The sequence below is a fragment of the Felis catus genome, chromosome B1 (genome assembly GCF_018350175.1).
Source record: "Felis catus isolate Fca126 chromosome B1, F.catus_Fca126_mat1.0, whole genome shotgun sequence".
Lineage (NCBI taxonomy): Eukaryota > Metazoa > Chordata > Mammalia > Carnivora > Felidae > Felis > Felis catus.
Window position 1 is genome coordinate 205,054,591 of NC_058371.1, and position 282,387 is coordinate 205,336,977.

General features: G+C 52.0%; 8 protein-coding genes and 2 long non-coding RNA genes across 39 annotated transcripts; 6 read left to right on the forward strand and 4 right to left on the reverse strand.

Moving 5' to 3' along the window:
• Positions 1-2,559: 2,559 nt before the first annotated feature.
• On the forward strand, positions 2,560-6,514 carry LOC123385135. Its single transcript, XR_006597295.1, has 2 exons — positions 2,560-3,449; positions 4,186-6,514. It is a non-coding gene; the product is annotated as an uncharacterized LOC123385135 (long non-coding RNA).
• Positions 6,515-11,431: 4,917 nt separating this feature from the next.
• Positions 11,432-43,391, forward strand: CPLX1 (complexin 1). Of its 4 annotated transcripts, XM_023253379.2 has the most exons (5): positions 11,515-11,530; positions 12,462-12,645; positions 12,909-13,015; positions 38,137-38,312; positions 41,568-43,391. In XM_023253379.2, exons 3-5 carry the CDS (start codon positions 12,985-12,987, stop codon positions 41,763-41,765), a joined length of 405 nt encoding a protein of 134 aa, XP_023109147.1. In that variant the 5' UTR covers positions 11,515-11,530; positions 12,462-12,645; positions 12,909-12,984; the 3' UTR covers positions 41,766-43,391. The 4 variants fall into 4 exon arrangements, with proteins under 4 accessions (XP_023109146.1, XP_023109147.1, XP_019685434.1 ...); XM_023253378.2 differs by lacking the exon at positions 12,462-12,645 and having other exon boundaries at positions 11,432-11,530; XM_019829875.3 differs by lacking the exons at positions 11,515-11,530; positions 12,462-12,645 and adding an exon at positions 12,095-12,113.
• An 18,845-nt stretch (positions 43,392-62,236) lies between these two features.
• Positions 62,237-119,189, reverse strand: PCGF3 (polycomb group ring finger 3). 9 transcript variants are annotated; one of them, XR_006597298.1, is made up of 13 exons: positions 119,006-119,185; positions 103,203-103,243; positions 102,729-102,881; positions 98,263-98,380; positions 96,811-96,907; positions 93,358-93,413; positions 84,137-84,247; positions 83,110-83,198; positions 72,744-72,881; positions 66,710-66,790; positions 65,895-66,256; positions 64,762-64,846; positions 62,237-64,350 (listed from the first exon to the last, which is right to left on the reverse strand). XR_006597298.1 is itself a non-coding variant. In XM_006931300.5 (11 exons), exons 4-11 carry the CDS (start codon positions 98,369-98,371, stop codon positions 66,209-66,211), a joined length of 729 nt encoding a protein of 242 aa, XP_006931362.1. In that variant the 5' UTR covers positions 98,372-98,380; positions 102,729-102,878; positions 103,203-103,243; positions 119,006-119,185; the 3' UTR covers positions 62,237-66,208. The 9 variants fall into 9 exon arrangements, 5 of the variants coding, with proteins under 5 accessions (XP_006931362.1, XP_006931361.1, XP_044912642.1 ...); XR_006597299.1 differs by lacking the exon at positions 64,762-64,846; XR_006597296.1 differs by having other exon boundaries at positions 62,237-64,846.
• Positions 118,183-129,589, forward strand: LOC123385136. Of its 2 annotated transcripts, none has more exons than XR_006597300.1 (3): positions 118,183-118,670; positions 125,994-126,143; positions 129,530-129,589. It is a non-coding gene; the product is annotated as an uncharacterized LOC123385136 (long non-coding RNA). The 2 variants fall into 2 exon arrangements; XR_006597301.1 differs by having other exon boundaries at positions 129,526-129,576.
• Positions 129,590-130,859: 1,270 nt separating this feature from the next.
• Positions 130,860-147,909, forward strand: SLC49A3 (solute carrier family 49 member 3). Its single transcript, XM_023253380.2, has 12 exons — positions 130,860-130,994; positions 133,957-134,115; positions 134,300-134,513; positions 134,675-134,751; positions 135,748-135,885; positions 136,022-136,138; positions 136,881-137,033; positions 137,275-137,432; positions 137,659-137,768; positions 138,294-146,397; positions 147,255-147,353; positions 147,837-147,909. Exons 1-10 carry the CDS (start codon positions 130,860-130,862, stop codon positions 138,464-138,466), a joined length of 1,434 nt encoding a protein of 477 aa, XP_023109148.1. The 3' UTR covers positions 138,467-146,397; positions 147,255-147,353; positions 147,837-147,909.
• Positions 139,318-142,808, reverse strand: MYL5 (myosin light chain 5). Its single transcript, NM_001009874.3, is given in 7 exon segments — positions 139,318-139,482; positions 139,770-139,818; positions 140,436-140,514; positions 140,985-141,089; positions 141,861-141,936; positions 142,125-142,232; positions 142,789-142,808. Coding segments are annotated over 7 exon segments (522 nt in total). The 5' UTR covers positions 142,792-142,808; the 3' UTR covers positions 139,318-139,380.
• On the forward strand, positions 146,316-147,909 carry ATP5ME (ATP synthase membrane subunit e). The gene is made up of 4 exons (XM_006931302.4): positions 146,316-146,397; positions 146,624-146,678; positions 147,255-147,353; positions 147,837-147,909. The coding sequence occupies exons 1-4, from the start codon at positions 146,362-146,364 to the stop codon at positions 147,860-147,862; spliced, it is 216 nt and encodes a 71-aa protein (XP_006931364.1). The 5' UTR covers positions 146,316-146,361; the 3' UTR covers positions 147,863-147,909.
• A 1,312-nt stretch (positions 147,910-149,221) lies between these two features.
• On the reverse strand, positions 149,222-184,135 carry PDE6B (phosphodiesterase 6B). Of its 3 annotated transcripts, none has more exons than XM_003985610.4 (22): positions 183,516-184,124; positions 179,145-179,297; positions 178,751-178,840; positions 161,680-161,820; positions 161,515-161,589; positions 160,508-160,572; positions 159,566-159,632; positions 159,340-159,387; positions 158,489-158,638; positions 158,053-158,196; positions 157,533-157,598; positions 156,987-157,133; positions 155,663-155,770; positions 155,202-155,311; positions 154,930-155,017; positions 154,496-154,596; positions 154,248-154,355; positions 153,602-153,665; positions 153,204-153,278; positions 151,981-152,064; positions 150,563-150,719; positions 149,222-149,679 (listed from the first exon to the last, which is right to left on the reverse strand). In XM_003985610.4, the coding sequence occupies exons 1-22, from the start codon at positions 184,053-184,055 to the stop codon at positions 149,618-149,620; spliced, it is 2,643 nt and encodes an 880-aa protein (XP_003985659.2). In that variant the 5' UTR covers positions 184,056-184,124; the 3' UTR covers positions 149,222-149,617. The 3 variants fall into 3 exon arrangements, 2 of the variants coding, with proteins under 2 accessions (XP_003985659.2, XP_019685437.1); XM_019829878.2 differs by lacking the exon at positions 183,516-184,124 and adding an exon at positions 180,313-180,590; XR_002156646.2 differs by lacking the exons at positions 149,222-149,679; positions 150,563-150,719; positions 151,981-152,064; positions 153,204-153,278 and having other exon boundaries at positions 155,202-155,327; positions 183,516-184,135.
• A 24,425-nt stretch (positions 184,136-208,560) lies between these two features.
• TMEM271 (transmembrane protein 271) lies at positions 208,561-212,624 on the forward strand. The gene has a single exon (XM_045056709.1). It carries the CDS (start codon positions 208,577-208,579, stop codon positions 209,702-209,704), a length of 1,128 nt encoding a protein of 375 aa, XP_044912644.1. The 5' UTR covers positions 208,561-208,576; the 3' UTR covers positions 209,705-212,624.
• A 15,173-nt stretch (positions 212,625-227,797) lies between these two features.
• Positions 227,798-270,988, reverse strand: PIGG (phosphatidylinositol glycan anchor biosynthesis class G). Of its 16 annotated transcripts, none has more exons than XM_006931303.4 (13): positions 270,844-270,988; positions 269,599-269,804; positions 260,595-260,804; positions 258,679-258,867; positions 257,621-257,762; positions 248,395-248,607; positions 244,742-244,959; positions 244,114-244,395; positions 242,293-242,750; positions 239,853-240,044; positions 236,570-236,879; positions 232,613-232,776; positions 227,798-228,266 (listed from the first exon to the last, which is right to left on the reverse strand). In XM_006931303.4, exons 2-13 carry the CDS (start codon positions 269,746-269,748, stop codon positions 228,053-228,055), a joined length of 2,742 nt encoding a protein of 913 aa, XP_006931365.1. In that variant the 5' UTR covers positions 269,749-269,804; positions 270,844-270,988; the 3' UTR covers positions 227,798-228,052. The 16 variants fall into 16 exon arrangements, 14 of the variants coding, with proteins under 14 accessions (XP_006931365.1, XP_003985660.1, XP_019685438.1 ...); XM_003985611.4 differs by lacking the exon at positions 270,844-270,988 and adding an exon at positions 270,649-270,837; XM_019829879.2 differs by lacking the exon at positions 270,844-270,988 and adding an exon at positions 270,289-270,642.
• Positions 270,989-282,387: the final 11,399 nt, after the last annotated feature.

A 282,387-nucleotide genomic window follows, 5' to 3' on the forward strand; every position in this document is an offset into this window, starting at 1 on the left:
CACAAAGCTCTGACCCTACAGGCCGTGGGCCCAGTGTGGGGCCTGCTCCAGTGACCTGGCGTGTCCGCTGACTGTGGGGCCACAATGATGAGTATAGTCGGGAGCCAGACCTCTGTGGGCCCCAGGGGCGGGGCGGGGGAGCCATTCTGGCCGGTGCCACGGGGTTCCCAGGCTGCCCCCATCTGCAAACCCAGGACCCCATCGCACTCTCCAGGGTCTACAGAGGATGCCTCCACACCCAGCATGCCTATGATGGCCTCAGTGACCAGCGTCCTCAGGGGTCATGGAGGGACATGACTGCTGGGTATGTGACCCACACAGTACATCCCCACGCTGGCCCCAGCCGCCTCGCCCCTCCCTGCCTGCTCGCTGACACCAGGCATTGCCCGTCTCTGGGGTCCTGGCCAGTGTGGCAGGTGCAGCGTCTTGAGAAAGTAATTTCATTTCTGTGCCTAGTGACACGTCCTTGTTCCCGCCAGCACCTGCTGTATCTTTTTTGCAGTTGGTGTCTCTGCGGTTCCCGGTAGTACAGGTGGCCACGGGGCCCTTTCCAAGGCTGGGCACACCCTCTGGCAGCGTGGCCTATGTTCTTGGCTCCCAACAGCCTTAAATCCTGCCCCAGCCTGATTCCTGGCAAATGCCTATTTGTGGGAAATAAATACTCATTTGTTCAGCGAATACTTACTGAGAGCCCACCGCTGTGTGGCCGAGTTGGGGGCTTTAACGAGGGGGGCGTCTAGCTCAGCCGCGTGCCGCCTCCAGCTTTGCCACCTGCCCTGGCCTCTCTGCCTGGGGCCCCTGAAACAAAGGCCCAGTCCAAGCCTTGTGGGGGTCGTAGGGTAGATCCCACGGGGCTTATAGGGCCCTCGAGTGACAAGGGGTCCCTGCTTTGCTGTGGATCCCCAAGGCTCAGCCTCACCTTCCTGGCCCGGCTGCCACGAGGCCAAGTCCACTCATTCTAGGGTCTCCCTCAAAGACCTTCTGAGATGCCACCCTGTCCCTGCAGCCCACAGGGTGACCGTCGGAGCCTCAGGCCTGTGTCCCTGGGTCTGTGGATGCACCCCCACCCAGGACCGTGGGCTTGAGAACCCCTTCTGTCCTGTCACTACTGCCAGCTTGGACCCCGGCAGGGTTGCTCTGCAGCCCCCTAACCCCAGGAACCGCCCAGACCGTGCTGCTGGTCTTGGTGACAGTGGCTGGCTAAGCTGTGACCAGTGGTCAAGTTGTCTTCCCTGCACAAGGCAGCTTCCGGGGCAGGCAGGCTGGAAGGGGAGTACCTTGGCCACCAGGAGGGCAGAGCAAAGACGTGTACACACAAGGACTCTTGTACACGCGTGTCTGGTGTTGGCTCTGTTACCACGTGGTGTCCAGCCAAGCTCTGTGGCCCACACACTCAGGCCAGGAGCATCTCCTGGGTGGTGAGTAAGGCCTGGACAGGATCCCATCCTGCTGCCTGGCACCCGCCCTGTCCACCCCTGCTGGATGGGGCCCCTTGGGGAGGGAGACTCCCCGACCCCCCAAGCGGTGGGAGGCCTCTTTCAGTGTGGCTGGGTCAGGTGGCATGGGGACCCCAGGAGGTGGCCTGAGGTGTGGCCACAGCCCAGCTCGACCCAGCTGTGCGGAAACGCTGAGAGCCTCTGACAGCTTGTAGTTGGCGCATCGGGGCTTCTCAGCTCTCACAAGTAACTCCTTTGTTTATTGCGCGAGTCAGGGTGCAACACGGGTTTCTCCAGGTCGGACGTGGTCTTGGAGGTGGACAGACTGGACTCTCTCCGGGAGGAACCAGGTCCAGTTGTCCGGACCAAGCTCACTGGTGACCCCCAGGGCAGGGGTGCACAGCACCACCCCTCGGTGCAGGAGAAGGTGTCTTCTGGTCAGGAGGACGTCAGGCTGATCCACGTTGTAGGAGTATCAGGACTTGGCTCCTTTTTAGGGCTGATGATACCGTTGTTTGGACAAACACCTTTATTCATCATCAAGGGGAGTCGGGCTGCTTGGCTCTGTGGCTATTGTGATGCCGTTGCCCCGGATGTGGGCACACATTCACGTTTGGACACGTTTTTCAGTCTTTGGGTATGTCCCTGGGAGCAGGGTTCTGGGCCCCCTGGAGTCACCCCCCGAGGAGTCGCCAGCCTCTCTGCGGCCTGTGTACCCTGTTGGTTTGAACATGGGCTCCTTGCCAGGGTGCAGGTGGGCTCACACATGCGTTCACGTGCCATCCGCCCACCCAACACGTTCTGCTGGGCACCCACATGAGAGCGGGACAGAGGCCTTTCCTTGGGGATTGGGGCTCCTGAGGGCGCGCTCAGAGCATCTGGTGCCACTGCTCCTTGGACGGCAGGAGGGCTCTGGTGCCGAGTCCCCAGGCTCTGCTGCGCCCTTCACACAGGCAGACCTTCGGAGGCACCATCGGAGCAGAGAGCTGGTCCACACGCAGACCCTCCTCCTGCTCAGGCTTGACCCAGACACCAGCCTCGGAAACAGAGGGACTGCCCCTGCTGCCATGGTCCCAAGGACTTTCTTCAGAAGCCCCCCCCCCCCCCCCCCCCGCCACCCAGCTCTGGGCAAGCTGTCCTGGGCCCCAGGCTGGTGGGGAGGGGGTATCCAGCCATGGCCAGCACAGCACTTCTGACGGCCCCACCAGCCTCTCTTGGCCTCTTTCCCTCTGGGTGACCCGTCCACACCTTCGGCTTCAGCTGGGCTGCCTCCCTGGGGCCTCTGTCTGCTTCCCGGGCTCCACAAGCAGGGTCCCTTGGCTCTGTTGTCCCCCAGCCCTGAGCTGCACCATCAGCCCTGGTTCTGCCTGGCCCACAGCCAGGGCACAGCGTCCACAGCCACGTCCAGGTGGGGCTGACCCTAGTGGACACTGGTCCAGCCACGGCCCCTGTGCTGCCTGCCCTGGGGAATCAGTGAGGGCTGGCAAGGGGCCTCTAGGGTGTTGAGGGCACAGGGTCAGGGCAGGGGGCCAAGTGGATGGCTGCCCGTCAGCTGCCCACAAGGGCAGAGATCAGTGTCAGAGTCTGGCCCTCCATTCAGTCCTCTGCCCCAACTGCACTACGGGCTCCCTGCCCATCACACCCTGTGTGAGCCACACACCTCCACTCCGGGCTCCCCTGCAGGGGGTTCGGGGCCAGCGCCGGCCAGGGGCTGACAGTCAGTGCAAAGTAGACGCCTGTCCTGAAGGGCAGTGGCTCTGCTGTACGAGGTTGTCACCGGCTGGAGGCTGAGCCAGGTGCAGCCCAGCGGCCCCTGCCACCGCTCACACATTTGGCCACTTTGGTCTCAGGCCAGAAATCCAAACGGATGTCTGTGTGAAGTCTCCATCGGCTGTTCTCTGAAGAGCAAACTCCCAACTGACAGTCCCCAAGCCAGCAGGCACCTGGCCGCCCCAAGGAGATGGGGTGGGGGTTAGCCCCTTCCACAACAAGCTCACCAACACTGGCAGCAAGGTGAGGCCACACACGTCCCCACCCACACCCGCCTCCTGGCCAGCGCTGGCCAGGCCCCTCTGTGCAAGCAGGAGGATCACACGTGCCTCTTGGGCACCGCTCACCCCTTCCCAGCAGCTGGAGAAGGCCTAGGGTCTGCCAGGGTGGGGAGAAGGGAGATGGGGGCAAAGACGCGAGGAAGGAGCTGTTTGGGGACACAGACGTGTCCACTGTTTGACCTGCTCCGGCCAACAGAGACCCAAGGGTTTCGTTAGCGGATGTCTAAGCCAGACCTTGGGGGGTATGTGGGCTTCAGGCTGAATCGATCCAGTGTCACCCTGACAGGTGCTGGGTGGGGGGCTGCATTCCCAGCAGAATGGAAATACTCCCGAGTCCAGCGTGGGGGAGGGCTGGGCGCACCAGCACACGTCCCCGTGTCCCCATACCACCCATCAGGTGCCCGGTGAGCATCTGGAAGCTGTGACTCCCTCCCTGTGCTCCAGGTGAGCGTGGCGTGGCCCAGAGAGGGAGACCCCCACACACAACCTCACAGCCCTGGCCCTAAACCTAGGGCTTCTAAGCAGACGGGCCCTGGGCAGGTCAGGACCGTGCACACTTAGGTCTGCGCATAGGCGGGAGACCTAGGGACCCGGACACCCCTCTCCAGAAGGAGGAGGAGACTGGCAAAGCCCTGATTTCAGACCTGGGGAGGGAAGCAGTTCCAGAAATCACATCATAATTGCAGCATTGTATGCAGGAAAGAAAATGGCAGTAAAATCTGAAGGCGTCCTGAACCAAGGGGAGCAGGCTCCGCCTCCAGAGAGGAACCTGAATCAAGTAAACCATCACCCTCAGCCGCCCAGGGGCTGGTGCCTTCCCAGACCAGCGGGCAGGCCACATGGGGGGGGGGGGGGCTGTATCCACTGGGACCCCGTGGAAGAGCCAACCAAGGGGTCTGCCCTGGTCCAGGTGGCACCTGGTCCAGGTGGACAGTGCCTTGCCTTAGGTGATGGGATGGCCTGGAAACCTTGGTGCCGTCCCTGCTGCTGGCGGGGGGGGGGGGGGGGCCCTCAGAACCACCGCCCTGGGCCTGGCTGAGGATCTGGAACCATCTACTCCTCCTACCATCCAGGAAGATGAGCCTACACAGGCCCTGCCCCAACCCCAAGTGGCCAGCAGACGCGAGCGTAGGTCAGGGCCTGGGGCCGGGGCAGGTGGCCCCCATAAACAGGACTCTCGTCCAGTGGCCCCTTAGCTGCCCAGTGTGCCCCACCCTGTCCAAACTCTGGCTCCCCACCAGGTCATAGCCTCCCCCAGGTGAGGCTCCTACAGGCCCCCAGCCTGAGTCCTCCCCAAATCTCCTGACCTCAGCACACGGGCCCGCCCCACTCACCCACTAGTAACGTGGCCACTGTGTGCGTCATGCTGCCCGACAGGTGCGCTGGTGCGCCCGGCCCTCCCCCACGCTGGACTCGGGAGTATTTCCTTTCTGCTGGGAATGCAGCCCCCCACCCAGCTTTCCCAGCACTCGTCAGGATGACACGGGGTCAATTCAGCCCGAAGCCCACATACCCCCGGAGGCCTGGCTTAGACATCCGCTAACGAAACCCTTGGGTCTCTGTCACTTGTCTGTGTGCTGGTCTCCGCACAGCACTTGCTGCCATCTGCTGTCTCCTGGGCATCGGCTCCCTCCTGGAGCAGAAGCTGGGTGAGCACGCAGCCTTGCCTCCTTCCTCTCAGCACCTGTCGTGACGCCCAGAACCGAGGCCGGAAACAACTTCAGCTAGCGCGTGGGTGCGCAGGCAGGGCTGGCCTGCCTGGGGCTGGTCCCGTGGCTGGACGGAGGGGCAGAGGATGGCTTGGCCTCTGCCGTCGAGGGGCGGTCCTCGTCCTCATCCCCTCGCTGGCGGGTCCAAGGTTCCTGCAGGCCGTGGATATGACCCAGGCTGTCCTCTGCAAGAGCCTCCGTGTTCACTCCCAGCCCAAGCGGGAGCCCTTGGAAGCAGCGGTGAGCTGACAGGGGAGAAAAACAACAGAGGAAAGAAAGCCTGGTTTTGGCGCTCGCTGTGGTGGATGTGCTCCCAACTCAGGCTGGTTGCCAGCCGCCGACGTGAAGTTACAGAATGCCGAACCCCCGTCTTCAGTGGGGTGCACTCGCTGTGCACAGGCCTGGCTGCAGAGACCTCTGGGTGCCCTGGGGCAGGCCTCCAACCCTGGCTAAGAAGGAGCTGCCCCTGCACCCCACCCCCCAGGGCCTTGGGCCACACCCTAGAGCGGGGCCCACAGGGGCCCTGCTGGGACTGAATTAGCCACCTGACCTTCCCACCTCCTGGACCAAAGCACAGCCAGAAGGTCAAGGCCCAGGAGGCAAGGAGGATCCAGATAAGACCTGTACCTCTCCCCAAGTGAGCCAGTAAGTGTGTCCTCGGCACGAAGCATCCCAGCAGTACCCACACAGGCCTCACCTTACTCTGGGTGTTACTGGGAAGAGGGGGACCCACTCCTGGGTGGTGACCACAGCATCTGGGTCCCTCAGTCCCTGGGCAGCCCCGCCAGTGACACACAGCTTCCCTCTGGCACCTGAATCTCCACCCTGAAGCCCTCCTCCAAGGGTCAGCAATGTTGTTGGCTGACTGAGTCCTGGCTGGATCAGGGTCACTGTCTGAAGGAATCCAGGCCTCTCCAGCTGCCCCACCAAGACTCCAGGGGGCCCTGGGAACACCCCCGGGCCCTCTCAGCATCCCCGCGTTGTGGCTCACTCCTATGCCTGCACAGCCTGGCGTCCTGTGTCCAGGTGCTGAATCTGGCCTCAGGGCAGGGCTGGGAATGCAGTGCGGCAGAAGATTCTGTTAAAGGGACCCGCTGGGGGTGGGGGGGCGCCTCGGTGGCTCAGTCAGCTAAGTACCCAACTCTTGACTTCGGCTCAGGTCATGATGTCACAATTCGTGACACAGTCCGGCTCTGCCCTGACATGGAGTCTGCTTGGGATTCTCTCTTTCCCTCTCTCTCTGCTCCTCCCTAACTCTCTCTGTCAAAAATAACTATTAAAAAAAGGGGGGACCCAGTGAGCTTGGTCCCCAAGGCAAGTGCAGTGGCTTCTTGGAAGGTGGAGGAGGCCACTGGGGTGGAACAGAGTGAGGTGGGGAGGGGGTGGGCAGGAGCACCTGGCTGGCGGGGCAGTGTGGGGGAGGGGACATTCCCAGAGCAAGGATGTCTGGTCTGCAGCTCAGGGTCACATGACAGGCTCTGGGGAGTGACCATGCGTCAGAGAGAAAGTCGGGCTCCGAGCGCCGGGTGGGCACTTGCGTGGATGTTACACTACACTGCAGTGGATGTGGCCAGATGTCCCCCAAGACATAGAGATGCCCCAGGGCATTCGCCCAGCCTGGACATTCCTTTTGTTTCAGGGTCCATCTTGCTCATGACTGTGGAAGAGACCCCGGTGTGACAGGCACAGACACGCCTAACCCAGGGCCACCGAGAGTGCCCGGGCCCAGCCCACAGGGTCCTGCTGGAGGCCTGGGTGTCCAGAGGATAGAGCTCTCAGGGAGGCTGTGCTTCTGAAGCACAGCCTCCCTGAGAGCAAACTCACCCCTGCCTCATCTTCCCCCATGCCTCCCGTCCCTCACCCCTGCCTACACCCCCTCAGGGCTGTCCCAGCACCTCCGTGCAGCCGCTGCGCCACAGCAGTCAGTGAGAGGCTGAAACCCCATCTCCAAGCCCCTGTATTTTTACACTGGAGCACAGAGGAGCTGCTCAAGGCGAGGAGCGGGGTGGGGGGTGCCTCACAGCTGCTGCTGACCTCTCCTTGCTTTCCCTCCGCCCCTGCACTGCCCACTTCTCTGAGCATCTCTGAAAGGCATGCCTTCCCCTCTCTGACACGATACCCTGCAGGTGACTCAGAGCCCCGCCCCCCCCCCCCCCCCAATCTGCCGAACCCCTGTGCCGGGGCTTTTGGAGTAATGACAGGAGCCTGGAAGGGAAGGTGCTGGTCAAGGCCACATGGGCACGGAGCTGGGGAGGGAGGCAACCCCGGGCGGGGGTTGGGGCCCTGTCGGGGAAGGCGGACAGCATCAGGGGGCTGGGGTGTGAAGCGGAGCAGAGTGTAGGCAGATGGGGCAGGAGCCATCACGGTGCTCCGAGCCCAGACCCTGGGCCAACTCCTCAGGAAAGTGGGTCCCCGGTGTTCCTGGCAGGGGTCCCCCTTGTCTCTGGAACTTGAGGAGCAGCCTCTGTGGGGGTGGGGGTGGGGGCAGGGCCTCTGTGGAGACAGATGGTCGGGAAGAAAATGCATTTCATCACACGACCCTGACCAGGCAAGAGTGACCAGCACGCAGGACGGAACGCTGGTCTGAGGAAGAAGCAGGCACCCCAGGCTGGGCCGTACCTCAGGTTCACTCCCTGGAGCCTCCACAGGTGAGCCTGCAGCAGGCTGGGCCCTGGGGGCTGGACTCTTCTTGCCCACGGTCACGAGGGAAGGGGTCGTGGCGTCGGGGAGGCACGTAAGGGTCCCCTGCGCTCACAGCCATGGTCCTGCCCCAGCTCTGATGGAAGACAGCCGAGAGTTTCCTTCTCACTTTGTTTCTGCTCTCCCATGCTGTCAGGGCTGGAGCAGGGCGCTGCCCTGGGGTGCCAGAGGCCCTCCGGGGGACAGATGGGATCGGCAGGTGCCAGGCCTCCCTGGAGGGAGCGAAGGGGCACCCAGTAGGGGTCTCCTGGGAGGGCCATAGCAGGGTGGCTGTCTCCTCTGTCTGCCATCTGGAGTGACTCTGTGGGGCCACAAAGGGGACTCTGCATGGCAGGGAGTCTCAAACCCAGCATCATATGGTCTTTGGCACAACCCTGCTTTGGATCAGGGCTTCTTGGCCTCAAGGGGCCAGTTTCTGGAGGGCACGCAGAGAGCTGAGCTAGGGGCCATACACCTGTTCTGCCAGCTGGCCAGGGTGCCACAGCCAAACACACATGTCCCGAATGCCAACCTCTCGCTGAGACACCTCTCCCCTCATTCTGACTCCCTGGAATGCACCCCCACTACCAGTACCACCGCCATTCATTCACCTCCTCTGTGCCCTGGCCCCATCCTGGACAGCGGCCACATCCAGGTGCCTTCTGAACTCCCTCCTGGATCTTTCTCAGCTGTGCGGAAGTTTCCTGCCAAGCTCTTGCCTCTCTGTGGCCGGCTGCAGTTCTGGGAACTGGGAGCTATTCACCGGTACCCAGGTCCTCTTCTGGGCACTCACAGGGCCACACATCCCACCAAGGGCAGCATTGCGCCCTCACCACGGGAGCAGAACTGGCAGGTGGGCAGTTTCCAGCTGGTTCACCTCACGGCCTCACTACCTGCCCAGAGCACTGCTCACCCTGCCGTCCTTCTCAGGCTCCAGAGTGGGCCAGCCTCCCCCTGCCAGGATGGGACACCAGTCACTCTGATCCGGAACTGTCACCAACCTTGCCTGTTTCCCCTGGGAGAGTCTGAGTCCTGGCCGGGCCACCGATCCCCAGCTTAGGGCCTGGGCAACTGTCAGGACTGAGGGCGTCACAGCATGGTGGTGAGTGTAGGAGGGTAACAAGCAGAGAGACAGATGGAGACCCACAGAGAGGGACAGGGAGGGCAAGAGAAAGATGGAGAGAGGCTTGGAGGGTCAGGCAGCATCCTTGGACCCCTGGCTCAGGGCTGTGTGTGGAGCTCAGCCAGGCCCAGATCATGGAGTCGGTGGGGCCGTGGAGTCCCCATCCAGTTGAAGACCCTCCACCGTCCTGATGAGCTTGCAAGGCTCTGGTGCCACAAAGGCAGCACTCTGCCCAACCTGGCTGCCCTGAGTCAGTGCAGTGTCTCCCTGTAGGGGGCTCTTGAGGTTACCCAGGGTCATTGGTTGTGGGGCCTGCTCTGGACTTGGCTGAGGTCACCGATGGGATCCTGCATGGGGTTGACACAGGTCGGCTGTGATTCACCCTTCAGGCCCATCTGGTGGCAGCAGAGGTGGAGGGAAGAGCCTCTCTTTCCTGGACCAGACCTCTGCCTCCAGCATCTACACCCGGGTACTGAGGACACGGGAAGGGGGCCAGGCTGAGCAGGACCTGAGCTGGGGCTCAAGTCAGACCCTCAAGACCTTCATGTACTTCACGTACTTCACTTCACGTGACCACAGAGTACACATCCCTAGAGCCGCTGAAGGCCTGGGTCTAGAATCCATTCCTGGGGGTCAGCCAGGGCACACTAGCTCAAGGGGCTCCTTGCAGCCTGGGCTTGAGTCCCATGTCCTGCCCCCAGGCTCACCCTTTGGGCAGCACACCCCCCCCCCTTCATCTCCTGGCCCAAACCCAGCTGACAGGACCTGTTAGCAGGAGAAAGTGAGAATGTTGAGGCCAGCTCCCCAGGGTCCTGGCATCCAGAGAGGCTGCAGCCGGGTGTTTCCTGAGAAGTATGTTTTGGGACCTGTGCCTCCTCCGGGGTCACTGGCCACTGAGTAGACAGTGACCCCAGCTCCCAGGGAGTAGCGCTGGATTTCTCCATAGCCTCCCCTTGGGGCCCTACCCGGCCACTGCCCTGCACAGTATGGGCTGGAGACGGTCAGAGAGGGGTGGAAGCTGGGAGCGGAGGCGGCAAACAGATCCGGAGGATATAAGCTTTGTGGGTCTGCACATCTTCCCGAGTTCATCTCAGCCTCACGGCTGCGGGTGGGGGTGGGGATGGGGCGGAGGAGCAGAGAGGGGCAGGTCTCCCCGGAGTGGGAGTGGGGGCAGAGACAGCTCCAAGATCCGTCCCTTCCACCCCAGGCCCGGCACGTCCCGATGACTCGGGAAGGGACACCGACAAGTTAATGCAGTGGCCACCAGGGTTGTCCGCCCACCAAGCAGGAGGTCAGCCCTGCGCCGGTGGCCCGAGAAACATCTTCAGCCCGGACGCTCTTCGGGACCCTGGCCGGGGCTGAGCCGCAGCCGCTCCCCGCAGCACCGCCCACAAGGTCGGCCGGCGGGGCGGGGTCTCCCGACCCCCGGGAGGGGCGGCAGGACTGGAGGCCCAGCCTCCGACCTTGCCGCGACCCCGCTCTCCCCGCAGTGCGGCTTCTGCCGCGGGGGCAGTCCCGGAGGCCCGGGGAGGGGGCGGCCAGTGGGGGCGGGGCCGCGAGGGCAGTCGGGGCGGAGCGGCCGTCGTCTGCAGTGACCTTCACGCGTCCGCGCCCCGCAAGGGGCCGCCCGCCCTGCGCCACCGGCGCCAGCAGCGCTCTTTCCGCGTGTCCTCCCTCCCTCCCTCGCCCTCCCCTCCCCCGCCGCCGCGCCGGCCGTACGAGGGGCGGGGGTCTGTCGCCTCTGTCCCCCTAGATTGAAACTCGGAGACGCGGTTACCCTGAAAAACAGGGCCCGGCCGCTCTGCGATTCTGTCTCCGCCAGGGTGGGTGTCCAGAGTCTGGGGTCTCCCTTTCCTGCCCGGGGCTGCGAGGGGGCCCAAGACCGGCGGAGTCGGGGTCACGGGCAGCACTCAGGGTCACTTGTCCGGGGCGGGATCGCTGTTGCTGCCCGCGACGGAACCCCTGCCCCTGCGCGCCCCGGCGGCGTGGAATGGGGAGGGGAGCCGCGCGACCCCAACCCCCAAGGCCTCTCCACCCCCGCCTGAAAAGAAAGCTTTTGCCACTGGGGGTTCCGCAGGCGCTCACGAGGTACCCCGCACGGGCGGGGGCGTGGGGATGCGCGACCCTGTCTGTGAAGAGGGCGACCCCCGCCCGGGTCCACACCGAGGAGGTCGGATGGTGGTCGGGGGTGGGGGGCAGTGTCTGGGACTCTAAGCCGCCGTGCGGGCCGGGGTCGCAGGCGGTGGCTCGGAGATGCCCCCCCGAAAGCGGCGCGAGGGCAGGGCTTGCGAGGGGAGAGGGGGGCGCGTCTCCCCGCCCCCGCCCCCGCCCCCCGCGGGCGCCCGCCCAGCCGCTGCGGCCCCGCCCTCGTCGTCACGCTCGGACGCGGGCGGGGGGCGGGGAGCGCCTCCATGTGACGCGCCCTCCTCGCCGTGCCCTTCAGCCGCCGCCGCAGTTCCCGGGGCGCCACATGGAGCCGGCCCGCCGCTGACCGCCCGCCCGCCCGCTCGCCCGCAGCCCGGCCCCGGGAAGGTAACCGACGCGCCCGCGCGCAGCCCGCCCCAGGCCGCCCGCTGCTCCCGGCCCCGGGCGGGCGCTGTCCGCCGGCGCGGTGCTGAAGCGGGCCCCGCCGTCCCGCCGCGCGCCCTCCCTTTCTGGCTCCTTCTCCGAGTCCCCGGCCTCCCGAGGCGCCCCTTCCCCTCCCTGGTGCCCTGGCTCTTTCTTTCCCGGCGCGCTCCCGCCTGAGGGCCGCTCAGCGGAGCCGGGCAACTCGCCCGCCCGCAAAGCCAAGGGGTGCGGCGGCAGCGGGAGCCCCGGCCCGCGCGGGGCGGCACTGGGAGCCCTGGGAGAGGCTCCAGCAGCATCCCGAGGGTCCCTGTGGCTGGACCCTGAGCTCCCCATCCCCCTCAGGAACCAGGGGAGAAGTTTGGAAGAGAATCTGCTTTGCGGCAAGGGCGCCCCTGCGCGCCAGCGCTCTGCGGGGAGGCGGGGGCACTCCCACCCAGCCAGCCCTCCCCAGGCCGCACAAACGCGGGTCTCCGTCTGCAGAGGAAAACACCGTAAAACACTGGGTCTCCAGAGGCCTGGGCTTTCCCGCCAGGAAGAGACCCCGCAGGTGCGGAGGGAGGGGGATCGCAGCCGCGGATTTTACAGGGGGCATCTCCCCACCGGAGTTCAGCTGAGCTGGACCCTGGAGCGCCCCCCCCCCACGCTAATGCAGGTGGAGGGGTGGTCTGCGCTCCCCACCCCATCCCCCATTTGCATTTGTTCCCTGAAGGTTGGATTCCCTGCAATTTCTCCCTTCCACTCCCTCCCTCACTGTAGTGGTGGGCACTGGAGTATCGCCTGGATGGAGCCTGGTCTCCTGAGACTCCTCTGTCAGAAGCCAAGGGGGCCTCTCACAAGGGGCATCCACTCAGGCCCCACCCTACCCTAACCACTGGGGTGCCTGTTCCTTCCACAGACCCCAACCCCCGTGTGGCCCAGGGCCCAGAAAGGAGGCAGAAGAGCCAGTCACCTTCAAACACCCCTCGGGCCCTGCCCCCACCGGGCCTGGCTCCTCTGGGCTGTGCTCCCCCAAGTCGTGAGCGCCCTGCTCCGTCCCTGCAATGGCCACCAAAAACTAATTTCAGAAACCTAGGGGCAAGGTGAGACCACTTTGCAGGTCCCGCTGGGGTCCTGGGATCTACCTGCCTTGGTCAGGGCATGTGGTAGGAACCCTCCTCCCCAGAGACCACCCCCCCCAGGTGTCCCTGTCAGTGTTGGGGTCCCGCCATAAGGTGTGGGGGGATTGTCAAATGATGCTCTGTCAGACCCCAGACCCACGCTCACACGACGTCAGGTGGGGATGAGGAAAAAGCTCTTCCCCAGGCCTGATCAGGGTGACCTGTGACCGCTTCCTCTCCCGCAGGCAGAGAACTCCTGGCCACACTTGCATGTGAGTTCCAATCCTCGGGAGGAGCCGCTGAGGAATCAAAGCCATCGTCATGGAGTTCGTGATGAAACAAGCCCTGGGAGGTAGGAAGTAGGGGAGTGGGGGCAGGATCCGCCCAGCTGGTGGCCGGCTGGAAGCCGCTGTGGCATGCAGACATGCGGGGGCATATGGTCACCCTCAGACTTCACACATTCCTTCACTGCACATCCCCCAAAACACACCTGCCCACTCCCTCCCTTGGGAAAGAGCCAGGGACCAAGGCAGGGGGAGGAAATACGCTGGCGTGCTGTGGTCAGGGCAGAGCCCACCAGACAGTGCTGAGAATGGGGTCAAGGGTTAAACAGCAGCACCCTCCCTGGGCCTTGGGGGGAAGGCCCAGCCCAGTGTGGATTTCACGGGCACCAACAGCCAGTCCTAACTGTCAGGGTCTGGTGGTCCCCACAGGCCCTTTGTTCTTGGTGGGCAAAAAGCCATGGGACGCTGCAGGGTGACTGCAGCAGGTGGGGGGGATCCCGAGCTGGATGTGCACCCTGTGGGTCTCACCCAGGGTGGGGGCGGCAGCATGTGCAGGGAGCCTGGGCTGCTGAGCTCAGGGACAAGAGAAGAGGCCAGGATGGCTGGTAGGGCCCTGGCCCCGTTCCCCCCGGAGGCAGTGCAGTGTGTGTGTGTGTGTGTGTGTGTGTTGGGGGAGGGGACTGCCCTTCTACCACTGCTGACTCTTATCCGAAGGGAATCCTGTGCCCACCGGGTTCCAAAGACCATCTTCGTGGCCAGACACCCTGGCCTAGGAGGTGGGCAGGGCAGTGAAGTCCACACTGGCACAGGTGCTTCCTGGTAGAGCAGTCTGGTTCAGCGGGGCCTGAGGGGCCCAGCTGTCCTGGTGCAGCACCAGCTCCCCAGAGCTCTCTGGGATGGGAGCCTGTGCCCAGCACCTGCCTGTGCCATTTCCGGATGTCTTCCTTTGGTGGCCTCTGTGGGCCACACCCTGACCCGGTGCCATTCACAGCCTGGCGTTGAGTCAGGTGACGCATCTGCAGTGGTGGGAGGAATCAGGACCGTGTTTTTGGAGGAGGGGAGCCAGTGGGGCTATTGTGGCAGCACTGAGGTGCAGGACGGCACAGTGCCATGAAGCCCAGGGCAGGGGCCCATGGGTGGGCTGCCTTTCTGCTCACCACAAGTTAAGTAAATAGACATTCGGGCCTGGCCCGGGGCCACATTTTTTAGGATTTTGTGGTCAAGGAGAGGCTGCAGGTTGAGTCTAATTATAATGATTACGTCACCGGGACATGATTCAGGGACAAGCCAGCACCCTGGCACCAGGAGCAATCCATGTTCCACCCAGCCAGTCCCAGACTGCTACAGATAATTAATTAGGTGGCTAATTCAGGCCCTGAGGTGGGTTTGTAAGAACACTGGAATATCTGATCTGGCTGTCTACGTGGCTGAAATTAGCTGTGTAATTGCCAGCCTGGATTCCCTTTGTTCCATGTCAGCCCAGAGTTTTTCCTGCAGCGGCGACGGGGCAGGCTTCTCAGGGCCAAGCGGGTGCTTGGCAGTGGGGGGCGGGGGGGGGGCAGGCAGCGGAGGTGCCTCGGGGCACCCTCTTGGTGGCCACGGACAGGGTGTCCCAGCCCAGTGCTGGCTCGGTGTTCACCTTCCCTGCGGTACTGAGGTTGAGCGCCGCCTGATGTCCAGGGCGAGACCTTGTGTTCTGTTTCTGCGCTTTCTCTCCCCCGGGCAGGCATCATTTTGGTCTCTCGGGACGAGCACATTCAGACAGAGGGACAGAGACAGACGCCAGAAGTGTTCCAAGAGAGACAGACCCAGTGGGATACACCCAGGAAACCATTCAGAAAGAGGCAGACCCCAGAAATGGAACAGGCTGGAGGGAGATGAAGGCAAGAGAGAGACAGAGGGGCACAGGCTGGAGTTCAGGCACAGCAGCCTCTTGGGGGGATGGAGAATTGGAACAGAACAGCCAAGGGGAAAAGACAGGGCACACTGAGATGAACACTGAGGAGCCCAGGGAACCGGGACGAGAGACGGGAGTGCGGGGTGCGTGGTGGAGAGAGACACAGGGACAGAGACGTGTCAGAAGCCAACTAAGGAATCGAGTCAGGGCTAGAAGCGCAGAGGCCACATCACCTGCACGTGCAGAGAGAGCCCTAGCAGGAGGGAGGAAGGAGATGAGGGTCTGGAGGGAGCCCTGTGGTGGCAGGCCACACTCAGCCGCGCTGGCTGGAGGACCGCACGAAGCCCAGTTAAGTTGTGGTCACCTGAGGCTGTCTGCAGCTCCCCGGGCTGCTGCGTCTTCCTGACCAGGCATCTCTTGGAGTCTTTGCCGGGGACAGAGGCTTCGAGGTGACTGCCCGGGAGGAATGGCAACCACAGGACTCCGGAATCTAGTGTCAGACAGACAGAGCAGCAGGGAGTTGACAGCAAGTGCACGGCTGTTTCTGTAGGGCCTTGTCCACGCTGGGGCTCAGGGTCTGATGAACTGAGTGACAGTCCAGAGTTCAGGGGCTGCCGGTCCCAAAGGACCTCGGATGCCGTTTGGACGGTGGCGAAAGCCCAGGCGATCCCGGCCTTTCCTGTGAGCCCCTGTTGACGTCTGACACTGCCCGGTCCCTGCGGCCCAGCCCCTGTTGACGCCGAGCCCAGCCAGTGGGCTTCCGGTTCTGCTACTACAGTTGCTCTGTGACCCTTGCTGGGGGCGTTCTCCTCCACTGACTGCCTGGGGCCCACGGGGCCACCTAGGAGCAGGGCACAGACCCCTGGGCACAGACCACCCTGCCACAGGAAGGAAGAGAAGGGGGAGGAAGGCGGCTAGGAGTTGCTAGGGGCTGCCCTGGGCAGTGAGGGGGAAGGGGCCCGGCGGGTGGGAGTGGGGCTGTCCTTAGAACCACCGTGGGTGAGCACAAGTGTCCTGTCCTGTTGCGTCCCAGCGAAGCCATCAGCACTGACCAATGACCTCACAGACGCCTGGTGCCCAACTCCTTCTCTGCGGGCAGGTGGACAGGTGTGGACCATGGAGGAGGGGACAGTGGCTCCCAGGGCTCTAGGTTACTTCAAACTCAGACGTGGTCCCCCTGGACACTGTTCTGCTGGGGTCCACGCTGAGGCAGAGGGCTGTAGGCGCCATGGGCATGCAGGGCTGGCTGAGTAGAAGTCCCTTGGGGCCAAATTGGTGAAGAAAGTGTCCAGCTGTTGGCAAATTTGTTCTCACTAAGAAAATATCCTGGAGCCTTTTATGTTCTTGGGCGGCCCCACGATCCATCAAGACACCCCCCGGATTTAATGCAAAGTCTGGGGCAGCATCTCAAGTGGTGGACTGGAGATGGTGGCAAAGTGGCCTGGAACTGGGGCCAGGTGCTTGGGCCACACGTCCTCGGACCTGGGGCTCAGGACCCTCAAGGGCGTCATTTGCAAAAACAGTTTTCTCCCAAGGCCAGGAAGTGGCAATTGGCCCCGCAGCTGCATTTACATGGTGGCTGAGAGCGTGGGCAGCTGTCAGTGTGGTGTGGTTGGTTGTAGACCCTCATCAGGCTAAATCAGGTACAGCATGACTATTTTGGCCCTGACAACTGGTTTTCAACGCTGGCTATCCTGTTGATCTGCCTTAGTGTGGCATGTTTTGTGTCCAGAGCGTGCTCAGGTCCTTGGGGATGGTGCGGGGACAGGGGAGGGCTTCACGGAGGAGAGGACATCTGAGGTGGGATTTAAGGATGTGCAGGTGAGATGGGGACACAGCACGTGCAAAGGCCCAGGGGCTGTAGGGGTTAGAACAGGTGTGGAAGACAGCAGGAGATTGGAAGGAGAATGTTACAGGACAAGAGCGACCGAGCCCCAAGGGGCGGGGTCTTCTCACCAAGCACAGCTCTGCCCTGAGCTCTCCGGTGGCCCACGGCTGCAGGGGCCTGGGGCCTGGGGCCATCCTGTGGGGGGAGAGCCCGGCCTGGGCTTGGCTGAGAGGCTGTCCAGTCTTGGTGAGTAGGAGGGCGGAGGGCCTGTGGTCTGGTGTATTGAGGAGGGTGAGGGCGAGGGAATGAACACATGTCTGAGCGCATGTCTCTCCGTCGGGCAAGGCTGCGGGCGTATGGGAGGAGGATGAACCTCGGTCACCCAGCCCTCCGTGGACAGAACAGCCTCTCGCAGACACATACTCCAGGGAGAACCTCGAGGGCCTCCGCACCCCGTGGGTGGTGGGCTCTTTGCTCCCTGTGGGGGCGCCCTCTTGGGGGTCTCGTGGGGATCAGTCCCCGGATCTGTCGAACCTGCCAGGGTCAGACGCTAGAGAAAACAGGGCTGCGCCCACCTGCCTCATCGATGGCACAAGACGGGGTGGGGCTGCGGTGGGGTGAGTCTCCCTCTGGGAGCTGGGAGCCCCTCCCTCAGTGCTGGTGCCTTCCCCCGCCTCCAGGGGCGCTTTGGGGGGTCTCCTCCCTTGTTTGGCCCCTGCTTCTATCAACCGGCCCGAGCTCCCATCTTCCGCTGCTAGCTCCGTGACTCCCAGCTGAGGCCTGTGTGTGCCTGCAGCTGCTTCGGGGACACGGCGTCAGGGGGCCTGAGGTCTTTGCAGGTCCGAAATAGCTCTTTCCCAGACTCTCCTTCACCTTGCCTCCTAGGACCTCGGGTCAGAGCCGCAGAGACAGCCCTGAGATCCCAGGTGGTCCTGTCCGGACCCCCAGCACCCCCACGGGGCCCTACACTGAGGGAGAGGCCAGGCATCCCCATCCTGTCCCAAACCCGGGTCCTGAGGGTAGGGCTGGTCCCATCGGCTTGCCCACCGGTCTGTCTGGTTTGGAGTTAACCCTGTCTATCGGGGGCCTCTCCCGGGCCTGGGACCGCGCTGCTGGAAGGCTACCGGGGGCGGCCAGGGCCTCCGGGAGGCTGGCGGAGCCACAGGCCAAGCGGGGCTGCAGGGGAGGAGCAGGCTGGGAGGGAAGTGCTACCTCGTTGGGGAAGACGCTTTTGACTCACGGTAGAGAAGCAGAGAGGGGCTGGCGACGACGTTTGTTTCCCTCACACAGAGAGGTGTCAGGCGGTGGCTCAGCTGCTCCGTGGTGCCATCTGGGCCCGGCTTCGGCTCCCCCTGTGCCGCTGTCAGCGGTGAGCTGCCCTGGGCTTTCGTGCTTAGCCTGCTTCTCAGGGCGCCAAGTGGCTGCCGGTGCTCCCGGTCACAGCGACGGGACAGGGCAGGAAGCGGCGGGGGGCCCAGGGAGCAAGCCTGGGTTCTGCTTGGCAGGTGTGTTTATGGGATCTGGCAGAGGGTTTCCATTTGTGCGGCACGGGCAAGAAGGGTCTGCGAAGGTGAGGCCGAGCCGGGCGCATCCCCTCCGAACAAGGCGGATGGCGCTGGGCAGGCAGCTCACGGTACCTGGCTCACATCCCCTTGGGAAGTCTTGGTTTTCAGATGTAAGGCCCCCAGAGCATCGGCCCTCCGAGGGCGGGGGCGCCTCCTCCTTCCCTGGCTCCCGCCTGAGAGCCGGGGTCTCCGCAAGCAGCCAGCAAGGGCTCAAAGATAAAACTCCAGCATCATTCACAACGGGCCTCCCAGCTGCCCTGTTGAATCAAGTTGCCTCCCTGCACTCGGGAGAGACACCACTTACCCCACATGTGTCAGAGGCTGGAAGGCACATCAGAGAAACGGCCTTTTCTCCCTAAAACAATGAAGGACAGTCTTTCCCTCAGGAGAATATGGTCCTGGTTGATTGAGCTACAGCTCAGTTATAAAGCTTTTGCCCCGGTGTGGGAATAAAATGGATATAAATGCACTTCAGCTGGTAAAGTCATTTATTTTTTGCCTGTTGGTTGGCGAGAAATTCTGGTTGGGATTAAAGCATTTGTTTTAATAGCTCCCGTGTGACAGGGCTCACGGTGATCTTGCACTGACAGCAGGGACTGCTCGGCTGGCCCCGGAACACTGCACATGTCATGCTGGGGCGTCAACCCAGCAGAAGGAGCATCAAGGCCAGGCAGACCCTAAGGCCACCCGATTTCAGAGACTCTGGCGTGGTAGACCGAAGCCCGGGTCGTAATGGATCAGGCGGGGCGGGGGGGGGGGGGGGGCGGGACGGGGCCATCCCGAGACTCCTGCTCTCGGCTAGCGGCTGCCCAGAGCACCCCTGCCCCATCTAGGGGGTGGTGGGGCCACTGGCTGGGGTCCGCACGCACACTCCTTCCTCCTGGCCTGTGTGTGCTTAGGCGTCGTACACATCTCTCTTTTCGGGGGTTGCTCGCACTTTTCTCACCCCCTGGACGGGGCGGTGGGGGGGACATGGTTCTTCCCACCCTTGCAGAAATCAGTCAGGACCTCTGGCTTCCTTTTCTTAGGGACAGCCTGACAGGGTTGAGGGAGAGTCCCCGTTCTACTCCTTAGGTCCCCTTTGGTCCCATGGGCCTGACTGTGAACTGTGACCTCCAGACTAAGGAGGTGGGCTGAGGTCAGGTGGCCACTTGGGGCCCAGCAGAGGGCTTGGGGTGCCGGGTTCTGAGTGCTGGGTGCCATGTATTGTGTCAGGTGCTGAGTGCTATGTGCCGAGTTCTGAGGGTGCTAGGTGTTGTGTGCTCGGTGCTGAGAGTACCGAGTGCTGGGTCTGGGTGCAGAGGGTGCCGTATGGTGGGTGCTGGGTGCTCGGTGCTGAGTCCCTTGCAGACTGGGACTCAGGGGGTTGAGACTTGAGACTCGGTCCGGCAGCCACGGGAGGGGCTCTGACAGAGCCCGCAGGCAGGGCAGTGCTCACACCTGTGCCTTCTGGCCCCGCTGGCAGTTCCTAAGATTTCCTCAGGACACGGCGGCCTCGTCCAGGCAGAAATGACGGACCCCGTGCTGAGCCTTGTTTCTTGGGCTGGGTGGTGGGCTTCTCGAGGGCAGGGTGCTGCCCACCGCATGCACCCCAAGCCGTGCTGGCCCCAGGCCTCTGCCTCCACGGTTTGGCCCCCAGTGGTTTAAAAGCAAGGACCACAGACCCAGGGAAACCCCGGGAGAGGTGGGGGGAGGGGGGAGGGGTGGGGGAAGGGAGGTGCAGGGGTGAGTAGAGGAGGAGGGGTGGGCCTGGGGAAGCCTTAGCAGAGCTGCTGGTCTCAGGGCCACGGGACCATCCTGTGCTTAGCTTCCCTTCAGAAGGAAGGTTCCAGAAACGTGGACTACCACTCCAGGCTTTGTACCTGGTCCATGGCCGTGAGAGAGAACAAGTTGCCCAGACCCAGGCTGGAGTCAGCCTCCCCCAGCGGGACCCGCCCTTCCCAGGCTGGGAGCATCGTGGGAGGTCCCTGAGACTCAAGGCCAGGAGGAGAGGGGGCCTGGGGAGGCCTCCCATCCCTGGTCCTCGTCCCCTTCAGCAGACGAGGGGCCAAGGGCGGTGACCCCAGGGCCATGGCCACAGCGTCCTGCCTCCTTGTCAGCACTGGTGAAGGGGCAGCCATGTGAGTGGCAGAGTGGCTGAATGGAGGGGCAGATACGTGGAGATTACAACCAGCCTCGAGCCGCGGCCGTGCCATCTGTCCCGGCGCTTGGCTCTGTTTGGGCTCACTAATTGGCGTTTTCATCTCGCTTCTGTCTCTGTTTGTCCTCTCCAGAAAGCCACGGCCGGCCTGGCGCCTGGCTCCACCGGCCCCTCCCCAGGGGGCGGGAGCATCTGATGGTCCCTGAGGGGAGGGGAGGGGGACTTTGCAAACAGCAGGAGGAAAATCCTCAGACCACTAATAAAGGTTTGCAAAGCCTTTGACGAAAGGAGTTGACAGGCAGAGGAGAGGTGTTTGGGGCACAAGAAGAAGAGGGGAGTCTCAGAAAGTCAGGGAAGTGCGTTCTGTACAGCAGCACCGGTGACTTGGCTGGGGCAGGGCTCCGGCCTGCTTGGGGGTCTCTAGGTCACCCTCCACCCAGCACCTCACAGTGCCTGAGGCAAGGCCACCCAGCCCAGGGCGGCCGGGTGAGACAGGCCCCCCCCCCCCCCGCCCCGGGCCTTGTGCCCAGCCTCCCACCAAGGGCTTGGAGGGGTGGGGACCCCGTGCCAGCAAGGACAGTGCAGAAGCCAACTTTCTTTCACCCAGTTCATCCTTGCTTGTTATTCTGACCTTGACCAGGGGCTGAGGTGGGAGCTGGCTTTAGTTCTCCTTTGTTCCTTCACCGGGACGGCCCCTCCCCTCAGGGGGCTCTGCAGGGCTGCGTGCCCCACGGGGCGGGGCAGTGGGGGCAGGCGGCCCAGGACCAGGACTCCGCTGTGGCAGGAACGTCCCTCGTTTCGTTTCGTGTGCCTTGTTACAGTTGACGTGACTGATGTGGCCTCTCGTCTTCACTTTCTCCTTTTTAAAAGGGCTTCCTGTTGTTTTACTTATTTTAATATACGGACTTACGTTTCTTTTTAAAAACCTTCTGCGGGTTTTGGAACCTACATGCCCTTTTAGAACATTATTTCAGCTCTAATTGTCACCGTCAGGAACCACACTGTGCATTCTGAGCCCTTGCCAGTGCTGTCCGGGAGTCCTGTGGCCCAGCCTCCGTCCACACCCACCTCCCGTCCGATTTGGACCTGGGCAGTTGGTATTGCCGAATGTCCTCTTAACATATAAGAAATATTTTGATCTTTGCGTTCAACTTAAAATTCTTTTCACTGTTTTCATTTTTGAGGCGGGGGGGGGGGGTGGGGGGGGAGGGGCAGAGAGAGAGAGGGAGTCACAGAATCCGAAGCAGGCTCCAGGCTCTGAGCTGTCAGCACTGAGCCCAACTCAGGGCTCGAGCTCATGACCTGAGCTGAAGTCGGCTGCTTAACCGACTGAGCCACCCAGGCGCCCCAATGTTTATTTATTTTTGAGAGAGAGAGAGCGAGAGAGAGAGAGCAAGCAGGGGAGGGGCAGAGAGGGAGACACAGAATCCGAAGCAGGCTCCAGGCTCCGAGCCCCGTCGGGCTGTCAGCACAGAGCCCGACGCGGGGCTCGGACTCACAAGCCGTGAGATCATGACCTGAGTCACCCAGGCGCCCCACGTTCAACCTTGTAAAAGATATGTGTACATATTTCTCTAACAGGAAACTGGATGCTTATGGTAGGGAATTGAAAGAATACAGAAAAATATAAAGAAGTGATACGGAAAATCGAGATACGATGTTACTTTAAAATTCTGTTAGAATGTCTCATTACTTAATTTAAAAATATTTTTTCAAGGAGGGACGCCTTCAGTTCTATTTCTAATTTTAAAAGACTCTGCAAAGTGCTCCACGCGGTGGGTTTCTTAGAACTAGTCCGGGAGGGTCAGCGGGTTGGCACCAAAGGCTGAGAGGAGAGAGCCTCTCAGGGCGGCTGTGGTTTGAAATAGGTCTCAGCAGGAAACACTGTAACTGTCGTTTCCTTACAACAGGCTTCGAAGCTGGACGTTCCAGGGAAGTCTGGTTCGTTCGCAGACGGATTTAGACAGAAACCCGCCCTTGGCGTGATGGGCTCGGAATCAGAACAGACTTCCCTCCAAGTTCAAGGAGCTGTTTGTCAACATTTGCCAGACTTCCCCCCACCATCCTGGCAGGGGTGTGGGGGAAGATGTGATTCTGATCCACACCGAATAAGAGTTTTTCCTTGAGTCCCCCGCCCCCACCGCCCACGGGGGTCCTTGTGTGTTTCTCGGTCCTGTGCCCATTCTGACCAGCTCAGACGTTCCGGGATGGGGGGCACTGAGCTCTCGCCAGACCCCCTGCCCCACGCTCCTTATGTGGCGGTATCAGCCACTGGGGCTGGTGTCACGATGATGATGTAAGTAGTGCCCCCTGACGAGCCAAGCAGGGCAGTACAAACACTTCTTTCTTGTGATAAAGCCCTTGGCTTGCCCTGCAGCCAACATGTGTCTCGGTTTCCATTTGCCCAAGTTTCTGCGGACCGTCTCTCATGCTTCCCACGTCGGCCAGCAGCCCTTTACCGCGACCCTTCCGTGCGGTCAAAGGTTCCAGATGGAGGGTTGGCTGTTCCTCTCCTCTGGTGCAGCTGCCCCGGGACTCTGGTACGTCCCGCTCCTGTCAGCACTGGTCCTTGCCCAGGCTGTCACTCAGCATGGGCTGGATTCCCCTGTCTTCTCTTACGGCTGGGTCCTCGGGAACGTTCTGTGGCAGGGTGCGTAGGGAGGAAGTCTTCACACGTGACTGGCAGTTGGTTTTTAAATTGTTTCTTTAGTTTTTTGAGAGAGTGCACGTATGTGTGCATGCATGAGCAGGGGAGGAGCAGCGAGAGAGAGGGAGAGAGCGAATCGTGGGCAGGCTCCATGCCCCGTGCGGAGTCCAACTCGGGGCTCGACCCCGTGACCCTGGGATCATGGCCGAAATCAAGAGTCAGACGCGGTTCGTGGGTTCGAGCCCCGGGTCGGGCTCACTGCGGTCAGTGCAGAGCCTGCTTCAGGTCCTGTCTCCCTCTCTCTCTGCCCCTCCCCTGCTTGCTCTCTTTCTCTCTCAAAAATAATAAAGTTTAAAAAAATTGTGAGGTTATTTTTTTGTTGTCTTCCAGATTCTAAAGTTGCTGTTGAATCATCAGATGCTATTCTTATTTCCAGGGCTCTTTACATGACCTGCTTTTTATCTCCTCTCTCTCTAGAGGTTTTACTAGCATTCTGAAGTTTCAGATTTTGTTGATTATTTATTTATTCCTTTTGAGAGAGAGAAAGAGAGAGCTCGGGAGGGGAGAGGGAGACAGGATCCCAAGCAGGCTCCGAGCTGTCGGCACAGAGCCTGATTCGCGACCTCACACACTGTGAGATCAGGACCTGAGCCAAAACCGAGAGTCGGAGGCTCACCCGACGGAGCGCCCCCCAGATGCCCTTGAACTGCATTTTTAATTTCTATTTAATCTATAAATTTCTATAAATCTATTTAATTTATATTTATTCTAGGGGCGCCTGGGTGGCGCAGTCGGTTAAGCGTCCGACTTCAGCCAGGTCACGATCTCGCGGTCCGTGAGTTCGAGCCCCGCGTCGGGCTCTGGGCTGACGGCTCAGAGCCTGGAGCCTGTTTCCGATTCTGTGTCTCCCTCTCTCTCTGCCCCTCCCCCGTTCATGCTCTGTCTCTCTCTGTCCCAAAAATAAATAAACGTTGAAAAAAAAATTTAATTTATATTTATTCTATAATAATTTATTTATTAAATTATTTATATATATAAATATAATAATACATTTATTATTAAATATAATAATATATAAATATATATTTATATACAAATATATAAATATAAAAATAAATATAAATCTATTTAATTTATGTTTAGCTTCCAAGAGCTCTTTTGTGTGTTCTAAACTACCCCCCCCCCCCGGGGTTTTAAAGAGTTTCCCTACTGGGGCGCCTGGGGGGTTCCGTCGGTTGAGCATTCGACACTTGGTTTCAGCTCAGGTCATGACCTCACAGTCCGTGGGTTTGAGGCCCGTGTTGGGTTCTGAGCTGACAGTACAGAGCCTGCTCGGGATTTTCTGTCTCTCCCTCTCCCTGCCCCTACTCTTCTCCCTCTCTCTCTCTCAAGGTAAATAAATAGACTTAAACAAACAAACAAAAAAAATATATACATATATATATATAATACAAATAAAAATGAGAGTTGCCCCGCCCTCTGTACTGTCCGTGTTCTCTGGGCCCCTCTTGCCTGTGATTCGGGAGCTGTCTTCACGGCGGAGGCATTCCTGGGCTGCGCATTCAGAGTGAGGTAAGAGAGCCTGATGGGGAACTTTGCTGGGTGGGACTTTGGGCTTGCCTGTGGTGTAAACACGCGGTGAACTATCTTTAGGTCTTGTTTGGGGCTGTGGTCCCACTTCTCCGAAAACGGACCCTGCGTGGCTGGATGGCAGGGTCTGCAAACAGGGCAGGGGACGGGGGCTTGGGGAGGGGTCTTCCGTGCCCACCTAACCCCCGTCTGCAGCTGGACTGTCGCCTGTGCCCCCAGTGCCCGAGTCTGCGGGGCTCTGGTTCGATTTCCCCAGGGAGATGGCCGGGTGGGGCAGAACCTGTGCAAGGAACACGGTGCCCCTCGTGCGGCCCTCAGCCCGCCCAGCCCGCGCCCCCACGTCCCCGAGGCCGGCCCCTCCGCTCCTGCTGCCGAATCCGTGTCCTGGCGGGGCCTCCTCCGCTCAGTTCCGCCCCGCGACTGCCTTCCGTCTTCCCCAGACCTGACGTCTCCACTACCTGTTCTCTCCTCGCCTGTTCTGCGCGGCCTCGTGTGGTGATACTCTTACATTTCTTTCCTTTCCGTCTGGAAAGGCTGTCGACAGGCACGTGTGTTCGACCCATCAGTGCGAGGGCACGTGGCTTACGGACGGTCAGAGTTCTCCTGCCCAGTGTCCGGACGCCCGGTGTGAGCTTGCACGGGTTCACCGCCATCGACCTACCCGACACAAGTGTTGTGCGTCACGGGCCCGGGGCTTTGCTCTCGTGAACCGCGATGCGTGGACATCCCCGCGCTTTCACCCCGTCGTGTCGTCGCTATTTACCGTGTTCTTGCCGTGAGCCAGACGCGGAGACGGTGTCTGTGTCGATGAAACATCTGTTCGGTGTAGGAAACGGAGGAGCACAAAGTGGGAGAAACACCGCGCCCGGCAGTGGTAGGCGCCACGCGAGAGGTGACTCGTGTGTCATCGGAGGCGCTGGCGCCACGGCTGCGGGAGGAGGGGTCTCTGGGGGAGCCGCTCGTCCCTGCCGGCACCAGCACGAGGTGGGAGGAGCAGGTGCACGGCCGCACCTGTTCTGACACGCGTTCCCCCCCACCCCGAAAGATCACACAAACCCTCGTCCCCGACAGCGCTCCGTGATGGACGTCACACACGCGCTCCCCACACGGGATTCTGTGAAGCTGCTTGAATGGATAGAATGCTCTCACTTCCAATTGGTCTTCGTTCAACGTCTTTCACTTACTGAACACAGCGTTCAACACGTGACTTGTAGTTGCCGTGTTCACGAATCACACGCTTTAGGTAATTTTCTCTCACTTACTAATGCTTTTCTATGCTTGTTAAGTGCCACTTAACTCTGTGCTGCTCGGGATGTCTCATCATATGCGTTTACGTGGTTGGCACGTCGGGGTTTGGGGTGGTGTCTCTGTCACGAGCTGTCCTGCCCCACTTGCTGGCGTGTCTGCTGATTGTTCTCTGGGTGCCAGACCTTCTGAGTTTCACCCTGTTACATGCTAGATGTTTTTGTTTTCCTAAATGTGTTCACGAGCTTTGCTCCAGATGTGCTCAAGTTGTGGAGACACTTTGATTCTCTCTTGTCTTATTCTGGGGCTTTGTTAGGCAGGAACAGAGGAACACGTAAGTCGGCGGGTAATTTTGCCCACAACCAAGGCCGTCCCTTCTCCCCGCTCTGACAGATGCGCTGGGGTTCATGGCCTTTTCTGCTGTGGCTATTGGAGCACTCTCACTAAAAGGCAGAGGTTGTCAGGGCGCCTGGGTGGCTCAGTGGGTTAAGCGTCTGACTCCGGCTTAGGTCACGATCTCACAGTCCGTGGGTTTGAGCCCCGTGTCGGGCTCTGTGCTGATGGCTCAGAGCCCGAAGTCTGCTTCAGATTCTGTGTCTCCTTCTCTCTGCCCCTCCCCTGCTTGCACTCTGATTTTCTCTGTCTCTCAAAAATAAATAAACTTTTGGGGCACCTGGATGGTCCAGTTGGTTGAGCATCCAGCTCTCGATTTTGGTTCAGGTCATGATCTCACAGTTTGTGGGTTCGAGCCCCATGTCAGGCTCTGTGCTGACAATGCGGAGTCTGCTTGGAATTCTCTCTCTCCCTCTGTTTCTCAAAATAAATAAATAAACTTAAAAAAAAAAAAAGAAAATCAAGACCCAACTTATGCTACCTAGAAGAAACTCGTTTAAGATTTTTTTAAAATGTGTATTTATTTTTGACAGAGAGAGAGAGCATGAGTGGGACAGGGGCAGCGAGAGAGGGAGACACAGAGTCAGAAGCAGGCTCCAGGCTCTGAGCCATCAGCACAGAGCCCGACGCGGGGCTTGAACTCACAGACTTCGAGATGGTGACCTGAGCCGAAGTCGGACGCTCAACCAAACGAGCTACCCAGGCACCCCTAGAAGAAACTCACTTTAAATATAAAAGCATAAATATGGTGAAAGTAAAAACATGGAAAAGATAAAGCGTGCTAATGCTGATCAAAAGAAAGCTGGACTGGCCACAAAGTAGATTGCAGAGCAGAGGACGTTACCAGGGATGATGGAAATCCTCTCTTGGTGACAAAGATGCTGACAGGTTAAAAGGAGGTGATCGTCTCACCTGCTTCCACAACTCGTACGGGCTCCGAAACACATACGTGAAAACGGGCGGATAGACAGCGAAAAGGACGAACAGACCCACGAGTCGGAGTGGAGACGCCCAGCAGCTGATGGAACAGGCAGAACAGCAGCGGGGTCCACGAGACTCCCCACGTTGTCAGCGAACCTGAGCTTTCACATCTGGAGAGCACTCCCGACGATACAGGACACGGTCTTCCCAAATACACACGGGACACATACAAAGATAGAACATACTCTGGGCCATAAAACAAGTCTTGATGAATGTGAAAGATTCCAGTCACGCAAAATACGTTCTCTGACCATGGTGGCCACGGTGGCGTGGGACGAGAAGTAAAGGACATCTGGAAAATCCCCCCAAGTATTTGGAAACTAAACAACACACTCTGAAGTAGCCCATGGGTCTAAACAGAATCTAGAAAGTGTTGTGAACAGAATGGAAATGAAAAAAAAAATCCATCAAAATTTGTGGGATTCACTAACGTGGTGTTTAGAGGGAAACATGTCCCTAAACACCACTATTCAAAAAGAAGAAATGTCTCACATGTTAGCCTCAGCTTCTAACATCAGAAACCAGGAAAAGAACAGCAAATGAAACCCAGAGTAAGCAGAAGAAAGGAAGCAATGAAGTTCAGAGCAGAAATGAATGAAAAAGGGAAAAAGAAAACCAAAGCTAGCTCTTTAAGATCGAGAAAATTGGACTTGTATCCAAAATCCATAAAGAACTCTCGCCATTCGGTAACACCAGCAGAAGCAAGACCGGGGACCCTACTGCTCACTTCGTAAGCGGGCTGGGCCGCACTGTCGAGGTCACATCACCGTGATGGCACATGTTGGTAGCAGGTGCCCTGCAGGTGATGTGCTGAGGACAGTCCCCCTCCGGGGTCTTCCTTCCCAAACCCATAACCTCAGTCCGGCCATGAGAACGAACAGCAGACAAACCCTAATTGCGAGACAGAAAATTCCTGAAAAGTCCTCAAAGCTGTCAAGGTCATCAAAAACAAAGCGAGCCGGGGCACCTGTCAGCCAAGAGAAGCCAAAGGAGACGCGACAGCTGAATGTCACATGGTGTCCCGGACACCCTGGATGCGGTGCTGGGACAGAAGGGACATCAGGCGAAAACTAAGGACGTCTGAACACAGCATGGACCTCAGTTAATAGTATCATCACCAGCGTGGCTTGTTAATTGTGATAAACGTATCACATTAATGTAACGTGTTAACAGGGGACACTGGGTGCGGGTATGTGAGAACTCTCTGTGCTGTCCTCCTCCAACGTTTTTCTGTAAATCTAACATAAAAAGTTTGTTTTTGAAAGTGTGCAAAGAATCTGAATAAGTGTTCCACCAAAGAAGATATAAAAATAGCTGTTAGGCACATAAAAATCTGCTGAACACCGTTAGCCATGAGCTGATAGCCCTCGACGGCCACCTGGACGGCTGGAATCTCAACGGACAACAGCAGATGTGGCCAAGGGCACAGAGAAACGCAGGCCCTTGCTCAGCGCTGCTGGACTTCACTGTGGTGCAAGCACTTTGGAAAAGAGTTTGGCGTTTCTTCAGAAATGAACCCTAAATGTACCATACAATCGGCAATCCCTGCTAGGATCTGCCCGAGAGAGCTGAAGGCCCACGTCCACGCCCATTCAGAGCAACTTATTCACCAAAGACCCAAACTGGAAACACCCCGGCTGTGCACGGGGCACGGGCAGGCGAGTGCAGAGACTGATCACGTGCATCTGTGTCACGGGCCAATTCGAGGAGCTGTTGATACGCACGGTGGCGTGAAAGTGTTAGGCGCAGTGGATGGAAACGGACCCGCCTCCCCGGTTCCGGCCTGGGGTATGATTGCACTTATCCGGAGTTCTAGGGAACACGCCCTAGTCTCTGAGGACGGAGAGGAGGTCAGCGGTCGTCTGGGCCGGTTTCGTGGGAGGAGTTGCGCAGGGCCGCCTGGAAACCTTGGGGGAACCGACGTGTCCGTCACCTCGGTCATGGTGATGGTTCCAGGGACGCGCACAGCTGTCAAAACGCATGACTTCTGCGATGCCGACTGGCTCCACGACTGTTTTAAAAACAGGTTGTGATACGAGGACACCTGTCTGCAGCGGTCGTGCACGCGGACCAGAACCCGGGTCTCGGTTGGAACCGGGACGGCGGGGGGGGGGGGGGGGATGGGGGGCAGGTGGCAGCGGACAGGCGGGGCAGGCGTCTCAGCAGCCGCGGGGACCTCCGGCTGGAGGAGAGCGAGAGGGGCGGCGCACGCGGCCCCTGGCTGCGGGGGAGGAGGGGCACGGCGGCTCCGGGCCTCCTGTAGGAGAGGAGGCAGGCCGTTGCCGGAGCCTCGGAGCCCTGCTCGCTACGGCCTGTGCACGGTGGCAGCAGGGTATTCTCGCCACGTGGAACCGTCTTCGCTTCCCCAAGATGGCCCCCCTGCGAGCAAATTCCGAAAGAAACGCCAGCTTCCCTTCCTGTCTCTGGTTAGCATTTCACGCTGTCACGTAGGAGCTGGCCCACCGCTCGCTCTCTGTGCCAGATTTTGGCATCGTTCTTACGCAGATTTCACAAAAATAACCTGGGGATTTCCTTCTTTTTTCTCCTTTCCAAGAACATTTTAAGTATCATTGGGATTATCTGTTTCTTGAATGTTTGAAAGACTCCATCTGTGAATTCTTAGACATAGTTCTCAGTTTTTGACAACATTCTTCAGAAAATCTGCCTCGTTCACGTTTACAGACGTATTAGAATACGGCGCGCGAAATATTATTTGATCGTTTTCGTGTCCTTGCGATCTGCGGCGCCATTTCTCCCTCGTTTTCCCTAATTTTGTCATCTTTGTGCTTTCTTTCTATCTTCTCGCCCCGAGCGGCCCTACCTACCGTATGTCAAGGTCGGCCCCTGAGCCGCCAGCCTGACCCGTGTCGTCTTCCTCACGCACTCTCTTTGCTGCTGGCCGTGCCCACCCCGGCCTTCTGCTCTCCCGGGTTCTTCCTCCGGAGACGCGAAGGGGCCGCGCGATTCTCTGTGTGTGTTCTGGCCGATGCAGGCGCGGTCCGGGGTCTGCAGCACCGGCTGCCCCTGGGGTTGGGGTGCGCTCGGGCCTCCTAGCTCCAGGTCCCAGACGCGCACAGTCGTGGTTTTACCCAGAGCTTCTAGCGCATTTGTCGTTAGGCTTCGCGTGCACAGCGGCCCGGGGGGTGGGGCGCGTGTTCCTGGTGCCACTGCTTATCAGGCTGTCCGCTTCCAGGAGGCTGTCAGAGACGCGGCCTTACTCCTGCTTTGCTGTTGCAATGAGCTTGCCTCTGCAGCTTGACGGCTGTTTTCTCAGACGTAAGATTACAGTTGTTTTAAATTTGTACTCCTCGGGCGCCTGGGTGGCTCAGTCAGTTGAGCATCTGACTCTTGGTTTCGGTTCAGGTCACGATCCCAGGGTCATGGGACCGAGCCCCAGGTCGGGCTCTGTGCTGGCAGCATGGAGTCCGCTTGGGATTCTCTTTGTCTCTCCTCTCTCTCTCTCCCCTTCCCTGCTCTCTCTGCCCCTCCTCTGCTCTCCTTTTCTCTCTCTGCCCCTCCCCTCCTCTCTCTCTGCCCCTCCCCTGCTCTCTTTCTCTGCTCCTCCCCTGCTCTCTCTCTTCCTCTGCCCCTCCCCTGCTCTCTCTGCCCTTCCCCTGCTCTCTCTGCCCCTCTCCTGCTCTCTCTCTGCCCCTCCCCTGCTCTCTCTGCCCCTCTCCTGCTCTCTCTCTGCCCCTCCCCTGCTCTCTCTGCCCCTCTCCTGCTCTCTCTCTTCCTCTGCCCCTCCCCTGCTCTCTCTGCCCCTCTCCTGCTCTCTCTCTGCCCCTCCCCTGCTCTCTCTGCCCCTCTCCTGCTCTCTCTCTTTCTCTGCCCCTCCCCTGCTCTCTCTCTCTCTCTGCCCCTCCCCTGCTCTCTCTCTGCCCTCCCCTGCTCTCTCTTTGTCTCTGCCCCACCCCTTTGCTCTCTCTCTCTCTCTCAGAATAAATAAATAACTAAACTTCACTTGTATGCTTCTCTTTTTTTGTGATGAATATCAATAGTGTAACGTGTGCCATTTTGCCCATGTTTTGCTGGGGGCTCAGTGGCGTTGAGGACAGTCACAGTGTCACGGCACCACCGCCCCTTCCATCTCGTCGTCCCAAACTGACACTCTGTCGTCATTGCTCAGTGACTCCCCACCTCCCCCGGCTCTAGCCCTCACCATCCACCTTCTGTCTGTATGACTTTGCCATTTGGAGGATCTCATATAAGTGGAACCCTGCTGTATTGGTTCTTCTTTGTCTGGGGTATTTCACCCAGTGTGACATTTTGAGGGGTCATCTGTGTGGTGGCAGGTGTCAGAATTTCATTCTTGTTTCAGACTGAGTAATATTCCGTTGTGTGGATGGACCACATTGTTTGTCCAGCCATCTGCTGGGGGACATTTGGGCTGTTTCCACCTGTCGGTTATTGTGAATACTGCTGTCTCCAGTCCTTTGGGGCACTTACCTAGGGGAACCCTTCCTGGGTCACAGGGGACGCTCTGATTTTGTCACGCAGTGGCTGTACTGTTTTACGTTCCCACGGACAGCACGCAGGCTCCCGGTTTCCCCACACCCTGGCCAAGGCTTGCTTTCTGTTTTTCCTCTTTTTAAACTATTATTATTTTGTAACAGTCATGGCTGTAAAGTGGGGTCTCATCGTGATGTAGAGCAACATTTGATACATTTTGCCAACATTCCATGAGTCTGAAAAGGACTCATGCTATTTTGTTCAGGGTTTAGGTTTGTAACCTACTGATCCTTTCTTCTGTCTTTCGATAATCGGAAAACATGGGTGTGTTCATACAGAGGGCTTCTCTCTGCTGGCTTTCCAAACAAGGCGTCTGTGATACTCTTTTGTCTGCACCTGGCCGTCAGCGCACACGGTGGTCCCTCGCGCTCACAGCCTGCACTCCCTGACATGCGCACATCATGGCCGAGTGGCTGTGTGGCCAAGATGTCACCTTGTCTCCGGCCTTTTCCCCAGCCCGTAGCTGCAGCAAACAGGCCCGTGTTCCTACAGGGAGGAGCGTTTGTTTTAATGGGACTGTTGTGGAGGGATAGGGTGCGGGGTTGAAAGTCGGGGGGACTCGAGACGGAACGTGCTGGAGAGTGTCAGGTCGCCCACACTGCTGTGACCCCCCCCCCAGGCTGTGATAGGGCACAGCCCGGCATTCCCCCCCCTCCCCCCGCCCCTGCAGTGGCCATTGTCACGTTTAAAACCGCTCCGACCTGATGACCTTTGCACCATCTGAAGCTCCCCAGGCATTTCTGGGACTCACGGTGAGGGTGCGTTTTTCCCTCTGGCCCGTGGGGCAGCTCTTCCCTGACGGTTGTACTACAGTCGTGTGAATCCCGATTGGTCCAAACCCCAACGAAAGAAAGAAGAAAGAATTGTTGCAGTTTCCGTCGGAAGGACGATCCACATCACGCACATTAATGAGTATCTGTAAATATCTCATGTAGCCATTCGACCACATTTTCCCTGGATGTCACGAGTCCTTTAGGTGTGTGGCCACGTCACCAGCAGAACTTGGTATGTGTATTTTCTTATGAAATTCCGCAGAACTCCTTGCAGGGAGCCCCCTGCCCCACCTGTCACTGCGGCCTGCAGGACGGGGCGCGGCGGGACCTGGGGCAGCTCCGTCTTGGATGCTGATGAAGCCCGGTTACTCTTCTAAGGTTCAAGTCTCACTTATGTGAGACCTTCGTGGAAGTCAGGCTCACAGAGGTTGTTCTCTTATGTTTACTTCTGGTAGTTCTAGAATTTTAGCTTTTACAGTTGGGTCTGTGATTGAGCTTTGTGTAAGGAGTGAGGCGAGGGAAGAAACTGGCGCATTTGTTGGCCCGGGGATCCTGATGGTTTCAGTGCCGCTTGGCAGAGGGCTGTCCTTCCCTCTCGAGTTGTCCTGGCAGCTTTGTTATGGAGCAGTATCTCCTCACGGACTATGACATTAGCCGAAGGGTTTGTTAAGACTTTATTTGTGGCTGAGTGCATGATACGTATTTAAAAATTTTTAAAGTTCATTATTCGCCAGGTATTTGTCGACCACCTACTACGTGCCAGGTGCCGTTCTAGGTGGTGGGGGCACAGCCGCGAGGGGTCAGTCCCTGCTCTCATAGAGCTCACTTTCTATCGGCCGAGACTGACAAGAAAAAAGCAAGTAAACTATCATTTCAGATAGTGGTACCTGGCTGAGGAGGGTGTCTTCTCTTTCCCGTTTTCATTTTGGGTTCATGTTCAGATCTATAATCGACAAGAATCTGTGCGGTCACACAGGAGTCCAGTGTCCTGCTTCCCCACCAAAATCTCAGTTATCCCAGCCCCATTTAGGGAAATCTGGCTCTTTCTCCAGGGTTCTGAGGCGCTTCCTCTGTCACCGGTGTCCCAGTCCCGTGTCTGTGTGTTTGTGCGTCTGCGGATGGGCTCTCCCCTCCGATCCCTTTTTTTCTGCGTTCCTCCCCTGCACCACAGCCAGGCTGCTGTCTGCTGGGTCCTGTCTTCTTCCTGGCTCTTCCCTCAGCTTTCTGTCCTGACCATTAGGGGACTTTTAGCTCTTTGTGTGCCAAACTCTTAGCTTGTCAAACTTCACAGAATTTCCTGTCTAACTCTTGGGGGTGTGATCGAGATCGCACCCATCCGTAACTCACTTTGGGGAGAACTGGGTGCTGAGTTATGGAGTCTCCCCAGCCATGAATGTGACAAGTGCCTTTATTTGTTTAGATATTTTTTAGTTTTTCATTAAATTTTGTAATTTTTCCTATAGAGTTACTTCAAGTTAAAAAACACTTTTCTCTTTTTAAAAACTGACTTCCATCAAAATATAACACGGAATCCTGGATTGGATCCTGGAACCGGAAAGGGACAGTGGTGGAAAAAGTGGTGACATTCAAACAAAGTCTGTGGTCCACTTCACAGTGTCGTACCTGTGTTGTTATAATGGTTTTGATGAAGTTGTTATGGTTGACATTAGAAGGATCTGGTCAGGTATGTGCAGGAACCCTTTGTAGCACCTGCATGACTTCTGTAAATCGGAAACTATTTCAAAATGAAGTTTCAAAAATCAACATGTTGATTGGCTTATGTATTATTTAAATATGCATACTTTCAATTACGTATAAGGCACCATAAATGAACCCCCCATGGTAGTGTTCATGGTGAACCCCCCATGGTAGTGAACACTGAGCAGGGTTCTGACTACAGGGGTGACTAGTGTATGTGAGGAGCCCCGGGAAAGGCTGTCTGGGAAGATACTGGGTCAGGAGGAGTGGACAAAGTTCTGGAAAACGAGCTCAAGGAAGGGCAGCAAGTGCAAAGGCCCTGAGGTAGGAACGTCAGAGCCTGTAACTCCGCCCCTGCCTCCGCAGGCCTGCAGAGAAAACTTCTGAGAGTTGAGGGGAGTGCTACTATGTTGGCAGGGGCATCGAGGGAGGAGGATCTGGCGGGCGGGGCTGTGGGCAGAGGGAGTGGGTAGAACTGGGGCAGGTAGGGGCCCGGGCAGGGCCTGGCAGCTCCCACCGGCTGGGTGGGCATGCAGACCCCCTGCTCATGCTTTCTCATCACTGGCGTTCTGTGAACCTCAGTGAGTGGCCCTCTCTGGCTGTTGTTGGATTTCTGCATGCCACCACCGCCCCCCCACCGCCAAGTACAGGACCCACTCCTGAGTGGAAAGATGCCCCACCTCGTCCTGAGCTGGGTCTGCGTCCCCCAACCCCAGGCACTGGTTTCTCACTTCTCACCTGGGAAACTCAGGCTCAGAGAAGAGTGACGGAAAAGATGGGGTAGGCTCCACCCCCTGTCCCATGCTGATGCTCCTGGGGGCCAGCGTGGGACCCTGGCTGCGGGACCCCCAGCCTCAGATACCACCCACCTTCCTCAGTCAGAGACTTTGGACCCTGAGCGTGGGGTGGAAGTACCCTGTGCCGGTCTCCTCATCTGTAAATGTGGCTGGTGGCTCTGGAGCAGGGACCCCCTAGGCGTCACCGCCGGCAGCCCCGCCCTGGCCGAGCTAGCCTGGCCGCCCCGGCTTCTGCGCCAGGACAGCAAATGGCATGTTGGGTTTCTGTGCCAGGAACAAGCTTCCCACGGCTTCTGCCGTGGCGCCGGCTGCCCTTCGAATTCCCAGCCAGGTGGGGCTTCCGGAAGTGTGTTTGCGCGGCAGTGGAGGCCATGCAGGGGAGGGTGGGGGGCCAGTGGTCCTTGCCACTTGGCACCGTGGAGGCCCCAAAGGGTGGTCCCATTCAGACAGCGAGTGGCTTCGCAGCCAGCCGGTGTGGCACGAATCCACACCGCTGCAGTGACCTCTGGTCCCCTGACCCTGGTCTAGGAGAGGCCATCCGGCCTCCCAGGGCCACCCTTCCGACTGAGGGACTAGCTCCTCCTTTGGCTTTCCCTAACCCTCTGGCCAAATGGACCCACCCAGAGCTCAACTAGAGGCAAGACAAGAACGCCAGGGACCCTGGGGAGCCCATGAAACTCAGAGCCAGAAGCGTCCTAGGCAAGCCTCCCCTCCCAGGCCCACACCTGGTGTAGCAGAGCTCAGCACACAGCTGGTGCCCAATAAATGCATATTTGATCACTAGGCCTATAGCCCATGTGATGCGTTGGAGAAGCGGGTTTAGAGGCCGCCAAGTAAGGGCGCCCCCGCAGCCCTCACCCCTCCCAGGAGAGGTTTACCAGTTCTGCTTTAAGACATCAGTCCTTCCTAGGAGGGAGGAAAAGCAGCTGGTCACTCTCACTTTAGTGTGAATTAGCTTGTTCAAGGGGGGAGATGAGCATTGATGCTCTGGTTGGCCAACAGGCCAAAGAGGTGAGGGAAATTGCAGCTGCTCCCTGGACTGTGGGAGTTTGTTCCTGCCCCCCCCCCCGCCCCCGCCAGAGGTAGCAGCAGCGCCAGGAGGCACAGAGAATCTGCTTCGTCATCTGGGCAACTATTGGAAGAGTCAGTGACTAGACTCTATGACCTGCTTTCCCTTGAAACACTGGCTTCAAATATGCTTTACAGAATTCTGCAGATGTGCCTGAAAACTGACCCTGAGGTTTTAGTTTTCTGTTTGTCTGGATCCGTGTCAAAATGCCTGGTACAGGAGGACTCCCTGTCTCACAGTGACATGGTGGCAAGTTGCCCTTAGCCTCTCCATCCCCCGAGACCCTGTGATAGTTTCCAGCAACTAAGAAGGCCCACGGTGTAGGTGTGGCCCAGCCTGACAAACATCTAGTTTTCGGCCCAGAACACTCAATCAAAGAGTTGTCCTATTGCCACCAATAGCTGGTGGCCTTCCAAACTTCTTCCTCTGCTCACCGGGTGGGGCGGGGGTGGGGGGGGGGTATCTCTCTCGAGTAACAGGCAAAAGCAGCGTATGGCACAGATATCTGCAGGGAGGGGACTCTCTCCAGGTTCAGCACTACACGGACCTGTGCAGTATCACGTGAGTGCGGTAATACAAGCACATGGAAAGAGAGGATCAGAACATGGAGTCGCTGCATGTGGAGAGAAGGGGGCAGTACGGAGCTGGGCCTCAATGCCAGTGTGGGGATGGGGGCCCTTCTGGAGAGGGGCAGTCGTGTCAGCGCCCACCTTCACAAACTTACCTGAGGGGTTCTTGTGTGTCTCCACCTCGCTGTCCACCTCACTGTTCGTGCCCAAGGCGTGGACTCGGCTAGCCCTGGGCCGTGCTTGTGAGGGCTCATCACGGGACCAGAGGACAGAGGCAAGACCCTCAGGGGCCGGTGCCAGCGAGGCCGACGGAAGGGTGGGAGTGGGGCTGGGCAGTCACTGGCCCTCGCTCAGGGTCACAGGAGGTGGATGGCAGGCACAGGGGAGCCCTGGGGTAGGTGGACCCGTTACGGATGCGGCCAGTTCCCAGGAAGCCTGCAGGGGTGACGGGAACGGCTGCCTCGCTCCCACTGGCCATGCGGGGGCGCCCCCACGGGCTGACCGCCCCGGGCTGAGATCTGCGCCCACCAGCCCCGCCGACGGTGCCTGTGAGGGGGGCCGCTCCGCTCCCAGCAGCCACCGGGGGCCAGGGCCCACTGCGGTGCCAGCCCAGCTCTGAGGCTGTAATTACGCGTCTCTGTCCTATGGGCCGAGTCACGGAGGGCGTCCGGGAAGGTGTTTTGTTGTCGTCTGTGAATCAGGAGCTCATGAGAAAAGTGGTGGCTGGTGCAGCAGAGAAATTAGGGCCTTGGTGCTACGGCACTCGGCCCCCAGCCGCTCTGCCCGCCGCCCTCAGCCCCTGCTGGGAGCCTCTGCAGACACCGAACCCCCGAGCCCCGGTGCTCCTGCATTCAGCCACTCCTTCCAGCACCTTCGGAAGGCTGAGCTTGTTGGACACGAGAGCCAGAGGAGATACACGCCAGGGGCTCCCGGACCCACGCGGGCACGCGCACACGCCATACACACACATCCGCAGCTGCAAGCACACGTGTGTACACGCACACACCCGCGCGTGTGCACACACACACACACACAAAGTACACACACACATCCGCAGCTGCAAGCACACGCGCGCAAACGCACACACTTCTGCAGATGCAAGCACACACACACCCGCGCGTGCGCACACACACGCGCACACACATATCCGCAGCCTCAACCACACACGCGCACACATCCTCAGCTGCAAGCACACGTGTGTACACGCACACACCCGCGCGCGCGCACACACACGCACACACATCCGCAGCTGTAAGCGCACGCGCACACACACGCGCGCACACACACGCATCCGTGGCTGCAAGCGCACGCGCACACACATGCCAGCACCGCGGGCGCACGTCCACACTTCCTGCCAGCGCTGACCTCCGCCCGACACTCACGCAGGCCAGGCTGCCCCTGACGGCGGGGAGCGCTCCGGAACCAGCGGAGGGGGGTGGGGCGGGCCTGGACCCTCGCTGGCCGGACTCACCGGCTTTCTGTCCCCAGGGGCCACAAAAGACATGGGGAAGATGCTCGGGGGTGACGAGGAGAAGGACCCCGATGCGGCCAAGAAGGAGGAGGAGCGCCAGGAAGCCCTACGGCAGGAGGAGGAGGAGCGCAAAGCCAAGTACGCCAAGATGGAGGCGGAACGCGAGGCCATGCGGCAGGGCATCCGAGACAAGGTGGGCGCGGGGCCTGGGGGGCTGCCCCGCACCCTCTCCTTCGCCTGGCTCCATGGAGCACATCTCTGGATTGCACACTCTGGAGCCCACATCAGCTACCCAGGCTCGCCAGGATGAGGGTTCACCTGTGGGCCCGCGTCTTTGCTGCTCTTACCAGTGGGGCTGTAACGAGGGGGGCGCCCTGCTCTTACAGTGGGGCTGGCCATGGTTTCACCTGCCCCGCCTGATCGCTTTTCCAGCTATTGCGGGATTAGGCAGGAGCAGTGAGTCAGGACCTGCCTCCAGAGGACCCACCAGCAGCGAAGATAGGGGTGTGTTGGGGAGCAGACACCTGCTGGGGTCTGCCTGATCACCCCAAGCTGAGTGTGCCAGGTGGGGGCCTTGCCTCTGTGGCTGCAGAGCTAAATGAGACAGTGGTCGCCTGGCCAGGCATCGGTGGGGGAGCGGTGCTGGGTGGATGGGGACGATGGTGAGCCCCTCCACCCATGGGTCAGAGGCAGCTCCGGAGGGGTTCCGACGCGTTCTGTCGCTGGAGCCCCAGGCCTTCCCGGCCGCACCACTCTAACCTCCGGAATTTGGCCCCCTCCCTCCTATAAGCCTTCAGCTCGGGAAAAATACCCACCTGCCCCAGAGTCCCCCAGAAATGGAAGCATGGGGGGTGGGGGTGGCTGTGGCTGGGGGAGATCTGGCCCCCTTGCCAGCAGCTGTACTGAGTGGTGAGGGCAGCGTGCCCGCTTGGGTGTGGGGAGCACCTGGTCCCCCCTGCACCAGCACCATTGAGTGACCCAGCCCCCGGGTCCTGCTCCTAAGAGAATCTGCCTGACTCTCATGTCCGCTGAGCCCTCTGCCACCGCCCAGGTAACCCTCCCCACTCCCCTCCTGCGCCTGCCCTTCAGATGGGGCTCCCCCAGATTATTCTCGCCGGGCCCCACCCACAGACCTTCACCCTGGCACACAAATGTGCCCGCCTTGTGCGTAGACACCCTGTGGCGTTAGGAGTCTGTTGGACTCTGTGCCCTTGGCTGGAGGGAAGCTCTCTTTGGTCTGACCTAGTTTCTGGAAGTGTTTCTCTCCCCCGCCCACGCTCCACCCCACAGGGCTCCAAGCCACATGTCCCTCCTTTCCTTTCCAAGCCCAAGGGCCACTGCCGTCCACCGTAAGGTTGTCCCAGAATGGTGACCCAGGAAGAGGGCCTGTGCTTCTTGGGCGAGGGAGTGCCTGGTGTCCGGGCAGCTTGTGACACGCCGTGCCTTTGGCTGACCTGATATCAGCGCTCAGTAGGGAGGGCCCTCTGGTCAGTGTGCCCGCTGCCAAAGAGTTCTCGGGGTGCCCTCGTCAGGTCCTCATCGAGACCCTCGTAGCACTCCTGGCAGTTGTTCGGGGTACATAGGGGCATGTGGGCTGCTCAGGGCTCCTGCTGAAGAAACCTAGATAAACCCTTCATTCCTCTTTCCTCGATGTCTGACAGTTGCCCAAGGGGGCCCCAGCTCTGGTCACAGCTGGGCAGAGAGCAAGGCTCCCCACCTCTTCCCCCCCGTGCCTGAAGCCATCTGCAGCCTCAGAGAGGAGGAGGTGCAGAGGTTTCCTTCAGTACCTTTAGCGAGCTGCGGGGGGGGGGGGCATAGCAGCCTCCCTGACATCTGGAAGCAGAAGGAAGGCCCTTCTTGGAGAGCGAGGGCGTTCCCCCCTCCGCCCAAGCACCAGAAGCAGCACCCACCACTTCGGGTGGGGCTGGCGAGGACAGAGGAGTGTACAGTGGGGTGAGTCCTCCGCCTGGGCGGAAGCGTGTCCTCCCCGGGGCCCGTGATCCTGTGCTTGTGTGTCCCCCGGCAGGAACCCGGAGCTTGTGGCTACTTGCCGACACCCACACGCTGCCCCAGTTTCCCCTCTTCATCCTTGTTAATGCTTCTGCTCCCGTGCATTCCCTAATGTGCGATCCGGAAGCTCAGAGCCGGCCAACGGGCGCCCCTCTTTCCAGCCTGAGTGGGTCCTGAGCTCGGCCCGTCAGACAGACCACCAGCCCCCAACAGCATGAGTCCAGCTTGCCCCCACCCGCTTCCCACCAGCCCTGAGACAGGAGGCCTCACGCTGAGCACAAGCTCCTGAGGAGCTGGTGATGGCCTGGGGGTAAGGGGCACACATTAGTCCCTTGGAAACGAATTCTTGCAGTTCCGGAGCCCAGAAGTCCCGAATCAGCATGTGGGCAGGACTGCCCTCCCTCTGGAACCTGCAGGAGAGAACCCTTCCTTGCCTCTTACAGTTCTCTTGCGGTGGCTCTGGCAGTCCTCGGTGTCCTTGGCTTGTGGCGGTGTCCACTCCAGTCTTTCTCCATTTTCACATGCCTCTCTCTGTCCTTTTCTTTTCTCTTACAAGGAAACTCTTACTGGATTTAGGGCCCAGGGCGATCTCGTCTCCTTATCTTAGTTACATCTGCAGAGACCCTATTTCCAAATAAGGTCACATTTTGAGGTTCCAGGTGACAAGAGTTTTGGGGGGGCACCATTCAACCCACTAGAGATGGGAGACCTGGGTAAGAGCTGAGGGCAGAGACACACACAGGAGACCGGAAATGGAGGGCTCAGGGGTGGCCAGGAGTATGGGCTGAGGGCACGCCTAGGGGGGCTCCACTTAGGGCTGCCGTTGGGCACTCGCCTCCGCTGGCTGTCCGCGAGGGGCGGGCGTTGTAGCCACATCTAGGGGGACTTGGCCAGGCATGACGGTCTGACCTCACGTCACCCGACCAGGGATCTGGGGCTGTGTGGGCCCCGCCACTGCGTGCACATGTCCTGCCCGCCCCTCCCACCGCTCCTAGACCACAGCCCAGGCCGGCGGAGGAAACGGCCAGCCTCCCGGGAAGGCGAGGTGGGTGGGTAGGGTGGAGAGGCCAGGGGTGGGGCGGGGTCACTGGCACCCCATAGGGACCGACCTCCCCTCCCCCCCGCTTCCCCCCTCAATGCGGCCCCCCAAACCCTGAGCCCTGGCTTCTGCTGTCGCTCCGGCATTCTCCGTGAGGGTTCCCCCCCCCCCCGCCCCCCCCCCCCCGGCACCCTCCTGGGTGGGATTTTGCCATCAGGGGTCTTGGTGGTGGTCTGTGGGGCCAGGGGCTCCCGACAGCCTTTCTCAGCCGCAGGCAATGTTCTCTCCGCCAATCCCGCGGTTGCGGGAGGGGTCCAGCCCTCCCAGTACTGTGTGGCCCGGGCTCCAGCCCGGGGCCTGGAGACCGCTTGCCGTCTGACCCCCGCCCCTCCCCCGCAGTACGGCATCAAGAAGAAGGAAGAGCGTGAGGCTGAGGCCCAGGCCGCCATGGAGGCCAATTCGGAGGGCAGCCTGACGCGGCCGAAGAAAGCCATCCCGCCCGGCTGTGGGGACGAGCCGGAGGAGGAGGACGAGAGCATCCTGGACACCGTCATCAAGTACCTGCCCGGGCCGCTGCAGGACATGTTCAAGAAGTAACGCCCCGGCGCCGGACACAGCCCGCCTGAGCCCGGACCCCCACCCCCGCCGCCCCCCTTGCCTACCTACCCCCTGTACGTGCCCTCCTCGGAGGCCCCTGAAGGGATGTCGGGAGCAGAGTGCAGTCCCCCAATGCCAATATAAGCCATAGTCCTAGACCTACCCGCCCCATGCCCCCTCGCGCCTCGGAAGCCTGCGCTCACCTCTCGCCACCAGCCCACTCCCCTCACTGCCATTGCCACCGCCTGGGGGGGAGGGGTGCCCGCCCCTCCCCAGGGTCCCCCCCCCCCCCGTGGACCGGCCCACGTGCTCCTCTGGGTTGGACCCTCCTCCCCCAGAGCCTGGGACGTCCCTTACTGCTCCCGCCCTTCACACCCACCCAGCAGTGCCCGAGGCCAGGGCCACCGAAGGGCCAGCATCCCGACCAGCCGTCGGTGCGCCGTCCCTGCGTTGTTGGGCGCTTGTCCCGTCCCAAACTCAGGAGCACAGCCATAGTGGGGGGAAGGCGGGCGTGCGGGCTGGGAGGGGAGCTGCGGCAGGGGTGGGGAGCCTCCCCCACCCCCACAGTGACACCTGGGCTGCAGGGTCTGAACCCTGCAGTCTGCAGGTTGCCCACCTCCACCTGCACCCCTCACATTGTCCATCTGTCTCAACCTGTCCTCCACCCCCCCTTCTCGGCCCACTCCTCTGGAACGCTTTGCTTCGGACAAATACCAGGACCCGGTTCTCTTCCAAACTAAGGGAAACCAAGCAATAGGCCTGGGGGAGCTCCCACACGGCCCCCCCCCCCCCGCCGCCCGGCGCAGCGTGGAACAGTGCAGCCCCTCCCGCGCCCTGCGACTCCCGCCCCTCTGCGTCCGTCGGCCCAGCCCTCTCCCCTCCCTGGTTGGCACCTCCTATCTTCTTAGCGGAGGCCGCTCTGGGGTCGCGGGCTCCCCTGCCCTCACCCTCTGTGCGCCTGCACCTTCCACAAGAGCGGGGAGGAGGCTCAGGCCCTCGGATGAGCGCGGCACCTGGAGACGGTCCCTGAGGCCCTCCTCCGCCAGCCACCTGCCAGGTGGCCCCACCTCGGCGCAGGTGGAGTCTGTGGGGAGCCACCACGGGCCTCCCTGACCCTCTGTCTCTTCATCCTTGTTTTCCTTTGCATCACGATATGTTGAATCTCAGGTAAATGAGGTCTTACGTGTTTGGGGAGTTCTATCGGGACAGAAGGCCCGTCGCCTCGGTGTCCGGGGGCCCCTTTCTGTCCGTGTCACACATTCATCGCGTCCACGTGTTGTGGGCCAGGGGCGCGGCCCCACGTAGCTCTTTAGAGAAGCCATAACAATAGACTGCAATACTACCTTCGGACGCCCTGCGCCCTCCGACTCCTCCCGGTCCCGTGTCTTTTTTAAATGCCTGTTTTCACACGTCAACAAGCCCGCTCCGAGCAGACAGGGCCTTGTCTCGTAGAAACCCCGCATCCCGTTCCCAGCGCATGGGGCGCCCGGAGCCGCCAAGCTTAGCGTAGACCGTGGATGTCGTCCGTCCTTCTGTCCTTGCGCCTGCCTCCTCCTGCATGTGGGGGGCCGCCGCGTGTGTTCTCTCTGGATGGAATCACAGCCAATAAACACCATAGTGAGTTCACAGCGCGTGGCCCTTCTCTCCGGAGTCCTGAGGCCCTCGCGGGCGGCCGACGTGGGCAGACTGGGAGGAGGGCCCGGACCCTGTCGGACGAGCCTCGCTTGGTCCGACGTGCTGCCACATAGGAAGTCCCTTCCCCTCTTGCTGGGACGACTGCAGGGTCTCCCCACCGCCCTGACCCGGATTCACCCGTTGCCCCTAAGGCAGCCCCAGAGTAATCATCTAGAAGGCAGACCAGTACCTCTGGGGCTCCCTGCCCCCTCCCCTTTGGGGCTCCCTGCCTCCCTCTCCCTCCCACTCCTTCCATGAGCCTCCCGCTTGCCCAGACCCCTTGACAGGCCTTGTCTTCCCCGCAGCTATGCCAGGCTGTTGGGGGCTCAGGTCCCCACTGTGCCAGCCATACTTTAGGCAACCCCCCCTCCCCCACTTTAAACTCCTGCACAGCCCTGCGGGTCCTGCCTCTGGTCTGTCCTTTGGTGACCATCTCTCCTCCCGGTGTCCTCAGGGGGGCCTCTGTGCCCTGCTGGAGCTCTGGGTCCCACCCTCACCCCCTAGGGGAGCCTGCCCATCTGGGCCGGTGCTTGTGGAACTGCCAGCTCTCTGGCCTGGTCGTGGGCCCCCACCACGTCCTTCCTATACCCAAAGCCCACCCAAGGTGCCATGATTACTTGTATCCTCAGAGAGGACTGTTTGACCTCCACTCTGAGGGCCTCGTGATTTTCCTTATACTGCTGGCCAGGAGTGCTTTTGGCCCAGTCTTGGCTCCTCCCCCACTCTTGCCCCCTGCACCCTCCCCACTGGGCTGTGCCCCCAAGGCTGCTCACTCTAGAGCCACCGCTCCTCTGCCTCGGCTTCAGAGGCTGGGTGGGGTGGGGGGGGGTCTGGGAGGACCTGCCTCTGGGGAATGTCTGGCCTTCAGCCCCAAGTACCACCCAGAGTGCCTTGTGCCTCCTGAGGCTCCCGAGGGAGCCACTGTCCACCCTCCCTCCTTGGACCCAAAACACTGACAGGTTTTGCAGCCCTCTGCATGCCATCCCCCGCGTGGCCAGTCTTAGAAGGGTACCCAGGGGCACCTGGGGGACTCAGTCGGTTAGGTGTCCAACTCTTGATTTCGGCTCAGGTTTGATCTCGAGGTTCACGAGTTTGAACCCGGGGTCGGGCTCTGTGCTGACAGTGCGGAGCCTGCTTGGGATTCTCTCTCTCTCTCTCTCTCTCTCTCTCTCTCAGTACATAAATAGACATTAGAAAAAAAAAAAAAAAGGAGGGTCACCGGAAAACGCATCAACCATTCAGCCTCCACTCCCCTCCCCACCTCTCCAGCCTGGCATGGGCTAGGTTCAGTCCTGAGCAGCAACGTGGATTTGCCAGGTGACCCGGCACGCCTTCCCTCTGAACGCTGGCCAGCCCTTCCACAGTGACTGGTGGGTCAGACCCCTCAGGTGAGAGTCTCTGAGGACTCCAGGTAAAGGTATTTGTCCGCTTGATTTTTACTGAGTCCTGCGATGTGCCGAGCGGGGTGTTACGCACCAGGGATAACTGAGGTCCCTCCTCCTGGAACTCATTTTTCCAGTGGCAGGAGAGAGATGATAAAAAAGTAAATCAAGTGATTTCTTCTGCGGAAGAAACTGAGTGGGATATGGGGGCAGACAGCATGGTGAGGATCAATATTTCACCTCTGAGGAGGTGCAGAGAGACCCCAAGGAGAGGAAGAGGGAGCCCTGGGGGACTTCCATGGGAGAGCACTCCAGACAGAGGAACAGCCATGCCCAGGACCCTGAGGCAGGAGCTGCCCCGGGCCCTTCCGGCCGTGACTGTGACTCGACTGACCATGGCCTTGCTCAGGATGCTTGTTTTAGGTCCACACTGACTTCAGCAGAGTCTCCCCTTTCTGCATGTTGTCTTTAGACGAAGCAGAGCATACGGTGATACCTGGCGCCCTCCAGAGCCGCCCTCCCACTCTGCAGACAGGCAGGTCCTGCCAGGTCCTGGCCCGATGACCTCCTGCCCCTGGTCCCTACCGGCAGCCAGCCCCAGGCGGGTTGGGTTTCCTGTCTCCTGTCCTCTCGAGTCCTGCACTATAGGAGCTATTGACACCCACTTAAGTACACGGCGGTCAGGACAAAAGTGTAGAGGTCTGGCAGTAAGGACGCTTTGGTCCAACCGCGCTAATCCGCAGCTAGACAAGCCCTGCTGTCCAGTCACAGCCAGCGCGGCTCAGGGAGCCCGGTCCCGGCCACCTGTCCACACAATGTGGAACTGTCTCCACCTGTCTCAGCAGGTTCCCTCAGGCCTGAAGGGCGGGGTCCTGTCGCGGTGGAGCGGGGGTCCCAGGGGCGGGTGGGGGATCGGCGCTGGGCTAGGGGCGGGATTGCACTGGGGGCTGGGGGCCGAGCTGGCGCCGCCCAGGACTCGAGGCCGCGCCAAGACGACGCATCTGGGAGCCACAGCCCGGCCGGTGCAGCGTAGCCTCCGCCGCCCGCAGTCCCCTCCGGTCTCTGTTCCCGCCCACCTGACCGGCCTGAGCCAATAAACGTGTGCTAGGTAGTCCGCCACTATTGGCTCCTAGAGTGTCACGTGGCGGGACACTGGCCAATCAGAGCCGGGGAGGCTCCAGTGTGCGGCTCCCGGCGATCGGGGGACGGCCCGGCGCCGGGTCCCCCCACTGTTCTCCCGAGGCCCGTGCGACCCTTCCCCCAGTGTTCCCCGAGTCCTCCGCAGGCCGCAAGGGGCGCACGGCTGGGAGGCGGCCGCGGATCCTGGGCGGGAGCAGCCGCCGGGAGGCCGGCACCGGAGAGGGGACACGTCCGGGCTGCCACGTGTGGCTCATCCTCGGACGCGACAGCACAGTCTCTGCCCTTCGCCCAGGGGCCGAAGCCAGCCCGGGTGGGGTCGTCCTTCCTGCTGCCCCCAGACCAGTGGCCAAGGCCGCCGCCTCTTGGGGGGCGAGGAGGCCCGGGAGGCCCTAGCTGGCCAAGCAGAGGTCCGTGCGGGTCTGAGGGCAGGGCCTGGGGCAAGGGGTGCAGGTGGCAGTGACCGAGGCTGGCCGCCGGGCCCACGCTGCAGCCCGAGGCGCAGCAGGTCGTTAGCGGGCACACAGGGTCCTGCGCGGTTCACACTGGAAGGTGAGGCAGGTAGCGTCCTCCTGCTGCTGGTCCCGCGTCCCCGCTTCCGGGCCCTGCCCAGGGCTGAGCCCCAGCCCCCAGGTGCCAGTGGTGCCCAAGGTGATTTCTCTCAGCCCGAGGACCAGGCGTGCGAGTTGAGGGTTAGTTGATTTTTGCAAAACAAAACCCTTATTTCTTGCACCCTTGAGTGAGTCCATGGGATTTATCCTGCATAGGGACAGAAAAGGACTTTGTGGGGAGGGAGGTGAGTGGTGTGGCCTGGCTAGGGAAAGGCCTGGACGGTGGGTGTCTCCCTCTCTGTCTGCTCCTCCCCTGTTCATGCTCTGTCTCTCTCTCTCCTTCAAAAATAAATACGCATTTTAAAAAGTAAAAAAAAAAAAAAAAAAAAAAAAAAGAAACCTTTGGTGCAGTGGCAAAGAGAGGAGGGCCTTGTGCTCTGTGTCCATTTGGCCAAAAATCTTAATTCTCTCCAAGGAGGCTTAGACTCCAGGGTCCATCAGTCAGAACTCAGCCTCTGGTCACACGTTTCCACTAGGCCCTGACCTTGGGGCTCAAGCAGAGGGGGACACTCCATCACACCTAGCCCCCTCTCTCACCTACCCAGGAATGGGCCTGGCTGGAACTTCCCGGCTAAGACGGATGATTGACACTGGGCACGGGTTCTCTCTCCTGTTAATTCTTCCTACACAGAGCAGAAATAAATAGACAATCAAAATTCACCCACCAGGAGACATTCACCTATGACTGGGGCAATAAATATACACGATGGGCCTGGAGGCAGGAAATGCTAAATAAACACAAGGGTGGGGCATGTCAAAGGCACAGACACAGCACCAACTGGCCGAGCTCTCGGTGACCAAAGGTGCGACACTGAACAACACAGGCAGTGTTGGGTTACAACTCAAGTATGGAATAAATACCCATTAGTCCACACTGATACGAATGAATGAATAAACAAAGTGGGGAGAAGAGAGAAATCCGCCATGCAGGATTCTAAATAGTTTACGTAGACACGGCCTTCAAGGAGATGGAGTAACCCCCTCACTGTAAGTCCTGCACAGTGACTTCCTTCCAAAGAACACAGTGTGGAAAAGGGGTGAAAAGACTAGCTTATAGGGAGAAACCTGATAAAGCCACCACCTCCAGGAGGTCAAGGTCAACATCACAGTGATAGGTCCTGTTGATAGTGTGTGCCCTTGATAGGATGGGACGAGAAGGGCACTTCAGCTCTGTGGTCTTCCTCTCCCAAACCTGTTAGCCTAATCGAACCGTGAGAAAAACCTCAGACTAACCCCAGTTGAGGGATGTTCTACAAAATAACTGACCACCAGTACTCCTTAAAAGTGTCAAGGCCAGGTAACACAAGGAATGTGGGTGAAAATACCACAGCCAAGAGGAGCCCATGGAGACAAGACACCTAAAAAATGCAATATCCTCAATGAGGTCTTGGAACAGAAAAAGGACACCAAGTAAAACCTAAGGACATCTGAATAAAGAATGGGCTTTACTTAATAACAATGTGTCAAAGTTGGTTCATTCTCTGTGGCAAATGTACCGTACTTATGGAGGATGTTAATAGGAGGGAAAATGAGGTGCGGGGATATGGGAACACTCTGCATTATCTTCACAGCATTTTTTAAATGTTTTTTTTTTTTTTTTAATTTTTATTTTTGAGACAGAGAGAGACAGAGCATGAGCAGGGGAGGGGCAGAGAGAGAGGGAGACACAGAATCCGAAGCAGGCTCCAGGCTCTGAGCTGTCAGCACAGAGCCCGATGTGGAGCTCAAAATCATGGACTGTGAGATCATGACCTGAGCTGAAGTCAGACACTTAACTGACTGCGCCACCCAGGCACCCCATTCACAGCATTTTTTAAAAATCTAAAACCGTTCCATGGGGCGCCTGGGTGGCGCAGTCGGTTAAGCGTCCGACTTCAGCCAGGTCACGATCTCGCGGTCCGTGAGTTCGAGCCCCGCGTCGGGCTCTGGGCTGACGGCTCAGAGCCTGGAGCCTGTTTCCGATTCTGTGTCTCCCTCTCTCTCTGCCCCTCCCCCGTTCATGCTCTGTCTCTCTCTGTCCCAAAAATAAACGTTGAAAAAAAAATATTAAAAAAAAAAAATCTAAAACCGTTCCAAAAAGTTTACTTAAAAAATTCATCTGGAAAAGGCAGAATTCAATTCAAACACCATTAAAACCAGCAGCTGATGAAAGACCTAGAAGGAAGCATAGGTTCACCCCCTAACCTCGGCAGCTTCGTTGCAGAGCGGCAAAGCCGCATGGGGGATGGACAGTCCTGGGCTTCCTGAATGTTCTCCCTGCCTCCTCACAGGCAAGGTGGGAGCCGCTGCATGGAGGCAGGTTACGTGAAAAGAGAGAAGAGCGGGCAGGTTCCTAACGGGAAGGAGAGGTCCGAAACGGTTTCCTCCTGGGGATGTCGCCAAGTGCCTGCCTTGCTGCCCCGGTCCTGCTTGGTTGGGGTAAACCTGGCCAGGCTGCCTGACACCACCTCAGCTGAGCACGGATAAGGCTGGCTGCCCAGCCCCTGCCAAAGTCTCGGGCCAAGAGGCCTGCAGGGTCATCAAAAGCCCCATGGTGCTCCAACGCAGAAGAAAAAGCAAGTCATTCTCAGAAATGGTGGGGAGAGTGTAAAACCTCAGCATGCTGTATCTAAGCTGAAAATCGATTCTGGGTAGGACTGCACAAGCAGAAGAAAGTGGAAAGAACCAGCAAGGCAATCAGGCACATCACAGAGAAACAAGCAGACAAGCGAATACCGACTGCAAACATGGACCAAGACCCTAACCCAGCAGGAAAAACCTCAAGAAAGAACATAGCGAGAACATGAACTCAATAAAACTCAAAGTTCTGAGGGAAAGAACCTGTGGCTCGAGATCTGATCTGAGAATAAAGCACTTAACACATCTCTTCAGTAAAGAAGCGGCTGAAAATCAGAAAAAGATACAGAGGATTTCATGCAATTAGCTAAATCTGTACTCAACTGAAAAATGCATATTCTGTTTTTAAAAAAATGTTTATTTGGGGGGTGGGGGCAGAGGATCCGAGGCGGGCTCTGCATTGACAGCGTAGAGCCCAATGCAGGGCTCGAACTCATGAACTGTGAGATCATGATCTGAGCCAAAGTCGGATGCTTAACCGACTGAGCCCCCCAGGCACCCGTGTATGTTCTTTTAAAGTTCACATGAATATTTACAAAAATTACTGCTGATTAGGCCATAAGCTTGTCCCAACAAAATTCATGGGGTTGTCACAAGACAGAACATGTGGTCTAGCCTCAGGGCAACTAATCCGAAGATCAACAACAAAGATAATTAGAAACACCCATAGGCTTGGAAATTAAACTTGTAAATTATTTTAGGCCAGAGAAGACACTGAAATGGACTGTTGTGTGTTCAGTTTGTCATTAGTGACCACTGAGAGAACACGCATGTGGAGCTCACAACCTAGTAGAGGAACAAAGGAGTGGAGAAATTGGTTAATCTAATAGGGGACAGGAACGGAGGGGGGAAAGGAAGCGAAGAGACGGACCAGGACAGTGGAGCACCAAGTGCCCATAAGTCCCCTTATCTAAGATGCCAGGATGGCCGTCCGCGTCCCGGGACCCGGATTGTTGGCTGCCGGTCACTGCCCGGCTGCCGGTGTCTGCTGCTCTTTCCCACAAGGCGGCTCCCCTCGTGACGGAGCCAGAGGCCCCAGGGAGCAGGCACCCCGGGTCTGGCGAGAGGGGTGAGCCACCCCGGCTCCTTCCACCCTGGAACAAAGAAGGGGACACACGATGGGGACGTCTCGGTGAGAAAGGACTTCCAGGATGTGGCACTGGCTGGTGTGCGGGGAGGGCTCGGGGAAGATGCGCCAGGGATCTGGGAGGGAGAGGCCTGGAGCCAGGCAAGTTCTGTGATTGGTGAAGTACGGGTGTCACTCCCGCTGGCCAGGACAGGGGTGCTGGGTCGTTTCTGTGGCTCAGACAACGTTTGTATGTTGTCTGTGTTCAGCGTGATTACAAAGTGCTCCTGTTCCTGTTTTTGTCCACCAGTGTGGCCTTGCCTGGCTCTACGGTCCTGTGAAATTGTGTCTGTTCAGTGGGGACCCCAGGGCCTTCCCGGGGGTGGTGGGCCAGCCCCTAGAAGTCGCAGCTGCACTTCTCTTTCTCACTCTCTGCCTTCCCTCCCTGACCCGTGTCCTCACTTCCCACCTGCTGGTCCCTGTCCCTCTAGGTGAAGGACTGAGACACCTGTCTTTGGGGTGGCTTCTAGGGGGAATACAGACGAAGACAGTCCACACCAAGAGTGGATCAAGGAAGCGGGTCCCCTGGATGCGGTTGGAAATGATTATTTGCTGCCCCTGGTGAGAGGGGACATCACTCCCTGGCATGCCGTAGCACCCAGTTACCACAGCCGTCACTGGCAATGCACCGGGCTCCAAGGCCATAACAGCCAGGTGGTGTGTGTGTGCCCTTGTGCGGCTACACAGTGACGCATGGCGCCGGTCCGCCACCGTTAATTGTCCTCTTATTGATGAACTTGAGTCGTTGTCCGGTTCAGTCATGAAAATAAGCCACTACGCAGTCGTTCTATGAACATTTCTCTTAGGTAACGACCTATGGGTGGCACTGCTGGGTCACGAGTAGCTGTATTCCTAACCGGAAGAAATTGTGAAATGGTTTTCTGAAGCGGTTGTGCCAGTAATATTTGGAGAAGAAGCAACGTATTCTCGTCAGGGCGGGCCGCTAATCTCCGCTAATCTCGGTCTCCATCCATTCAGCCTGCTTTAATCAAAATCCCACGGCCTGGGGCTTAAACAACAAACGTTTCTTTCTCACAGTGCTGGAGGCTGCAAGTCTGAGATCAGGGTGCCGGCAGATTTAGGGTCTGGTGGGAGCCTCTTCCTGGTTCACAGGGGGCATCTTCTCACTATGTCCTCCGTGGCGGAAGAGGTAGGGGAGGTCTCTGGGGTCTCTTTTATAATCTCAGTCATGACCTGATCACTCCAAGCCCCACCTCCTAATGTTATCACCTTTGGGGGTTAGGATCTCCATGTAGGAGCTTTGTGGGAGACAAACATTTAGTCTGAAACGGTCACTGAAGTTCCAATCACTCTCAGGGGTTTCCAGTTGTGTCTCATCTTGGCTCTAATTTACGTTTCCCTGATGACTAGTGGTGAGCACCTTTTCATGAGCTTGTTGGCCATTGTATAGCTTCCTTGGAGACGTCCATTTAAAAAGTTGTCTTTTTTATTTTTATTTTTTTAGTTTATTTATTTTGAGAGAGAGACAGAGACGGAGACAGAGAGAATCCCAAGCAGGCTCTGCACTTTCAGCTCAGAGCCCAACACGGGGCTCCAGTTCATGAGCTGTGAGATGATGCCCTGAGCCAAAATCAAGAGTCAGACGCTTAACTGACTGAATCACCAGGTGCCTGTAGCTCATTTTAGTGCTAAATAATCTTCCACTGTCTGGACGGACCACAGGTTATTACCCATTTGCTTATTGGACATCTTGGTTATTTTCAGGCTTTGGTAATCATGAATAAAGCTGTTATAAACATTTGTGAAAACTTCGTGTGGATGTAAGTTTTCTTCTTTTTCTTTTTTTAGAATACTATTTATTTAAGTAATCTCTACACCTCATGTGGGGTTTGAGCTCACAACCCCGAGATCCACAGTCACACACTCCTCCAAATGAGCCAGCCAGGTACCCCTGGATGTAAGTTTTCAACTCATTTGGGTAAATACCGAGGACCGGAGCTGCTGCTTCATACGGGAAGAGTATGTTTATGGTTCTGTAAACCAACAGCCAACTGTCTTCCAAAGTGGCTGCAACAGTTTGCATTCCCACACCAGTGGGGAGCGTTTCTGGGCTCCACACCCATGCCAGCTCTTGAAGTTGTCAGCGTTCCAGGTTTTGGCCATTCTGATAGGTGTTTCCTTATTATTTTAATTTGCAATTCTCTAATTACGTAGATTGCGAGCATCTTTTTATATGCTGTTTGTTATCTGCGTATCTTCTTTGATGAGGCGTCTGTTCAGGTCTTTTGCCTGTGTTTTCATTGAGTTGTTTGTTTTCATATGGTTGACTCTTGAGAGAGCGAGCAAGAGAGTGTGTGTGCGAGTGGGGGAGGGGCAGAGAGAAAGAGAGAGGGGGAGAGAATCCCAAGCAGGCTCCACGCCTGCTCCAGTGCGGAGCCTGACACTAGGCTTGAGATCGTGACCTGAGCCGAACTCAAGAGTTGGATGCTTAGCCGACGGAGCCCCCAGGAGCCCGTCTTATCTTTGACTTTTAAGTGTGTGTAAATTTTGGATAACAAAATTGTCAGATGTGTATTTTGCAAATATTTTATCCCAGCTAGAGGCTTGTTTTCAACGCTCTTAACAGTTTCTTTCACAGAGCAAAAATTTTAAATTTTAATGAAGTCCAACTTACCAATTTTTTCTTTCATGATTTTGGTGTTGTATCTAAGGGGTCACTGCCAAACCCAAGGTCTCCTATGTTATCTTTTATGAAGTTTATAGTTTGCATTTTTACACTGATGCCTGTGATCCATTTTAGGTTAATTTCTGTGAAGGGCGTAAGGTCTGTGTCTAGATGCGTTTTTTTGCATGTGGACGTCCAGCTGTTCTGGCGCCATTTGTTACAAATGTCTTTTCTCCGTTGTGTTGTCTTTTTCCTTTGTCAGGATCAGCTGACTGTATTTGTGTGGGTCTAGTTCTGGGCTGGCTGTCCTGCTCCACTGATGTATTTGTCTATTCTCTCACCAACACCTCACTGTGATTACTGTAACTTTATAGTGAGTCTTGAAGTTGAGTAGTGTACGTTCTCCATCTTTGTTCTTCTTCAATACTGTATTGGCTGTTCTAGCTCTTTTGCCTCTCCAAATAACGGCAGAATGTATTTGTTAATATTCACAAGAAAACTTTCTGGGGGGCGCCTGGGTGGCTGAGTCGGTTGAGCGTCCGACTTCAGCTCAGGTCACGATCTCACGGTTTGTGAGTTCGGGCCCCTCCTCAAGCTCGCTGCTGTCAGCTTGTCAGCACAGAGCCCGCTTCGGATCCTCTGTCCCCCTCTCTCTGCCCCTTCCCTGCTTGCGCTGTCCCAGACTAAATAAATATTAAGAAAAAAAACTCTTAAAAAAAAGAGGATCGTGTCATAATGATGAACTGGTACATTCATCAAAAAGACATAATAACCCTAAACAGTTCTGCATCTAATAATAAAACTTTACTTGAAGCAAAACCAGATTTTTTTTTTTAACAAAACCCAACTATAAATTTAAGTTGTAGATTGTAGCTGGCGATTTCAATATCCTTATCTTAATAAATGATAGAACAAGTACCAGAAAATCACCAAGGATATAGTTGAATGATACCATCAGCCAACTTGACCCAATGGACATTTGTAGAACACTTTACAAAATACCAGCAAAATATACATTTTCAAGTGTATATGTGAAGAACATTTGCCAAAATGGATAATATTCTGGGCTACAAAACAAGTATGTTCTGGGGCACCTGGGTGGCTCAGTCGGTTGAGTGTCCAACTTTGGCTCAGGTCATGATCTCATGGTTTCTGGGTTCAAGCCCCATGTCGGGCTCTGTGCTGACAGCTCAGAGCCTGGAGCCTGCTTCAGATTCTGTGTCTCCCTCTCTCTCTGCCCCGCGCCCCACCCCCCACACTTCTGCTCTATCACTCTGTCTCTCAAAAATGAATAAATGTAAAAAAAAAAGTTAAAAAAAAGCAGACTGACAGACTTAGGCATAAATCTAACCAAACGTGTATAGGATACACGTGCTAAAAACTACAACACGCTGATAAAAAATTTAAAAAGATCTACATAAATAGAGAGATGTAATATACTCGTGAATGGGAAGACTCAACATAGTGTATCAATCTCCCCCAAAATGATCCATACAATTAACACCATTCCAAAATCACAGCAGGATATTTTTGTAGATACAGATAAGATGACCCGAAAATTTATATGAAAGGGCAAAGGAACTAAGATAGCTTAAGAAATTTTTGCAAAGAAGAACAAAGGTGGATGAATCACACTACCCGATTTTAATGCTTTCCCTGAAGCAACAACAATCAAGACAGTGTGGTTTGACAAGGGGACAAGACACAGAGGTGAATGACCAGAACAGAGTTCAGGAACAGACCCAAATACATACGGCCAATTGATCTTTGACAGCAGTGCAAAAGCCACCCAGTGGAGGAAGGACAGTCTTCAACAAACGGTAATGGAAAAATTAGTCGTCCATATGCAAAAAATTGAACCTTGACCTAAACCTTATACCTTACAACCAACTCGAGATGGATCACATATAAATAGGCATAAAACTATAAAATGTTTGCAAGAAAGCAGAAAAATATATTCATGACCTGGCATCTAGCAGAGTTTTAGACACGACACCAAAAGTATAATCCAGCAAATAATCCATAAAAGAAAAAACTGATAAATTGGGCTTCATCAAAATTAAAAACATTTGCTTTTCCAGTGATAGTGTCAAGAGAATGAAAACCTAAGCTAAAGACTGAGAGCAGTATTTGCAAACCTCAAATCCAGTTTAGGACTTAAATCCCGAGTATATAAAGAACTCTCAAAACTCCACAATGAGAAAAAACCCCTCAAAGTGGGTGAAAGATGCACCAAAAGTGCTGTAACGGCAGACAAGCACAAGAGACGTTCGACATTAGCAGCCACCAGGGAAAGGCAGACTCGAACCCCCTTGAGACCCTATGCACGCCTGTGAAGCGGCTAAAATCAGGGAGGACACTGACAACTCACGGGTGTGGAGCACCCGGGGCTCTCAGACCTTGCTGTTAGAAATACGAACCAGGGCAGCCACTCTGGCGAGCATTCTGGCAGCTTCTCATACAGTTAAGTGGCCAGTCAGAATGTGACCCAGCAATTCTACTTCTAGAAAAACCAAAATCTCACATCCACATACACACCTGTACATGAATGCTCACAGCTGCCTTCTTCACAGTCATCAAAAAACTGAAAACATGGACGCCTGGGCGGCTCAGCCGGTTAAGCGTCTGACTCTTGATTGCGGCTCAGGTCATGATCTCACGGTTTGTGAGTTCAAGTCCCCACATCAGGTTCTGTGCTGACAGTGTGGAGCCTACTTGGGATTCTCTCTCCCTCTCTCTCTCTCTCTCTCTCTCCCTGCCCCGCCCCTGCTCGCATGCTCGTGCTCTCTCTCTCTCTCTCTCAAAATAAATAAACATTAAAAAAAAAAAAAACCCTGGAAACACAGAAGCTTTTCTTTGGGTGATATCCACATAGTAGAAAAAGGGAAATACTGAGCTAGGCAGCAGCTTGGGGTCTGAGGTCGTGTGCTGACAGAATTCTTGAGAAGGCAAGTGTGATACTAAAGGTCAGTGGTTGCCAGGTGTTCTAAGTGAGGAGGGTGTTAGCAATAGAGGGGAGGCACTAGGAAGGAGTTTTTTGGGGTGATGAGCCATTCTGTGTCCTGACTGTAATGGTTAATGAGTCTACAGGTGTTTGAACTTCAAAAACGAAACAAAAATTTTAATTTAAAACTTTTAACTGAAAAATAACATTTATAATTAACACATACTCCTGAGGCGCCTGTGTGGCTCAGTCGGTTAAGCCTCCGACTTCAACTCAGGTCATGATCTCACGGTTTGCCGGTTCGAGCCCGGGGTCGGGCTCTATGCTGACAGCTCAGAGCCTGAAGCCTGCTTCAGATTCTGTGTCTCCCTCTCTGCCCCTCCCCCACTTCCACTTTGTCTCTCTCTCAAAAATAAATAAACTTAAAAAAATAATTAGGGGCGCCTCGGTGGCTTGGTCGGTTAAGCGTCCGACTTTGGCTCAGGTCATGATCTCGCGGTCCGTGAGTTCCAGCCCCGCGTCGGGCTCTGTGCTGACAGCTCAGAGCCTGGAGCCTGTTTCAGATTCTGTGTCTCCCTCTCTCTCTGACCCTCCCCCGTTCATGCTCTGTCTCTGTCTCAAAAATAAATAAACGTTAAAAAAAATTAAAAAAAAAAATTAACACATATTCCTGATTAAAATGTTTAGTAAGCTGTAACAGAAGGCAATTCCTTGACTTAGTAGAAGGGATTTATCAACCCCCCCCAACCATTATGCTTAAAAGGAGACATTAAGAATATCCCCATGGGGTGTCTGGGTGGCTCAGTTGGTTAAGCCTGTGTCCCTTGATTTGGGCTAAAGTCATGATTTCAGGGTTCATGAGTTCAAGCCCCGCAACAGGCTCCAAGCTGGTGGTGAGGACCCTGCTTCAGATTCTCTTTGCTCCTCCCCTGCTCTCTCTCTCTCTCATTCTCTCTCAAAAATAAACAAACAAAAAGAATATTCTCATCAAAGTCTCAAACCACAGCATGCTTGTCCAGAGGTCCCAGTAGGGAGAGCAAACCACAAAATAGCAAAGTAAGTAATTAAATGCTGGAAACAGGCTCTTTGTGTGCGTGTGCGTGTGCGTGTGTGTGCATGCGTGCGTGTGACTGCATCATTTGTGTGGACATCCAAGAAATTCCACCCCGGAACCTTCAGAACGGATTCAGCACAAACAAGCGTTTTCTCAATTCCAAAATAACCAGTTTGCAATGGGCCACGTCTCCCCCACCCCCGTACCTTCCTGAGCAAAAATACATGAAATAAACCAGACAAGGAACATGTAAGAACTCTATGAAGAAAACGCAGAAACTCCTTTCAAAGACACACAAACATGCCATGATGTGGGTGTTGAAAGCCACCCCAGAAAGTAACGACCAGGAGGGACTTTCTGTACTAAACAAAGCTTGCGCCCTGCGATTCTGGCCCACCCTGGTGTAGCATTATGTGCCCTCTGGGAGCCGTGAGTGTAAGTGGGTCCCAATAACTAGAGTCCTGGTAGGCGCTAGCTGGTGGCACTGAGGGAGGCAGGTGGATCTGAGACCGGCCATGTTTCCCTCGGCAAGTACTTCAGCCCATCCCACCACATTCTCAGGAGGTAGGCCGAGGCACCTACGGTGACCCCTCCACTGCTCTGGCGTGTGATGTGGGAGACAGCTGAGGGGCAGGAGGAAGTGAGTCAGTGACCTCCCAGGGTAACACCTGCACAGCCATGGTACGATTTGTGGATCCAGGAGACCTCTGTCTCCTCACCATCTCTCCAGAGCCCTGGAATCCTAAGATCCCCCCCCCCCCACCAGAACCCTGGGGTCCTGGGACCACCCCAAACCCTCAACAGCCTTGGGGTCCTAGGACCACTGCCCCCATCCTTCCACAGCTCTGGGATCCCAGGACCGCCTTCCTGAGCCCTGGGGTCCCACAAAAAACAGAATGGGAAACAGTACAATCACCAGAAGCACCTCCTAGCAGGTGGGGAATGAGCTTAGGAATTCCCGAGCCTGCACTGATGGGTTCACAAGGCATAAAGAATTAGAAAGCCACAGAACGAACACACCCAGGTTCACCCAAGTTCGGGTAAACAAGATTAGGTAAGTGGGGCAAAGGCTCCCAGTGTAGGACAAAAGTCTAGGACAATAGCACAAAGCTGCCTTCACAGGAAGGAAGGACCAAAGAGGTAAACAGGTAAATAGGGCTATAGACAGCTGCAGGGTGAAGCTGCCCAGAGGGGAGCTAATTAGCAAAAGAAAGGTGCCTTGTGGACCCTGAGGTAGCGTGCTCTGTCTGTCTCGTCCCCTAGGCCAACCTTCCACCCAGCACCAGAATCTTGTTTTGTGTTGACCCAAACTCCTGACACCGCCTATCTCCAAACCCCCCTTTCCCTCACACCCGTGAGTTAATGTTGACAGTTTCACTGTGTCTCTGTGCCTGCCCAGCACGCTTGTAAGCCTCTGATCCTAACAAAAATGGAGCAAGGACCCGTGCTACGGGCTCTTGTCTCCTCCCGGACATGAGCCTCTCTGGCGTTTTTAATCCTGCATCCCGCTCTCTTGCTGGAGGAGAGAGAACCCCAGACCCAGAGTCTACAACACTAGAACTCTCAGCCAAGCCCATTTTGTGCTCCCCAAGAACTTAAAGAAGTGATTTGCCACCAACAATAGTATATTCTTAGTCTGAACATTTTTTATACTTGGTCTATTTATAATAGAGGCCAGGTCCCTTTATCATTCACAAACTTTTTGACCAAAAATGTTCTTAGAGCAGCAAATTTGTTTTCATAGTACCCCAGTAAATTTAAAAAAAAACCCGTAGGAATAAACGTAGCAGTCAAATAATTTGTTTTCCATACCAAAATAAAGTCCAGCCTAGTAAAAATAGCTGACAAGAGCGCTATTTCAGAGCGCCACTGATTAGCCTGCACATGGTTGGGACAGACTTGCCCCTCTCCTCAGGAGCTGGGAAAGCATCTCACCGTCATGTGAATCAGAGCAGAAGGTACAAACACAACCCACGTGCCAGAGGGGGTCTTCGGTCTTTGGCAGAGGGCGCGGACTGCCCCCTGCAGGTGACTTGGAGAAGCACCATGTATTTCAGAACAACGGGGGGGGGGGGGGTCGTATCGCCAGGGGAGGGGGGATTTCAGTATAAGGGGGGGAGGGGGCGCCCAGTGAAAAGGCGCGGTAGGACGCAGTGGAGGCTGTGGAGCAGGTAGCCCCCTGCACGTCTGGCCACGGCCGCCCCCTATGGGGGTCTGGTTGCACCCACTGGGATTTCCATCCTTAAGAAGCAAAAATCCAAGGAAGACATTTATTCGCGGCCACGCAGAGGCATCTGCAGGCCTCTGGTTGTGCTGCGCGGTGTGCTCCTGAGGTACTAAGGCCAAGGCCTGGCGGGTGGGGTTTCTCTGGCGTCTGACATTTAGGACGCACAATCACTTCTGTCGGTAATAACTCTTTTTTAAAAAAGAGCTTTTTTTTTTTTTTTTTTTTTTTTTGAGAGAGAGAGAGAGAGAGAAGACCGTGTGAGCCAGGGAGGGGCAGAGAGAGGGAGAGAGATAATCCCAAGCGGGCTCTGCACTGTCAGCGTAGAGCCTGACCTGGGGGTTGATCTCACGAACCGGGAGATCACGGCCTGAGTGGAAATCCAAGAGTCGGACGCCCAACTGACTCAGCCACCCAGGCATCCCTGTAATTGCTCTTAGAGTTAAACCGGGACTCACATATTTCCACCCACGTGGCTTCACACCGAAGGAATCAACCGCCAGGAAGATGTGCAGACGAGAGTGGCTGATGGTCGCACACAACCCTTCGAGGCCTGCAGAGAGGGTCCAATCACCTTCTCGTTCTTCCTGAGTCACCTTTCTGGGGCGTCAACTGGTCTCTGGTGGAGGCAGGAGGCTGCCAGCCCCCGGGTGCCCACCGACCTCACCTGGTGGCAGCGCAGACTTCAGAATCTGCCCACGTGGACGACCAGCCGCGGGGGCCTAACCTTGAAGATGCCCGGTCCTGCCGCGCCCTGCTGCTGACCTCGGCATGCAGGTGAACGTGAACGTCTGTGTGGGGTTTTAGCCGATAACTTCTCATTCCTTAAGATAAAGGACACCGTTTACCTAATCAATTAAAATAGGCAGTTTCTTACACTAAATTTTCTTTCAAGTTTACTGAAACCCATGAGAAAATACCATTTTGGTCATCATGCTCTGTTTTTTCAGCTCCCGTTTTCTCAGAGTTTCGCGATTTCTGTGTTACTTAGCCTTTAAAACTTACAGTTTTGGGCATACTGCCCTTTCCCCCGAAATTGTCTGCCATGGGTAATTTCACGTGTCTGCCTGAATGGGTCCCGGGGTGCCAGGACTGAAATGACTCTGGGTGTGTCTGGATGAGAGGAGCACCTGGTTTGGTGGGTTGAGCCCTCCAAGTGTGGGTGGGTGTCACTCAAGTCCTGGTGGGCCGGAGTAGAGCAGAAGGGTGGAGGAAGAGGGAAGGGATCCTGCTGAGTTGGGACACGGTCCCCTCCTGCCCTCGATGGCACTGCACAGGTCCTCCTGGGTCTCTCAGTCTCCATGATCCTGTGAGTAAACTCCTTATGACCAGTCTCCTTTCACACGTGTGCAGAATGACAGAGTCACTCATGTCAAGCAGTGATGCCACAGCCAAGACCGGGAAATGCATCTCCAGATGCTGACCCTTTCATGTCTGACCATATCAAAGGTAACAGCCACAGCATACTCTGCCCAAGTGATCTCTGGACAGAACAGATCCCCCACCGCCTGGACAGAACAGATCCCCCACTGCCTGGACAGAACAGATCCCCCACTGCCTGGACAGAACAGATTCTCCCACTGCCTGGACAGAACAGATCCCCCACTGCCTGGACAGAACAGATCCCCCACTGCCTGGACAGAACAGATCCCCCACTGCCTGGACAGAACAGATTCTCCCACTGCCTGGACAGAACACAGATCCCCCACAGCCTGGACAGAACAGATTCTCCCACTGCCTGGACAGAACACAGATCCCCCACAGCCTGGACAGAACAGATTCTCCCACTGTCTGGACAGATCAGATCCCCCACTGCCTGGACAGAACAGATCCCCCACTGCCTGGACAGAACAGATTCTCCCACTGTCTGGACAGATCAGATCCCCCACTGCCTGGACAGAACAGATCCCCCACGGCCTGGACAGAACAGATTCTCCCACTGTCTGGACAGATCAGATCCCCCACTTCCTGGACAGAACACAGACCCCCCCACTGCCTGGACAGAACACAGATCCCCCACTGCCTGGGCAGAACAGATTCTCCCACCGCCTGGGCAGAACACAGATCCCCCCCTGTCTGGACAGAACACAGATCCCCCACTGCCTGGACAGAAGAGACCCTCTACTCCCCGGACAGAACATTTCCTCCAGTACTTGGAGCGAATAAGCAGTCTGCATAGACTTGGACCAGAAGAAGTCCTCAACTCAACTCCACACTCAGACTGACTTTGCATTTGGTTTGCTAGCTTATCCCTAGTTGTATCTTGTTTTTTAATGATTTTTTTATGTGCTTTGCTTTGTGTGCTGTGTATGAAGCCAAATTAAATGTGTAGTGAAATGTCACTGAGTTTAGATGTAAACCTGCTTTAACCTTGCTCTACGACTGAACAAAGTTGACACCGTGGGGAAATCAGGACCCGTGTGTGCTCTGTAGCATGCTCGTGAACACACAGGCACACAGATATGTATACACACGCATTTTCTACTGGTTCTGCTCCTTTGGGGAACGCCCGTTAACATCTTAACAGAGGGAAGCAAACGCTGTCACTCCACCCACAGGATTAGCAGGTTCTTTTTTAACAGTATTTTCATCAGCACGTGCAGCTCTAAACCAAAGTGAGTTCTTGCTGCAAGCAAATAGATGAGCAGCATGGACTTTACACACAGTTCCCGCCAAACCTCTGGTCCAAACACTGGACCAATTTCAGTGAAGTTCTGTATCCAAGATACAAGTGCCGTGTGAGGCAGAGTGAGAAGGTAGTTAATCTGTGAGGGCTAGGCATGGGGTGAGGGAGGGCACAGGTGAGGGAGGGAACGGGGCTTGGTGTGGGGGAGGGCTGGGGCTCGGGTTGGGGGAGGGCTGGGGCTCGGGGCGGGGAAGGGCTGGGGCTGGGGGTGGGGGAGGGCTCGGGGGTGAGGGGTTGAGGAGGGCTGGCGCTCGGGGTGGGGCAGGGTGTGGGGGAGGGGTGTGTGCCAACAGCGCCTGTGGTAATTTTCAGTTCACTGCGGTGCCAACCTATCATCCATGTTATGCTCCTAGAAATATTTTATAAACTTCCAGCCCGAAAAAACTTTAGGTATGTTTTTCTTTTGCTTTTATTACAAGCATATAATATTAATTGGCAAAACACTGAGTACAAGCTTCACTATCATAAAATCAAAACGTTTAAGCAATATTCCAAAAAAGATTTTAGACAAAAACTAGCCACCAATAGTACAAAAATTACACACCAACACAAAGCATAAAAAATGTAAACTTTCAAATTAAACAGTCAAAAATATGTATCTGCATTTTCATCTCAACAAACCGCGACAGCGTCCATGTGGCCACGTGTGACGGTCAGGTTAGTGGCGGCTCACACCCCTGAACCCTACATCGTTTGGGGAAAAATGGTTTTCTTATACCCAATTCAGTTGTTGGAACAGACATTTGCACTAACGCTACACACGTTTTAGGGGACACTCAAACCACAGTCCCTCCTTCAGATGCGCTCGTGGACATGGCGAACCCCACGTGATGCAGGCCAAGCGTGGGCGGGCATTCGCACAGAGCCTCCTTGATGGCCCGGAGGCTACAGCCGCGCCACACCTGTCCCTGCCTCGCAGGGACAGAGTGTCAAGATGACGGCTGGTTTGAATCACGGTTTTCTAATCTACTGATCTTGACCTACGTAGTTGGTTTAAATCCCAAGGCAGAGAGACACTTGGCTTATGGCGCTAAGGTCACACATGATGGAGCGTAAATGATTTCCTGAGGAAACAGAAACAGGATTTGTTCTGAGCTAAGTTTATTTTCAGTGTCTTAAGAGCACATCTAACACTCGCATGTAAAGTAGAAATCAGCTGACTCGTTTCTGGAACATTCAGCCCAATGACACGTTTTAAACTGCTGCAAAATGCCATCCTGTGCACTTTGAGGAAGAAACGAAATGGATTTCTAAAGACTTCGCCACAAGGAGGCGTCAGAGGCCACACGCCCTGGAGGGCTCGGGAGCCCCTGTGGAAGTAGCACCCACACATCTGTGGTCTGGTCGGCGTGGGGCAGGGCACCCAAGGGCCGCACACGGGGTCTGAAAATAGGGGACCCGGGGTGGCCGCGAGGCCGGTCCGGGACGGCCACGTGCCGCTCCACGGCGGCCTGCTGGGTCTCATGCCCTATGATACTGCTGGCAGGTGTTCTTGCACACACACACACACACACACACACACACACACACACCATCCCCCAAAACAGCATTCTCGTAACAACAGTGAAAAGGAGAAACCAAATAGCTGAATGTACATATTTTGAAATTCCACCTACATTCCCTTTCAATTGAGCAGAAGAGATGCGGCATTACAATTTAAACAGATGTCTAGTAAATGCATCTTGGGACCTATTGCACAAAAGCATAAACAGTGCTCTGTATCTATATAAAAAAAACGTACAAATTAAAAGCTACTCAAAGTAAAAGAAGAAGCTTGCAAAACATGTCACAATTTCATTTTATATGCCTGTAAATAAAGCTGGACCACGGAAACCAAACAATCGGATGGGAAAATATGATAGAAGGCTTAAAATAGAATAAATAATTTTATAAAGTTAAGTTTTCTTTTTTTTTTTAACCCCCCAAATCTTAAATTCAATATTTATATATTCTATCTGAATTTTCTATTTTCATGAAAACTGCATTTAGCGAGACCACGTGCTGGGCAGGGAGTCCCGCCGCCGCGGACAGTGACGCGGGAAGGTAACTGAACAGCTCTCGCTTACCAGCATAAACGGTCGTGAAAACTACTTCACAGTAACTCCATCTGTTAAAAAAAAAAAACTTCGTAGGATCCAATCACTAACTGATCCTGGCTTTCATGCTGGAAGAAATTAAATTCAGCCTTTTGATGTGACACGAAAGCGTGACAGCGGGGAAGGGGCCACGGAAGCTGCCCTGGGACGCAGGCTCTGGGCTCCTGTCAGCTGAGGGGCGGGGTCCCCGGGGCCGTCCTGTAGTGAAGACAGTCTGCACGAGGAATCTTAGAAAAATAGGTACTTCTGCTGCTGAGGTTGCGTCAGGTTGACACGATTACAAAAGGGGTCACAGGAGGGCCAGCAGCCTGCCGGCCATGTCAGCACTGGCTCCGACCATCTCCACCTCTCCGTGTATTGAAGTACGTCCACTTAGCACCATAGCAAATTCAAGTGATTTCAAAGATAGCTACAAAGTTACAAATATATATTATGAGAGGATTACGGCGATACTCAGTCTAATCTGAACCGTGAGCCGATTGTTTGAATTTGGGTGCTTACACCGTTTCACCCTAACCCCCCCTCCACTACACAGGCAAATCCCCAAGTTCTAACGCTAACCCTAAAACCGCACTGTGGTAATGTATGGTTGTGCAGAGTGCTTCAGCAGTGATGTGTATTTTGAGGTAGACAGGTAATATTTACTCATACACATCTACTCATTAAACCTAGTAGAGCAACTCTAAAACATGATTTGGATGAGTAGCAAGCTTAGGTAACTGAACAATTCGAACAGTACTGGGAGTCCATGGGCTTAAATGAAGACGTGAATTTTGACCAATCCCTAACAATCTGTTGCTATGTTTGTAAAAGGCCTTACGTTAGAATCACTTGGACTGAGTTAATTGGGATGATTTTCTCGTCACCCAGATCAGGTCTCGTTAGTAGCTGCTCCTGACATTTACCTGTACGAAATGGGAAGCAGAAGAAACCCAACCGTAACTTTCGAAGCAAATGGAGAAAAAAATTCGGGTCAGTAAGGTGAAACAGTCCATGACCGAAGGTGGTGGACGGGGGCTGATGGACCCAGGGCCCCCAGCCTGCCTGCAGGGTGAGCGGAGGTGACGGCGGGGGGTGGGGGGGGGCAGGAACCCAAAGCTCACTGAGGAAGCACGGTGCGGGGGGCAGAGGACAAGGACAGACACAGAACCCAGGACAACACTTTCACTGCCCCGGAAAATGGTTGCTTTCTCCTTCTTGCTTTACGTGTTCCAAGTTACTATTTTCAAGGAACAAATATTTATTCTCTAATTCCACAAAAATATTAACACTTGGGAGGAGAAAGGGGTTGACAAAATGTGTGCTGCCTGTGACCGGCACTTGAGAACATTAAGTCACTGAAAAAGCAGCCAGCAGGCTCCTCCCAGGCTCGGCTGGGAACAGCAACAGAGTGCCAGCTTTGTGCACAAGCAGGGGCGGGGGACAGCTTTCCAAGGGTGGACGTGGTGGGGACCGGAGCTGCGCCCTGGGGCACCGGCCCTCATCCGACGGGAACGCCCCCCAGAGCCACCACCCCTCCCTTCAGCAAGATGCAGACAGGAAGGATTAAGTGGGGCCCTCAGCCCTCGGAACCCGATGCGCACCAGTGATGTTCGAGAACAAGGGCGGCTCCACCAGGCAGCGTGCGGCCGGCCTAGCCACCCCACCCTGCTGAGTGCGCCGTGTCCGGGGGGCGTCTGGGGGGCGGTGGGGGCCCTTCCTCGCCTCGGGGCCGCGTGGCCCTCGGAGCCCGGAGCGCCAGGCGAGGCAGAGGCGCCCTCGGCTCTTTCCGTTTCCTAATGTGGAAATTAAATACCGTGGCTAACTCATTAATGGAAACCCCTTTTGGTATGCTTTTAAATTAAACCTTTATATACCTTCTAAGTCTTCAGGAAGCTAAAGGCAACATAAATAGCGTCATTCACCATGAAAAGATATTTTCTCAATAACTTAGGAAGGGTTCAATAAACATACCAGTATTTTCGAGGCTTATCGTGAACCCTAATTCATCAACTAAACTGAAACGACCAGATCTCCGAGGCCTGGAAAGCAAGCGAAGGTCGCGTGGCCACTGTGTTTACCACCCAGTCTGTGAGAGGCGCCTCTTCGGCCACTAAGACTGTGCAGTAAAGTGTTTCGTCGTCTCGTGACCGCGGTGCTGGTAGTGTCTTGGTGAGTGTGAGTTCTCTCATACAAAAGTTATAAATACTCTGTTCAGAAATCTGGTCCCCACGACACCTGCAGGGCGGCCACAGCCCGGGCGCGGCGGGGCCGGCCCAGGGCCGAGCTCAGAGCAAGTCCATCTTGGGTCTGTAGTGCAGCAGGAGAGGCGCCTTCTGCAAGACAAAGTCAGAGCGCGGCGCGTCACCATCGCCAGCCGCGGGGGCAGGGAAGGGGGACTGGACGGGCCCCTTCCCTCCGCACAGCTGCTGCCCCACCCGGTCCCGCCCTTCCTCTTGGGGTCCTACTGGCTGTCACCCCCTTCTCCGGGCTGCCCCTCAAGCCGGGGATCCTGCCATCTGCTTCCTGCTTTAGAGCGGTACCCAAAGGCTTGTGGGCGTCCTCTGACCCCCACAGCTGACTGCGGGCAGCCAGCTTGGCCAGGAGGGGCGGTGCTCGCCTGAGGGCCCCGGCCACACCGACTCTGGTGTTGATGATTCCAGAATAATCCTGTGACTGAGTTGTCATTTCTAAGCTCTCAGTTGAAAATATGCACAGAAAAGCAGTTGTCATTTGTAGCAGATTCTGAAAATCAAATAACCCAATCTTTACAAAGTGACGGGTCTCACCTTGAATCTCCACCTCGTGACAACCACAAATTTGAGCGTGTGGTCCTTGCCCAGGATTTCCTCGTTGCATAAAATGTCCAGCTGGCGGGAGAAGAAGGCTTCAGTCAGGGTGCCTTGGCCACGGCGCTCAGCACACGTGGCCTCCGGTCTGCACCAGCGATGCCGGTCGGGTCACACAAGTCAGTTGCCTGTGGCCGACGGGCCCCGTTTCCAGGTGGCACAGGTGGGGAGCACTCGGGAGGCCCCGCCCCAACCTATCCCAGGTCCAAGAGCACCTGGGGCTTGGGTCCACACCCACCACACGGCCCCCAGGGGGCGCTCAGCTGTTGTCACCCCAGAGCACCTGTCTCTCCACCTCAGTCCACCTCTTGGCCAAGCTTGTTCCTCTTACCTCAGTGGAGAAAGGTAATGGGCTCTTCAGATGGTCTTTCTCCTTTCTTTTTAAAAAAAGACTATTTTGAGAGCAGATCTAGGCTCACAGCAAACCTGAGGGAGGCACGGGGATGCCCCACGCCCCCTGCCCCCCCACAGCCTCCCCCGCGATCCACACCCCCACCAGCTGGTGCACCTGCTGGAGCCGATGCGTCGTCATCGCCCCGAGTCCACGGCAGGGTCACCCTTGGTGGTGCACGTCCCGTGGGTCTGGACGAGCGCATGATGGCAGGCGCCCACCAACCTGGCGCCACACGGAGCTGCTTCGCTGCCCTAAAAATGCCCCGGGCTCCAGCTGGTCACCTTCCTCCCCTCTCCCTTCCCCCCGTAGCCCCTGTGGTTCCGCCTTCTCCAGAATGTCCCACAGCTGGAAACAGATTGGCTTCTTTCCCTCAGTAACGTGCATTTAAGATCCGCACCCCCCCTCCCCCCCGGGTCTTTTCATGGCTTCATAGCTGGCTTCTCTTTAGCATGAGTAAGATTCCGCTGTCTGGGTGGATCACAGTTTATTATCATCGCCTACTACGGACATCTTGGTTGTTTCTTAGTTTGGGCAACTACGAACACAGCTGCTACAGACACTGTGGGCAAGGTGCGTGCGTGTGGACGTAAGGTTTCAGTTAATTCGGGCGAACGCCAGGGAGCAGGACTGCTGGATCATGCGGTAAGAGTGTAATTCATTTTGTAGGAAACTGACAACCTGTCTTGCAAACTGGCCGCAGCATTCTGTGTTGCCACCGCCGCGAACAGGGGTCTCTCCAGCGTGTGGTGGTCAGAGGTCTGGACTTTGGTGTTCTGATAGGTGTGGAGTGTAATCTCACTGTTTTAATTTGTTTCCCTGATGACAAATGATGTGGACTCAAGTGGTCTTCTCAACTCCTCAGGACGAGGGGAAGAAGCCCCCTATACCTGCACGAGGGCTGGGCAGGGGACACATGTGGGGCCACCTGGGGCCAACTCGGAGGAGACTGTTCCGACGCCGAACCCCACCTCCCCCAGGCGTGCCTCTCACCCACACCAACCCTCTCCTCTGGACAACCTCACCATGACCCCGGGGGCCAAATGGCACCACACACCAAGGACCCCAACCTTGGCCCGGGGCCCTGACACTCACCTCCCACTTTCCCTCTCCACTGTGTGCAGGCAGTGGCCACAGCGGCCTGTCTCGAGAGGCCGTCCACCTGGGTGCTCATTCCCGACCCCTTCTTCCCTCCAGTAGCCCCGCCGAAAACACCAGCACATCATTTTGGCTCTCTCAGTATCAGTCTCCTGTGCCTTCCCTGAAACACCACCACTGGGGGGCCTCACACTTAATCTCCTGGACGCCGGGAGGCCACACTCCCCTAGGGTCTCTGGGGCTTTCTATCACCAGTTCATTCCTTTTTACTGTTTGTTTGCATTTTTTTTTAATGTGATAAAATACACATAAAATTTACCATTTTAACCGTTTTTTACTTGGCAGCTCCGTGGTATTGGGCACATTCGCAGTGGTGAACATCCCCAGCCTCCAGAACTCTCTCATCTTCCCAGGGGACACTCTGCCCCATGAAACACTAGCTCCCCATCTCCCCCGCCCCCAGCCTCTGACCCCCACCACCCACTGTCTGTCTCTATGATCTGCGTCCCCCACGGGCCTCCTGTAAATGGAATCATCCGGTGCTTGTCCCCTCGCGACCGGCTTATTTCACGGAGCACAATGTCCTCCAGGTCCATCCGTGTGGTGGCAGGCGGCAGGACGTCCTTCCCGCTCGAGGCCGAGGAACATCCCGCCGTGTGGATGGACCACGTTTTCTTACCCACGCATCTGTCGACGGACACTGGGTTCTGGCACATCTTAGCTGATGTGAACAGTGCTGCTGTGAACGTGGGGTGCACACACCTCTTCAACGTCATTCTTCTGCGTGTGGATGTGCGGTTTCCCCAGCACCATTTGTTGAGAAGACTGTCCTTTCCCCATTGAGTGGTTTTGACACCCTCGCTGGACGTCATTTGACCACATACGTGAGGGTTTATTTCTGGGCTCTTTATTCTACTCCATAGACCTAGATGTCTGTCTTTAGGCCAAGATTGTTTTGGCTATTCAGGGTCCCCTGAAATTTCATATAAAATTTAGGATGGGTTTTTTAATTTCTGCAAAAAACATTGGGATTTTGATAGGCATTGCTTTGAGTGTAGATTGTTTAGGTAATATTAACATTTTAACAATTTTTTTCAAGTTTGTTTGTTTGTTTATTTATTTTGAAAGAGAGTGCATGCGCAAGCAGGGAAGGGGCAGAGACAGAGGGACAGAGTCCCTAGCAGGCTCCTCACTGTCAGTGCAGAGCCCAACATGGGGCTCGATCCCACAACTGCGAGATCACAACACGAGCCGAAATCAGGAGTCGGATGCTTAACCAACTGAGCTGCCCAGGTGCCCCACAATCCTTTTGATTTCTCTAGAACTATGACAATGCCTCTACTTTCATTTCAGATCTTAGTAATTTTTTTTTAGTCCATTAGTTAGAAGTTTGTCAACTTTGTTGATCTTTTCAAAGAACTGCTGACTTTCTCTACTGTTTTTCTGTTCTCTATTCCATTTACCTCTGCTCTGATCTTTATTATTTACTTCCTTCTGCTAGCTTTGGGTTTAGTTCTTTTTCTACTTCTTCAAGTTGTAAATCGAGGTTGTTGATGAGACCTTTCTTGTTCTTAACGTAAGTATTTATAGTTGTAAATTTCCCATTGGCACTGCTTTTGCTTTACCCCAAGGGTTTTGGTAAGTTGTGTTTTCGTTTTCATGTGCCTATAAGTATTTTCCAATTCCTCTTTGATTCATGACTTCTTTAAAAGTGAGTTGTTTAATTTCCACAATTTTGCAAACTTTCCAGTCTTCCTTCTGTTAGTGATTTCTAATGTCACGCTGCTGTGGTCAGAGAAGGTGCTTTGTAAAGTATCTATCTTTTAAAATCTATTGAGGCAATGTGTGCCTGCCCTCCTCTTATAAGGACCTTTGTCACTGAATTTAGGGTCCAGCTAGATGATCTAGGATGATCTCTTCATCTTAAGATTCTTGACACATCGACAAAGGCCTTTTTTCAAATCACGTCATATTCACATGTTCTAGGGGTTAGGAAATGAACACATCTTTTAGTGGAGTCATCATTTCACCTGCGATAGACAGTCTGCCTTCTGGTCCCCCCAAGTCCACATCCATCCCACATGTAAAGTATACTCACCCCATCCCAACATTCCCAAGAGTCTCAACCCATTCCAGTAGCAACTCCAAATTCCAAAATCTCCTCGGACACCATTAGCCAACAGTCCCAGACCTTCCCTTCCAAAGCATATGAATCAGGCAGAGGTGAGGCTCTGGGTATCCACCTGGGTTGAAATTCTTCTCTAGCTGTGGGTCCTATGAAACTAAAATCACATTGTCTGCTCCCCATATACAAGGTTGGGAAAAACACAGGATATTCCTCCTCCAAAGGGTAACATATTAGAAGAATACAGGGTTCACTGGTCTCAAGCAAGTTTGTAAACCAGGCAGAGAAACAGCACCGTGGGTTGAGTGAGATTCTGCTCTCTGGGCCCACGACGGCCTCGCCATCTGGGCCTAAGGCTCTGCCCTGGGAGTCATTTCTTCTTCACGAAGCGTAGCTCTGTCAGCCTATCTCCTGCCTGCAAAACTTCGGAAGTCTGACAGCCTGTTCTTGTTTCTTCCCGTCTCTGTCCCCTTCAGGAAAAGCTGGTGGTCATTCTGCTGGTACAACATTCTCAAAAATGTTGTGGGTCTCCCATATGTGTTATGGATCCAGGCCATTAGACAGGATGGTTCTCCACAGATCCATTCCTAGTTTCTGTGAGACAGCTGAGTCACACATCTAATGTCTTCAGCAAAAGGTTGTCCAGCCACACTCTCTACCTTCCCTCCAGAGCATGCTTTCCCAACAGTGAAACCCTGGTATTCCGGTCTGTTTGGAGTCGGGACAGGCCTACGTGCTGGCTCCATTTTGCTTAGCAGTCCCTTCCCCAACTCACGTCTCTCATATTTTACTGACAGCAGCAAGACACCGGACCACACCTTCACACTTGGCTTGGAGACCTCCTGGGCCAAATACCCAAGTTCATCACCTCCACGTGGTCAGAGGGCGCAGTCCCCCTGTGCTTGCTGCCACCGTGTGATGGTGACTGCTTTTCTTCTGCGTCCTCTCTTCCTTGTCAGAAGCATATTTCACGTTTCTATTTCTACCAACATCGTGCTTGTGGTGACATGTATCCTCCTAGGTGACAGAGTGCTTTCCCTGCGCCCCTCACCTCCTTTGGGGCCACCAGAGTCACCTTAAATGACCTTATTTCCAACAGCAATCCAGCCTTTTTCATCGTCTCTCAAAATTCTTCCAGCCTCCACCAGTGATTCAAGTCCAAGGCCATGTCCACATTTCTAGGTATTTGTTACAGCAGCACCCCACTTCCTGGTACCAAAATCTGTTCTGGTTGCCTGTAGCAGCTGTGACAAAGTACCCTAACCCTGGTGGTTTAAAACAACAGGAATTTACTTCCTCACAGATGTGGAGTCCAGAGCCCAAAATCAAGGCCCTGGCAAAGCTGAGCTCACTCTGGAGGCTCTAGGGGAGGATCCTTCCTGTCTCTTCCAGCTTTGGGTGGCTCAGGTGCTCCTGGGCTTGTGGCCACATCACCCCCTGTGACTCTGCCCTCACATCACCTCCTCCTCTGTGTGTGTGTCTCAAATTCCCTCTGCTCTCTCTTGTAAGGACACTCGTCATTGGATTTAGGGTCCGCTCGGGACATTCACGGGTTACCTCATCTCACGATTCTTATCTTAATTATAGATCCTTACTCAATTTAGAAAAAAATATTTTTCCCCAACAGGTCACATTTACAGATTCTGGGGTATGTGGACATATCTGGGGGGCTACTGCTCAACCTACTACTCCCTCTGAAACATTCCTCAAGTTTGTCCAATTCTGCCGTCGGCAGTGCACCACCCTGGTCCGCCTCCCCTGGACTCTTGCCACTGATGCCCCTGCTGGCCTCTCCTGCTTCCGTTTCTGGGCCCCAGTGACCCATTTTCCTCACGGCCTGAGGACTATTTTAAAGCTATACCTCTTGCCGCCTTCTCCTTGCACTTAATTACGCACAACCGACTCCTACTGACGACTCACATCCTAGCGTAAGTGCTCGCCCAGCCCTCCGTCCACCAGCCCCGCGCACACCCGCCGCCCGTCATCCCCACGAGATCTTGACCTGCCCACCTGTTCACTGCCACCCAGCAGGCAGTCAGCCCTCCATTTGTGAAAGAATAAAGTCTCTCTGAGATGAAACCCCCCAGCACGGTCACACTGTCCCCACCGCCCGCCAGCACTCTCTCCCGTTGTGGGGGCTCCCCACACTCCATCTGGCCTTCCCTCCACTCTCGTCATCACCACGTCCCACGTCACGCTGTCTGGGGGTACGCAAAACAAACTGAGAGTTTTGTTTTCTGACTTAAAATCTCTAAACGGAGATGTCAAAACAACAAAAAACCCACAAAGAACCGTAGAAGTATCGCTTTTACAAACGAGAACCGGTTTGTCATAGTTTCTATTTGTGGCCTAACTATTACCTCGTTGAAAGACGAAAGGTTAAGTTTTTTGGCGATGAACTTCTTCAGGTGCAGGACGGTCGCCTGGGCCGAGCAGCGGATCCACTTTCGCTTCAAGCCCCGCAGTTTGCTGCTGTTGCACTCCAGACAGATGCTCACCTGTGGGAGGAGGACACAGCTGGGCAGCCCCGCAGACAGGGGTCCGCGGGCTGCCTCTCGGGGCCCCTGCTCCCGTGCCCACTCGTTCCGTCAGACGCGAGAACGCGGACTTCGTGAAATCAGACGTCTGTCTGACCTCAACACTGTGGGAGAGGGTTTCATTTTACTCGTTTTACACACATTCTCTTAAAATCTCTGTTTACCATTTTGTGAAATGTAATCTAACGGTGTCTTGTATTCTGTCTTATAAACATACTACTTGAAAGTAAATCTGAGGGGCACCTGGGTGGCTCAGTCGGTTGAGCGTCTGACTCTTGATTTCAGCTCAGGTCTAGAGCCCAGGGTCGTGGAATCAAGCCCTCGTCAGGCTCCGCACCGAGCTCGGAGCCTGCTTGAGATTCTCTCTCTCTCTCCCTGCCCTCCCTTGATCGTGTGTGTTCTCGCTCTTTCAAATAAAAATAAACAAATAAATATTTAAAGTAAATCTGAGAATTATTTATCCGTTGTCCAGATGGCGCTGGTCTCAGAGTTTAGCTGATGCAGACGCAGCCTGTCCTGAGCTTCCGGCTGGTGGGACACATGTGCGTCTTCCCACAGGCCCCGGGCCGAGTGTTCTGCTGGCATGACGGGGAAGGACACACGGCCATCTGAAGCGGGTGCCCCTGCCTACGCGAGATGCACCACAGAAGGCTTCATAAAGGAAGTAAGTGTGAAGCGTGGCCTTGAAGGAGGATGGCAGACTCACTAGAGAAAAAGTACTCTTAGCACAGGAAAAAGCACGAGCGAAGCCACAAAGGTTGAAAGTTCATAGTCCCTCCTGGATGATCAACAGGACAGGGGATCACGGTAGGTCATGTAACAAGGAACCACAAGGTAACGAAATAAAAGGGATTCTAGCCCACGGGATGCCTGGCAGATGCAATACCAAGGACCCCAGGCCACGAAGGCCACAAAGCGTTGCAGAGAAGGTCCGGCCGGACAGCGCTTCCAAAGAGTGAGTCTGCAGTAGCAGCCACAAAACAATGGCACAATCAGGGGCGCCCGGGGGGCTCAGATCACGATCTGGCCATTCAGAGTTCGAGTCCCGCGTCGGGCTCTGTGCTGACAGCTCGGAGCCCGGAGCCTGCTTCGGATTCTGTGTCTCCCTCTCTCTCTGCCCCTACCCCGCTCTCCCTCTCCCAAAAATAAATAAAGATTAAAAAAAATTTAAAAGCTGGCACAGACTCTCGAAAATTCAGATAAAAGAGTTAACAAGGAATTAATGGAAATATGTAGGCCTAAAATCACTAGAGATAAAAAAAAGAAGGAATTAAAAACAGAACATACTATGAATAAATAGGTATAAAAGATAAGCAACTACAACTTCTAAAAATAAAAGCAGAGTCACTTAGACTAAAAACTCACAGGTGGCCGAACCACAAATTAGTCTCAGCTGAAGGCAGACTAATTTCCTACAAGACCAATATGAAGAAATTACGTAAAAGAAGTACAGAGGCCAAGGGGTCAGTTAAAATAACAAAACAAAGGAAAAGTAAGAGACAGGGTAATGGACCGAGGTGTCTGACAAACTTGTAACGGGTTCTGGAGGAAGAAGGCAGAAAAAGGGAAAGGCAAAATTTAAGAAATAACGACTAAGGATCTCCCCAAAATAACGGAGGACATAAATTCTCAGATTTAGGAAGCAAAATAATAAGAAAGAAAGAAAGAAAGAAAGAAAGAAAGAAAGAAAGAAAAGGAACCCTACACCTACGCACGAGTGGCGAAGGCGCCAGGAAGGAGCAGTGGATGGCTCTCCAGATGTGGCCACGGAGGCTGGAAAGCAAGGCGCTGGCAGAAAATGCACAGAGAAATTACCACTCAAGACTTAAAATGAAACAAAGCCATCTGTAAACAAAACAGAGAACGACTAGGAGGGGGTACAGTTGAAGAAAAGAGACCCATGTCCAGGAGGAAGACACGGGAAGCCACAGAAGGGTGAGCCAGGAGGCGGGACAAGGACAAGAGTCCGCGGCCGGGTTTGGGTCTGGGAAGAGAGAAAGGAGGCGGGAGGGTGGCCCCAGGCTGAGTGAGCAAGGCCCTTGTGTCATTCGGGGAAAGGGAGACTCTCGTTAACTTCAGACCTTTAAAAAATGTAAACATTCATTTTAGAATTTCACAGCCACTAAAAGAATAAAAATAGGACATATAACTTGTCAACTAGTTGCTAAGTAGAGGCAAAAAAGGGATTGAAGAAAACTTACTAATTCAATAGAAGGTAAGAATGGGGGGAACGTAAAAAAACATGAATGGACAGCACAAAGAAACTCAGAGTTACTGTGAATCACGGTAAATGGAAAACGTGAAATAACTTGTCAGCTAAAGAAAGTTTCTCATTTGAGTTTTTAAAAAAACCCAGTTCTGTGTTGTGACAGGCGTCACATTTAAGAAAGTTAGGAAAAAAATGGAAATACCAAGCAAACATTAACCAAAGAAAGCTGACACAGCTACATTGATATTAGAAAAAGCAGACTTTAAGAAAGAAAGCTTAATCACAAAAAATTCCCCAAGGATGGGAAACACTGCTAAACTTGAGTGCACCTGGGAACAACCTTAAACTGAATGAAGGCTGAGGGACGGTAAAATCCTTAAGTGTGATGGGGGCCTTCTGTGTGCTTCTCTGTAAGTGCCAGAGTGAATTCTGTCCCCAGCAGTGGACACCTGTCAGGACACAGGACACCTGGCCATCTGCTCCCCAAGCCCAGAGCAACAGGCATCATGCAGACCAGGGTGCGGTAAGCAGACGCAAGTTAGAGACCAACAAGAAGCCCTAAGCACCACCTCTGGGCTCTCCGTGTGCGCAGGGGAAGGGGGGTAAGAAACTATTTGCTTCACTCAGGTTTGCGTGGATGTGGGGGCAGCAGGGACGGTCGCAGGGGTGCTCAGGTTATATCTTTCATATGATATGAACTCGGAAGTACATGAGTGTGTCACCTGTTTAAACACACTAAAGTATGTTTTTAACGGCCTCATTGGAGTATAATTCATACTTATGTTTTTCGTATACACTTCAATAGTATTTAGTAAACTTACAGACCTGTGCAGCCACCACCAGAATCCAGTTTTACATAATTTTCACCACCCCATAAAGACCCACATCCTGCTTTGTGCTCAACCCTTGCTCCTGCCCAGCCCCAGGCACCCAACTACCTCCTGTTTCTAAGATTGGCCTTTGGGGGACATCGTACACAAATGGAACTGTGCAACATGTAGTCTTCTGCATCTGACTTCTTTGCCTTGTAAAGTCCTTCCGAGTGTCACTGTGGTGTAGCAGGTGCTGGGGTCATTGTTTTTCACTGCTGACCAGAACGTCCCTGTACGCGTGGACCACATTTTGTCTATCTGAAGTTCACACTGTTCCCCGGCTTGGCTATCATGAGTATGATAGCCCTGCTGTGAACATTCACGTACAAATCCTTGTGTGAATAGGTTTCCATATACACCTAGGAAAATTGCAGGGTTGTATGGTTAGCTTATGTTGAACTCCTTAGGAAACTGCCACACTGTTTTCCCAAGTGGCCACACCATTTTATCTTCCTGCCAGCACGCTACAAGGGCCCCATTCTTCCACATCCTTGCCAACACTTGCCAGTGGCTGTCTTTTTGATGGCGGCCATCCTAGTGGGTATAAAACGGGATTTCATTATAGTTTTAATTTCTATTTCCCTAAGAGACTCATGACATTGAACGTCCTTTCACGTGATTACTAACCAGTTTTATGTCTTCTTTGGTGAAACATCTACCGAAATCTCTTATCCATTTCTTATCTGGATTATCTTCTTACTGAGTTATAACAGATATATAGTCTAGATATAAGTCCTTTATCAGAAATATGATTTGCAGAGGAGTCAAAATGGTGGAGAAGTAGAGGGATCGCAATTTCCCTCGTCCCTCAAACACGAGTATCGACGTCACAACACTTGGAACACCCATGAAATCAGTCTGCGGAGAGACAGAAAAATCTCCACAGGTGGACAGAGACAGCTTGGCAGGACAGGTGTGTGTATGCGAATTAGAAAAGATAAAACGGTCAGTGTAAGCATGGAGCGGGGAAACCCTTTAGTGGAGACAAAAGGAAGAGAAAGAGAGGCTGTGGAAGTGTGGTGTTATATTTGGACAAGAGAAAAACCTCTCCGGACCACAGACGGGGGAACGAGAAACACAGAGTGCCAGTTTCTACTTTGCAAACAGCCTCAGAAGCTAAAGATGGTAATTATCAGGGGTGTGTGACTTTCTCCAGACCAGAGCCGGGTGCATGGGCCTGGTGGGGAGGGAGCCTGCTTGGGCGTGATAGCGATCTCAGGGGCGCACTGGGAGAGAGCGGTCCCTCCTTTGAGTACTGTGGGAAGAAGGTGTATTGCCCTCCTCAAGGACAAAAGACCTTGCAGGTGCCAGCCAGATGCCCTTTGTCAGTTGGGCAGAGTGGCATTATTCCAGAACCAGGACCGTGTAGAATGGGACTCTTTAAGACGTCAGGTTTTGAATCTCAGCTGAGTGCCCGGGAGGCACGGGAGACTGTGGAGCGAGACAAGCTAGCCTCCCACGCTGCTCTGTGAGGACCACCTGAACAGCGTGGTTTGGGACACCCAGTCCAGGGAGGAGAGACTGGGGTGTTGCCATTTTTCTCCCAATCACCAACACAGTGGGGCTTCAGGGAACAGGACAGCGGCCCCCAGTGGAGGCGGGGCCTGCTTACACCAAACCCGCCCCTCCGTGCCTGGTAACTGCATATCGACCAGAGTGAGATTGACACTGACCCGACCAGACGGCCCCTCCTCCAGACCAGAGCTGCCACCGGTCCCAGGCGCCAACATGGAATTGTCCTGTGGTTTTGTTTGGTACTTTTTAACATTTTAATATTATTATTTTTTTCTCTTCTCTTCTCTCTCTTTTCCCTTCTTTTTCTTTCCACTCTCCTCTTTTTTTCTCCTCCCTTGGGAATCAGCCTCATGGTTTCTGATTTGATTTTTGGTTAATTCTTATTATATATATTTTTTCTTTTTTTTTCTTTCTTTCTCTGTTCTGGTTGTTTGTTTGCTTAATCAGGCATCTTTATTCTTTTTACCTTTTCTGTATCTCTTTCTTCTTTATTTTCCTCTCTCTCTCTGGATTAAGCCTTATAGTTTCTTCGATTCTCTGCCTGGTCTTCTTTTTCCACAGCTCTCATTTCTCTCTTTGTATGGGATAATGTTTCTCCCCCTCTCCTTTTTCCTTTTTCCAGGGTTACTTCAACAAACAAATCAAAGAACACCTGATGGAAGGCCCAAACCACCACTACAAATAGGGAGATAAAGCAACCAGAGTCACAATAACAGACAGCATGCAACACACTCCCAAAACACCTCCTTAAGGGTCAGGCATTGCACTCCGTATGGCTTCTTTTTAATATAGTAGTGCTTGCAGGTGCAGGGCACATAACACGCTTTTAAAACACATAAGGGACAGAAAACTAGCCAAAATGACGAAACGTAAGAATTCTCAAAAGAAATTCTGGGAAGAAATGACACCGAGAGAATTGTTCAAAACAGATATACACCACATGTCTGAACAAGAATTTAGAATAATAGTCATAAGACATTAGCTTGGAAAAAAAAGCATAGAAGACAGCAGAGAATCTCTTGCTGCAGAGATCAAGGACCTAAGAAATATTCACGATGAATTAAGAAATGTTGTAAATGAGGGGCAAAATAAACTAGATGTAGTAACAGCAAGGATGGAATAAGCAGAGGAGAGAATAAGTGAAAGAGATGATAAAATTATGGAAAATGATGAAGCTGAGAAAAAGAAGAAATTACTAGACCACGAGGGGAGAATTAGAGAACTAAGTGATTCTATGAAACCTAATAATATCTGTATCACAGGAGTTCTAGAAGAAGAGAAAGGGGAAGAAGGTTTATTTGAACAAATTATGGCTGAAAACTTCCCTAGATTGGGGAAGGACACAGACATCCAAGTCCAGGAGCCACAGAGAATTCCCTTCAAAATCAACAAAAACAGGTCAACACCACAACATAGCATAGTGAAACTGGAAAAATACAAGGATAAAGAGAGAATTCTGAAAGCAGCTAGGGACAAATGGTCCTTAACCTACAAGGGTAGACATATAAGGGTAGTAGCAGAGCTGTGCACTGAACCTTGGCAGGCCAGAAGGGAGTGGCAGGAAATACTCAATGTGCTGAACAGGAAAAATATGCAGCCAAGAATCCTTTATCGAGCAAGGCTGTCATTCAGAAGAGAAGGAGAGATAAAGCCTTTTCCAGACAAACAAAAATTAAAGCAGTTCATGGCCACTACCAGCCCTGCAGGAGATCCTAAGGGGGACTCTGAGTGGAAAGCAGCAAAGACTACAGAAGACCAGAGACATCACCGCAAGCACAACCTAAATTACTGAAGCCCAACTGTAACGTGACTTTCTCCACAAAGACACAGCTCTGCAGACTACTGTGGAAAAGAGCGTCTTCTGCCATGTTCATTCTAACCTATGTGTTCCTCCTATCCCGACTTTCTTAAGGGTTTTTTTTTTTAATTTTTTTTTTTCAACGTCTTTTTATTTATTTTTGGGACAGAGAGAGACAGAGCATGAACGGGGGAGGGGCAGAGAGAGAGGGAGACACAGAATCGGAAACAGGCTCCAGGCTCTGAGCCATCAGCCGAGAGCCTGATGCGGGGCTCGAACTCCTGGACTGTGAGATCGTGACCTGGCTGAAGTCAGACGCTTAACCGACTGCGCCGCCCAGGCGCCCCTCTTAAGGGTTTTTATAAAGAAACGATGCTGTATTTTGTCAAATGCTTTTTCTGCACCTATTGACAGGATCATATGGTTTCTATCCTGTCTTCTACTAATGTGATATATCACGTTGATCGATCTGCAAATACTGAACCAGCTCTGCACCCCAGGAGTGAATCCCACTTGGTCATGGTGAATAATTCTTTTAATATTAAAAACATCAAAAAAGCCGTATATGAAAGGCCTACAGTTAAAAACTGACAGCTTTCCCCCTGAGATCAGGAACACAACAGGGATGTCCACTCTCACCACTGTCATTTAACATAGTGTTGGAAGTCCTAGCCAATCAGACAACAAAATGAAATAAAATGCATCCAAATTGGCAGTTCGAAGAAGTCAAACTTTCACTTTTTGCAGATGACATGATACTGTACATGGAAAACCTAAAAGACATCACCAAAAAACTGCTAGACCTGATATGTGAACTCTGCAAAGTCACAGGATATAAAGTCAATGGACAGAAATTGGTATACACCAATAATGAGGCAACAGAAGGAGATACCAAGGAATCAATCCCGTTTAGAATTGCACCAAGAACCACAAAATACCTAGGAATGGGGCGCCTGCATGACTCAGTCAGTTAAGCAGTCAATTTTGGCGCAGGTCATGATCTCGCGGTTTGTTGGTTGGCCTCTCTGCTGACAGCTCAGAGCCTGGAGCCTGCCTCAGATTCTGTGTCTCCCTCTCTCTTTGCCTCTCCCTCACTTGTGCTCTGTCTCTCAAGAAGAAATAAATGCTAAAAAAAATTAAAAAAAAAACAACCCAAACAACCTAGGAATAAACCTAATCAAGGAGGCAAAAGATCTGTATGCTGAAAACTATAGAAAGCTTATGAAGGAAATTGAAGAAGACACAAAGAAATGGAAAAACGTTCCATGCTCATGGGTTGGAAGAACAAATACTGTTAAAATGTCAATACTACCCAAAGCAATCTATCTACACATTCAATGCAATCCCAATCAAAATAGCACCAGCCTTCTTCACAGAGCTAGAACAAACAATCCTAAAATGTGTATGGGATCACAAAAGACCCCAAATAGCCAAAGTAATGTTGAAAAAGAAAACCAAAGCTGGAGGCATCACAATCCCAGCCTTGTAGCCTGTACTACAAAGCTGTCGTCATCAAGACAGTATGGTACTGGCACAAGAACAGACACATAGATCAAGGGAACAGAATAGAGAACCCAGAAATGGACCCACACACGTATGGCCAACTAATCTTTGACAAAGCAGGAAAGAATATCCAATAGAATCAAGACAGTCTTTTTAGCAAATGGTGCTGGGAAAACTGGACAGCAACATGAAGAATGAACCTGGACCACTTTCTTACACCAGACACAAAAATAAACTCAAAATGGATGAAAGACATGAATGTGAGATAGGAAACTATCAAAACCCTAGAGAAGAAAATAGGCAACAACCTCTCTGACCTCAGCTGCAGCAACTTCTTACTCGACACATCTCCGAAAGCAAGGGAATTAAAAGCAAAAATGAACTATTGGGACCTCATCAAGATAAAGAGCTTCTGCACAGTGAAGGAAACAATCAACAAAACTAGAAGGCAACTGACAGAATGGGAGAAGATATTTGCAAATGACATATCAGATAAAGGGTTAATATCCAAAATCTAGAAAAAACTTATCAAACTTAACACCTGAAGAACAAATAATCCAGTGAAGAAAGGGGCCAAAGACATGAACAGACACTTTTCCAAAGAAGACATCCAGATGGCCAACAGACACATGAAAAGATGCTCAACATCACTTATCACCAGGGAAATACAAATCAAAACCACAGTGAGATACCACCTCACATCAGTCAGAGTGGCCAAAATTAACAACTCAGGAAACAACAGATGTTGGTGAAGATGCGGAGAGAGGGGAACCCTCTTGCACTGTTGGTGGGAATGCAAACTGGTGCAGCCACTCTGGAAAACAGTGTGGAGTTTCCTCAAAAAATTAAAAATAGAACTACCCTATGACCCAGCAATAGCACTACTAGGAATTTATCCAAACAGGAGTGCTGATTCACAGGGGCACATGCACCCCAATGTTTACCAATAATAGCCAAATTATGGCAAGAGCCCAAATGTCCATCAACTGATGAATGGATAAAGAAGATGTGGTTTATATATACACTGGAATATTACTTGGTGATGAAAATGAACGAAATCTTGCCATTTGCAACAACGTGGATGGAACTGGAGGGTATTACACTAAGTGAAATAATTCAGTCAGAGAAAGACAGATATCATATGTTTTCATTCATATGTAGAATTTGAGAAACTTAACAGAAGACCATTGGAAAAGGGAACGGAAAAGTAAGTTACAACAGAGAGGGAGGCAAACCATAAAAGACTCCTGAATACAGAGAACAAACTGAGGGTTGATGGTGGGGGTAGAGGGGTGGGCAGGAGGGGAAAACGGGTGACGGCATCGAGGAGGGCACCTGGGATGAGCACTGGGTGTTGTATGTAAGCGATGAATCACAGGAATCTACTCCCGAAGCCAAGAGCACACTGTATATGCTGTATGTTAGCTAACGTGACAATAAATTATAATAGATACACAGAAAAGACAAAAAAAAAGACAAAAAATATGATTTGCAAATATTTTCCCCCACTCTGTGGCCTTTTAATTTTCTCACTGGTATAGGATGCTGTATTAAAAGCTGGGTAGGAATGGCTACAGGGCTTGATCAAATGCTCTTAACGGCATCTCTGTGATTGTTTTCTTTTTTAAATTGGTAATGCAGGGGCGCCTGGGTGGCGCAGTCGGTTAAGCGTCCGACTTCAGCCACGTCACGATCTCGCGGTCCGTGAGTTCGAGCCCCGCGTCAGGCTCTGGGCTGATGGCTCAGAGCCTGGAGCCTGTTTCCGATTCCGTGTCTCCCTCTCTCTCTGCCCCTCCCCCGTTCATGCTCTGTCTCTCTCTGTCCCAAAAATAAATAAACGTTAAAAAAAAATTTTTTTTTTAAATTGGTAATGCAGTAAATGACGTCTGCACAGGTTTTCCTCAATGTTGCACTTTTTCTTTTCCTTTAATACATGACTGGACCGTACCTTCTTTTATATAATATGGGCACATGCACGGAAAAACGCCCGGCACCAAATTTTCCCACCTGTGGAGTGATGTGTGGAGAATGGACTTTAATGTTTTTATATTTAAGATGTTTTATAGTAAGCATATATTACTGTGGCAATTAAAAAGAAAAAAGAAAGAGAAGGAAAAACTAAGACGTTGGACGTTTTAACATGTCTACTTGGCTGTCTGGCCTTTCCTTCCTAAGTGGAGGGAGCCCCCTGCGGGACAGTCCGAAGCACCTCTCTCGCTGGGACGGGACGGGGTATGAGGCACCTGCAGGGGGCGGGCGGGCGGGCGGCCATGGAGGCAGAGCGCCACCTACCTGCTCATCGCTCCTGTGGTAGTCGTTGTCCTCCTCCTGCTTCTCCTCCGCGGCCTCTTTGTTTGAACTGTCATCTGCTTTGGTTTCACCTTTCAGCAAAAACAGAAGACACTATATTATGAAATCCAGAATGTTAAACCATTACTTTTTTAACTGTATGGTATACTCAAAATGCTGTAAAAATTCACTCAAATAAGACAGTTGCACCTTTAAGAGCATATGCAACTGGGGAGAGCTGGTCTCCAGAGCACCTGCTAAAACTCCGTATTCTGTAAAGTGCAGGGGCCCCAGGAAGCTGAAGTCAGCTGTGCATGGGTCTGTGAGTGTGTGAACAAGGGCACAGCAGGGTGACAGGGACAGTGAAAGGGGCAGAGAAGCCCCCCACACCCAATACTATTCAATGCTTAACACACCAACTACCCACGAGTAATGCAGGACTCCCACAATATTTATTGTTCCAACACTACTTTTAAAATGAAGACTCCGTTGTACGTAAGAAGTTGGGACAAGACCCCTGGCTTCCCAAACAGCCCCCAACTGCCTTCCTTCCGTCTCTGCAGGGCTCCACCTTTCCCAGGGGTCCCAGCCAGGACTTCCCCTTTCTTCTAAGATTATGGGAAACACACAGAGTGGTCTAGAAGCTTCTCAGGAATCCCTGTGCTCACTAGAAAAGTACCATGGCATCAAAGATTTGAATAATTTGTTATGGCACGTAGATTTAAAAATACCACTAATTTTTCAGTGAATCCAAATGTCATTTTGCCATTCTACAACAGGACAGTTGAGGGGAAGTCTCAGGAGGCCCGCCTGCACTGCACCCCACCTCCAGGTACTTTCGGGGCCCCCATGCTTCCCTCACTTCGCCTACGCAGGACCCCTCTGTCCACAAGCCGTTTCTCAGCTCCGCCCCGCATTCCCATCGGCACCAGGAGTGCCGGAGGACGCTGGAGGGAGGCACAGGGCCACCTGAGAAAGGGGCTCATAATAAAGGCCGGCCTTGGCAGCAGGTGTGCAGAAGCCCACTCACCGTTCCGATGGGGATCTAGGTGCTGTTTCGCAGAACAGGTCTCCCCCTTGATGTCTCCAGGCACTTCCATGCCTAACTTGTGGTAGAATTCCCTCTGTTTTCTCATTTCCGCTATTAAAAATGAATATATATTCTTTAATCTTAAGGAGGCAACGAATTACATTAAAATGCTGTTCACAAACACCACATGAAGAAAACGACGGATCGGGATTGGGAGGTTTCGACGGCTGCCACTAATGAGAAGATAAATCTGGACCGAATCCTCAGGATCTTGGAGCGGCTGCCACCCCGCCCCGTCGATGCATAGACTCCCGGCTGCAGGACGGGGCAGCTGTGTGAAGAGATGCCCCTCCCCCCGCCCCCATCTCCCCCCACCCCCAAGACCCAAGACTGCTGTTTTCAACATGTGGCGTCTGGTCAACATTCTGGGACTCCTCAGGGGCACAGCAAACACGACCCGCTGACCTCTAGGCTGCTCAGTAGGAGACTCGGGCCTTCTAGCACCTCAGGCCTACGGCCACAGCTTAGAAACCAACAGTGCCCCTGATTCGCACTGTGCTTTCACAGTTAGATGGCCACCCAGGTGTGCCCGGCGGTGTGTAAACGCTGCCCCCTGGTGTCCGTGGCCAGCCATCACAGCTCGCCGCATCCGGAGGAGGAGGAAGCCAGAGGAAGGTTCCTTGGGGAACAGAGGCCATCCACCACAGGGCCCTGTGATCTCCTCCTCAGAAGCAATGCCAGTCAGCATTCTTGCTCCCCACAGTCAGCACTCCAGTCACTGCTGGCTACGCCGGAGGAGGCTCCCCAAATGGAGCGGGGGCCGGGCCGGACAAGGAGAGGGCAGGAGCGTAGGACACAAGGCAGCTACGGATGGGCTTTTAGCAACAAGTGACTCTGAAGCGAACACCCGGGGAATGAAGTAAGTAGTCGCTGCTCAGGGCCGCACAGCAGCAGCAAAGAAAATTCACACCCAAGTTGCTCCAACTAATAACCTACAAATGACTCTATGGAAAACATTTCTGTGGAGCTCACTTGGTAACTGTTGCACTTTTCACCTGCATGTCTGTCTTCTATACGCCATGAGCTCAACCGAGCCAGGAATACATCTTGGTCACATCTTGGACCCACACAGACGCTTGGCGTGCCCAGTCATGTGGGAGCGCATCAATGCAGGGGGTGGGGCTCTGGCGGAAAGAGGGTGGCCCTCAGAACTGAAGGGACAGCACTGCCGGACTAGAGAGGGACGGGCTGCTGGAACCAAATACGGCAAGTGCCAAACCAAAAGGCTGGTCTGGAAAATTTGGATTAGCTTGAAAAGAAATCAAACAATCCTGTAAGAGCTGGCTCAGGAATAAAGGTGTGAGATGGTGTGGGGCTGTTCCCAGGTTCTCCAAGAAGGGTGACGGAGCCCTGCTGGTCAGTGTGAGAGAGAATTCTCTCCTCACCTGTAGAAATGGGGCAGCTCCCATTACCTTGCTTTAATTCCCATTTAAACATTTTTCACCTGTCAGAATGAAAAAAGATTGAAAATAACAATATTCTCTGCCAGGAATATGCCAGCAGAAATGTTAACTGGGATGATTTTCAGCACGGTAACTTGCTATTTAAGGGGCTCCTGGTGGCTCAGTCGGTTGAGCATCAGGACTCTTGCTTTCTGCTCTGGTCATGACCCCAGGGTCATGGGATCGAGCCCCGGTTCGGGCCCTGTGCCGACAGCGCAGAGCCTGCTTGGGATTCTCTCCCTCTCCCTGTCTCTCTCTCTGCCCCGCCCCTGCTGGTGCACACCCTCTCTCCAAATAAATAAACCTTAAAAAAATGATACAGATCGTATTTATTGATGTGGAGCCAGCACCACGATATGCTGTCACGCAAAGGACAGGTTATGTGAGGTCACAGGTAAAAATTACAAGTCGTAATCCTGGTGTGACTACCATGCTGTGAGAATCCAGGGGAGCGGTAACGCAACGTGACCCTGGGCACAAGCCAGTGTCCCTTCCTGACGCTCTCGGCACCTCCTCAATGACGAAGGGCACCTACGGGGCCCCATGGCCGACCTCACACTCGGGTGTGGAAGGTGGACTGCGTTCCCACCCCGGCCCCACCCACGTCCACGTCCACGCTCGCCATTCGGACTCAACGTCACAGTCAGAGCTCAGGCTGACAAAGGTCTCTTACAGGAGGGGATGTGTGAGCTTAGCGGCAAGACTGTGATATGAGGCAGGCACGTGCATAACAGGAAGAAGGCGCACTTTTATTGAAATATACACACGTCCACAGCATAGTAAGTAATTGAGTACATTCTTGCTCCTTATCACTTTGAATAAACGGTCACCTGTCAGATTTGGAAAAACAAAAGTTCTCACTTTACCTTCACTGCTGCTCCTTCCTGCGGGTCAAGAGTTTCCGACCTATGCTTCCTCTGAAGAACTTCGTGGAACTGTTCTTGCAAAGCTGGTCTAGAGACAACAAACTCCCTCCATCTCTGTTTGACTGAGTCTTTACTTCTCCACGTCTGGGGAGTAGTTCCTCAGGGTGCAGAATTCTTGATGGATGCCTTCCTCTCTCGACACTAAACATTTCACCCTCCACTCTCCTTGCAGGCACAGTTTTGGAGGAGAAGCCAGGTGAATTCTGATCTTTGTTCCTCTGTACTCTGGCTTGTTTTTGTTTCTCTGTAGCTTGAAAAGAGCATGCATGGGTGTCGTGCTTTTGGTATTTACCCTGCCTGGTGTTCTCGGAGCTTCCTGGATCCATGGTTGGGTGTCTGACATTAATTTGGGGAAAATCTCATCACTATATTTCACTGCTGTTCCTTCTCACTCTTCTCTTCTGCTTCTCCTGTTCCCATTACACACACAACACACCTCTGGGGCCATCCCACGTCCTCAGAGATTTTGGCTTTGTTTTAGTGTGTGCTCTTTCATTTTCAGCCTCCGAGTCTCTGTTGACAGGTCCTCAACCTCGAGATCCTTCCACATACAAGTCCTGTTACTAGGAGGCCCACCTGAGGCTTTCTTCATTTCTGCCCCAGCATCTTTTGCTCCTTCTCGGCACTTCTCTCTCTGCTTCCACCGTCCACCTGTCTGGCATGCAGTCCGCTTTACCAGTTAGAGCCCTTAGCATATGTATCACAGTTGTTATTTTATTTTATTTGTTTTATTTTAAGATTCATTTTGGAGAGACAGACACACACAGAGTGTGAGCAGGGGAGGGTTAGAGAGCGAGAGACACAGGACCCGAAGCAGGCTCCGGGCTCCGAGCTGTCAGCACAGAGCCCGACACGGGGCTCGACCTCACAAACTGAACCGTGAGATCATGACCTGAGCTGAAGGTGCCCAGGCACCCCTATCCCGGTTGTTTTAAATTCCAGTCTGACGACACCAGCATCCCTGCCATGTCCGGTTCTGACGCTTCCTCTGTCTCTAGAAACTGTGTTTTTGTCTTTTAGTGTGCCCTGTGATTTTTTCCTTGTGAGCCAGATGTGATGTGCCAGGGAAGAGAGCTGGTGTGCCCAGGCCCGCGGTGATGTGGGGCAGGGTGGGCGGGGGAAGGGCTCCGGGGGTGGCGCCTCCACACTGACCGTCACCAGAGCTTCCCAGCTGCGTTCTCTCCCTCGGTGGGGAGGGGTGAGCGGAGCTGACCGGCTCCCCTTGCTCAGGTGGGCTCTGGTTAACTAGCGTCCCCGGGGGCAGGCCTTGTTAGAAATATTTCAGAATGGCTCCTTTTCTACCCCCTGCTAGAAGCATGAGAGATTTCTCTCTGCTATTTGCTGAGAGACCTCAGCCGAGCTCCTGGAGGTGACGTTCACGATACCGTGAGGCCCTGGCCACGATGACATCTCCTACAGGTTTTCCAGACTTGTCCACACGGGGCCTCCAGCAGCTCCACAACCACAGCTCAGGTTTTCAGCCCTGAGCTGGTTCCTGCAGAGGTTTCTGCTCCGGGAAGCCGTGTCCCCAAATCCACTGTCAGTCTCTCTACTCTTGACGCAGAACTTTGCCCTGTGTCCCTCCCTCTTTATGACCCAAGAAAGCTGGCTGGCTTCTCAGGCTGTTCAGCTTTTTATTTGTTAGAACAAAGTGGAGGCTTCCGAGTTCCTTATATGAGGAAGTAGAAACCAGAAGTCACGAAATTCAAAAAACAGTAATTATAACTGAGTACAATTGTTGTAATACAGGCTACTGACAAGAAGAACGGGCTCCTTTCAGGGGGAATAACATTTAGTTGGTGTTAAAAGCTAGTGTTCCTTATCATCAAAACTGACTACACGTGTTCATCTCGATGATATTTCACACATTTCATCTTTGGAAGTGTCTTTTCATACAGAAATGCTGACATCAGTCCACAAGCACGTGACTTTGTGTGGCTCGTGCGTCAGCGTGGGGGCGCTCAGGGAGCCCCGTCAGACTCTCCTCCCGGTGCTGGCCTTCGTGGCGCCAAGCACAAGCCAGCGCACCCGGCAGAGGGCGGACGAAAGCTCCTCCGTGGCACAGTTAATGGACTCCGAAATATGGAAACTGCCTTCGCATGTGTGTTGAGCTCCTGGGCCTGGAGCCAGAGCTCAGATCAGCCTGTGACAAACCTGAATGGGATCAGAGATCTCGCTCCCCCTCTTCTGAAAGCGGGATGTCTGAAGTCACGTAGCACGGACAGCACTCACTGCTGTTGAGCGACTTCACTCGCAACAGAGGTTTGCATGCAAGTAGTCCTGTTGTGCCTTGTGACGCTGGGCTGAATTCATCCCAACATAATGTTGGGAGAAACATTATCAAATCTTTAGCAAAAGCTAATTTCCATAGTCATTCCAGGTTAAAGGAACTTCTTTCCATTCCAAAAAACTTCAATTTGTCCTTAGCTCAAAATGACAACAACACACACACACACACACACACACACACACACACACACACACACACCACTACTAAGCCACTATTAAAGTGCCGTCTGGGGGAGAAAGTCAGGGTGTTTAGGCTCCACTCCTGACAAATTCATCTCCCTGGTGCCAGTGACATCTGAAAGAGTGAAGGAAGCCTGCCGCGGACTCCGCTGATTCGGTGACCTATGAAAGACTCGTCTTCCACAGAGTACCTGCTCTGATGCAGAATACGATGCCCTCTGAACACCTCACACTCTTGCCAGCTCCGTTAGTCTGTCCGAGTGAGCATCTTCCTGACCCCCAGACGCTTCTAGTGCCGCTGGACGGAACACGTCTTGGCAGACCCCACCTCAGGCTGCACTGAATTAGTATTTTCTCGACCCCCCGGACGACACTCTTGCCCGCAGCTGCTCTCTGCAGACTGTTCAGAGATGTTATTTCTTCAGTCACTTCGGACTCACCAAATGAACAACTGAGCAGACTGGCGACACCAAGGCCAAGGAAAACCACTCAAAACCGCCTGCCTCGTCTTCTCGTGGACCCCTGATGTTGCCTCCCAGAGGCTCCCTCCCCAAAACAAGCCTATCTTCTCTGGACGCACCGGCTCAGCGGCTACAATCAAACGAGATCTGATTAACTTACGTTACGAAGCGGCTTTCCTCGTTTGGCTTAACAAAGGAGTCAGTCAGAAACCTACTTCGATTGTAGCCTGATATCCACATTTTATTTCCGCGATGAGGTATTCCGTTTGACACTTTCAGTTCTTTCCAGACGTCGCTCTCCTGTGCATTGGGAGCGCCGTGTACTCGTCTGGCGATGCCTGCACACGCTCTGCCCCTCCAGCTCGGCACGGCCGCGCCTCCTGGCGCAGTCGGCTCACGAGCACAAAACCGTCCACGCTCCACTGTGGCTTAAAAGGGCAACATCTGAAGTCCATACCTCCCTTCCTCCTGTTTCGACACGACGGGTACGAACTGGCAGCAAGGAGAGTCGCACCAGTGGCGCACATGGCTCCTGAAACACCGTCGAGTTAGCACTGCGTTTCTGAGCTCTGCAGCGCGAGGAGCGGCCACAGTGCACATTCCGTCGGCCGCCAGTTGCTGCTCTGCGTTGTGACGTGAACACAAACGGTACAGGAGCGAGCGAGCTGTGATTTTCACATCACAAGTATTACTGACTTTTTTCTAACCATTTAGAAGTATGAAAAGCATTCCTGGCTCACAAGCCATGGAAAGATGGGCAGCGAGCCCGATCTGGCCTGCAGTTTGCCAACCCTGTTCCAGCCAGGGCGAAAAGGCAAGAGAAAGAAACAATGCAGCAGCCTTGGCCTAGTGATTGCACTTCCAGGATAAAGCCAAATACATCCACCCACATCCACACAAAATTACGCGAAAGGTGTCACCGCACCCCCTCTTCTGTTAAAGCCAAGGACGAGAACGTCCTGAGTGTCCCCCAGGAGGCATACGGGAGTGAGCAAACCCCACGCAGCCACCCTCACGACAGGGCCCAGCCCGGCGTCCCGGCCATGCCGGCAGAAGAAGCCAGCTGCGCAGTGTGAGGCAAAGAAGGGAGGGGGGGGCTCAACATAAAAAAATAATTTGATAAATTTTATAAAATGTTGCCTCTTTTGGGCGCCTGCGGGGGGCTCAGTCAGTTGAGCGTCTGACTCTTGATCTTGGTTCAGGTCATGATCTCATGGTTGGTGGAATCGAGCCCTGTGTCGGGCTGGGTGCCGACAGTGTGGAGCCTGCTTGGGGTTCTCTCCCTCCCCCCGTCTCTCTCTGTCCCTCCCCTGCTCGCGTGCATGCATGCTCTTTCTCTCAAAGTAAATAAAAACTTAAAATGCTGCCTCTAAAAGACAGGTTTTTAAAAACTACTGAAAAAGGAAACAGACCACTGAACAATGAACTCTCCGGCAAAAAGGCCTTGTCTACAAGGGAACAGAGAAACCGAGTTGGTGCAGGGCCAGCAGCGGGGAGCGAACCCCAGGGAGCGGCCACTCGGGAGGCCTTGACGGCGGCACGGGCAGGCGTCCTGCTGCCCCCGGCCCTTGTCAGCTGAAGCTCGTCTGCCAGGAAGGGGCCTCCGTCTGAGAAACCGGGTTTGAGACCATTGGCACAAGCAGACAGACTGTGTGGAGGAAGCCCTCCTGCCGGGAAGGGTTTCCTTCTACTTAGGGGCAGCAAGCGACCGAGAGCCTGAGCAAGAGAGAAGCTGAGCGCCTGCTGGAAGAGAAAACCTGCCTGAGGGGCAAGAGGGGGCACGTCCCACATGCAGGGTCATCACACACCCGCACCACGTTCTTCACAAACCCTCCACTACAACTCTGTCACCGGGCGACCCCTATACTGAGGGCACCTGGACTCCGTGGGGAGATGGCCGGCACTGCCTGGGGCAGGAAGTCAACAGGAGGAGCCTGGGACCCACCCGGTCACCCCAGACTCCCAGGGCAGTATCGGGAGCTGCCAACGGGGGAGGGGGGGAATGGGGGGGGGGGGCGCGAGCTTCAGAAGGGACAAGGACCACAAAGCACTGTGAACACACGTGTACGTTTACACGGCCCTGACTGTGGCCGGAGAGGTCAGAACTAAGGCAGCGTGCCGTGCGCAAAGGAAAGACAGGCTCCGATCTGCCGGTCGGTACAAAACGGGCCTCAGGAACCCCGCGGTCCACCTGGCACGCGGGCCGGGCTGGGCGCCAGGACAGGCACGGGTTGGCCACTTCTAACGAATCGTGGACCGATGCTCTGCCGGGGCAGGGCGGCTGGGGTGACGCGGGAGCCAGGCCGACTGCACCTGTCCAGGCGTAATAACCCCCGGGGGTGGGCTTCCCAAAAACACGAGCCAGAATCCTGTCAGGCCTGCAGACACCAGCGGTTCACAGGAATGGGGCCTCCTCAGCAAGTCCAGACTTGGTGACAGGAGGGGCTGAGAGGGGGCAGAGCAGTCGGCCTGGGGGCTGACCTGACCTGGACCCTGATTAAAATACACGACAACAAGGAAACTCAAAACATGTGGTGTTCACGAGGCAGCTAGAAATGCTGACGCTGAGCAGGTACTTGATCCTAAGGGATTACTATTACTTCCTTAGGTTTACGAAGTGTTGTGGTTACTCGTGTTACAAAGAGGGTATCTTCTGGGACAGGAAGATGGCTGGAAGCAGAGGACGAAACGGGGCTCTGCGTGAGCTGCAGGGGCTGGGCAATAAACACATGGGGTTCTACATGTGGTTCTGCCTGCTCTTATGTTTAAAACACCCTGTGATCATTTTTCAAGGTACTGGCATTTTATTTTGACGGATTCTTTGCCTTTTCTGAGGACTCAAAAACTTTTAGGTATCAAAAGATTGTTTCCGTCTGCATTCTATGGGAAACTTGAATTCTTCTTGTATGAGTGAATTGGTGAATGGCACAAAAAAGACCTTAACAATATTATTGTTTAAGTTCTGTACGAGGGGAGCCTGGGTAGCTCCGTCGGTTAAGCCTCCGACTTCAGCTCAGGTCGTGATCTCACGGTTCGTGAGTTCGAGCCCCGCGTCGGGCTCTGTGCTGACAGCTCGGAGCCTGGAGCCTGCTTCGGATTCTGTGTCTCCCTCTCTTTCTGCCCCTCCCCCACTCACGCTCTGTCTCTCTCTCTCTCTCTCTCAAGGATAAATAAACCGGGGGGGGGGGGGAACAGTTCTATAGGAAAAGCCAGGTGTAATATCTATCTCTTGATCTAAGGTAGTGAGCTGTATTTTAAATTTTAACCCTCTTCCGAAACATTACAATGAGAAAACACAGCCCTTGCAAGTGAATCCCTAACGTATCTTTAAAAGAAAGTGTACCTGAGCTGTATCAGCCAGCACCACCACACCCGCCCACCATCAGACCCTGAGTGGGATTCTGAGGCCAGTGTCTCCCTCCCCTCCCCCATCACCAGCCCCACAAAGAGGGGGAGCAACAGTCTCTGCGTTCGGAATTGCAGAAAAGGTTGAAAAAGAACAGCCATTTCCACTTTGAGGGTATTCACACTGCATAATGTTTCTTCTTCATTCTCAGTGAGACTTGACTTTAAATACAGTCAAACTTTATCCACACACTTGTTACCGGCTTCACGTCCGTGTGCGTGTGACCGAGGAGGCTGCCCCCGTGCCCTGCTGTGCCCCCACTGCCCCAACAAGGCAGCACGCTCGGCAAGACAGAGATAGTGGGAGAAGCCAGCAACACGGCGCTCACGAGTTCAGAGCAGGGACAAGGGAGATGGTGCTGTTCCCAAAGAGGGGACGGGGCCGAGACCCCCAGGAGCAAAGTGCTCAGAGGCTGAGCCGCAGACTCAGGGGTCCAGGTGGACGTTCTGACACTTACCTTCCTGAAGGCCAGGAACCAGTTTGTAAACAATGTCCTGCATGGTTCTGTCATGACTGGCAAAGAGAACATAACAGGTGAGGTTAGCTAGAAACGCCACTTCCACAATCCGTGCGCATTTTCCATTAACGGTATCAGACTCCACAATCGCGAATTTGAAATTTTGCTTGAGTTTTGCTTCTAGTTTGCACTTAAAAAAATGTTTGTGCTAGCAAAAGTTATAAACAACCTGAATCAATGTATCATTTAATTCAGGTTCTAGAAGTTTCAAGGAATGGCGGCACAGACAAGACCCTCTAGATGATGAGTGCCCTCTGCCTGCTGAATGTGGTCCGGACACCCAGAGATGCGGCCTCCAGGGGCCACACAGGCCCCCACCCCCACCTCTTCCACCGGTGGGTCCTGGGCCTCCACTAGACAGGAAACTTTTCTTTCATGTTCTGAATAATGTAGAGGAAAGGCCCTAAGATCAGGCCCTCCCTGTGGTCTTTAAGATCTACCTATAAAGGTTTTCTGAAAAGGCTATATAAGCACAGTATTTCAAATATAGTTTCTACTCCAGTTTGCTATTTTTAAACATAACTTATTAATATGTTTAAGTAACTTTTCAAATCAACGTTAATTTTCAAACATCATGCGTTAAAATGAAAACCTGTAAGTACCCAGACAAGTAGCACGTAAATAACGGACAAACGATGGGGTTCCACGAAACTTCTAGACATTTAGCTGTCAGGGCTAGTCCAGGGCTGGGCACACAGCAGCCACTCAATGGGCTCACGGTTAGGCCACAAACGGCGGGTGACCAGGGCCTGCAGAGACCCTCATTTGCCATTTCCAGGAAGAACTTTTAAGTTCTAATAGACATCAGTCTGACATCTCAGCCTGTGTTGTGGCAGACTAAAGCAGGGTTTCTCAAATTTCCAACCACGATGCACACGTGCCCACAGCGAAGATTATGGACCACAGCCGGCCCGCAGCACGCAGGACACCCTCACGACTTTGTGGAAAGCTCCCCCCACTGCACGAGGAGAGGATGGTGGAGAGATCCCCGCCACAGAGCTTGACTCTGGGTCCTCCGAATGACCGTGCCAGGCCCTGCCTGCCTGGCCACAGACCCATAGGGCCGAGGGGAGGGGTTGGGGGGGGGCTCTCCTTGGAAAGGGTGCTGGCAGGCAGGACAGAACAGCACAGCGCGCTTCTCCTGGTGTCAGCCACATCCAGGCTCTTGGAGGGGCAGCCCCTTGAAAGAGGCTTTCGTGTTTACACTCTAGGCCACAGGCCACACACCCTCTCCCAGCCCTTCGCTTGTGCCGAGGTCTCTACTGGGCCCACGTGACAAGAGCCCTTGGCTTTAAGATGAGGCCTGAAGTGTGGAGCTGCCTCAGGGATCCAACAGGGACCAGGAGCTCAGGCCCAGCACCCGCCTGCGGCCAGCACCACTCGGCATCATCCCACCTCGTAAGGCCTAAGTCACTGCCCGGGGCCCCGCACGGTGCCACCAGGCCCCGCTGCCCTGCCCTAACTGCCCTCTCCCCACACTGCCCCAGCCCCAAGCTGAAAGCCCTTCCCTTGGGGCAGCTGCACAGTGGGGGGTAGCGAATCAGAGCAGGAGGCTGGGCCAGGTGTGGCTGGAGAAGCTGTGTCAGGAACAAGGCTCTGAGCCAAGTGCAGAGTTGGCATCAGGAGGGGAGAACAAGAAAACCACCCTGGGCCAGTGTAGCTTTAGGCAGAGCACAGGGAGCAAACAGCAAGGGACAGGACTGCCAGAAAAGAGCCACCCTGGAGCCCAGGGCCCACAGCAGGCCTTGGGGCTGCGCATCTTTCCCAGCTCTGCACCTCCGTCTCGCTGGCCCTGGCCCTCTGGACCCAGGCCTGCACACCTGGCCAGCTCTCTTCCCATCGGCCCCCTCCTGTGTGTTAGCAGGCTAGGCTCTGCCTGGAACACTGGGGTCTCAGATTGCTAAAGGGCTTCAGTTCTCCAGACAGCCCTGCCTGCTGTCTCCCCAGAGCACGGGGGTGGGGGTGGGGGCAGGGTCTCCACAGCTTCCCACGAGCACGAAGCCCCCACCACCACCTGCCTTCTACAGTTCATGTCAGGAAAGCAACCCCGTGCTCTGCAAGACTATGCCCCCAACGCAGGTAACGTCCACACACTGCCAACAATTAGTACCCAGAGCATATAAAGCATTTCTTCAAAGCAAACAAGTAAAATAAAGAACCCAAGAGAAAAAGGAGATGTGAAGAGACATCTCCCGGCAGCCCGAGTGGCCAGGTGACATCTGAGAAAGGACCGTGCTCACTGGTAATCAGGGCGACAGGCCAAGATACCCTACGGAGCCACCATGTGGCCAGAACGCAGTCCACGGGCACCCACAGGACACATCAAGACGGTGCACGGCACAGCAGCCCAGCAGCGCACAGGAAGGTACGGGAACTCCACAGCCCAGCAGCCCGCGGAGGGCCGACAGAGGGGGGACACCTGCACGGGAACGCCCAGAGCAGCACGGAGGGCCCACAGAGGACACCCTGATGTCCACCTGCACAGACCTCCCCACTAACAGAGACCAGTCTGGAGAACAGGCTGGGTCAAGGGCAAGGGCCACGAAAACACAGCTGGTTCCCCATGTAGCGAGCCGGACCACAGGAGACTAAGCTATGTTGTGTGGGGACAGCGGCCAGGGTGGGGCGGGGGCTTCTGGGCCTGGTGATTTCTACTTCTCCGTCTGGGAGTGGTTTCTTGCTGTGCCGCTATAAGCCATTCATGTGTTTTTAAACGCCTTGTGCGCACACGACATACTTCACAACTTGGGAAGTGGAGAGACACACGTCCCTCTCTTCCTTCAAAACATATATTCAGCCCTACCTCTGCTGCTCCCATGTGGTGCAGGCAGCGCTTGGCTTCCTTTAGAGCGCCCCCCGCCCCGGCCAAATCTGAAGTCATTTAAAACTCTGCATAAAAGCCATAAGCCAGCGCTTCCTGCCCATCATAGCCTGACCCCCAAGTCTGGTCGTGCCAACTCCCTGGCGCCTCCCTCACAAATGGTGCTGATTCCAAGGGGGTCCGATCTCCCCGAAACCAAAGGAGGTGACTCCTTGCAGCACCAGCTGCAGGGAGCAAGACGCAGGCCACACACAAGGGGCAGCCACCCGGGACCTAGGACCACTTGTCCCATGACAGGAAGGTGGACCAGGGGCTGCTATCCACTTCAGAGTAAACTTCAGCCAATTTATTGCAAAACTAGTGAAATACAGGTGTGTCCTGAGGTTCCTCAAAATACTCAATTTGAGCAAATATTCCTGGAAACCTGTGGGAACAGCCCCAGCGCTCACTGGCCTGACTTGCCTGGATCGGCTGCCGTGCGTGGTCACACGTGTCCCGTGCTGGGCGGGTCCCTGACACACCGGGAGATGCCGGAAGCTGTGGCTTTGCGACCGGGACCTGGGCACACTTACCCAATGTACTGCAGCGGGTGGCTCTGGTGGATCACGATCCTACACGTGGGGCAGGTGTTGTTCTCCTCCAAATACTTGACCAGGCAGCTCCGACAGACTGCAAAAGCACACTTGTGTCAGAAAGTAACCAGGGAGGGAGATGCCAGCACCCCCTCGGGCTCGGCACACACGGGGGCTGAGGCGCAGGCCACCTCGCACGTGGCTGCTGTGATGGAGCAGCCACCTCTCAGGTCTCAGCAACGACGGAGAAGCCCCGGGCGCTCAGTCAGCGGCCTCACTCAGCAGATTTGAGGTGCAGGGATAAGAGGGGTGAAGAACCTAAGTGAATAGGTGTTCAGAGGCCAAGAGCTGAGAAATTATCAGAAAGTACTTGTCTCCCCCAAATATCTTCACCATAGGGGCCAATAATTACAATTTTCATGTGTGTAAAAAAAGATCACAAGATTTTCTTTGTACACCAGAATTCAAGGCAATTCAATGAAAATCATAATCCAAAAACTATAGTTACCTTTAAAGTGAAAGTTCTACCTAAGGGGTCAAATATTTTATTTTCTGAAGTGGAAAACACACAGTCAAAAGTCATCTGCATTACACGCATCGGCTGTATTGCAAAGACCCTATCTACACGGCGTGCCTACCACAGCCAGCGGAGACACTCCGGCCTGACTCCTCAACCACCCCAGCGGTGACTATGCTTCGGGGTAAACAGCAGCATCTCCTGCTGAGCTGGGGCATTAAAACCGCAAGCTCAGCACAGCTAAGAGTCTTCTAAACATCAGAACACAGGCTTATTAGTCGTGAGGAGCCGAACCACATTCTTGTGTTTAAAACGTTTAAGGAATTCATTTGGAAAAATTTAAAAAGTAAGCATTTCTGTCCACTAGAAATGAATATTCTGTCATAACAGTTACTGGTTTTGCTGTTATATAGAAATAATTAAATTTTTCCTGTACTTAGCTTTCCTAAATGGTATCTCTACTGAAATTACCCACAATGTTTTTAATTTGAAGTAATTTTTCGGATTTATTTTTAAGATCTTTATTCCTGCTTCTGTGTTTTGCTTTGTGCTTGAGCTAAAAGCTTTTGGTGGAGAAAGAAAGGAAGGAAGGAAGGGAGGAAGGGAGGAAGGGAGGAAGGGAGGAAGGGAGGAAGGGAGGAAGGGAGGAAGGGAGGAAGGGAGGAAGGAAGGAAGGAAGGAAGGAAGGAAGGAAGGAAGGAAAAATAAGAAACCACAAGTATTAAGAAAGCATAAGGCTGGAAGTTGTCAAAGGCCACGTTCTAGAACATTCCGCCATACACATATGCAGACAGTCCACACACACCTCCCACAGGTGTCAAAGGGATGTTCTAGATCATTCCACCATACACATATGCAGATAGTTCACACACGCACACACACACACACACACCCACAGCTGTCAAAGGCCATGTTCTAGAATATTCTCCACGTACACGTATGCAGACACTCGGTCACCGTGGTCGCGTCGATGAGATATCCACTGCACAGGCGGCAGGTGATGTGGGCATTTATGTCCCAGAGTTTAATCTTTCTGGTCAACATCTTTGGCTTCTAGAAGAGAAAACCAGTATCAATATCTGAAATACTCCCATGTGTTGTCAAAGGTTCAGGCTAAATGTAAATCAAGTTACGGCACATCCTTCCAGGAGGGCACAGCATCATGTGGACAGAGGCTGCCACCTGCCAGGGCAGGTCCAAGCCACAAAGGCCTTGTGGGCCAACTTCTGTCTGGAGAAGGAACTGCCAAAAGTCCTCTCACAGAGGACTGGGACTGTCCCGCCGAACACCTGATGGGCAGCACTCTGCAAACGTTACTATTCCCTTAACCACCTGTGGCACTGCCCCTCTCGGCTCCCCTGACCCCTCCTGCTCAGGACTGAGCTGAGGCCAGCTGGTGAGGCGGCAGGCAAGTGAAGGAGGATCGTGAAGGTGCAGGGAGACAGGCTGGGAGAATAGGCGGGCTGTGCTGAGTCTGGGGCAGGAGGCTGAGGGGTCACTCCTAGAGCTTCTGGCTCTTCTGTAAACCTAGGGGATGAATGACCCCAAGGGGCACCAGCAAGGGCAGCACTGGCCAAACCTGAAGGAGAAGCAAAGTCCTTCAATGAGACCTTGATACAAACAGTCACACCACGTGATTCTGACATCAGAAGGGTCAGGAAAGTCAATGTCCAGTCCCGACAAGGCCCAGGGAAGCAGGCAGTAAGAGGGGCCCAGATGTGCCCAGATGGAACAGGAGCCATCCCATTTCTAGACATTTATCGTAATAACTGGACAAGTTCAACAGATGTCTGCCGCAGGGGCACCTGGGAGGCTCAGTCGGTTAAGCATCTGACTGTGGCTCAGGTCATGATCTCACAGTTCATGAGTTTGAGTCCCACGTCGGGCTCTGTGCTGACAGCTGGGAGCCTGGAGTCTGCTTCAGATTCTGTGTCTCCCTGTCTCTCTGCCCCTCCCCTGCTTGCACTCTGTCTCTCTCTGTCTCTCAAAAATGAGTAAACGTTAAAAGAAGAAAAAGAAAAAAAAAAAGATGTTCGCTGCAATTGTTTCAAATGGCAAATCACAGAAAACCGCCACTGAGGACTGGCTCGGAAAGCGATTTCATTTAGCCGGCATGAGCTCCAGACTCTCCCCCCCTTCCCTCTGCCCTGTCCAGGGAAAGCCCAACCAGCCCTCCAGGACCCCTCCCCGGGGCTCAGGAGCCTCTTGGCTCAGGAAAGCCCAGGCCCAGAAGCAGGGGGGCACACAGAAGCCCCCACCTTGGGCCGCCTGCTGATCCCTGTCACTATCACACAGAACGTCAGCACTGCATACAACATGGCATCATCAAAGTCCAATCATCTGTGCACCAAAGTGCCGACATGTTGTCTCTATCTCGGGGCCACTTCCTGCTCTGCTCCAGCTTTCTCTGTCTCCCTGGCTAGACCATCTCCGTCTCCCTGAGGTTGGGTTCTGTCACCGCATCTCCGGAGCTGTGTTAGGAGGTGTAACTACTGTCCTACTACATGGCCTACTCCAAAATCTGCGTGTCACCTCACAAGGCAAAAAGTCCTTGAGCTGGGAGATGGTCCCAGATGACCCCACAGACCCCCTGTCATCACAGGGCCCTTAAAAGGGAGATGGGAGGGTCCGAGTCAGAGAGACTGGGAGTGGTAGGCTGCTGGCCATGAACCAAGGGTGGGGTGTCTGGAAGAGACAAAGATCCATTTTCCCCTGAAGCCAGAAGGAGCCAGCCCCGCGGGCACCCTCACTATAGCCCAGTTGAGACCCTTTTGGACCCCTGACATTTAGAACCGTCAGGTGACACATCTGTGCTGCTGTAGCCACCGAGCCTGTGGCCCTTCATTGCAGCAGCAGCAGGAAACCCACACAAAACGCTGCTCCAGAAAATACTTACAGAACGGATGTCTTCCCGGTAAAATGACTAACAGAAACAGATGCTCCGAGACATCAGAGTCAAAGGCATCACTGAGGGTGGCTGGCCGCACCCAGTGGCCATCGCGCACACGGCTCCCAGGCCGCCAGCGAGGACATTCACTGCTCAATGCCATTTAAGGAAAATGAAAAAGAAAGCAAACCACTCGGAGGACTTCAGACCCACTTCCATTCGCGTGAAGTCCGAGGGCAAATGCCCGCCACGCCCGCCACCGTGCAGCGCGGCACGGGGGCCCGGCCAGGGCTTTTGGCTGGAAGAGGCGGTGAGGGACCCGGAGGGAGCAAGGATCTGGAGGCACACTGTCACCCATCCTGAGACCCAGCGGCACCCACAAACTATCAGAGCAAAGGAATGCAATCAGCAAGACCGCCCCACTAACATCGCTGATGGAACGTGGCGGGTCTCTCGACCACAGTACCGCTTTGGGCTTTCCACGGAGAGTGAGGTGGAAGCTGACACTCCTGGGCGTTCGCCCACATCTCTCCTCCCTGCACATCAGGCTGCAGCAGACACATGGTCTCCACTGGAGATGACCCTTCCTAACTCCCTGCAGCGAGGTGTGTCTGTGGGTCAGGGTTCACGGACGTGACTGGGAATCTAGTAAAGCCTGTCCTCAGCAAGTGTGGGCACTGAGGCCAGCCAGGTGACTGACCTGGGAACCCAGCACCACCGTGTGGAGCCAGGAAAAAGGAAAAAAAAAAAAAAAAAAAAAAAAGACAGATAGAGAACAACCCGAGAGAAGGGAAACCCAGGAATCATCCCAAGCAAAGCAGAGCAGGAAACGGGGCCCTGCCGACATGAAGGACTCTGGCGTGAGGCCCCACGCTGGCCCCAGGGAGTGCTGCCCTCATGTCCACAGCCCTCTATAGGAGCTGTTTCCAAGCCAGCCACTGAGGATGTGACCACACGCAAATATTCCCGTCAGACAGGAATGTGCTCAGCGACAAAGTGTCTTCCCAACCCCCAGGTAACTGAACCACGAAACGGAAGCCACAACAGTGCTCGCTTCAGTAGCACACACGCTGAAATCAGAACGACGTGGAGAAGACTGGCGTGGCCCTGCATGAGGGTGACACGCAGATTCATAAGGACAAAACAGAGGCCACGGTCACGCCGGCACTGACAGGGCCTTTAGCCCCTTTGAGGGACCAGGGTCAGTGTGAGCTCATGCTTATGAGCAGGTGGGTAAAGAGATAAAGACGTGTGGGTGCATGTGGCTGTGGACTCCACACCCCCTCCCCAGCTCTATCCACTGAGAGGGCCTGGGAGTAAGCGCTCCTTGGCAGCCTAGGTCCCAGCTTACAGCACTACCCACCACGACGAACCAGGGTGCATGAGTAGGTGACTGACCCAAGGCTGGGCCCGGAAGGTAACAGAACTGGAGCAGGGGTCCTGGCCCCAGCTCAAAGGGGCCCCACTAGACACCCCGGGGCAACTAGAACTTCAAGATAAGCAGTAACTATCGTTAGGTGAACAGAATGAATCAGATTATAATTGACAGAATAACCCAGAAGCTCACGAGTCCACAGGGAGACAGATGAGTAAGAAAGGAACACGTGTCTTTCCAGAAGAAGGTGAGCTGATCGTGTGGAGTAGGAGTCACCACCACCTTAGTGATTGTGGTGACAATTTATTCGGGAGTCACCAGTGGAGGCTTTGTTGAGGAAGAGAAGATTCAGTCTCAAAGACCCCCTACCACTTTTCAGGCAAAAGTGAGAGCAGGGCCTCAGTGTGGAGACACTGCGTAGACGTCACTTACTGAGTGACCAGGTGACAGCAGGTGGCCACCAGATGGGCGGCGGGAGAGCCTTCAAGCTGCGAAAGACACAGCATCCCTCGGAGACTCCCGCTACAAGAGTCTCACCGCCAGGGAACCCCGGATGAGCCCTGAGGGAGGGAGGTCACCGGGGACAAGGGAAGGTGGAGGGGCGGGCCACCCAAGCGCAGCGCCTGGCTGAGGGGACGGCCCTGACAGCCCGGAAGAGGAACCCTCTGCCTGCTGACCACCGCATTCGGAGACGAGAGCGGACTTGAGAGACCCCCGCCGCCGAGTGCCCGCTCGGCCCACGCTGGGCCCCATGGCCAGCCACCGTCCTGCCCCCAGGCCCACAAGGAGTTGCACTCAGGAGGGAAATGTCCACTGTCACCGTCCCTGCACCTCCCATGCTCGGCGGCCCCTGCTCAGCACCGGACACTGGACACCAGGTGGGGGTGCAAATAGCAAAAGGGGTGCAAAGCTTTCAGTCCCGCACCCCCCACAAGCTGCACCTGCGGCAAACCCTGAGACGCCTTGCCTGGCCCGTCTCCGACCTCCTTGCAGGAGGGACACTAGGGGAGGTCGGCAGCGAATATGAGCACACGGCCCTGTCTCAACGGTGGGCTTCTCACGGCTGTGGACTCCTCCCCACCCGACACCAGTGGCTGTGGGAACGGAGGGTTGGGGACCCTGGGGACACCGTGCCTCACCTCCTCTAGACGTCTTCGGCCCCCTCCTCCTGCCCTCGCATTGGGCGCTCAGGCCGCTGCTCTGACACTGGGGCACCTCGCCAGCGGCCGCACTCTGCCCTGCGGGTCTTCGCTTCCGTGCCTCCCCTCCGTCCCTTGCTCTCTGTCCATCTTCTGGCACAGAAACGCACGTGTTATTTCACGTCTTTTATGTCTGATGCACACAGTCCTGCCATTAAGTTCTTTCTAGAATTTTTAGGTGAATCCCACGCAGCAAACAACACGACAGAGTCAAGCAGAAGTGTTAATGAAGAGAAAACTTGAATATATGTAAAGTAGCTGTGCCCTAATCTCCTCCAGAGCTGTCAGAGACTACACGTGAAAGGAGTCAGAAGGAACTGACTGCTTCTATGGCTACCATAATCTCACAAAGTACAATCCAAGGTACATTTAAGCAATTCGCGTGCACTGAAAGAAAATTCAGACCGCACTCACCTGTACACGGCAGCCCGGAGCCCTCTGCTACATCTTGAAGCCTGTGGAGACACACAACACAGGAGCGTCATCCACACGTGCTGACCACACAGAGCCCATGTTCCCCCCACGTCCCCAGACCAGCAGCTTTGGCTTTGCCCAGTTACACCGGTCTGTTCATTTGCTTGCTTGAAACAACCCAGAGAAAAATAAGAATTGAGACAGTGAAGAACCAGGATCGACCAAAGACACACGGGCAGATCTCAGTGGCAGTCTGGTGTCACTGAGGCCCAGGGGCTGGTGGGCTGGAAGGGCGTGGGAGACAGGGGAGTGCACGGGGAGCATGTGGGAGTTGTGGGGGCAGGCAGGGGACATCCCATGTTATGAAGCCCAAGGAGACAGGAGGAAGGTCTGTGAAGGCCTACCATCTCGAGGGCAGTCCTACCAAGCGTTCAAGGAGCCAAAGCAAACCTACTCAAACAAACCCACTTGGAGAATCAATAAGACAGTATTTTCCAACTCTTTTTATGAAACTAACATCCACACACACCAGACCAGAACTGGAAGGGAAATCAGACTGACCTCTCTGGTGGACATTAGTGTCAGAGTCACAGCACGTGGAGTCCCCTGACCCAGCAGTGTCTGAGAAGGAGGTTCGTGCCTCACAAGCTAGGTTTACCCCAGACTACAAGGGGGCTTAATATGAGAAAAAGAAGCAATTTCACAAAAGACAAAAAAGGAGAAAAACGACAAGATCTTCCCAAAGATGCAGAGAAATCATTTGATAAAATTCATTATCCATTCATGACTTTAAAAAAACTCTTAGATGCCTGGGTGTCTTGGTCGGTTGAGCGTCCAACTTTGGCTCAGGTCATGATCTCATGGTTCGTGGGTTCGAGCCCCACGTCAGGCTCTGTGCTGACAGCTCAGAGCCTGGAGCTGTTTGGATTTGTCTCCCACTCTCTCTGCCCCTCCCCTGCTTGCGGGCTCTCTCTCTCTCTCTCTCTCTCTCTCTCTCTCTCTCTCTCAAAAATAAACATTAAAAAAACCCACCAAAAACCTCTTCACCAATTTAGAAGCTAATAAAAATTCTCTAATTTAAAAGAGACACAAACACGAATACGCACTCAAAGGCTTATGCCTGAATGTTCAAAGCAGCTTTATTCATAACAGCCCGCACTGGAAACAGCTACAGTGCCCATCAATGGGTGGTGGGAGTCGGAAAGTGCCCCCTCCACACAGCTGGTACTTCTCAGCAACCAAAATGAACAAGGGGCGAAATCTGTGCTGCAGGAAAGAAGCCAGACACGAGGACCACACAGTGCGTGTCCCAGCGCACACACGATTCTAGAAAAGGCAGATGTGGGTGCCTGTGGACCGGCCGGCAGCAGGGACTGGTGGCTGGAAGTCTGAGGGGATGAACAGTCGGGGTCGGGACTGGGGTGCGGTCACAGATGCACCAAGGGACGCCAGCCACACCGAAGACTGTGGTGAGCTTCAGGCTGTGTAGACGACACCTCCACAAAAAGTGCATTTTACAATGAAGAAAACTGCCGTCAACGCCATCCCCAGTGATGAAACAGGAAAACCGAAACGAAGACCAACTCTTACTACCTCGTAACAGGGATCCCCCCTACCTCACCCCCAAACGATCAATTCCAGGTGGATGAAGCCCACGTGTGAAAGCACAATTCAAAACGTGAGAAGATCCCGGGGAGGACATCATCTTGACCTCAGTGAGAAAAGGTTACCAAACAATCAGAAGGCGCTAACCACAGACGGACTGCCCTAAGAAGAGCACCTTTGTTAAAGGGAAGGGCAGCAGATAATCGGAAACCACAAGAGCGGAAGAGGCCACGGTGGACGAAAACACCCCCGTGGGTAAGACTACAGTCCAGACGGGGCTTGGCAAGGCTGGCCTGGAAACAAAGCGAGATGGGGCCTGCCGCGCCCCCTCACCTGTGTCCCGTCTGTGACCGCTTTGGGACTGAGGACTCTCGACACCAGATGACCCAAAAAGCTAAGGTATTTGCTGTCCGGTTCTTTTATTTTTTTTTTTTTAATTTTTTTTTTTTCAACGTTTATTTATTTTTGGGACAGAGAGAGACAGAGCATGAACGGGGGAGGGGCAGAGAGAGAGGGAGACACAGAATCGGAAACAGGCTCCAGGCTCTGAGCCATCAGCCCAGAGCCTGACGCGGGGCTCGAACTCACGGACCGCGAGATCGTGACCTGGCTGAAGTCGGACGCTTAACCGACTGCGCCACCCAGGCGCCCCCAAGCTGTCCGGTTCTTTACACAAGGCAGCTGCCAACACCGGCTCCGGACCGTACAAGGAACCACGGGCACTTCACAAAAGGGGAAATCCAAACAAGCATATTTTCAAATGTTCAGCTTCACTAGTAACCCAGAAGATGCAAGCTAAACTCAGTGAGGGTGTTACAGGCCCCCCACACCAGTGCACTCTTTTCCCTTGCATCTGCCACCCCCTGACTCCATCAAACTGCTCTTGACAAGATTCCAGTGATGAGGACGCTACCAACATAACCTGTATCCAAGATCACTGGTCACTGCCCTGACCGTGGTCTGGCCCACCCCTCCAGTCTGAGACCCGAGCCTCTCCCATGTGGCTCCCTGCCGTGGTGCACGGAGGCTGGCTGCCCCGGTGCTGGAGCATTCCAGAAGGGCGTGGGTGGTGTGTCAGGCACACCGCGGACCCAGAGGCAGCCACGCTTGTGTGAAGAGGTCCTGCCTCCCTGTCCATCACCTCGACCCGCCCCTCCAATCAGCCTCCTCCACCACGAACAGTCCTTCCTGTCAGGCCAGTGCCTCCGTCCCGGCCGCTCTGCTGCACACTGCTCCACGATCCGGAGCACGCCCTCCCTCCAAGCCCCTGGGCACTGCTCAGTGGATACTTCCCCACCCCCCCTCCCTGTATCACACCCACATCCTGCATTACTGTCCTTTAGGTGAGTACATTGGGTTTCTTTTGCAATATGAAAGCAATACGCACATTTACTGAACGTGATTTGGAAAGTAAAGAATAATATTAAGGGAAAAAAAAAACCCTACAACCCTAATCACCAAAAAGGAGCTGTCGTCCTTAGCGTGATGGTGTATTTCCCTCTGTGGGTTCACCCTTAAATACTTTTCACACGTATACACAGATCTCCATCTTTACTAAAAAGCCAACCTCGGACTACAATATGATGCATTACAATGCGGTTTTATAACTAGTCAACCACGGGGGGTACCTTCCCGTGCCAGCACACACAGCAAGTGGGCTCCAGAGCTCAGGCCCTCGGGCCTCAGCCGCAGCTGAGTGAGGACAGCGTTATGTGGTGTGCCTTGCCCACAGATGCGGCGCACGATGGCGGCTCCGTGACCGTGGGGTCCCCGACGGAAGCACCCCCTCCGGCTGGTCCCAACTTCCCGTGCGGCTCGGACCCTCCTTAGGCCCACCTGCCCCGGGGACCCTTCAGGAGAAGGGACCTGCATCCACCCCCTTGTGCAAACACCCAGGGGTCATCCCTTCCTTTCGTTAACCACATCTTACAAGAATCTTAAAGTTTTCCAATTATTTTTTTAAAGTATATTTATTTATTTTGCACTAGAGTGAGAACACACAAGCAGGGGAGGGCAGAGAGAGTGAGAGAGAGAATCCCAAGCAGGCTCTGAGATGTCAGCACAGGGCCGACGTGGGGCTCGATCCCATGAACCATGAGATCAGGACTTGAGCTGAAATCACGAGTCAGATGCTCAACTGACTGAGCCCCCCAGGCATCCCATCCACTTTTTCATTAGCTTTGCTAAGTTGTATTTTTCTAGATTATTCATCTATCTATCCCATAACCTTTATTAAACAGCTTTTAAGGAGAAATATTTGACAAAACAAACCACGTATTTTAAAGAGACAACTTGGTAAGTTTTGACGTTTGCCTGAAAACCACCACCACGACGGAGATGAGGACCCTCGCCCCAGAGACCCCGGTCTGCCAACAACTGCACCGAGGGGGCGTGTTCTGGGCACTGTGTTTGTGGGTCACACAGCACAATTGTCTCCCTCATCCTGTTTCCAGGCTCGCTCACGTTGTCACATGAACAGCTCGTTCTCCTCCTGAGCAGCGTCCACTGAAATTTTGTTGGCCCACTCACCAGCAAATGGATATTTGGGTTGTTTCCTGTGGGGCTGTGAGGACTAAGGCTGCTGTGAACACTCACAGCCACACCTCTGGGTGGACAGACGCTCTGGAGTAAATGCCCACCACGGGGAGCCACACACGGCTATCTGACAACTTTCTAAGAAATCGCCAACCTGCTCCCCCCCGCCCCCCACCTCCAAGCTCCAGCTGCCCTGTGGGGGTCCTTCTGTCTTCTCTCCTTCCTCCCCACACCATCCTCTCCCCAGTCCTGCCCCTTCCTCCCTGAATGCCACGCCCTCTGAGCCCACGGCCATTCCCTGGACACTCCATGGCTCCCATCTGGATGGCAGACCCATCCAGAACAGGCCTTCCTACACCCAGTCTCATGGACAAGTTTAAGCAACATGTAGAAAAGCCAATCAGACATGTCCTTCCTGCACGAAACCCCTGAAAGGGTCCAGACTCCTGATGAGCCACGCCAGCCCCATGTACATCAGGGCTCCCATCCACACTGGCCCTGTCCACATCAGGCTCTGTCCACATCAGGACCATCCATTATCAGTGTCTGTTCAGGTCAGGCTCCATCCACGCTGGCCCCGTCCACGTCAGGCTCTGTCCACACCGGCCCGTCCATTAACAACGTCTGCCCAGGTCAGTCTCCGTCCACGGGCAGAGCCCGTCCGTGTCGGAGCGCTCGTCCGTGCCAGTGCCACCGGTGTGCACCATTCCTGCCAGCCCGGCCCTCCAACCTCAGGGCAGCAGGCTGTCAGTGAGACCCTGAGCCTCCTGGAAAGGCCCCCCAACCCCAGGTCTAAAGCCAGCTGCTGTTCTAACTCCCACGCCGTCAGCATCTTCAGAGCCGTGCTCGGGCCGCTTCCCATGGCACTGTGAACCCCCAGGCAGGCTGAGGCTGCACCTCCCTGGGGGACGTCGTGTCCGGCAGAGTGCCCGCCCCAGAGCTGCTGCTCAGGAAGTCAACACTGAGCAACCAATGAGAGAGATTTCTATCTTCACCTAAGCACTCTAGAAGTCCTGTTTGTACTTACTTTTACACAAAAATCACCAAACTGCTGAACCTGCCCCACGTCCAACACCCTCGCCTCACAAACCAGTCAGCTACGGTCTGGGATGTTTACGTGTAAGGCCGAGGGAAGCTGCCTCCGCACGCCGTGCCCCATCTGATGGGCCTCTCTCTCCCACCGGCCAGAGGGCCCGAGTCAGCACGCAGCAGGTGCTTAAAAAAGAACCCTACTTTTTGCCACCTGGTCCACTGCAGCCTCTTGCCTGTGGCCTACCTCCCAGACCCCCGGCTCCTCACTGCTCTCCCTCCGACACCCAGCTAACTCACTCGCACACTGCTGCCCGCTCGCGATGCAGTCCTGCTCACCAGTGGGGCCGTGGCACTGACAGCTGCCGAGCCAGCGCGCCCCGTGAGGGCGTCACCAGGTCCTCCAGCCGGGCCTGGAGGAGCCGCCAGCAGGGCTCTGCACGGGGGCCAAACACCCAGGATTTATCGCAACCTCCAGATAAACAGAACCAGATCACGAATGTTCCTCCCTGGGTCACTGAAATCAGGTCAAGATTACGAGAAAAAGGGAAACTTTAAATGTATTTCTACATGGCTACATACCACCATCAAAGCTTTTAAAAAAAGTAATGAAATAACAAAAGTGCTTTGAATTTAGACTCTCAAAAGGGTTTGTGACTCAAAGGACAGTGAAATCCCTGCTCCACCTTCTCCCCTAACTTGGACCCGACGCCCCACCTCCACCCCTGCCATCCCGTCACCCCCAGGTCACCATGGTCTCAGCCCTGCAGAAAGCTGCACGGGGCTCCCTCCCCAGGCCTCGTCCTCGCTTCCCCACTCAGGGACACCGTGCTCCCCCCCACCCGGCTACTCCTCCTGCATCACTGGGTGCTCGGAGGATCACACAGTACCCCACTAACATGCGTTCGATGAATACCTGCTCAACGATACGGCAGACTGATGGTCATTTCTACTGGTGAGTTTACTCCCAGTTTTTACTTCTTAAATTAAGAGTTTGTACAAATATCTGGGTGTAACTTAGTGACCTGACATACAGTCCAGGGTGGGATCCCAGGCACGTCTTGAGCAGCACCAAGGCCCACCCACATCAGTGACATCCACCGCAAGCGGACCGAGCTGCTCCCAGGCACCAGTCCCTGCGGCCGAGCCCACGCCAACCCTCACTTCCAGTCATGTCCCACTGGCCCCCCACCTCCATGTTTGTGCCTCCTGTTCCTCCAGCTCGACACTCCCAGACCCCAAATTCAGACGTCAACTCCCTAGGCTCCACTGGGAAGGCCGGGCATTTCCACGCGGGTGCCGGCATCTCCAAGTTTCCTCTGCGTGTCCGCCATCCCTCCTGCACCTTCTGCCCACCTCACACCCGTGTGCAAGAGACAGGGGCAGCTGTACGCCTCACACTTACCCCATTTGGCCCCGCTGTCCAGGCATACCATGCCACACTTGCCCACACGCAGCTCCCAGGGATCCCATGAAAACGCACCTGAGCAGGTGGCTGTGGCACAGACTCTCCAAAGTGTTCCAGTGGCTCCAGTAGCCAGCGATGCCCAAGCTGCCTCGCAGTCCACCGTGGCCACGGTGGACCCTGCTAGGTCTAGAACATTCTAGGTGTGCTCCTTCTTCGTGGCCCTTGCACTTACTGTAGCTGCAACATTCTCTGTCATATGGCTACACGGGGCCCCTCATCTCTGTCAAGCCTCTCCTCAGATGTTACCCCCAGCAACACTGTTAGAGACCATCTTACTTAAAACTACATGCTATGTGGGTACACACCACAAATCTAAGACACTACCCTCGAATTTATAATTTACTTATTTTGTTACTACCCATCTCCCTATACTACGATGCCAGCCATGTGACTGGCAGTATTAAAAATTCAATGGAACGGTTATATGATAAAGCTGAGAAACCTTCTCCAAGAGCAGATAAAGACAGGAAATAGAAAAGAGCCAACATCCAAGCAACAGGTGTTTTAGAAAAAACAGAAAACCGAGATATGGAGCTTCCAAATATACTTTAATATTTTATTATTTCATGATTTGGAAAAAATTATCCACGTATTCCCCCCGCTGGAAGAACCATGAGGCTGCAAAGGCCCGAGTGCCAGGCACAGAGAATGAAAATGACCCATGTCTAACCAAGTCCTAGAATCTCGAGACATCAAGGGTACAAGAGAGGGCCCTGAAGGTTCTGGGAGGAGAGGAGGTCCCTCCCCACGACAGACTGGGAATCAGATAGCATTTTCATCAGCAACAGTGAACCCTACCAGTAAGAAAGCGATTCTTTCAGAGCACTGAGGAAAGTGCTCAAATGCTCAGCCGAAGCATGCGTGCTGAGCCAACCAGGGTGCTCACACCTTATCACAGGCCTGGTGCTCATGGAGCTCCCGTTCCAGCTGGTGACGAGACGTGACAAACTCATCAGCAAAGAGAGATGAGCACCACTGAGAAAGTAGGTCAAGGCAGCGAAGCAGAAAGCAGGTGGAGGGGCTGCTTTAGAAAGTGACCAGAGGAGAGCCGGTGCAGAGGGACATCTGACCTTGGGCCTGGAGGGAGGGGCCAGAGCAGCAGACACCCCACTGACGGGGCAAGGGATCCCCCAAAGCGTACTATGACCACTTTGAAGCCGGCTGGCCCAGAGGATGAGGCATCCAGACAGGGCAGGGGGACGAGGACAGAGGAGCAAGGAGGACAAGGGCTCAGACGCAACCCTTGAGAATTTGGAACAGGAGACAGTAACGTCAGGCAACGTGAGGAAAAAGGAAGGGAGATTAGAAGTCAGCTGTATAACAGATCATGATACAATCACATCCATTTTAACTGCCAGATCCAACCCCTGGAGAAGACAAAAAACATGCCGCGAAAGGGGCTGTGGGGCCCCAGGTTTTCTACCAACAGAGGCCGCTCAGCTACAGACACGCATCCCCCTCACGAGGAAGGCTGACTCAGGGCAGAAACGGGAGCCCAGGGAGCGAAGCAGGGAGCCAGGGGGGTCACCCTGAGCTCCTGACTGGGGATCCCCCGCTGGGTTTCAGAATCGTGTTGGGCCCAGGACTTCCTGTTGTGTCCAGTTCCCACTTCTGAACTGGCCAATCTACACCTGTGGTCCCACAACCTGTCCGCTGCGTGGAGGTCGCTGGGAAGGCGAACTGTGTCGCTTGGTCTGCAAGTGCCCGGAAGCGGTACCCAGCGGGTGACCCAGGGGATGAGACTCTGGAGTTCTGGGACTCAGGCAAGGTTTGGGACTCTGAGCCGGTGCTGCAGTGGGAGGAGACCCCGGGGACCCTCAGAAGAAGGGTAGGTGTGTTTGGCATTTGGGGGGATATCAATTTCGGAGGGCCGGGACTATAGCAGGCAGAATTCCGAGGTAGCCTCGAGAAGGCCCTGGCATACACGTACCTCTTGCCTTACCAGCCCAGGCACTGCTGCAAAGGGATTTTTAAGGAGCAAATTAAGGTCCCAAATGAGCTGACCTTGAAACAGAGCAAGTATCTGCTGGCCAAGTAGCATGGCCTTTCAAAGCGATGTTCTTCCCAGCTGGTGGCAGAAGAGGAGGCCAGAGGGACGCGTCCTATTTGCCTGGCACAGGGCAACTGGACCCGTCAAGCACTCATGGCCCTGAGGCGAGGAGCCGTGGGCCTCCAGGAGCTGAGGGCAGTCCCCAGCCGACAGCGAGCAGAACAGCAGGACCCCAGTGCCACAACCACAGGACATGGGTTCTCCAACAGCGGGCGGGCTCAGAAGACGACCTGAGTCCCAGATGAGAGCTGCAGCCCAGCCACCGCGTTGATTTCGGCCTCTGAGGCCCTGAGCGGGGCGGGGGGGGGGGGGGGGGGCGGCAGCCACACTGCACGACACTTCCAACCCATGGAACTGTGACTAATGAGTTGGTGTCCTTTTAAGCCACTAATTCTGTGGCAATTTGCGATGCAGAATTACAAAATTAACGTAACAGTATTAAAAGAAACAGAATTAATAGCAGAAGACAGGGTCAGTTTCCCCAGCATGTAAAATACAGAGTGGCCACCAACCCCGGAAACATTTTCATTAGGCAACTATTCTCCCAACTGCAGCGACAAGGAACAGGTTAACAAACCAGCAGAAGAAGCTAGAGCCCCTTGGTGGGGACTGGATTGTGCCTACCCAAAATTCATGTGCTGAAACCCTAAGCCCCCATCTCCAAATACGGAGCCCCTGGGGCGATTCGGGTTAGATTCCCAAGGGTGGGCCCCGTGATGAGATTAGTGTCCTTACAAGAGACAGAAGAGGGCTCGCTGCCTCTCAGTCTCCACCGTGTGAGCACCCCACACCATCTACGACGTTCTGTTGCAGCGGCTGAGCTGACTGAGCCCCTTCCTGGTTTCTGATGTCTGTCTTCTTCACCAGGCTGCCTTCAATAAAAGGCCAGGGGCAAAAAACTGCCTCTAGCCAGCCGTGTCTCTACAGCAAGAAAGGCACTTGCTTTATGCAAGGGAAATGTTATTTGTCGGCAGAAGTCCTATTTCCACGAACAATTTCAAACACTTTCCACCCACTAAACCTTTTATGAAGTCTGCTAAAAAGTATGGAAGCCGACAAGTAGGACTTGCCCCTGTGTGCCTGTGAGGAAGGGTTAACAGGGCCAAGGGCACCTCCCCATCAGAGATGGATGAGGTGGCCCGGAAGGACATGCCCTATCGCAAGACAGTGGGACTCTCTGGGGCGCCTGGGTGGCTCAGTTCGTTAAGCGTGCGACTTCGGCTCAGGTCATGATCTCATAGTTCCTGAGTTCAAGTCCCGTGTCTGTGCTGACGGCTCAGAGCCTGGGGCCTGCTTCGGATTCTGTATCTCCCTCTCTCTCTGCCCTTCCCCCACTCTCTCTCTCTCTCTCTCTCTCTCTCTCTCTCTCTCAAAAATAAATAAAACACTGGGGCGCCTGGGTGGCTCAGTCGGTTGAGCGGCCGACTTCGGCTCAGGTCATGATCTCACGGTCCGTGAGTTCAAGCCCCACGTCGGGCTCTGTGCTGACAGCTCGGAGCCTGGAGCCTGTTTCGGATTCTGTGTCTCCCTCTCTCTGACCCTCCCCCGTTCATGCTCTGTCTCTCTCTGTCTCAAAAATAAATAAACATTAAAAAAAATAATAATAAAAAATAAAAAACATTAAAAAAATTTTTTGTTTGAAGACAGTGGGACTCTCCCCTGGGTTCCTGTGCTGGGGCTCCACATCTCTCCTGGCACTGGGGACCGGGGCGCCAGAAGTATGGCCTGCAGCACTGACCCGAGTAACCACCACTTGAACACGTCCCCGAAGTCGTGTGAAGCAGGCACTCACTGCTCCTATGAAGTGATCTCCCAAATCTCGAGCCTGACTCGGCCTCTCCCTCGTTCCCTTTAGTTTACAGAGTACACAGGGACAACAGACAAAAGTGGAGGACACAAATAGTGAAGACTCAGAAAAATCCAGATGTAACAGGTGGCCTAGAAAAGTCAACCCTGTGGAGGGCAAGTGGGGAACCTGAAAAGACACCAAGGGACGTGCCACACGGGGAACCTGCCTCTGTCTGGTTCCGAAAAGGCATGATCCCCAGTGCCATGCAGGGAAGCTACCTGTCTGTTTCAGGAGGGGCATGACCTCAGCGTCACTCAGGGCACCTGCCTGTGTCTGGTTTAGGAAGGACATGACCCCCAGTGCCACTCTGGGAACCCAGTTATGTCTGGTTCAGGAGGCACGTGACCCGCTGTGCCACATCAGGAACCTGCCTGGGTCTGGTTAAGGGAAATACATGGAAGACATTCTTGAGACAAGGGGGGAGACTTGAAAATGAACAGGAAATTAGCTAGTATGTGAAGTAAGAGACCACTTCTCGGGTGTGATAATGATGTCGTGGTTGTCCTGTGACCTGTGTGCTCTAAACTACTTAAGGGACACGGTAGGTTGTCTGTGGCTACTACTTTCAGATGATTCAATGACGATAAATATGTATTTAGAAAAAAGAGATGAGGCAAATATGGCAAAGCATGAATAACTGTTGGGTCGGAGCAGGGATGTAAGACTGTTCAGTGCAGAATTCTTTCTGTTCTTCTCCACTGTGTTTTCTCTGAAATTAAAACTTGGGGGGGGGGGGAAGTAAAATGAAATCACTTGAAACTTTAAAAGGAAAGGCTACCCTTTCTCTGCTCCTGACTTCCTAGCTGTGACTGTGCCCTGTGCCTGCATGTTCATCAGGCAAATGGGGGGCGGGCGGGGGGATCATCAAACAGCAGTCCTAGGATGGCTCTGAGAACTAAACAGGGTCGCACATACCGTGCCTCCGGGACGGGACCACATACACCAGCCAGGGCTCGGCTGACATTCACCACAACACCCACTGCCTCCATGAAGCCCACAGTCAGTTAGCAGGGGCTTCAAAGAAGTATGCAGACAGCTTTCCACAGTTTGCATATTTCTTGCTAAACATCTGGAACTTGCTGTTCATGTAGCAAAGTCCAGCAAATATTGACTCATTTGCAAAATAATCCAATTAACCTCCACTCTCCAAATTCACCTAAATATTAGAAGTTCTCTTCAAAAAAAACAATCAACCCAACAGTTTTTAAGGACTGTATTTTCAAGTGAGTTTTAGTTCTTCTCAACAGACGCCGTTGCTTAATTCAACAGACAATTCTGAAAATGTGTCTAAGCAAGGCTCACACCCTAACTAACTCTCTCGTCATGTGTTAAGTGTTTCATTATAGCTCTTTGTCATTTTGGCCTTCAGATAATTCAGTTCTGTAGGGAGGAACATGCCACATCAGAAATGACAGTCCTATTATTTTTAAAGGTCTTCTTACAATTGAATTGATACACTATCACTTGTACAACAGTATCCTGTGGTTCCATTTTCTGAAGGACAAGGGATTGTGAAGCATTTTTGGACTATTAACAGCAAATACCAGAAGGGTAATAAGAAACTGTCCCCAAACCTCAACATATTTCAACAGTAAAAGAAAAATACGTTTTCAACTTCAAATTTGATTCTCACCACTAAGCAAATAGCTCCAAATGAATTAATAAATCCTGCCATTTAATAGATTAAAGAGTAACAGTATAGACCCAAACAACCCAAATAAGTCATTCCAGTCACTGGCCCAGGGCCCCGCCTCACACTGGCTGGGTGGGGCCTTGGCAGATCTAGAGAGCTGGGCAGCAGGTGACAGTTCCGTCCACGTAGGGCTCCTGGGACAAGTCCTGCATGGAGGCCTCCCATACGGGCCCTGGATGGTGTCCTTTCCAGCCCCATGCTACAGCCCAGCCCAGAGTGCCAGACAGAGGTACCCCAGAGCCACAGGGCCTAAGCACCGAGGACCTTGCATACAGGCTCCTGGAGCATGACTTCCTTACAAAGGTCAAATATCCAAAACATCTCAGGATCCGACTTCTTAAAAACTTCTTACAAAGGTCAGTTTACAATTTCTGGAGCAAAATCATTGCTAGGAATAAAATGACTCTTGGGAAACATTGAAATCATTGCACTTGAAGCTATCAATGAATTCCACACCACTTCACTTAATTTGAGCGCGGGGGTGGGGGTGGAGGGGGCGGTTCACGGTTTGCTACAGGTGTGTTACATTAGAAGTTAATTCCCAACAATCTTCGCTATTTATAATTAATCTTCCCTCATGTGTAAGTTCCAGTGGTTTCAGTCATTATGGCGACAACAGAGGAACCGATACAATTAAAGAGACAGCCGGGCTGCTGCAACCTTGTACTTCAACGTGCTACCCTCTACACAAGTGTTAATTTACTTGGGTATTTCTCAGGTGCAGGCCCTAGGTCAGCGGAACCCTGATGGCCACAGTGTGTGTCACCCCACCTCCCAGTACACACGTGTTTCCTCTTGAGTGAGGGCTGGGCCTAGTGACTAGGCCCTAACAAAGAGAATGTGGCCAAACGGATGGGATGTCCCCGCTAAGATCAGGTCATCAAGATTGTGGCCTCCTTGCTCGCTCTCTTCTTCTATCACTGGCTCCCTCTGAGTTGCCCTGTGGAGAGCCCCATGTGAAAAGGAACTGACATCTTCAGCCAACAGCTGAGTGAGCAAGCCTGGAAGCAGATCCCACAGTCAAACCTTCAGATGAAACCACGGTTCCAGCCAGCGCCCTAAGTTCAGCCTTGTGAGACCCAGAGCCACAGGACTCAGCTAAGCTGCGCCCAGATTCCTGAACCACAGAAACTGTAAGATAATAGCTGATGTTGTTTAAAGGGACTATGTTTGGGGGTAATTTGTTGGACAGCAATATATAAATAATACAACCACACAGCACTATTGTACCTTTAAAAATCCCAAAATAGGAAAACAGAGCCTAACCAAACTTGAATGCCCAGTTTTGCAAGTCTTTTCCAAAACCTCACAAAACAAATCAAGTTTTTAAAAAAGTAAAGTGTGTATTAAAAAAAAAAAAATCAGAAGTGTTGAGTAGGAAGGTCCCAAGTATGGATACATTTGGCAAATAAAAGTTCCTAAGCTAGACCATTCAGGGACTCCATTTGGTTAAGATTCGGTCTTATGAAATGTCAATCTGAAAATCTCAACTGCAAATCTTAGGTTTTCTCCTAAGTAACCAAGCGGCAACGTTGTGGCACAAAATGAGACGCTGAAGTGACCAATTCAGGTGCCTCCCCTGCGAGTCCATACAGCTCAGAGTTTTAGACTTGTACCTCATCCTACTGTCCAACCTGTGGATAAGTTTGCAAACTTAACACAAGTTCTAAAAGTACTCCTGCCTTTCATCCATTCATTCACGCACTCACTTCATTCAATAGTCGTGCACTGCCGGCCGACCTCAGGCCAGGGAACCAGTTCTGGCAGCTGAGCTGGACGAGGCCCTTGCCCTCCTGGCTCTTCATTCTCTTAAACTCCTCCAGCATTACCTTACTGGACACGCTCTGGAGTCATTACCCAATCAAAGAGCAGCACATAGAATACCCTTCTTTTTCATCAACACTTCCAAATTAAAGGAACACACGGGCAAATTTTAGACGAAAGTCTCATCCAAAGGTTTCAAAGAAGCAAAGACCCCCATTGCTCGGTCCTTTAATATTTTCCTTTCCTGGAGTGGAGAAGGTGCCTGACCCACTCACCTGACATGTATGCTCACCTACTCCAACCTTCTTACCCTGGGCCCAGTGCCCCCCAAATATTTCCTTAAGCTTCCAACACTCCTTAAGGAACCCCACTCCTCCTGGAACTTCCTGGACACTAAAAACACACCTGGATGGAGGATACACCCACCCAACCACTTGACCTCCAAAAACGGAGGGCGGGGAAGCCAGGAGTGGTTGAAGGTGATGGACACTGACCACAAGGAAAGAAGAGCAGCCCTGCAGTAGGGGCTGGAAGAACGGGGTAGGAGACAGCTTCTTGGATCTGGGGAGTGGGCACTGGGGCATGGAGCCAGTGTGGACTAGGAGCTCCACTTGAACCCCTAGAAGGAAGAGGACAGACCCTAACCCTGCCTCACACCTGCCCCTGGGGCCCAGCCAGGCAGCATCTGCTGAAGGTCAGAAGGTCTGTGGGGCTGGCCCAGGTGCTCATAATATCGGGGGCCTCAGGGAGGTTTGCACTTGTGGGGCTCAGGTGAGCAGGGTCCCTGATGCCCCCAAGCCTTCACAGCCGTGGGTCCAGTTGAGTAGAATGGGCACATTAAAGGCACCTCTGGATCTTGCCCCAGGGGTCCAAACCCCTGGAGGGCTGGCTTAGGGTCCCAGCCTTCCTTTCTGCTCCCGGGATCTGGGTGCATCCCACTGACTTGTTCAGGAGTTCTGGCAGGGACCGGTCTCCAAGTTCCAGCTCTTATCAGTGTCCTGGCCCTCCCTGAGAGCCTCGCTTCTTCATGGTCCTGCTCCAGCATCCAGATACCCCTAAATGACCTAGCTGGGGCCTGGTCATCCCCGGAGCCTGTCACATGGGATGAACCCTCCTCATGGCAGATCCCAGGGTCCTGGCCTCCCACTCAGAAGGGGCTGTCTCAGGGTCTCAGAAGTGCTCACAGGACTGTTCCAGCATGCCAGCCCTCTTCGGGACCAGTCTCGGTGTCCTGGCCCTCCTTAGTGACCCAGCCTCGTGTCCCAGCCCTCCCTAGGTCCTGCCAGATCCTGGGGGCTGGCCCCCCTCAGTGACCTGTCTCAGAGTCCAGCCATCTCTGGTTCCTGTCGGGTCTCAGGGTCACAATCCCCCTTAGTGACCCGAGCTGGCGTTGGACCCTCTTGGATGACCCATCCCAGGGTTTGACTCTCCTCGGTGACCTATCTCAGGGTCTAGCACTTCCTGGTCCCTGTATGGTGAGTCTGAGGTCTGGCCCTCTTCGGTGAGCCGTTCTGGGGTCTGGCCTTCCCCGCTGACCCGTCCCGGGATCCGGTCCTCCCTGGTCCCTCCCCGATGACCCGTCCTGGGGTCCGGCCACCTTCCCCGTGACCCGCCCGGGGTCCCGACCCCGTGGGTCGCGCCCGCACCCGGGGCCTGTCGAGCGGTGTCGGGGCTCCCGCGGGCCGGGCCAACAAGGGGCGCAGGGGCGCGGGCCGGGGTTCCGAGCCTCAGGGGCCCGCACACGGGCCGAGGCCGCGGCCTGAGGAGCGGGCGCCTCGGGCCAGGCCAGGCGGGGTGCGGACTCACTGACCTGCCGTCTCGGCTGCGGGCGAGCGGGGCGCACGCGGGGGCAGCGCCGGGAGCGGGGGGGGGGCGCCGCTCCCTCCGGGTCCCCCCCAAGAGCAGGAGAAAAAAACCCGTCCGGAGTTTAAAACAAAGAGGCGGAAATGCCCGAGCGGAGCCGAGCGGCGAGTCGGGGGCGCCGCACATGGAGCATGCGCGTTGCCCTCCCGGCTCCCACCCCGCAGCCGGGAGGGGGGCGGGATCTGGAGGGGGCGGAGCCCGAGGGCGGGGCTGGGGCGTGGTCATAAGGCGCAGGCGCGTTCCGGCAGGGCTAGGCCGAGGGATCAGGAGAGGGGAGGGTGTCGGGGGCGGGACCCTCAGCGGAGGCGGGGGCTCGTGAGGGCGTGGCCCGAGGGGGCGTGGACCAAGGGGGTGAGGTCTGCGGCATGAGTCTTGCTGTACACTGGACTCAGCAGGCAGCTGACGCCGACTCCAGCTCCGGGACCTGACCGGGGCTTTCCTCTGGCGGAATCCGTCTCGTTCTTGCAATTCAGTCCTTCCTGGGACGTAGCAGCGAGAGCTCTCCGTGCACCAGGCAGGAGCCGGGGGCCGCACACGGACAGGGCCCTGCTTTCCAGGCCCCGGTCCAGTGGGCAGCAGGGCCGACCCTGAAACTCTGTGTGTCCACCCTTGCGCAGGCCCTGCCCTGGAGCGTGACGTCCACCCCTTCGTGCGGTCCACACCTTAGCGGGAGGGGGACAATAACAAGAAAAAGTAAATCTGATATAATGTGGGAGCCAGATAAACGGGTTGGGGGAGGCCGTGGATGTCTGGAGTGTTACTTACAATACGGTGGGTGGGCATGGAAGGGACAGAGGGGAAGGCGCCATAGAAGCACAGAGTAGGAACATAGAGGTAACGGCCTTGCAAGTATGGGCAGGTGGGGTTCACAGGCAAGTTGTCCTGCCAGCACCAAGCTGCACAGTGAGGAGATTGAAGAGAGCCAGCGTGGAAGCCAGAGGGAATGGGGCACGAGGAGGCAGGAGATGGGGTCGGAGGGAGAGGTCCCTGGGTGTTATGAGCAGAGGGGTGATGGCATGATGCTGGCATTGTAAGCCTCCCTCTGGCTGTGCTGTGTCTGTCTGGCAGGAGCAGAGCAGGAGGCAAGTGGTGCCCTGGAGGGGAGGAAGCGTGAACTGCTGGGGGATCTGCCTGAGAAGAGGCAGGGATGGGTGGGGAACAACTGGAAGGGTGGGCAGCTGCTGAGAGTCCGGGCAGCATGATGGAGTGCACAAGGGTGGAGTCAAGAGTGTAGTTGTAAGGTCCATTGGCCCCCCAGTGGAGCCGCTGTGTAGTACGTGTAGGATGAGTTTGCAGTGTGTGGAGATGGGTGAGCTGGTCAAAAGAGTTAGTGAGGGTTGGGGGGCTGAGCCCCCTGCCCACGTGGAAAAATCAGCAAGTCCAGGTGGATCCAGTAAGAAAGACTGAGACTGAGCCAGCTGGAGAGAAGGAGTGATGTCTGGTCGGCTGCTGAAAGGGGCAAGGGGAGTGAGACCCTTCTGGGGCCTTGGCCTACGTACAGGTTACGTAGGGGTAAAAACTGGATTGTGGTGGGCTCAAGAGAGGAGGGTAAATATAGGCAACTTTTCCAGGTGGTTTGCTGTGGAGGAGCTTCTGGGACTAGAGGGCTGCTTCACATTTGGGCTGCAGCCTCAGTGGTACTGGTGCAGTGCAGGGGGAGGCTGGCCACGCTGGAGAGAGGGAAGGCTGCCTGAGCCCAAGTCCTCACCTGGGGCCAGGGACCAGATCTGGAGATGGGGCTGTGGCGGCCCTCACGCTGCAGGAGGCAGCCCCAATGCAGGAGGTGGGGGGTCTGTGCACCATCTCATCCAGCTGCCTCTATTTTCTAGTGACACGGCAGCTAAGTTGGCCCAGACTGGAGTAGAGGCCTGGATGTCAAAAATGGGGACGACAGGCCGGGATCAGCCCTGGGTGGAGGGCACAGTGACCCTAGGAAGTCATTTGAGGGCCCTCTGACACCGTAGCCATCTGTCTGCAAAGGGGGGAGAGCCAGGAGCATGTGCATGATGCATGGCCACTGGTCTCTCTCAAAGGATGCAGACCAGACATCTGTCCTGCCTGCTCTCTCCCGGGACCTTGTCAGCAACAACATCCCAGACCTTGACCCTGAACCCTGGGCTCTTGTATTCAACTGGCTGGCCACATCTCTACTGGGATATCTTTAGAGAGCTCAGGTTCTGATATCAGAGTATCAACTCCTGATCTTCCCCCAACCTTGCTACCCACCCCAGCCCCCATTGCAGAGGAGAGGGCTCCATCACGCCGGCTAAGCCAAGACAGTGGGGTCTTTTCTTCCAACCCCAAAACTGCTGTCAGCAGACCCCTCAGAATCTGGCTATGGCTCTCCATCCCTACCCTGGCCCAAGTCCACTGATTCCTCCTGGATTAGTGCATGGCTTCCAGACTAGTCTTTCTGCTTCTTTCCTTGCCCCCTGCCCAACCTATTCTCAACACAGAATAGTAACTGCCATAACACATTAGTCAAGGTATGTCTCTCCTCTGCTCAAAAGGGGTGTCACTCAGAACAAAAGCCCAAGAGCGGGTAGATTACAGGGGACCCAAGGAAACCTGGGAAGATGGAAATGTGTGCTGTGTTGATGGTGGTGATGAGTTTATGGGTGTATCCGTGGGTCAAAACTCATCGAAGTGTACAGGTTACGTATGTGTGGTTATACCCCGATAGAGCAGTAAAGAAAGAAGAAGCCAGAGACCATGGTACAAGCAGTGAGGGGAGGCTGCCCCCCAGCCCACTGCTCCCTCCTCCCTGGAAGGTGAGCTGTCCTCACTCCTATGCCACCCAGCCATCCCTGGGCACTGGCCTGTTCTGCTCACCCACCCAGCTGTCCCTCCTCACCCCCCTCCCCCACAGGCCATCCTCTCTGTTGGGTCACTCCATTTGCTTACAAACTCAGAGTGAGGCTGTTTCCTGATGGTGTACTTCTCTGCTTATCTTCACAGCACGACTTCTCCGAAGAGCTGTCTACACTCAGCCTCTCCATTTTCCCTTTCCATGTTCTCTCTTAAACCCTCAGACTTCTGTCCTGCCCCCACTCCAACAAAATGCTCTGTCCAGACACCCAAGACTTCGTGCAGCTGTACCAAGGGCCATTGTCATCTCTATCTCCAAGGGTCATCTCCGTGACCCCTGTGCTGCTCTCTCCTGAAACACTTTCCCTTTGCCTGGTTCTCCATTCATGCTCTGCCCCCTGACTAGCACCTTCTTGGCCCCTCTGCCATCCTCTTCTCCTCCTGGGCTCTTCCTGTCAGGCCTCCTCTCCTCTCCCTGAGGCTCCTCTCCTGGCTGGAGATTGCTCTGCCCCTGTTGGTTTTATTTTATTTTTTTTTAATTTTTTTAATGTTTACCTATTTTTGAGAGAGAGACAGACAGAGTGTGAGCAGGGGAGGGGCAGAGAGAGAGGGAGACACAGAATCTGAAGCAGGCTCCTGGCTCTGAGCTGTCGGCACAGAGCCCAACACGGGGCTCAAACTCGTGAACTGTGAGATCATGACCTGAGCTGAAGTCGCATGCTTAACCGACTGAGCCACCAGGCGCCCCACTCCATCCATGGTTTTAAGCTCAGTCCAGATGCTGACTGCCCTCCAATGTTTATGCACTATGTGTCCCTCCAGTGGACAGCGGACATCATTCCCACCAGGTTCAGGACACAACTCTGGGCCTTCCCCGGTGACCCGCTTCCCTCCATTTTCCTCTCTCATAGCCACTCTACCTTTTCTGTTACTGGGGCACAAACATTTGGACTCATTCCTGATGACTCTCTCTGTTTTCCCACATCCAATTCCTGGGGAAGTCCTGTTGGCTCTGTCTTCAAATATGCCTTAATCCAGCCATGGCTTCCACAGCTGCCGCCATGGCCTGAACCCACCTATCCTGTCTGGGTTGGTTCCACAGCCTCTGTGCTCGCCCCCAGTCTGTGCCGAACAGAGCAGCCAATAAGCTGATCCTTCAATACCTAAGTCAGAGGGTGCCAGGCCTCTGCTTAGCAGCCCAGTGGATGCTCTGAGCCTCCAAGGTCTTGCCTTGGGCCCAAGCCCTGCCTTGACTCTGGCCCGGCCCTGGCTGCTCTCCCCAACTCACTTCTTCCAACCACATGGCTCTCCTGGACACGCTAGGCCCTCCCATCTCAAGGCCTGGCAGAGCCGTTCCTAGACCTGGATGGCCCATCCTTGGTGCCCGTGCGGCTCCTTCCTCCCTCAGGCCTATGGTCAGATATCACCTGAGGCCTCTCCTGACCAGTCTGGTGGCAAAGCCTCACCATTTGATAACTCACCTTATTAAACGATGCCAATATATAATAGCAAGACCCTCATACGTTGCTATTGGAAACCGTGGGGAGATTGACGATAACCTGCAAAACTATGTGGGCATCTATCCTTTGGCCCAGCAATCCCCAAGTAGGAATTTATCCCAAAGATAAATTGGGAAAACTGGTAAAACACTGGCAAAAATGCAAAAAAAAAAAAATTTTTTTTTTGAAGCATGAACAAGGCTACTAATTGAGGCATAATTTGTAATAGAAAAAACGAGCCAGTCCACATGGTACCACATGTGGTCATTAATAAACAATCGAGTCTGCACCCCGTGGGTCCCGGCGGCTGCAAACAGAGAGGCAAATACCCATCTATGCTGTCACGGGGTTGCCACGAGCGACGAGAGGCAGACCACATTGTTGAGATAAGCAGTGTGGACAGAAGGGTGTGCCGAGTGCTGCCACTCGCCCAGTAAATGGGGATTATTGCTTGTTTCCTATGTGCTTGCCCGTGTTAAAATCCTTGTGGGTTGCCGCCGGCTGGTGGCAGTAGCAGGACTTCTGCGTCTCTCTGAATCCCCTCATAAAACAGAGGGATAAAACCACAAAAGAAACGGGGCGTCTTGGTAGCTCAGTTGGTTCAACGCCCGACTTGAGCTCAGGTCATGATCTCATGGTTCGTGAGTTCGAACCCTGTGGGTTCTGTGCTGACAGCTCGGAGCCTGGAGCTGCTTCGGATTCTGTGTCTCCTCTCTCTGCCCCATCCTCCACTCATGCTCTATCTCTGTCTCTCAAAAATGAATAAGCATTAACATTTTTTTTTAAAAAACCCCAACAAAACAACAATCAGGTGGGCTGCAATGACCTCAAAGCACACACACAAATAAAGACATCACTCTACACAAACAGATACCCATTCATTTCCAATGTACATGAAAAATTTCCTAAGTATATCATACTTACACAAAATGTCATACCACATAATACACAGAAAACTGAGATAATAATTTCAACCATACAGAGAAAAAGGTTAGACACCCATCTCACAAATAAACACTCATGTCTCCCCCTTTTCTCCACCCCCCCCAATACTTTCCACCTCAGAACACCATGCTAAAAGATTCATCATGCCATATCCTCAAAGAAAAATTAGGTCCTCGTAGAGGCGTTTTTGAAGGGTAGATCCTATTGGGAGGCAGTTCTCCATGAATATCTCATGTTTCTGTTTCTGCATGGTCCAGGTCGTCAGAGCAAAGTCATTTAGAGCCTAATTAGGAATGTTTGTCTCAGAGACATTCCAATATAGTCAGGAAAAATACCCATCCTTCCTCTCCCTGGAGAAGATTTGCTCATATTCCAGTGCGAAGAGAAGGTCTCTCTCTGGAACGCAAGGTGGGGAGGGTCACAGTAGTCCTGTCTAAGATAAGAGTTTCCCATTTCAGGGTTCCTCTGAAACGTACCCCACTGCAGTGCATGCCACCTGTCTGCCCATGGAGATAAGACCCGAGGAGCCAACACAAGGCATTGCCCTTCACCTCTGACCTGGGTCCCGTGCTTCCTGCGTACACACATACGTGACCTGCGGTAGGCAACCTTGTTAGCTTACAAGTAGAGCAAAATCTCAGACCCAGCACAATTTCTGATTTAACACATGCTCATTTTATGCCACACACACACACACCCTTCACATAATACACACCAAAGAATTAGATGCCTGTTTTTCCCACCCATTCAGACAGAAAAAAACAGATAAGCATTTCACACCATTACGTATACGTGCGAGAGACCCATCTTGCACCGCACGTACCAAAAACCATACAGTCTTACATAACGCACCACGAACACACACTATCATACCATCCCGTACCAGACACACAAAACAGGTGCACGTCAGGCCATGCGCAACATTAGATCCTTATTTCTCTCGTATACATACTAGACGCCACTTCACACCATGCACATACAGAACAACTGGCCACCTCACAGTGTGTGCATATGCACCTGTGAGAACTCTGATCCCCCCTCTTCTTTAGCTGGCTGAACAGGTCTGAGCAGCACGTAAAAAATGGACCCCAGAGTCCTCCTTGGGAGGGGCTGGCCAGCTGGGGCGGAGGATACTTGTCATGACTTTGAGACGTAATGAGCCTCCCAGGCTGACTTCCCTGGACTGTGGCAGAGAGACAGAGGGCAGATTAGGGGAGGCAACCCAAGGGCTTTTCTGGTGAGAGCCAACTGGAGTGCAGACCCCAGCGACCAGGGGTGTTGTTCATCTAACTAAACAGGTACACGTTCCAGTGCAGATTTGTGAACTGTTTTCAGATCGACTCCCCGATTGGCCTCCCACAAGGATAAGGACTAGGGCACACGCCGCCCTTTTTGAGGCAGCCTGCGAATCCAGATTCTGATTTGCTTGCTCAGTTCCCTGCTGTGGGGCAGTGTTGGTGTGTGTGGGCTTTCAGCAGTCTTGAACTCAGGGAAAGCAGCACGGAGTGGACGACGGTGTGGGTGCTGGGAAGGGAGGGTGTGCTTCTGGAATCAGACAGGCCAGAGGCTGTTGTCCAGGATGTGCGTTGCAGGGTGGGGTCAGGGGAGTGGGCCACCCTGTGGAGAACCTGCTAGACAGGCCAGAAGGTCACCCACCCCACACACTTCTATTTTCTCCCGCAGCTGTGTGCTGGCTGTATCCTGTTCCAGGGATTTGGGTGTGGACATACCAGCTCCTGCCCTCAAATAGTTGACATTCTCTTGAGAGGAGCAGATAAAAGACAAGTAAAGACCAAACAAACAGGATGGGCTGTGGCCATCTCATCAGATAAGGTGAGATTTCTTCCCTGATACTGTCAACGAAGAAGGCGTTGCCTCTACTCTATTCCTGGCAAAGGGACTGCTCTCAATCGCTTAATTGTGAACAAGACACTATTTAGGGAAGACACGGGTAGCCTGAAGAAGTCTTGACTAGTGCTAGTTTGGGTTGCTGATGGGAGTCTGTATTTGGTTAAGAAAAAAGGAGATAAAAAACTGAAACACATTTAGTCATAATTGTGTGTTGAGTGTTATTTTCAAACAAGTCTTTAAAGGTCATGTCAAAAGGAAGACGCCAGGTGGAGATCACTAAAGGGCCTCTTCAAGACGCGGTGGTCCCAAAGGTGTGCGGATGTGTTCTGGGCTCAGGAAGACACTTCCACTTCTGTGGATGGTCTATACCTGGATTCAAAATCTGAAAAGCTTAGATGCTATGTTGAGGATAGTTGTCCATAATTTCAATAAAATGTGAGAGTGGAAAGAGTTGTTTCCAAACAAATGTGCTTTCCACCCTGTGTGAGTTTTTATTTTATTTTATTTTTCATGTTTATTTATTTGAGAGAGAGTTTGCGCGTGTGTGAGCAAGGGAGGGGCAGAGAGAGAGGGAGACAGAGGATCCAAAGCAGGCTCCGAGCTGACAGCAGAGAGCCCTATTCAGGGCTTGAACTCACAAACCGTGAAATAATGACCTGAGCCAAAGTTGGATGCTTAACTGACTGAGCCACCCAGTTGCCCTATGTGAGTTTTTAAAATTAAACCTATTTTGAGATCATTATAGATTTAAATGCAGTTGTAGGATATAATAAAGAGATTCCTTGTACCCTTTGCCCAGTTTCTCCAAAGATAACATCTTCAAAACACAACTGTATGATATCACAACCCTGATACCAACATTGATGAATCACAATCTTAGATTTCTCCAGTTCTGCTTACACTCATATGTGTGTACTTAGCTTCACGTGCTTGTTTCACACATATTGGTTCCTGTATCCACTGCCACAGCCAAGGTAGAGATTTCCGTCACCAGGAGGACCCTATCTCCCACTTGCCCCCTCATGCCTAAAACCACTAATCTTCTCTCCACTTCTAAAATGTTATCTTTTCAAAAATGTTAACAAATGGAATTGTGAAAATTAATAAAGGGAAAGTTCACTAAAATGGAATAGGGAGTTTCCACAAGTGAAGCACTTAATTGCAGAATCAACAGGAGGGGAGGGACCTCCTAGGTTAGTGCTAGATTGCCACTGCTTTATTATCCCACCAGGAGGAAGGTTTCCTTCTCCCCCAGCAACAGCCCAGCCAATGAGAGATTGCCACAGCCCAGCCAATGAGAAGCCACTACACTTCCAGCTCCTAGCTGGACTTTCTGCCCTCCTGACTCTCTCTTTCCTCTCCGAAAGAGCCTCCTCTGCTTTGTTCTCCAAACTAGCCTATGGTTTTTCAGTAGGTTGCTTGCCCTGGACTGCAATTCTCTGCTGTTTCCAAATAAACACATTTTTGCTGGTAAAATAAGTGGCGGTTTTATTTTTAAAGTTAATAGATCATAAAGGATATAACCTTCTGAGTTTGGATTCTGCGCCCCTCCCCCCCAGCGTAATTGCCCTGAGATTCACCCAGACTGCTTCCTGTATGAACAGTCCATTCCCAGTGAGCCCACTCCACGGTCTGGATGCATTGCAGTTGGCTCAAACATTTACTCACTAAAAGCCATCTGAGTCATTTCCGGTTTTTAGGTATCACAAATAAGGCTGTTGTGAACATTTGGGTACAGATTTTTGTGGAAAATAAGTTTTTATTTTCCTGGGATAAACTCTGAGAGTACAGCTGCTAGGTCATAAGATACTGCTTATTGGTTTTATAAGACACTGCCAACCTGTTTTCCACAGTGGCTGTACCGTTTACATTCTTATCAGCAATGGATGAGTAACCGAGTTACCCACAACCTCACCAGCATTTGATGTCATTGTTTTTTATTTTAGCCATTCTGAGAAGCATGTAGTGGTATCTCATCGTGGTTTTAAGAATTTTTTTAATATTTATTTATTTTTGAGAGAGAGAGAGAGAGAGAGAGAGAGAGAGCGCACCCCCCCCCCACACACACACGAGTGGGGGAAGGGCAGAGAGAGAGGGAGACACAGAATCCGAGGCAGGCTCCAGGCTCTGAGCGGTCAGCACAGAACCTGACTTTGGGGCTCAAACTCATGAACCACGAGATCATGACCTGGGCCGAAAGTCGGACGCTTAACCAACTGAGCCACCCAGCCGTCCCCATTGTGTTTTTTTAATTGTGGTTTTAATTTGCATTTTCCTAATGACTAATGATGTTAGCCATTCATAATTATTTGCCATTTGTATTTCCTCTTCAATGAAATGTGTCTTCATGTCTTTTGCTAATTGAACTTTCGCTTTGCTTTTTTACTGTTGGGTTTTGAGGGTTCTTTATATAGTCTAGATACCAGTCCTTTGTTGGATATGTGGTTTACAAATATTTTCTCCCACTCTATGTCTAAAAAACGCTTTGTTTGATTGTTTATTTATTTACTTTTCAGAGAGAGAGAGAGAGCATGCGAGAGCAAATGTGTGTGCTTGTGTGCAGAGGAGGGGCAGAGAGAAAGGGAGAGAAAGAGAATCCTAAGCAGGCTCTGCCCTTCCAGGAGCTGGAACTTATGAACACAGGAGATCATGACCTGAGCCAAAATCAAGAAGATTCCAACACTTACCCAACTGAATCACCCAGTCGCCCCTACAAAACTCTTTTGATAGGAATTGTATTAATCTTACGGATCAATCTGGGGAGAACTGACATTTTTACTATGTTGAGACTTCTGATCCATGAACATGGTACATCTCTCCCTTTTTTATAGGTCTTCACTGATTTCTTTCATTCGTGTTGCATAATTTTTAGCATACAAGTTCTGTGTGCAATTTGCTAAATTTATACCTTTTGACCTTAAAAATATAAGTCAATTATTTTACCAGCAAAAAAATGAGTTTACTCGAGAATAGCAAAGAATTGCAATTTGGGACAAGCAAGCTACGGCCAAAATCACAGGCTAGTCGAACAAACAAAGGAGAGGAATGTTATTTTAAAGAGAAGGAGGAAGTTGGGAGGGGTTGTTTTGAATTAAAGTCCACTGGAAAAAGACAGGAGTGTACAGTCATGACAGTTTCTCACTGGCTGAGTTGCAGGGGTGGTTAATTCCTTGTAGGAGATGCATCATGCGTATCTTTTCCTGTTGGGGCCTGTAACTGATGATTCTTTCCTGTTGACAATTCTTCTGTTAGGGTCTGTACTGGCAATTTCTGATATTGAATGGTACTGCATGAGAGCTCCCCCTTCTGGACTCCTGACTCCATTAAATTTTTATTTTTATTTATTTATTTTTTTTTTTGAGAGACAGTGGAGGGGCAGAGAGAGAGAGAGAGAGACATAGAATCTGAAGCAGGCTTCAGGGTCTGTGAGCTGCCAGCACAGAGCCCCACATGAGGCTTGAACCCATGAACCAGGAGATCATAACCTGAACTGCAGTCGGATGCTTAACCAACTGAGCCACCCAGGCACCCCACTGACTCCATTTTTATTGAGGTTTCCTTTTATTAATTTTTACTGACCCGGGGGGGGGAAAGTCTGTAAAATTTTTTAAAGATTAAAAATTTTTAATTGTCCAAAGTAATTTTAAATGGTATTGTGTCTTTAATTTTAGTTTCCACATGTACATCGTTGATATGAAAAAAATACGACTGCGACCTTACTGAGCTGCCTACTCCACGTAAGAGCCCTAAGGATGGGAGGAGGGGCCCTCTCAAGCTGAGCAGGAGGGTCACAGAGGTGGACAGGAATAGCATCTCGTCCATGAATGTCAGCCCCATAGAGATCACGGGCGACCTTAGGAAGAGTAGTATTTGGAGAGTAGAAGGGAAGATTTCCGAGGTGGACTTCTGGGTGAGGAGGAAGCTGGAGAGGAGGCTGGCCCACCACAAGCGTGTTCTTGTGGAAGAGACAGCAGACATCCCCTCCTCTCTGCCTTGCAGCTCACGGTTCTCGCCCCACTCTGCCCCAGCTGTTTCCTCAGTTGCAAACTGCAGACAATAACCGGATGGGGGAGGCTGAGTGCCCCCAGGTCCCCAGGCCCTTTCCCTGGGCAGGCCAGGCTAGCCTTGGACCCTGCCTTCCTCCTGAGCAGCACCAACTCTGCCCAGTCCCCTGGTTCCTGCTCCCAACAAGGGCCCAATCTAATGCCTCGTCTGGATTCGAGGATCTTGGCAAACTGACCCCAGCCTTCTCTCCCACTGGCCTCCTGCCGCTCCTTGTAACTTGTTTGGACAGCAGCAATTGGGGTGGGGGGAAGTGTAGGGGACCCTTCCACAACCCCTTTCAGGAAATGCGGACCTCGTGCCGGGCAGAGTTACTTCATGGGTGCCCTCTCCTGTACCCACCCGCGTGGGCGTGTCCGCCTTGCGACCGCACAGAGGCCGTGACCTCCTTCGCCCCGGCGAGGGGACTTTGTCCCTGTTTTTGTGGCAGAGACTTCCATCCTGGCCAACGGAGCTGGGTCCAACTTCATGACTGGTATCTTCCCCCCTGGGCGGAGCAGCGACCGCCGTCCCTCGGGGCGGGGACTGACCCCGAGCTCCCCGACCCGCCCCGCCCCGCGCGCCTGGCACCACCTTCCGGGGCGGTCCTGGCCCGGGCGCCGCGTTCCTCAACCCGCGCGGCGGGAGCGGCGGGCGATGGTCCTGCCCGCGGGGGACCGGCCGGGGGCCGACGCGACCCAGGCCCTGGGCGCGCTGTGGGACTACCGCGTCTACGCGCGTCGCTGGGTCTTTCTGCTGGTGCTCAGCCTTCTCAGCTTCTCCAACGCCACGGTAGGGGGTCTGGGGCCGCCTCCGTCTCCAATGCCCCGGTGCGGGGGTCTGGGGTCGCCTCCGGGCGGGGGCGGGCGGCCCGAGCTGGGACCCCGCCTGAGTCGGCGCGCTTCGCACCTTCCAGTGTCCCGCTGCACCCAGGGCGGGGTCGGTGTGCACTATGGGACCGCTGGGAGTGGGGGCGCCGGCGACCTCAGCGCGCAGCCGTGGGACCAGAGGCCCTTCTCCCCGCTGTGGCTGCACAGAGAGTAAAGCTGGCATCTGTCCTCCAGGCGGCCCAGCCTGGGTCCTGTGACCTGTGGTGGTTTCGAAAGAGTCCCTCCATTCCTCAGGAGGAGGTGGGGGTCACTGTCATAGCTGGAGAGGGGTCTTCCTCCGGAACACCCAACATCTGGCTACAGGCCTTCATGATCTGGCTCTTGCCCTCCCTCTCCAAACCCCCCACCCCAGTCTGCAAGGCAGGCAGGGCTCAGCCGCCTTGCTTACCTGTGCCCTGGAGCCTTCACTGGGTTTCTGACTCAGTATGCGGGACCCTCACAGGGGGCCTTCCTTACCTGTGTGCACAGCCTCTCCACAGTTCCCCAGCTGGGGTTCCCAGTGACCCGTTACCTGTTCTAGAATGGTTCCCACTGCTGGCAGTGACCCTGCCCTGGAAACCCACACAGAGCAGAGACCGGAGACCGATTGAGCAGTGAGAACAGGGTCTACCACTTACAGGGGCTCAGCTCCCCAACCTGCTTCTCTCCAGCTCACCCCTGAGCCCTCAGCTGTTCTGTGCAGCGGTTTGGGCCCCTCTTTCCCTAGCCCGTCACGTACAGCGGGCTCAGTGGGGGTGAACTGAGTGTGGGCAGACACCTCAGGGAGGTGTCCAACCACTCTTGGATGTTATTCCAAACTGATCAGGGCCTTCTGCCTCTTTTCCTTGCTGACTGCGTGTGGAGAGCCAGCCCTGTGCTGGGACCAGGTGGCATCCATGGCCTGGGCTGAAGTCTGCTGTGACTCTGGAAACCTCTTTTCTCTATGGGACTCTGCACAGTGGCTTGTTGGCCAGGTGCTTCTAGCTGCTAGGAAGCCGGAGCTGGCTTTGGGCCCAGTGGTCTGAGGACACAGCCCCTAGAACTGCTCTGATGACTCTGAGAGGGGACGGGTATCATGAGTGGCCTCGAGAAGTCCCTTGGACACTGAGGCGGTATCCTGCTGCACTCTCCTTTGGTCCACAAATCGTTACGGAGCAAGCAGGACTCTCATCGGGAATTACGGTCCCTGCTCTGGTCACCACGATAAATACCGACCATGAGGCTAACCCCAGCCATGTCCCCTCGTGGACTTGTCTGCAGCCAGGTGACCACAGCTCTATGGTTCTGAGAGGGCAGTGTCAGAGGCAGGTGGAACGGTGTCTGGAGTGAGGTCTGGGTGGCCTCAGAGTGACCCAAGGAGACAGCCTCGTGGTCTGGGCAAGAGCCAGCACGTGGGGCATCTGTCAGCACACTCAAGGGATACAAGGAGGCACCGGGCAGGGCTGGAGTGGCCTGAAGGGAATTCTTGTATGCAGTGGAGATAAACTGTTGTCCCCATGTTGCCTTGCACAGTTTAGACCTGTCTCTGCCCTGCCAGCCACAAGCTTTGGGGAGGAGCGAGGAATGGGCTCGGCTCAGCAGGGCGGGTTTGGAGCACAGACCCCGCGGTTTGTCTTTGCTGGATCAGTTGGGCAGGAACAGGTCTTTTTCTGAATCTGGAAGATCTGTCCTCTGTTCTGTCCTAAAAAAGGGGGTGGAAAAGGAAGAAAAGGCAGCTGTTGCCCAAGTTCTCTGTCATGTGAGACTTTGTGGTCAATGTCTGTTTGGGTCAGCAAGCCTGGATCTCACTGGCCTCACCACGGAGGGTGTGGTCTGGGGCCAGCCCCTGCATTTCTGGGTCTCTCAGATTTGCAGTGATTGTGCACTTTGAATTGTGCTGCCCTTGTCTTTGGTCCATCCCTGGCCCATCTCCCCTCTCCCACCTGCAGTAATCCTTGGAGAGCCCCTCCTCCCCTCTTGCCTCACACGTGCAGGGGTCTCAGCTCCGCCAGGAAGGTCAGTGGTCTTCCCCACTGACCCAGTCGAGCTTAAGGTCTTGCCTTAGGTCTGCTGGCCGAAGGTCTGTGGAGTTGAGTCCCAGCACTTGACAGCACCTACAGCTGGGAAATGTCACCTGTCAGGGAGGGCCTCACGTCCCAAACACCTGGGTCTCCTGTAGGACAGGTGGGGCTGGCTTTGGGCAGGGCCAGCGCATAATCCAGGTGTTTCCACCTGGGACTCAATCACTGAGTTTGCAGACAAGCTAGAGATACCTTTTGGGCCCCTTTCTGCCCCCCCCCCCCCCGCCCTCCCGTGGAAACATCCCTTCAATGGCTGCAGGCCCACCCAGCCTCCTACCCTTATCCATCTGGGTATTCACCACAGGCACCGAGTGTCCCCCCAGATGCGCTCCTCTGCCCAGCCAGTCTGGGCCATCTATACATCTGTGCGACGGGGATGCCAGGATCCAGACCCCCTCTTCTACCCTGCCAGGCTCCAGTGCTGTCCAGTACCTGGTCTAGGCCTCTTCACGCCCATGCACTGTGTAGAGCTCCCCTTCCCCCTTCAGACATCTGCCTCTCACTGGCAGCCCTCTGGGCTTTCTCCTTAGAGGGTCAGTCTTGGTAGGGCTTACGATCCTGCAGGCTCTGGCCGGATCTTCAGCCTCTGTCTCCCCCACCGGACCGTGCCTGGAGGATGGTGCTGTTCTGAATCCCGGGCACACTGTCTGACCACCCCCCCCAACCTGGTGCACTCCCTTGGAGGTGACTGGATGAAGACACTGGCCCTTACGGGATCGCCAGGCACTTTCTCTCCCTCAGACTGGCTGGCTGAGCCTGGGACAGTGGGTGGCTATGGTGTCCGTGGCACCTGCCCCATGGGCTGACGCCAGCGTGTGTCCACAGCTGTGGCTCAGCTTCGCACCCGTGGCCGACATGATTGCCCACCACTTCCTCCTCTCCACCGAGCAGATCAACTGGCTTTCGCGAGTCTACCTCGTGGCGTCCATCCCGTCCGGCGTGGTGGCCATCTGGGTTCTGGATTCTGTTGGGCTCCGCTGGGCAGTGAGTCAGACCCCACGTGAGGGTCAGCTCTTGAATGGGGCAGGGTCCTCGAGTGAGGGCTCGAAAGCCATTGCTTCCTCTCTGGGGATTTCCAGGCAGAGCCACTGGGGTGGCAGGGCGGAGGGCAGGGTGCTGGGCCGGGAGTCCGGGCTGGCCAGGCAGCGCTCCAACCCCATCCCTGCAGACCATCGTGTGCGCATGGCTGAACTTTGCCGGGAGTGTGTTCCGAACCTTGCCCTTCATGGTCGGCGGGATCCAGGACCCATTTGCCTTCCTCATGGGTGGGCAGAGCCTCTGTGCCCTGGCCCAGACCCTGGTCGTCTTCTCTCCGGCCAAGCTGGCTGCCTTGTGGTTCCCCGAGCACCAGCGAGCCACGGCCAACATGATTGGCACCATGTGTGAGTGGCGGGGGGTGAGGCTGATGGTCTCCCGCGGCTTAGTGAGAGGGTCCTGCCACCTCTGTGCTCCCAGCTCTCAGAGAGCAAAGGGCTCTGCCTGTGGGCTGGGGACCAGGCCTGGCCACGGCTGAGCTGACATGTGTCTCCATCTGTCCATCCAGCAAACCCCCTGGGCATCCTGGTGGCCAACCTGCTGTCACCTGCCCTGGTGAAGAAGGAGGAGGACATCCCCATGATGGTGAGGGAGCTCATGAGGTACAGGCACACGCGTGTGCCTTTGTGTGCGGTGTGTGTGTGTGGGCATGATGGGCTCGCGTGTGCACACACGTGTGTACGTGAGTGTTTGTGTGGAATGTGTGCACGAGCCAGTGTGAGTATGCACCTGCCCCTCCCTGTGGCCACACCAGCAAGTGGCCCTGGTGGACGCGGGATTTCTCCACATGTGCGAGTCCTAGGCACCTCGTCAGACACAGCTCTAGGGACCAGGATGTTGGTTTCCTTGGTGGGGAGAGGCCTTTGGTGAGCTGAGGGGCTCACTGGAGCAGGAGGCAGTGTTTATGGGGCGGGCCGGAGAGGGAGACGAGGGACCAACAAAGGCCCTGAGGTGGATGTGAGGTTGAGGGGTAGGGGTTGCAGCCAGAGGCCAGCGTGTCTGCCATGGAGGGAAGGGTCAGCCAGGTGGTAGGTGGTTGCCATTGATGTGATGGAAACCCCGGGGGTGTCTAGGGAGAGAACGATTCAACCTGGCCCAAAGACTCGGGGAGCCAAAGACGCGGTTGCAGCGTCCAGGCGGGGCGTTGGGACTTCGGTTGGGTGGGGCGGGGGGGGGTAGCTCAGGCCAGGTTGGGAGAGGCGAGGGGCTTCCAGCTGTGCAGCCAGGTAAGTGTTGGGGTCATTCACAAAGGCAGGAAGGAAGGTTCAGTTGGCAGGCAGATGGGTGAGTCTGGGGCTAAGGTTGTCACCGAGGAAGTCATCTCTGTGTGACATTTCGAAAGCCAGGGCTCCGGATGAAGCAAAGCCGAGCAGACCCCCCGGCTTGCCTTTGTCTGCCTAGGGATGGCCGGTGCGGGTGGTTAGCAAGGGGGGCCGTGTGCCACCTGGTGCCCAGAGCGGCGGACGTGAAGCCCTCGTGTGCATGTGCACGTGTTTGCGAGGGCCTGCGCACGCACACATACTCGTGTGCTTGCAGACACACTTGCACACGCACGCACACTCATGTGCACCCTCTCCCCAGCTGGGCATCTATATCATCCCTGCCGGCATCACCTGCCTGCTGGCCACCGCCTGCCTCTTGGAGAGCGTGCCCCCCACCCCACCCTCCGCCAGGGCCATCCACTCCACCTCAGAGAAGTTCCTGGATGGGCTGAAGCTGGTCGGTGCCGTGGGATCCCGGGCTGGGGTCGTCGGGTGGGGAGGAGCTGAGGAGGGAAGGGGGTCAGGACAGGCCCTGTCGGAGCCTCTGCATGTCCTGCGGGAGCTCCTGTGCTGAGCGGCGCCTTCTCCCCCAGCTCTTGTGTAACAGAGCCTATGTCGTCCTGGCCGTGTGTTTCGGGGGCGGCATCGGCATCTTCTCCAGCTTCTCGGCCCTCCTGGAGCAGGTCCTTTGTGTGAGGGGCTACTCCAACGTGAGTGCTGCCCCACCCTGGCCCTTTCTCCTGCTCAAGGGTGGGGCTTGGGGGCCATCACTGTCACCCTGAAGGCCGTCTGCCTCTGCCTCCGTCAGGTGGCCCAGGACCTCCCCCAGTGCTGCATTTCCACACCTAGACAGGGTAACCTCCTGTTGTGGGTGGTATTGAGATGCCGTGTGTGAAAAGTTGTGTCAGGTGCCAAATACAGTCTGAGGATGAGTGGTGGCCCTGAGGAGGGGATGGTGGCGGTGCCCAAGTGGCCTGGGTTTTGTGTGTGCTTTCCGCTATCTTTCCCAGTGTCCCACCCAGGATGGCTTCAACCCTGAAGGGCCGAAGGGTCCTCTTCTGATATTTGGAGATTAGAAAGGCCTTGCTCTGCTCATAGCATCTCTGGCCATGCCCTCCCCCGTCTGGCATCAGCCCTGGGTGTGGGATTCAGGCCTGGCATGTTCCCAACTCATGAGGGGCCCGTGGGCACTGAAGGGTGTCTACAGCAACCAGGCCCTTGCCTTTAGCAACTGTTGAGTTCCCGGGGCATGGCGACACAGGAAAGCGGCGCCTCCAGTGGAGGACATGCTACCCCTCGCTCATAGCTGATCCTACAGCTGAGCCTTCCCTGTCACCCTGCCATGGGCCTCTTGGTGATGGTGTGTGTCTTGAAGGTGAGTGCCTCCTCCTGGGGCCCCGGTGTCACTGTGCCCCAATGATGGGGTGCCCCCCACCCCGTCTTCCCCTCCAGGAATTTATAGGCCTTTGCGGGGCTCTCTTCATTGTGTTTGGGGTCCTGGGGGCCCTGGTTCTCAGCCTGTATGTGGACCGGACCAAGCTCTTCACCGAAGCTGTCAAGATTGGCTTCTGTCTGACCTCCGTGGTCTGTGTGGCCTTTGCTCTGGTGAGAGTCGCCTCGAACCAAGACTACCCTACAGTGGTGGGAGTGGGGTGCTCTGGGGCAGGGCGGCTGGCAACTGGGTCAAAGCAGAAATTTCGACCTTCTGCCCACTGGAGTGGTCCCTGGGTGGGATGGGCTCCCCGGTCCCCTGACCCTGTCCCCCGCTCAGCTCAGACAGGGTGCTGGTACAGGGCCTGGCTGGGTCTGGGTGTCCCATCCCTCTGTGTGGCTCACTGCCCCCTAGGTGTCTCAGCTGCAGGGACAGACCCTCGCGCTGGCTGCCATCTGCTCACTGCTTGGCCTCTTTGGTTTCGCGGTGGCACCCGTTGCCATGGAGCTGGCCGTTGAGTGCTCCTTCCCTGTGGGTGAGGGTGCGGCTGCGGGCCTGATCTTCGTGCTGGGGTGAGTGTCGGTCCCTCTGCCACTTCCCTGGGACCCCAGAGACCCTCCCCTCACCCCGCTCCAGGCTACACAGTGGGTCACCTGCACGTTCTGAGCTGCGTGCAGTCCTAGGCTGGCTGCTGGGGTCCACACTGACCGGAACAGCACGCTGCCCTCAGAATGACCGACGGCACTGAGAGCAGTGAGCGGTGCCTGGGGCAGGGCTGAAGGCCTCGTGGCTGTCTAGGCAGGCCGAGGGCGTGCTCATCATGGTCCTGCTGACTGCCCTGACCGTGCGCCGCGCGGAGCCGTCTGTCTCCACCTGCCAGGATGGCCAGGGCCCGCTGGACTGGCAGGGTGAGTGCCCGGCCTGCATGGGACCTCAGGGCCTAGCCCCCCCACCTCCGGCCCTGGAAACTCCCTTCCACGGGCCCCTTCCTCTCGGCATCTTTTGCTCTCCTTGGCACGTGCAGGGCACCCACAGGGCTAGGGCGGGGTAGAGTTGGAGGGCAACAAGGCCGACCTTTCCCCACCAAGGCTTAGGATGGTGGGAGCAGCCCTGAGGCCCTGATGAAAGCTCAACTTTTAAGCCCACGTGAGTTGTTTAAAAATGAGATCGGGGAAAGAGAGAGCGAGGCAAAGAGAGGAAAGAGAGAGAGAGAGACAGGGGTGAGGATGGCCACGTCCAGGGACCCCATGGGTCTGTGAACACGCCTTCAGGGCCCGTTGGATGCTGGGCAAGATCTGTTTCCAGGTCACTCTCTGGTCATGGCCAGTGGGGTCCGCGGGGGCTCTGCCAGCCGTGGGGCTACTCTGGGTCCTGTGTGGGGAGCTTGGCTGCTTGGGCGAGCCTCAGAACAGAGCTGGGTTGTGTCTCCCCAGTGTCCATGCTGCTGATGGCTGGCCTCTGCACCCTCTTCAGCTGCTTCCTGGTTCTCTTCTTCCACACACCATACCGGCGCCTCCAGGCTGAGGCCAGTGCGAGCTGCTCCATCCAGGAGGACATGTCCCCTGCGACCATGGACCGCGAACCCCACCCTGCAGCCACCCCCTGAGGCATCCACACGACCTCCGGCACTGGCGCCCTAGGAAGCTCGGGGCCACTCATCCCTAGAGCTGTTCCCCTGGCCCCACCTTCTTGTTCCTGGGAGCCCTGAGCCCCTGGAACCCTCAGGACTTGCAGAGATGTCACAAGGGTCCCTGACGAGATCTGGAAGCTAAGAGAGCAGTTAGCGCATCAAGAAGTGGTTCTGGGGACATGAAGGGGAGGCCAGGAGAGACAGGCTTTGGTCACAGGGTGACAGCTTCATGCAGGTGCCGGGGGGACTTGGGGCAAGGCAGGGTGGCCCAGAGAGGACCCTGTGGCTGTGGCAAGAACTGCTGGTGCCGTGCGACAAGCAGACACCCCAGTGGCCAGGCCAGACCCAGGGTGGCTGGTGCTGGAGCAGTGTATGGGAGTGGACCTAGCAAGAGAGACAAGAGCCGAGGGGGACATGGAGGGATTGGGGGCCTTGGGGGCCCCTAGCATGACCGAGTCTGGAGTCGACCATGGTGAGAAAGGCCGTGTTTGGGGGATCCCAACCCGTAGCTTTACTCAACCTCTGCTGACCACGGAGTGGCCTAATGCCCTGGGATGAGTGCTAGCACAGTGGGGGAGGGGGGGGGAGCAGGCTGGGTGGGGAGGGGAAGCAGAGGGAGGACCCCACAGGCAGATGCTCCCACCCCAGCAGGCCCTTCCCCTCCAGACTCTCCTAGTTCCAAGCAAACACTCCCACCCACAGTGGACCCTCCCCACACTCTCCCTGCCAAGGCAGACACTTCCCCCACCCAGGTGGAAGTTCCCCACCTGCAGACTGTCCCACCCCCAGGTGACGCGTCCTCCGCTCCCTCTGCAGACACTGGCAGGCAGGTTTGTGGGTTCATGTTTATTGAACTGGCTGCAGCCCAGGTGGGGACGGGGCCATGCCCCTCACTCCTCCTTCTCCTCCCCGTGGGTGAGCACGTAGCTCAGTGCCTTGTAGTCCAGGTTGCCTGCAGCATCGATGGTGGCAAACTGGAACATCTGGTCAACCTGCAAGCCCGGGTGGTGTGGGGGCGGGTCAGGCCCAGGGAGGAGGGGAAGGAGCAAAATGGTCCGCTGAATTACAGGCAACTCACTCCAGCCAGCTCCCAGTGTTGTTTTTGCTTGTGGGGAGCCAGGGGTGGGACCAGGGCCCAGCCACTGGGTGTCCTACCCACCCTGATGGTGCAGCTTCTGGAGGCCCAGGGAGTATCCCCCCTGGAGCCCAGAGGGCCGCACTGGAGCTGCACAGAGGGCCATGGGGGAGGGGGTGGGGCGGGGGCGGAGTGGACCGTTACCTCTTCAGCGGTCATCTTGTCTGCCTGAGACATCAACAGCCGCTTGATGCTGAGGACAAGGAGGGAGAAGCCAAATTAGGCTGCTCTGAAGAAAGGGACCATCACCAGAAGAACCGGAGGGGTGGCCCCAGGGGAGCCCCGTGACTTGGCTCTTCTGTGTGGGATGCCTCAAGGCGGGGACGCTCACCCTCTAGTCCCACCCACTCACAGTGCAGGTGTCTTTTGGAAGCCTGGCTCTAGGGGGAGTCCTAGGCACCGGGGAGTGGTCACTGGGAGTCCTTCCTGACACTCAGGGGTCACTACCCCTTGTGGGGGGCTCCACCTGCAGGGAGGAGACTGAGGAGGGATTAGAGGCGAGTGCCTGGCACACCAAATGTGCCCACTCCCAGTGCTTGGCTGATGTAGCCCTCAAAGGGGGTTCAAGACCCAGTGATCGTACAAGTGGCATGACCAGCTGGGTTACTGGGTGCCCCGGCCTTGGTGTGGGTAGGACTGGTTTTGCCCTCAGTTACCCTGAGGGACTTGGGACCTTGGGGCAGGCAGCCCAACACCTGGACCCTGGGGCGGGGGGGGGGGGCTTGGCGCCCCTCAGGAGAGATGCCCAGGTTGGGGGGGGGGCTTGGTGCCCCTCAGGGGAGACACCCAGGCGTTTGTGACCAAACTCACTAGTCCTTGTTGATGCTGCCTTTGCCTTCAGGATCCAGCATCTTGAAGGCATTTAGGATGGTCTCTTCGGCATCCGTACCTGCCCACAAAAGGCCTTGAACCAGGGGCTTTTAGGGCTCCAGTCCTGCTCTGGGCCATCCCAGAGCCTTCCCACCTCCAGCTCCTGAGCGCCTGGGAGACTCTGCAGCTCCCACCCTGATGGGACTGTTCTGGGGTCCCTGGAGTTCTACCCACCCTGAGGGGACTGTTCTGGGGGTCCCCAGAGTTCTACCCAGGCCCAGAGGTGGAGCGAGTGCTCAGCGAGTGAGGGACAGAGGCTGTCGCCAGTAGGCAGATGGGAGGTAGGCTGGGCGTGTGGCCCACAGATGTGGGTACCAGAATGCTAGGCTTTTCATCAAATTGGAAAATTTGGATTTTTATGTGAAATGCCTGGGTTTGTAAGTGTTAGGAGCTAACGAAATACAGATGGCTTTGGCAGACTGGCCTGAAGGCTGCCCCTGGCCAGGGAGAAACCTGGCTCCATGGTGCTCCCCACCCCATGGTTCTCACCCGTCAGCTTCGCCCCAAACATATTCAGGAACATGGTGAAGTTGATGGGTCCCGAGGCCTCCTTGAGCATGGCATCCAACTCATCATCCTTGATGTTGGTTTTGCCTGTCGCCGATACAAGACCGGGGACGCTGGGTAGGAATGTCACACTCACCCTGGCTGTTCTTGTTGTTGATGTGTCTGCTGTCCCCACTGGCCTCCCAACTCCATCATTCTCCAGGTGACCCCAGAATCAAGTTGGGGAGACCAGAAGGAGGGCAGTGAGCAGATGGGGGGGACACTTGGCCCAAGGGTGGTGGGGTACAGGTTCTGCACGTCAGCATAACCCCAAAACCTGAGCCCCGGGGAGATGGACTGCTGAGGAGGAGGAAGAGGCCACGCATGGAGTCCAGGGAGACTGTGATCTTACCTGGGTGTAAGGGGGCCCAGAGGAAAGAAACCTACCTGTCCTCCCCTGGGACTGCCTCAGGCTGAGAACATGGCCCCAGATGGGAAGTTGAGGGGGAAAGGGCCAGTCTTTGGCTCTTCAGAGGAGCATAAGTTGGCTCCACATTCTCCCCCGGGTCTGTTTCTGGGCTTCCTTAGCATGCCTGGGGGCAGGAGGGCAAGCCTCCCCGTGCAGTGGTGTCCCTCTGGGAGGTTGGCCCTTCCCTGGAGCTTTGGTCCCAACCCCCCCATCCATGATGCCTGTGCTTGGGCATCTAGTGATGCCCTGGCCAAACCAGAGAGGGATTTCTCCCCCAGGGGAGACCCGGCCCACCTCCTCATGGCCCATGGGACGTGGGATGTCAGGTCAGGCTGTAGGGCCCAAGTGTAGCCAGGGCTGGAGGACATTCTGAGGTGGGGTGTGGCGGGGTTCTGCCCCACGGCACATACCCAGGGAGGCATAGGTGTCCTTCAGATCCTCCTTGTCAATAAAGCCATCTCGGTTCTGATCCATCAGTGTGAATGCCTGAAACCGGAGCCAGGGTCACTAGGTTGCCAGGCCAGCCACACCATGTCAGGACAGGCATCTACTCTCATTGGCTCTGGAGCGAGGCTCCCATAGGGTCTTTGGGTCACCTGCCTTATGATTCCCAGAGGGCCCCTGAGTCAGGAGCTTCTGGGTAGAGGGGACCTGGGACAAGAGCAAAGCCTCACCTCCTTGAACTCCTGGATCTGGGTCTGCTCGAAGTTGGAAAAGACGTTGGATGATGCTCTCTGGGCCCGAAGGCCCCCCCCTTCCTTCTTCTTGGTCTTCCTGCTGGCCTAATGTGAGAACAGCAAGGCTGAGGGCCCTCCAGGCTGGCATTTTGGAAGGCAAGGCAGAGGACGCAGGGACTATAGCACCAGGGGCTCCGGGGGAACCCCAAGCCCGGGTCCCTGGGCTGGGATGGCTGTAGGCGCCCGGTGTGGGTGTGAGGAGCCCTGACAGCACAGCACCTGCAGCTCATCTCGAGCTTTGCCCTGCCATCCAGCCAGGAGGAACCAGCTGGGCCTGAATACCCAAGGAGCGGATGGGTTGTGCAGGTGGCCAGCAAGTGGGTGGGGCTGTTCTCGGGACCCTGCCAGGGTGAAGGCCCGGGCCCTCGTCTCTCAGCCCCAGACCTGCATGGAGACGGCCACGGAGCACAGATTTCCTCCCCACTGCACACACCCTCACACATGTAAACAGACTCAACTTGTGTGCACACACACACACACACACACACACCACACGCTTGTGCAGGTGACGCAAGTGTACATAGTCACAATCGCACACTGTGCATAAACACACACACACTCACACTCGCTCCTGCCCCAGTGGCCTACGGGCCACACTCACCATGCCTAGGTCTGCCTGATGCGATGGTCTGTGCCCTCCCTGCCTAGGTCGCCTGTCTTAAGCTCCTACCCAGTCCCCCAGGACACTTCGGGCTCCGGCTGCCGCTCCCTACAAGGGCAGGCGCAGGGCTACCCTGGGGACTGGACAACTGCAGAGTGAGCTTTGGCAGCTGGCGGGTGACTCAGATGCCCATCCTGCCCTGCCCAGCAGGGCCCCCAGGTTTCCAGGCACCTCCCCACTGCCCCTCACCCAGAAGCTTTTGTTCTCCTGTTTTCTGTACATCTCCAGGGCCACCTACATGTGGACCAAAGACCCGGGAGCTATGGGAACTAGAGGAAGGAGCACCTTTCCCAGATTTGCACAAAGTTACTGTGAGTGACCTTGGGGGCTGGTCACCATGCACTCCTCGAGCATGTTGTGTGCACCCTCACCTATCTGCCTCGGTGGCAGATAAGTCCCAGGGCCCCGTCCCCATGGCAGGGAACTCCTTGCCTGGAACACAGTGGGGATAGCATTTCTGGGATGAAGGGCCATCCACATGGGCTGGGCCCTGGGCCATTACTCGGGCAAGTTTCCCCCCTACATCGGGGCCCAGCAGGCAGAAACTGGGGAGGGCACACAGGTGCCTGTGAATGGTGCCAGGTACCAAGGTCACCACAGAATCAGGGGCTGGATGTCCTGGTCCTGGGTTGAGGGGAGTGAAGGTCAGGGGTGGGAAAGGACGGGGGTAGGGTCTGTAGGCTGAGCAGGAGGAGGGCACTTGGTGGCCGAATGAAGTGGGCAGGCAGGATTCTGCAGTTCCACACCTGGGGAACCAGCCCTCAGAGCCCCTGTGCCTGCACCTGGTAGGGAAGCATCAGCTGCAGCCAGTCTGCAGGTGCGTCTGGGAACCACATCACATGTGAGTGCCACTGTAGCAGGGGTCCTGCCCCTTGGGGCACACACCTTCCATCACGTGACACCCCTGAGGCGATCCCAGGGGCAGCTCACTGTTGGTCTCCACTAAGTATGAGACAACAGACACTGTGCAGAACCTAGGGAGGCGTGACATGCCTGGGGGGGGGGGACTTGGGGGCTTCCTGGGGTTCTGCCTGGAGGACTCCCAGAGGGACAACCTGTCACTAATGTGGGAGACCCAGGCAGGGCTGCACTCTCAGCTGGGCAGGGTCTGACCGTGATGCCTGGGGAGACCCTAGCAGGGCTGCAGGAGTGGGGACCCCTGCGACGAGAAGGGAAGGCATGTAGGATCTGTGCTCAGAAGGCCCCTGATGTGAGGAAGGCCAGAAGACACTGGCAGGGACCCTGGGGAGGTTTCCTGGGCTGGTAGCACTAAAGATAGCCGTGGAGTCTGGCTCCTGGGAGAATATCGGGATTCAACATGGACAGCTGGCCCTGACAGGTGCAGGGGCATCAGCAGGCCGTCCCGGTGTTCTGAGCCAGGTGGGAGCCCCCTCAGCCTTCAGGAAGGGCCCTGGGCCAAGGGAAGTCTCCCTCAGCTTTAGGGGTCTTCCCCGGGCAGCCATGTACATAGGGCACGTGTGCCTGTGTGTGCCCTCCACTGGTCCCCTCCCCGTCTCCCCCGCCCCACTGGAAGCTACTGGTATGTGCTCCCTACCAGCACTCTGGCCTCATCTTCAGCCCAAGAGACATTTATTTTTGATTCTGGAAGCAGGAGTTGCTGAGGAGTCCTGTTTATTTTAAAATCCAGGGAAGGGAAAACACACTCATCACCCGAGGTCATCTGCCTAGCTGCTCAAGGGGGTAGGGGTGTGCACTCTGGATTGCCGCATGGCATGTTGGTGAAAGAGGGTTATTTTGTGCCTCGTGGGGTCAACGTGTGCGTACAGTCTCCTCAGGGAGCAATGAGGGGGCTTGGGAAGGCCCTCCCCCCACCCCAGGCCGGGCAGAAGCACCAGTGGAGGCATCAGGCAGAGGTCTCAGAGTCCTTAGAGAAGAGCCTGGTGACCCTGTAGGATGGGCCTCCTTATTCCCACCGCCATCCCAGGAAACAGAGCAGGTGATTTTCCAATTTCTCGGCTGGAGTCCCAGAGCCAGGACTCCAGAGCAAGCTGCCGAGCCAGAAGGGCCTCCCTCCATGCAGATTTACTGAGCACCTGCTTTGTGCCCTGGAGTTTTAGCCTCTGCATTCCATTCTCTTTAGATTTATAGTTAAGCTGTCTTTGGAAACAGAAGGGTATGGAAGAGTAGGGAAAAGTGGGCTCCCTCCGTCGTATTGGGGGCCCTAGTGAGCCCCAAACTCTGGTTCTCAGGGAGCTTCTGCCTGGATCCGTGCAGGGCCCAAGGGGGTGAGTGGTCCTCCTGTCAGCCCACCCCCACCTGATTGCCTTGGGAACCATGTATCCGCACAGCCAGCGCTGTTGGGAGGCCGGCTGGCTGGTCACCACTGCCCCATCTTTGGGCAGTCTCTGCACAGCTGCAGCTGACCTGTCACGTCTTCACCAGGACTAACCACAGAAGTGGGGGAAACCGGCTACTCTGAGGGGGACAGAGTAACCGGCAGGTTTACCCCCTACCCGTCCCACTTAAGCAGCAGAAGTGGGAGAATGAGGGCCCATCTGGGGGCTCTGTGGACCCAGGGGCCCTGATTGAGGTGGACCTTGGAGCTTCGAACTGCAGGGTCCGGAGGGCAGCAGTCAGGGAGCAGGCCTGCTAGCTCCCAGGAAGACCCCAGCCCCCTGTGCCGGAGAAGCTCCTGCTCTGCTCTGTTCTGCCAGGGGACTGGGGACTGAGACTGGGGGTGGGGGTGGCTGGAAGGGGCTCCCAAGGCAGTGCCGTCCCAGCAGGGGGTTCTGAGGCCACCATAATCAGCGAGGCCTGAGTGCAGAGGGTCTGGCCACAGCCCCCGCCCTCCCCCCCCCCCCCCCCAAATGCGCGAGGAGCCTGGGGACCAGGGGGCCAGCGCTCAGGTCACACTTAGTACCTAGACCCGGTATTCCCTGTCCAAAACCTCAAACCCCTTTCCCGGCCAAGGCCCCCTCCCAGTCGGTCCTTGAGGCTGACCTGGGACGGCCAGGGACCTGGACAGGCCTGGGCGGGGCTGCAGGCCGCACTCCAGCCGCCCGGCGTGCGTGGTGGTGGGCTCCTTCCCCGACTTTCCAGGCCCTGACGGGAGAGCCCTGGCAAAGCAGGAGGATACGGTGCCATCTATTTTACACTTTGTGACTTTGACTTGTAGTTTTCAAATATTTGGACATATAATGGGCGGGCTCGATTGCTGCTCAACCCGGCCTGACAGCGTCCGGGGCTGCAGGAGACGTGGCGGGAGGCCAGCGCCTCACACCCAGGACAAAATCACCCGCGCCGCCCAGCCAGAACCCTCTTGCTCGGCAGTCGCGCACGCGCAGCTGGTCGCGAACAGCGCGTCCGGTGACTTCCCCGCCCGGAGCGGTCGCACGCCGTTCCACCTCCGCCCACCGGGGGGCGCAGCGGTGCCCTTGCTCGTCGCCAACGGCGCATGCGCTCGCCCTGGTACGCTTTTACGTCTCCGCGGCTCTCCCAGCCCTTGCGGCGTCCTCCTCGGATTGTGCTTCCGGCGTGAAGGTTACCGACAAGATGGTGCCGCCGGTGCAGGTCTCTCCGCTCATCAAGGTGACTAGGCTTTGCGGCCGTCGCCGCGTGCTCGGCTCCGTGTGGGCTCCGCGTGCGCGACCTCAGGGAACCCTGGACCCGCGCCCCGCGGGTGCGACCTGCCCTCCCCCCTCCCCCCTCCCCCCTCCCCGCGCTCCCCCGATCCCCGCCCTGCGCTTCCGACCCCGCCGCGGGCTGGGACCCCCAAAGGACCCTGACCCCGCCTCTGACGGCCCTTTCCCCGCAGCTCGGCCGCTACTCCGCCCTGTTCCTCGGCGTGGCCTACGGAGCCAAGCGCTACAGTGAGTGACCGCGGGCGGCCGCGCCGCTGTCTCGGCCGACGGCAGAGGGGGCGCTGGGGCTTCTCAAAGCCTGTTGGGGCTCGCCAGGCCCGTCTGCTAAACCCCAGCGAAGGGCGAGAAGGGGGGCAGAGTGGGAGGCGCCAGAAACCCGAGCGGACGCGGCAGGTGTGTGGGTTGATTTGGGACTGGCTCAGGCGGTCAGGACCCCAAGTGCATCCTGATGCAGGGCAGCCCCCGGGGAACAGAAAAACGGTGAGTTCCAGTTGGCACGTGGTGCCAGGTGGGTGTGGGAGGAGTGCTGCGGTCTGACGCGGGGCGGCCTCTGGCGACCTAAAGGACTGGGCGAAGTACGAGCCGGGTGGCAGCGGGGACCCTGCAGCTGCCCTCTGGGTTGGGCTCTCTGCGGAGCGGGAGCAGCAGCGGCAGCGGCAGCGGCAGGCCTTCTACATCGAAGTAAAGGGTGGGAAGCCGAGGCATCGGCATTCCCAGTGCACCTGAAGAGACTGAAGCCCTGCTAGGCAGCGTTTCAGTGAGGAAGTTCAAGTGTCTCCCCACCTTCCCGTTTGCCTTAAACAGGCTACCTGAAACCCCGGGCGGAAGAGGAAAGGAGGATAGCCGCTGAGGAGAAGAAGAAGCAAGATGAACGGAAACGGATTGAGAGAGAGCTGGCAGAAGGTACTCAAATTACTGCATCGTACAGATTTGCCCTCCGCCGGATTTTAGACACACAGTGCTGCTTCGCGGGGCCCCACTGCGGAGGGAGAAGCCCCCTCTCTTCATCCAGCACCGGCCCAGTGGGTCCTGGGGGTGTGTGGGGGGGGGAGGTGGAGCAGAGGCGTGGGTGTGGGGACATGATGACACCTTGCCTTTGGTGAGGCTCAGGTCCCTGGGCCTTAGAGGTTAGTTGTCTGGGAATGTGACCTGGTGGTGCCACCCGAGAGGGGCCCACAGGACCGGAACCAGGCACACCCATCCCGCTGACTGCTCTGGCAGGTTCCAGTGAGAACATGCGGGCACAAGGAAGACCAAGGACAAGGCTTTAAGCAGAGCGTAGTCGGGCTGCACCGTAACTAGATACTGGATGATGTTGAGCTGAGATGGTCTGTTGGGATCGCCTGAGGCTGTAATAACACGTATGTTTTCTTTTGAACCTTTCAGCCCAAGATGACAGCATACTAAAATGAGCCTGCCTCGCTGGAAGTGTGGATGAATAAAATTTTCTTTCTTGTTATGTGATGCTCTCCTGGACTGTCCCCGCTTGTCTCATTTCTGGACTTGGGCTTGGTTTATATGCAGTGGGAGTGGGGATGGGGAGGGGGAATTCAGAAGAACTGACTGGCCATCACAGACTCAGGATGCAGTGCACAAATGAGCCTGTGAAACTCCTCCACTTCTCTTGGGCATCTGGGGGGGGGGGTGGCCCAAAGGGAGCAGTTCATAGTAGCGACACAGCCAGCTTGGGTGCTGTGAGTGCTGCTTGGTCTTTGCTAAGCCCTAGGCCACCCGTTGGGTGGGCCGTGCAAGTGTCAGGATGGGACCTGGATCTCTGTCCCCCTGTTGTGAATCCTCTCCTCGACCCACAGGAAGGCATGTGGCCGCCCGGGGACCCGACTGGGGTGCTGCACGAGCTTGTTATTGGACTCAGGCTCTTGCCGAGCTGATAGCCGGGTCCTGCCCCTCCTGGCTGTGCCCCTTCCAACCCCTGAGGCCTGGTATTGGAATGTTACTATTTCCCAGTCACAGGACTTGAGCAGATTTTCCTAGGCTTTGAGCCCAAATTTCATTGGTAAGACGAATTCATTTGCAAATGTGAGGAGAAAATGAGAAGCAAGCATATAAACACTTTAAAGCCTTGGTTTTAGTTTTGGTGAGGTTTGAGTGAGGCCACCTCAGCTCCTCCTGAATTTGGTGGGATCTGTTCCAGTGTGGCCAGCTGGTGCTGAGTCCCTCTGGAGGAGCACCTGGCCCTAATCACAGGCGGTCACCAGGTGTCACTGCTGAGATGGAAACTACCTCCATCTGTGACTGGATGGCTTGGTGGGGGGTGCTCCCCATTCTCTCTCCCCACCTACCCCATGAGCTCTGGAGCTCTAGGAGAGGGCTTGGGTGGCATCTGAATTGGCCTTACAGCGACCAGTCTCAACCTGCAGCTGAGAGGAGGGGTTAAGTGTCTAGTGTCTGGGGAACAAATGCTTTGGAGTTCACATTATAAGGACTTCAAGTTAAAAGCCCTTAATTTCTACCAGATAATCAGTACCTGTTTCAAATGGGAGTAGTGTTCTGTTTGGGTGTGGCTATGCCAATTCATAAACATTAAGGGAACCCTCACTCGTACAGGAGTTGGGCAGACCCTAGGCATGGCAGTGTGCCCCCTGATCTCAGGGTCTGTCAGTGCACCTCTGTGCACAGGGCTGTTAAACGTGTTTATGCACAGGTCACTTGTGTCTGATCACTGCCTCACTCATGGCCTTGAGCTTTCTGGCAGAATTTTCCAACAGGTCATATGTGATGTGCCTGTAATTTCTGCCGAATTAAAACAAGGGTGATGTATTTTGTTTTTATTCTGAATTTCTGGTCCTATTTTCCCTTAAACCAGATAGGCAATGGTACCTACGTATCTTACTTGCCCATACACACATAAATGTGCAGTCGTGAATGTTCTCACCCAATGCTTTCAGACACAGTTCGCAGACCCTTTCCGAAGATCTCTGTGGTATTGCTATGTACCCAAAAGATGGATGAGCGTAAGGTAGGCTAAAGTGTTTAAATTATTCATCGTTGACTTTCATTTATAAAAACGCAAGCCTTAAAAAAAAATTCAAAATATTCAAAATTGTCTTCAGTCACTTCGTTGGGCTTCCTAACCTGTAGCAAAGGGTTAGAGGTGGAGTCCCAGGAGGTGTACGGGATGAAAGAGCAGTCCGAACCCCCGGAGCAGCTCACAGGATGCAGCAGGTTGAAGACTTGGGGGCGGGGCCGCCATTGCAAATCTCTGTGCCCCCTGCAAGAGAAAACAAGACGCTGAGTGAGAACCGTGTGCACTGGCCTTGCTCCTTCCCTTCCGCCCCGTGTCCTCTACCAGCCCTGCAGGATGAAGGGCAGAGTGTGGGACCTGCGGGGAGCCTAAGCCGATTAGTCTAGCCAGGGCTCAGCCTTTCTTATCTTAGCTCTGGTGACACTTTCAGTTCTGCCGCCCCCGCCCCCCCCCCCCAACCCTGAAACAGTCTTGTTTACATTGGTTCCCTCCCCATAGCAGGAAATCGCAACAGAAGTCCCAGAGCTGAGGTGGCCAAGCACAGGCAACAACTTCGGGGATTCCATCTTGGGGGTGTGCTGACTCATTGCGATGAAGCCACATTCCCACAGCAAGGGGAGGGGCGGACAGGAAGGGTGTCATGCACACTTGGCTCTTTTAGCTCACTTTTTTTCTTTTAATTTTCTTTGTTTTTTAAATAGCTCGCTTATCTTTTAAGGTCTTCTGTTTTGTTTCTGAGGGTAGCGTGGGAGTAGAGGTAGATTTTCTGAGTTAATTAGGAGGGAACTGCAGCCTGATGGTGGAAGAAAGACCTGTTGAGAGTTCACGATGTTTGGCTGGGATTTCCTCCCCTTTACAAGGGAAGTGACATTCAGTTACTTCATTAGGGAAAATGAGAGTTCCTGGCTAGAGACACAAGGAGACCTTCCAGTCTGGGAGTGTTGGGTGCACTGCCTGAGCAGGGCCGATCCTGAGGGATGGCCGCCCCTGCGGTGAGGAACCAGAGCACGCCAGCCACAGTGCTGTCTGGCACCTGCCTTTTCTTGAGACTTGACTCTGGTCTTTAACTCCATCTCTTCATACACTTCAACGTGGGGACTAACCAAGTGCCCGCCCCCACAGCCCAGACCTTTCTTGACTGTTGTCCTCTCCTCCTGTTGCTGCTTCTCCTCCTCCAGGGCCTTCACTTTGGCCTCGTACTCATCAGCCAGAGCCTTCCACTCCTTCCTGTTGTTCTGTAGTCGGTCGAACATGGGCAGGATCTCCTCGTGGAAACGGGAAAACTCCTGGACAGGGAATCAAGAAGTTGCCCACACCGCCTGACTGTTCCTGGGCCGCTGGGGCAGGTGGTCTCCCCACGTCTTGGCCCTTGCTGGCACCAGCCTGTCCCCCCACCACCTTGCCCCACTCCCCCAAGAGGAGAACCTGGGAGGGGGTCTGCCTGCCACTGAGACGTCACTTTCCCAGCAAAGCCTTGGAAATGGAGAAGATAGGATGGGGAGATGTGGGGTATGAATGCTTATGGCACAGATGAGGCCCCCAAGAATAAAATAGAAAATAACAATGGCAGAAGGGGAGTCCCTTGGCAGAGGGAGTGGGAACACGGGGGCAGACAAGCAAGTCCTGAGGCTCCTTCTCTGGTCTCTTATGCACACATCACCCATGTACACATGTGTGCACACACAAACACACATACAATCTATGGAGCATGTGGATGGACTTGGGGAAGGCAGTGGGAGGGGAGCAGTGTAGTGGGGCTGTGACCTGTGACCTTCAGGACTGGGATGTACATCCTGGTCCTGCCTTCCTTCCCAGGACTTATAGCCCCAATGAGGAGGTAGCAAAGGGAGATGGTGTTTCAGTAAAGGGGAGCACAGGAGCTGTGGGGGTCAAAGGGGAGGTGGGACTGGTCCAGTCAGGGGTGACTTTACTCAGAACCAGACAACCTCCTCCTCAGAGCGTGGGACCCTGCAGCCCCCAGGACCAGATGGAGTGGAGTCCATGGGCATGTGGGCATCACTTGCGGGGGGGGGGGGGCTCTGACTGCAGAGCCCTCCCCACCCCCGCCAACATACTCCCTGGCCAGTGACGTCACAGCACATGTCTTCAGCACAGTGTCCCACTGTCACTTGTGCAACATGTGTTTGCTGGGCAAGGAATTCCCAGCTGTGACAGGTGGACCCATCCCTGTCCTCCTGGGTTCACAGGCACTGAACAAATGCACCCACAGATAAACTGCAGTCAGTGCCCTGAAAATAACACGCAGATCACAAGTGGGGGTGCCTTAGGGTCTTGGGAGAGCACATTTGAGGTGAGACCTGATGGAGAGCAGGAGGACCCTCCAGAGGGAGGAAGCCAGTGGGTAAGCGTGAAGTGCTTCTGAGGGGCTGGCTAGGTGAAGGTGGGAAGGTTCTCCTTGGGGTGACGCTGAGGATTTCAGATTTTAAGTGCAAGTCTGAGGAGATAGGGGCTATGGCAAGTCAGGCCATTGGGTGAACCCACACCAGTCCCCTCCTCCTCCTGTGAACCTAGTCAGGCCCTGCTCACCTTGTACACGAATGTGCACACAAAGTCGATGAAGCCAACTTGTAGTTTGGGGAGCTCGGCTGCCTTGTTCCGGTCCATCATTGGCTTGGTTGGGGGGGGGGGAGCAGAGACACTTTCTCTGAGCCCACAGGACTCACTCAGCCCCACCCAGCTTGGATGAACATGTCCACAGAAACACAGATTAAGCAGTGTCCATGGGATGAAGGTGAAGCCTCTGGCCTCGGGGCCTGGCCTGCCTTGATAGATGCTGGCCCTTGAAAGGAGACAGCTAGGACATCCCTGTCCCCTCTGAGCCATCTAGTAGTTCCAGGGCTAGGTCCACCATGGTGCTCCCAGTTCCCTGTCCCCGGAGCCCCTTTCTCCCAGTCCCCTGGGAGCTATCCATGGTGCTGACTCAAGACCTGACCAGAGACCCCTGGGGAGCAAAACTCAGATGCCTCTGGAGGGGCTGTCCATACTGTCCACACACTCCAGACTGCCTGGGTTGGCCCTTGCTAGTCTGTTCTTCATAGCTACCCACTGTCTGAAGCTCCATGTGGCAAGGGTGAGTCATGCAGGACCTAGAGGCCTGGCCCCCAAGGGACTTGGCTGGTTGGTCAGGATACCCTTACCTGCAGTCTGTACCTGGCCCCAAAGCCTTCTCAACCCCATAGGGTTGAGACAGCTACTCATTGACTAGAGTTGACTTTCCATTTCTTCCACATGCCTTTTGGACAACACTATGCTTTCCTCATACCCTTGGTTCCTATGCAGGTGCCATTGTAGTCTAGCAGCATATTCCTGGCCCCACATTGCTGACCCGAAGATCTCAGCATTGCCCATCTGCCACGGTGTGGGCCCCTGGGCTGCAGCCACTGGCTCCCTCTGGCACCGTACTCTTCCCAGTTGAAGGCCTTTCAGGAGCAGCTCACAGCTTGGCTGAGGTTCTGTAGAGCTTCCTAGGCCATGGAGGCTCTGGGTTACGGGCCACAGCCTGGTTCTACCAGCTTTGATAATGGCTTTCCATCTCTGCATGGGCACCACAGCTTTATCCAAACACTATTATTTCTATAACTTTACCCATTTCCCGAGTCACCTAATTTCATACTCAGCTCATGTCACATGACCCCACAAAGTGAGACTGAGGTCCCAGGACCCCCAAATCCCTGGGAGTCCCCTGTTTCCACTGAGTGAGGCCTGAGTTTCCCAGGGACCACAATGGGGATTCTGGAATTAACACTCACAATGGGCTGCTGATCCAGAACTGTCCTTTCCAAGTCACCTTGTTCCCAGAACTCAGCGGCCACCAACAGAGCTACCTGGGAGGTACGTAAAAGGCAGTCATCCTGTGGAGCTTAGTGCTTGGTCAGAGAATGACCAAGGAGGCTCTTGCCTGGAGCCTCTGTGTCCTCAGTCTTCTCTGCCCCAGACCCTCTGGGATCCCCATTCTTCAGACTAGGCCTAATACACAGTGAGCACATTGGCACTGTCCAATATGGTGGCTGCTGGCCCATCCCCAGAGCAAAGGGGCAGCCCTCAGTGCTACTTGCAAATGAAGGCTCTGTCCGCCTATCTCAGGCTTCCCCTAGATGCAATCCCAAGAGGCACTGACAAGAGGTGGGGGCCCTGCATGACTTCTGACCTTGCTCTGGACTTCCCAGGGCTTGGTGATGGCAGACAGGTCACACGCCGTCATCATCATGGCCCTGCAGGGAGATGGAGTTCCAGGCATGCCCAGGCTGGCCTCCCTCCCTCCCCTCCACCTCCACCTCTGGGCACAGGTCCAAGCTCCAGAGTCCTTCTAGTAGTAGGCATCTTACTGTACACACACACTTCAGCCCACCCCCCTCATACTCCACCTCTCCCTCCTTCTTGCAGCTACAAACTAAAATCAGCAAATATTTATCAGGCAGCCTCTAAGTGCCCGTGATTTACAGTTCTCTTTGGTGGATCTCTGGGATAGGCCTGGGGGAGGACTGTAGTTCTGAATCTCCATTTTGTACATGCATCTGTGGAGGTTCATAAAATAAGTAAAATACTGCCAAATCCACAAACTAAGGAAATGGACTGTCTGACCCCAAATCCTGTACGGTCTTCCCAGAAAAGGAGGAGCAGGTTAGATGGAGCATTTATTTTGACGTGTCAAAGCCATTTAGAGATCAGCTGTTCTTGTTGCGGGTCATGGGGGTGGGGGGTGGGGTGGGGTGGGGTGGGGTTTCCTATCTTTGTCCCGGGAGGTTTGAGGATTAAGCAGGGCAGAGATGGCCCCTGTCTCCCCCGCTGCTCACATGACTATCTCCTTCCGCGTAGTCTCCAGGGACAGGTACTCCACCCAGCTCTTCCGGTCCTCGTAGTTCTTAGACTCATCCACAATCTTCTGGAACATCGTCCTCTTCCTGAACCCCAAGAACAAAGAGAGAGAGAATCGACCCCCAGCCCCTCACCCCACCCCCGAACCAGGACCACCTCCTAGGGGTCCCTTGGGTTTTCCCAGAGCCCCTGACCGACGCCTCCCCGCAGGGAGGGCGGCACGCACTTGAAGTAGAGCGCCAGGTCCGTGGCGATGATGGCGATGTCCATCAGGTGGATCACGTGCTCGTGCTGCCGCCGGTTCAGGTTCTGGTAGATGTTCAGGGTCTGCGGGAAGGGGCTCAGGTGGTAGAAGCGGTCCGCCTGTCCCCTCCCCCTCCCAGGATCCGTCCGTCTGTCCCTCGCACGTTGCTGGCCTGCTCCTCCCCCTGGGTCGTGGGCACCAGACCCCGGTGGCCTGGCTCGCTGACCCCTAGCCGTGGCCCTCCCCACCTGAGGGCTGAGCTCACCCCGCCCTGCGGTGGGTGCTTCACCAATGACCCTCCTCCAGCCCCCCGCCCCCGCGGGATACCGAGGTGGGAGGGGCCAGGGGTGCAGGCGACGGTCAGTCGGTCAGTGGGTGGAGAAACGCCCTGAGTGAGTAACTAACTGGACACGAACCTCCTCTGAGAGCAGGAACTTCCCGAACTCCAGGTGATGCCGTTCCAAAATCGAGGAGCCATGGAGCTTGGCTAAGGGATTCTGGGATCTGTTACAGAGGTTTTACTAAAATGAAACTTTGGTCAAAAGCCCCCAGAGTGGCTGGTTGCGGCTTCTAGGCTTCCTGTCCTTCCCCTCCCTGCCCCTCAGCCAGCCATAGGCAGGCGCCTCCCGTGGGACCCCGTGACAGATTCTCCTGCTCAGCCCCCAGGGCGCCCAGGCGAGCCACCTACTTCATCTGGTACAGGTTGTTGGTGCCACGGTGGTCGATGTCGTGGCACAGGCCAGCGGTCACCATGGCGAAGGCCTCCAGGTCTGTGTAGTAGCTCTTGAGTTTGCCGGTCTGAGGAGACACGCACCTACAGTTCTGCAGCTCAGCTCTGTCAGCCCCCTCGCCCACCCTCCCTTCCCTGGGCCGGGGGCGGGGGGGGGGGGCAAGCAGGATGGGCGGGGGAGCTGGGCCCTCCCCAGACTTGGTGTTCTGTACCTATTTCCGGGGCTGGGGGTGCACACCGGTGGGAGGGGCTTCCACTTCCTCTCCCCTCTGCCCTTGAAGGCCTCCACCCCCCACGCAGAGGAATCCCCACCTCCAAGCACCTGGGGCACGGCCCATGGAACCAGGAGAGGCCTTAGGACCCTGGCCAGATGGGAGGGATGACAGGGAGGCATGTCTGGCCCCTGACGGTACACGCACCATGAGTAGAGTGAACATGGTCTGGGCCACATTGAAACCGTGGCGCCAGTTGTGGTAGGTGATTCTCCGGTACCCTTTGCTCACGGAAAACAGAAACCGCACCAGGACCTGCGGGAAGCCAAGAGAAACACGGGCTCTGGACACTGTACGTCAGTCCTGCCAAAGCATTCACAGACTGACAGCCTGTGGTGTGAAACCCTGTTCACTCCTGTACCCGAGGCCTCCATGACCCTTTCTGTCCCAACGATTCACACTACTGGCCCCTGACGACTTTCCTGGGTGGGAGGGGCTTGCTTGTCACTGCAGGGTGCATGAGGGGTGGCAGGCAGCCTGTGGGGCACAGAGTCGAAGCCTGGGGCTTCCCAGGCCTCCACCTGACTTCCCAGCCCCAAATTGGGAAGAGGACCCCAGACAAGGGCTACAGGGTGTTTTAGAAGAAAAGGTCTGTTTTGGGCATGCGTGTTTGAATGGGGCAGTATTTGTGGGTACTTGGCAAGGGTGATGCAGAAATAAAACGTGACACATTTTCTGCCGGGCGGTTATCTCTGGACAACAGAATGTGGGCCAAGGGAGCCCCTGCTGCTTCCACTGTGATTTTTAGTGTCAGAAAATGATTCTGAAGTTTAGAAATTCAGTTAATGATTTCTACACCTTTTTCCTTTGCGTTTTCTTTTAGTGTTTAGTAAAATTTCTTTTGACAAAGCCAGCCTGTTGCACCTGTTCTCGGGGGGGGGGGGGAGCACACGAGGTGGAAGTGTGGTGGCAGAAAACTACAGGACAGCAGCAGAGCTCAGGGCAGAGCTGGGAGGGCCACCCCTCCTCCCTGGGGTGACTTCTGGGGGTCTCTGTGTTCAGGCTGAGAGGTCTGTGCTTTCTGCACAGCTGATGGGCTCCTTCTGTTTCCTCCTCTCCACCCCACGCCAAAGCCCCGCCGTTGCCCAACCAGGCACTTGATGATCAAATTGCCAGGAACAAGTATTTATCAGACATTCCATCCATGTATCTATCCGTGGATACATTCATCCGGTGATGTGTTCTAGGTATACCTGCTGTGTGTATTCTGTAATGAGCATGTGGCCAAACTTCCTATAGGACCTAGGACTCCTGACCACATCTCTCCCACCTCTTGTGGGGTTTGGGGCTCCCAACCATTTCCAAATTCTACCTCCTACTGGATCTGGAACCCTTCACCACAACCCCAACCTCATAGTGGATCTGGGACCCCTCACCAGGACCTCCCACCTCATAGTGGATCTGGGACCCCTCACCAGGACCCCCCACCTCATAGTGGATCTGGGACCCCCTCACCACGACTCCACCCCACCTCCTGAGGGATCTGGAACTTTCGGACCACGCCCAGCTCGTAGTACATCTGGATGCCGCATTTGACCAGCTCCAGCTCTGTGCACTCCAGATCAGAGAAGTGGAACTCATAGATGTCGAACTTGTTGGGCCCCGGAAGCACTTCTTTCTGTGGGAAGATTTGTGGGGCTGAGGGAGGCAGGCTTTTCTCTTCCTTCCCAGGACCCTCTGTCCAGCCTCAGATGCCCCAGTTGTGTGGTGACATCCCCCCTCGCGGTTGCTTTGGCCTGTGGCTGGGACACTCACATGCCCTGCGCTTCAGCCCCCACCCAAGGCCCCACAACAAGTACAGGGGTGTTGTCAGGAAAACAGATGCAAAAACACACACGTAAAGAGATCCAGGCACACACGTGATGCACAGACACACACACGGACCCAGGCACAGGGATATGCAGACAGCAGCAGACATCAGGAAGCGACATGCTCTGGTCTCCTAGGAATGAGGAAGTCTCTCCCGACCCTCAGGCCCCTCCAGTCTCCACCTGAGGGGTGGGAGTCAGGTTCTGACCAAGATTGTCCCCAGCTCATCCTCCTCACAGTCAGCAGGCTCCTTCCCCAGGCGTTCCCTTGTTGGCTAGGAGAGAAAACAAAAGCGCTGAGACAGAGAAAGTGCCAGCTATGCCCCTCACGAGCATGGGACGAGGTGACAGCACTACACCCCTCATGACTATGAGACAAGGTGACATCTGGCACAAGACAACAATTGCCTTGGGAAGCCACAGCTGGAGCCTCTAGCTTCAGAGGTAAGTGACAGTGCCTATGGGGTACCTCACATTTCCTGCATGTCCCCCCCACCCCCAGCACTGTTCTGTGCTGTCCACATGGACAACTGATGGAGCCCTTGCACAGCACAGCCAGGAGGGCTCTGGACGCTGCTCACAGCTGAGGACACAGGGCAGGGACTGCCCCTGGCCACGCAGAGCATGTGGGACTCCAGGACTGGCTGGGCCCTCTGAGCACAGGACGTGCCCTAACTACTGGGATGTGCTGCCTGTGGAGAGGGGGCCAGGCTGTGACAGGAGCGGTACCAGGACCAGCTGGATCTCGTCCTTGTCGCATCTCACGTGGTAGAGAACCATGTCCTGCGCGATGTCCTTGCGGTTCTCCAGCTTGTTCATCTTGTCGTAGGTGTCAGTGTTCAGCACGGACCAGCCCAGGAACTGAGTGAGGGACTGCAGACAGAGAAGCAGCGTCACCACCCGCCATGTGCCCGCTGGGTGCCAGGCCCTGTGTCCTGGTGTGTGGAGTGTCACTCTGGGGCAGTGAGTGCTTCTAATGGGGTCTCCAGGGTGGAAGGGGGTTCCAGGATGGGGCCTCAAGCTCCCCCTTGTCCTCACTCTCCTTGGGCCTCACGCTGGGTCCAAATGCTAAAGTAGGTGACGGGGGGCGGGACTCCACATGGCTGTGTCCCATGCCATCACACAGGTGTCACCTCTGAGAGCCACACCTGGGACAGGTGTTTACCTCCATGAGGACTTCATCCTGTTCGTCAAAGGGCTTCCCGTCTTTCCTGTTGTAGAAGGTTGCGACCCCCACAATCTCCTCCTTTTTGTTGACGATGGGCATGGAGAGGACATTCTTGATGGTCCACCCTGAGTCGTCCAGAGGCCCTTCCTGCAGGGAGAGGCGTCCAGAGACACCTGCTACTCTGGGCCTGGCCCTGGCCCAGGCTTGTCACCCAGAGAGTGTGAACCTCTTTTCTGCTGCCCTCAAACTGCGGTGACTGGGCTGTTGTTCCTGTCTGTTCACTCCCCCCATGCACGAGCACCTCACGTCTATGGGTTTGTGTTCTGCCTTCTCCCACCAGCTAAGGATGACGCTCTTTGCCCACCAGGGCGGCTTCATGGTGTGAGTTCTGTGGTCACACAGGACCCTTCTCTTGGAAGGCTCCCACACTCATTTGAATCTCTGCTGCCATGCTCTTAAAGTTTTTCATGGCTGTCGAGCACGGGGCCTTGCATCCCATTCTGTTGGGCCCCACGAATCGTCTCACCGTCCATTGGTCATAGCCAGTGAGATATGAGCAGTGGCCAGCTCCTGGGAGAGGCCTTGGAGACAAAGGCCGATTGCACTGGCCCACTTGACTCTTGGCCCCCTCCAGAAAAGAGCGTGTTTGGGCCTTGTGTCCCCAGAGGAGGACCCAAGGGGCAGGAAACCTCACTGTGGCCTGGCCCTGCCCCACCAACCCGAGACCTGAGCACGGGAAGTACATGTTTGCTGCTGTTAGCGCCTGAGATTTTCTTGAGGAGCGAAAACTAATTCAGTCCATCATTTCCCTAAGTACGGCATACTTTCTCTAATGAATGGATAGATACCTGAAATTTGAACATTTCGTCGGCGGGGGCATTCATAATGTTACAGATCTGAAAGAGGATCAGGAAAACAATTTCACCTGAAGCAGCCAAATGTACCATATGATTCTAAACCAGACTATCCAGCCTGATGGATTCTAAGTAGGCGAAGCAGGGCAGCTGGGAGAGGTGCACGTGCTGGTGGGAAGGGCTGGGGCACCAGTTGAGGACAGAGCCTCAGCAGACTCACAAAGCCACTTTCTGCCACGTAGGTTGGAAGGCCACTGGCCAGGGCCCAGTGATCGGCTGGGGGTGTGCTGGGGGAGAGAACAGAGGGGCAGATGGTGGATGGGTTGTCCGATGTGTGCATGTAGATTTGGCACAGTGTGTGTGTTTACGTTCATTCCCTTTTCTGAGCTCTGGGCGGGGCGGGAAGGCTAGCAGGTTGTGCCTCAGGGAGATCAGGAGGAGGCCAGGGGTTAAGTTTGGGGATGACTCTGCTGTTTTATCCCTCTTCTGCCTATGCTGAGGCCCCTTACCCTGTAGCAGCCCCCTTCACCACTGGGGGCCCCACGCTTCAACCCAGCCCTAGGGCTCAGTGTCAGTCACCTATCCTGTGGCCTCGCACCTGGATCCCAGACCCTTCGTGGGACCTGCAGGGTGGGGTCCTGACAGGCTTATGGGGTTTCAGGGTCACATGGTCATGCAGCTATAGAGCTGGCAATGGCCAACACCTTTCCCCAGTCTGTCTAGTTTGGAGCCCCTCCCTGTCCTCTGCCTAGCTGTGCCTCCACTGGGACAGGCATCCCCCCTATCTTGCCCCACTGGGTGTGCCTTCTGGGGACCCCACCTGTGTGGGTGGCTGGGTGAACCAGGAAGAGACTTGAGGCCTCAAAGGTCAGTTGCTGCTGCCAGGGCTACCTGGACAGCTCACCTGAGCCTTTGAAAGTGCCCCCTGGACATGCTCTGTGCCTCCCTCCGCACATCCTCACTCATTTCCTCCCATATTGGTGAGTCGCCCTCCCTTCCCACCCCATTTCTGCCTTGCCCTACAGCATAGGGAGCACCATGGTCTGTGCGAGGGGCCAAAGGCTGCTGAATCCATTGTGATAAATCCCCAAAGCCAACCCAGCATGGGTCTGAGGGTGCTCCCACCCTCAGGTGGTGCTTCCTTCAAAGCCCTGGCACTTACGGGATGACCTTGATGTCTTCCTTGCCATGGAGGATATAGTCGATGACTTTGTAGAAGACGATTTCCTGTGAAATGGACCACAGCAGTCGTGGGGTGCTCCCCGGGCCAGCTTCCCAGCGGGAGCCTCCCTGAGGGGTGAGAGGAGCCACCCAGGTGCCCCACCCAGACACACACATGCATGTGCATACACAGCACATTCCACACCCAGAGTTATACACAACCCTCACGTGCACACACACCTGCAGACCATCAATGACACTTGTGTAACACACATTACACACTTCTCTTCATTCTGTCTGTGTCCTACTCAAGCCCACACACAAACTGGGTCCCATACCCTTTCATACATGTGCATACAGCCACCCAGGCCTGCGTGCACACACACACACACACACACACACACACTGTGGCAGGTCATGGTCACAGCCCAGCCTTGTGCAGGAACTCGTCTATACACTTGACACACAACCCTGTGAGGAGGGCACAGTTAGCAGGTGGGGAGACTGAAGCATGGCCAGGCTGGGTGGTGTGTACCAGGTTGGATGCACACACGATAAGGGGCACAGGTATCTGCCCATGTTCCCATGCACTTTTCATATTGCCTCTGTCATGCACATGCACACGCGTGTGCACACACATACACATGGCCCCATTAGGGAGAAGCTACAGTGGTTTCAAGGGGCAGCGGAAGGACCACCCAATCAGGACGGATGCTGGTTATTCCAACCAGGCTGTTGACACTTATTGGGAGACCAGCACCTGCCCCACCTGGCCCAAGAGCATGGGGTGGAGTCAGGCGGGACAGCAGACAAGCACTCAGAGCAGTCAGGCAGCCAACCGGCCCCAGTGGTCTGTTCCCACCTCCCCACACCCTTCCTAAAACCCTCCCTCTCCCACCCTGGGTCAAGCTGGGACAGACCCCTTCCTGCCCTGGAACTTGAGTTGGAGTCAGGGAAACCACAGTGTGCCAAGTGGACCTGTCCCCCCCCCCCCCAACCATGACTCACGCGGCCATCGGGCGTGCGTGGGCCTGAGTACGGCTGAGCTTCTCCCATCAGCACAGGCCACACATCAAAGAATTCCTGAGCCAGAAAGAGAGGGGAGAGAGTTAGTGAGTCAGTTTGGAGCAGGTCAAGCCTGGCCAGGAGGCTGGTGGGACAGCGGGGCCTCACCTTCTCCTTGGTCATGTCCAGGAGGCCCACTGAGTACCGGTCACAGTTTAGATAGGCCCGCACAGTGTAGAAGGCCTTGTGGAACTGCCTCTCGATGTCTGTCAGCTCCTCAAACACCTTGTTAGCTGACCACAGCAGCACCTGGTGGTGGGGGGGGCACACTGGTGAGCCTGTGGTGCCACACACACACACATACACACACACACACACCTGTGTGACCACAGCAGCACCTGGGTGTGAACTGTCACACCAAACATACACAGGCACACATGCAGCTGACCACAGAGCCCCAGAGGGACACTGGTTGATGGTGCCTCTCCCAACAGCATCTCCACAGAGTGCCATCACCCAGGATTTCATCCAAGCACAAGGCTATCTGCTCCTTGACCCAGGTGCCCTGAAACCTACTGGAAGGTAAGCCCTCCAAGCTTTGGCCGCGTCGCGGACCCTCACTGTCTCGTGCTGGCCTTGGGCTGGGTCAGTGAGTGAAAGAGTGAATGCATTAGAATTGAAAGGTAAAGCTTTGACCAGCCTTCCCTTATCAGCCTTGAGAAGCTGGGTTTTGAGAACATGGGGTCATTGTGTTCTGGATGTCACAAAGCAAGTTGAGAGCAACAGGTCACTGACATGCTCCACGAGGCCCTGGCCAGACCCTCCCCGGGACGTCGACACCCCAACTGAACCCTGGCTGCTGTCCAGGGTCACTGACCAGGCTCAGGTGAACCCTGTGGGGCTCTCCCCTCTCCTGCCCGGGCGGAATTTCTCTATTTCCTCAGCCAGGGCCCAAAGGCAGGTGACTCCAGCCTGTGCCACCCACCACCGCACATGTCTTCTGGCCTGTAAGGAGTGTTGCTTGGTGCAAGCCCTTCCTGCCGCCATGCTGCTTCCCCTCCTGCCAGCCCCTCTCAGGCTTTCTGCAGCTCCCACCCTTTACTGTCATGGCAGAATGGGCTTTGGCGGCCCCACCTGCCCTGGAGCCTCTCACCAGGAGGCGCTTAACCCTAACCCTATCCCTGACATTCTCCATTGGTGCACAAGGCTCATGGAGATCTGGTCCCACCCACCACTCTCCATTGGTGGATGAGGCTTACCTGGTGGCCTGGCCCCACCCCCTCTCTGCCCATCCCTCTCCAAGGCATTACCAAGTGCCCTCAGCACTCACTGTGACTGACCACAGGGTCTTTGCACAAGCTCTATCCTCTGCTTTTACAGCACTCATTCCAGGGCTTCCTCATCTTTGGGTCTCAGCCTAAAGTTATCTTTGGGAGGCGTGTCTGAGCACCCACCAAACCTGACCCCTCCCAACACTCCATTTTGTTCTGACCTCATGCAGGTGCAGTTTCATTGTCTCCCTACTCCACCACAAGCTCCATGAGGCCAGAAGGCATAGCTTCTTCATGGCTACACAGTACTTCACGCCTGAGTGCCTTGCAACCTGTGTGTTTCTTGATTGCACAGAAGGCTGTGAGCTTTGAAGCTCTAAGGCAGACTGTCTGAATTCCAGGTCCTGTAGCCAGCTGCTACCTGGACGACTGCACATGCACGGCAGGGGAGGGCAGGACTCTGTGGTCACCCACACCCACCATACTGTGTCTCCTTCACCTTTGAGCTGCTGGCTTAGCAACCTGGTCCTCCACGGCTAATGGCTTGGACACAGAAGCCTTCATCCTTTTCCCCCACACATGGTGAATAAGGGTGCTGATCTGCTTCCCGTCAGCTCTATGACCTCAGGAAGGTTGGCTAACTTCCAGACCTCAGCCTCCCCACCTGTAAAATGGGGATAACGAAGCTGGGAAGAGGAATGATGGAACAGGAGTCGGGCTCTGAGAAGAGTGCTTGGCTTTCAGGAGCCCATGTCTATGAGTGTGCACATGAGTGTGTTAGTCACCTGGGTGTCCATTCCACAGGTACTCACCAAGCTTCCCCTGGGTACAAAGCCCTGACTAGGACCAGAACACACACCAGAGATATAAGAATTGGGGGAGTCAGGCTGGGGGAAGGCTGGGAGCTCAGAGACGTCAGGGTCAGCTGTCCCCAGTCCTGCTGGAGCACAGGGAGGGGTGTATGCCTGAGCTGCACATCCAAGTTTTGAGTCACCTGAGTACTTTGGTCCCCAAAGCCTGTCCCCCCGGAGGAGGACAGCGAGCAGAAGGACTTGTGCCTCACAGTATAGCATCTGAGGGACACCCTCCGCGACCCCCCACCCCGTCCCATCCTGCCCTCCTTGCAGAGCGCCTCCTGTCACGCCCTGCCCCTCGGCTGCTCCAGTCAGACCAGGGGCCCGTTGCCACTTGCTGGACTCTGCTCTGAAGCAGGTTCTCCATGGCCTTGAGGAAATAGGGGCTTAGCAGGTTAGGCAACACATCCAAGTGTTCTGAAGCCAGGCGTCCTGGCTCACTGAGGGCCTCTGCATTCCCCTCTCTCCCTGTTTCCTTTTTTAACTTTCTGAGTTGAGTCTGGCACATTCAGTAGGCGAGTGCGGTGGAACACAGCTGGGTGGATTTTTATGTTGGCACACACCTGTGCAGTCAGAATTTAGAGCATTTTAGTCCCTGGTCGACATGGCACCCTCTCTGTCTTGGCAACGGTTCTTGTGACCTCTGGCCCCGGAGTGCTCTGGAACTTCAGCGAGGTGTCTCATGCAGTACCTGTTCTGTGTCACTCTGGGGTGCTGTTCCTGAATCCCCAGTGGCTTGGGCCTCCCGGATGCCCTCTCTGCCACCGCCTTGATTCCAACCTGGGACCATCTGAGGCTGCTCCTGCTCATCCAGTTCCCACATAGCCTCCCCCTCCCCTGACTTCAGACCAAGGAGAGTTCTGACACCCGTTGGCCGACAACGTCTATGTTGCCTGCTGGAGATTAGCAGGCCAGGACCCTCAGGGAGTAAACTTAAGGGTCAGTAAATGGGCCTCAGACTTTCAAGAGAAGTTAGAAACCCAGATTCTTAAGTGAAATCCAGCCTTTAAAACGTAGGAAAACTTGTTGAATCAGACTGGGGCCTTGTGTGGCTCAGGACATGTCCCACCTTTCGGGGTGCAGCTCACTTCTCGTCTTCTGGACCTCAGCTCCTTTCCAGGGAGTGGCCACCACATGTTGACCTCAAGCCTGTGCCTGCTGTCATCAGCACACCAGTGCCGCCACATGTTATGTGAACCCAGCACCAGGTGATTGAGGGACTGGGAGCCAGGATCAGCCGGGGGCTGCAGTGTTGCCCCTCATAGATTCGTGCTCCAAAATGAGAAATATGGGGGTGATGGTGAGGAGCCCAATTGGGCCCTGGCACCCAATTGCATGTGGGGACGGACAACACAGAGGCCTGTACAGCCTCCTGGAATGGAGAGGCTGGTCTTGTGAGGCCCAACCTGGCACTCACACTCCAGGAGGGAGAGGTCAGGATGTGTGGAGGGTGGGGGAGCAGACAAGAAAGGTGAGCCAGTGAGCTCTGGTCAGCCTTGGCTCCCAGGGCTCTTAGTGAGTTGTAAGCTTTTGAGAACTGGTTGCTCAGTCTTCAGAGATTGTGATGCCCAGTGGTTAGACATGGCCATTATTAAAATGAAATGATGTAAACTTAAAAAATAAGAAAAGTATATTAAAACAAATGTACCAATGTGCAACCTTATTGCTTCCTCGTTATCCCACTGCAGTTCACTATCACCTGTGCTCCTGAGGCTACTTATGGTGGAAGATGATCTGGAATAGGGCACATCTCCTCCCAACTGTCTGTGTGGTTTTCTGAAATTGTCTAGTCCTGGCAGGGGTCGTGCATCCTCTGGTCTTCTCAGCCAGCCAGCAGGCCATGGCACACAGGCAGCCTAGAAGGTGGAGAGGCCAGAGTCCTCACCGATGAGGCAACAAGGACTGCTGGGGAGTGGGGATCACTCAACGAAAGCGGGCCAGTCAGCTTGATGTGGTAGATCAGGGAGAGTTCCACCATCTCTGACCAAACCTAATGTGCACCCTGTTGGTTCTGTCGCCTCTGACTAAAGAGGCCTCGGTGTTTTCAGGAAGGGACTGGCAGGGGGCCCTGGGTGGAGTCTGCAGGGAGCATAGTCAGGGTTGAGTAGTTCTTGACTGGGGGATGGAGGGCAGGTCTGAGGACCCTGAGAGCTGCTAAGGTTTGAGGAGGGGGGGAGACACCCTCTTCGTGAGAACTGCTTTAATTCCCAAGTAGCTGCTCTCCTACAGCACAAGGGGGAAAGAAAGCAAGGAGCAGGTGCCAGGCTTAACTGCAAACCGTGTTGGTGCCAGTCTTCACTTACTTTAGAGCTTCTGCTCCAAAAGGGATTGTGAGGTAGAGCCCTGTGCTCTGCACAAATTAATTAGGGTTCTTAAAAACGTTGTTCATAGTATGAGGTGTCAGAAACAGCTTTTTACTAGGACTAGGTGATGTCTGAGTGGAAAATCAAAGCACCCAAATGAAACATGAATCCATTGTTGAAGCCCACAGTAGAGCTCTGACTTAAAGCATGTCTGTACATGCGTGTGGTCTGAGGAGCTGGAAACAATGCATTTCCTAAGCGTTGGCAATTCATTTGCCAGAATGATACTTATTGCTGGTTTAGGTCTAGCATAACTGGACAACAGGACAGACCAAAATCCCCGAGTCTCAGAATCCACTTCTAAGTGGGGACAGGGGGTGCTAGAACATGAACAGAATAATAAGCCTTATGGCTTGTTGCAAGTAGATGAGTAGACAGAGGGGATACAGGAGGCAGGGTTGGGCAGGGAATGCGGGGCTCAAGTGGGGGTGCTCAGGGCAGAGGAGAGCTCTCTGCAGACGAGCCACTGGGTGTGTGGAAACAGTGTTCCTGGCAGAGGGACCTGCAGGTGTAAAGGCCCCTTTGAGGGACAATGGCTGGGGTGGAGCAAGGGTGGGGAGAGCCAGAAGGAGGGAAAGGGCAGTGCAGGGGAGCCCCTGAGGTCATCCAGTGGCATGACCTAAGTTTTCAAAATATGGCTCTGACTGCTGAGTGGGAGTGGGCTGACAAGATGCAGAGGGAGAAGGACCCTGTGATGTGTCCATGACAGTGGCAGACAAGGCCCTGATTTGTGTTTATAAAGGGGAGCACTCAAGCAGGGGTAGCTGGAGAGGGAGGTAAGGGCTCAGACTATGACAGGCAGCGAACTGAAAACCTGGCTTTTCCTGTGATGCAACTTTCCTGGAGGGAACTGTGTCCCCTGCCTCTGAGGAATACCCAGTGGGGGGAAGTGTGCATGGTGGGATAGGGCCAAGAGAATGCTCCCAGACTTGCCTCTCTGAGGCACATACCTGGGAAGATGGGGTTGGATTTGAATCTTAGCCTGAGGTCACTGCTTGGGAGCAGCTGATGGTAAGAAATGGGGAAATGTCCTCACAGCAATGAAGTTAAGGGGCCTGACCAAGAGAAAGCTGCATTAACTACTCCTGGGGGAAGAGGGGACCGCAGAGCAAGGGCAGAATGAGAGCCACTCAAGACACTAGCTGCGAGGGAGGTGGGCTAGACCCTACCAAGGCAGAAGGACACACAGAAATAGTGAAGAAATAATGGCTGGAAACCATCTAAATTGGATGAAACACATGGATATTAATATCCAAGAAGCTCAACAAACTCTAAGTAAAATGCATTAAAAATATCCACAGCAAGACACATTATAATCAAATTGTTGAAAGCCAAGACAAAGAGAGTCTTGAGAATGGTGAGAGAAAAGGGACTTGTCACACACAAGGGATCCTCAGTAAGGTTGTCTGCAGATTTCTTATCAGCAATTTTGGAGGTCTGAAGACAATGGGTTGGTATATTCAAAGTGCTAAAAGAAAAAAAAAACTCCATCAACCAAGAATCCTATATCTGGCAAAACTGTCCTTAAAAATTGCGAGAGGAATTAAGACATTTCCAGGTAAACAGAAGTTGAGGACATCTATTACCACTAGATCTGCCCTGAAAGAAATATTAAAGGGAGCCCTGTAGGTGAAATGAAAGGACACAAGACAGGTACTCAGAGCTTCATGAATAAATAAAGATTTCAATAAAGGCAAATACATGGATAATTATAAAATGTAGCATTATTGTAACAATGAAAGTTAGAAAACATAGCTGAAGTAAATTAAAGAAGACATAAATAAAGAGAAAGAACTGCCTTAGTCATGAATTGGAAGAGTTAATATTGTTACAGTATCAATACCTCCCAAAGTGACCTACAGATTCAATGTAATCTCTATCAAAATCTGAATAAATTCTTTTGTGGAAATTAGAAAAAATCCTAAAGTTTGTATCTCAAGGAATCTCAAGGGATCCTGAATAGCCAATCTTGAAAAAGAAGAACAAAGAGGACTCATACTTCTTGCACTTAAAACTTACTACAAAGCTTCCTTAATGCTGGCATAAAGACAGGCATATAGATCAATGGAATAGAATAGAGAGTCCAAGAATTAAGCTGGGTCTTTACCTCACATCATTTGCAAAAATTAACTAAGAATGGATCAAAGCCCTAAGCATAAGACCTAAAACTACACAACTCTTAAAAGAAAACATAGGGAAAAAGCTTCATGACATTGGATTTGGCAATGATTTCTTGGATAGGGCAGCAAAGGGCATAATCAACAAAAGAAAAAAAATAGGCAAATTGGACTTTCTGAAAATTAAAAACTTTTGTGCATCAAAGGACACTATCAACAGGTTAAAAAGGCAACCTTTAAATTGGGATAAAATATTTGTAAATCACATATCTCATAAGGAGTGAATATGTAGAATATGTAGAGAACCCCTAAAACTCAACAACAAAAGAAAAAAAAACATATTCAAAAGTGGGCAAAAGACTTGAACAGATATTCCAAAGAAGATACACAAATGGCCAATATACATGTGAAACGGTGATCAATAACTACTAATCATTAGGGGAGTGCAAACCAGAACTACAATGAAGTACCTCTTCATGCCCGTTAGTATGGCTACTATGAAAAACACACAGAAAACAACAAGTATTGGTGAGGATGTGGAGAAATTTGAACCCCGTGCATTGTTGGTGGGAAAATGGAAAATGGTGTAGCCGCTGTGGAAAACAGTATGGCAATTCCCCCAAAAATTAAAAATAGAATTACCATATGAACCAGCAATTCCACTTCTGGGTATGTAATCAAAAGAATTGAAAGCAAGGTCTCAAAGAGATGTTTGTGCACCCATACCTATAACAGTATTATTCACAATAAAGTGTGGAAGCAACCCAAGTGTCCATTGATGGACAAAAGGATAGCAAAATGTGGTCTATCCGGACAATGAATATTATTCAGCCTTAAAAAGAAAGAAATTTGGATACTTCCTACAATATGGATGAACCTTGAAGACTCTATGTTAAATGAAACAAGCCAGTCACAAAAAGACAAACGCGGTGTGATCTCACTTATATAATGTACTTAGAGTAGTCAGAATCATGGAGATAGAAAGTAGAGTGATGGGTGCCAGGTGCTGGGGACAAGGGGCCTGGGGGGGGGTGAGTATTTAGTGAGCATAGAGTTTCAATTTGGAAATGTGTAAAGAGTCCTGGATATGGAAGGTGATAATGGTTACACAATATAAATGTAATTAAAACCACTGAACTGTAGACTTAAAAATGGTTAAGATACCAAGTTTTATAGTGTTTCTTTTAGCACAAGAAAGATAATTAGAAAAGTAAGTAAAGAGAGGGAGAAATATATACTATGCTAACACTAATCAAAAGAAGGCTGGAGTAGCCATGTCAGTTATAGACAAAGCAGACTTCAGGAGAAGGAAAATTATCAGGTGTAAAAAGGGACATTACATTATGGTACAGGGGTCATTTCTCCAGGAAGATAACATCCTTAATGCGTATGCATCTAACAACAGAGCAGCAAATCGCAAGAAGCAAAAACTGATGGGACTTGAGAGAGCAACAGGTCGGCAACTTCAGCGCTCTTCTTTCAGTAATCGATATATCTGGCAGCCAGAACATCAGTAAGAGTTGTCAAAAGAGCACCGGAGACAGCGGACACCAACACACACTCCACGCAACAATGGCAGAAAATATGTACTTCCAAGGTCACATGGAGCAGTCACCAACATCGGCCATATTCTGGGCCATAAAACCCATCTTAACAAATGTGAAAGAATAAAAACTACAAGGAGTAATATATTATCATACTACAGTGGAATTAAACTAAGGATCCGAAATTAAACAGAAAGTAGCTGGAAAATTACAAAATATATGAGACAAAAAACTCTTCTAAATAATACATGGGTCAAAGAAGAAGTCTCTAGAGAAATTTATAAAGCGTTTGAACTAAATAAAAATGAAAATACAGCTTATTAAAATTTGTGGGATGCAGTGAAAGCGGTGCTTAGAGGGATGTTTATGATATTAAATGCACATATTAGAAGAGAAGCAAGATCCAAAATCAATAATCTCGAAAAAGAACTAGGGGGCGCCTGGGTGGCGCAGTCGGTTAGGCGCCCGACTTCAGCCAGGTCACAATCTCGCGGTCCGTGAGTTCGAGCCCCGCGTCAGGCTCTGGGCTGATGGCTCAGAGCCTGGAGCCTGTTTCCGATTCTGTGTCTCCCTCTCTCTCTGCCCCTCCCCCGTTTGTGCTCTGTCTCTCTCTGTCCCAAAAATAAATAAACGTTGAAAAAAAATTTATAAAAAAAAAAAAAGAAAAAGAACTAGAAAATAAACTAGAAAAATAAACTAGAAAAAGAAAACCAATTTAAGCGTAAAGCAAGCAGGAGAAAAAAATAATACATAAATAGTAAACATTAAGAACAACACTATGCCCCAAAATGTGACAACGTAGGTAAAATGATTTTTTTAATGCCTTGAAAGACACAAACTGCCAACACCCACATAAGGTGAAATACAATACTCTGAATAGAACTGTATGCATTTAACATTTTTAAAACTTTATTTGTTAATTTTGAGAAAGAGAGAGAGAGTGAGAGAGAGAGTGAACAAATAGGGGAGGGGAAAAGAGGGAGGGAGAGAGAAAATACCAAACAAGCACTGAGCTGTCTGAACAGAACCCAATGTGGGGCTCAAACTCACGAACTGTGAGATCATGACCTGAGCTGAAACCAAGAGTTGGATGCTTAACTGACTGAGACACCCAGGCGTCCCCAGAACTGTACATATTAAAGACATTAGAACAATAATTCATAATCTTCCAAAAAGAAAGCACCAGTCCTTGATGAATTCATTGATGAATTCTACCAAACACAGGGAAGAAATTATGTCAAACCATGAGATCATGACCTGACACAAAATCAAGACTCAGTTGCTTAATGGACTGAGCTACCCAGTTCCCCTAGATGCAAAAATTCATAATAAAATATTAGCAAAATCAATCCAGTAATGTATAAAAACAATTATGCTCCACAACTAAGTGGTATTTTTCCCAGGGATACAAGGCTGGTTCAACATTTGAACCATTAATTGAAAATCAATTAATATAATCTACCACATTAACAGGCTGAAGAAGAAAAAAAAACACAATCATATCAATTGATGGAGAAAAAGTATTTGACATAAATCCAACACTCATTCAGAATAAAAACTCTATGCAAAATAGAAACAGAGGGGGAGCTTCCTTAGCTAGATGAAAATTCTACAAAAACCTTTAGTGAGCATCAAACTTAATGGTGAGACAGTGGATGTTTTCTGCTAATATTGGGAGTAAAGCAAGGATGTCCCCTCTCACCACTCATATTCAACATTGTACTGGAAGTCTTAGCAAGTGCAATAAGACAAGAAAAAGAAATGCAATGCATATAGATTGGGAAGGAAGGAATAAAACTGTCTTTGTTTGCAGATGATATGATTGTTTATGTGAAAATACCAAGGAGTCAATTTAAAAAACCTTCCTGGAACTAATAAGAGATTGTTTTAAGGTCACAGGATATAAGGTTAATATGCAAAAGTCAGTTACTTTTCTTCATATCAACAATAAACAATTGGAATTTGAAATTAAGAACACAATATCACTTATATTAGCATAAAAATGAAATACTTAGGTGCAAATTAACAAAATATATATGGAATCTATATGCAAGAACTACAAAATTCTGAAGAAACCAAAGAAAATCTAAAGAAATGGAGAAAGATTGTCTGTTCATCAACTGGAAGACCCATTATTGTTGCCAATTCTTCCCAACTTGATGTACAGATTAAACGAAGTCCCAATTAAAATACCAGCAAGGTACTTTGTGGATATAGACAAACTGATTTTAAAGTTAAAAAAAATTTTTTTTAAAGTTTATTTATTTTTGAGACAGAGAGAGATACAGCATGAATGGGGGAGGGTCAGAGAGAGAGGGAGACATAGAATCCGAAGCAAGCAGTGGGCTCCGAGTTGTCAGCACAGAGCCCAACGTGGGGCTCGAACTCATGGACTGTGAGATCATGACCTGAGCCGAAGTCAGACACTTAACTGACTGAGCCACCCAGGAGCCCCTGATTTTAAAGTTTAATTGGAAAGGCCCCTCCCCCCACCCATGGAATAGCCAGCATAATACTACAGAAAAAGCAAGTTGGAGAATTTATGTTTCTGATTTCAAGGCTATAAAACTATAATGATAAAGACACTATGGTATTGGTGAAAAAATAGACACATAGATGAATAAGACAGAATAGAGAACCCAGAAATAGACTCAGACAACTGCAGTTAGATGAAGGAACAAAGGCAATTCAATGGAGAAAGGTTCATCTTTGCACAATTTGACATCCATATGCAAACAAGTGTGTTTAGACCCAGACCTGACACTTTTCACAAGGATTAACTCATAGACTTAAGTATAAAACACAAAATTATAGGGGCGCCTGGGTGGCTCAGTCAGTTAAGCTTCTGACTTTGGTTCAGGTCATGATCTCAGTTTGTGGGTTCAAGCCCTGCCTGGAGCCTGATTCTGATTCTGTGCTCTCTGTCTCTTCCCCTCCCACTCATGCTATGTTCTCTCTCTCTCAAAAAATGAATAAACATTGAAAGAAATTAAAACACAAAACTATAAAACTCCTAAAAGATGATATAGAAGAAAATATGGATGACCTTGAGTTTGGTCATGAGGTGTTTTTTTTTTAAGTTTTTATTTTAATTCCAGTTAGTTAACATATAGTGCTATGTTAAATCAGGTATGCAATATAGTGATTCAACAGTACCAGACATCACCCGGTGCTCATCACCACAAGTGCCCTCTGTAGTCCCCATCACCTACTTCCCCCATCCCTCCACCCACTTCCTCTATGCTAACCTTCAGTGTGTTCTCTGTAGTTAGAAGTCTGTTTCTTGGTTTGCCTTTCTCTCTCTCTCTCTTTTCCCCTTTGCTTGTTTGTTTTGTTTCTTAAATTCCACATACAAGTGAAACCATATGGTATGATTTGTCTTTCTCTGACTGACTCATTTAGCTTAGCATGATATATTCTAGCTCCATCCATATTGTTACAAATGCCAAGATTGCATTCTCTTTTATGGCTGAGTAATATTCCACTATATATATATATATATATATATATATATATATATACACATATATATATATGCCTTGTCTTCTTTATCCATTCATGTATCAATTGACATGGTGATGAGTTTTGAGATACAACATCTAACTATAATTCATGAAGGACAAATTGATAAGTTGGACTTTATTAAAATTTAAAACTTCTGTTTTTCCAAACACACTGTTAAGAGAATGAGGAGGCAAGCTATACCCTTGGAGAAAATATTTGCAAAACAGAAATCTTATAAAGGACTTGCATCCAAAATTTATAAAAACTTTAAAAATGAAACAATAAGAAAACAGAAAACTAATTTAAAAATGGGCAAATATCTGAACAGACACTTCACCAAAGAATAAGATATACAGATGTCAAATAGTATATGAAAAGATGCTCTGGCACAAGAACAGACATTCAAATCAATGGAATAGAATAGAGAACCCAGAAATGGACCTACAAATGTATGGCCAACTAAACTTTGACAAAGCAGGAAAGAATATCTAATGGAATAAAGACAGTCTCTTCAGTAAGTGGTGCTGGGAAAACTGGATAGCGACATGCAGAAGAATGAACCTGGACCACTTTCTTACACCAGACACAAAAAGAAACTCAAAATGGATGAAAGACCTAAACGTAAGACAGGAAGCCATCAAAACCCTCGAGGAGAAAGCGGGAAAAAGCCTCTTTGATCTTGGCTGTAGCAACTTCTTACTCAACACGTCTCCAGAGGCAAGGGAAACAAAAGCAAAAATGAACTACTGGGACCTCATCAAAATAAAAAGCTTCTGCACAGCAAAGGAAACAATCAGCAAAACTAAAAGGCAACTGACAGAATGGGAGAAGATATTTGCAAATGACATATCAGATAAATGGTTAGGATCCAAAATCTACAAAGAACTTATCAAACTCAACACCCAAAAAACAAATAATCCAGTGAAGAAATGGGCAAAAGACATGAATAGACACTTCTCCAAAGAAGACATCCAGATGGCCAACCGACATATGAAAAAATGCTCAACATCACTCATCATCAGGTAAATACAAATCAAAACCACAATGAGATACCACCTTACACCTGTCAGAATGGCTAACATTAACAACTCAGGCAACAACAGTTGTTGGTGAGGATGCAGAGAAAGAGGATCTCTTTTGCATTGTTGGTGGAAATGCAAGCTGGTGCAGCCACTCTGGAAAACAGTATGGAGGTTCCTCAAGAAACTAAAAATAGAACTACCCTATGACCCAGCAATTGCACTACTAGGCATTTATCCAGGGGATATAGGTGTGCCATTTTCAAATGGACACATGCACCCCCACGTTTATAGCAGCACTATCAATAATAGCCAAATTATGGAAAGAACCCACATGTCCATCGATGGATGAATGGATAAAGAAAATATGGTATACACACACACACACACACACACACACACACACACACACACTGGGGTATTACTTGGCAATCAAAAAGAATGAAATCTTGCCGTTTGCAACTACGTGGATGGAACTGGAGGGTATTATGCTAGTGAAATTAGTCAGAGAAAGACAAAAATCATATGACTTCACTCATGAGGACTTTAAGAGACAAAACAGATGAACATAAGGGACGGGGAACAAAAATAATATAAAAACAGGGAGGGGGACAAAACAGAAGAGACTCATAAATATGGAGAACAAACAGGGTTGCTGGAGGGGTTGTGGGAGGGGGGATGGGATAAACGGGTAAGGGACACTGAGGAATCTACTCCTGGAATCATTGTTACACTATATGCTAACTAATTTGGATGTAAATTTAAAAAAATAAAAAATAAAGTTAAAAAGAAGAAAAAAGAAAAATCCAGAAAAAGAAGAAAAGAAAAGATGCTCAATAGCATTCATCATTAGGGATTGTAAATCAAAACAAAAATGAGATACACCTATTAGGATGGCTAAAATCCAAGTAACTGACAATACTGAAAACTGATGATAGGAATTCTCATTCATTGTTGATAGGAATGCAAAATAGCACAGTTGCTTTTCGGCAGTTTCTCAAAGTTAAGTACAATTAGGGGCACCTGGGAGGCTCAGTTGGTTGAACAGCTGACTTCAGCTCAGGTCATGATCTCACGGTTCGTGAGTTCCAGCCCTGCCTCGGGCTCTGTGCTGACAGCTTGGAGCCTGGAGCCTGCTTCAGATTCTGTGTCTCTCTCTCTGTCCCTCCCCAGCTCACACACACTCTCTCTCTGTCTCTGTCTCTCAAAAAAAAAAAAAAAAAAAAAAAACCATTGAAAAAAAATTTTAAAGAGTTAAATGTAATTATACCGTGTTATTTCAGCAGTTCCACTCCTCGTATATACTCAGCTGAATTGAAAACTTACATCCACACAAAAACCTGCACACAAATGTTTTAAACAATTTTGTTCACAATTGCTCCAAACTGGGAACAATCAAGATGTCTTTCCGTAGGTGAATGTGGTCCATCCAGACAATGGAATGTTATTTAGCACTAAAAAGAAATGAGCTATCAAGCCATAAAAAGACTTGGAAGAATCTTAGAGTAAAAAAAAAATTAATGTTTATTTATTTTTGAGAGAGAGAGAAAGAGAGAGAGAGAGAGAGAGTGAGAGAACAAGCAGGGCAGGAGCAGAGAGAAGGGGACAGAAGATCCAAATTGGGCTCTGCGCTGACAGCAGTGAGTCCGATGTGGGGCTTGAACTTGTGAACTGAACTGCAAGATCATGACCTGAGCCAAAGTTGGATGCTCAACTGACTGACCCACCCAGGTGCTCCTAAATTTTTTTTAATGCTTATTCATTTTTTTGAGGGGGGGGGGCAGAGAGAAAGGGAGACCCAGAATCTGAAGCAGGCTCCAGGCTCTGGGCTGGGAGCATAGAGCCCCACATAGGGCTCAAACTCACAAACCGTGAGATCATGACCTGAGCCTAAGTCAGACGCTTAACCAACTAAGCCCCCCAGGCGCCCCAAGACGTGGAGGAATCTTAAATGCCTTTTACTAAGGGAAAGAAGCCAATCTGAAAAGCTACACACCGCATGGTTCTAACTATATGACATTCTGGAAGAGGTAAAACTGTGGAGACAGTAAAAAGATCAGTGGTTGCCAGTGGTTCAGTGGAGATGGGGAGAGAGAGGTGAACGGTGGAACACAGGGGATTTTCAGGGCAGTGAAATTATTCTTTATGATACTGTGAGAGTTTATAACTATCATGATGCATTTGTTAAGACCGGTAGAAATTTACAGCACAAAGAATGAACCTTAATGTGTGCCAATAGCACAGTCATTTAGCAGATGGGGGGGGGGGGGGATGAAAGAATGCAGACTCTGACAAGAAAATCAAACTGTAACACTTGAAATTACCTCACTGAAGGAGGCAGAGAAAAGGTGCTGATGGAAGTATTTTTGGAAATGAGCAGAGACTTGTAAGACTAAACACTGTCCTCTGCTTAGTAAAGTTGTATCCCATGGGTTAACAATTCTGTTCTTGCTGCGCACATGCACTAGAATTGAACAATTAAGTAAATGAGTGGTGGATGACGGAAGCCAGGTATCTCACTGTCAGAGTGGAAACTTGCTTACCAGAAAGAGGGGGAGGCCAGAACATCCTTGTGGTGTCAGGTTACATTGTGGACGCCAGCAAGAACTCAAGTTTAACTTAATATGGGTTCATGGTTACATGTAGAAATATTTGTAGATGTGTCTATGCACAGGCTAGTATGCACACATAGACTTCCTTACTCTGTCAGCTGACCAGACCTTGAAGCTGACACCCCAGTAGCAATGAGCACACCCAGTGCCCAGATCTTTGTTTCTAAGACATTCCCCAATACAAGGAACCAGGGCTCCTTGAGGAATTGCTGATTTCAGTACTGGACAGGAAATATACAAATGACCCTGGAGCATCAGAAAGTAAGTGATGTTCTCTCTGCTCCTCCCCCACTTGTGCTCTGTCTCTCTCTGTCTCTCAAAAATAAATAAATGTAAAAAAAAAAATTAAAATAGAAAGAAAGTGATGTGCAAACCCTCCCCCCGCCAAACCAAGAAACCTACCCATCCACCAACCCAACAAACAAAAACACCCCAGAATAATGGGGTCAATGGGTTATGTCAGATGGCACAGGAGCTCACTGAGAGGCTCCCAGTGGCTACAGTCAGAACAGATTGAACAACAAAATCAATAAAGTTGACTAGGGTTGTAATCAAAATACTCAGGACTCCGAACTGATGAAAATAAATTATTGCATAACTTAATAAATGGGCGAGGGGAGACATATCTCCAGTGCAAACCCCTGTTCCCACAGTGTGGGGCTCACAGCGATTTCCCTCCAAAGGGCACCATCAACCTGGTGGCCTTTCTAGATGCCAGTGTCATGCCGGCCTCACAGCCCTTTAAGCTGTTCCCCCACCTGCTCTGTGCCCTGCCTGACCAGCCCCCAACTGAGCAATCATGTCCTTTAAGGCCTCAGGCCATGTTTTTCTTCCTGCCCAGGGCACCCTCTTGTCCTCACCAGAGGATCCTCCCATCACCCCCTCTGCACAGACATGCTGGAGAACCAGGATGGCCAGCCTTGTCCCCCTGGGCTTTGGCCCTAGCCCCATGTGGCCATAGCCTGTGGGAGGTCTCTCTCAGAGGCTTTTTTCTTCTCCATCAATAGGGCTGGCCTCTGGCCAAAAGATCCTCAGGGGATCCCAGACCACCTGCCTAGGCTGCTCCTTCTGTAGCTCGTGGGTCGGGAGGGGGCTCCCAGACAACCTTTCTGAGAGAAGCACAGGAACCTCTCATCATTTTAAGCAAGTTTACAGCAGGTGCCCGGGACGCACCCAGCGTTTGCAGACAGAACAGACAGTGGGGATGGCCTAGAGTGACCAGTTCATCCTCAGCATCTTCTGAGGCTCAGCCTAAAGGCCACGTCTCATACAGCTTTCCCAGCCCAAGGCCCGGAGTGACAGGAGCTGCCTTTCTGTCCTCTTGCCAGGCCCACTCACTGTCTCCCAGGGCTCCAGGGGGCCCGGGCCTGAGGCAGGAGGGCACAGAGGGAACCTACCTCATGCGCCCGTGAGCTCTGCACCTCTTCCCGAAACACAAGGCCCCACCTTGCTTGCATCAGGCCCCACACCCTCCTCGCTGGGGGGAAGCAGATTCTAGCCCTGGAAGCAACTGCTATCCTGTGTAGCAAGGGCTGAACCCACCAGGAGACTCAGGCAATGAGTGGCTGTTGTCCATTCTTCTCCCGCCCCAGCTCCTGCCACAGAGGGTTTGAGGGAGCTTCTAAGGAGTGCCTGCAGCATTCACAGGCACCCATACCCGCCCGGGCTGGGGAAGAGTCAGGGTGGGCAGACGGGATGAGAGACCCAGCCTCTCTGGGGTCCCAGCCTCACGACGGCTTCCCAACACTGCCTCGCTGTAGCCGGCCCACTCACAGCATCACACCGCAACCACAAAAGCCATGGGACACTCCCTGGAGCGCTCTGGAACTGGCCCAGCTTGGACACGCACTGTCTCTGTCCAGAGAGACTGGCACGGGGACCTGAACACACTTGGACATCTTGGAGGGCTGGGAGGCTTGGGCGGGATGGCCCTGGCCGGGCGCACCCGTGGGTACCTGGCCTCGGCGTGTCTCACAGTTGTGCAGGTAGCTCAGGTGGTAGATCTTCAGGTTCAACGTGCCAAAATTCAGGTACTTCAGGAAAACCTGAGACGGGGATTATAACAGCAGAAGTTTAAAACCCCAGTTTTCAGAAGGCGTTCGGGTGTGCAAGGGTGCAGGGACGCCCGGCTGCCCGGAGCAGGGCCCGTACGCGGCACTGATCTCAACGCACGCAGGCCCATGACGTGCAGGAGACACACATGCGCGAGCTCTCAGAGCTAAGAGGAGGGGAGGTCTACACCCAGACACCAAGAGAACACATGCGCGCCCCGCCAGCACAGGACAGACCTGGGGACGGGGTGGCCCACACACGGAGGCACCCATGCCCGCAAGGGCCCCCAACACTCACATCTTCATCTTCGCTTGTGAAGCACGGGCCGTCGAGCTTGTTCACGGCCATGATGACGGCCACGACGTCTTTGCCATTCATGATGGGTGTGGCCAGGATGTTCTTTGTCACATAGTCGGTCAACTCGTCAGCGAAGGAGCTGAAGTGGGGACACTGGGCAGGCAGCAAGAGGGGAGAAAAGAGAGGCAGTCAGTCTGTGGACCTGGCCCACCCTGACCCCGGGGAGGCCGGGCCTAAGCTGCACAGAGTCCACTGCCCAGGCCAGTGCTAAGACCCAGGTGCTGGCGTCGGGAGCCCAGGCAGCACAGGAAGACGTAGCCCGTGGCCTGTCCTTGTGGCTCTAGCCTGGCGCAGTCCCTATCCCTCGATTTGGAGCCAATTACCCCAGCTCTCCATCATAGACTCTGCTGAGCCCTCACAAGCCTGGATGTGGCAGGCCTGGGTCCCTCCGCACCTGCTGTCATCCGGTTAAGCAGGTCTGTTGGATACCTGTCCCAAAGCCCCTCCTAGATCAGGCCACCCTCTCCTACCTTCACCTCCCTCTGGGCCAGCCCCCACATGCTCCTTCCCAAAAAGTGTGTTGGCTGAATAAAGGGTGAGTGTGAGTCGGGGTGGAGGGTCCCCTGGGAGTCTTCTGGGGTCATGCTCCAGCCAGCAGGTGCTCCGTGGGGTCTGTTGCCCCTATGATAAGTCATGTGTCCGTGTCTGGCCCCCAGGGTAAGTCCCGCTAGCTTTAGGGTTGCCCTACCGGGTCGCTCCTTGATTGGGAGCTGATTGACGGACTTCCCACAGGGAACAAGTGACGGAGTGTCACCAGGATGAGGTCCCCCAGGTGACTGGGACTGTCCTTCAGAGTGGATGTGACTCCAGCTCTACCCTCATACTTCCTGGTGCTCATATTTATTTACATGAGGCCCAAGTGACCAGACACAGAGCTGCAGTGGATGGCTCAGAGTTGGACTGCTTGGGTCAGAGCCTGGGCTTGCCACCGTGTCACCTCCAGCAAGGGTGGGACAGCCCTGGGCTGCTCTCTTCACCCGTCAGCTTGGGTTGAGCGAGGCAATCTCCGTAAACGCTCCCTACATTTGGTTATTGTTACTTGTTAAAAGAGCTCTTTGGGGTTTACTCAAGGACTGTTGGTCCTGTGGCAGACAGAGGAGTCACTGACCCCATGTGACTTCCCGCGCCTTCTCTGTGGCTCCGCCCTCATGTGGCCCAAGGACGCTGCGTCCGCTGCCCAGACTCCCTTGCATGGGCAGCTGGGCCACAGTTCAGGCCAATGGGAGGTCAGAGGAAGCCTGCTGGGGACGAGGACATCCCATGTTCTCGCGAAGAGGTGCATGCGTCTGGCACCAATCTTCTCAGTTCCTCTCCTGCCTGATGATTGGAGAGGTAGCTGTCACCTGCAGCCACAAAGGGAAATCAATACTGAGCCCCGGAGGTGGCAGCAGCATGGGGAGTGGCACCAGCGTTCCGTGACACAACCCTGGGGGTGTTCCGCCTCACCCCAGGCCCAGCACAGGCACGAGCTCAGGGCCCTTTTCACGCTCCCATCCTTGGTGTTTGTGAGCTCTCCGGTTACCTTCCTGGCCACACGGCTGGGTCTCTTGGCAGGCCCTTGACTCTGCCCCAGACTTTCCTTCCTGCCCTTCAGCTGTGTTCCCCTCTTCCCACCTGGGGTCCCACCAGCACCCCTCCTCCCAGGTGCCCCCCGCCATAGCAGCACCCCCACTCCCAGGTGCCCCCCTCCGTACCAACACCCCCTCTTGTTCCTGCCACACTGAGACCCTAACTCTGACGCCCGTGGCTGTAGCCTCTCCTTGTCCCTGCAGGTAGCTCGTCAGCTCCCACAACACCCTAGGTACAAGGTGAAGGGAGCCTCAGGAAGGTTCTGGCCCAGAGCTGTGCGGTCTGAGCAGAGTCACCCCAGGGCTGGAGTCACCTGCGTGCCACACCCTTGTACCCTGTGGCCAATCAGGCTCCCTGCCTGTGTCTTCTTCTCCACTGTGTCCATGTCAACGCTCCCACTCCGGCTTCTCTGCTGAAGAAGACCCCACCTCACTCAGAGCCCCTACCACACTGTGGGCAGGGGGCGATGCTCAGGCTCCCAGAAGCCCTGGAACCAGAGCTTCCTGTAGCAGAGTGTGAGAGTAGGAGCAGCCCCAGCCCCACGGCATCCTAAACCTCATTCCCGAAAAGTCTGCCCTCTCGTGCTTCCAGTCCAGGGGTTGGAAGCCACCCACCACCCCATGGAGGGGAACTTGGTGTCTCCTTGGCACCTCCCTCCCCCTCGGCCTCAGTGGGTCTAGGGGTCCCGTGTCTGCTCGAAAGTGCCCCCGACCCTGTCCCTACTGCCCAGACCCTCTTCGTTGCTCTCCTGCAGCATCTATCCATGTTCTGCACTGCCGGCCTGGTGCTGTCGCCCTCCTCCCTCTTCAGAGTTGGCCTGGCTCCTAGACCTTCCCCACAAAGCCGTGCCCCTAATGCCAGTCTAGCCTCCTTCGACCCCCCAACGGCTGGCTGCCCCAACTGGGGTCTGGATGCCTTGGCAATACGCAGGACCCTTGTGATGGACCGTTTCTGGGCCCACAGCTCTTTGGAGGGGAGTCAGAGACTGCCCCAGAACCATGGCCCTTCTGCCTGGCTGCTTGCCATGAACCCTTGGGGGTCTTAGGAGCTGCAAAGTAGTGGTGGGGTGATGTTGCAGCCCTGCGGTGTCCTCCTGCCACCACACACTGGCTGTCCTGGCTGCCTGCAAGGGTTCCCTGCCCCACTGGCACACACTACCCTCCCCAAACAGCCTCCACGCTTTTCTCATCCTGCGAGTAGGGTGCTGGAGCCTCGGACGGAGCAAGGCTCTGTCTCAGTATCCCCTGTGACGACAACCTGGGTCTGGGAGCCTGACATCGGCAACGCTTGGAGCTTTGTGACACACTTAATGGAAGTGTGCTTTTTGGCTGATGTGGGCTCTGTTCTCAGTTCTACCGCGTCTGAGATAAAGAAGAGTCAGCACAGCCCTGAAGATTGAGGCCAGTGCTATGCCCCTGGCCCACCGGGGGACAGGTTAGGGCAGGCTGTCCTCATGGAGGCAGAAGGGTCTGAAGAAGCCGAGGGCCCAGGGATAGAGGAGGCACAGGACCCAGGATGGCCACGCCACCTGACCCAGACCCTCACCCAGCACAGGCTTGGGAGGCCAGTCGGAGGACAGGCCCCTGGGGGCTGAGGGGTCTGCCTCAGACTCAAGAAGGGAGGGGTCAAGATGTAGAGAGAGAAGGAGCAGGGGAAGTCACTCAGTGCAAGCCCCCCGCACGTTTCCCCACTGCCGAATTCCTTATTTTCCTGTTAATTCAGGCTCCTGATATTCTGATGCATGGGTGACCCATTTCTTAAACGGGAGTGGAGATGAAGCTAATCCCAGAGATTACTATATTCAGGTCGCTGGACCTGGGGTTGTTTAGAGCAGATAAGTTTAAGAGGATTGCCACCACTTCCTTCCCAAGGGACCTGGGGGGACGTGCACGTGTCTGCTCGCCTCCAGGAACTAGGGGACAGAAGCTGTTTTGAGAGAAGCCCACCCTGGTGGGCAACCCCCTCTAGATTCCTCCACTGAAAGTGGAAGAGGCTGGTCCAGCTCAGGGCTCCTGCTTGCCCCTCTCAGAGGCGAAAAAGGAGAAGAGGGGAGAAGGCAGTGGCTCCCATTCTGCCCCAGCGGCCTCTTCCTGCTCCTTCTAGGAGCTCCTCAACCCCATGCCCACATTGGAGGCCCTTGCCCCTCACACATGTCCAACAGGCACCTCCTTCCCTCAAGTGCCACCCGCCCTGGCCTCCACCCCAGGGCCCCTGTCCTCCTGCTGTGCTAGCCCCACACTCTCCCTCCTTCCCACCCAACAAGAGCCTGTCCTGTTTCTCAGCAACATGAATTCCTGCCTACCCTTTCTGCGCCGCCTGGACCAGCCCTGGTCTCCCTGCTGCTTCTCCCGAACCCTCAAACTTGCCTGTGCGAGCAAGCAGCATGGTCTCTTATGGGGTTGTGAGTTCCAGGCTCCAGGGTCAACTGGCCCTTCCTTTCTGGGCCTTTGCACAGCCCCCTGCTCTGACCCCTTCTCCCCCACCCCCTCCCCCCCCAAGCTCCTGTGCAGGGGCCTATGCATCAGGGAGGCAGCAGGGCCTGTCCGGGCCACCCTCCCAGCCACCTCAAGGCTGGCTTCCTTCCTTTCTGTGAGCTCTGGACCAAGCCACCCCACTCACCCCACTCGCCCCACTGCCCCAGGCTGCCTTCCTAAAAGAAGAGGCCCCCACATGGCCTGCAGGCTGGCCGTGGGACGGGTAGGGACCTCTCGCCAACCGCACCAGTCGTGGCCCAGAACCCACCTCCGTCACGTCCTTGATGTTCACCATCTTCTTGGTCTGAGCCACGTGGCCCACAACCCCAATGTCCAGTGGGAAGACGATCTCAGAGTCGGGGGGCACCAGGCAGTCCTCTAGGACGCTGCCGGGCTGCACGCTGAAGAGGCGCGTGGCGAGCTCAGCCACGCCGTTGCGCTGGCGGTACATGAAGAGGCTGCAGCGGTCGGCATGCAGGATGGTGCAGAGGCGTCGCAGGATCTTGAAGACCACCCGCTCCATGTTCACACTCTCCTGCATGTCCTGCACCAGCTCAAAGAGGGCCGTGCTCTCCTCCACCTGGCACAGCTCGCGGAAGCTGGCACAGTCCACCGGCTGTCCGTCCTCGTGGGCGCCAGCCACATTCTCGGGGCTCAGCTTCTTCCCAAAGTACTCGTCCGCGAAACTGGGGTTCTGGTCAAGGAACTGCTGCACCTGCTCCCCGCTGAGGCTCATGGTGTCCCACTGCCCGTCCAGGAGTCGTGGCCGGTCCCCAGGCACACACAGACTCCCAGCAAACACTGTCATCAGCAAAGCCTTTCTTAATGACGATTACTGAGGACTGGGAGGACGCCAGCTGACTCACCCACGCTTGCCCCCCTTGCCTTAGATCTTGGACTTGGTCTCATTTTCCCAGGGGTGGGTGACGATGGGAGCTCAGGGGCTTCTGCCTGTGGCAGGGGTCCTGGGAAGCTGGGGGTAGGGAGTTGGCTTCCACCGGAGGAGCCCCTCACACCTAATCCTCCAGAGGGGTAATCCCACTTAACACCGTGACCCTTTCTGCCTGGGGGATTGCCTGATAATTCTGGATGGTCCAACAGGCATCCCCACATCTCCTGGCCCTCATACCTGGGCTCGGGTGTGCTCGAGAGGTGGGGCACCAGCTCTCCCCCTCGGGGAACTGCAGCCCGGCCCCAGGCAGGGAGAGGGGGACCCTCCTATGGTGCCAGAGGTCAACAAATGCAGCTCCATGGCTCCGTCCTCATGGAAGGAAGTGAGGAGAAGGGAGGAAGATGGTCTGGCATCCAGTGTGGAGGTCGGGCCACAAGATGGGGGTTTGCAGAGACCTTCCTTTCTCTCTGATGGTGAGGAGGTGGCCTGGGCATTTGGTCTTGCAGGTGAGGGGTTCGCATGTGAGAATAGGTCACCTGGGTGCACAACAGAGCTTCTCTGTTAAGAGCTAGTGCCCTTAGAAGTCTCAGTGAACCCCCACCACACATCTTTTTCCCTGGCCCAATTCCTACTTACCGGGCAACCTTTATTCAAACTGCCAGACCCCCTCCTCACAGAGTCCACAACCACACTGCAGGTACTGCCATGTTCTATAGACGAGATTGTTCCTGGTTGTGCCTCAAAGAGTGACCAGCGTGCCTGGACAGCAGGCAGAGCCTCTTTCCTTATCCACCTGCCTGGGTGCCATACAGGGATTAGCTTCTTTGTGGGCCATGACGTGACAAAAAGGTTGGATTCAAACTGGGTGGCTTGTTCTGTGTCTGTCTGACTCTCCAGCTGCTGGTGTGCAATGTGTGTGCATACGCATGAGTGTGTGTGTTCACGCTGGGTGTGCACGTACAGGTGTGTTGGGCGTGCGTGTGCCTGCGTGTGCATGTGGGCTGGGTGTGCACGTGCATGAGTGTGCATTCGTGTGCATGCCCAGGGACTGCTGGAAGGTTGGGGGTCGGAGCTACGTCCGCAGTGTGAACCAGCTGTGCACATCACCCAGCAGAATGTCTGTGAGGTACATCCATGAGGTATGCCAGGTGGGCACCTGGCATTCTGGACTCATCTTCTGAGGCAGCAGCCACGTTTCTGTCCACAAAGGCAGAGGCAGAACGGTTTTGTTGGAAGAACTTTAGGCCTCTCCAAGCCAAGGACCAGGAATCACGAACCAGGGGCCTTGCCTGAGGAAAAGGCCTAAGATTCCCTCATGTTACCTTTTAACCAGGATGCAGGATTTGTGTGTGCTTCTGAATTTCACTGCATTCAGCTGGCAAAAATGTGTTTGTGCATGTAGGAGCATGCATATATGCACACATGTGTGAGTGTGCCTGCATGTGTGATTGTGGGGCCAGGGAACTTCTTGGGCTCAGACACGTTTTCTCAGCACAAGCCTTGGTTCCGGGGGACCTTCCGCGTGGGCTCTGGGCTGGCGCCTGGCAGCTGGGCTGGCCACAATGGGCCCAGCTGGCCGAGCGCCGGCGCAGGCCCTTGTGCTATGACATTCCTGCCTGTGCTTAGTCATGCAGCAGACTCCTTTCAGGGATCTGCTCTGAGCATCCCACTTTTCCTAAAAATAGTGAGTTCTGCCTGGGGACTGGGGGAGAGCAGGGAGGCAGGTGCTGTGGATGGGGTGCTGTGGTGCTCGGATTTGGGGCCAGGGTTGGGGGTCACCTTGCCCTGAATTCAGTCCCCAGACAGCTTCCAGAGCCTTCCGGCATATTGTCTCCAGACACTCAGAGCTGCAGTCCAAATTACGCCTGATGTGAGGGCCATGCCAATGAGGCAGCCATCTGGCCGAGAGGCCCAGGGCAGCAGAGTCTTTGTGGGGGACGCTTCCCAAATCCTTGGCTCGCCCCGTCCGGAGGCTCACTCAGGGCTGCACAACCCTCCCTGCTTCTGCACCCCGCTCCTGCCAGCTGGCTCCTTCCTTGCAGGGCTGAGGAAATGGGGTGTAGATGTGCAGCTTACCTGCCTGGGGCAGGGGAGGCCCTTCGGTGGGGGAAGCATCTATGTCTGGCAACGGCAGGGCTGGGTCGCAGCAGTGGGAATGGCATGGCCATGGGCTCAGAGGCACGATGTACTCAGTGTTGGTGGAGCAGAGGGGGCTCCTGGCAGAACGGGTGGGGAGCAGAGGAGGGGCTGGCTGAGGAGCTCAGGGCACTAGCAGGAAACCTGGGGTGGTGGGTTGGAGCAGAAGAGAGCCTAGAGCATAGGTGAGCCCTGCTCCAACCCTCCATTACACAGTGTGCCCACCACACCTTCCCTGTGGTACCTGTGTCACTTCACCTGTGGGTTTCCTTGCCCCTGAGCCTGCAGTATTCGCAGGTGTGGGAGCCCAGAGGCACCAGAAGTTAACGCCCCTGGAGAAGCCCTTGACCTGTGACTCACGGGGTTGTGTGCAAATACCCCAGCTGCCCACCTTGGGGGCCCCAGGACAACTGCTCAGCAACACATTCTGGGTTGGCTCCTGCCCTCCCTCGTCTCACTTTCTGACACACCCACTGATGTTACCTGGGGCCACTGCACAGCCCTGAAAGGGTGGGCTCTTGATTCGGTTGGAGACAGACTCACGAGACAAGCCTATGAAATACACCTGTGAGCTCACCTGGGAGGGGCGCTTGTGCCTGAGGTACACCTGTGGGCTGTGCCTGTGAGCACACCTTCGAGATGCTCTTGCGATGAATGTCTGCGAGGTGCATCTGTGAGGTATGCCTGAAGGTGAGCCCGAGAGGTAGCCGTCAGTGACGCCTGTGACGCACCCCTGCAGAGCACACCTGAGAGGCGCACCGGTGAGGTATACCCGTGAGGCGGGCCTGTGGATACCCCTGTGATGTACACCCGTGTGCAAGGGCCCATCCGACACAACGGGTAAGCTCTCCACAAATGGACGTGGGAGATGTTCGAAGACAAACGGGCTCTCTAGGTTCCTGTTAATTTGACTTCATCATAATGTGGAATCTCAGAATTACCAAGTACACCCCGGGAGCCATTTATAACAAGGAATATGTCTTAAATAGCTATTCCATGAAGAGAACTCCAGTGTCTTGTCCCAAACTGTGGGGAGGATGCAATTTCATAAGGAGCATTATGCTCTGAGATTAAAATTAACCAGTCAAGAGGGATGGCAGGGATGTGAAAATCAGAGTTCACACTCAGAAATCTCATTACATTTCCAGTGCAGAAGTGTAATGCAGTGCAGAAATGGACATATCCTCGAGGCACCTGAGTGTCCACAGGGTGAGTTTTGCCGGAGGGACGACGGGAGATGTGTTACCTGGCTGGGTCGCCACTGGGAAAGGACAGATGGCAAAGTGGGGGGTGGGCTGAGCAGGGAGATGCCTCAGACTCTGACTCCAGGGTGGGGCCTGGGGCATCGTGTGAGCTGAAGGTGGGCTTGCACCCCAACCCTGGCTCTATCCTCTGCTCTCACCTGTTGCCTTACCTCAGGGCAGTGTCTCAGCTTCTTTGGGCTCCTGTTTGGCTCCTGGCCAACAGGATCTTGCCATGTTTTTTGGGGGGGGTGAGAAAGGGTGATGTAAAGCATGTGGTATGGGCATTAGCACATCCTGTTGACAGCAGGCTGCAGAGTACCCCATCCCTGCATGAGCAGGGGGAGAAGGGTGGGATGGGGTGTGGGAGATGATGGAGGCCTAAGTAGAGGGGGTACAGAGGGAGACGTGCAAAGCTGGAGACAGTGGGAGGAGGGGCTGTTGAAGCCACCTGTCTGGGGTACGTGCTGGCCTGGGGTGGGGGGCAAACCTTGGGTAAGAACCGTGTTGGACCATGGTGAGTGAATCTTTTAATGTACTGTTAATTTAATTTGCTAGTGTCTTGTTGAGAATTTTTGCATCCAGATTCATCAGGGATATTGGCCTATAATTCTCCTTTTTACTGGTCTTTGTCTGGTTTTGGAATCAAGGTAATGCTGGCTGTTTGGAAGCTTTTCTTCCATTTCTACTTTTTGGAACAGTTTGAGAGGAATAGGTATTATCTCTGCTTTAAATGTCTGGTAGAACTCCCCTAGGAAGCCATCTGGCCCTGTACTCTTGTTTGTTGGGAGATGTTTGATAATTGATTCAATTTCTTTGCAGGTTACAGGTCTGTTCAAGTTTTCTGTTTCTTCTCGTTTAAGTTTCGGTAGTGTGTGAATTTCTAGAAATTTGTCCATTTCTTCCAGATTGCCCAGTTCGTTGGCATGTAATTTTTCATAGTATTCTCTTATAATTGCTTGAATTTCCGTGGTGTCGGTTGTGATCTCTCCTCTTTCATTCGTGATTTTGTCTACTTGGGTCCTCTCTCTTTTCTTTTTGATAAGTCTGGCTAGGGGGTGATCAATTTTGTTTATTCTTTCAAAAAACCAGCTTTTAATTTCATTGATCTGTTTACTGTTTTTGTTGTTGTTGTTTCTATATCATTTATTTCTGCTTTAATCTTTATTATTCCCCTTCTGCTGGCTTTAGACTTTATTTGCTGCTCATTTTCTAGCTTCTTCATGTGTAAGGTTAGGATGGTTGTGTATTTGGGACCTTTCTTGCTTCTTGAGATAGGCCTGAATTGCAACGTATTTTCCTCTTAGGACAGCCTTTGCTTCATCCCAAAGAGTTTGGGCCATCGTGTTTTCATTTTCATTGGCTTCCATGTATTTTATTTCTCCCTTAATCTCTTGGTTAACCTGTTCATTGTTTAGTAGGATGTTCTTTAACCTCCATGTATTTGAGGACTTTCTAAATTTTTTCTTGTGGTTGACTTCAAGCTTCACAGCACTGGATCTGAAAATACTCATGGTGTGATCTTAATCTTTTTGTATGTGCTAAGGGTTGCTTTGTGACCCAGTGTGTGATTTATTCTGAAGAATGCTTCATGTGCACTTGAGAAGAATGTGTATTCTGCTACTTTAACATGAAATGTTCTGAATATATCTGCTAAGTCCATCTGGTTCAGTGTGTCTTTCACAGTTGTTTCCTTGCTGATTTTCTGTTTAGATTATCTGTCCATTGTTGTAAGTGGGGTATTAAAGTCTCCTACTACTATGGTATTATTATCAATGAGTTTTTTTTATGTTTGTTATTAATTGATTTGTATATTTGGGTGCTTTCACATTTGGAGCATAAATGTTTACAATTGTTAGGTCTTCTTGATGGATAGACTCCTTAATTATGATGTAATGCTCTTCTTCATCTCTTGTTACAGTCTTTATTTTAAAATCTAGTTTGTCTGGGGTGCCTGGGTGGCTTAGGCAGTTAAGCATGCAACTCTTGGTTCTGGCTCAGGTCATGATCTCATGGTTCGTGGTACTGAACCCCACAATGGGCTCTGTGCTGACAGTGTGGAACATGCTTGGGATCCTCTCCCTCTGCCCCTCCCTCGCTCATGCTCTCTCTCTCTCTCTCAAAATAAATAAATTAAAAAAATCTAGTTTGTCTGACATGGGGCTCCTGGGTGGCTCAATTGGTTAAGTGTCTGACTCTGGCTCAGGTCATGATCTCACGGCTTGTGAGTTCAAGCCCTGTATTGAGCTCTCTGCTGATGGCTCAGAGCCTGGAGCCTGTTTTGGATTCTGTGTCTTCCTCTCTCTCTGTCTCTCCCCTGCACTCTCTCTCTCTCTCTCTCAAAAATAAATGTTGATTTTTTAAAAAAAATATCTAGTTTGTCTGGGGTGCCTGGGTGGCTCAGTCGGTTAAGCATGCAACTCTTGATTTCAGCTCAGCGGTTCATGGTATTAAGCCCCTCATTGGGCTCTGTGCTGACAGAGTAGAAATTGCTTGGGATCCTCTCTCTATGCCCCTCTCCCACTCACTCTCTCTCTTTCCCTTTCAAAACAAATAAACTTAAAAAGCAAAATAAAATCTAGTTTGTCTGATATAAGTATGGCTACTCTGGCTTTCTTTTGACCTCCACTAGCATGATAGATGGTTTTCCAACCCCTCACTTTCAATCTGCAAATGTGTTTAGATCTAAAATGAGTCTCTTGGGTTTCTATTCTATTCCATTGGTCTATGTGTCTGTTTTTGTGCCAATACCATGCTGTCTTGATGATTACAGCTTTGTAGTAGAGGCTAAAGTCTGGGATTGTGATGCCTCCTGCTTTGGTCTTCTTCCTCAAAATTACTTTGGCTATTCGGGGCCTTTTGTGCTTCCATACAAATTTTAGGATTGCTTGTTCTAGCTTCGAGAAGCATGCTGGTGCAATTTTAATTGGGATTGCATTGAATGTATAGATAGCTTTGGGTAGTATTGACATTTTAACAATATTTATTCTTCCAATCCATGAGCATGGAATGTTTTTCCATTTCTTTATATCTTCTTCAATTTAAGTATGTCCAACTAATCTTTGACTAAGCAGGAAAGAATATCCAATGGAAAAAAGACAGTGTCTTTAACAAATGGTTCTGGGAGAACTGGACAGCAACATGCAGAAGGATGAAACTAGACCACTTTCTTACACCATTCACAAAAACAAACTCAAAATGGATAAAGGACCTAAATGTGAGACAGGAAACCATCAAAACCCTAGAGGAGAAAGCAGGGAAAAACCTCTCTGACCTCAGCCACAGCAATTTCTTACTTGACACATCCCCAAAGGCAAGGGAATTAAAAGCAAAAATGAACTATTGGGACCTCATGAAGATAAAAAGCTTCTGCACAGCAAAGGAAGCAATCAACAAAACTAAAATGCAACCAATGGAATGGGAAAAGATATTTGCAAATGACATATTGGACAAAGGGCTAGTATCCAAAATCTATAAAGAGCTCACCAAACTCCACACCCAAAAAACAAATAATCCAGTAAAGAAATGGGCAGAAAACATGAATAGACACTTCTCTAAAGAAGACATCCAGATGGCCAACAGGCACATGAAAAGATGCTCAATGTCGCTCCTCATCAGGGAAATACAAATCAAAACCACACTCAGATATCACCTCACGCCGTCAGAGTGGCTAAAATGAACAAAACAGGAGACTATAGATGCTGGAGAAGATGTGGAGAAATGGGAACCCTCTTGCACTGTTGGTGGGAATGCAAACTGGTGCAGCCACTCTGGAAAACTGTGGAGTTTCCTCAAAAAATTAAAAATAGACCTACCCTATGACCCAGCAGTAGCACTGCTAGGAATTTACCCAAGGGATACAGGGTACTTGTACCCAGGCACTTGTACCCCAATGTTTATAGCAGCACTCTCAACAATAGCTAAATTATGGAAAGAGCCTAAATGTCCATCAACTGATGAATGGATAAAGAAATTGTGGTTTATACACACAATGTAATACTACGTGGCAATGAGAAAGAATGAAATATGGCCTTTTGTAGCAACATGGACGGAACTGGAGAGTGTTATGCTAAGTGAAATAAGTCATATAGAGAAGGACAGATTCCATATGTTTTCACTCCTTTGTGGATCCTGAGAAACTTAACAGAAGACCATGGGGGAGGGGAAGAAAAAAAATGGTTAGAGAGGGAGGGAGCCAAAACATAAGAGACTCCTAAAAACTGAGAACAAACTGAGGGTTTATGGGGGGTGGGAGGGTGGGGTGGGTGGTTGATGGGTATTGAGGGCACCTTTTGGGATGAGCACTGGGTGTTGTATAGAAACCAGTTTGACAATAAATTTCATAATAAAAAAAAAGAGTCTCTTGTAGGCAGCATAGATGGATCTTGTTTTTTTATCCGTTCTGATATCCTGTGTCTTTTGATTGGAGCATTCACCATGATCTAGCGGGATTTATTCCTGGACTGCCATGCTGGCTCAATATTTGCAAATCAATGAATGTGATATGCGAAATTAATAAAAAGGTTAAGAACCATATGATCCTTTTGATAGATGCAAAAAAAGCATTTGACAAAATGCAGCATCCTTTCTTGATAAAAACTCTCAAGAAAGTAGGGATAGAAGGAACATAAATCATAAAGGCCATATATGAAAGGCCCACAGTTAACACCATCTTCAATGGGGAAAAAGTGAGAGCTTTCCCCCTAAGGTCGGGAACATGACAGGGATGGCCACTCTCATCACTGTTGCACAACACAGTGTTGGAAGTCTTAGCCTCAGCAACTAGACAACAAAAAGAAATAAAAGGCATACAAATTGGCAAAGATAAGTCAAAGATAAATCGGGAGACATCGCTGCCTGTTTTCTCCTCTAGGATTTTAATAGTTTCCTGTCTCACATTTAGGTTTCTCATGCCATTTGAGTTTATTTTTGTGTATGGTGTAAGAAAGTGGTCTAGTTTCATTCTTCTGCATATCACACTCTTCGCAGACGACATGATACTCTACCTGGAAACCTGAAAGACTCCACCAAAAAACTGCTAGAACTGATATGTGAATTCACTAAAGTTGCAGGATATAAAATCAATGTACAGAAATCAGTTGCATTTCTATACAGCAATAATGAAACAGCAGAAAGAGAAATCAAGGAATTGATCCCATTTACAATTGCACTAGAAACCATAAGATGTCTAGGAATAAACCTAACCAAAGAGGTAAAAGATCTGTATGCTAAAAACTATAGAAAGGTTATGAAAGAAGTTGAAGAAGACACAAAGAAATGGAAAAACATTCCATGCTCATGGATTGGAAGAATAAATAGTGTTAAAATGTCAAAAGCATGGGGCGCCTGGGTGGCTCAGTCAGTTGAGCGTCCGACTTAGGCTCAGGTCATGATCTCACAGTCTGTGAGTTCAAGCCCTGCGCCGGGCTCTGTGCTGACAGCTCAGAGCCTGGAGACTGCTTTGGATTCTGTGTCTCCCTCTCTCTCTGCCCCTCCCCTGCTCATGCTCTCTCTCTCTGTCTCAAAAATAAAATAAAAACATAAAAAAAATTAAAAGCAATCTACACATTCAGTGCAATCCCAATCAGAATTGCACCAGCATTCTTCTCAAAGCTAGAATAAACAGTCTTAAAATGTGTATGGAACCACAAAAGACCCAGAATAGCCAAAGTAATATTGAAGAAGAAAACCAAAGTGGGAGGCATCACAATCCCAGACTTTAGCCTTTACTACAAAGCTGTGATCATCAAGACACTATGGTTCTGGCACAAAAACAGATGCGTAGACCAATGGAATAGAATAGAGAACCCAGAATTGGACCCACAAGTGTATGGCCAACTAATCTTTGACAAAGCAGGAAAGAGTATCCAGTGGAAAAAAGTCTCTTTAGCTAACCCTAACCCTAACCCTAACCCTGATTCAAAGGGGCTCATGCACCCAATGTTTGTAGCAGCACTATCAACAATAGCCAAAGTATGGAAAGACCCCAAATGTCCACCAACTGATGAATGGATAAAGAAGAGGTGGTGTATATACACAATGGAACAGGGGATCAAAAACAATAAAATCTTGAAATTTGCAACAACATGGATGGAATAGAGTGGATTATGCTAAGCAAAGTAAGTCAGAGGAAGACAATATATGATTTCACTCATAGGCGGAATTTAAGAAACAAAACAGATGGACATAAGGAAGGGAAGGAAAAATAAGATACAAACAGAGAAGGAGGCAAACCATAAGAGGCTCTTAAATACAGAGAACAAACTAAGGGCAGATGTGGGGGCAGAAGGTGGAACACACATCCCTCTGATGATCTGGGCGTCCCTTGCCTCATTCCAGCAGGATCTGGAGTGCCTCAGAGAGCAACTTGGGGGCTTTGTGACTGGTTGCCCCTGGTGAGCCCACCCCCAGGGGCAGCAGGTCAGGGAGGGGAAGGGTAGAAGCTGTGGCAGTAGCTGAGGTCTCCTAGTCCAACCAGCCACGGGCTGCCTTCACCTTCCAGACTTATGAGAAAGGTCATCTTAGGCCGACTGCCCATTGACCAGGCTACAATGTGACCTCTGGCAAGACTGGCAGAAAAACTGCCCAACTGAGCCCAACCCAAGTGAGTGACCCACAGAACCATGAACAAATGAAATTATTTAAACCACTAAGTTTTGGGGCATACAGAAAATATAACTTATACTCCTGGATTCTCTAGAAAACAGAGCCTGGGGCATGGATAAAGTGTGAATGCTTAAAATTAAAAAAAAATTTTTTTTTAACGTTTATTCATTTTTGAGAGACAGAGAGAGACAGAGCATGAGCGGCAAAGGGGCAGAGAGAGAGAGGGAGACACAGAATCCGAAGCAGGCTCCAGGCTCCCAGCTGTCAGCACAGAGCCCGATGCGGGGCTCGAACTCACAAACTGTGAGATCGTGACCTGAGCCGAAGTCAGACGCTCAACCGACAGCCACCCAGGCACCCCTAAATTTTTTTTTAATGTTTATTTAGTTTTGAAGGAGAGAGAGACACAGTGTGATCAGGGGAGAGGGAGAGAGAGAGAGAGAGAGAGAGAGAGAGAGAGAGAAAGAGAGAGAGAGAGAATCTGAAGCAAGCTGCAGGCTCTGAGTTGTCAGCACAGAGCCTGATGTGAGGCTTGAAGTCACAAACCATGAGATCATGAGCTGAGCCGAAGTCGGATGCTTAACTGACTGAACCCCCTAGGTGTCACAGTGTGAATACTTTGTAAAGGTGATTCAATCCCAGGTAGCAATGGGGGTGGGTACAAAGTGAGTTGGGGAGGATTGGGGCAAATCCACACTAGCACCCTGAGCCCTGGCTCTCGAGGACCCTAGGAGCTCAGCAGGCTTGCAGAGAAACCACACCTCAGAATAGCTGCAGAAGGAGGGGAATTTTTCTCTACTCTGTCCAGTCTCCTGCTTGGCACTGGTCAGTTTACCCATGGGGAAGGAGCTCTCCACACCTGCAGGGGGTACTCCCACCCCCTTGGGCAGCCATCCAGAAAATGAGAGGGTGGTGTTTCATCCCAGCCAGAAGCAGCAGAAGCCTGCTAAGGCGGGGGAGGGGGGGAAGGTGGCCTCCCTGGGCAAGAGATTGGTCAGCACCAGGTGGGCCCAGTGGGCCAGTCGGAGGTGGCTGAGGTGGACCAGAGGCGAGGGCCTGGGTGAGTCTGACACAATGTGCCCAGCATATCACCACCAAATAGGATGCAATTTTCCCTTCGAAATAGAACACGTAGAAGCCACATAGGAAAGCATGAGTCGTTGGAGAGCTAGAGATGCAGAGACAGAATCATGCTTCCACCTGCCGCAAAGAGGTCAAGGGTCTGTGGTAGGAGATGCACACCTCACTCACCAATGCCATTTCCACCCCAAGAGCTTCACGCGTATTGATGGTGTCAGATCTCTCCAGACTGCCCCTTCTTTGCACGCATGTCGATGTGAATCGTTCTGTGATGAAACCACAGGACACACGACGTTTCGTAGCCTGCCCATCACGTGTTTCAGTGACTGCACAGAATTCTATTATGTAGTTTCCATAGCTTATTTAATCTCCTTTCCACGGACATTTAGGATGTTTCTGTTTGTGATCTGAAGAAGAATAAGTGATGCCCTGTTCTCTGCCCCATTCTGGAACAGGCGGGAGAGTGGATGGAGGAGCCCTGAGGTCCCCCCTTGTTGCCGATGGCACTCCATGAGAACAGAGGTCTCGTGTGCTGGCCGGGTGGCCAGAGCACTTGCTCGGGCTATTACCAGATTCGCATCCAGGGGAAGAGGGCAGAAGAGGTGGAGTTTCTCAAGCCTACAGAACTTCAGTGGTTTCACTTCACCCAACCAATAGCTGTGACTGCCAGCGGCGGCCTCCTGGGATAAGTGCTCAGAGAGGAGAGGGCAGTGGGAGAGGGCGACACCTCCATACCACAGGGGTTTGCTTGTCTTTCCTTTTCAAAACTATAACAAAGATGGGGCGCCTGGGTGGCTCAGTCGGTTGAGCATCTGACTTCGGCTCAGGTCATGATCTCACAGCTCGTGGGTTCGAGTCCCGCATTGGGTTCTGTGCTGACAGCTCAGAGCCTGGAGCCTGCTTCGGATTCTGTGTCTCCCTCTCTCTCTCTCTCTGTCCCTCCCCCACTGGTGCTCTCTCTCTCTCTCTCTCTCTCTCTCTCTCTCTCTCTCAAAAATGAATAAAATATTAAAAAAACTACAACAAAGGTAGCTGTGGTGAATTAACTTGTGCCTTTTGCTTTTTAACTTGGAATTTGTGAATGTGATCTTACCTGGAAATGAGGTCTTTGCAGATGTAACCAATTGAAAACAAGGCCACACTGGATTAGAGTGGGCCCCAGATCCAACCACTGGTGTCTTTATAAGAAGAGGCATAGAGGAAAAGGCCATTTGAGGGTGGAAGCAGAGATTGGAGGGGTGGTCTACAAGCCAAGAGACACCGGGGATTGCCTGAACCACCATAGAGGCTGGAGAGAGGCCTGGAGTGGATTCCCCTCATAGCCCCCAGAGGGAACCTGCTCTTGATCTTGGACTTCTGGTCTTGATTCAGAACTGAGAGACAACAAATGTCTGTTGTTGTAAGCTTCCACTTTGTGTACTTGGTTAAGGCAGTCCTAGATGACTCCCATAAGTGGTGGGCCAGGTTGGGCCCAAGGGCCACAGTTTGCCTGGTCTGAGCCTCAGCCTTCTGGCCAGACTGGTTGGGGACCAGCTCTGAGCCATGATGAATGTTTCCCAGCAACTGCTACAGGTGCAGAAGGGAGCTCCTGGCCCATGTTGCGGAATCACAGTTCTTTCCTTCTTCTGGACCTACCCCAACTGCAGCTGTTTGGGGGAAGGAAAGTCTGAGAGTGGAGCCAAGACCAGAGGAGGGAAGAGCCCAAGAACTTGGGGGGGGGGGTTGGAGCTGGAACCTTCCCTCTCTTAACAATTTGTCATTCCAGCCGTTTGAGCAGCTTTTCTGTAACTGCAAAGGAAAGCATTGCGAGAGATTTATTTATGTGTGCGTCAAAGTTCTGTTAATGTACTAGTCAGGGACCCCCAGAGAAACATAACCAATAGGATATGTTAGGGAGCAAGAAGGAGATTTATCTTAAGGAATTGGCTCAGGTAGTTATGGAGGCTAAGAAGTCCCACAATCTGCTGTCCACAAGTTGGAGACCCCGGGATGCAATACAGGAGTCTGATGCCCCAGCTCAGCAGTCAGGCAGAGGAGTGAATTCTCCCTTCCTCCAGTGTTTGTCTTGTGCATGCCCTCAGTGGGTTGGACAAGGCCCACCCACATTGGAAAGGGCCATCTGCTTTACCGGGTCTACTGATTCAAATGCTAATCTGTCACAGACTCACCTAGAAATCACATTTAGCTAAATATCTACATACCCTGTGGCCCAGACAAGGTGACACATAAAATTCACCACTGCAGCTACTTAAAGATCAGCTCTTGTACCCTACAAAGCTGGGTTGATAACCAGTGGGACTTGGCCCTCCGAGACCACAGTCTCTCAGCTGTACAAGACACCCCAAGCCCATGCTTGCCCCTGAAGATGACTGCTGGGGCCGAGCCAGCCCTGATCTTAGATGTGCTTTATTGTCCCTTCTGCTTCTGTCTCATGAGCTTCTGCTCAGCTTCCACATGGAGGCCTCCCAGTTCCATCCAAGCACTGAGACAAGGCTTTCCCACCCAGAGACCATTGCCAGCACCGCACATATGGGATGTGAATGCTACATGGTGCAGCCTCAGAGATGAGGCTGGAGCTGCCCTGGGGTGGGCATGGTGACCTGGGACCCAGCCATTTGGGTGCTCAATGCTGCTGTGAGGTCCTGCTCAGAGCAGCCAGGACAGTAGCAGAAACCTGCTCGAACTGCCTTAAACAGTGAGGAAATGTGCATCTCACACAACCTAAGCTCAGGAAGGTGGGTAACCAGGGGTCCCTGCAGCTCAAGTTCTGGCTTTTCTCCTCCTGCCAGCTCTGCACCCCTCAGCATTGACTGGGGGATCCCCAGCTGGTGGCGGTGGCAGTCAGGGCTACAAGTGCCCACACTGGCCAGCAAACCCCATGTGCTGACTGGCTTAGCTTGGGCCCCCAACAAGTCAGAGTCCATCAGATCCTACCTCAGAGAGGGGAGGGACCCCTGAGGGGCATGTGCTCCAGGGAGAGGTGGCTCACAACGGGCTTCACACAATAGGCTACTTGTAGGTTAGCCCATGCAACAGAGACCATATATTTAAGTTTTTGTTTATTTTTGAAAGAGAGAGTGAGTGGGGAGGGGGTAGAGAGAGAGGGGGACAGAGGATCTGAAGTGGCTTTTGCTCTGACAGCAGAAAGCCCTATGAGGGGCTCAAACTCACAAACAGTGAGATCATGACCTGAGCCAAAGTCGGACACTTAACCTACTGAGCCACCCCAGGCACCCCTACCATCTGGCTCTTGACAGAAAATGTTTGCTATCTTCTGGCTTAGTTTGATCATAGCTCCCCGCCCCGCCCAGAGCTGATAGAGGTGTTGGAGGGGGTGATTGAGAGGAAGTGACTGCTGGTTCACCCATGAGTTGGACCTGGGTAATTGGAGGCTGCTCACTCCCTCGCCTGTCCTTGGAATGTTCATTCTGCTTCACTTCTCCATTCCCAGAAGCTGTTCAAAGAACAGTCTTGAGAAAGTAATGTGTTGAGATCATCTAGATGGCATATGTGACCGAATCCTGTTAAGACCTCTATGTAAACATTTAAGATTCCGGAAGGCGGATGTGAAGATCTATTTGTCTTGTGCCCACCCAAAACAACCCTCATATGTAAGTTCCCTTGCTTCTTAAACCTGCCACTTGTCAACCTGAAGTAGATTGCCTCTTTCTTTGGTCTCTCCCTGCCCTCCATATATGGAGACATGTTTCCGATTTCACCTGGGAAGCTCCCAAGGAGGTTGCAAACTAATAGGAGGGTCATTGTCCCTGGGCTACTTGGAAGAAGATGAATGTTTGAACAAAAATCGGGTCCCATAAACATCCAATGGCACCTACTGGGGCAGGCTTTGGTTGAAGCACTGCTGGCACCATTGAGGACTGGAGTTTACCATAGGTTTCGTTGCCCTCCTCATCCCCTTTTCTCAGCCGGGCAAGGAGATTGGCATGTCTCAAGCCTGGAATCTCAGAGTAGGACTCACCGTGAGAAGTGAGACTGAAGAGATAGATGGAGTGCATTAGAAAATAAGTACTAAGGGACAAGGTCCTCAATTCAGAGAATATGTATGATTACAGAGGACTGGGAGAGAGAAACTCAAGTGATGATCACAGACCCAAGGACTAAGAAGGAGATCTAAAAGCCCCTTGATGGAATAGTCTGGCTCGAAGGATCAGTTTGCCCAGAACAAACTATAGCTGCAAGCAAGGTGGCTTCAGGACTTGGAGCCAGGATAAGACACTATTGCCCAGCTGGGATCCTAAAGCAGTGGCCAACACTCTGATAACAAGATTGAGATCCACCCCCTCCATCCTTGCAATTGACCTCAGGCAACTGACTTGTGGCATTGGCTAATGTGGGAGGAAGTGAGAAAGTCACTTCTAAATGCCCATGGGCTTATCATCTTGTGGGGCAATATCTTTCCTTGTTTTAGATTCAGTCTGTGCTCCATTGTTCTGCATAAGTGTATGTGCCATGTGGTACCTGACCCAGTCCACTGCTATATCTGTCCATGCAGCGAGGGCTGGAGTTTTCCTGCTGCAGCATAAGAAGGGTGCATGCAGGTCCTTGGCCATGCATCAGCCACTGGGAGGGACTCACTGGCCGTGGAAGATTGACACTCACCACTGAAGCTGATCTTGGTCTGTGACTTCTATTATGAGTGAACCTGTCCCATTCAGTACTTGACTGTGTTGTGGGTTTTTTTTTTTCTTTTTTGTGACTCCAATGCCAAGATGTAGTGGGCAGAAGTATTTGTACTTCTCCTCCTGATAATAGGCAACAGATGCTACTTGCTTGACAATGACCAAATGGGATTTATCTGAGGAATGCAAGGTTGGTTTATTTTTTTATTTAAAAAAATTTTTTTAATGTTTTATTTATTTTTGAGACAGAGAGAGACAGAGCATGAGCAGGGGAGGGGCAGAGAGAGAGGGAGACACAGAATCCGAAGCAGGCTCCAGGTTCTGAGCTGTCAGCACAGAGCCCGACACGGGGCTCAAACTCACAAACTGTGAGATCATGACCCGAGCCGAAGTCGGCCGCCCAACCGACTGAGCCACCCAGGCACCCCAATGCAAGGTTGGTTTAATATTGAAACTTGAGAAATGTCATTTACCAACTTAACAGACTGAAAAAGAAAGACCATACAATAATCTCAACAGATACAACAATATATAAGGGAATATTGTGGACAACTTTATGCCAACAAATCTAAAAATGTAAATATAATGGACAAATTCTTCGAAAGACACAAACTATTAGCATTCATTTAAAAAATTAACCTGAATATCCCTAAAATTGTTTTTAAAAATTTTTTGAATTTATTTGCATTTATAGTTAAAATCATCCCAGAAAGAAAACTTTAGCCCCAGATGGCTTCACGAGTGAATTCTACCAAACACTTAAGGAAGTGTTTTTTAAGTATTTCTTAATGAAGAAATAATACCAATTTTATACTAACCTTTACAGAAAGGAGAAAATGAGGGAGAATTTCCCAACTCCTTTAATGAAGTTAACATCACTCTGACACGAAAACAAGACAAAAACATTACAAGAATGAAAACCATAAATAATACCCCTTATTAACACAGACTCAAAAACATTCAACAAAATAATATGCAAAAAGGATATGTGTATCCAACTATGTGTAAAAAGGATAATAGATTATGACAACAGAAAAAGCATTTGACAAAATTCATCACCTATTCATGATAAAAACTCTCAGCAAACAGGAGATTTCAACCAGGTAAAAGTTATCTACAAAAGCCTACAGCTTCCATCAGACTGAAGGATGAAGGACCAAATGATCTCCCTTGAGATCCGGAGGAAGGCAAGGATGTTACTCTCACCACCTCTGCTCTGCATGAGGGCCAAGCAGGTGCACCCCAGCAAGAAGAGATAAAAGGCATGTAGGTGGGAAGGGAAGCAGTAAAGCTCTTTCTACTTACTCATGATAAGATTATGCTAGAAAATCTTAAGGAACCTACAAAAATAGCTGTTAGAACTAATAAGTGGATTTAGCAAGCTTGTAGGATAAAAAGGCAATTTTAAAAAGTCAGTTGTATTTCCACATACTAGTAACAAACAGTCGGACAATGTAACATTATTTAAGGTAACATTCACAAAAGCATTAAACATATGAAATACTTATAGATAAATTTAGCAAAGTGTGTGCAGGGCCTGTATACTGAAAACTGTAAAACATTGAGAGAAATTAATAAAGGCATAAATAAATACAGAGGCCACTCATGTGCGTGGGTCAGAAAATTTAACATTGCTAACAAATCAGTTATGCCCCAACTTAAAATTTATCTGGAAATTCAAAGGGTCTAGAATGGTCAAAATGATTTTGAAAAAGAACAAAGTTGGAGGACTTACACCACCTGATCTCCAGATTTAGTAGGAAGCAACAATAATAAACACAGTAGGGTGTCGGTGTAGGACAGACGTATAGGTCACTGGGACAGAACTGGGAACATGGAGATGGACCCACAGTGTTACAGACATATGACTTTCAGTACAAGTGCCAAGGTAGTCCAGTGGGAAAGGTGAGTATTCTCAGCACTGGTGCTGGAGCAATTGGACATCACACACAAGAATAAAAGCCTCTCCTATCACCCCAGGCCACACATAAAAATTAGCTCAAAGTGGACCATTCCATGTATGGAAAACATGTATGTTTTAAAACTATAAAACAGTTGAAAGACATAAAATATTTGTGACATTGGTTTTGGCAAACATTTCCTAGATAAAACTCATAAAAGAAAAAGGTAATAAATTAGACTCCATCAAATGGAAAGGTTTTGCTTTTTACAAGATACTGACGAGCAGATTAGAAGCCGAGTCCACGACAGGGAGGATATTTGCACAAGTATCTGGTAAAGAACTTGTGTCTGGAATACACAAAGAGCTCTTACATCGCAACTAAATGAAAACAGACCAATTTTTAAAAACTGGCAAAAGAATCAGAAAGATATTTTAGTAAAGAAGATAAACGAAATGCCATAAGTTATTAACTTCTTAGGAGCTCATGGGAGCAGACACCTCACCAAAGAAGAAATATTAGAGGCTCAGCATCATTGGTCATCAGGGTAATGCAAATTACAACTCCAGTGAGGTACCACTGCAGACCCAGCAGCATGGTCACCATTGTTAAGAAGACAGTGACAACATCAGGATCTGGTGAGGGTATGGAACTCTCATACACGGCTGTGGGGAATGTCAAATGTCACAGCCGCTCCGGAAAAGTCTGTCAGTTTCTTATGAAGTTAAATACAAACTCACTATACAACCTAGCAATCCCACTCCTAGGTGTGTATGCAACAGAAATGAAAACACACGCTCACAAAAGACTTGTACGTGAATGTTAGTAGCAGCTTTACTCATAACAGCTCCAAATGGAAAAAGAACTGTAATGCCCTCCATTTTGTGAGTGGGTAAACAAATTTTGGCGGAATTCTGCTCAGCAATATGAATAAATGGATAAAAACAAAGCATTATACCAGAGGCAAGAATCCAGGCACAAAAGAATATGTCTTTTATGACTCCAGGTATATGAAATTTTACCCTCAAACTATAGCACAGAACGCAGATGTGCAGGTGCACAGGAGCTAGAGCGACAGGAGGTGCTTCGGGGGGAGCTGGACTGGCCCCACATCGTGACTGTGGTGGCGACTTACACACTGTGTGCAGTTGTCTAAATTCACAGAATTGTACACTTAAAATTATTGATTGCTACTGCATGTAAATTGTATCTCAGTAAAAAAGGGCACAAAAATCTGAACATATATATGACTCATGATCCAACGAAATGCACACCAAAGTGCATCAGTGCACACACACAAGAAAGTTCACGGCAGCTCTATTCACACTGTCCCCAAGCTACAGACAATCAAATGTTCATCAGCAGTAAAATAGATAAATAAATTGTGGCATCTTCTTATAATGGCGTAGTATCTAGCAACAAAAGGGAATGAACTACAGACACATAAAACAACAGGGATAAATTTCACAGACATCAAGTTGGATGAAAGAAGACAGATATATACCAATTATGTTCTATAATTCCATTATATGAAGCTCAAAAGACACACAATGCCAGACTAAAGTGTTTAGGGTTGCATGCTAGGCGCTAAAAGAATAAATAAAGGCAAGGAAATGGTTTCAAATGAAGCGAGCAGGACCTTTCTGGGGGGGGGAGGCAGTGACTGGGGAGGGGCATACTACGTACTCGAGTCCTGAAACACTGTTCCTTGACTCGGTGGCAAGTATATGGATGCTCATTTAGAAGTCACTAAGCTGCTACGTGCTATTTTATGGATTTCTCTGTGGATCTATTATACTTCACAGGATCAAAGCATTTAAATAACATTAAAGTGCATCCCTGTGTCTCCCACAACTCCCTGGCTCTGGCTTTGTGAGAGTGGGCTCTTTAGATGAACCATCATCACCTATGCAGAGTGGGCACGTGACTGCACACAACGCACCCATAAGTGAAGACCAGTATTCATTGTTCCTGGAAAAAAGGGGGCTGAGAATTAATAATAAAAGAAAAATCTGAGTGTTCAGCCAGTTAAGAAGATACAGGGTAAAACTACTGAAAACTTAGGGGTGCCTGGGTGGCTCAGTTAAGTGTCCGACTTCGGCTCAGGTCATGATCTCACAGTTTGTGAGTTTGAGCCCTGCGTTGGGCTCTGTGCTGACAGCTCGGAGCCTGGAGCCTGCTTCCGATTCTGTGTCTCCCTCTCTCTCTGCCCCTCCCCTGCTTGTGCTCTCTCTCTGTTTCTCAGAAATACATAAACATTAAAGTTTTTTTTTAAAAATACTGAAAACTTAAATGATAAGCAGATTAGAAAGAAGTCATTGGAATCAGCCAAATTAACTGAAGTCGATACTCTAGGAGACTGGATTTCAAATGCTAATAAATACATAAACATTAGAATGAAATTTAAAGGTGATCAAGAAAATACTCTTCACCTGATACATGATTACTGTTGTAATCAGAAAAACACACAAGGCAGTTGGAGTCATCATCTCTGGGCTCTGCTTCCCCGTCTTTAGAATCAGGCAGTGATGTGTCCCACATGGAGATGCTACACCAGTCTGTGGAAGTATGTGGCCCATGGTGGGCTCTGTGATGATTAAAGTCACTCTTCCTTCCCCAACAACCTGTCTAAAGTCATTGCTCACTGGGGTAGTGCTTCTTTCCAGAGTGGACCCCCTGCCCGACCTCTGAGCCTCCCAAATCACCCCACTGTGGACCATGGCTGCTCCCTCGAGGGGGCCCCTCTGGCTATGCTACGTGGCTGGGAGGGAAGGGGCTTTACAGGTGATTCTGGCAAGGGAACGAGGAAAGGATTCCACCGGAAAACAACAGAATCAGCTTTCGAAATGTGCACGGGTCACTTGGTCAAGCGTCCAACTTCCGTTCGAGTCATGATCTCACGGTTCTTGAGCCCAATCCCCACATCGGGCTCTGTGCTGTCAGCACAGAGCCGGCTTTGGATCCTCTGTCCCTCCCACCCCCCACCTCTGTCCTTCCTCCACTTGCTCTCTGTCTCTCAAAAATAAATAAGCAGACAACAAAAAAAGAACATTCAAAATATGCATGGGTCATTTCAATTCATGCTCCTGGTTACAGGTGTCAGAAACCACGTCATGTGCAGAGGCCCTCCCTGTGAGAGAGGGACTGGTACTGGGTCACCCTAAAAGGTACCTCCGTATAACAGGGACCTCAGACTGCTGTCCCTCCTCCCTGTAGACAGACGGGAAGACAGGTGACTATATGCTGAGTGCCAAACAGCAAATCGGGAAGATTGCAGTACATGTGATGGGCACCATGATGGGAGCTGGACCCTTCCGCCTGCACCCCAAACACTCCCACCACCCCTGCATGCCTTCATCTCCTCAGCCCAGTCTTCGCCTGGAAGGGTTCCTTCCAAAACACACACCACAGCATCCTCCTGTCCTTCTAGGGTCTCCCCACCCTCAGGATGAGTCCCAAACTGGCATAGCTCAGTACCCTTCCTGACAGGTCACCTGCTCTCTGCCCCCAACTTCTCTGGAAGTTCCAGGAGTTCCAAGAGTTCCAAGCTCCCTCCTCAGGTCTCTGCCTTTCCTCCTGCTGCCAGCTCCCTCCTCCCTTCCGGCTCCCTCCTAGAGAGCCCTCCCCTACCTGAACACATAGGTGGGCACCTCTTCTGCCTGTTGGCCTGGCCGGGTCTCCTAGTGAGCAGAACCAAGCAGACATTTAGATTTTGTCACAAGACAGAGCAACCCAAGGTTAGCAGCTGACGACCCACCCACCCACCCATTCACTTACTCACTTACTCTCTCATTCCCCACAACCAGGGCAGGACTGAGCCCTGATGGGGAGGAGCTGGGGACAAGTTGAACATGAGCCCTGCCTGCACTGAGTTTCTAATCTGATGGGGAAGGCAGACATTTAGACCACCAGGAGATCCTACCTGTCATGGGGGACCCTCTGCCAGGGGCTGGAGGCAGGGAGGTGGGGAGGGGTCACCAGAAGAAGGGGAGGCAGGGAGAGGAGTAATGAAGGGGGAGGACAGGGAGTCAGTGGGGGGCAGGGTGGTGGGGGCAGAGAGGCAGTGGGGAGGACAGAGGTGAAGGTGTACGGAGGTGGTGCACAGAGCCTGGGCGAACCCTGGCTCCAGAAGTCACTGACGTACTCATGGAAAGCCTCTGCGAGAATGACAGGGCTGCCTGCCTCAGGGTTTGTTGCAAGGACTGAATAAGAAAACCCAAACACTCTCGTGTTTGGAGGACAGCAGGCACCCAACAAAAGTTAGTGAGGTGAAGCTAAGATGTAAGAAATGAGAAGGCAGAAGCCAGGTGAGGATGTGGCAAGGGGCACATACAACAGAAAGACCGAGCATCATATGCAAAGGCCCTGTGGCAGGAAGAGGCAGGATGAGTGTAAGTAACAGGAAGGTGGTCAGGGGGATGGAAGTGTCTAGTGAAGGGCTGATGGCGGGGCCGGGGCGTGAAGGGGAACTGGAGGAGACGGAAGGCTAGATCTCAGAACAAATCCTAAGCCTCTGACCCAGTGGTAGCTGCCACACACAGCGCCTTCCAGCAAGGCCCCTCCCCACTCCCCGCTGGGCCTAGGCTGACTGGGGCCTCCTTCCCAGGATGAGGGAGAGCTGAGGACCAGCCAACATCAGTTCACTTTTGCCCCCAGAGCCTCATCGGTCTGGCCACAGCGGCGTGCAAGGGGAATGCAGGGGCTGCTCCATGCTTCTCCACGGAGGTGGCTGCAAACCTCGTCTCCCTGGAAACCGGAATAATCATTGGAAGTGAGCTCATGGCAACTCCGCTCACGCGCGTGGGTGCCACGATTATTATACAAGCTGATTTACACACTGTCCTTTTCAAACCTATACGCCATGAATGTGAAAGGAGGTTCACTATCCCCACTTTTCTGGCAAGGCACCCTGCCAGAGGAGCAGGACGGAACGAGGAGGTTCAGCTGATGTTCTAAAATCTGCACTCCCTGCTAAAAATACAGCGAAGCGCTCCTCTCCTCGCAGCTACTGCGGTTCGAGTCAGTCCCACGCAGATGTCCAGAGAGCCGCAGGAAGGGGGGTTCATATCGCAGTTACTGGGCAGATGGTGTCCGTGAGGTGTGGGCGAGGGACCCCTGCGAATGTGGGTGCGGCCTTCCGCAGACGCACGGAGCCGCTGGGGTCTTGTGCTCACCAGGCGCCGATGGACAGGCACTCTGTGCAGGAAGGGGTATGAAGCTGGGAGCTGGGGGGGGGGGGCGGGGCGGGGGGGTGTCTCCGCAGGCCAGAACTTGCTGAGTAGGTGGCAGGAACAGAGGTGTGTTCCAGAGCACCCCTGCCTTCCCCGCCCCCTCCCCCAGCTCTTCCCCTAGCTGCAGCCACGCCTGCTTCTGGATGCAACGCGAAGTTATTTAACGCTGCAATTAGCCGGCAGAGTGAGTCATCTGCTCCCTCGGCCTCGCTGCTGCAGCAGCGGAGACGGTGTGGAAGGAACCACGGGCGCAGGCCCAGCCGCTCGGCCCGGTGGGACCTCAGAGGGCCTTCCAGAGACGTCCCATCCCAGATCGCCTTTCAGCAAGAGGATGCAGGGCCCGGAGAGGCCTGGGGGAAGGCCATCCCCCTCGCCCCGCACACCCCACGCCTTCCTTTCACCCACCTTGAGGTCCGGTGGTCAGAAAGAGGCGGTTTACCGCCCCCTCCCCCCAACCGTGGCACTCAGGCCGTGAACCGCCTTCTGATGAAATTAACTCACACTCACCCGAGCCCTGGTGAAATTCCTGCATGATCCCGGAGCAGGGCTTTTTTAGACTAACGTCCAAGGCTTCACCTCCAGTTGGGCAGCGTCCCTACCACCTCCCCGCCTCTCCCCACCCCCACCCCCACGCACAGCAGCGGGCGATTTCCAGGGTGCGCTGGAGCGTCCCAGCAGCACCTGATCTCCTTCGCCCACCCTTTCCTGGCATCCAGACTCCCCGCACCCATCCCCCCCGCCCACCCCCACCCCCACCCCCAGCACCCAGGCTCACCCCTTCCCTGGGCTCCCTTCTCCCCTCTCCTCCCCACCTGGACTCTCTCCCTTCCTCTGTCCTCCTCCCTCCCCTGTCCCGCAGACTGGCCCCCCTCCCCTTCTGCACCCAGGCTCTCCCTCCTACCCCACCAGCACCCGGGCTCCCTTCTTCCCCCTCTCCCTGCACCCCAAGCCAACTTCCTCAGGCTTCCAGGCCGCTGGTAGGCCGGTGGTGGGCGTGGAGCCTGGTCGCGGGAGAAGAGCAGCCTTAGGGGCCCGAGAGGTGGGAGGTACTGGGGAGTGGGCCCCTAGAGGAGTCCGGGGTAGAAAGACCTGGGGTGGGGGTGGGGGGTCGTGTTCCCAGAGCGGCCGGGAGAGTGGGAGGCAGGCGGAGAGGCGCGAGGGAGGAGGGGGGTCACTTCTCCTTGGGGAGGCGGCAGAGGGGAGTCCTAGGGGCTGCGGGGGTTGAGGGTGGAGAGGGGGGCGGGGGAAGGCGGCGCCTGGGCCGGGCGCACGGGGCGGCGGGTGGGGTGGGGGGAGTGGAGCGTCCAGGGAGGGGCGCCGCGGGCTGGGGAGGGGGCGCGCGCGCCCTGCGGTCCTCCGCGCCGCATCGGTTCCCGGCGCGGGGCCGCGGCGGCGGCGGCGGCGGCGGCGGCGGCGGCGGCGGCGGGAGGCGGAGGATGCGGACTCCGGCGCCGGCGGCGCGGGCCCGGGAGGACGCGGGAGGATGAGGAGGAGGCCGGCGGTCCGGCCGCGCGGCGCCGGGAGGAGGCGCAGGCGGCGGGGGCGGCGGCGGGCGGCGGCGGCGGCGGGCGCGCGGGGTGCGGGCCGGCTCGGGCGCGGAGGATGAAGTGGAGCGTCCGCGGGGCCTGCGCCGCGCTCTCCTCCTGCCTCCTGCTCGCCTGCGCGCTCAGCGCCGCCGCCGTCGGCCTCAAGTGCTTCTCGCTGGGCTCGGAGCTGCGCGGGGAGCCGTTCCGGCTGGGGGCGGCCGCCGGCGCCTTCTACTCGGGGCTGCTGCTGGCCGCCGGCCTTTCGCTGCTCGGCGCCGCCCTGCTCTGCTGCGGGCCCCGGGACGCGCCGCTCGCGGGGTCGGGCCCGGGCCCGGGGCTCGGGGTCCCCGCGGCCGCGGCGGGGGCTCCCGAGGCTGCGCCGGGAGAGCCGGGGGCCGCGGCCGGGCCCTCGGGGCCGGGGAGCAGCCAGAACCTGCTGCTGCTCGGCGTCCTCGTCTTCATGCTCGGGGTCCTCAGCGCCTTCGCGGGCGCCGTGATCGACGGCGACACCGTGTCCCTCGTGGAGCGCAAGTACTCCCACTACTGCCTGCCCCCGCGCGCGCCGGCCCCCGGCCCCGCCGCCGCCGCCGCCGCCGCCGCCGCCCCCGGCCCGGCCCCCGGCGCGCCGCGCGCCCGCAGCACCCTGGACAGCGCCACGTCGGCCAAGTGCCGCCAGCTCAAGGACTACCAGCGCGGCCTGGTGCTCTCCACCGTCTTCAACTCGCTCGAGTGCCTGCTGGGCCTGCTCAGCCTCCTGCTCGTCAAGAACTACCGCGCGTCGCAGGCGCGGCGCGGCCGGCGCGGCCGGCGGAGGGCGGCCCGGGCCCTGGCGCGGCCCCGCGGCGGCCCCGGGCTCCGCGCGCAGCCGCCAGCCTCCCGGGCGCGGCGGGGCCGGCGGGGCCGGCGCGGTCGGCGGCTGCAGCCGCGGCCGAGCGACGCTTCCATCCTGTCCCCGGAGGACTCGGACGTGGCCGCCCCGGGGGACTGCGCTGGCTTCGGGGCGCACCACGCAGTCTCCTACATCAACGTGGGCGTCTTCCACGCGCTCGACGAGGCGGGTGTGGAGGTGTGCTGCGGAGGGCACCCGTCGGTGGAGCTGCCGGGGTACGCGCCCTCGGACCCCGACCTCAACGCCTCCTACCCCTACTGCTGCCGGCAGCCCTGCGAGGCCGCGCGCCCCTGGGAGCCGAGCCGGGCCTGCTGAGCCCCGGGGCCCTCCCCGGAAGGACGGACGGACGGACGGACGGCGCGCCAGCCGGCGCGGGCCTCCCCGGCCGACCACCGCCCGCCGCCCGCGAGCGAGGACCAGGCCTGCCGTGGACATGCCGCGGAGATGCACCTTCAGGGGTGGACTGGCCTCGCGTCGCTGAGGGCCCCTCGCCGAGAGACTGGGCCTCCAGTATTACCATTTCTGTGTCTGGGAGGTTTCTCTTCTTTTCTGTGTCTGTTCGTATCCGGATTCCGTTTTAAAGTTTACAATAAATGTTTCGGGGCTGCCTCGCCCCCATCGCACTTCTCTTTGGCAAAGTCCGGTCCAGGGTGAGAGCTCAGAAAGAGAGGGTGATTTCGCGGGAGGAAGAACCCTCGCCGAGAGGACAGAAGGAGCAGAATGGCAGAAGTGAAAACGCACCCAACAAGCGACACTTTGTACACGGATGTGCCTGCTTTTGTTGATACTTTCTTACTGTAAAGCTCTCCATAAACAGTGAAAATGTTTGGTAAATTTATTGCAATTTAAAATTGGTTAGTTCCTTTATTAAATTAATTGCTATGTTATTGGAGATATTCATCAAATTGGAGTTAGAGGGTGTCGACACACAACCCGCTTTGGGGCCAGTGGTTGGACCTGGTCAGACAAACGCTGAGTTGGAGTTTTCTGCTGGGCGGTTGCCTCCATCCAACCTCTTCCTGCAGTTAACTTCCCTGTGTGTGTACCAGGTCCCAAACGTTTCTTTTTTTGGAAATTGGCGGTGGGGTTTCTACTGCAAAGCTGAGCTTATTTTTGGTTAGTATATATGAACAATCCAATCCTATTTTGGAAAATCACAGTCATAGTTTTTTTCTGGCAAAGATTATTTTCCTGTTGATTAATTCAGTGATCTGGTAATTTTTGCATATTATAGCATTTCATTTAAAATACACCCCTTAAATAGCCTTAACTGATGTGAAGGTCATACTTTTAAATCCTTAGGATGCTTACCCGCACAATATGAAATGTATTCTCGGTGACGGCAAAATACGTTTCCATCCAGTCTGGTGGCTTGGCTGGGAGCCAAGCAGGCTCAGAGTCTCGGGCAAAAGGTAGCACAACCCCACGTGCTGGGATTGTGGCGCCAGGGAGGTGTGCCGATGATTCTTAAGGTGCTTGGAGCAGAATAGTGTAGCGGAAGAGCGGAATGGCCCCACCCTGACCTGAATAGCGTGTGCCTCGCGCCAAAGGAGGTAGGGACACACCCAGTGCTCTGCCAGGGGTGAGCACCACACTTTAGGTGATAATAAACAAATAATGTGTAATGTCTTTGCAGCGTAAAGGGGTTCACTTCTGATTGTGGGAAAGTAGCCGGGTTTAGGGATGGAGGTGGTTTCCAGGTGCCAGCTCTGGGATAAGACCTCTCCTCAGCTCCACGTTCCTTGCCCAAAGCCACAGTCTCCTGTACTTAGACAATCAAGGCCCCCACCCCAGCTTGGACCTGGCGGGGCTGCCCAGCTGCAGTGGAGGCTGCTGGAGAGAGGAGGCCCGGCTTCCATGCAGAGGAGCGGAGGGGACCCGTCCCCGGTCAGCACCTGATCCTTGCTGTGTAACATGGCGATCTCCTTGTCATGTTGATGCTGCCTGAGGAAAGAGGATGATTCACAGCCAAGTTAGTAGGTTCTGAACCACAGGCCTCTTCAGATACTGGTCCATATTCAGCCTCGGGATTCAGCCAGGCTGAGGGCATGGCTCAACTAGTCCCACCGCTGGTCCTCGCAGCCCGGCCCATCACCTGCCCTGGTACCACCGGCCCGATGGTCATCAACCTAAGCAGGAAATGTGATAAGTGGCAGCAGAAGTGGCTTTTAAGATACTTTTCCCCACCTACCTAAGTCAAATCAAGAAGGAATTGCCAGGTGTTTCCTGCTTCCTGAGCAGGGCTGCTCTCCACTCCCGGAGCAGAGACCTCATAGGCAGCTGCAGGGCTGACCACCCAGAGCTCACCCAGCGGAGGTGGCTAGGCCACTGTGCGCTGGATAGACGGGCACACGGTGGGTTCCTGCAGAAGGCCGCCAGGCAAGGGCCACCCCAGCAGAGCAAACACGTGGGCAGCATGGACACAAGACGTCAGACCTCCCAGTACATTTCTTGTTTTCTGAAGTGTTTCATCTTACATGGTTTGTACAGCTTAAAATGTCATATGCCTTATGAATCTTTCAAATTTGCAATCCAAATCAGTGACCTCTCTCAACTTTCAGACATTTCTTGAGATGGAACAGAAGGCAGAAGGGGGTGAGGTGGGTGGGGCCAGCACAGGAGCCCGACAGGAGCATCATGCCATCTGGGTGGTCATCTGGCCAGGGCAGCAGGGAGCATCTGGGGTGTGCAGGCAGCTGCTTTTCCCCTGGCAAACTTCTACATGCCCAACGGACTAGATGAGATTTTTAAAGATGCAAGTGTGTCTAACTCCACGGATATTGTCAACTCCACTTTATTGAGGCTGATATAATGATGTGGGATACCAGGGTTTTATTTTTTAGAGTTTATGAGAGGAAATAAAATCAAGTCTCCCCAAACTCGCATTGTTCCAAAGATCAGTACTCAGGGAAATGAGTGGAGAATTAGGAAGCTACTGAACCTCCTTCCAGTTCGGAGTGACTTCCTCGGGACCACTCCTGCCCCTGCGGGGCTCCGCCTCGCGGCCCTCACTTCTTACGTCCATTCTACTTCCCGTAAGTTTTAGTTGTTTAAAATGGATTCTTTGTGCTCTAGAAAATAGTGCCAGTTCCTGGAACTTTCCTAAAATGGGTCTTACTCTGCCTCTCAGAATAATAAGTAACGAACGCCTGGCCTGGTGGAGGCCAGATCAAGAGTTTATGATTATGACAAAGTACCGGAATTAAACTAAACACATTTTAGCATTGTTACATGACTTAATGCTGAGTTTGTAAGTTATTATTTTAAACATAAAGATTGTTTACTTTTAAGGGAATAATTTAACTAAGATAACACAGGGGGTAGCCACCAAACAAGGCATGTTTTCTTAGATTGCTAAACAGGCCCTCCCAGGGTTTCAGGCATCTGGGTTTACAGGACTTTCTTTGGTCAGAGGGGGTGTTCTGCCCTTGGCAACACAAATCTGAACCATGCAACTGAAGTTTTGACTGAAAGTCAATTAATCATTTAATTTTAAAAACCAGTCAGATAGTGTTTGTGATGAAGATCAAACTGCTGGTGATAAAGATTTTACTCCTGGCTGGTGTCAGGACACAGTTCAGGCAGAAGCCTTGAACATGCACACACACACACACACACACACACACACACACGTGCAGGTGTGTGAATGCACACAAAAGTACAAGCACACACGAGTGAACATACGTGCACACAAGGACAAATGCACATGTATGCATGTGTAGGAATAAGTGCCCACATGTTCCACGTGTATATGTCTGCACATGCACACACACACTGTGTGGGGCATACACACACGCACACAAGCACACACACATACAGTGCCTCATGAGAAGTGTCTGAGGGCCAGGCCAGCAGCCCTGCCTGGGGTGTCCGGGTAGAATCTGTCTGAGTTGGAGAGGCCCGACTGTAGACTGGCGCATCCCCTTGCAGCGTGGAGGGTAGGCACGCGGTGCAGAGATTCACGCAGGCCTGCACACTCTGTCACGTGCCGGGGAAGATAGCGGGGTGACCCCTTACCTGGATGCCTGCACAGCACAGCAAGCCACATCAGAGGTGCTCTGGCATCCATGCGAGTGCTGTGGGGCAGGCTGACCTCCTAGGTGCCTAGATGGGTCCCTGTTGTGCAGACACTGCCACGGCTTGGTTGGTGCTGACCTCTTTGGGTCACCTTGAGGTCTACTCCCCTGCTGAGCAAGGGCTGCTACATGCCACGCTGTCCCATGGGGCCCTCAAGGTTATTATTACCCTCAAATCACTGCTTTCTCATCAAGAAAGAACATTAATAAATGATAGAGACCATAAGAAAAATGAATTCTGGCATAAAGATATGTGCGAACTTTATGTGTACCTGTTTTTTATATGAGACAGAGGCCACAGCCTAATGTCAACTGGTTTACTTTCCAGATGATCCAATATCTGCTTAATTTGCCACTCTTTCACACAGTAACAAAACACCAACAAAATGGGAAAAAATTAACCTAGGAAAATAGTATTCATATATTGTCATGTCCCCAATCTGAGTTCTCCAAGGACTTCCTGGGGTGGCAGGAGAAAGCCTGGTGGTTCCTACCACAGAGCCGTGTTTCTAATAGTTTTCTTAAAATCTCCATGTTTTGAGGGGAATCGATTTACACATGAGAATTTCACCTAGAGAAGCCCTGATCTCTGATTTGCCTTTTCATCTGCCATCTATCCTCAACAGAATGCCAATAATATGTCTTGCCGCTTTAGGGTCAATAAAATCTGTGTGAAAGCACAACACACTCCTTTAAACGTGCCAACAATCCTTTATGCCTTGTCTCTGCATGGCTCTTGTCCTGGCCCTGAAGACTGTGCCTGAGTGTGGCCAGGTCTACCAGGAATGTGCAGAACAGGTAAGTGGGTGGACAGAGGCTGCCCCGGCTGCTGGAGGGGTGCCCCACCTCACCTGCCCCTCTCCCCAACACTCAGGCCCCAGCTTTGACCTTGTGCACCTGCTGTGGTCCTTACCCTATTCCTAAACCACCAGCCTGATTTCTTTCTTCGCCTCTACTCCTGATGCAACATTTCCCTAAAACACGGGACAGACTGTGCTGTCCTACTAAGAAACTGGCCTTCAAGAACTGCCCTGTTCCTGAAGGGAAGCAAAATCTCATGGACCCAGCCCAGCCTGACCCCGCAGCCTTCTCTGTGAGCCATCAGGGCCTGGGGACAGTCTGACGAGGGGCTCCTATCTGGTAGGGCCCTTTGAATGAACAGTGGGGCAAACATCAGATCCTGGGTGTGCAGTGGGACAGCAGAACCAGCTGTGGTGCTGACTGGCTGAGGAAGGAGGCTGTGTCTCTGGAGCAAAGTGTGGGGCTGGTAGTGGGGGCCTGGACCACCTCAGGTACCTGGGGCTCAAATTCGTTTCCTGTGGCTTTCGTCACAAAGTACCACAAATTGGGTGGCTTCAAACAGCAAATATTTATTCTCTCATAGTCTGAGATCAAGGTGTTGGAAGGGTTGCTTCCTCCTAGATGCTCTGAGGACTAATCGATTCCAGACCTTTCTCCCGGCCTCTGGTGGATGCTGGCGTTCCTTGGTGCTCCTGGGCTTAGAGACTCATCATTCCAATCTCTGCTTCTGCTTTCGTGCAGCCCTCTCCTCTGTCTCTGGGTGCCCTTCTGTGTGTCTTACAAAGACATTCTCATTGGCTTTAGGGCCCACTGTAATCCAGCGTGACCTGCAAATAAGGCCACGCTCTGTGTGGACCAGAATTTTGGGGGACAAACCTTGAACTCAGTGCAGAGCTCATTTCAGGTTTGTGGTTTGCTCATTCTTTTCTGCAGGAAGCCTTCAAGCCTTTCTGTGCGGGTCTAGCTGCTCAGGACCTCAGAGGACAGGCACTCCCTCCCTGGGACGTGCTGCTGGGGAATAAAGCCGTTGGAGCCCTCATCAGACCATGGGTATTTACGGAGCTGAATAGATCTTCCAGATGAATATTCTAAAAAAAGCTGAAACATTAAAATTAATTGCCCAAGGGGAAATGCTTTCTGAAAGTAAGTTATATTTGGTTTATTTGCAAATATTTTGAGGTAACAGCCACAGTAACTGAATTATTTTGCAAATCCAGACTGGCACATGTCATTCTCTTCTCCGTGTAGGGTTGGGGCAGGAGTGGCTTCGGTGCCTGGGAGGTGGGGAGGGGCTGCCAGTCCTTCTGGGAAACAAAGGCCTCAGGATCCCAGGCTCTTCTGAAGGTGACCTTCTCCCTCTGGCAGGAATCCCTGTAGGCCCCTCTACCCCAGGGCCTTTGCAGGACATTGGGTCAGCCTCCATCTTGCTCATCTTAGGAGCTTTCTTTCTGCCTGCTCTCTCACCTCCCAGCCTCTGTAAGAGTGCCCATCCCCTGTCCCCCAACCCTGTGTCCTCTGGTCCTGCCTCAGCTGGGACATCACCTTTGCTGAGACCTCCCTTGATTCCCCTGCAGGACAGCGTCTGCTCTGTATTCCCCCTTCTTGTCCCCGGGGGCGTGCCCCTGAGGTCCCTGTTGCCTATTTGGTGTAACTCAGGTTATTTTTCCCTGAGTGCATGACTTTGGTTCTCCACGGTGGAGCCGCTCCCAGCATGAGCTCTGCCCGCCACTTGCCGCCTCCCTCTCCTCTTCCGACCCGGTCCAGCCTGAGGCTGGGGGAAAGACGGCCCCGCCAGCTGCCGGAGGTCTTGTCCTCACTTGCCCAACCAACAAGCATTTATAAAGACTGCAGGCCAGCCCCCGGGATTCCAAGGGTCCGTCCATGCACACTATACAGTATTGTTTTTGGATATTTTCAAACTTCACCTGGGCACACACCATCATCTTTGTGGGTGGCCTGGGCACCACCTGATCAATGGCTAATTTGTATGGAGTGCTTGGCATGGGCCAGGCACTTTGCTTTCACTGCCTCCTTTAATCTTGAAAACGATGGCTTTACAGGTGGGAAAGCTGAGACTTGGGGAACTGGGTTCTGTGCCCAGGTTAGAGCCGGCGTGAGAACTGCCATCTGAACTCAGTCCAGCCGCAAGGCAGGACAATTTTCTGTTTCTAAGCAGCATTTGTGGGAGTTTTGTAAACCCAGGCACCCGGTGGGTAGTGTGAAAATCTCCACGTCCCTTCTGACCCCTGGGTGCTTATAACCAGCCACCTGCTCACGTCCCTCTTCCGGGTCCCTGAGAACCCTGAACTCGGCCTTTGCCACAAATCTCACAGCTTCCCCTTCTTGGCTGAGTGACTCCCATCACCCACCCCCGGAATCCTGTCCTATGTGCCCTGTACACACCCACCTCCGAGCTCTTCAACTCAGCACTCTGCTAACTCACCTCATTCGGTGTTTCATTCAACAACTGTCAGCTGGGCCAGATGCTGGGGGTTCCAGAGGGTGCCCCACACTCCCTAACCTGCCACTCACCCTGATTCGAGTGCCTGTGCTTGCTCTTGGGGGAACTGGAGGGCAAAGAGATTTTACATTCTCTCTCTTTTTTTTTTTTCCACGCTAAGTGCAGAAATCTGGTTGTATTTTATACATAGAGCACATCTCAGTTTGGACCAGCTGCATTTCAAATGCCCAGTAGCTGCGTGTGGAGAGTCTTAGAGCAGCCTCTCGCATGCTTCTTTTATTTTGATTGAGGAAAATGTTAGACACAAAGCGTTGCATATAAAGGACACACACGTATCAGCATTGAGATTCAGTGTGCGCTGCTATCAAACGTCAAAATAAACCCCCAAATTTTAAGATTTTAAAGTGTTGTTTCCCATGTTCGGTCCACATTTCTCTTTTACTCTTAAATATATACAGGTAACATCTATTAACTGTAATGTATTACGGGAGCAGCCAGAGCCTCCGCCTCGTCTTTCTGGCCACACTTCACTCAAGCTGGTTGCGGGCCATTGCCATATTTTTGTCCTTCTACCACAAAAGTGTGTGTCCACGCACAGGGTACAGTATTGTTTTTGCATGTTTTTAAACTGTACATGATGGTATCATACTGTATTTGATCTTCCCGTAATATGCTTTTTTGCACTCAGCATCATGTGTCTGAGATTGATCTGTGGTGCTCCTTGTGCCTGTGGCATATTTCCTCTGACACATTGTGTCCCACTGATTCCACTGTGCGGACAAATGGCAGTAAGTCACTCCTGGATCATGTCCTCTCTCACTTTCATAGTCCACAGAGCAAGGAAAATGCTTCACCTGTCTTCCTGTTTCCGTAGGTCCCACACCCATGTGTGATTGCACCGTGTGGTGTGGAGATGCAGGTTCAGAGAGTTATAGCCCCCAGCAGCACATGGCCCCAGGTCCCCATCTCAGCACCCCTTCGCTTTGTCTTCTCCTTTTTTGTTGGGAAATGGTGTCTCCGTGTCCTCACTTGCATTTCCACCCTTTACTAGAGAGGTGTCTGTACTGATTGTTCAGTGCCTTCTTCTGTGTTGTTCTTGGCCCTTTCTACATGCAGATTAGATGAGACTGTCGCTTGGCATGCAGAGCCTTGCCGGGGTGCGGAACGAAACCACACTGGATTTTCATGTTAATCTGGGTGAATGCCACCCCAACAATTGTGAGCCCGTTCATCCATCCTTGAGTAAGTCTCTCTCTTCACTTGTTTGGGTCTTCCTATATGTTTGTCAATAAATCTCCATATTTTTGTCTGCAAATACCTTGCATGACTTGTGTCAGATTTTCCCTGAGATGCATTTCAAGTTTTGTGGTTATTGTCAATGCTGTCTTTTTTAAATTTTTTTTCAACGTTTATTTATTTTTGGGACAGAGAGAGACACAGCATGAACGGGAGAGGGGCAGAGAGAGAGGGAGACACAGAATCGGAAACAGGCTCCAGGCTCCGAGCCATCAGCCCAGAGCCTGACGCGGGGCTCGAACTCACGGACCGCGAGATCGTGACCTGGCTGAAGTCGGACTCTTAACTGACTGCGCCACCCAGGCGCTCCGATGCTGTCTTTTTGAAAACTACGTTATCTACTTGTTTGGTTTAAAGACTATTACTGATCTTGTATACAGATTTTGTACCCAGCAACATTGCAAACATTTCTTTTCAGTTCTAATAACCAATTTCCAATATCATCTGTGATTATTGATGGTTTTGTTTCTTGTTCTCCAAACCCTCTGCCATGTTTTCTGGCCCGAGTGTCCCCTCTCCTCTTCCCTCCCTCTCCCTCCCTCCTCTTCCCCCCACCTCTCTCTCTCTCTTTTCTTTCTTTCTTTCTTTCTTTCTTTCTTTCTTTCTTTCTTTCTTCTTTCTTTCTTTCTTTTTCTTTTTTTAGAGAGAAGCTTTTTGTTGTTTATTGGGGGAGGGGTGGAGAGAGAGAGAGAGAAAGAAAGAGAGAGCGACAGAGAGAGAGACGGAGAGAATCCCAAGCAGGCTCCATGCTGTCAGCACAGAGCCTGATGTAGGGTTCAATCTCATGACTGTGAAAACATGACCTGAGCCAAAATCAAGAGCCCGATGCTTAACCACCTGAGCCTCCCAGGCGCCCCCCACCACCCAAGTGTTCTTTCTAAGATCTCCAACACAAACTTGAATAGAGGTGGGGATGACAGGACTGAAGTCATTAAGTATGGGGCTTGCCTGGGCTCTTGGCAGATATCTTTTAATATTTTAAGCATGTTTTCTTCTATTTTTAGTTTAGTTTTGTATAAATTGGTATTGAATTCCATCAGTGCTTTTCTCTCATCATCATAGTCATTTATTTTCTCGATTACTCTGTTACTGTGGTAAATTACACTCATCTATGTTATTACACTCATCAATGTTAAATCAAACTAATAATGCATCATTTCAGTCAGTTTTACTATCGTTTTGCCCTCCTACTCTGTATTTCCACCCCCATAAGCAGCCCTTTCTTTGGTAATATGCTTCTGTATTTATGGGAAACAATGAGTACACTGCTATTCTGATTATTCCCATTTTGGGTGTGATTACTGACTTCTTATTACTGAACTTTGGGATAGACTCCTGGCACTCCCAACTCAACGCACGACCTTTTCTCTCCACAATGCCAATAGTTCTGTTTTTTTTTTTTTTTCCCAAAACCAGTATTCTACTTTATTAAGATCATAAACATCATCCACTGGTGAAGTATACAGTGTTCCATGACCTCATTATCTTTCTTGTTTTCCTTGAAATTAACAACTGACTGACGTTTTCCATGAACCTGTGGCCAACTCATCCCCAGCTTTTGACAAAAATGAAAACATGATGTTCATGTGTCCAAACATGCCAAGTAATCCAGGATTTCTTTTCATATAGGCCTCCCTTCCCGGGTCCTCACCCTCTCCTGACATGGGTTCTGTGGGTCTCTACACAACCAATATTAGGGATCTCACCCTGCTCCTCTCAGTTCCCTGCATGTAGCTGCACACTGTGTCCCAAGATCTTCATGGCAGGAAGTGGAGCTGAATTCTCGCTAAGTGACACTGGCCAGTTACAGATGTTTATAGCAGCTTTATTCATAATTGCCAAAACTTGGAAGCAACCAAGAGTGCTTTCAGTAGGCGAATGGATAAAGAAACTGGTGCCTCCAGACAATGGAGTATTATTCAGCACTAAAAAGAAATGAGCTAAACCATGAGAAGATATGGAGAAACTTTAAATGCATATTGCTAGGTGAAAGAAGCCAGTCTGTAAAGGCTACATACTGTATTATTCCAATTGTGTGACATTCTGGAAAAGGAAAAACTATGGAGACAGTAAAAAGATCAGTGGTTTCCAGGGTTTTGGGGAGGGAGGGATGAATGTGTGGAGCACAGTGGATTTTTAGGGCAGTAAAATTATTCTATATAATGATAAATGATATAATGGTGGATTCATGTCATTACACATTTCTCAGAACTAATAAAATATTCAAGACAAAGAGTGAACCCTAATGTAAACTGTAGACTTTAGCTAATAATAATGTATCAACATTGGCTCACCAATTATAATAAGTGTACCTCACTACTGGAAGATGTTAATAGAGGAAACTATGTGTGGGGGAGTGTAATATGAGAACTCCCTGCACTTTCCAATGAATTTTTCTGTACACTCAGAACTATTCTAAAAGATAGTGCCAGTCATTTTTTAAAAAATAAAAGACAATGGTGAAGATAAAATGTACTACTAAAAACTATGAAATTAATTCAAAGGCAAGAAAGAAATAGAATAACAGTGACAAAAAGGAAAACAAATAGAGAACTTACAGCTCTAAATCCAACCTACAAATAATTACATTCAGTGTAAATGGCCTAAATATTCCAAATTAAAAGGCAGAGATTGTTAGACTGGATAGAAGAGCAGGACCTAAGTTTTGCATTTATAAGAGCTTTCAATACATTTTTCATACAGACACAGTAGATTGAAATCAAAATGGTGGAGAAGTTATATGCAAACACTAATCAAAAGAAAGTTGGCATGGCAGTATTAATATCAGATAAAATAGACTTTAAGACAGAGTATTACCAGAGATAAAGAGGTATATTTCATAATGATATAAAGTAAATATATCAGGAAGATATAACAAATATCAATGTATACATGTCTAATAACAGGTTTAAAAGTCATTTAAAATTTTTAGGGGCGCCTGTGTGGCTCAGTTGGTTAAGCCTCCGACTTCGACTCAGGTCATGATCTCACAGTTGGTGGGTTTGAGCCCCGTGTCAGGCTCTGTGCTGACAGCTCAGAGCCTGGACCCTGCTTCAGATTCTGTGTCTCCCTCTGTCTCCGTCCCTCCCCTGCTTGTTCTCTGTCAAAAGTAAATAAACATTTAAAAAATTTATTAAAAAAATAAAAGTTATTTAAAAATTTTTCTTATTGAAGTATAGCTGACATACGTTACATTAATTTTACATGTACAAGATAGTGATTCAACAATTAATAATTATGTAACGTTCACAACAGTAAGTATCACCATCTGTCACTGGATGTTATTATATTGACTATATTCCCTATGCTGTACTTTTCATCCCCTTGACCTATTTATTTTATAACTGGGAGTTTGTACTCTTAATCTCCTTCACTTGTTTGACACACCCCTACACCAACCCCTCCCCCACCCTGACAACCTCCAGTTTGTTCTCTGTATTTATGAGTCTGTTTCTGTTTTTGTTGTTGTTTTGTTTTTTAGATTCTGCATATGAAGTCATATGGTATTTGTCTTCCTTTGTCTAGCTTATTTCACTTAGTAACCCGTAGGCCATAAATAACAGAATTTCATTCTTTTTATGTCTGAGTAATATTTCATTGTGTATATATACCACAGCTATTTTTTATTAATATGAAATTTATTGTCAAATTGGTTTCCATACGACACCCAGTGCTCATCCCAACAGGTGCCCTCCTCAATGCCAATCACCCACTTTCCCCTCTCCCCTACCCCCCCCGTCAACCCTCAGTTTGTTCTCAGTTTTTAAGAGTCTCTTATGGTTTGGCTCCCTCCCTCTCTAACCTTTTTTTTCCCTTCCCCTCCCCCATGGCCTTTTGTTAAGTTTCTCAGGATCCACATAAGAGTGAAAACATATGGTATCTGTCTTTCTCTGTATGACTTACTTCACTTAGCATAACACTCTCCAGTTCCATCCACGTTGCTACCAAAGGCCGTATTTCATTCTTTCTCATTGCCAAGTAGTATTCCATTGTGTATATAAACCACGATTTCTTTATCCATTTGTCAGTTGATGGACATTTAGGCTCTTTCCATAATTTAGCTATTGTTGAGAGTGCTGCTATAAACATTGGGGTACAAGTGCCCCTAGGCATCAGCACTCCTATATCCCTTGAGTAAATTCCTAGCAGAGCTATTGCCGGGTCACATTTTTAATTTTTTGAGGAACTTCCACACTGTTTTCCAGAGTGGCTGCACCAGTTTGCATTCCCACCAATAGTGCAAGAGGGTTCCCGTTTCTCCACATCCTCTCCAGCATCTATAGTCTCCTGTTTTGTTCATTTTAGCCACTCTGACTAGCATGAGGTGTATACCACATCTTCTTTATCCATTCATCTATCAACGGACATTTAGGTTGCTTCCACATCTGGGCTATTGCAAATAAACTGCAATAAACATAGGGGTGCATATATCTTTTTGAATTAGTTTTTTGTCTTTGTTGTGTAATACCCTGTAGTGGAATTACTGGATTGTACAGTATTTGCTTTTAATTTTTGAGGAAACCCCATATTTTCCACAGTGGTTGCATCAATTATCAATCCCACCACTAGTGCTTGAGAACTCCCTTTTCTCCACATCCTCCCCAACACTTGTTATTTCTTGTATTTTTGATTTTAGCCATTGTGACTGGTGTGAGGCAATATCTCACTGTGGTTTTGATTTGCATTTCCCTGATGATTAGCGATGTTGAACATCTTCTCACGTGTCTGTTGGCCATCTGTATTTGTGTTTTGCAAAAACATCTGTTCAAGCCCACTGGTCATTTTAAAACCTTTTTTTTTTCTTTTTTTTGGATTGAGTTGTATGATTCTTTATATCTTTTGGATGTTGATCCCTTATCAGATATATCATTTGCAAATATCTTTTCCCATTCAGTAGCTTGCCTTTTTGTTTGTTGATGGTTTACTTCGCTATGCAAAATGTTTTAGTTGGTGTAGTCCCTATAATCTATTTTTGCTTTTGTTTCTTTTGCCTGAGAAGACATAACCAGAGAAAACGTTGCTACAGTTGATAAATTACTGTCAATGTTTTCATCTGGGAATTTTATGGTTTTAGGTCTCACAATCAGGTTTTAAATCCATTTTGGGTTTATTTTTGTGTATGGTGTATGGAAGTGGTCCCGTGTCATTCTTTTGCATGTAGCTGTCCGGTTTTCCCAATTCCATCTATTAAGAGACTGTCTTTTCCCCATTGTATATTCTTGCCTCATTTGTGATAGATTGACCATATAAGCTTGAGTTTATTTCTGGGTTCTCTAGCCTGTTCCATTGATCTATGTGTCTGTTTCTGTGCCAGTACCATACTCTTTTGATTATTATAAATTTGTAATGTATCTGGCAATCTGGGATTGTGATATGTCAGCTTTGGTCTTTCTTAAAATGCTTTGGCTGTTTGAGGTCCTTTGTGGTTCTTTTTTTTTTTTAATTTTTTTAAACGTTTTTATTTATTTTTGAGAGAGAGAGAGACAGAGCATGAACGGGGGAGGGTCACAGAGAGAGGGAGACACAGAATCTGAAACAGGCTCCAGGCTCTGAGCTGTCAGCACAGAGCCCGACGCGGGGCTCGAACTCACGGACTGCGAGATCATGACCTGAGCTGAAGTCGGATGCTTAACCGACCAAGCCACCCAGGCGCCCCATGGTCCTTTGTGGTTCTATACACATGTGAGGATTATTTGTTCTAATATTGTGAAAAATGCAATTGATATTTTGATAGGAGTTGCATTAAATATGTAGATTTTTGGGGACAGGTAATATGAACATTTTGCAGTATTATTTTGATCCATGAGCATGGTATATCTTTTCATTTGTGTTTTTACTTTCTTTTATCAATGTCTTACAATTCTTAGAGTACAGGTCTTTCACCTCCCTTGCTGAATTTACTTGTAGGTGTTTAACTTAAAAAAAAATTTTTTTTTAACGTTTATTTATTTTTGAGACAGAGAGAGACAGAGCATGAACAGGGGAGGAGCAGAGAGAGAGGGAGACACAGAATCTGAAACAGGCTCCAGGCTCTGAGCTGTCAGCACAGAGCCCGACGCGGGGCTCAAACTCATGGACCATGAGATCATGACCTGAGCCGAAGTCGGACGCTTAACCGGCCAAGCCACCCAGGTGCCCCGGTGTGTAACTTTTTTGTGTGCAGTTGGAAATGGAACTGTTTTCTTAATGTATCTTTTTTGCTACCTCATTATTATTGCATAGAAACGCAAAATACATGAAGCAAAAAGTAATAGATCTAAGAGAGAAACATAGATCCACAATCATAGTTAGAAATTGTAGCTATCCTCTCAGTAATTGAAAGAATAAGTAGACAAACAAATCAGTAAGGATGTAGAAGGTCTGGCTGACAACTACTTCGACCTAATCAACAGGTATAAGATATCACACTAAATGATTGCTGAAACTACAGTTTTTCTTCTTTTCCTATTGCACATGGAATGTTCATCAAGATGGACCAACTACTAGGCCAAAAAGTGAAGCAGGAAATATTTCAAACTGGATGATAATAAAAATGCAGCATATGAAATTTTGTAAATACAGTGAAAATAAACCTTACAGAGAAATTTATAGCTTTAAGTGTTTATTTTGGAGAGGTAAAAAGGCTTAAAATGATTTTAAGTTTCTATTTTTAAAATCTAGGAGAAAAGACACGGAGCAACTGTTGTTCGTAACCATATTAACTATTTGATGGCCAGGAACCAATTTTAAGCATCTTGTATCTTAACATGATAGCAAATGTAGACACTTTGCTATATGTAGCTACATTTTAGGAAACTGATTGGGGGCTTGAGTATGATATGAATTGCATCCTCATGGCTTTCTATTTAAAATAATGGAAAATAGATCCCCAGTTACTGTGTTAGCATGAAACAATGGATTTTCAGAATGGATTATTAATGGGAAATGACCTGTAACTAGAAAAAAAATTTTTAGAAAGTGATAAAAAAAATCTTAAAATATTTGTAAATTAAATATTAAGTATCTGTACATTAAGAAACACTCTCCTATCAAAAAGACAAGAAATAGGGGCACCTGGGTGGCTCAGTCAGTTAAGCAACTGACTTCGGTTCAGGTCATGATCCCTCTGTTCGTGGGTTTGAGCCCCACGTCGGGCTCTGTGCTGACAGCTCTGAGCCTGGAGCCTGCTTTGGATTCTGTGTCTCCCTCGCTCTCTGCCCCTCTCCTGCTCATGCTCTCTTCCTCTCTCTCAAAAAAATAAACATTAAAACATTATTTAAAAGGACAAGAAATAACAAAGGCGTTCATGAGGATGTGGAGAAAAGCAGCCCTTGTGCATTGTTGGTGGGAATGTAAATTGGTGTGGCCACTATGGAAAGAATATGGAGGTTCCTCAAAAAACTAAAAATAGAACAACCATATAATCCATCAATTGCACTTCTGAGTATTTATCTGAGGGAAATAAAAACACTAACTCAAAAAGATACCTGTACCTCCAGATTCATAGCAGCATTATTTACAATAGCCAAGATATGAAGACAAACTAAGTGCCCATTGATGGATTAATGGATAAAGAAAACATGGCATATATTTGCACACACACACACACACACACGACAATATTGCCATATGCGACAACATAGATGGATCTTGAGGGCATTATGCTAAGTGAAATCAGTCAGAGAAAGAAAAATCCTGTGTGATCTCTCTTATATATGGGATCCCAAACAAAAAAACCCCCAAAGCTCATAGATACAGAAAACGAATTGGGGGTTGCTAGAGGCGGGGAATGGGTGGATGAAGGGGGTCAAGAGGTATAAACTTTCAGTTATAAAATAAATCCTGGGAATATAACGTGCAGCGTGATGACTATAGTTTAAGATATATTTAATTTTTTAAAATGTTTATTTATTTTTGAGAGAGAGAGAGAGAGCGTGAGCAGGGGAGGGGCAGAGAGAGAGGGAGACACAGAATCCAAAGCAGGCTCCGGGTTCTGAGCTGTCAGCACAGAGCCTGATGTGGGGCTTGAACCCACGAACTGTGAGATCGTGACCTGAGCTGAAGTCGGACACTTGACTGAGCCACCCAGGCGCCCCTAGATATTATATATTTTAAAGTTGCTATGAGAGTAGATCTTAAGAGCTCTTATCACAAGAAAAAAATTGTAACTCTGTGTGGTGATGGATGTTAACTAGATTGATTGAGTTGACCATTTGGGAATATATACAAATATCAAATCATTATGTAAGTTAAAATGCATGAGTTGGAAAACTTGTATCTGCCATTGTGAGCTTTCACTGTGTAAAGAGGTCTCTCTCTCTCTCTTTTTTTTTTAACATTTATTTATATTAGAGAGAGAGAGAGAGAGAGAGAGACAGAGTGTGAGTGGGGGAGGGGCACAGAAAGAGGGAGACAGAATCTGAAGCAGGTTCCAGGCTCCGAGCTGTCAGCACAGAGCCCGATGCGGGGGTCGAACCCACAAACCTGAGCCAAAGTTGGTCGCTCAACCGACTGCGCCACCCAGGTGCCCCAAGATGTTTCTTTAAAAACATTTTTTCTTTAATGTTCACTTATTTTTGAGAGCGTGCGAGAGAGACAGAGACAGAGCATGAGTGGAGAGGGGCAGAGAGAGAAAGGGAGACACAGAATCTGAAGCAGGTTCCAGGCTCTGAGCTGTCAGCACAGAGTCCGACGTGGGGGGACTCAAACTCACAAACCATGAGATCATGACCTGAGCCAAAGTCAGATGCTTAAACAACTGAGCCACCCAGGTGCCCCTGATCAGTGAATTTTAATAAACTGGAGCAGAGAATTTCACTGACACAGCTTCAGATTCCACATTGCAACTAATCTTTAATTTTTGTAAGTTTATTTATTTTGAGAGACAGAGACAGTGCAAGTGGGGGAGGGGCGGAGAGAGAGGGAGACAGAGAGTCCCAAGCAGGTTCTGCACTGTAAGCATGGAGCCTGATGCGGGGCTTGAATTCACAAAACCATGAGATCACGAATGACCTGAGCCGAAACCGAGAATTGGACGCTTAACTGACTGAGCCACCCAGGCACTGCAATCTTTTCTTTTATAAAATAACTTTTATTTTAAAATAGTCTAAATCTCACAAGAAGTTGCAAAAATAGTACAGAAAGCTCCACATACAGTTCACCCAGCTCCCCCAACTATCTCGTACACAGACCCAGAACTTCTCAACCAGGTAACTGCTAACTCAGGTGCAGACCTTAATAGGGCTTCACCTGTTTTACATGCACTTGCTTTTTCTCCAGTTAACCTTTAAGAAACCATTGTTTGTCGAGTTTTAATGGGGTCTGAAAAAGAACATCCACAAGGATTAGAAAAAGAACAATCCTCCCCCCTTTCCCAACCATGTATTTATGTGACTACTTCAACCAAACACACATATCACAACAGAATGATTGCAGAATCTAGCCACCAGACGCTACAGAGATTTGCAAAAACGTGAACCAATGCCACTCTCCTCAGTACGTATTTTTCTTTTGGAAAAAAATAGTCACTTTTCTTAAAAATACGCTATGTTAACATGGACTGAATTTACATCTTTATTTTCAATGACTAGGTTTTGAAATGTCTTCATGTTGATAGATGAAACCCACCCATGATAACCGAAGCTCCCCGAGACCTCCAGTGTCTTCTAGGGTAGTGAAGGGTCTGAGCTCTGTGAGGTAAACGCCGGCAGTGGGTAAGCCTCCTCCCACAGACTTCCCGGGCTCTCTTAAGTCCACACGACGCCGCAATAACACATACATTTGAGTCAGAGGAAATTAGAAGTTCAGAAGTTTATGGAGTTACTGTCAACAAGGGAACATGATTCATATTCAAACTATTTTAAAGTGACCTTTCAAATCACTTACTATTTGATCTAAATTCAAGTATAGCAGTGAAAGAAACTGAAGCTATTCATCAACTCTGTAGAATTCACAATATTTTTAAGAATGTTCTCGCATTTCAACAGATTTTTTTCACTACTCAAATGCATGAAGTGAATGGACTTTAGAAATATATTGTTCTCCCAGTGCCTATGACTTTGTGTTGGTTTGGTCCATGGCTGTGAAGAACACACAGATGGCAGCTGTGATGAGGATGTGCATTCCCTCATAAAGAAGTTTTGGAGAAAACACGCTCCATATAAATAAATGGTAACGCAGGGATGTCACCAAAATGATATACGCAGAAACTGGAAAAGAACAGATCAGTGCGTAGCAGAAGCAAGCATGACTCAGTGCAGAACCACTGTTAATAAAAAGGGAAATATGGATTAGTACCTGCCACTTCTGCCTCATATAAGGCATGAACATAAAAGCAAACAGTATTTGTACTTTGAAAATGACCGTGGTAATTCTTGTTCCTGGCCCTCCACCCCCACCCCGCCCTCCCAGTCTGGATCTGGTCAGTCTGATGGGTAGGAGCTTGCCTGAGGGGACATCAGCTGCAGGTGGCTAACCTGTCCCTCTCCAGTGTCACAATCTGCAAGAATAGTTTTGAAAAGTGCCCTCCAGCTTTTGCAGTTATGTTTAAAAATTATGTGCATGTACTACTATACAGCACAAATATTATGAAACACAATGAAAAGAAAATCCCACTGGATGAGATACAAGTTTTGAGCTCTGCTTTGTGCTGCCCAGTGAAGCATCTGGTTGGTGTGGTCTGGGGACACTGGCCTGCGAGTGTTTGCTAAGCAAATGAACTGCGAAGAACATGCCCAAACATGAAACAGCCCTCAAAGCACATGCTCAGGTCGTGATCTCACGGTCTGTGAGCTCGAGCCCCACGTTGGGCTCTGCGCTGACAGCGTGGAGCCTTCCTTGGGATTCTCTGTCTCTCCCTCTCTTTCCCCCTCCCCCACTGTCTTAAAAATAAATAAACAAACATTAAAAAAAAGAAGACAAGTTTTAGTTCTGACGCCTCCCCTCAAACACCGCAATGAGCGTAAGTGGCTTTTCTGTGGTCAGTCTATGCCACACATCACCGCTGCCCACTCTTCCTGAAGTGTGGCCTTCATCACACACACAGCTATCTTCACCGGGCGGGACTCACATCAGCAGTGCTTCGTATGGGGATATGGACACGGGCCTGGGATTACTGGACTTCCAGGTGGGGAGCGAGCACACCCACCAGAGCAGATGCTCTGTGTGCTTAGGGGAGTCTTGGGGTGCCATGCTCATACTGGGAAGGGTCCGGACATGAAAGGTGAGCAATGAGTTCTGTGTAGAGCAAAGGCTGGGAGGCAGAGGAGTGAGTGTGTGCACATACGTGCTCCACAAAGGGGCTCCCTGGGCCTGTCGACCAGGCACAACTATCTGGTGCCATCTAAGATTCCCCCCCGTGTGCTCACTGTCCAGTGAGAGGAGCCAAACAGTCACTCAAGGGCCACAGGATGCCTGGCCCCTCATGCTCACAGTTCTTGTCCCCTTCTGTGCCCTCACCTTGCCCTAACTGGTTCTCCGTCTTGGGCCTTGGTGCCCATCCTTCCTTCCTGCCGCATTCTCCAGCTGCCCCATCATCCCCGGCAGGCAACACCCTCTCTCTGCTTCCACTTGCATGCCATCCTGTGGCCTCGTCCCTTTGCGCGTGCTCCTCTCCAGCTCCCTTGACCGATCGTGACCACTTCCACCCACGTGCCCTTCTCTGGGCAGCTGTCCTGACCAACACCAGCAGACTCAGGGGCTCAGCCATTCTGGGCTCATCTCTGTGATGTGCTCAGCAAGTAACGGACCCGTCTTTCTGCTACTGCCACCAGCCCATGAGCTCCTGCACCTCGGGTCCCACTGAAGATCCAGTCCATTAGGCCGAGGACCTCCAGGGAGCTGGGCCCTGAAGCATTATCTCATTACGTCCCTCAAGGGCCACTGCACCAATACCGGTGAAACTCTTGGGAACAGCTTCCTAGGTGAATACTTGTGGCCCATGGCTCTGCTACCCCTCTCCTGGGGAGTGCCATGGAGTCCGTGCTTAGCTAAGAGCCTGCGGACCTTGCTCCCTTCTTGAGCAGACAGCACGGAAGCTGGAGCTTGCCACAATTTCACACATAGTAAACATGACCTAGTTAGAAAACTCTGGCTTCTTCCTTCCAGAAGGAACATCCAGGGGGTCACCATTTCCACAACCTCAGCTAAGATGACGTGCACTGTAGGGAGTGAATGAAGGCCTCACAGCCTAGCTCAGCATGGCTGCCCGTGCCACCAGGCTCTAGACCTGAAGCCAGCCCCTGTAGCCAAGGGTCATGAACACCCAGGGCCCAGTTTCTGAGCCACTAGCAATATTTTCTTTTTCTACTATTTTAATACAGCTCTAGTTTTCTTACTTGACTGAAACAAAACAACTCCAAAAACCAATGAGTAGAACTTGATGTAAAAGTAAAAGCTTTTAAAAAAGAAAAAGCAAAACCTTTTCTAAAATAAAAGAGAAACATTTCTTAATTAGGGAAAATGTCATGTAATACTCTCCAGTTGATTAAAATGCTTTCAGCTTACTTAAAAAAAATGCTTTGTTTTTTTTTTTCTCCCCAATACAGATAGATGAAAAGTGTCAGGAAAATCAAACTGCGATCCCAGCACCAGAGAAGCTGCCCTTCACAGAAGCCTAGGCTCTCACTGTCTGGCCCTCATCCTCCCTGGCCCACCTGTTCAGCTGGTCTGCAGACCAGACACGGTGTGCTTAGCAGAGCCATGTGCACTAAGGCAGTCAAGCTCTCCAAGGCAGAGGCGAGCACGTCTTGCCAACTCAAGGCCCTCTGGGTCCCCAACACATGATGGCACTGACAAGGACCGAGGCCTCCCAACCCAACCTAACCCTGGTCACAGAGACATCTAGGAGCCTGCTAGGGAGAGAACCAACAGGTCAGTAGTGGTCTCGTGGCCCACGTGGGTTCACAGGCAGCACGAGACCCTGCAGGTTATCGCGGGCAGTGCAGCGGCCCCCACATGCCTCTGCTCCAGCCAGCAGTGCCTTGGCTTACAGGCGCTGCCCATCAGACGAGCAGTGACTATCCACAGACGGTCCCCAAGTGTGCATCCGAGGAAAACACACTGACTTGTAGGCATCTCTCCTCAGGAAACCTAGAGTGAGCTGGAGAAATGAGACTCCCACATTTGGGAAGCCAAACATCAACCGTGGCAATTCAGAGGGGCGGCCAGAAGGTCCCCGGAGTAGGAAGCCTGCTCTCCACAGGTGAAGCCTTTACTTGCTTTCTTGCTCTAAACTTTGACTTGAGGGTATCACCTCACTCACTCCTACACTCCCCTCCACCCCTTACGTGACTGTGGAATGGGAGAAGATGGTGGCCCGTGGACATGAACTTGGGGGCAGAAGTCGAGGGTCCCTGAGGCCTGAGTCTCAGGAGCTGGTCTGGGGTGAGGACGAGAGGCTTCCCATGAAGTATGTGCTGTCCTGAGAGGTGGGACCTGAGCATGTCCCGGGAAGTTCAGACATGGGTCAGCGGTCACCATAGCAGGGGCTGCACTCTAATGGGGGGGCAGAGGAGTGGGGGTCTAGAGGGGTAACAGGGACAGGAGGCCTCAACCTCCCCCAAGCGACAACCCCCTGTAGGACTGGGGACACAGCGGGACATTTGGCAAGAATATTGTCCTTCTGGGGCCTGCCCCGCATGTTCCACAGCCCACTCAGCGTGTGGGGGCTGGTCTAGCACCTCAGCCAGACGTTGGCTTTCAGAGGGGAGACCACGCCTGTGGGGTGTTACTGAGTGGCTTAAGAAAGGCAACGGTGCTTTTGGGACTGGGGCACTGAGAGAGCCCCGACACACGTTGCACGGCTGCTCACGCCACCTCCAGCACCCGTGGGACTCCTCACATAGGCCCCACCCCCCAGGAGGTGATACCATCACACCGTTTTACAGAAGGGAGAGTCTGGGCCTATTTGGAAAGTGCAGAGTCAGGCAGGCCACATGCCCCTCAGGCTGCACTCTGCCAGGCAGGACCCAGGCGCTGAGGTTACCGTGGTACACAGACTGGGAAGCCCCTGCCTTATGAAGCCTTCTTTCTGGGAGGGCCAATGCATACACAAATGAGGAAGCAGGGAGGAGCATGGTGGGCAGGAGGATGGGGTAGGCTGCCCCATGGGCTGGCCAGAAGGGTGGGCCACCGGGTGGAGCCCGATGGGGCCTCTCGGTGGCAGGGCAGGGCACGGCCCCAGAGTATGCACCCACTGACGGCATCCCCTCAGGCCTGTGCAGGCTCCTCTGCAGCAGGGGTCCTGGAGGTGAGAGCCAGCATGTCTTGTCTTTGTGCCTGAAGGGTGGCCAATAAGGCCACCAGCAAGCAAAGAAACCGAGAAGGGTCCCTGGAAACCATACCCTGGTATAGGCTGGAAGAGAGCAGCAGAAGCTGGCTGCCCCTGTGGCCTCCCCATCATCCCGACACAGGGCCGGGTGGCCACAGACCTGACCTGCACCCGCCTCTGGCTCACATGCTGTGGACTGTTCATTCTTATTTGCGGAAAGGAGAATGCATGAAGACTTTTAGCCCCTTGGGGTCTGGAACCCTGTATGTGGAATAAGGTACTCTCTTTAAACGGCCGACCTGCCATCAGAGTTTGTGCTAAGAGACAAAGAACAGCTTCACCTGCTGGTTTCTGAGCTCAGGAAGCTCACTAAGTGGCTGGCCCACAGCACGGGTCCTGCGAACGTTGCAAATGCGGTCAGGAACACAGCTGGGACCTCCACGTAGGTGTCCAGGCCCACGAAGCCCGCTGAGATGTCCACCGTGGCTATGTTGTTGGAGTTTCCCTGGAACACAGGTAGAAGCAGCACTGACACAGCCACCAGCAACCGAAGAAAGCTGCATGTGGTCACAGTGACACGGACACCCAGGAGCCCCAGATGCCCGCCCACTCCTTTCCCACCTCGCTGCCAGGTGGGGAGGAACAAATATACGTCTGCCGATGAACTACGGAAAATTCCAAACCTTCCTCAGATCTATCTACTTAAGACAGACACGCCGACCTCCCTACAACAGAGACCCTGTCTGAGGGCTGCACCTGGTCTTGGGAGGCAAGGTGGCCAAGGAGAGGCTGAAGGTGGTGTTGCCACATGGCTCTTTCAATGGGTGAATGCTGCTGCTAGGAAGAAGAGGGCACGCTGGCCACTGGGGGGGGGGGGGGGCTTGGCCTCCAGCTTATGTATCGGATCCGAGACCCTGGTGGGTAACGAACGCATGGCTCATCTTGCACAAAAGGGTAGGGTCTACATCCAAGGGAAGGGTCTCCTAAGATTCAGTCCTTCTCTCTACTTGTAGTCTTCATCACTGCTGGTGACCTTTTCCTTAGCTACTCAGGACATTTGTAAGTTTGACCGCACAAATGTCTGCCCCAGCCCAGCAAAGATCCCTCCTGGAACCACCTATCGATGGCCGAGGACACAACTCCAGCCAGGTGTTCATGGCTTCACAGACTTGCCAGTGGAACCCCAGTGCCTCCTCCTTTGCTGCGTCATTCCAGATGGTCACCAGGTCACGTGGGCAGACCTCCCAGATACCTCAGAGACACCCTCTTACAGCGGGCCCCTCCCCGGACAGCAACGTCTCCTGTGCAGCTTCCCCTCTGCCCACTTTGCCAGTGGCCGCCTGAGCCTTTGCGATTATGTAATTCCCATTCAGAAGCCCCTTGCGACAGACCGGGGAGACCTGCTGAGCAGAGGGAGGAAGAGTCCCAAGTGCTGTGGCAAGGGAGGCATGATGAAGGACAAGTGGATCTGACACTGGGAAGCTGCCGGAGATCCCACCGAGGCCGACTCACTCGTATCCAGAGAGGGTTGACTGCGATACTGTTACCGCAGCCAAGGCACAGACGGCCTGCTCTGGGGCTTTACTTCCATCGACCCATTCAGTCCTCAACAGTCCTGATGTGGTGCCATTGTGACCCTCAGTGAACAGGTGGGAACCCAGGAGGCCAGCTGGGTACCAGGAATCACGGAGCTGAGGGCAAGAAGGAGGGGCAGCAAGCCTGTAGGTCTTGTCCCGGGAAAGCTGACCACGAGGGAAGGGCTGTGGGCAGGGGAGAGGCGAGGGAGACCCACATGCTGCTGCTCAGGATCCGACGTGCCGCAGGACTTGCTGCACAGGGTCTGTGCTGAGTTTGCGTGCGGACAGGCCCCCCGGCACACACCACAGTCTGCTGCGGGTTCCACTGCCCAAGGCAGCACCGGACGAGAACCAGTACCACGTGCGATCACCAATGCTCCTTCCTCACCACCCGGGGAAAGCGGCCGCATGCCACAGAGGAGCACACTGAACGTGAGGCCATCTCCTTGCTCGGGGCGTGACCGTGGCTCCTCAGTCTTCCTGACACCGAGGCCTCAGTGCAGGACACTGTGCCAAGCCAGCAGCCACTTTCTCCATCTCGGCTCAGAGGGAGCCCGAGTGAGTCTCCCCACCCATGCCGGCAGTGTCTACCATGTGGCTAGTTCACGAGCACCATGACGTATCTGTGGATATGCCGAAATCGCTCCCGTGTGGAGTCCTGGCGGTCCACGTGCCCCTGGGGTAGGAGCGTCTGGTGCCCATCAGACACGCTCACTGTGTAGCATGGCACCCGGGAGCCTGGAGAAGGGAGAGGGGCGGGCGATTTTCCATGGCGATGGTATTCCCATTCCCCGCCAGGGCACTCGCGGTCAGAGACGCGGAGACTGTCAACGGTGGAACTCCCGGACGGAGGTCACCACCAGGAACAGGCCTGTGCATGGCTTTCAGACAGAGAGAGGACCATGAGACTGACGGGCCACCTAGACATTTCTGGAATGCCCAGAAAAATGTAAAGTCCTTCTACAGCAACACAGCAGTCACACTGAATGGCCAAGAGCGAAAGAGCCCTAACACAGGCGTGTCACTGCCAACAAAGCAGAGCAAGTGCCATCCGGAGGCTGACACCGACCTGCGCCTCTCTCTTCTGCGGCTCATGGTGCCTCAGCTGCTTGCTTCGTCCTTTCCCCCTTTCCGGCTGGTGTTCTGGAATTCCTGGGCTAACTGTATTCCCTCACTTCCACAGGGCTGTTTCTACATTTCTACCAGTAGCTAAGAAAGGCTGTGGTCTTTGAAATGTGGCTGCTTGACACCACGGAGACACACACACGACGGAAAGACCGCGAGGCCCAGCCTGTGAGGGGTGGAGCTGACGGGCAGCGTGGTCCTCAGCCACCAGCACCTTGTGGGATGGGCAGCGACTCCAGGGAAGTGCGGTCACTCTCCAGGTCCTACGGACTCCAACCGTGCCTTCTCTGTGGGTCCTGAGGGACACGGGCAGGCAGTGAGAGCTACTATATAGGGTGCCTCCCGTTCTTCACTACTTTAACCCTTGCAGCAGCCAAGGATGAGATGAGGCGTTAGTTACTCCATTTTACAGATGAGACCAGGGCGCAGCAGGTGCCTGCCAGACGCCAAGTGGCTTAAAAGTACTGGACACCAGTGTCAGGGCTGCAGCTACCCACATTTCTGCTGGGGACAGCCACTCTGGAAGCCACCCAAGGGCAGGACTGGAGACAGAAGTATGGAGTCCCCCAGAGGAGACGGATGGCAAGGGGGGGCGGTTCTGAGGGTCAGGTCACATCCTCTAGGACTTATGGATTTCTAGAACTTCTCCCACCCCCTTCTGGCCTTCAGGGAACAGATGGAAGCCATGATGGGGGGCTGCTCTTTGGGGGACGCCATGAGCACCAGGAAACCAGGAGAGAAATAGCAAGGTCAGGGAAGAAGCCCAGGCCCACCTATCGGGACACACAGACCACACAAGTCCCCAGGGTCTGGAAGAGGAGGGTGGAGCTGGTGCTCACAGAGGAAGTACGGATCCTCACTGTAAAGATGGGAAAACACAGCTGAGACACTCAGGGGTTTGCGCACAGTTCTTCCACCAGAGGGCACAGGGCCGACAGGGGAGGCTGGGGAGCTGTGCCCACCCTCCAGGGTCCTAGAGGCAGCAACTAGGTTGAGGGTGGGGCCCTTCGAACTGGGCAGAGAGATGTGGGAAGGCTGGGATGGAACTAAGTCCCTTTATGGCCAGGAGCTGGGCCCTCTGTCCACCTGCCCAGGCGCCGCTCCAAGCACACAGGCAGATACTGAGGTCCATCCTGGAGGCAGCTTGGACTTGCTTCTGATGGGCCCTTTAACACTGGAGAGAAGACGTGACGACCACGGGGCCCCGGGGGATTCATAACCACGTGAAGACACCCAACAGCATGGCCAGGGGAAAGGGAATAGAAACTTCAGTTATCACTTCATCAGATAAAGCAATGGAACTGTGAAGTGCCTCCCTAACCAGTCACGGTAAATAGACCTAGTGCACAACCACACACTGTCTTAAGCACTCACGGATCCACACCGAGGGGGTCGGTCTTAAGTAAGTCACTGAATTTTATCCTATCAAATACACATGAAATTTAAGCATCATTCCCCCACACCATACTGAAAGTCCCTTCACTGAACAGCCTTTTTAACTTCCCAACTTATGGTAACCTTTCTCAGAGAAAAACTAAAAGAGAAATGACATAAAAAGTTAATAGGCTTCTATTCACAATAGCAATGAAAACCTACCTGGAAATAGAAGAATGCTTGACCAAACCAATAATGCATTACAGTGATCTCAGCTGCATCATGCCTCAGGGGCTTCCAGATGAATTTAGTCATTATAGTCTGAATCAAGAGGCTAAATACTAAAACTGGAAGATTATGTGGTCTAAAAAGCAAAGCAGCCAGAAGAACTAATCCACTATATATCTCCCATAAACCCACAGTCTTGATTGTGAAGTCTGCAGCAATGACTTGAGATTTAAGCAAGTCTTTGGTGCCCGTGAACAGAATGCCCAGGACAAAGACATGAACAAAACGAGCTTCAATAAGACCCCTAAAAAAAAAAAAAAAAAAGCAAAAGAGTTTGATTCATTAGCACCAGCTCGAAAGACTCAAAACATATTTTTCCATGAAAACCAAGAGTCCACTTAGCTGACTAAAGAAGCCATAGTGCCCGCCCACTTGGGTGACACCATGGAAGTGGGGGTGTCTGCTTCTGCATCTCAGCCTGCAGGACTCCCCTTGCTCAGAGGCTGGCAGGCCTGTCCTCTCTCTGTGCACATCTCTGATGGAACTGACTCATGGGAGTTCTGGGGAGTCCTGTTCATCTGGCCCAAGGATGGCCTGGCACAAGGCCAGAGCCATCACTTGTAGGGTGCCAGAAACACTGCCCACCTGCTTCACACGCTTAATCTGAAAGACCCCTGCAACGGGATAAGGTCAAGCTCTAGCAGAAACTTCCGTTAAGTTCATAATGCTAAGATACCATTGGATGTGCTCACAACCATAAGTACTTGCGTATGCACACGCACGCACACGTACACAATGGTGCAGAGAACACTGTGGGGCCTGCAGAAGGGCAGGGCCAGGTTCACCTGGGCTCTGCCACTTACTAGCTCTGTCGCTGGGGGAAGTTACTTAAGGCTTCTGACGCTCACTTCATTATCCCTAAAATGAAGAGAAACAGTACCTACACCTCACAAGCTCTCCTGGGAGTTAACCAAAGAACAGAGGTAAAGTGTTTGGCACGTAATAAATGTTAAGGATTATTAAGAATTATTTTAGCACTTCACTTACAATTATTTGTAAAGGATATAATTTATGACACCATACCAAAAAATTTCATCTAATGAAACACATATATCCCTAAAACATATTTTAAACAAATTCTATACATCAAGTATTTTATAAATACTAGAAAAGCTGATCACTTAAAGTAATGCTAAATAAACAAAATTTTAAGTGAAATCATTATCACAATAACGTTATGTGTTTTGAAAAACTGAATGTTCCTATCTCAGATTTTCCTCGGAAGGTTTGTGCACCTAAAAAAAGTTCCTTTTTAAAACCACAGTTAGTTTAATTTGAACAGTCCAAGCACTGTCTGCTGTGTGCCTCTAGTGTGCAGACACCAGCCACAGGGCCATGCGGCAGCCAAAGAGCGAGGGTTAGGTGCAACCCCATGGCCAAGGTGTGCTAAGCAGAGAGCTGATGACAGACCCAGTAGGGTTAAAGAAGGAGAAATCAGCCAAGGTCCGAGTCATCAGAGGGGGTAGAATGCATTCTGGGTGGTGAATACGAAAGAGAACACCAGTGGGTGCCTTCAAGGGGTTCACCTCCTTGCCCCAAACCATTCAATGCTATCTAGGACAATGTCCACCTGACCTTCCACTCCAGCAAGCCTGGGCATCACAGCGGAGAAGAGGCAGGAGCTAAACGTAAGGGAGTATTTTAGAATATCTATGGACAGCAGCAGACTGAAGGGAGAGAAGCAGCTGTTAGGGAAATCTAGAACCTGCATGGCTCAAGACCTGGAGTAGATCTCTTAGTGAGAGGGCTCTAGAGCCAGGATAGATGGGGGTGGGGAATGGAAGCATTTTACAGGTAGAACACCAGGCAGTGAAGGTTAGTGAAAGGGTGCATTGAACTATGCTTTGAACACCAAGAAGGTACATGCTGTGGTGTCCATGAAAGGTAGGTGATCCAAGTCTTGAGATGAGTGAGGAGGAAATTAGGTGCACCGATCTGAGAGGAAGCGAGGAATGTATTCACGTATCACGCTTTGAGATTTAGACAGCCCTGTGGACATCCTCAAGTGTGACATCTAGCCTTGACATCTGCCCAGAGTCTCAGACTCCAAAGTGAGCAGCCTTTGAGATGTCTCTACACCATCCTCCCCCTACCTGACCTCCCTGCTTGGGGTGAAGGCCTACCACCCTGCCGTCACCTCAGCCAGGCTCTGGGTATCACTTCAACTGCCCGTACTGTTGGCAGGTCCTATTTTCAGGTGGGCCTCATGCCTCCTGGCCACTCACACAGCCTGGCCACAGCCCTCAGCTTACACCCTGACCTTTTCTGAGAAGATAACATTTGCTTTCCTTTCTCTGATTAGAAAAGCAATAAAAAAATGAAAATGCATGGGAAGGAAGATCACGAGCCACCTGTGAGTCTGTGTCCTAAATCTAATCACAACCAATTACATATTTGAGTCTTTCATACAAACATGAAAAAATACGCATCTACTTCATAAACTGGGGTCATATGATAGTTTTATAGCCTACTGGTCCACATCGTCTCATCGTCTATGAAAACGCAATACCCAGCACAGAGCTTTAACATCACTCAGAGGTTCATCCCACTACTGTCGGCCAATTATCTTGATTTGTACTCTGTGTACCTGTAAATAATTTTTCAGAGACCGTGCCTGTGTCCTGGTTCCAGGCCTCATCTCTGGTTCTGTTCTTGAGATAAATTTCATAAGAGGGTGCCCAGGTCACAGGGTTGGATACACTCAAAGTTCTTACCACGTTTTACAGCCTCCAGAACAGCCTCTGCTCACCCCACCCCACGTTGCCTTTAAAAAAGAAAAGCTGCCCGTTTTTGACACATAAAATGTGGCATTTATGCCTCAGTCAGCACGGGGGGGCCCCTCCCCACCCCAGGAATTCACCGTCAAATTACGGGAAAGTTGACTTTTCTGGTGTGCTTTGTTTCCCAACTGATAGGAAGCGACCCCTCTTTGTGATTCCTGTTACTACTTCTTGACCGAGCAAAACTGAATCCTTTCCGTTTCTTATTTTTAGAGAACCCTTTACTGTAAAAAATAAACCTCAGTGACCTTACTCCGTTATCTGTCTTTCTCCTGCCAAAGGAAAGAGACTAAAAGAATCAGTTTATTGAGGCATTCCTTGTCCAGGCTCTAGTAACTGCTGAGATCACGACTCACAGAAACCAATCCCGAAGTTCTAAAGACCGCGTGGCACGTTTCAGTGTATAAAACATTAAATAGATTTGCCAGTACGCTTACTTGGAAATGTCTTTGCTGTCTCGTTGCCATGGGAACAGGACATTTCCAATGGCTGCCCGGTAGCAGTAGACACCCAGGAGGCCAAGTGCCATGGCTACTTTTGACGTCAGGGAGCACCTCCTCTGCACCAGCGCAAAAATCATGATGAGTGAGAGGGCGGCCAGAACGGAGAGCTCAGCTTTATGATCAGAACTGAAATGAAACGGAAAATCCCCAAATCGCTAGTGAGTATAGCGATCGATGTTACGGATCTACACCAAGTGGCTTTCTAGGAACTGTATTAAAAATAGCTGGGTTTTCTGAAAAGCAAAAAAGAAAAGAAAATCGTTGGTGCTTTAAATTCAAAGGTTCTTAAAACGCGACAAATGAGTTAACCTGAGCTCTCATTTCTCATTCACAAATGGTCCCTGCCACCAGGTCTGCACTGGCCAGCGCAGAGACCTGTATAGAACGCTCTCCACTGGCTCCCCTGGCAACTCCATGTTCCCCCAACCACCGGTGAAGAGATTCTGGGCAAACTGTGTATTTGCCAGCATACGTCCTGCTCACGGGAGAGCAGCACGTCCTGGCGCAATCCTCTCTCATTCCCTCATTAACACAGATTGACTCACTTGAGAGTGTCTGCTCGTTCCCAGGCGAGGAGACTTTGCAGTCAGGCTCGGGGCACAAAGCCGTCATGGCAAAGCTGCGCCCCTGTCTCCGTCCGGTCCCCGCCCACCATCCTGCCACCTCAGTGAGTGCTGCGCTGGAAGGCAGGATTCTTTTGTTTCATTCATCGCAGCATACACTCACGAAGGCCAGACACTCAATAGTTGTTAAGGGGATGAGTGACTAACCCTGCCAAGGTAAACACACAGCAGTGGAAAAACTACTTGGAAAAGACTCAGAGGAAAGATATGGCCAGCGTCAGGACATGGGCCCAGGGATGGCGGGAGGTGATGGGTGTCGTGCTGGGGCCTGGCCCTGCCCTGGTGCTTGGTCTGGGAGGTGGTCACCTGGGTGTCCATTCGCTGTCGCTCTTTAAACTAGATGTTTTATGCACTCTCCTGGATTATTCATTGTAACAACTGAAAAATAGCAATAAAGAAGGTGAGTTCAGATGCCTCTCAAGAAGCCCTCCTCTGAAGGAGAAATGGGGCCACGTTGCAGCTTCTTCACGAACTGACAGGACTAATTCAGCAGCACGGGGAAAGCTGTGATGCAGGAAGGGGCACCCTCTGAGGGGAAGAGGTCGGGCCTGATGTGCCGGAGGAGGGTCCAGACTGAGGAGTGGGCACAGTGGCCCCTGGAGAGGGGGGCGGGGCATCAGGGGTGGGATCAGCACATTCTTCTGCAGTGCCTCAACTCTCCAGAAAGGTAAGTGAGGCTCCTGGGCTGTCCCAGAGCTGCCCCAACCTCACATGCTCAGGCAGAGGTCTCGAGTTGCTTCTGCTTCCTCACCTGAGGTGGGACAGGCCAGCGATCTCTCTCCAGGCCTGCTACAAAAACGAAACGAGCAGGCACGTGGCAGGACCCGGAAGAAGCTGCCTGTGGTTCCTGTGGTTGCCAGAGGTTTGCCAACAGAGTTAGCACTTGGGAGAAATTTCCCACAACAATTATTTGACCAGAGGGATGATTTTTATAGCCTGTGATGGATCTTTCCAGGTATCTTGGAGCCACGGCAGTGTGCGGTCAGGGGTCCTCTGCTGCTCGCCGGGACTGCGTTCTATCACTTCCTTTTGTGTGTCTGCTGTGAGTAAAATCACACCTCGTTGTTTGACCCTACGCTCCCTGATCACTAGGACGGTGGGCATGTCCCTCGTCTTTCTGTTGGCATTCCCTCCTTTAGGAATGTGTCTGTCACTGTCCTGAGCCCCCTTCCTGCTGACGACTTTCATACAAGTCCTTCACAGCGACAGGAAATAAATTTCTATTCTGTTCTCTTCCTTCTCCTTTAGTTTTCTAACTCTTCACTGACAGGCAATTAGAATATATAATACAGCCAGTATTTTCTGTCCCAGTTTCCTCTCTCTACTGTGATCCTCCCCATCCACTACACTTTCGACTAGGTTGTCCAGCCATCAGCCTCAGGGTGGGGAGAGAGGGGAGGAAGGACGGAGGGAGCATGGCCCTGTCCCAGACCTGCCTTGTCGGCGAGGAGGCAGCAGGTAACAAAACTATATCCTCGCTGCAGTTGTCATTTTAAAACTCAAAGGTTTTCAAATATAAAGTTATGGTGACTCAGCAATAAATAAACCCCAAACATGTTAGGGTAGCCTCAAATAAATCCATCTTTCAATATTAATTCCTGGCTTACAGTCTATTTTTCCATTTCTTCAGTTCTCAAATACCACTTCCATCCTGAGTATAAAAAACAGGCCTGAATTTGGAAAAAGAACACTCTGTGGCCAGTCAGCCGTGCAAGGTCCGGCCTAAGGCTACAGCTCATACTCTCTCTCACCTGGTGAGCCAGTGCCCCAGGTCAGGCCGGTGGGCCCACTGCACACCCGTCTGGTTTAGTGACCGCAGCAGCCGGCAGCAGGTAAGTATCACCCAGGGGCTTGCCATCGCCATCCACTTCTCCCAGCCTCTGAGCGTGTTAAGGGAAGTGGGGCTCTTAGACGCTCTGTGGGGCTCTAGCTCGTCATGGCCGATGCTCCCGTCCTGTAACGCTGGTGCAGTGTTGACAAACCCCCGCTCCCCGTGCGAGCATCGCCGGGGCTCACAGTCGTCGCCCAGAAAGCAGTTTCTGTAGATTTCGTGACACAGAGCCAGACACAGGGTGTTAACGAGGAAGTACCAGGTCTGGTGCTCTTCCTCGATGAAGCTGCTTGCGCCCAGACTCAGCACGTGGCCCATGGTCCCCAACAAGATAACAACATCCAACTCTGACCATCGTGAGTTTGGATGGGCCGGATTCTGTAAAAGGAAAACGCATTCCGTGAGGGAAACACACGAAAATTACACAAATCCCACCCCAGGCACTTAAAGTTCTTGCTCACACAGCATAACCTGCTGTGACAGGCACTTGCGGCTCCTCATGCCCCCACCCACCCCCTGCTCTGCTCTGGAGGGACTGTCACCCTGGACTGCAAGTCCTAAGCTGAGTGACAAAGAGAACAAAGATACTTAGCCGCACACCGTCTGGGCAGTGCTGCAGCTCCGAGAGCTCCCCTACTGGCTCCTGGACCCAGCCCTCCTTGTACCCTCATCCTTTCCCTCAGGGCCTAGGCCTCCAGGGGTCACAGGCAGTTCCTGCTGCTTGAAACCAAAGAACCCCCAGGATATATGCAACCAAACCAGACATTTAATTTCTCCATGAATTTTCCAGAAATCCAGAAAGCTTTCATTAAAATGGTCAATTCCCTCGAAACAACAAAGTTGGCGTCACGGCACCAACCCTTCCATATGCCGAACGCGTTGAAGATTAAAGGTCAGGACTCCGTGACTGTCATTTGACAACTTCTTAATGTTTCCGCTATTGGTCGTGCACAGCTTGTATAAGACAGAAAGAGAGATACCAGGAACCCTAACTGAGGGCCTAGAGAACGAACGAAATGGCTTGAGGGAACGCTATGTTCTAATGGGGGAACAGAAGCGTGCTACGAACGACAACACGTCAGCTCCTCAGACACAGGCACACGGGGAAGGGCCTCTGATCGTTCTGGGGGCCTGGAGTGACTTCTCTGGGTCCCTTAGGCTCCGGGCACCATGGACCAACCGTGGCTGCCCACCTCTGCTTTACCACACTGCTACCGTGATCACGAATATAGGTGTCAGAGGCCAAAGACCCTAAGAAATCTACAGGAAAACATCAGTCTTGAAAAGAAAACTGCACTTTACGAGGCAGGATGGACTCCTGAGGAGGGCAGGGTGAGGACAGGGTCCCAGCCTCCTGCTGACCTTTCTGGAAGGTCTAATGAGTTGACTCCTTCCTCTCTGAAATGTTCTTCCCTTGGCTGAGCTCAAACACTTTCTGAGAGATGTCTGATTCACAATGCACCACCAGTCAACTGCCCATTTGTCTGTGACCAGCAGCCCATGTTTAGAGTCACAGGAACCCTGTGTTTACAACGAAGAAATGAGGCCTGTGACCTGGCAACACAGGTCTGAGGGTCTGAAGTCAGGATGCTCAGACGTTGGCCCTCCTGAAGTATGGGCTCCTCAACTCTGCCTGGTTACACACCGAGGGGTTTGACCAGTGTCTGATGAATGAAAGATCAGCTAAGAGAAAAAGGCCGATCCAGGAAGACAGCGTCCCATGCGCGGGAGCCAGCCTTACCTTGCTCAGGAGCTTTCCGCTGGCAAACATCTTGGCAAGAGCAGACACAACCGCACAGAGCAGTGCGGAGATCAACACCATCACTCCACCTGCCATCAGCCATGAGAGGCCACAGAAATAGCAGGAACTCTCAGCTGAGGTGCACACAATGACGTGAAGAGCAGAAAGAACCAGAAACATCAAATAAAACAGCAGAGAAAACACAGGCGACCACAGAGGAACTTCCAATTCAGCCTTGCTGCTCAGTGCTTGCGGGATGCTGAGCAGGAGCAGGGTTAGAACCTGGCAGAGAAAAACAGCAGCAGTGTCCATGACTGATGGGCTCGGAGAGAACCGCTCAGAAAAAGCCTGCCTCCTGACCTTGTGCCAGCTGTTCAAACGTTGGAAACAGAAGAAGGAAGCCCAATAAGCACGGTTTGTAAAGAGCTGCCAAGAACGCACGCATACTGGACGCCTGGCAGTACTCTGGGCACGAGGGCACACCACGAGGGAGTTCAACGAGTAAAGAAACTGGTATTTTTCCACATTTAGGAAAAAAAGTGTTTTATGCACTTGAAACTACAAAATTCTGGCCGAGTTATCAAATCAGTTTAACAGCCGAGCCGTGACTCCACACAAGCAGCCGTACCTCCAGAACCATGACGGTCCCCACCAGCATCGAGTAGATGTCGTACTGAGCCACCTGTCTGCTCAGGGATAGGCTCAGAGTCCTCAGGGCATCCAAGTACTGCCTGCGAACCTTGGTTCCCAGGTTGAACAGGACTTCCGAGGTATTCTCCTCCAAGTACAGTCTGATCCAGTTCCCATGCAACCTCTCTGCCATTTTAAACTGCTCAAACCCAGGCTCTACCAAGAAGAGGACAAGGTTACGTTACAAATCACAGACAAGAGGATGCATGTGTCATTTCAAAGTATTCCATTATTCACACGCATGTAGCGCGAGCATAAATTCTGAGACCTACTGGAGGTGAATTGTTCCTTGGGGGTGGCCAGCAACGCCTTCAGTAAAACTAACAGCTGATGATGCTCACGAATCCTCTGACATCCTGCCAGCCCGCCACAGCCCTAGGCACAAAGCAGCACCCAACAGGGACAGAAGCATGTGCCCCCCCGTCTCTACCTTTTACACCTGGTTTTGCCTCCTCCTCTTCCTCCCCCTTCTCTCCCGATCTCTCTCCACCCTTTTCTTCTTCTTTAATGTGCAATATAAAAACAACCCAGAAATGCGTTGCATTGTTAGGTCCTCGGTGTTAAAAATCTTTCCAGTGCTCACACACTGTGACGACCCATCTCTGACCTGTTTCCCTCTTTGCAAGTCCTCTCTGGAAAGGGACAGCAGTCCTGACCCCTCCTGCCACGATGCCGGGCTAGATGATCCTCCCCAACGCCAAGCTAGGCCGGCAGAACAGCTGCTGGGTGAAGCCCAGCCTCCACTGCTGCTGGCTCCCCCTCTGGGATGGCAGCAGCAGGCAGCTCAGCGTCAGGAAGTTGCCTTGCTCCCTTCTGGAGTTGGACCAGACCTACCGGTGACTCAACTCATCTGCAAAAGCAAGAACTTCCTTTGTGAGACTCCGTGGTATTTAACGTGCTCCTCCGACTTCCAGCAGAGCCATTCTAAGGTGGTCTAAACCATGCCTTTCAGGATTAGGGTTAAGGCTGCTATATGACCTTGAGCACAGCCCCGCCGCTGCTGCAGGCACCAGGTGACCAAGTGCTGATGGCAGGCATGACCCTAACCCTCAGATAGGGATGACTGCCATGCCCACTGTGGACGGGAGGCACTCGGACACCAGCCCACAGGCTGGCAGGTGTGACAGCTGGGATCTAAACTCAATTAGTCTGGGTCCAGGATGGAAACCTTAATTGTTATACCCCCCTCCCCCGCACCTTGAAGTCACAGAGATGTGGGGGCACCGGTGTCTATACCCAAAATCACAGAGGCATGGGGCATGGGGCTATGCCTGCCTGGGGCTATGATCCAGCTGGGTTCTCACACGTGCATGGAAGTGCACATTGTGAAAAATGCTATGGAGGAAAGCGGGGGAACATGGGAGACTTTTGGTAACACTGAGGAAACTGAATGAAATCTGGGGTTGAGGGTGGGGAACAGTAAGGCCTGGTATTGAAGCTGAAGTGGAAGGTGGCCCAGGAATCCACCAGGAGATCAGTGGGGAAAAGCATCCATTCTATGAGAGTAGCACATGCACAGGTCTTGAGACGAGAAAAGCCTGGCCCACTGGAGTGAAAGGGGAGCGACGGGCAAGCTGTATCAGATCGGGCTGGATGTTAGGGGAGGCCTTGAAATCAATTCTGGCGTCAGACACATACCCAGTTTTGTCTCAGGAAACACTGCTGACGTAGACAAAGGGCATCCCAGGGGCGTAAGGCCCCAAGAATGCTCTCCCATTCCGGGGACTGGCCTAAGTCCATCTCACGGGCCTGCTTCCCGCCACGCCCACTGCAGTGCCTAATTCTCCCTACTTGCTACTCCTGAAATAAGCAAACAACCAGCGCTGTGGTTTTGTTTGGGGTTTTGCTGGTTGTTAGTGTAGGAAAAAGGACACACATTATCAATAACAAATTTGCAAAAGCTACCAAACAAGTTATTTTTGAAAACAAAGTAACCACTGTCTCTAGTCAGGACTGAAATGTGCACCAGAGCCGGCCTCACTTTCACCCAGATTTTCACACAGTTGCTCACTGGGGGCCTCTTCACGGACAGGGGCTGGCTCTCCAGCCATTCAGGACACCTGGCTCCCCACTAGTCCCTGCAGGGCTTGTCGTCCACCAGCAGCTCAAGGCCAGTCTACGTCTCAGCGCAAACTCATCAGCATCACCATACTTCCCAGTGCTCCACTATCTCAAGCAGGAAAAGCTGCCAACATCACATTGAACGTCACCTCAAACTAGGAGTTGACTTCCTCTAAGTTCCCAAACCAGCCCCAGTCCCAGCACCAAACACGCTGTCCTTAATGTACCTTGATGGTCAGATAAATCATACGAAAAGATGGTCGTGGGGTGATCTGGATCATTCCCACCAGAGTATCAATACCCCTTAGTTTTTCCCAGCTTAAAACTAGAAACAATATACCCTGTGTCGGCCTCCACCCACCTCAGACAACAGCTGTTTCCACGCCCCAGGTCCTTCCCTGTCCCCACTCCAGCCTGGTTTTCTCCCAGTTCTCCATATGCACTGCTCCTGACAAAGCCACCGACAACCTCACCTGCCAGAGGAATGGTCCAGTCTCAGTTCCTCACTTTAGCTTACCTTAAGTAGCGCTCAACATAGCTGCTCACTCCTCCCTTCCTGAGTTTCTTAATTTACGTGACTTCTTCAACACCAACCCCCTCACCTGGCAAGCACCCTGCTTCGCAAACCTGCTCCTCCCACACCCTTCCCCGTTCCAGTAACGGTCACTCCATTCTTCCACTGTTCTAATGAAAACCCCAAGCTGTTCCTTATGCCTCTGGTTCATCTGCACCTTATATCCAGTGCATCACCAAATCCTGCTTGCACTACCTTCAAAATATATCCAGGATACAGCCATTTGTTCTGGATTGCACTGCCACTGCCTGGGCCCTCACACCACCTCTCACTGAGGCACTGAAGCAGCCTTCGGACTCTCCTACCACACAAGGCAGAGCCTTCCACCTGGGCACCTGAGAGAGCCTTTGAGAGCCTTTGAAAATGCAGCTTGAAGATTTCAGACTCTGCACGAACGGCTGCATGGGCTCCCCATCTAGCTCATCAAGAGCTTCTCCAGGGCCTAGAAGGCCTTCCTATCCCTCTGACCTCATCTCCTTCTGCCTTGCCCCAGTTCACCCTGCTCCAGCCACTCCGTCCCCCTGGTCCTCCCTTGAAGGTGCAGGCAGGTCCCGACTGCAGAACCCTGCATCTGCCACACGTTCTCTCCCGGTGTCAAAGGCCAGGCCTGCCCCGACAGCCCTCATCCACCTGCATTCTCCATCCCTTCCCCCATACAGCCTTTTCCTAAGGCACTCCTCACCATCCTACTGCTACTTCTCCTCTGGAAGGTAAGCTCCATGAGGGCAGAGCCCCTGTGACTCCAGTGCTTGTAATAGTCCCCAGCCAAACAGGAACTTAGTGAAAAAATTCCATATTTGTTGAATGCAAGAACTTGATATAGATAACTGTATCTGTGGGTGTTGCTAATGGTGTTCATCAGGGTTCTAATAAAACAGAAGCACAAAGACTGATGACCTACACACAACGGAAGAAACACCAGGTGTAGTGGAAACATTGTCTATTAACTGAGTTACCTTTTTTATATGATGGCACGTTCTCTTGCAACAATTTGCTGAGCTGCACTGCATTTAAATGTAAAAACCTCAACTGTTCTCTCACTGGTCTCCCTTCTATGGAGGGGAACAGCAGACTACCAACGCTGTTCTCTGGAATCGGCAGACCAAGGCCTATTGCTAAGGTTGCAGCCAAGTCAGTCTGTTGAACATGCTTTGGACGTCTGATGTCACCTAGAGAAAAGAAAACGGTTTGAGTGATGGGCTCTCAGATGTGTGAGATAGTAGTCATTCCCTAGACCTTTTTTTTTTTTTTTTTAATTTATTTTAGAGAGAGTGAGCACATGCAGTCTTGTGTGCATCGGAGAGGGGCAGAGGGAGAGAGAGGGAGAGGGAGAGGGAGGGAGGGAGGGGGGGGGAGGGAGAGGGAGGGAGGGAGGGGGGGGGAGAGAGAGAGAGAGAGAGAGAGAGAGAGAGAGAGAGAGAGAGAGAGAGAGAGAATCTTAAGCAGGCTCCACACCCAGTGCGGAGCCTGACATGGGGCTCGATCTCAGAACTGAGAGATCATGATCTGAGCTGAAATCAAGAGTTGGGACACTTACCTGACTGAGCCACCCAGGCACCCCCATTCCCTTGACCTTCTACAACCGATTATCCATCTCTTTGAGCCATTCTATGCAGATTCATACAGAAAGCACTTTCCTGGTTCTTATGTCAATAAATCACTAAATACTCATCCCGTGTGGGCATGGTGCCTTCCCCAAAGTAGCGTATGATACGTAGGAGGGATACCAACACAAGAAACAGTACCGCCTGAGTTTTAGAGCCCGGGATACGCACAGAGACAGCAGGTAGCTCTGTACATGCTGAGGGATGGTCACTCTGGTGAGGTCAACAGTCAACCTCCTGAACAAGGGTGACAGCAGGATGTATGGCAGCCCTACCCTGTGGATTCAGAGAGGCCCACACAGCACTGAGATATGGACAGACTTTTCAGCAGCTCCTGAGCAGTAGAAGGCACCCGTGCTGGGGAGCGCGGAGCGAGGGTGGATTGAGCTAGGCCTAATTCTCTAGCCAGCTCCAACAAGCAAGACGTCTGCCTACTGGTGGCCTGAGCAATTGAAGAGCTTCAAGCCCCGGTAACAGCCTGCTTTGCTACTAACTTTGCAGAGGAAATGGGTGTGACATCGGGACACTGGGCTCAGGCTCCTGCTTTGCCACTATCCAGCGATGCCTTGGGTGAGAACTCAACACAGTCAGACTGTTCTCATCTGTAAAGAGAATACCCAGCCCCCACCCCCCAGAAACCACAATGAAGGTCTGAGGCGGACTGAGGGGGCGACCAGGGAAGTCCACCCGGGAGAGGTAGGTGGTGCTTGGTGGGAGTACCTCAGACACTGTATTGTGGGCTTGCAGAGGTTTTACTCTCATTGTGGTACTTTTGGTTGTATAGAATTTTTCTTTTTGATTTGGTCAAATATATTAATCTTTTCTTGACCAACCCTCCACTGATGGCTTCTGGGTTATACTTAGAAAGAACTAACTATGCCAATTTTTTCATTTGTTTTTCTTCTAGTATTTTCTTATATTAAGTGCTTTGATCTGAAGCAAAACAAAACCCAAAAGAAAAATCCCACCTTAAATTGATTTTGGTGCTGATATTGGTGGTGGTGCCAGTGCTATTCTGAGATTACTCTGGGTCATTATGTGATACTCATCTCCAGGGTCGTTGACAACCAGGATTCTAAGCTTAGGAGGAAGACAGAAAAGACGTAGGGCCTAATACTTTCATTTTACAGTGATGAATGTGAATTGCAAGTATCAATACAAACTCAAGATCATTTTTATCTTAAAAAGATTTCCTTGCTTTGTCCAGAAATGACAAATAAGCCAGTATCCAGACAGTGGTCCTCAAAGATCCGTGTCCACTGAACAGAACTAGGGAATCCTGGAAAAGCAGCCGATTCCAGGTCCAGGGAAGGAACTGTGCAATGGGAGGCTGGAACCCTTTTCAGACTGGAGAGCAACAGAACTCTCAGAGAGACTAAGGTGTTTGAGACCTCAAGGCTGGAAGGACTCAGGAGCTAATCTGAATCAGAGGCTCCTACTGGCCAAAGATGGCACAATTTGAGTATTAAAAAGAATATTACTTATAGGGAATTGAAACAAAATATACTTAGATCCATGGGTTCACAATGCTACTAAACAACAACAACAACAACAACAACACAAAACCCTAACTGGTCACAGATGAAGTGTGCTAGTGAATCACAGTGAACTAAATCGTTGGTCTGAAACTGGTAAATAAGTGGGAAGAATAACTCATCATTAACCCTATCTCTGTTATATAAATGGTACCGGTAGGTACGCAAAAGTAGATTGGGGAAGATTCTCCTTACAGAATGATTCAGGCTCGTTAATGAAGAATTCTACAATTGAGATATCACTGTTTGCCACCTCCAGTGAATTACTGGCCCTAGTTGGTCATCAGTGGCTACTGGCTTCACAATAGAGCCAACAGTCAGACACTGTGTGCTTCCTGCTGGAAACAGCCTTATGAAAACCAGCCAACGGGATCTGAAGCTGCCTCCTGGTCAGACAGGGTTCACAGAGGATATGCTAGCAGACAGTGTAGAGAGAGACTTCCCAGGACAAATAGCCACACTTCTTCAACAAATAAACTGTGGGAAAATAAAAGAGGATGGAGCGGGGACCTATAGACGGAAGAGAGTGTAAAGGGTTACATCAACCAATCTCAGTGCGTGGATCTTACTGGTATCTCAGCTCAAACAACCAAAGAGGGAGACCGACGTTGGAGATTTGAACACTGACCATTTGATGAATTAAGGACTTAATGCTATATTTTAAACGTGCTACATTAAGAAAGTAAGAGCACACATCTTCTAGAGACCTACTTCCAAGCAAGAAAGGAGAGGAAAGTGAGCGAGAAGGACGGAAGATGTAAGATTGGCTGTAACGGCCCATGAACACTGAAACTGGGTGGCGGGCTTTGCCTACTTTTGCAGGTCTGAAAACTCACATAATAAAGAGTGTTTCAAAAAAGGATTGAAATGTTTTGATCTGGGATTTACACAGGTTTAAAGAATGAGGTAGATTCCTAGCATAATTTTTTTTTTTTTCTAGAAGGTCATGACATCACTTCTGGAATGCGTTGTCTTTTCTCCACTGTTGTGAAATGCCACCTTTTGTCACCGAATGCAATGCTACTGGGGTCTACTTTTCACCTCTTGATTTTGCTCCATTGATTAGTGTGACTGGCTCTTGCCAGCAATATTTTGATAACTGCAATTCTGTAATACTAATACAAGGCAGATCACATTACAGAGTGGGTTTTATCTCATGGAAGAAGGAAACACATTTCAGAAAATCATTCTCCCTCTCCAGCAGCCAGGCCTTCTCCCACCTGCCTCGTGTCCACTGGCCCTAGCAACATGCTCTGTACAGCTAAGCCACCTTTCACACATTCAATCAGCAAATACTGACAGCCACGATGTGCCAGTATTCCAGGCTGGAGGGACAGAATATGAAAGAACAGGCAAAGTCCCTCCCTCTCTTCATGGAGCTACATCCTGGTAGCAGGAGGGAGACAAAATATACCTGCTCTGCCCTATGTGGAAGTGAAGCACAAGCATGATCTCCTTCTGGGACCCCCTGACCCTGGATGGACCCAGATCTGTGCTTCTCTTTATTGGGAGGTTGGAACTCTGGCGGTGGACAGTAGCAGGCTGGGGGGTGTATGAAATCACATGGCACACAATCCCAAAGTGCTTATCTTTCAGATCAATGAACGCCTTAAGATTTTTTTTTTTTTTACTTTTTTTAACATTTATTTATTTTTAAGAGACAGAGAGAGACAGCGTGAGCAGGGGAGGGGCAGAGAAAGAGGGAGTGACAGAATCCGAAGCAGGCTCTGGGCTCCGAGCTGTCAGCACAGAGCCTGACGCGGGGCTCGAACTCACGAACCATGAGAAAGATTTTTTTTTTTTTATTATTAAAACAAGCGACAAAAATGTACATGAATCTGTAGGCTAAAAATAAGCCTGCAAAGACCTATTAGGAACGGTGGCATGGGGAGTTCTGTGGGTCAGCTTGCCAGGAGAACAAGCATAACTGGTAAAGAGCATAAAAACCACCAGCAGCACAATGACTTAGAGCCTCCGGAAACCATCTGGGGGCATACGGCAAATACAGAAACCGTTGTTCAAGAAAATCTAAAGCTTGGTAAGAACGGGAGAGTGTGAGGCCCTTGAGGAACCATGACCCACTCTCTCCCCCCGCCATCTGCAGCTCCGTGGGACACAGACTACTCTGAGAGGGTGCGCTGAAGAACACAGGGCTCCCTCTCCCCCCGGGGCCCTGTGGAGCGCTCTGTGCTCTCCCTGCGAGGAACAGGCTGCCGGCATGGCTCATCCTCCTCAGCCGTGTAGTGCACACCCTCAACAGCAGTTGAGCGGCTGGGAGCTACCTTTTCCTGCCCAGCCTCACCCAGAATTTCTATGCAAGGCATAAAAGGCCAACAGTACTGGGGCCCACTCACCCTTACACCAGTCTTGCTGGGTGGAGGCTGCCCCCAGAAGAGGCTAGCAGAAAGACCAGAGGCTACTACACAGAGCCCCCAAGAGAAGGGGACTGTTGTTACCACCCGTAACTAGCAACCGTGGCTCAGAGAAACTGCCCAGGGCAGGCCACAAAACCGAGCAAAACTCCCCACAAAAGAACTGACTTTGTTTGGAACAGAAGGTGGTGAATTCACACCTAGGAATGCTCTTTAAAACAATGGAGACTTTGGAGGTGGGCAGCTGAGAGGAGACTGGTAGCTTCGTGACAGCCACAGGCCAGCTGAGTGCTCAGAGAGAGGGGGGCCTGGGGAGAAGACAGCAAGAAGGCTCAGAACCGCCTCAGAGCACGGCCTCAGAAACAACCCTTCAAAGGGGCTCAAATGGGAGATCAGATTGTGAAGCACATTTCTCACAAACTGTTGAAAATACGGCAGTCAGCTGGCAGTGAGTGGAGCCTGACAGCTGGGTGTGACAGCAACAGAGTGCCACTGAGTCTGCGGTCACCCCAGCGCTGCTGTCCCCGCACAGGAGCAACAGCAGACTTCATTCACGCTGTGGGAGATGACCTCACTGAAATGGTCAAGCCACGGCACTCAGTAAATAAACAAGGAAACGACAATGAAGACAGGCCTGGGCTGGGGGGTGGGCAGACCTGCAGCATCCAGAGTTGCTACAATATATTATTTGAGATGTTCAGTTTTCATTGAAAACTGTGAGTAATTATGCAAAGAAACAGGAAAGTAAAACCCAGAAGGAAAAGCAACAGAACCTCCCAGGGAAGGGCCCAGACGCTAGAGGTAACCGACTGTCTTTTAAGTAGCCACAATAAATATGCACAAAGAGCTCCAGGAAACTACGCATAAACAAGTAAAGGAAGGTCTGATGACGATGTTGTCGTCAAATAGTGATTATCAACAAAGAAACAGAAATTATAAAGAAAAGAACCAAATGGAAAGTGTGAAAATGAAAAATATAGTAACTGAAACGAAAAATTCACCATAGTTGAATAGCAGATTTTGAACTGGCAGAAGAATCACCAAATTTAAAGTCAAATTGATAAAAAATATACAATCTGAAAAACAGAAAAATTCCCCAATTTGATGAGAACTATTCATCTACACATCCAAGAGCCTCAGTGAACTCCAAGTTGCATAAACACAAAACATGCATAGCGTAATAAAAGTGCGGGAGGCGCTGGGTGGCTCAGTCGGTTAAGCGTTCGACTTAAGCTCAGGTCACAATCTCATGGTCTGTGAGTTCGAACCCCACATTGGGCTCTCTGCTGTCAGCATGGAGCCTGCTTTGGATCCTCTGTCTCCCTCTCTCTCTGCCCCTCCCCTGCTCGCTCTCTCTCTCTCTCTCCCTCTCTCCCTCCCTCAAAAATAGCTAAGCATTAAAAAAAAATTAAAAAAAAAAATTCTGAAAGACGAGAAGGGAAGCCCAGGTAGACTGGGATGATGTGTCATCCAAAACTGTGGAGGCCAGAAGGCAGTGGGATAGCATACCCAAAGTACTGGAAGAGAAAAGAATGGTCAGCTAAGAGTCTTACATCCAGCAAAACTATCTTTCAAAAATGAAGGCAACATAAAGACACCCAGGGTAAAAACAACAACAACAACAACAACAACAACAACAACAACAGAAAAACAAAATAAAAAAGAAACTATTAATTGCTAGCAAACCTGGATTATAAGAAATACTAAAGGAAGTTCTTTAGGCTGAAAGCAAGTGACTCCATGGCTAATTTTGATCCATAAAAGAAGCAAAGAGCATCAGTAAAAGTAATTATACAATTATAGAACACATAAAACCGTATTTACCTTCTTACTAAATTAAAAAACTACTATATAAAACACATATACAGTTATGTCTTCCGTTTGTAACATGTAAAAATATAACATATTTGACAGTAACAGCACAGAGGAGGGACATAGGGGCAAAGCTGTATTGGCAAAAGAAAACAACACCATATGAAAACATCTGTGCACACAACTTCTTTCCAAATGTTTACAGTAACATTATTTCTAACAGCTGAGAAGTGGAAACAACCCATGTATCTATCAGCTAATGCACGGATACACAATGTGGTCTATCCGCACAACAATGTAGCCAAACAAAGGAGTGAAGTCCTGACACCCGATACAACTGTGGAAGAACCTTGAAAACATCATGCTCAGTAATCAACAGCCACTCACACAGGGCCCAGTACTACAGGGTCCATGTACATGAATGTCCAGAAGAGGCAAATCTATACAGGTGGAAAAAAGATCAGCGGTTGTGTAAGGGCAGTGCTGGGGGCAGGGGGACTGGACATGCACTGTCCTAAAATTAATACTGACTCTGAGCGAACTAGATACAGCGCAGTCCTGGCTCATAAAATCAGCATAATGAGACTACATTCCGGAAGCAAATGTACAGATAACAAAAAGCTGGGAACCCACCCACTGCTGGCACTGCGGTCAGTTATCAGGCATCCTGCGCATGCAGCTGCCCTGGCTGCTCCTGACTCTGAAGACGCAGCCAGGCCTCCCAAGGAGATTCTTAAATGCCCACCTTGAAGACGAAACTTCAACGCTGTAGTTCAACAATAACCTAACAATGCACAATAAAAACCACCCACTTGGTTGTCTCTCTTCCTCCCCACACTATGAGGCCCCTGAGGGTGAAGGCTGCCCACAGTGTCCGGCGCAGTGCCTGGCCCACCACAGGTACTCAGCGTACCTCCAATGGATGGATGAGTGGAAAGACTGTTTCTGGCATGAGCTCTCACTCAGGTATAGGGGAGCCACACAGGACCCTGCTTTGGGTACACAGTGTGGGAAAGTCAGGTGTAGGAAGTTGGTGCTCTGGTGAGTAGAGCCTTCACTGGAAGGCAGGCAAGACACCTAGAATGGAAAGGCCCAGGTCACAAGAGCCAAGGACTTATATTTTAGGGGGTCAGATGTCCGAGGGGAGAAAGCACTATTAAAAGACAGAAGGAAGTCAGTGGAGATTCTGCCCCAACCAATCCTCAAGCAAGTGGAAGATTCATTCATTCAACAATTCTTTTTGGCACTGATCATATACCAGCCAATGTTTAGGCCCAAGGCAGGCATGTACCAATGAACAAAATAGACTAGGTCATGCCCGACTATAGCTGAAGTGCAGAGAGGAGGCAGATATTACACGCGTCACATCTAAGTCTTTATTTACAATCTAAGCAAAGAATGGTGGAAGGATGCACAGAATGCTGTGAAAAATGAACAGAGGGAAGGCAATTTAGTCTCGTGGATGAGCAACTGACGTCAGATGAAACCAAGGATGACTGGATCTGATGTGGCGACAGAGTCGGGGGCATGTGGGGAAGAGCTTGTCACTTGGAGGACCCATGGGAAGGGCAGAGGCCAGGACATAGTGAATAGTGATGAATATGGCTCAGGATGAAGCCGTGAGGTAGGAAAGAAACCTCACGTAGGACTTGCTTGACCCAAAGTTTAGCTACTGGAAGGTTTTATGTATGGGAGATCGGGGATGGTCTGGAATGTGGGGAGCAAGGGAGAAGGAGGGTGAAGAGAGACACCTAGGCTTCCGATTGGACGAATCACACGAAGGTGCCATTTGCTGGCAGAGCAACATGAGAGGGCAGATTAGGATGTGAAGCTGTTGTATTTGCTCTACCTGTGGGAGACCCAAGTGGAGGTGTCAGACAGGCAGCTGAGTAGACAGTCTGGAGGCTGGAGATCGGAGAAGACAGACAGCTGACTAGACACCAAAGTGAGAGTTAGGAGGAAAACCAGACAAATGGGAGGTCCCAGAACTAGGGGTCAGAAGTGCCAAATGGTATGGAAGGGTTCCGTGAAAGGAAGCCAGAGTGTTCAACTCAGAAATACCTGGTGGGCGAAGGTGAGCGTGTGGTAAAGCGAGGAAGCAGAGGCCAGCCTCAAGTGCAGGGTGCGGGAGGACAGATGGCCGTGAAGCAGGCCGGCCTGCACGGGTCAGAGCTGCCCGTGTGTGTTTGGGGTGGAGAGTTGGGTGTCTTAATGCTGAAAGATGGGCCCTCAGCTAGTCCTGCTCTGACCCTTAATAGTTTCCAAAGATGGATAGTTTATAAAAATTTTAATTACTAACGTCTCTTTCTTTTAGTTCATACATGTGTTCAGATGTCTCCAAGCTGCTGGTAATTTTTGTTAACACCTCCAGATATTCAGGCAGTGACATTCATATAACAAAATTTCCACAAGAAATGTCTGCATTATAAGAATTGGGGTAAGAAATGTAAACTCCAAACCCTGGCTGCACCCTGTCCCACTACTTCTCATCTTCACATTGCTCAGGGTATTTCAAACACACCCAGCTTCCAAAAATTGATTTTTAAATTTAAAATCAGACTATAGAAAGAAGTTACGTAAAATACGGCTTTAAAACAGTAAACATTCCGGGGCACCTGGGTGGCTCAGTCGGTTAAGTGTCCAACTTCAGCTCAGGTCATGATCTCATGGTTCATGAGTTCAAGCCCCGCATCGGGCTCTCTGCTGTCAGCATGGAGCCTGCTTGGATCTTCTGTCCTCCCCTCTCTCTACCCACCCTCCCCCGCCCAGCCTCCTCCCTCCTGCCGTGCACATGTGTTCATGCTCTTAAAAATAGACATTAAAAAAAAAGGAAAATAGTAAACATTCCTAAATCCTCACCAGGCTTTCTTTCAAATGCAGAACTGATTAAGATCAGGGGGGTGTTAACCTCCTCCATGGAAGAGGCCCCGTGACTTCCTGTTTCCGACATTCCATGATCACCACAAAGAACCAGCAAATTGGGTGAAAGATTCTCTCTTTCCTACAATGCAAAGGAAAAATATTTCAGTTGCATTCAGACTGAGGAGAACGCATGCTCTTGTTAAGGAAAAACTTTAGCTGTACTTTATAAATAGTAGCTCTTTCTAAACATGTTAGACTTTTTTTTAACCTATGAGCTTACAAGATCAAAGGGTTAAAGTCAAAGAGTACCATAAATAAAACAAACAGAATCACTTGGAGGTCACAGAGCCCAGGAGGGTTACATTTAGGGCCTCCGAAGGCAGAGGATTTGAGCTTGGTTTCTGTCTTTGCCATTGCCGAGCCGCGAGAGCCAAGGTGCCCTCCTTGTCAGGCCTGTCTCCTGTGTGTCAAATGGGGTTGCCCCTTAGCCCCAGCGTTCCAGCAAAGGACCTTTGCCGTTCTTGGATTTGCCCAGCAGGCTCTGCCTTACCGCTGCTGCCTCTTCACCTGGAACGCACCTCCACAGATGGCGTATCCGCCCCTCTCTCCCTTCAAGGCTCCACTCACATCTCACACGTCCTGAAGGACAGCTGCTTTCGTCTCACCGTTTAAAATCACAACTTCTCTCTCAGATGCTGTTCCCACCTCTTGCCCTATGCTCTCCTCTGGCACTAATCACTTTCCAGTATACTTATGTATTCATTTATTATGCCCCTTGTTTGTCCTTCCTGGCAAGAGTATAAGCTCCACCGATGCCCAGACAGGAACAATGATATAAAAGGCATTCTGGAACTAGTAGCTGCTTAAATGGGTGAGTGGCAGACAAAACCAGAGCTGCTGGAGGCTGAGCCTGTGCTCTGTGCTTACAGGTGAACTGAATGATGGTGGGCGTGGCATTCACTTAGGTCCCAAGTCCACTTCAGGAACTTGGTTTCTCCTAGGAGACGCTGGCACAGTGACTCTAGCACTCCACGGCGCTCCACAGTGAGCCTCACCTCGGACAGCAGCGAGGTGTGAATCTTCATCAGGATGCTGTCCATCTCACTGAGTTTGTGCCCGATCAGGGGGCTGCTGGGCCCGGAAATGTGGCCGATGTGGTCCAGCCCAAGGTAGTGGAGGATTAACACATCCCAATCCCCTCTTTTTAATACTTTATCCAAATGCCTTGTAACATTATCATCCACCTGTAAAGGGGGAAAAGTACGTACGAATAACTCCTCGTTTCCCTTGATCTTCACTCTCCAAGAGAAAGTGATACAGTCCTTTTAAAACCTAAGCATTTATTTTAGGTAACAGGACTAAGAGTCTGAAAAGAGCAAAAAACCCTAATAAACAAACAGAAAAAGCTGTCATAAAAAAAATAAACAAGGGGTGCCTGGGTGGCTCAGTCGGTTGAGCGTCCGACTTCGGCTCAGGTCAGGATCTCACAGTTCATGAGTTCGAGCCCCGCGCCAGGCTCTGTGCTGACAGCTCGGGGCCTGGAGCCTGCTTCGGATTCTGTGTCTCCCTCTCTCTCTGCCCCTAACCCACTCACATTCTGTCTCTGTCTCTCTCAAAAATAAATAAACATTAAAAAAATAAACAAATATTAGCATTAGATTAAGCTTTTACTAATACTGTTTCACATTTCTAAGTTACAGATAGAACATGTTATACAGATAATTTCAATGAGAAGTATTATTCTAAAAAAAACATTCTGCAGGATCCATGCTGGGAGTTAACTAACACTAAGCAGATAACCAGGTCACACAGGTGCCAGAGTTCAGGTGACCTCTGAGGTGAAGCTGAGTGTCCTATGAGAAGGCTGTTCTGGGAGGAAAGATACAGCTTTCGGCAACTAGTAGAGCAGCCACCGACAGAGCCGTGAGCCTGGTCAGCCCTGACCACTCAGCTGGCCCACCTCCCTCCCACTGAAAAGTCACTACAAAGGGAAGGGTCTCTAATTGATGAGACAGAGGACAAGAAAACTCAGTAACTGCTTCATCTACAGACGTCAACTTCAGGAAAGGATATCAACCTAAGCAAGAGCGCAGATGCTCTACGAGGCCCAGCAAATTGAGCTGCTGTGGGTGTGCCTCTACTCTATGGGGACTCCCTCTGGAGTTGACCAGGGTCAACTGTCTTTAAATTAATTAATTAATTTATTTATTTTAGAGAGAGAGAGAGAGCACACGAGTGGGCAGAAAGGGGCAGAGGGAGAAAGGGAGGGTGGGAGAATCTCAAGTAGGTTCCACACTCAGCACAGAGCCTGATGCGGGCTCAATCCCACCATCCTGGGACCATGACCTGAGCTGAAATAAAGAGTGAGATGCTCAATTGATTGAGACATCCAGGGTCTCAGCCAGGGTCAGCTTTCTAACTACGGGACCAATCATGCCCTCTTTCTTGTCGGAGACTGCACTCCCAGCACAGGGAAATGCCCCTCAGGACCAGGCTCCACCCAGTTCACCATCTGTCCTCCCACCTCCCCACTGGGGATGCCACCACACTAACAAGAGAATATCCTCAAAGATCCCAGAGAGGCGACGGAGTCCTCAGGCTCTGCCTTGTACAGATGCTGCGCCCGCCATTCTGTCCACTTGGGAAGTCCCCACTCACTTCTCAAAACTCAGCTTAAATGGCTCCTTGCTGGCCCTGATCCTCTGTACCCCCATCAACAGGCGCTTGGCTGTTCCAAGAGAATTTTGATCACAATTGCATCAGGGTTCATGTCCCTGGGCCGTAACTGATTATGTGAATGAATGGACAATTTTTACAACCTCTCCACACTACTCCCAATATACTAATAAAAGCCACATACAAAACAACGTTGCCTCTAAGAGGGTAAAAGTCACATACAAAATGATGTTGCCTCTAAGAGTATATCAGACTCCATCTATCATGACAAAATTTTCTTATTTGAAAACCTGACCTCTGTATAATCTGACACAAAAAATGAGGTTGTTCCATCATATTCCACAAAATGCTGTGGGAATAATTTCACCCATGTTTCATCTCCATAAAAGATCATTCTTTTCCCAGCTGCTTTTGCCTGTGTGATCACATTGTCTTCCAGCAGTGCAGGGGAATTGAGGTTCCTGACAACATCGATGAAGCCAGGGAGGCTCCCTGTCATCAGTGCCTGCAGGAGGAAACATTCGAGAACTTAGACCATGGAATCCAAAGCACAGCGAGGGAAGGGGTGCCAAAAATCATTTTATGGATGAAAGAGGAAAGCATAAAACTAGGGCATCCTCAACACCGGAGGGTGGGTCAGTGTTAAGACAAAGGGGAAAGCTGCACATACGTTCTGGCAAAGCTAGCAAACTTGATCACAAAGACTTTGTTGTATTTCAGCCAATGGGAGGATGGAGGCGGCTGCGGGCAGCTGGATGACAGTGGTGGACAGGAAAGCCGTGAGTTACAGCAACTGAAGCAGATGGCAAAGTGTGTTATGCATTGAAAACACAAATCTGTTTACTCAACCACCTGTCAGGTCCTCACCTAAGCTTCAAATCTGCTCTGTGTGATGAGCAAACTCCATGTACTGATCTTACAACACAGCAATTCTAATGTCCACCTTGAGTGGATGAACAGCTTCTCACACACACCTGGGAGGAAAGCAGTCTCTAAGCAAAAACTCTCAGGAATTCCCATCGTTAACTGGCCCAGGTTGCTGGTGGGACACCCCTGCTCCACACACACACACACACACACACACACACACACACACACACACACACACCCTACTGAAATTTCTGGGAAGAAAGGGTAGGCGAAACATATTGCCAATACCTTTCTGATGTAGAGTTATGTCAACAACCTCCCTCATTTTAGCATAGAGTCTAAGAGGCCATTGTAACAGGTCATGTGTCTCCTACAATCTGGAGTTATCCAACAACCCATGATACTGGCACCCAGGGACCTATGTACTGAAATAAACAGAAATCTGGACAGTGCCAACAGGCATACTAAGTTTTCCAGGACTTCTTTAACAGCCAAAAATGCAACTATGGATTAACCTGACTTCCGGAATGCTAGAGGAGCTTGGCATATCTCCTCCCATAAGAGCAATGATAAATGGGACCAAACTGCCAAAAGCAACCATTTCCAGACTTTGAAGGCTCATCAAGGATATAAAACAAATTGAGAAGTTCTTATCTAAGACAAACTACTGAATCTCAGGAAGAGCTGAGTCCCTGTGCTGTTTAACATAGCCTGCTCCCCTTCTCCTACCCCTGTGATATAGCAGTCATGGGGATCCGTCTGACCTGGAGCTGCTCAGAGAAGTCCCATGCCAGGGGTATGTTGGAAGCAAGGAAGGCCAACCTTACAGCTGCCTGAGGGGTCAGGGCTGTTTCTGGTAAGAGAAAGGCCTAACATTTAAAAGTGACATCTGGGTCACAATGCTATGAAACTTGAAGTCAACCACAGGAAAAAGTTTGGAAAACCTCCAAATGCATAGAGGTTAAAGAACATCCTACTAAAGAATGAATGGGTCGGCCAGGCAATTAGAGAAGAAATTAAAAAATATACGGAAACAAATGAAAACGAACACATGACAATCCAAACCCTTTGGGATGCAGCAAAGGCAGTCCTACGAGGAAAATACATGGTAATCCAGGCCTATCTCAAGAAACAAGAAAAAATCCCCCAAACAAAATCTAACAGCACACCTAAAGGAACTAGAAGCAGAACAGCAAAGAAATCCCAAACCCAGCAGAAGAGAAATAATGAAGACCAGAGCAGAAATAAACAATATAGAATCTAAAAACAAAAACAAAAACAAAAAAACAGTAGAGCAGATCAATGAAACTAAGAGTTGTTTTTTTTTTTTTTAAAGTAAACAAAATTGATAAACCTCTAGCCAGGCTTCTCAAAAAGAAAAAAGGACCCAAATAGATAAAATCACAAATGAAAATGGATTTATTACAACCAATCCCTCTGTAATATAAGCAATTATCAGGGCCTACTATGAAAAATTATATGCCAACAAACTGGACAACCTGGGAGAAATGGACAAATTCCTAGACACCCACACTCTTCCAAAACTCAAACGGGAAGAAATAGAAAATTTGAACAGATCCACAAGTAGTGAAGAAATTGAATCAGTTATCAAAAATCTCCCAACAATTAAGAGTCCAGGACCAGGTGGCTTCCCTGGGGAATTCAACCAGACATTTAAAGCAGAGATAATACCTATCCTTCTCAAGCTGTTCTAAAAAATAGAAAGGGAAGGAAAACTTCCGGACTCATTCTATGAAGCCAGCATTACTTTGATTCACAAACCAGACAGAGACCCAGCAAAAAAAGAGAACTACAGGCCAATATCCCTGATGAATATGGATGCAAAAATTCCCAACAAGATACTAGCAAATTGAATTCAACAGCATATAAAAAGAATTATTCACCATGATCAAGTGGGATTCATTCCTGGGCTGCAGGGCTGGTTCAACATTCACAAATCAATCAATGTGATACATCACATTGATAAAAGAAAAGATAAGAACCATATGATCCTGTCAATAGATGGAGAGAAAGCATTTGACAAAATACAGCATCTCTTCTTAGTAAAAACCCTAGAGAAAGTTGGGATAGAAGGAACATACTTAAACATCATAAAAGCCATTTATGAAAAGCCCACAGCTGATATCATCCTCAATGGGGAAAAACTGAGAGATTTCTCCCTGAGATCAGGAACATGACAGGGATGTCCACTCTCATCACTGTTGTTTAACATAGTGTCGGAAGTTCTAGCATCAGCAACCAGACAACAAAATGAAATAAAAGGCATCAAAATTGACAAAGAAGTCCAACTTTCACTTTTCACAGATGACATGGATACTCTACATGGAAAACCCGACAGACTCCCCCAAAAGTCTGCTAGAACTGATACATGAATTCAGCAAAGTCGCAGGATACAAAATTAAGTACAGAAATCAGTTGCATTTTTGTACACCAATAATGAAGCAACAGAAAGACAAATAAAGAAACTGATCCCATTCACAATTGCACCAAGAATCATAAAATACCTAGGAATAAACCTAACCAAAGATGTAAAATCTGTATGCTGAAAACTATGGAAAGCTTACGAAGGAAACTGAAGACACAAAGAAATGGAAAAACATTCCATGCTCATGGATTGGAAGAATAAATACTGTTAAAATGTCAATACTACCCAAAGCAATCTACACATTCAATGCAATCCCAATCAAAATTGCACTGGCATTCTGCTCAAAGCTAGAACAACCCTAAAATCTGTATGGAACCACAAAAGACCCCGAATAGCCAAAGTAATATTGAAGAAGAAAACCAAAGTGGGAGGCATCACAATCCCAGATTTTAGTGTCTACTACAAAGCTGTAATCATCAAGACAGTATGGTCCTGGCACAAAAACAGACACATAGACCAATGGAATAGAATAGAGAACCCAGAATCAGACCCACAAATGTATGGCCAACTAACCTTTGACAAAGCAGGAAAGAGTATCCAATGGAAAAAAGACAGTCTCTTCAGCAAATGGTGCTGGAAGAACTGCACAGCAACATGCAGAAGAATGAAACTAGACCACTTTTTTACACCATACACAAAAATAAACCCCAAACGGATGAAAGACCTGAATGTGAGACAGGAAACCATCAAAACCCTAGAGGAGAAAACAGGCAACAACCTCTTTGACCTCAGCTGCAGTGATTTCTTACTCGACACATCTCCAAAAGCAAGGGGATTAAAAACAAAAATGAACTATTGGGACCTCGAGATAAAAAGCTTCGGCACTGCAAAGGAAACAATCAACAAAAGGCAACTGAGGGAATGGGAAAAAATATTTGCAAATAACATATCAGGCTAATATCCAAAATGTATAAAGGACTCACCCAACTCCCGAAAAATAATCCAGTGAAGAAATGGGCAGAAAACATGAATAGACACTTTTCCAAAGAAGACATCCAGGTGGCCAACAGACACATGAAACAATGCTCAACACCACTCATCAGGGAAATACAAATCAAAGCCACACTGAGATACCACCTCACAGTGGTCAGAGTGGCTAAAATGAACAAATCAGGAGACTATAGATGCTGGCGAGGATGTGGAGAAAGGGACCCCTCTTGTACTCTTAGTGGGAATGCAAGCCAGTATAGCCGCTCTGGAAAACAGTATGGAGGTTCTTCAAAAAATTAAAAATAGATCTACCCTATCACCCAGCAATAGCACCACTAGGAAGGGATACAGGAGTGCTGAGGCATAGGGGCACATGTACCCCAATGTTTATAGCAGTGCTTTCAACAATAGCCAAATTATGGAAAGAGCCTAAATGTCCATCAAGCGATGAATGGATAAAGACGATGTGGTTTATATATACAACGGAATACTACTTGGCAATGAGAAAGCATGAAATCCTGCCATTTGCAGCAACGTGGATGGAACTGGAGGGTACTGTGCTAAGTGAAATAAGTCAGGCAGAGAAAGACAGATACCATGTTTTCACTCATACGTGGATCCCGAGAAACTTAACAGAAGACCAAGGGGCAGTGGAAGGGGGGTGGGGAGTTACAGAGAGGGAAGGAGGCAAACCATAAGAGACTCTTAAATACTGAGGACAAACTGAGGGTTGATGGGGAGTGGGGGAGAGGGGAAAGTGGGTGATGGGCATTGAGGAGGGCACCTGTTGGGATGAGCACCGGGTGTTGTATGGAAACCAATTTGACAATAAATTACATATAATATATATAATTATGATACATATAAAGGACAGCTATAGCATATTTCCGTAAGCTCCCACATATTCCTGAAATCTGGATGCACACACGGGGCTGAGTGTGCACTCAGGAGAGATCAGACAGTGCCTAGTTACCGGTTCCTTCCAGCTGAGCAAAAGGCACTGCTCACACAGGAAGTGAGAAGGCAGGCTTACTAGGTGCCTGAACAGTGAGAACAAACCATACACAGAGCCCTGGAAAGGGTGGAAGGCCCACTGCATAACGTATTTAAGCACAACCTCTGACCAATCACTGGCTAACCACTAACTATGCTCACCAAGGGGTAACCTTTCAGAAGACCAGCTTAAAAATAAAAAACAAGAATTTAAAACAAAAATGAGCATACCCGTTACGGTGCACTCCAGAGGAGACAGACTCTACAGAAAGAGTTTAGGCAAGTGATTACACTAACAAACCAACAAAATGACAGCGACAACCACCACTCCTGGGGTAGCGGATCAAAGTCCAGAGTGTGGTGGTGGTTGCATGGCTATATCACATTTGTTGAATCTCACCAAACTGTGCACATAAAAATGTATGCGCTGCATCGTATGAAAATTCTATCTCAATGAAATTATTTTTTAAAATGTGAGCCACTCCCCTTCCCTGAAATCCTACTGCTTCTAGGTAACCAGTTACTCTTGGGGAGTATCATACCATACCTTTTCCTGTATGTGTACAATCACAAAGGTACATATTTTTCTTTACCAAAATGGTAACAAACTATGTAAATAATTCCACAACTTGCTTTTGTTTTTCAAACGCTAACACATCATGAACTTCTTTCCCCAGAAAACACACAGCTGCTGCTGCTGCTTCTTTTTTAGCACTTACAAAGTAATCCAGTATTTGGACCAAGACCATTTTAATGGACATTTATTTTAAAAAGCTTCCAATGGAAGTGCCATCTGAGCTGAGATCTGAAGGCTGACATGTTGTCTAGGGGAGGGGAAGGGAGGTGAGGTGGGGCTTTCCAAGGGGGAGCACCGCAACCTGTGAAGGCCCCAAGGTTGAAGGAGGGCAGCACACTTGGGGTACGGAGAGCTATGGGGATCCTTGTGGATGAATGACACAGGAAGAGGGAAGGCAGCTCAGAGGAGGGTGGACAGGTAAACAGGGACAGGGCCATGTAGCCTCAAGGCCTGGGTTAGCACCCAGAGTTTAAGCCAGCGCACCACGAGCTGCTTTGTTCAGACAGGCAGTGCAGGGGTTGGCTCAGTGTTGAGGGCATGTGTCCACCTCATTTCGTGTGAGGAAGAGGTCATCACCAATCTTTAAGTTTTTACAACGTGATAGACAAAAACTGGGTTTACAGATTGATTTAGTTTGCTTTGCCCTGATTACTAGCAAAGCCATCTTTTTCTATGTTTACTCGCCATTTCAATGTCTTCCTTTGTGGGGTTCTTTATATCCTTTGCCACTGGATTGTTTTCCGTCAGATTCTCTTTACACATCACGGGCTTAACATCTTGTTTGTGATCTCAGCTGTAAATGATTTTTCCAAGTTTATCATTTGTCAGTTGACTTAGTTTATAGTGTCTTCCACCACATAAAGGTTTTCTGTTTCCACGTGGTCTAATCTGTCCATCTTTTTCCCAGGGGCTTTTATAAGGCACTTGCCTCCTTCTCATACTAGGCTGGGTTTCCACTGACATTTTCAAGGAGGGCAGGGACTATTTAGTACCCTTCACCCTCCTGCATGCCTGCAGGAGGCATGCAGGCAGCTGAGAGCCCTGGGAAGTCTAAGTGAGAGCCCAAGCCTGACATCACCTTGGAGGTCTTCCTGTGGTTGCTGTGGCCTTGGGAATAGTAGTTTCTTGCCTTCTGAGACTGAAGGAGGGCTCTGCAGAGACTACTGGAAGAGGATGTGGCCTGGTCCCTCTATTGGGCAGCGCTGCTGTGTAAACTCACTGTGACCAACAGAGGCTCTGGAGCCACACACACATAGGCTTAGGCTTGGTTTCTGATGTCACCTGTGTGGTTTTACCACTTCAAGCCTGTTTCCTCATCTGGAAAATGGAGAAGATGGCAGCACCTGCCTCCCGAAGCCTAACATGGGGCTGTTGTGACAGCACATGAGAAAATGCCTGTGCTCTGTGCTCACTGCAGTCAGTTGTTCAGTACCTGTTCCTTATTGTGACTATAAATTCCCTGAAGAAAGGAAAAGCAGTCACATATTAGTTAACACGACCAAACGCTATGAGGGGCATTAGTCTGGAGTCATTTAGGTCAGCATTTTGTGACAACTGCATCAACACTTTGAGATTACTGAAGTCCCTTCCCTAACTGAAGGCAGGGTAGGGGACACACTCCTTAGCCAACACTACCCAATCCTACCAAATTCTAGAGCTGTGTAACCCTAACTCCAGTATGGACTTCCTGTTCTAGCTCCTCCTTGATGAGGAACGAGGACCAAGAACCTGTAAAGGACTGAAGACAAAACAGACAAAATGAAACAAAACACCGGTTTCATGAAATGACACAAATGGGCTGGAGACGGGAGGCCCTAAGAACCACAGTGGCCCACATACAGGTCTGCACACCCATTTACACATTTTGTTACACACCTGCTCAGATTCCTAGTAATACTTTTCTTACCAGAACGAAGGAGGAACGGGTTCCTTCCATACTCCTGACAGAACAGATAAAGACGGTGCTCCTGATGGTAAGGAGCCTGAATGCTTTTCTTCCAGCTTTCACAAGACTGGGCTCAACAGAAGGAGTACTCTTAAGAGACCATTCCTGAGCTTCTCGACTAAAGGTGCTCCCCACCTCCCACTCCTCATCACTCCATCATGTTGTCCTCCCTGATTTCTTCCACAGCACTTATCACTTTCTGAAACTTCGATTATTTATTTGTATACTTACATATTTTCTGTCCCCTCAATCAGAAATTAAGCTCCATGAGGATAGGGCACTTGCTGTCCTGTTCCTCACTGAATCCCTCTTATCTAAAACTGTGTGGTACACAGAAGATGCTCAATAAATATTGCTTAATGACGGACACACTACATCCAAAAGTGGCAGAGAGTGGGAAACTCAAGAAAAAGAGCCAATGAAAGATGTGGTTTTAATCCTTACAATCCCAGGCTGTTTTATCCATCCAGTAAACAGTTACTGAGTACCTACTAAATGCTGCCCCAAGCTTTGAATCAAGAAGTGGCTCCGTCTCATCAAATATTGACGTGTCACATGATCAGCCATAGACGTAAGGCTTAGCCAGGACTTTTATACCATGCTAGCAACATAGTCACAAACTTTTAAGCTCCTCTGTCCCTTTCTGCTGCCTCCTCTTTACTCATCCTCAGCTTAACTTGAATGTAATTTCTTCAGATAGGCTTTTCTGACCCTCAATCTAAATTGGGGCTCCTCCTAACCCACCCAGCAATGAGCATCACATCCTATTCTTTCTCATCATGCATTAATCACACTTTAAAAGTGAACATTAATTTGTCTACTCATTTGTGTAATGGCTAGGTCTCTCCTAAGTGACTAAAAGCTCCATGAAGGTAGATACTATTTTCCCCCAAATACATACCCATTACAATACTGACACATAGTAGTTGCTTAATAAACAGTTCTTGAGCCAATCAATAAAGCTGTACTTTTTTTTTTTTTTTTTCAACTCATAGTTCTTGGGTAAAGCACCATGTGCTTTAAAGCCACACTCACTAGGCTGAATACCTGAAACAGGTATTCACTAGAAACACTAGAAACGGCCAGATCATGCAGGTTTGATCACTGTGCATACCACAATTGTTGACGAGTCATCGAACTTATCTGAGTTTGCTTTCTCATCTATAAAGTCAAAAGAATGAACTGGATTAACCCTAAAGGCTCCTTTCTGGAATGTAGGTGACCCACTGACAATTAGAGACCAGGTTGGCAAGGAGGACACAAGCTCTTGGATCAGGCTGACCTGAATGATCTGGATCTAAATACTTTACGCTTTCCACGAAATGTGAACTTTGGCTACTTGACAGGGGGCATAAATCACAGGTCTCAGTTCTAGCCTACCTTGTGAGGCTTCTTCAGCATTTTATTGTCTCAGCCAGGTTGACAACACCAAACTAACTTCTACTTAGTAAAAATTGGGACTCCAAGTAAAAGAGTACAGCCCCTTCAAACCTCCCAAAGATCAACCCATATATAACAAAGGAAGTCAAACCATTTACCTTGATTCGAGGCATAGTAACTGTAGGTGGCTTTGCTTCAGCCACAAAACTGTGAGATGCTCCTTTTTCCACGAGATAAGTCGTGTAGGGCATAAATTTCACACCCTTTGACCCAAACACAAAATCATCTCTCAAGGCATCTATCAGCATAATAACAACTTTACTGAAGAGGGGTGGTGGGAGCTTGGTCCAGTTGGAACTGGCTCCTAAAAAGGTTTGAAAGAAAAAAGGAAATTGAACTTTAAACCGTACTTAGCATCCAAGCAGCTTGTAATCTACTTTTGCACCATATATATTGTCATATCTACCTACCTCAATCCAAAGAAAAGGACCTGTTACTGGTAGACAATGCGGGGGGTGACAAATACACTGAGAGCCCCAGTATGAAGCAGTAAATTGCCCTCTGCATGGTGAATACTGGAAAAGGGGAGTCCCTTCGTGAAGGTCCTGAAAATTGGACCTTTAGGGAGACTGATTCAAAACAGTGCTGCAGGTAGGAGATAGGGAAGCATTTACAAATTGTGTTTGCATGGTCAGTGGCTGGTATTGTGTGGCCCTGGTCCAAGCGGAAGAGCCTTTTGTACTGCTGGGTAGGTGAGGGCTACTGGGGAGAATAAAACAAACAAACAAAAACCAACCTCTTAGAAGAATGTCATAGAAGAATACGCGAGGGGTCAGCAAGTATCTTACCTGTTACGTCTTATTAACCAAAAAAGGCGCCTAGAAAAGGGAGTGACCCAAAGGCCTGTCCAGGGAAGGGGGCGGGGGGTGTTAGCTGCATGAGCAGACCCGGGGGGAGGCAAGAACCAGGGTGTGGATGGCTTTCTTTGCGGCGACCAGGGAGGAGATTCGAGGCGGGCTAGTGGCGGTGGTTGCCACAAAACGATACAGAAAGAGGCTGGGGCGGTAAAAAGGGGGCTCCGGGGTGTGGAGACCATAATGAAAGAGACGAGCACCGGTAGCCCAAGTCCAAGAGGCGAGGCTCCTAAGGAGGGTTCTCTGGAGAAAGTGGGGCCAGGGGAGCGGAGACGGCCGGGGAGGGGTCCGTACCAGTGGAGGGTTCGGGCGCTGGGGGCTCTGCTTGGTGCTCCGTCCTAGAAGAGGAACGAACCGGAGCCGGGAAGAATCCCCGAAGGAAGAGCGCGACCCCGAGCACCTCGATCACTACGCAGCAGGCGGCAAAGGTCCCGGAGCCCAGCCGCATCGTGCCCACCCGCAGGGCCAGGACCCGTTCCCCCCCCCCACCCCTCACAATTGCGAGCTCCCTCCCGAGTCTCCCTCGGCACCGGCTGCTTCCGGGAGCAGCCCCTGAACAAGCTTGAACTGGCACGCGTAACAGGCGGCGACTCGTGCCGTCATCACGTCCGCCGGCGCGCCAGAAATATGCAAAACAGACGGACGCTTCCGGGTGCCGGTAATCCCAGAGTCCTCTTGCGAGTACTTCCGGCGCGCGCGCTTGCGCCTTCCCTCCCGCCCGCGAGGCCCCGCCCCCGCTTTCCAGATGGAGGTGTCGGGTGTGTTTCCCGCGGGTTGGAAAACCTAACGTGTGCCATTCCTCCTGCCGGGAGCTTTCGCATGTGTCACCTCAGCCTCCTGAGTCTAGTGCCTTCGCTGTCGGAACCCTCACCTTTCTTGGGCAGGTCTGAGCAGCGGGCGCCTTCTCTGAGCTGGGCTTCAAGTTGGGCCGCTGTTACATCGCTAAGTGACCTAGAGAAGGTCAAGCTGACTTCCGGGACTAGGATGTCCCTTTGCGAATTACACTCCAAGACATTGTTGAGGCGCCGTTCCAGACCCCTTACTGGACGGTGCCTCTGTCCTCGGCTTCCGTGTGTGCTGGGGACCGGTAGCTCATAGCCGCCCCCTCCTCTGGGGAATCGCCCTAGGCTGCTGGGAGCCGCCGAGCTCCCCGTAGGGTACCGCTCCGCACACACCTGGAGCCCGTGCCTGACAGGTTGCAGTGCCAAGGTCCAGCCACTTTGCCTCAGAGGAGCTTAACTCTGGTGCAGTGGGTGCTTGCAGCTCCTGGGGTTGCATCCCTGTTGCCTTCCTCCGCTCTCCTCACACCCTAACACTTCCGAGAACTTTCCCGGATAAGTTGCATGTACCCAAACCCCATTCCCATGCCCCAGGCAGACTTCAGGTTGTGTCTCCAGGCATTACATGCGATGTCTCTAAAACAAGTCTGTCACCTCAAGCTCGGATGACTGTAGGTTTCTACCACCTTCTCACCAGTGCTCATTCACCATGAGTGTTAATAATAACTGCTGAACAACAGCTGGGGTTTATCTGGTTTATCACCTGCCATGCACTAGGTCGAGCCGTTGAAGTTATTTCATTTGATCATCCCAAGAACCCTTTAAAGTAGTTGGTCATTGTTCCTTATTGCAGACAAAGAAATGTTGAAGTAGCATGCCTAAAGTGACAAAGCTAAACAGCCACAGAGTCAAGAATTAGAGCTATCAATCTGACTCAGCCTGTGCTTTGAATCTCTACACTTTGTTGACTTTTAAGAAAAACCAAAGAAAACCACAAAAAACACCTCCTCCCTTACAAGGGTCCTTGTTATGGGTTGAATTGTGTCCTTCCAAAAAATTTATATGTTGACGTCCTAACCCTTAGTACTTCAGAATGTGATTGTATTTGAAGATAAGGCTTTTAAAGACATCAATCAAAATAAAGTGTTAACTTTAAAAAATAAAACTGCCAGTTATTTTACCAGCCAAAATAGGTTTATTCAGAAATAGCAGAGAATTGCAATGGAAGACCAGCAAGGTAGACCAAAACACTAGAAGAGGCTCTTTTGTAGAGGAAAGGCAGGCGTTGTGAGGGGCTGTAGTAAACAGAAAGTCCATTGGAGTAAACTGGGAGCGGGAAGTGTAGTCGTTTCTCACTGCCTGAGGTGTTGCCAGGTCAGGCTGAAACATTCCTACTGCTCCTTGGGAAAGTAATAGCTAAAGTAGTATTGTAAGGCATGAGAGCTCCTCCTGCTGGCCTCCAACTCCATTCTAAATAAGGTTTCCCTTTTTTTTTTTTAGTATCAATTTTTCATTTACATTCTAGTTAGTTAACATAGTGTAACATTGGTTTAAGGAGTAGAATTTAGTGATTAGTCACTTACATATAACACCCAGTGTTGATCCCAACAAGTGACCTTCTTAATAACCATCACCCTTAGGGGTGCCCGGGTGGCTCAGTCGGTTGAGCGTCCGACTTCGGCTCAGGTCATGATCTCGCGGTCCGTGAGTTCGAGCCCCGCGTCGGGCTCTGTGCTGACAGCTGCAGCTCAGGAGCCTGCAGCCTGCTTCAGATTCTGTGTCTCCTTCTCTCTCTGACCCTCCCCCATTCATGCTCTGTCTCTCTCTGTCCCAAAAATAAATAAACTTAAAAAAACATTAAAAAAAAAATAACCATCACCCATTTAGCCCATCCTTTGCCCACCTCCTCTCCCCTCTCCTCCCCTTCATCAACCCTCAGTTGGTTGTCTATAGTTAAATGAGGTTTATTTTTTATTGATTTTCACACTTCCCCCTTTTGATCAAGATCTTTCTTTGAAAGCATTGCTGATCGAGAGTCAGGGTTTTCCATATTTAGTGGTTGTGTCCCTCAGTTCCAGGAAGGACTTTTTCTGGTTGTCATATTGTACACATCAGAGGGAAAGTGCATAGTAGTTGGAAAACACTTAAGGCCATATTTGAGTAATAAGGAAGGTCAGGAGGGAGAATGCCCAGGCACTTCCCATCTATAGTGCATATTTATCAAGATCATAATCACTGGAAATCATCTTGAAGCGTAGAGCCAGCCATCACCTTATTTGGTACATTGTTTTTGAGAAGTTTGACAGGGTACAAAATAGAAAACTAAAAATCATTATACAAACAGAACAAGTAACATAATTCCAAATTGTATGGCAGTTCTAGACTAGGACTCTACTCTGAAAGTAGCAAACTGAAATATTTATCGGCACTTATTCTGACTTAGGGGAGAAAGGTTCTCCCTACAAAGGCAAACCCAGAGTCATGCATGCCTCCTGGACATCTCTGCTTAAAGAAGCCATGAAAGCAGAATAGTGAAGCCTGCAAGAACACACTGAAAGAATTATCCAAGTGCATTTGGGAAGATACAGTGCCAGTATAAACATGAAGTAGCTGATGAACTTTTTGCAAAAGAGCAAAACTTAAAAGTCTCATTAACAGTATTGCTATCTCAAAAGAACTGGTTAGGGCTTGGGGTTAGGGTTAGGATTAGGGTTAGGGTCATGGGTTGGGGTCAATGTCAGGCTTGAGGTCAGGTTCAGGATCTAGGTTGGGGTCAGGGTCTGGGTCTGGGTCAGGTTCATGTTCTGCGTCAGGGCCAGGGTCAGGGTCAGGGTTTGGTTTTGTATAAGTGACCCTCTTCCTCATCTTCTATCTCTCCTCTATCTCTGTGAACCTCTAGGATGGACAGAACTCACCTGTGGTGACATTTGCCTTAGAGTTTGAGCTAGAGCAATTCTTTTCTGCCCGTCAGTGTTAGGCTCTAAAAGAAGAGTGAAATATCTATCTGGCCACTGTATCAAATCCAACTCAACCCCAGTCAAGAGTTGTGGACGCCCTCAGAGCTTGTGTAGGTCCCTTCCACCCACCCTCCTGGGAAGGGTGCTGCTGGCCCCACTCTGCCTGGGCAGCCCCAGGTTCCAGCACAGCTCTGACTGGCAAGGGCCCTCGGTGGACATGTATGGATACACATGTCTGGTTGCAGTGGCCTATCAGCCCCCATGTGCAGCCTTCTTGGGGGTTGGTGGGGATCTCCTGGCACCAGCTGGATCCTTCATCCTATCCCACCGATCAGCAGTAGACAATCAGGTCACAGATAGACAGCCCTTGGCCTCCAGTCATCCAGGCAGGCATTCTGTGGTTCTCCGGCTCAGGCCAGTCTGGGTCTCCACAACCTGCATGGCCAATTACTGAGCCGACTGTGCTCCTGGCAATTTTACAGGTCCATGGACAGTGTAGTCAGCCCTTTGAGATATTTCCATTCCCAACATCTGTGTGGTTGAGACAAGTGCCTCCTAGCCTGCCAAGAGAGGTAATGATCCTCCAAACATAGAATGTGGCCCTGGCCACAAGGACCAGCAGACTGGTCCTGCAGTCCTTTGGCCTCCCGGTTGTAATGTAAACCTTTGACATGCATACTCACTAAGAATCAAGGATATAGGAGCGACTGCGTCTCCCAGCAGGCAGTTTCTCACTGAGACTGCATGGTCTCAGAGAGCTGCATGCAAGGCCCAGGGTCTGTGGCCTTGAAAAGCCTGCCAAGTGTGGATTCTGTGCTGTGGAATAACCCTTGAGCTTCTCACTGCTTCACTGAGCAATAATTTACTTACCGTCCTTGCATTTGGTCTCTGCTCTTTGTTTTGTTTTTAATAATTTATTTATTTTTAAATTTACATCCAAGTTAGTTAGCATATAGTGCAACAATAATTCCAGGAGTAGATTTCCTAGTACCCCTTACCCATTTAGCCCATCCCCCTCCCACAACCCCTCCAGCAACCCTTTTTGTTCTCCATATTTAAGATTCTCTTATGTTTTGTCCCCCTCCATGTTTTTATGTTATTTTTGCCTCCCTTCCCTTATGTTTATCTGTTTTTATCCTAAAGTCCTCATATGAGTGAAGTCATACGATATTTGTCTTTCTCTGACTAATTTCGTTTAGCATAGTACCCTCCAGTTCCATCCAGGTAGTTGCAAATAGCAGGATTTCATTCTTTTTGATTGCTGAGTAATACTCCATTTTGTGTGTGTGTGTGTGTGTGTGTGTGTGTGTGTGTGTGTGTGTGTGTATACCATATCTTCTTTATCCATTCATCCATCGATGGACATTTGGGCTCTTTCCATACTTTGGCTATTGTCCATAGTGCTGCTATAAACATTGGGGTGCATGTGCCCCTTTAAAACAGCATAGCTGGGGGCGCCTGGGTGGCTCAGTCGGTTGAGCATCCGACTTCGGCTCAGGTCATGATCTCGCGGTCCGTGGGTTCAAGCCCCGTGTCGGGCTCTGTGCTGACAGCTCAGAGGCTGGAGCCTGTTTCGGATTCTGTGTCTCCCTCTCTCTCTGACCCTCCCCCGTTCATGCTCTGTCTCTCTCTGTCTCAAAAATAAATAAATGTTAAAAAAAAATTAAAAAAAAGAAAAAAAAAAAGAAAAAAAAAGAAAACAGCATACCTGTATCCATTGGATAAATACCTAGTAGTGCAATTCCTGGGTCATAAGATAGTTCTATTTTAAAAATTTTGAGGAACCTCCATACTGTTTTTCAGAGTGGCTGCACCAGTTTGCATTCCCACCAGCAGTGCAAAAGAGATCCTCTCTCTCCACATCCTTGCCAACATCTATTGTTGCCTGAGTTGTTGATGTTAGCCATTCTGACAGGTGTGAGGTAATATCTCATTGTGGCTTTGATTTGTATTTCCCTGATGATGAGTGATGTTGAGCATTTTTTCATGTGTCAGTTGGCCATCTGGATGTCTTCTTTGGAGAAGTGTCTATTCATGTCTTTTGCCCATTTCTCACTGGACTATTTTTGCTTTTGGGTGTTGAGTTTCATAAGTTCTTTATAGATTTTGGATACTAACCCTTTATCTGGGATGTTGTTCGCAAATATCTTCTCCATTCCATTGGTTGCCTTTTAGTTTTGCTGATTGTTTCCCTCACTGTACAGAAGCTTTTTATTTTGATGAGGTTCCAATAGTTCATTTTTGCTTTTGTTTCCCTTGCCTCCAGAGACGTGTTGAGTAAGAAGTAAGAAGTTGCTGCAGCCAAGGTCAAGGAGGTTGTTGCCTGCTTTCTCCTCGAGGATTTTGAAGGCTTCCTGTTTTAGGTTTAGTTCTTTTGTCCATTTTGAGTTTATTTTTATTTATGATGTAAGAAAGTGGTCCAGGTTCATTCTTCTGCATGTCGCTGTCCAGTTTTCCCAGCACCACTTGCTGAAGAGACTGTCTTGATTCCATTGGATATTCTTTCCTGCTTTGTCAAAGATTAGTTGGCCATCCATTTGTGGGCCCATTTCTGGGTTCTCTATTCTATTCCATTGATCTGAGTGTCTGTTCTTGTGCCAGTGCCATACTGTCTTGATGACTACAGCTTTGTAGTACAGGCTACAAGTCCGGGATTGTGATGCCTCCAGCTTTGGTTTTCTTTTTCAACATTACTTTGGCTATTTGGGGTCTTTTGTGATTCCATACACATTTTAGGATTGTTTTTATAGCTCTGTGAAGAATGCTGGTGCTATTTTGATTGGGATTGCATTGAATGTGTAGATAGATTGCTTTGGGAAATATTGACATTTTAACAGTATTTGTTCTTCCTATCCAGGAGCATGGAATATTTTTCCATTTTTTTTGTGTCTTCTTCAATTTCTTTCAGAAGCTTTGTATACTTTTCAGTGTATAGATTTTTCACTGCTTTGGTTAGATTTATTACTAGGTATTTAATGGTTTTTGGCGCAATTGTAAACGGGATCGATTCCTTGATTTCTCTTTCTGTTGTTTCATTATGGGTGTATAGGAATGCCACTGATATCTGTGCATTGATTTTATATCCTGCGACTTTGCTGAATTCATGGATAAGTTCTAGCAGTTTTTTGGCGGAATCTTTTGGGTTTTCCATATAGAGTATTATGTCATCTGAGAAGAGTGAATGTTTGACCTCATCCTGGCTGATTTGGATGCCTTTTATTTCTTTGTGTTGTCTGATTGCTGAGGCTAAGACTTCCAATACTATGTTGAATAACAGTGGTGAGAGTGGACATCTCTGTCTTGTTCTGACCTTAGGGGGAAAGCTGTCAGTTTTTCCCCATCGAGGATGATATTAATGTTGGGCCGTTCATATATGGCTTTTGTGATCTCGAGGTATGCTCCTTCTATCCCTACTTTCTTGAGAGTTTTTATCAAAAAAGGATGCTGTATTTTGTATTTTCTCTGCATCTATTGAGAGGATCATGTGGTTCTTGTCCTTTCTTTTATTGATGTGATGTATCACATTGATTGTTTTGTGGATATTGAACCAGCCCTGCATTCCAGGTATAAATCCCACTTGGTTATGGTGAATAATTTTTTTTTAATGTATTGTTGGATCCGGTTGGATCCGGTTAGTATCTTGTTGAGGATTTTTGCATCCATGTTCATCAGGGAAATTGGTCTATAGTTCTCCTTTTTAGCGGGATCTTTGTCTGGTTTTGGAATCAAGGTAATGCTGGCTTCATAGAAAGAGTTTGGAATTTTTCCTTGCGTTTCTATTTTTTGGAACATCTTCAGGATAATAGGTGTTAACTATTTTTAAGTGCTTGGTAGAATTCCCCTGGAAAGCCATCTGGCCCTGGACTCTTGTTTTTTGGGAGATTTTTGATTACTAATTTGATTTCTTTACTGGTATGGGTCTGTTCGAATTTTGTCTTTCTTCCTGTTTTAGTTTTGGTAGTTTATATGTTTCTAGGAATTGTCCATTTCTTCCAGGTTGCCCATTTTAGTAGCATATAATTGCTTGTTTGTATTTGTTTGCATTTCTGCTGTATTGGTTGTGATCTCTCCTCTTTCATTCTTGATTTTATTAAATTGGATCCTTTTATTTTTGTTTTTGATTAAACTGGCTAGGGGTTTGTCAATTTTGTTAGTTCCTTCAAAGAACCAGCTTCTGGTTTCATTGATCTGTTCTACTGTTTTTTTGTTTTTGTTTTTGTTTTTGTTTTTGTTTTTTTTTTTTTTGGATTCAATAGCATTGATTTCTGCTCTGATATTTATTATTTCCTGTCTTCTGCTGGTTTTGGGTTTTATTTGCTGTTCTTTTTCCAGCTCTTTAAGGTGTAAGGTTATGTTGTGTATCTGAGATCTTTCTTCCTTCTTTAGGAAGGCCTGAATTGCTATATACTCCCCTCTTATGACCACCTTTGCTGCGTTCCAGAGTTTTTTGGCTGTGATGTTATCATTTTCATTGGCTTCCATGTACTTTTTAGTTTCCTCTTTAACTACTTGGTTAGCCCATTTATTCTTTAATAGGATGGTCTTTAGTCTCCAAGTATTTGTTATCTTTCCACATTTTTTCTTGTGGTTGATTTCAAGTTTCATAGCATTGTGGCCTGAAAATATGCAAGGTATGATCTTGATCTTTTTGTACTTGTTGAGGGCTGATTTGTGTCCCAGTATGTGATTTATTCTGGAGAACGTTCCATGTGCACTGGAGAAGAATGTGTATTCAGTTGCTTTAGGATGAAATGTTCTGAATACATCTGTTAAGTCCATCTGTTCCCAAATCTTGGTTGATTTTCTCTTTAGATGATCTGTCCATTGTTGTAAGTGGAGTGTTGAAGTCTCCTACTATTATGGTATTATTATCAATGAATTTGTTTATGTTCGTGATTAATTGATTTATATATTTCGGTGCTTTCACATTTGGAGCATAAATGTTTACAATTGTTAGGTCTTCTTGGTGTATAGACCCCTTAATTATGATATAATGCCTTTCTTCCTCTTTTGTTACAGTCTTTATTTTAAAGTCGAGATTGACTAAGTATGGCTACTCCAGCTTTCTTTTGTCGACCATTAGCATAATAGATGGTTCTCCATCTCCTTACTTTCAATCTGAATGTGTCTTTAAGTCTAAAGTGGGTCTCTTGTGAACAGCATATAGATGGATCTTTTTTAAAAAAATCCATTCTGTTACTCTATGTCTTTTGATTGAAACATTTAGTCCATTGATGTTTAGAGTGAGTACTGAAAGGTATGAATTTGTTGACATTATGTTGCCTGAAGAGTTGGAGTTTCTGGTGGTGTTCTCTGGTCCTTTATAGTCTTTGTTGCTTTTGGTATTTTTTTTCCTTTTCTCTACTCAGAGAGTCCCTCTTAAAATTTATTGCAGGGCTGGTTTAGTGGTCATGAACTCTTTTAATTTTTGTTTGTCTGGGAAACTTTTTATATCTGCTTCTATTTTGAGTGACAGCCTTGCTGGATAAAGAATCTTGGCTGCATTATTTTCCAATTCAGCACATTGAATATATCCTGCCACTTCTTTCTGGCCTGCCAAATTTCTGTGGATAAGTCTGCTGCAAACCTGATCTGTCTTCCCTTGTAGGTTAAGGACTTTACCTTGCTGCTTTCATGAATCTTTCCTTGCCTAGGTATTTTGTGATTTTGACTGTGACACACCTTATTGATGATCAGTTTTTGTTGAATCTAATGGGAGTCCTCTGTGCTTACTGGATTTTGATGTCTGTGTCTTTTCCCCAGGTTAGAAAAGTTGTCTGCTATGATTTGCTCACATAACCATGCCATCCCTTTTTCTCTCTCTTCAACTTTTGGGACCCCTATGATTCTGATGTTGTTCCTTCTTAATGAGTTGCTGATTTCTCTAATTCTTAAATCATGCTCTTTTGCCTTAGTCTCCTTCTTTTTTTCTGCTTCATTATTCTCCATAAGTTTGTCCTCTATCTAATTCGCTGCTCTGTTTCATCCATCCTTGCTGCGGTGGCATCCATTCAAGATTGCAGCTCAGTTATAGCATTTGTAAAAATTTCATCCTGACTAGCTTTTACTTCTTTTATCTCCTCAGAAAGGGGTTCTAATCTATTTTCAACCCCAGCTAGTATTCTTATTATCATGATTCTAAATTCTGGTTCAGACATCTCGCTTGTATCTGTGTCGATTAAGTCTGTCATTTCTTCCTGTTCTTTCTTTTGGGGTGAATTCCTTTGTTTCATCATTTTGAAGGAGGTAAAGGAATTAATAACGTAAAAAAATTAAATTAAAAAATTAAAAACAACACACACACACAAAATCAAATAAATGATGCTAGATCCTAGGTGTGTTTTGGTCTGGTTGTTGAAAGGAGCTTGCTAGATTAGAGAAAAAAGGAAAAGATAAGAAAAGAAAAAAAAGGAAAGCATTTGAAAATTTGAAAAAATGAATACAATGAAATAGAATAAAGGGAAATGATGAAAGTAAAATTGAATTTGAAAAATTTATACAAAAGTAAAAATATAGTAGAAGAAATTAAGGAAAAGTATTTTTAATAAAAATTGAGAATAAAAATATTTTTTTCTCTTTTTGTATTCAAGAATAGGAAAAGAAAAAGAAAAAAAATTGAATAAATGGACGAGTGAAAAGACTGAAATACGATTGAAATTACATTGTTTTCCCCTAGCAGTCAAACTACGAAGCACTTTCTAGTCTGTAAACTAAGCAGGCAGAGAGACTTATGGTGTTCCTGAAGGGCGAGGTTGGCCCATTTGGGTGGGACTTAGTGTAAGGGCTCTGTTCTCCACTACATGGCACTGCTTAGCTTACTGGGGTGGATTGTTGTGGCGCTTGTAGGTGTGTATGTGCATGCGCAGGAGGGGTGAAAATGGCATCACTCAGCTACCCAGTCTCTAGTATTGGAACTCTGTTCTCCCTGACCAGCAATCATGCACCCCTTTTGTCTCCAGCTTGTGTCCGCTCCCACTTTTACATTGTCCCATGACCAAGCCATCAGGTTGCCAGGAAGCACCTCCCTCCTGAATTTTATCTCAGATGCGGCTGTGATTCCCAACCTCTCACTTCTGAGGGACTGTGGCTTTGACCCATTCTTACCTTCTGGGGGAGGGTCTCCCAGCAATGGCCGGGTGCCCACCTGCCCCCAGGAACATTCTTGGAACCATGCTGCTGCCAATGCCCAGAGACTGTGGCTGGGTGCCAGTCCACCCCAGAAAAAGTTGACGTGATCATGTAGCAGCAGTGTTTCAGGGATTATGGAAAATCACAACACACATCTGGCACCAGGCTTCCCACTTAATGTCCTTGTTCCAGCATCCGTGAATGTGGTTGTTCTCCTGGGTCTGCTGGGACCTTTGTCTGTGGGGTGGCTGCACAGCCTCTACCAAATGTCCTCCCAGCAGGGGAACCACCTCTCCCTGAGCGGCCCGAGGACCCCTTGGACCTCGCTCTCTGCTCCTGGGGATTCACCCTTCCCACCAGAGCATTTCCAGGTATTGAGCTGTGGAGTTTCAGACTCTGCACTCCCCTATTTATAGAGTCTTAATGGAATTTAAACCCTCTCCTTTCTCCTTTCTCCCTTTTATTGTTCAGTCCCTTGTGTACTCTTTCTTTTCTCTCCAGTTGCTTTCAGGCAGGGAGGGATGCTTTCCGATATTCTCCTCCCATCTCTGTCCTCTCTCTGCAAGGAAAAACAACTCCCTGCCCTCCACGGCTTCTCTCTCCCCTAGTTCATCTCTCCATGCCATGTACCTGCTAAGTTCTGTGGTTCAGGTTATGCAGATTGTTGTGTTAATCCTCAAATCAGCTGTCTAGGTGTGCAGGATGGTTTAGTATTGATCTGGCTGTATTTCAGGGAAGAGATGTAAAAAAACTTCCATGCTGTTCCACCATCTTGGCCCTTCCCTCTGGTCTCTGCTCTTTGTAAAGGAGAGAGAAGAGAGTGGAAAATGAGCCAGTTTGTTCTTTGGAGATGAATGTGGGGGCCAGGTGGGTCTCCTGGGCTCTCTTCTCCCAGGGTCACGAGTGAGGTCTGTGTGGCTTCTAATCTCTGAGATGTGAGGACCCAATGCCCAAAGCAGGAGCCTTGAGTTTCCCACTGACAACAAAGTTGCTATGTCAGCAGTTGGAAGAGCTTTTGCCATCATGGGACAATGGCAAGAATACTGGATAGGTGGTTGTAGCCCTTGACTCTAAGCAAACCCCTTCCTTCCTTGGACTTCAGATTCCACAGCTGTGCAGTCAGCCATCAGTAGTGCAGAATATGCTGCTTTACCAACCCAGCATCTGTT

Coding starts and splice junctions, on each gene's coding strand:
- CPLX1 (XM_019829873.3), top strand. CDS start 25,695: ATGGACGTCACACACGCGCTCCCCACACGGGATTCTGTGAAGCTGCTT. Junction 25,858..38,136: donor TCACGAATCACACGCTTTAG/GTAATTTTCTCT, acceptor TTCTGTCCCCAG/GGGCCACAAAAGACATGGGG. Junction 38,313..41,567: donor GGCAGGGCATCCGAGACAAG/GTGGGCGCGGGG, acceptor CCTCCCCCGCAG/TACGGCATCAAGAAGAAGGA.
- PCGF3 (XM_006931300.5), bottom strand. CDS start 98,371: ATGTTGACCAGAAAGATTAAACTCTGGGACATAAATGCCCACATCACC. Junction 84,248..93,357: donor GGTTCCTGGCCTTCAGGAAG/GTAAGTGTCAGA, acceptor CATTTTTAATAG/CGGAAATGAGAAAACAGAGG. Junction 66,791..72,743: donor ACCTTTCGTCTTTCAACGAG/GTAATAGTTAGG, acceptor TTCTCCCGCCAG/CTGGACATTTTATGCAACGA.
- SLC49A3 (XM_023253380.2), top strand. CDS start 130,860: ATGGTCCTGCCCGCGGGGGACCGGCCGGGGGCCGACGCGACCCAGGCC. Junction 130,995..133,956: donor TCAGCTTCTCCAACGCCACG/GTAGGGGGTCTG, acceptor GTGTGTCCACAG/CTGTGGCTCAGCTTCGCACC. Junction 134,116..134,299: donor CTGTTGGGCTCCGCTGGGCA/GTGAGTCAGACC, acceptor CCATCCCTGCAG/ACCATCGTGTGCGCATGGCT.
- ATP5ME (XM_006931302.4), top strand. CDS start 146,362: ATGGTGCCGCCGGTGCAGGTCTCTCCGCTCATCAAG. Junction 146,679..147,254: donor CTACGGAGCCAAGCGCTACA/GTGAGTGACCGC, acceptor TGCCTTAAACAG/GCTACCTGAAACCCCGGGCG. Junction 147,354..147,836: donor TGAGAGAGAGCTGGCAGAAG/GTACTCAAATTA, acceptor TGAACCTTTCAG/CCCAAGATGACAGCATACTA.
- PDE6B (XM_003985610.4), bottom strand. CDS start 184,055: ATGACAGTGTTTGCTGGGAGTCTGTGTGTGCCTGGGGACCGGCCACGA. Junction 159,633..160,507: donor GAAGACATCAAGGTCATCCC/GTAAGTGCCAGG, acceptor TCTCTCCCCCAG/CACACCCCCAGCCGATCACT. Junction 153,666..154,247: donor ACGCGGAAGGAGATAGTCAT/GTGAGCAGCGGG, acceptor ATCTCCCTGCAG/GGCCATGATGATGACGGCGT.
- TMEM271 (XM_045056709.1), top strand. CDS start 208,577: ATGAAGTGGAGCGTCCGCGGGGCCTGCGCCGCGCTCTCCTCCTGCCTC.
- PIGG (XM_003985611.4), bottom strand. CDS start 270,802: ATGCGGCTGGGCTCCGGGACCTTTGCCGCCTGCTGCGTAGTGATCGAG. Junction 260,805..269,598: donor TTACTATGCCTCGAATCAAG/GTAAATGGTTTG, acceptor TTCCTCCTGCAG/GCACTGATGACAGGGAGCCT. Junction 228,267..232,612: donor CTGAGCTCAGAAACCAGCAG/GTGAAGCTGTTC, acceptor TTTTATTAACAG/TGGTTCTGCACTGAGTCATG.